The sequence below is a fragment of the Sebastes umbrosus genome, chromosome 6 (genome assembly GCF_015220745.1).
Source record: "Sebastes umbrosus isolate fSebUmb1 chromosome 6, fSebUmb1.pri, whole genome shotgun sequence".
Taxonomy (NCBI): Eukaryota; Metazoa; Chordata; class Actinopteri; order Perciformes; family Sebastidae; genus Sebastes; species Sebastes umbrosus.
In genome coordinates, this window is record NC_051274.1 from 4,810,982 (window position 1) to 5,078,481 (window position 267,500).

The following is a 267,500-nucleotide window of genomic DNA, read 5'->3' on the forward strand; positions in this document are numbered from 1 at the left end:
ATTTCATCCAATAACTACCACCACTGCAAAAACATTATTAAAAAATTGGAAAAATAATGATTTGATTAATAATTATTACCACCACTGTTCATACTAGATGATAATCATATTAGAAAAATAATGATTTCAACAATAACTACCACCACTGCAAAAACATTATTCAAAAAACTGGAAAAATAATGATTTTATTAATAATTACCACCACTGTTAATAATAGACGATAATCATATTAGAAAAAATAATGATTTCATCAATAACTACCACCACTGCACAAACATTATTAAAATATTTGAAAAATAATGATTTCTCAATAACTACCACCACTGCACAAACATTATTAAAATATTGGAAAAATAATGATTTCAATAATACCACCACTGCACAAACATTATTAAAATATTTTGAAAAATAATGATTTGATTAATAATTATTACCACCACTGTTCATACTAGATGATAATCATATTAAAAAAATAATGATTTCATCAATAACTACCACCACTGCACAAACATTATTAAAATATTGGAAAAATAATGATTTTATTAATAATTACCACCACTGTTCATACTAGATGATAATCATATTAAAAAATAATGATTTCATCAATAACTACCACCACTGCACAAACATTATTAAAATATTGGAAAAATAATGATTTTATTAATAATTATTACCACCACTGTTCATACTAGATAATAATCATATTAGAAAAATAATGATTTCATCAATAACTATCACCACTGCACAAACATTATTAAAATATTGGAAAATAATAATTTGATCAACAATTACCACCACTGCACATACATTATTAAAACATTAGAAAAACAAGGATTTGATTAATAATGATTACCAAAACTGAAAAACTAGATGATAATCATATTAGAAAAATAATGATTTCATCAATAACTACCACCACTGCACAAACATTATTAAAATATTTGAAAAATAATGATTTCATTAATAATTATTACCACCACTGTTCATACTAGATGATAATCATATTAGAAAAATAATGATTTCATCAATAACTACCACCACTGCACAAACATTATTAAAATATTGGAAAAATAATGATTTTATCTAATAACTTACCACCACTGCACATACATTATTAAAATCATTAGAAAAATAATGATTTGATTAATAATATTACCAACACTGTTCAATACTAGATGATAATCATATTAGAAAAATAATGATTTCATCAATAACTACCACCACTGCACAAACATTATTAAAATATTTGAAAAATAATGATTTCATTAATAATTATTACCACCACTGTTCATACTAGATGATAATCATATTAGAAAAATAATGATTTCATCAATAACTACCACCACTGCACAAACATTATAAAATATTGGAAAAATAATGATTTTATTAATAATTACCACCACTGTTTCATACTAGATGATAATCATATTAGAAAATTAATGATTTCATCAATAACTACCACCACTGCACAAACATTATTAAATATTGGAAAAGTAATGATTTTATTAATAATTACCACCACTGTTCATACTAGATGATAATCATATTAGAAAAATAATGATTTCATCAATAACTACCACCACTGCAAAAACATTATTAAAATATTGGAAAAAATAATGATTTTATTAATAATTACCACCACTGTTCATACTAGATGATAATCATATTAGAAAAATAATGATTTCATCAATAACTACCACCACTGCACAAACATTATTAAAATATTGGAAAAATAATGATTTTATTAATAATTACCACCACTGTTCATACTAGATGATAATCATATTAGAAAAATAATGATTTCATCAATAACTACCACCACTGCAAAAACATTATTAAAATATTGGAAAAATAATGATTTTATTAATAATTACCACCACTGTCATACTAGATGATAATCATATTAGAAAAATAATGATTTCATCAATAACTACCACCACTGCACAAACATTATTAAATATTGGAAAAATAATGATTTTATTAATAATTACCACCACTGTTCATACTAGATGATAATCATATTAGAAAAATAATGATTTCATCAATAACTACCACCACTGCACAAACATTATTAAAATATTGGAAAAATAATGATTTCATCAATAATTATTACCACCACTGTTCATACTAGATGATAATCATATTAAAAAAATAATGATTTCATCAATAACTACCACCACTGCAGAAACATTATTAAAATATTGGAAAAATAATGATTTTATTAATAATTACCACCACTGCACAAACATTATTAAAATATTTGAAAAATAATGATTTCATTATTAATAATTACCACCACTGTTCATACTAGATGATAATCATATTAGAAAAATAACGATTTCATCAATAACTACCACCACTGCACAAACATTATTAAAATCTTAGAAAAAATAATGATTTGATCAATAACTACCACCACTGCACAAACATTATTAAAATATTGGAAAAATAATGATTTTCATTAATAACTTACCACCACTGTTCATACTAGATGATAATCATATTAAAAAATAATGATTTCATCAATAACTACCACCACTGCACAAACATTATTAAAATATTGGAAAAATAATGATTTCATTAATAATTACCACCACTGTTCATACTAGATGATAATCATATTAGAAAAATAATGATTTCATCAATAACTACCACCACTGCACAAACATTATTAAAATATTGGAAAAATAATGATTTTATTAATAATTACCACCACTGCACAAACATTATTAAAATATTTGAAAAATAATGATTTCATTATTAATAATTACCACCACTGTTCATACTAGATGATAATCATATTAGAAAAATAATGATTTCATCAATAACTACCACCACTGCACAAACATTATTAAAATATTTGAGAAATAATGATTTCATTAATAATTATTACCACCACTGTTCATACTAGATGATAATCATATTAGAAAAATAATGATTTCATCAATAACTACCACCACTGCACAAACATTATTAAAATATTAGAAAAATAATGATTTGATCAATAACTACCACCACTGCACAAACATTATTAAAATATTGGAAAAATAATGATTTCATCAATAATTATTACCACCACTGTTCATACTAGATGATAATCATATTAAAAAAATAATGATTTCATCAATAACTACCACCACTGAACAAACATTGTTAAAATATTTGAAAAATAATGATTTGTTTAATAATTATTACCACCACTGTTCATACTAGATGATAATCATATTAGAAAAATAATGATTTCATCAATAACTACCACCACTGCACAAACATCCATCCATCTTCAACCGCTTATCCGGGATCGGGTCGCGGGGGCAACAGCTCCAGCAGGGGACCCCAAACTTCCCTTTCCCGGGCCACATTAACCAGCTCTGACTGGGGGATCCCGAGGCGTTCCCAGGCCAGAGTAGAGATATAATCTCTCCACCTAGTCCTGGGTCTTCCCCGTGGTCTCCTCCCAGCTGGTCGTGCCTGGAACACCTCCCAAGGGAGGCGCCCAGGAGGCATCCGTGCTAGATGCCCGAACCACCTCAACTGGCTCCTTTCGACGCAAAGGAGCAAGGACTCTACTCCGAGTCCCTCACGGATGACTGAGCTTCTTACCCTATCTCTAAGGGAGACGCCAGCCACCCTCCTGAGGAAACCCATTTCGGCCGCTTGCACCCGCGACCTCGTTCTTTCGGTCATGACCCAACCCTCATGACCATAGGTGAGAGTAGGAACGAAGATTGAACGGTAGTTCGAGAGCTTTGCCTTCCGGCTCAGCTCTCTTTTCGTCACAACGGTGCGGTAAAGCGAATGCAATACCGCCCCTGCTGCTCCGATTCTCCGACCAATCTCACGTTCCATCGTCCCCTCACTCGCGAACAAGACCCCGAGATACTTAAACTCCTTCACTTGGGGTAAGGACTCATTCCCTACCCGGAGTAGGCAATCCACCGGTTTCCTGCTGAGAACCATGGCCTCAGATTTAGAGGTGCTGATTCTCATCCCGACTGCGTCACACTCGGCTGCGAACCGATCCAGTGAGTGCTGGAGGTCGCAGACCGATGATGCCAACAGGACCACATCATCTGCAAAAAGCAGCGATGAGATCCTCAGCACACCGATCTGCAAACCCTCCTCCACCCGACTACGCCTCGATATCCTGTCCATGAATATCACGAACAGGATTGGTGACAAAGCGCAGCCCTGGCGGAGGCCAACCCCCACCGGAAACGAGTCCGACTTACTGCCGAGGATCCGAACACAGCTCTCGCTTTGGGCGTACAGGGATTGGATGGCCCTGAGAAGTGCCCCCCTCACCCCATACTCCCGCAGCACCCCCCACAGTATCTCCCGGGGGACCCGGTCATATGCCTTCTCCAAGTCCACAAAACACATGTAGACTGGATGGGCATACTCCCAGGCCCCCTCCAGGATCCTTGCGAGAGTGAAGAGCTGGTCCGTTGTTCCACGGCCAGGACGGAATCCGCATTGTTCCTCTTCGATCTGAGGTTCGACTATCGGCCGAACCCTCCTTTCCAGCACCTTGGAGTAGACTTTACCAGGGAGGCTGAGCAGTGTGATACCCCTGTAATTGGCACACACTCTCTGGTCCCCCTTTTTGAAAAGGGGAACCACCACCCCGGTCTGCCACTCCTTAGGCACTGTCACCGACTTCCACGCGGTGTTGAAGAGACGTGTCATCCAAGACAGCCCCTCCCCACCCAGAGCCTTCAGCATTTCTGGGCGGATCTCATCAACCCCCGGGGCTTTGCCACTGTGGAGTTGTTTGACTACCTCAGTGACTTCCACCAGGGTAATTGATGATGGTCCCCCATCAGCTTCCAGCTCTGCCTCTACCATAGAGGGCCTATTGGTCGGATTCAGAAGTTCCTCAAAGTGCTCCTTCCACCGCCCGATTACCTCCTCAGTTGAGGTCAACAGTGTCCCATCCTTACTGTACACAGCTTGGATGGTTCCCCGTTTCCCCCTCCTAAGGTGCAGGATGGTTTTCCAGAAGCACTTTGGTGCCGACCGAAAGTCCTTCTCCATGGCTGCTCCGAACTCCTCCCACACCCGCTGCTTTGCCTCCGTCACGGCAGTGGCTGCTGCTCTTCGGGCCCGTCGGTACCCTGCAACTGCCTCCGGAGACCTCCGAGATAACATATCCCGGAAGGCCTCCTTCTTCAGTCGGACGGCTTCCCTGACCACCGGTGTCCACCACGGTGTTCGAGGGTTGCTGCCCCTTGAGGCACCTAAGACCTTAAAACCACAGCTCACCGCCGCAGCTTCAGCAATGGAAGCTTTGAACATCGTCCACTCGGGTTCAATGCCCCCAACCTCCACAGGGATGCCAGAAAAGCTCCGCCGGAGGTGTGAGTTGAAGATCTCTCGGACAGGGGCCTCCTCCAGACGTTCCCAGTTCACCCTCACTACGCGTTTGGGCTTACCAGGTCTGTCCAGAGTCTTCCCCCACCCTCTGACCCAACTCACCACCAGATGGTGATCAGTTGACAGCTCCGCCCCTCTCTTCACCCGAGTGTCCAAAACATGCGGCCTCAGATCAGATGATACGATTACAAAATCGATCATCGACCTTCGGCCTAGGGTGCTCTGGTACCACGTACACTTATGAGCATCCTTATGTTCGAACATGGTGTTCGTTATGGACAATCCATGACTAGCACAGAAGTCCAACAACAAACGACCACTCGGGTTTAGATCAGGGAGGCCGTTCCTCCCAATCACGCCACTCCAGGTGTCTCCATCGTTGCCCACGTGCGCGTTGAAGTCTCCCAGGAGAACTATGGAGTCCCCTACTGGAGCCCCATACAGGACTCCATTCAGGGTCTCCAAGAAGGCCGAATACTCCGAACTGCTGTTTGGTGCATACGCACAAACAACAGTCAGAGTTTTCCCCCCCATAACCCGAAGGCGTAGGGAGGCGACCCTCTCGTCCACCGGGGTAAACTCCAACGTAGCGGCACTCAGCCGGGGATTTATGAGTATCCCCACATCCGCCCGGCGCCTCACACCATGGGCAACTCCAGAGAAGAATAGAGTCCAACCCCTATCCAAGAGTACGGTTCCAGAACCGAGGCTGTGCGTAGAGGTAAGCCCTACCAGATCCAACTGATAGCGCTCCACCTCCCGCACAAGCTCCGGCTCCTTCCCCCCACAGAGTGCACAAACATTATTAAAATATTAGAAAAATATTGATTTCATCAATAACTACCACCACTGCACAAACATTATTAAAATATTGGAAAAATAATGATTTCATCAATAACTACCACCACTGCACAAACATTATTAAAATATTTGAAAAATAATGATTTCATTAATAATTATTACCACCACTGTTCATACTAGATGATAATCATATTAAAAAAATAATGATTTCATCAATAACTACCACCACTGCACAAACATTATTAAAATATTAAAAAATAATGATTTCATCAATAACTACCACCACTGCAAAAACATTATTAAAATATTTGAAAAATAATGATTTGATTAATAATTATTAACACCACTGTTCATACTAGATGATAATCATATTAGAAAAATAATGATTTCATCAATAATTACCACCACTGCAAAAACATTATTAAAATATTTGAAAAATAATGATTTGATTAATAATTATTACCACCACTGTTCATACTAGATGATAATCATATTAGAAAAATAATGATTTCATCAATAACTACCACCACTGCACAAACATTATTAAAATATTGGAAAAATAATGATTTCATCAATAACTACCACCACTGCACAAACATTATTAAAATATTGGAAAAATAATGATTTCATCAATAACTACCACCACTGCACAAACATTATTAAAATAATTGAAAAATAATGATTTCATTAATAATTATTACCACCACTGTTCATACTAGATGATAATCATATTAAAAAAATAATGATTTCATCAATAACTACCACCACTGCACAAACATTATTAAAATATTGGAAAAATAATGATTTTATTAATAACTACCACCACTGTTCATACTAGATGATAATCATATTACAAAATAATGATTTGATCAATAACTACCACCACTGTTCATACTAGATGATAATCATATTAAAAAATAATGATTTCATCAATAACTACCACCACTGCACAAACATTATTAAAATATTTGAGAAATAATGATTTCATTAATAATAATTACCACCACTGTTCATACTAGATTATAATCATATTAGAAAAATAATGATTTCATCAATAACTACCACCACTGCACAAACATTATTAAAATATTGGAAAAATAATGATTTCATCAATAACTACCACCACTGCACAAACATTATTAAAATATTTGAAAAAGAATGATTTCATTAATAATTATTACCACCACTGTTCATACTAGATGATAATCATATTAAAAAAATAATGATTTCATCAATAACTACCACCACTGCACAAACATTATTAAAATATTGGAAAAATAATGATTTTATTAATAATTACCACCACTGCAAAAACATTATTAAAATATTTGAAAAATAATGGTTTCATTAATAATTATTACCACCACTGTTCATACTAGATGATAATCATATTAGAAAAATAATGATTTCATCAATAACTACCACCACTGCACAAACATTATTAAAATATTTGAAAAATAATGATTTGATTAATAATTATTACCACCACTGTTCATTCTAGATGATAATCATATTAGAACAATAATGATTTCATCAATAACTACCACCACTGCACAAACATTATTAAAATATTGGAAAAATAATGATTTCATCAATAACTACCACCACTGCACAAACATTATTAAAATATTGGAAAAATAATGATTTTATCAATAATTATTACCACCACTGTTCATGCTAGATGATAATCATATTAAAAAAATAATGATTTCATCAATAACTACCACCACTGCACAAACATTATTAAAATAGTAGAAAAATATTGATTTCATCAATAACTACCACCACTGCAAAAACATTATTAAAATACTGGAAAAATAATGATTTTATTAATAATTACCACCACTGCAAAAACATTATTAAAATATTTGAAAAATAATGGTTTCATTAATAATTATTACCACCACTGTTCATACTAGATGATAATCATATTAGAAAAATAATGATTTCATCAATAACTACCACCACTGCACAAACATTATTAAAATATTGGAAAAATAATGATTTTATTAATAACTACCACCACTGTTCATACTAGATGATAATCATATTAAAAAATAATGATTTGATCAATAACTACCACCACTGCACAAACATTATTAAAATATTGGAAAAATAATGATTTCATCAATAATTATTACCACCACTGTTCATACTAGATGATAATCATATTAAAAAATAATGATTTCATCAATAACTACCACCACTGCACAAACATTATTAAAATATTGGAAAAATAATGATTTTATTAATAATTACCACCACTGCACAAACATTATTAAAATATTTGAAAAATAATGATTTCATTATTAATAATTACCACCACTGTTCATACTAGATGATAATCATATTAGAAAAATAATGATTTCATCAATAACTACCACCACTGCACAAACATTATTAAAATATTTGAAAAATAATGATTTCATTAATAATTATTACCACCACTGTTCATACTAGATGATAATCATATTAGAAAAATAATGATTTCATCAATAACTACCACCACTGCACAAACATTATTAAAATATTAGAAAAATAATGATTTGATCAATAACTACCACCACTGCACAAACATTATTAAAATATTGGAAAAATAATGATTTCATCAATAATTATTACCACCACTGTTCATACTAGATGATAATCATATTAAAAAAATAATGATTTCATCAATAACTACCACCACTGAACAAACATTGTTAAAATATTTGAAAAATAATGATTTGTTTAATAATTATTACCACCACTGTTCATACTAGATGATAATCATATTAGAAAAATAATGATTTCATCAATAACTACCACCACTGCACAAACATCCATCCATCTTCAACCGCTTATCCGGGATCGGGTCGCGGGGGCAACAGCTCCAGCAGGGGACCCCAAACTTCCCTTTCCCGGGCCACATTAACCAGCTCTGACTGGGGGATCCCGAGGCGTTCCCAGGCCAGAGTAGAGATATAATCTCTCCACCTAGTCCTGGGTCTTCCCCGTGGTCTCCTCCCAGCTGGTCGTGCCTGGAACACCTCCCAAGGGAGGCGCCCAGGAGGCATCCGTGCTAGATGCCCGAACCACCTCAACTGGCTCCTTTCGACGCAAAGGAGCAAGGACTCTACTCCGAGTCCCTCACGGATGACTGAGCTTCTTACCCTATCTCTAAGGGAGACGCCAGCCACCCTCCTGAGGAAACCCATTTCGGCCGCTTGCACCCGCGACCTCGTTCTTTCGGTCATGACCCAACCCTCATGACCATAGGTGAGAGTAGGAACGAAGATTGAACGGTAGTTCGAGAGCTTTGCCTTCCGGCTCAGCTCTCTTTTCGTCACAACGGTGCGGTAAAGCGAATGCAATACCGCCCCTGCTGCTCCGATTCTCCGACCAATCTCACGTTCCATCGTCCCCTCACTCGCGAACAAGACCCCGAGATACTTAAACTCCTTCACTTGGGGTAAGGACTCATTCCCTACCCGGAGTAGGCAATCCACCGGTTTCCTGCTGAGAACCATGGCCTCAGATTTAGAGGTGCTGATTCTCATCCCGACTGCGTCACACTCGGCTGCGAACCGATCCAGTGAGTGCTGGAGGTCGCAGACCGATGATGCCAACAGGACCACATCATCTGCAAAAAGCAGCGATGAGATCCTCAGCACACCGATCTGCAAACCCTCCTCCACCCGACTACGCCTCGATATCCTGTCCATGAATATCACGAACAGGATTGGTGACAAAGCGCAGCCCTGGCGGAGGCCAACCCCCACCGGAAACGAGTCCGACTTACTGCCGAGGATCCGAACACAGCTCTCGCTTTGGGCGTACAGGGATTGGATGGCCCTGAGAAGTGCCCCCCTCACCCCATACTCCCGCAGCACCCCCCACAGTATCTCCCGGGGGACCCGGTCATATGCCTTCTCCAAGTCCACAAAACACATGTAGACTGGATGGGCATACTCCCAGGCCCCCTCCAGGATCCTTGCGAGAGTGAAGAGCTGGTCCGTTGTTCCACGGCCAGGACGGAATCCGCATTGTTCCTCTTCGATCTGAGGTTCGACTATCGGCCGAACCCTCCTTTCCAGCACCTTGGAGTAGACTTTACCAGGGAGGCTGAGCAGTGTGATACCCCTGTAATTGGCACACACTCTCTGGTCCCCCTTTTTGAAAAGGGGAACCACCACCCCGGTCTGCCACTCCTTAGGCACTGTCACCGACTTCCACGCGGTGTTGAAGAGACGTGTCATCCAAGACAGCCCCTCCCCACCCAGAGCCTTCAGCATTTCTGGGCGGATCTCATCAACCCCCGGGGCTTTGCCACTGTGGAGTTGTTTGACTACCTCAGTGACTTCCACCAGGGTAATTGATGATGGTCCCCCATCAGCTTCCAGCTCTGCCTCTACCATAGAGGGCCTATTGGTCGGATTCAGAAGTTCCTCAAAGTGCTCCTTCCACCGCCCGATTACCTCCTCAGTTGAGGTCAACAGTGTCCCATCCTTACTGTACACAGCTTGGATGGTTCCCCGTTTCCCCCTCCTAAGGTGCAGGATGGTTTTCCAGAAGCACTTTGGTGCCGACCGAAAGTCCTTCTCCATGGCTGCTCCGAACTCCTCCCACACCCGCTGCTTTGCCTCCGTCACGGCAGTGGCTGCTGCTCTTCGGGCCCGTCGGTACCCTGCAACTGCCTCCGGAGACCTCCGAGATAACATATCCCGGAAGGCCTCCTTCTTCAGTCGGACGGCTTCCCTGACCACCGGTGTCCACCACGGTGTTCGAGGGTTGCTGCCCCTTGAGGCACCTAAGACCTTAAAACCACAGCTCACCGCCGCAGCTTCAGCAATGGAAGCTTTGAACATCGTCCACTCGGGTTCAATGCCCCCAACCTCCACAGGGATGCCAGAAAAGCTCCGCCGGAGGTGTGAGTTGAAGATCTCTCGGACAGGGGCCTCCTCCAGACGTTCCCAGTTCACCCTCACTACGCGTTTGGGCTTACCAGGTCTGTCCAGAGTCTTCCCCCACCCTCTGACCCAACTCACCACCAGATGGTGATCAGTTGACAGCTCCGCCCCTCTCTTCACCCGAGTGTCCAAAACATGCGGCCTCAGATCAGATGATACGATTACAAAATCGATCATCGACCTTCGGCCTAGGGTGCTCTGGTACCACGTACACTTATGAGCATCCTTATGTTCGAACATGGTGTTCGTTATGGACAGTCCATGACTAGCACAGAAGTCCAACAACAAACGACCACTCGGGTTTAGATCAGGGAGGCCGTTCCTCCCAATCACGCCACTCCAGGTGTCTCCATCGTTGCCCACGTGCGCGTTGAAGTCTCCCAGGAGAACTATGGAGTCCCCTACTGGAGCCCCATACAGGACTCCATTCAGGGTCTCCAAGAAGGCCGAATACTCCGAACTGCTGTTTGGTGCATACGCACAAACAACAGTCAGAGTTTTCCCCCCCATAACCCGAAGGCGTAGGGAGGCGACCCTCTCGTCCACCGGGGTAAACTCCAACGTAGCGGCACTCAGCCGGGGATTTGTGAGTATCCCCACACCCGCCCGGCGCCTCACACCATGGGCAACTCCAGAGAAGAATAGAGTCCAACCCCTATCCAAGAGTACGGTTCCAGAACCGAGGCTGTGCGTAGAGGTAAGCCCTACCAGATCCAACTGATAGCGCTCCACCTCCCGCACAAGCTCCGGCTCCTTCCCCCCACAGAGTGCACAAACATTATTAAAATATTAGAAAAATATTGATTTCATCAATAACTACCACCACTGTTAATACTAGACGATAATCATATTAGAAAAATAATGATTTCATCAATAACTACCACCACTGCAAAAACATTATTAAAATATTTGAAAAATAATGATTTGATTAATAATTATTACCACCACTGTTCAAACTAGATGATAATCATATTAGAAAAATAATGATTTCATCAATAACTACCACCACTGCACAAACATTATTAAAATATTAGAAAAATAATGATTTCATCAATAACTACCACCACTGCACAAACATTTTTAAAATATTGGAAAAATAATGATTTCATCAATAACTACCACCACTGCACAAACATTATTAAAATAATTGAAAAATAATGATTTCATTAATAATTATTACCACCACTGTTCATACTAGATGATAATCATATTAGAAAAATAATGATTTCATCAATAACTACCACCACTGCACAAACATTATTAAAATATTAGAAAAATAATGATTTCATCAATAACTACCACCACTGCACAAACATTATTAAAATATTGGAAAAATAATGATTTTATCAATAATTATTACCACCACTGTTCATACTAGATGATAATCATATTAAAAAAATAATGATTTCATCAATAACTACCACCACTGCACAAACATTATTAAAATAGTAGAAAAATATTGATTTCATTAATAACTACCACCACTGCAAAAACATTATTAAAAAATTGGAAAAATAATGATTTGATTAATAATTACCACCACTGCACAAACATTATTAAAATATTTGAAAAATAATGATTTGATTAATAATTATTACCACCACTGTTCATACTAGATGATAATCATATTAGAAAAATAATGATTTCATCAATAACTACCACCACTGCAAAAACATTATTCAAAAAACTGGAAAAATAATGATTTTATTAATAATTACCACCACTGTTAATACTAGACGATAATCATATTAGAAAAATAATGATTTCATCAATAACTACCACCACTGCACAAACATTATTAAAATATTAGAAAAATAATGATTTCATCAATAACTACCACCACTGCACAAACATTATTAAAATATTGGAAAAATAATGATTTCATCAATAACTACCACCACTGCACAAACATTATTAAAATATTGGAAAAATAATGATTTCATCAATAACTATCACCACTGCACAAACATTATTAAAATATTGGAAAAATAATGATTTTATTAATAATTACAACCACTGTTCATACTAGATGATAATCATATTAAAAAATAATGATTTGATCAATAACTACCACCACTGTTCATACTAGATGATAATTATATTAAAAAATAATGATTTCATCAATAACTACCACCACTGCACAAACATTATTAAAATATTTGAGAAATAATGATTTCATTAATAACAACTGTTCATACTAGATTATAATCATATTAGAAAAATAATGATTTCATCAATAACTACCACCACTGCACAAACATTATTAAAATATTGGAAAAATAATGATTTCATCAATAACTACCACCACTACACAAACATTATTAAAATAATTGAAAAATAATGATTTCATTAATAATTATTACCACCACTGTTCATACTAGATGATAATCATATTAAAAAAATAATGATTTCATCAATAACTACCACCACTGCACAAACATTATTAAAATACTGGAAAAATAATGATTTTATTAATAATTACCACCACTGCAAAAACATTATTAAAATATTTGAAAAATAATGGTTTCATTAATAATTATTACCACCACTGTTCATACTAGATGATAATCATATTAGAAAAATAATGATTTCATCAATAACTACCACCACTGCACAAACATTATTAAAATATTGGAAAAATAATGATTTTATTAATAACTACCACCACTGTTCATACTAGATGATAATCATATTAAAAAATAATGATTTGATCAATAACTACCACCACTGCACAAACATTATTAAAATATTGGAAAAATAATGATTTCATCAATAATTATTACCACCACTGTTCATACTAGATGATAATCATATTAAAAAAATAATGATTTCATCAATAACTACCACCACTGCACAAACATTATTAAAATATTGGAAAAATAATGATTTTATTAATAATTACCACCACTGCACAAACATTATTAAAATATTTGAAAAATAATGATTTCATTATTAATAATTACCACCACTGTTCATACTAGATGATAATCATATTAGAAAAATAATGATTTCATCAATAACTACCACCACTGCACAAACATTATTAAAATATTTGAGAAATAATGATTTCATTAATAATTATTACCACCACTGTTCATACTAGATGATAATCATATTAGAAAAATAATGATTTCATCAATAACTACCACCACTGCACAAACATTATTAAAATATTAGAAAAATAATGATTTGATCAATAACTACCACCACTGCACAAACATTATTAAAATATTGGAAAAATAATGATTTCATCAATAATTATTACCACCACTGTTCATACTAGATGATAATCATATTAAAAAAATAATGATTTCATCAATAACTACCACCACTGAACAAACATTGTTAAAATATTTGAAAAATAATGATTTGTTTAATAATTATTACCACCACTGTTCATACTAGATGATAATCATATTAGAAAAATAATGATTTCATCAATAACTACCACCACTGCACAAACATCCATCCATCTTCAACCGCTTATCCGGGATCGGGTCGCGGGGGCAACAGCTCCAGCAGGGGACCCCAAACTTCCCTTTCCCGGGCCACATTAACCAGCTCTGACTGGGGGATCCCGAGGCGTTCCCAGGCCAGAGTAGAGATATAATCTCTCCACCTAGTCCTGGGTCTTCCCCGTGGTCTCCTCCCAGCTGGTCGTGCCTGGAACACCTCCCAAGGGAGGCGCCCAGGAGGCATCCGTGCTAGATGCCCGAACCACCTCAACTGGCTCCTTTCGACGCAAAGGAGCAAGGACTCTACTCCGAGTCCCTCACGGATGACTGAGCTTCTTACCCTATCTCTAAGGGAGACGCCAGCCACCCTCCTGAGGAAACCCATTTCGGCCGCTTGCACCCGCGACCTCGTTCTTTCGGTCATGACCCAACCCTCATGACCATAGGTGAGAGTAGGAACGAAGATTGAACGGTAGTTCGAGAGCTTTGCCTTCCGGCTCAGCTCTCTTTTCGTCACAACGGTGCGGTAAAGCGAATGCAATACCGCCCCTGCTGCTCCGATTCTCCGACCAATCTCACGTTCCATCGTCCCCTCACTCGCGAACAAGACCCCGAGATACTTAAACTCCTTCACTTGGGGTAAGGACTCATTCCCTACCCGGAGTAGGCAATCCACCGGTTTCCTGCTGAGAACCATGGCCTCTGATTTAGAGGTGCTGATTCTCATCCCGACTGCGTCACACTCGGCTGCGAACCGATCCAGTGAGTGCTGGAGGTCGCAGACCGATGATGCCAACAGGACCACATCATCTGCAAAAAGCAGCGATGAGATCCTCAGCACACCGATCTGCAAACCCTCCTCCACCCGACTACGCCTCGATATCCTGTCCATGAATATCACGAACAGGATTGGTGACAAAGCGCAGCCCTGGCGGAGGCCAACCCCCACCGGAAACGAGTCCGACTTACTGCCGAGGATCCGAACACAGCTCTCGCTTTGGGCGTACAGGGATTGGATGGCCCTGAGAAGTGCCCCCCTCACCCCATACTCCCGCAGCACCCCCCACAGTATCTCCCGGGGGACCCGGTCATATGCCTTCTCCAAGTCCACAAAACACATGTAGACTGGATGGGCATACTCCCAGGCCCCCTCCAGGATCCTTGCGAGAGTGAAGAGCTGGTCCGTTGTTCCACGGCCAGGACGGAATCCGCATTGTTCCTCTTCGATCTGAGGTTCGACTATCGGCCGAACCCTCCTTTCCAGCACCTTGGAGTAGACTTTACCAGGGAGGCTGAGCAGTGTGATACCCCTGTAATTGGCACACACTCTCTGGTCCCCCTTTTTGAAAAGGGGAACCACCACCCCGGTCTGCCACTCCTTAGGCACTGTCACCGACTTCCACGCGGTGTTGAAGAGACGTGTCATCCAAGACAGCCCCTCCCCACCCAGAGCCTTCAGCATTTCTGGGCGGATCTCATCAACCCCCGGGGCTTTGCCACTGTGGAGTTGTTTGACTACCTCAGTGACTTCCACCAGGGTAATTGATGATGGTCCCCCATCAGCTTCCAGCTCTGCCTCTACCATAGAGGGCCTATTGGTCGGATTCAGAAGTTCCTCAAAGTGCTCCTTCCACCGCCCGATTACCTCCTCAGTTGAGGTCAACAGTGTCCCATCCTTACTGTACACAGCTTGGATGGTTCCCCGTTTCCCCCTCCTAAGGTGCAGGATGGTTTTCCAGAAGCACTTTGGTGCCGACCGAAAGTCCTTCTCCATGGCTGCTCCGAACTCCTCCCACACCCGCTGCTTTGCCTCCGTCACGGCAGTGGCTGCTGCTCTTCGGGCCCGTCGGTACCCTGCAACTGCCTCCGGAGACCTCCGAGATAACATATCCCGGAAGGCCTCCTTCTTCAGTCGGACGGCTTCCCTGACCACCGGTGTCCACCACGGTGTTCGAGGGTTGCTGCCCCTTGAGGCACCTAAGACCTTAAAACCACAGCTCACCGCCGCAGCTTCAGCAATGGAAGCTTTGAACATCGTCCACTCGGGTTCAATGCCCCCAACCTCCACAGGGATGCCAGAAAAGCTCCGCCGGAGGTGTGAGTTGAAGATCTCTCGGACAGGGGCCTCCTCCAGACGTTCCCAGTTCACCCTCACTACGCGTTTGGGCTTACCAGGTCTGTCCAGAGTCTTCCCCCACCCTCTGACCCAACTCACCACCAGATGGTGATCAGTTGACAGCTCCGCCCCTCTCTTCACCCGAGTGTCCAAAACATGCGGCCTCAGATCAGATGATACGATTACAAAATCGATCATCGACCTTCGGCCTAGGGTGCTCTGGTACCACGTACACTTATGAGCATCCTTATGTTCGAACATGGTGTTCGTTATGGACAATCCATGACTAGCACAGAAGTCCAACAACAAACGACCACTCGGGTTTAGATCAGGGAGGCCGTTCCTCCCAATCACGCCACTCCAGGTGTCTCCATCGTTGCCCACGTGCGCGTTGAAGTCTCCCAGGAGAACTATGGAGTCCCCTACTGGAGCCCCATACAGGACTCCATTCAGGGTCTCCAAGAAGGCCGAATACTCCGAACTGCTGTTTGGTGCATACGCACAAACAACAGTCAGAGTTTTCCCCCCCATAACCCGAAGGCGTAGGGAGGCGACCCTCTCGTCCACCGGGGTAAACTCCAACGTAGCGGCACTCAGCCGGGGATTTGTGAGTATCCCCACACCCGCCCGGCGCCTCACACCATGGGCAACTCCAGAGAAGAATAGAGTCCAACCCCTATCCAAGAGTACGGTTCCAGAACCGAGGCTGTGCGTAGAGGTAAGCCCTACCAGATCCAACTGATAGCGCTCCACCTCCCGCACAAGCTCCGGCTCCTTCCCCCCCCAGAGTGCACAAACATTATTAAAATATTAGAAAAATATTGATTTCATCAATAACTACCACCACTGCACAAACATTATTAAAATATTGGAAAAATAATGATTTCATCAATAACTACCACCACTGCACAAACATTATTAAAATATTTGAAAAATAATGATTTCATTAATAATTATTACCACCACTGTTCATACTAGATGATAATCATATTAAAAAAATAATGATTTCATCAATAACTACCACCACTGCACAAACATTATTAAAATATTAAAAAATAATGATTTCATCAATAACTACCACCACTGCAAAAACATTATTAAAATATTTGAAAAATAATGATTTGATTAATAATTATTAACACCACTGTTCATACTAGATGATAATCATATTAGAAAAATAATGATTTCATCAATAATTACCACCACTGCAAAAACATTATTAAAATATTTGAAAAATAATGATTTGATTAATAATTATTACCACCACTGTTCATACTAGATGATAATCATATTAGAAAAATAATGATTTCATCAATAACTACCACCACTGCACAAACATTATTAAAATATTAGAAAAATAATGATTTCATCAATAACTACCACCACTGCACAAACATTATTAAAATATTGGAAAAATAATGATTTCATCCATAACTACCACCACTGCACAAACATTATTAAAATATTGGAAAAATAATGATTTCATCAATAACTACCACCACTGCACAAACATTATTAAAATAATTGAAAAATAATGATTTCATTAATAATTATTACCACCACTGTTCATACTAGATGATAATCATATTAAAAAAATAATGATTTCATCAATAACTACCACCACTGCACAAACATTATTAAAATATTGGAAAAATAATGATTTTATTAATAACTACCACCACTGTTCATACTAGATGATAATCATATTAAAAAATAATGATTTGATCAATAACTACCACCACTGTTCATACTAGATGATAATCATATTAAAAAATAATGATTTCATCAATAACTACCACCACTGCACAAACATTATTAAAATATTTGAGAAATAATGATTTCATTAATAATAATTACCACAACTGTTCATACTAGATTATAATCATATTAGAAAAATAATGATTTCATCAATAACTACCACCACTGCACAAACATTATTAAAATATTGGAAAAATAATGATTTCATCAATAACTACCACCACTGCACAAACATTATTAAAATATTTGAAAAAGAATGATTTCATTAATAATTATTACCACCACTGTTCATACTAGATGATAATCATATTAAAAAAATAATGATTTCATCAATAACTACCACCACTGCACAAACATTATTAAAATATTGGAAAAATAATGATTTTATTAATAATTACCACCACTGCAAAAACATTATTAAAATATTTGAAAAATAATGATTTCATTATTAATAATTACCACCACTGTTCATACTAGATGATAATCATATTAGAAAAATAATGATTTCATCAATAACTACCACCACTGCACAAACATTATTAAAATATTTGAGAAATAATGATTTCATTAATAATTATTACCACCACTGTTCATACTAGATGATAATCATATTAGAAAAATAATGATTTCATCAATAACTACCACCACTGCACAAACATTATTAAAATATTAGAAAAATAATGATTTCATCAATAACTACCACCACTGCACAAACATTATTAAAATATTGGAAAAATAATGATTTCATCAATAATTATTACCACCACTGTTCATACTAGATGATAATCATATTAAAAAAATAATGATTTCATCAATAACTACCACCACTGCACAAACATTGTTAAAATATTTGAAAAATAATGATTTGTTTAATAATTATTACCACCACTGTTCATACTAGATGATAATCATATTAGAAAAATAATGATTTCATCAATAACTACCACCACTGCACAAACATCCATCCATCTTCAACCGCTTATCCGGGATCGGGTCGCGGGGGCAACAGCTCCAGCAGGGGACCCCAAACTTCCCTTTCCCGGGCCACATTAACCAGCTCTGACTGGGGGATCCCGAGGCGTTCCCAGGCCAGAGTAGAGATATAATCTCTCCACCTAGTCCTGGGTCTTCCCCATGGTCTCCTCCCAGCTGGTCGTGCCTGGAACACCTCCCAAGGGAGGCGCCCAGGAGGCATCCGTGCTAGATGCCCGAACCACCTCAACTGGCTCCTTTCGACGCAAAGGAGCAAGGACTCTACTCCGAGTCCCTCACGGATGACTGAGCTTCTTACCCTATCTCTAAGGGAGACGCCAGCCACCCTCCTGAGGAAACCCATTTCGGCCGCTTGCACCCGCGACCTCGTTCTTTCGGTCATGACCCAACCCTCATGACCATAGGTGAGAGTAGGAACGAAGATTGAACGGTAGATCGAGAGCTTTGCCTTCCGGCTCAGCTCTCTTTTCGTCACAACGGTGCGGTAAAGCGAATGCAATACCGCCCCTGCTGCTCCGATTCTCCGACCAATCTCACGTTCCATCGTCCCCTCACTCGCGAACAAGACCCCGAGATACTTAAACTCCTTCACTTGGGGTAAGGACTCATTCCCTACCCGGAGTAGGCAATCCACCGGTTTCCTGCTGAGAACCATGGCCTCAGATTTAGAGGTGCTGATTCTCATCCCGACTGCGTCACACTCGGCTGCGAACCGATCCAGTGAGTGCTGGAGGTCGCAGACCGATGATGCCAACAGGACCACATCATCTGCAAAAAGCAGCGATGAGATCCTCAGCACACCGATCTGCAAACCCTCCTCCACCCGACTACGCCTCGATATCCTGTCCATGAATATCACGAACAGGATTGGTGACAAAGCGCAGCCCTGGCGGAGGCCAACCCCCACCGGAAACGAGTCCGACTTACTGCCGAGGATCCGAACACAGCTCTCGCTTTGGGCGTACAGGGATTGGATGGCCCTGAGAAGTGCCCCCCTCACCCCATACTCCCGCATCACCCCCCACAGTATCTCCCGGGGGACCCGGTCATATGCCTTCTCCAAGTCCACAAAACACATGTAGACTGGATGGGCATACTCCCAGGCCCCCTCCAGGATCCTTGCGAGAGTGAAGAGCTGGTCCGTTGTTCCACGGCCAGGACGGAATCCGCATTGTTCCTCTTCGATCTGAGGTTCGACTATCGGCCGAACCCTCCTTTCCAGCACCTTGGAGTAGACTTTACCAGGGAGGCTGAGCAGTGTGATACCCCTGTAATTGGCACACACTCTCTGGTCCCCCTTTTTGAAAAGGGGAACCACCACCCCGGTCTGCCACTCCTTAGGCACTGTCACCGACTTCCACGCGGTGTTGAAGAGACGTGTCATCCAAGACAGCCCCTCCCCACCCAGAGCCTTCAGCATTTCTGGGCGGATCTCATCAACCCCCGGGGCTTTGCCACTGTGGAGTTGTTTGACTACCTCAGTGACTTCCACCAGGGTAATTGATGATGGTCCCCCATCAGCTTCCAGCTCTGCCTCTACCATAGAGGGCCTATTGGTCGGATTCAGAAGTTCCTCAAAGTGCTCCTTCCACCGCCCGATTACCTCCTCAGTTGAGGTCAACAGTGTCCCATCCTTACTGTACACAGCTTGGATGGTTCCCCATTTCCCCCTCCTAAGGTGCAGGATGGTTTTCCAGAAGCACTTTGGTGCCGACCGAAAGTCCTTCTCCATGGCTGCTCCGAACTCCTCCCACACCCGCTGCTTTGCCTCCGTCACGGCAGTGGCTGCTGCTCTTCGGGCCCGTCGGTACCCTGCAACTGCCTCCGGAGACCTCCGAGATAACATATCCCGGAAGGCCTCCTTCTTCAGTCGGACGGCTTCCCTGACCACCGGTGTCCACCACGGTGTTCGAGGGTTGCCGCCCCTTGAGGCACCTAAGACCTTAAAACCACAGCTCACCGCCGCAGCTTCAGCAATGGAAGCTTTGAACATCGTCCACTCGGGTTCAATGCCCCCAACCTCCACAGGGATGCCAGAAAAGCTCCGCCGGAGGTGTGAGTTGAAGATCTCTCGGACAGGGGCCTCCTCCAGACGTTCCCAGTTCACCCTCACTACGCGTTTGGGCTTACCAGGTCTGTCCAGAGTCTTCCCCCACCCTCTGACCCAACTCACCACCAGATGGTGATCAGTTGACAGCTCCGCCCCTCTCTTCACCCGAGTGTCCAAAACATGCGGCCTCAGATCAGATGATACGATTACAAAATCGATCATCGACCTTCGGCCTAGGGTGCTCTGGTACCACGTACACTTATGAGCATCCTTATGTTCGAACATGGTGTTCGTTATGGACAATCCATGACTAGCACAGAAGTCCAACAACAAACGACCACTCGGGTTTAGATCAGGGAGGCCGTTCCTCCCAATCACGCCACTCCAGGTGTCTCCATCGTTGCCCACGTGCGCGTTGAAGTCTCCCAGGAGAACTATGGAGTCCCCTACTGGAGCCCCATACAGGACTCCATTCAGGGTCTCCAAGAAGGCCGAATACTCCGAACTGCTGTTTGGTGCATACGCACAAACAACAGTCAGAGTTTTCCCCCCCATAACCCGAAGGCGTAGGGAGGCGACCCTCTCGTCCACCGGGGTAAACTCCAACGTAGCGGCACTCAACCGGGGATTTCTGAGTATCCCCACACCCGCCCGGCGCCTCACACCATGGGCAACTCCAGAGAAGAATAGAGTCCAACCCCTATCCAAGAGTACGGTTCCAGAACCGAGGCTGTGCGTAGAGGTAAGCCCTACCAGATCCAACTGATAGCGCTCCACCTCCCGCACAAGCTCCGGCTCCTTCCCCCCACAGAGTGCACAAACATTATTAAAATATTAGAAAAATATTGATTTCATCAATAACTACCACCACTGCACAAACATTATTAAAATATTGGAAAAATAATGATTTCATCAATAACTACCACCACTGCACAAACATTATTAAAATATTTGAAAAATAATGATTTCATTAATAATTATTACCACCACTGTTCATACTAGATGATAATCATATTAAAAAAATAATGATTTCATCAATAACTACCACCACTGCACAAACATTATTAAAATATTAAAAAATAATGATTTCATCAATAACTACCACCACTGCAAAAACATTATTAAAATATTTGAAAAATAATGATTTGATTAATAATTATTAACACCACTGTTCATACTAGATGATAATCATATTAGAAAAATAATGATTTCATCAATAATTACCACCACTGCAAAAACATTATTAAAATATTTGAAAAATAATGATTTGATTAATAATTATTACCACCACTGTTCATACTAGATGATAATCATATTAGAAAAATAATGATTTCATCAATAACTACCACCACTGCACAAACATTATTAAAATATTAGAAAAATAATGATTTCATCAATAACTACCACCACTGCACAAACATTATTAAAATATTGGAAAAATAATGATTTCATCAATAACTTACACCACTGCACAAACATTATTAAAATATTGGAAAAATAATGATTTCATCAATAACTACCACCACTGCACAAACATTATTAAAATAATTGAAAAATAATGATTTCATTAATAATTATTACCACCACTGTTCATACTAGATGATAATCATATTAAAAAAATAATGATTTCATCAATAACTACCACCACTGCACAAACATTATTAAAATATTGGAAAAATAATGATTTTATTAATAACTACCACCACTGTTCATACTAGATGATAATCATATTAAAAAATAATGATTTCATCAATAACTACCACCACTGTTCATACTAGATGATAATCATATTAAAAAATAATGATTTCATCAATAACTACCACCACTGCACAAACATTATTAAAATATTTGAGAAATAATGATTTCATTAATAATAATTACCACAACTGTTCATACTAGATTATAATCATATTAGAAAAATAATGATTTCATCAATAACTACCACCACTGCACAAACATTATTAAAATATTTGAAAAAGAATGATTTCATTAATAATTATTACCACCACTGTTCATACTAGATGATAATCATATTAAAAAAATAATGATTTCATCAATAACTACCACCACTGCACAAACATTATTAAAATATTGGAAAAATAATGATTTTATTAATAATTACCACCACTGCAAAAACATTATTAAAATATTTGAAAAATAATGGTTTCATTAATAATTATTACCACCACTGTTCATACTAGATGATAATCATATTAGAAAAATAATGATTTCATCAATAACTACCACCACTGCACAAACATTATTAAAATATTTGAAAAATAATGATTTGATTAATAATTATTACCACCACTGTTCATACTAGATGATAATCATATTAGAAAAATAATGATTTCATCAATAACTACCACCACTGCACAAACATTATTAAAATATTGGAAAAATAATGATTTCATCAATAACTACCACCACTGCACAAACATTATTAAAATATTGGAAAAATAATGATTTTATCAATAATTATTACCACCACTGTTCATGCTAGATGATAATCATATTAAAAAAATAATGATTTCATCAATAACTACCACCACTGCACAAACATTATTGAAATAGTAGAAAAATATTGATTTCATCAATAACTACCACCACTGCAAAAACATTATTAAAAAATTGGAAAAATAATGATTTGATTAATAATTACCACCACTGCACAAACATTATTAAAATATTTGAAAAATAATGATTTGATTAATAATTATTACCACCACTGTTCATACTAGATGATAATCATATTAGAAAAATAATGATTTCATCAATAACTACCACCACTGCACAAACATTATTCAAAAAACTGGAAAAATAATGATTTTATTAATAATTACCACCACTGTTAATACTAGACGATAATCATATTAGAAAAATAATGATTTCATCAATAACTACCACCACTGCACAAACATTATTAAAATATTAGAAAAATAATGATTTTATCAATAACTACCACCACTGCACAAACATTATTAAAATATTGGAAAAATAATGATTTCATCAATAACTACCACCACTGCACAAACATTATTAAAATATTGGAAAAATAATGATTTCATCAATAACTAACACCACTGCACAAACATTATTAAAATATTTGAAAAATAATGATTTCATTAATAATTATTACCACCACTGTTCATACTAGATGATAATCATATTAAAAAAATAATGATTTCATCAATAACTACCACCACTGCAAAAACATTATTAAAATATTGGAAAAATAATGATTTTATTAATAATTACCACCACTGTTCATACTAGATGATAATCATATTAGAAAAATAATGATTTCATCAATAACTACCACCACTGCACAAACATTATTAAAATATTTGAAAAATAATGATTTCATTAATAATTATTACCACCACTGTTCATACTAGATAATAATCATATTAGAAAAATAATGATTTTATCAATAACTATCACCACTGCACAAACATTATTAAAATATTGGAAAATAATAATTTGATCAATAATTACCACCACTGCACATACATTATTAAAACATTAGAAAAACAAGGATTTGATTAATAATGATTACCAAAACTGAAAAAACTAGATAATCATATTAGAAAAATAATGATTTCATCAATAACTACCACCACTGCAAAAACATTATTAAAATATTTGAAAAAAAATGATTTCATTAATAATTATTACCACCACTGTTCATACTAGATGATAATCATATTAGAAAAATAATGATTTCATCAATAACTATCACCACTGCACAAACATTATTAAAATATTGGAAAATAATAATTTAATCTATAATTACCACCACTGCACATACATTATTAAAACATTAGAAAAACAAGGATTTGATTAATAATGATTACCAAAACTGAAAAAACTAGATGATGATCATATTAGAAAAATAATGATTTCATCAATAACTACCACCACTGCTCAAACATTATTAAAATATTGGAAAAATAATGATTTTATTAATAATTACCACCACTGTTCATACTAGATGATAATCATATTAGAAAAATAATGATTTCATCAATAACTACCACCACTGCACAAACATTATTAAAATATTGGAAAAATAATGATTTCATCAATAATTATTACCACCACTGTTCATACTAGATGATAATCATATTAAAAAAATAATGATTTCATCAATAACTACCACCACTGCAGAAACATTATTAAAATATTGGAAAAATAATGATTTTATTAATAATTACCACCACTGCACAAACATTATTAAAATATTTGAAAAATGATGATTTCATTATTAATAATTACCACCACTGTTCATACTAGATGATAATCATATTAGAAAAATAATGATTTCATCAATAACTACCACCACTGCACAAACATTATTAAAATATTTGAGAAATAATGATTTCATTAATAATTATTACCACCACTGTTCATACTAGATGATAATCATATTAGAAAAATAATGATTTGATCAATAACTACCACCACTGCACAAACATTATTAAAAAATTGGAAAAATAATGATTTCATCAATAATTATTACCACCACTGTTCATACTAGATGATAATCATATTAAAAAAATAATGATTTCATCAATAACTACCACCACTGCACAAACATTGTTAAAATATTTGAAAAATAATGATTTGTTTAATAATTATTACCACCACTGTTCATACTAGATGATAATCATATTAGAAAAATAATGATTTCATCAATAACTACCACCACTGCACAAACATTATTAAAATAGTAGAAAAATATTGATTTTATCAATAACTACCACCACTGCACAAACATTATTAAAATATTTGAAAAATAATGATTTGATTAATAATTATTACCACCACTGTTCATACTAGATGATAATCATATTAGAAAAATAATGATTTCATCAATAACTACCACCACTGCACAAACATTATTAAAATATTAGAAAAATAATGATTTTATCAAGAACTACCACCACTGCACAAACATTATTAAAATATTTGAAAAATAATGATTTGATTAATAATGATTACCACCACTGTTCATACTAGATGATAATCATATTAGAAAAATAATGATTTCATCAATAACTACCACCACTGCAAAAACATTATTCAAAAAACTGGAAAAATAATGATTTTATTAATAATTACCACCACTGTTAATACTAGATGATAATCATATTAGAAAAAATATGATTTCATCAATAACTACCACCACTGCACAAACATTATTAAAATATTGGAAAAATAATGATTTCATCAATAACTACCACCAATGCACAAACATTATTAAAATATTTGAAAAATAATGATTTGATTAATAATTATTACCACCACTGTTCATACTAGATGATAATCATATTAGAAAAATAATGTTTTGATTAATAATTATTAGCACCACTGTTCATACTAGATGATAATCATATTAGAAAAATAATGATTTCATCAATAACTACCACCACTGCACAAACATTATTAAAATATTGGAAAAATAATGATTTCATCAATAACTACCACCACTGTACAAACATTATTAAAATATTGGAAAAATAATGATTTCATCAATAACTACCACCACTGCACAAACATTATTAAAATATTTGAAAAATAATGATTTCATTAATAATTATTACCACCACTGTTCATACTAGATGATAATCATATTAAAAAAATAATAATTTCATCAATAACTACCACCACTGCACAAACATTATTAAAATATTGGTAAAATAATGATTTTATTAATAACTACCACCACTGTTCATACTAGATGATAATCATATTAAAAAATAATGATTTCATCAATAACTACCACCACTGCACAAACATTATTAAAATATTGTAAAAGTAATGATTTTATTAATAATTACCACCACTGTTCATACTAGATGATAATCATGTTAGAAAAATAATGATTTCATCAATAACTACCACCACTGCACAAACATTATTAAAATATTGGAAAAATAATGATTTTATTAATAATTACCACCATTGTTCATACTAGATGATAATCATATTAGAAAAATAATGATTTCATCAATAACTACCACTACTGCACAAACATTATGAAAAATATTTGAAAAATAATGATTTCATTAATAATTATTACCACCACTGTTCATACTAGATAACAATCATATTAGAAAAATAATGATTTCATCAATAACTATCACCACTGCACAAACATTATTAAAATATTGGAAAATAATAATTTGATCAATAATTACCACCACTGCACATACATTATTAAAACATTAGAAAAACAAGGATTTGATTAATAATGATTACCAAAACTGAAAAAACTAGATAATCATATTAGAAAAATAATGATTTCATCAATAACTACCACCACTGCACAAACATTTTTAAAATATTGGAAAAATAATGATTTCATTAATAATTATTACCACCACTGTTCATAATAGATGATAATCATATAAGAAAAATAATAATTTTATCAATAACTACCACCATTCCACAAACATTATTAAAACATTAGAAAAGCAAGGATTTGATTAATAATGATTACCAAAACTGAAAAAACTAAATGCTAAACATATTAAAAAAATAATGATTTGATTAATAATTACCACCACTGCACATACATTATTAAAATATTTGAAAAATAATGATTTTATTAATAATTACCACCACTGTTAATACTAGATGATAATCAAATTTGAAAAATAATGATTTCATCAATAACTACCACCACTGCACAAACATTATTAAAATATTAGAAAAATAATGATTTCATCAATAACTACCACCACTGCACAAACATTATTAAAATATTAGAAAAATAATGATTTCATCAATAACTACCACCACTGCACAAACATTATTAAAATATTGGAAAAATAATGATTTCATCAATAACTACCACCACTGCACAAACATTATTAAAATATTTGAAAAATAATGATTTCATTAATAATTATTACCACCACTGTTCATACTAGATGATAATCATATTAAAAAATAATGATTTCATCAATAACTACCACCACTGCACAAACATTATTAAAATATTGTAAAAGTAATGATTTTATTAATAATTACCACCACTGTTCATACTAGATGATAATCATATTAGAAAAATAATGATTTCATCAATAACTACCACCACTGCACAAACATTATTAAAATATTGGAAAAATAATGATTTTATTAATAATTACCACCACTGTTCATACTAGATGATAATCATATTAGAAAAATAATGATTTCATCAATAACTACCACCACTGCACAAACATTATTAAAATATTTGAAAAATAATGATTTAATTTATATTTATTACCACCACTGTTCATACTAGATAACAATCATATTAGAAAAATAATGATTTCATCAATAACTATCACCACTGCACAAACATTATTAAAATATTGGAAAATAATAATTTGATCAATAATTACCACCACTGCACATACATTATTAAAACATTAGAAAAACAAGGATTTGATTAATAATGATTACCAAAACTGAAAAAACTAGATGATAATCATATTAGAAAAATAATGATTTCATCAATAACTACCACCACTGCACAAACATTTTTAAAATATTGGAAAAATAATGATTTTATTAATAATTACCACCACTGCACAAACATTATTAAAATATTTGAAAAATAATGATTTCATTAATAATTATTACCACCACTGTTCATACTAGATGATAATCATATAAGGAAAATAATGATTTTATCAATAACTACCACCACTCCACAAACATTATTAAAACATTAGAAAAACAAGGATTTGATTAATAATGCTTACCAAAACTGAAAAAACTAAATGCTAAACATATTAAAAAAATAATGATTTGATTAATAATTACCACCACTTTACATACATTATTAAAATATTTGAAAAATAATGATTTGTTTAATAATTATTACCACCACTGTTCATACTAGATGATAATCATATTAGAAAAATAATGATTTCATCAATAACTACCACCATTGCAAAAACATTTTTAAAACATTTGAAAAATAATGATTTTCTTAATAATTATTACCACCACTGTTCATACTAGATGATAAACATATTAGAAAAATAATGATTTGATTTATAATAACCACCACTGCACAAACATTATTAAAATATTTGAAAAATAATAATTTCATTAATAATTATTACCACCACTGTTCAAACTAGATGATAATCATATTAGAAAAATAATGATTTCATCAATAACTACCACCACTGCACAAACATTATTAAAATATTTGAAAAATAATGATTTAATTTATATTTATTACCACCACTGTTCATACTAGATGATAATCATATTAGAAACAAAATAATTTGATCTATAATTACCACCACTGCACAAACATTATTAAAATATTGGAAAAATAATAATTTGATCTATAATAACCACCACTGCACATACACTATTAAAATATTTGAAAAATAATGATTTGATTAATAATTATTACAACCACTGTTCATACTAGATGATAATCATATTAGAAAAATAATGATTTCATCAATAACTACCACCACTGCACAAACATTATTAAAATATTGGAAAAATAATAATTTGATCTATAATTACCACCACTGCACATACACTATTAAAATATTTGAAAAATAATGATTTGATTAATAATTATTACCATCACTGTTCATACTAGATGATAATCATATTAGAAAAATAATGATTTCATCAATAACTACCACCACTGCACAAACATTATTAAAATATTTGAAAAATGACGATTTCATTAATATTTATTACCACCACTGTTCATACTAGATGATAATCACATTCGAAAAATAATGATTTCATCAATAACTACCACCACTGCACAAACATTATTAAAACATTAGAAAAACAAGGATTTGATTAATAATGATTAACAAAACTGAAAAAAACTAGATGATAATCATATTAGAAAAATAATGATTTCATCAATAACTTCCACCACTGCACATACACTATTAAAATATTTGAAAAATAATGATTTGATTAATAATTATTAACACCACTGTTCATATTAGATGATAATCATATTAGAAAAATAATGATTTCATCAATAACTACCACCACTGCACAAATATTATTAAAATATTTGAAAAATGATTTCATTAATAATTATTACCACCATTGTTCATACTAGATGATAATCATATTAGAAAAATAATGATTTCATCAATAACTACCACCACTGCACAAACATTAAAATATTGGACAAAAAATAATTTGATCAATAATTACCACCACTGCACATACACTATTTAAATATTTGAAAAATAATGATTTGATTAATAATTATTACCACCACTGTTCATACTAGATGCTAAACATATTAGAAAAATAATTATTTGATTAATAATTACCACCACTGCACAAACATTATTAAAACATTAGAAAAACAAGGATTTGATTAATAATGATTACCAAAACTGCAACAATTAGATGATAATTATATTAGAAAAATAATGATTTGATCAATAACTACCACCACTGCAAAAACATTATTAAAATATATGAAAAATAATGATTTCATTAATAATTATTACCACCACTGTTCATACTAGATGATAATCATATTAGAAAAATAATGATTTCATCAATAACTACCACCACTGCAAAAACATTATTAAAATATTAGAAAAATAATGATTTCATCAACAACTACCACCACTGCACAAACATTATTAAAATATTGGAAAAATAATAATTTGATTAATAATTATTACCACCACTGTTCATACTAGATGATAATCATATTAGAAAAATAATGATTTTATCAATAACTACCACCACTGCACAAACATTATTAAAACATTAGAAAAACAAGGATTTGATTAATAATGATTACCAAAACTGCAACAATTAGATGATAATCATATTAGACAAATAATGATTTCATCAATGACAACCACCACTGTAAAAACATTTCTAAAATATTAGAAAAATAATGATTTCATCAATAATTACCAGCACAGCACAAACATTATTAAAATATTGGAAAAATAACGATTTCATTAATAATTATTACCACCACTGTTGATACTAGATGATAATCATATTAAAAAATAATGATTTCATCAATAATTATTACCACCACTGTTCATACTAGATGATAATCATATTAGAACAATTATAATTTCATCAATAACTACCACCACTGCACAAATATTATTAAAACATTAGAAAAACAAGGATTTCATTAATAATGATTACCAAAACTGAAAAAACTAGATGCTAAACATATTAGAAAAATAATGATTTGATTAATAATAACTACCACTGCACAAACATTATTAAAATATTAGAAAAATAATGATTTGATTAATAATTATTACCACTACTGCACATACTAGATCATAAACATATTAGAAAAATAATGATCTGATTATTAATTACTATCACTTCACATATATTATGAAATAATAGAAGAAAAATAATGATTTGATTAATAGATACCACCACTTCACATATATTAGAAAAAATTTGATTAATAAATATTTACAACCAATTCACAAATAATATAAAAATATTAGAAAGATAATGATTTGATTAATATTACCACCACTGTTCATACTAGATGATAAACATATTAGAAAAATAATAATTTGATCAATAATTACCACCACTGCACATACATTATTAAAATATTATAAAAATTATGATTTGATTAATAATTATTACCACCAAAGCACAGAAAATATGATTCATAAACTTAAAAAAAATTGATTTGATCAGTAATTACCACTACTACCCATAAATCAAACAAATATTTGAAAAATAATGATTTGTTTAATAATTATCACCACCACTGTTCATACTAGATAAACATATTTGAAAAATAATTATTTGATCAATTATTACCAACACTGCACATACATTATTACAATATTAGAAAAATTATGATTTGATTAATAATTATTACCACCACTAAACAAACTATATGATTAATGTATTTAAAAAATAATAATTTCATTAATAAATACCACCACGTCACATAAATTATAAAAATATTCTAAAAAGTAATGATGTGATTAACAATTTCCACAAATGCATATAGATTATAAAGGACATAAGAAAAATAATGATTTGGTTAATAGTTACCACCACTGCACATACATTATAAAAATATTATAAAAATATTTTTTGAATAATAAATACCACCACTCCAAATAGATAATAAAATAATAGAAGAAAAATAATTATTTGATTAATAATACACGCCAATGTATACATTATAAAAATAGTTGAAAAATAATTATTTGATTAATAATTACCACCACTGCAAAAAGATTAAAAAAATATTAGAAAAATAATGATTTGATTTACAATTACCACCACTCTACATAGATTATAAAAATAATGATTTGATTAACAATTACGACCACTGCATATAGATTAGAAAAATATTAGAAAAATAATTATTTCTTTAATAATTACCACCACTGTACATAGATTAAAAAAATAATAGAAGAAAAATAATGATTCGATTAATAATTACCATCACTGAACATAGATTATATAAATATTATAAAAATAAAGATTTGATTAATAATTACCACCACTGCACAATGCTTGATTACTAATTACATGGTTTAATATTTTTTTTTTTAAATTACAATTTCAAGTTTGTTTGTTTTTTTTACCGTTTTCAAACACTTGTTCAAGTTTTTAAAATATTATGGATGTTAGCATATTTTAATGCATGGTTTAGACTTTTTTTAATTTACAGTTTCAAGGTTTTAGTATTTTTAACTGTCTTAAATCCTTTTTTTTTTTTTTATCTTTTTAAGATATTGTGGATGAACCATACATGTTTCATGCATGGTTTAGAATTTTTTTTAATATACAATTTGAAATGTTTTAGTATATTTTAAAACTCCTGTTTAAGTTTTTAACCTATTATGGATTTTAGTATGTTTCAATGCATGGTTTAGATTTTATTTTAATTTACAGTTTCAAAGTTTTTATTATTTTTTACCCTTTTAAAACCCTTGTTTCAGCTTTTAACCTATTATGGACTCAAGAAAGTTTCAACACATTGTTTAGAGTTTTTTTAATACATAATTTCAATTTCTTTTTAGTATTTTAACATATTGAAAAAAAAAAAATAGTTTTTAAACTATTATGGATTTTTTCATGTTTCAATACATAGCTTAGAGTTTTTTTAATGTTGAATTTGAAGTTTTTTAGGACTTTTTACCGTTTTAAAACCTTTGTTTAAGTTTTTACCCTATTATGGATTTTAGCATGTCTTAATACATGGTTTAGAGATTTTTTAGATTCACAAATTCAAGTTTTTTAATATTGTTTACCATTTTAAATCCCTTGTTTAAGTTTTTAACCATGTTTCAACGCAAGGTAGAGATTTTTTTTCCAATTTACAGATGTAAGTTTTCTTGTATTTTCTGACCGTTTTCAAACACTGGATTATAGCATGTTTCAATACACAAGTTTTTTTTAATTTATTTTTAACTGATTTCAAACACTTAAGTTTTCAATAGTACAAACATTTTTCAATGCTTCCTTTTGTTTTTGTTTTTATTTATAAACTGAAGTTTTTAAGCATTTTTTAACCTTTCAACATCGTTTGGGATTTTAACACCTTTCAATACACACCTTTAAGTGGAGATTATCCTACCTTACTGAGATCCTGACGAGTAATTTCGGGTTACCTGCCATCTCCTTCTGTCCAATTCGACCGTTAAGTTGGTAACATTTAAAGGTTTTCACCCACCACGTAAGTTGACAAAAATGACAAGTAAGTTAACTATAGGGCAGGTTAGCCTACTCACCAGTGGGTATAGTACCGGAAACTCACACCATGTAAATTAGCTTGGTGAAAACCTTTAAGTGGAGATTTCCCTACCTTACTGAGATCCTGACGAGTCATTTCGGGTTACCTGCTATCTCCTTCTGTCCAATTTCAAAGCAGCTGAAAATTCATCCGGCAAAAACATCTGTTGGAAAGAAAAATCCAGTTGTGTACTCTACCTGTTGCTGTCCTGTGCACTATTGAGGTGTCTTCTGGTCTGTGTGCTCTCCTTATGACACTCAGAACCGCTCAGAACCCTGCAAGACTTCTAACGTCAAGGATTCTAGAATGTTACCTATGTCATCAATTCCAGATACACGTTCGAACGCTCACAAAGATGCACGCACGCACGCACACACACACACACACACACACACACACACACACACACACACACACACACACACACACACACACACACACACACAATAGAGTGATACAGGAATGAGTCCGTATGACACATAGGCCTAAACTGGAACTGGAACTGCCGTAGTGCGTTGCTATTGGCTCAATTTCAGCGCGTGCAGACCAGATTTTACTCCGCATGTGTTGTACTCAATGCTATGACGCGAGACATGTCCTCTTTTCACCCTCCTCAAAGAGTAAAGAAGCAACGAAATGAAACTCTGGTGTTTTTTTGAGAACAGCCGCTAGATGGCGCTGCAGTAGCGTCTTTTCCTCTGTCACTATGCCTTTGCATTTACTGTATTATGTTACCCAATTGCTAGCTTGCTAAATTGTTAGTCTCTGTGGCTTCTCGTCAGCGACAGTAACGTTAATATTGCCGTTGCTTAGCAGCTATTCTCACAACTTAACCACTTGAACGCCAAGCATACATCGTGTACACGACTTCCCATGTTGTAAACACCAGCTCACGAGTGTCATTTGAAGACACCATATGAAACATTATATGTTTAGCACGCAACTTGTGAGAACAAGATCATAATTTGTGTGCACAGTGTAAAAAGCTAACATGCTTGCTTAGCTCTGTAGATAAACTAATCTTACCACCATTTTACTACGCATAAACATCTTTCTTAAAGCTTGTTCAACAAAAGCTGAAGCTAGTTTCGACCGTTAAGTTGGTAACATTAAAAGGTTTTCACCCAACACGTAAGTTGACAAAAATGATAAGTTAACTATAGGGCAGGTTAGCCTACTCACCAGTGGGGATAGTACCGGAAACTCACACAATGTAAGTTAGCTTGGTGAACACCTTCATGTGGAGATTTCCTTACCTTACTGAGATCCTGATGAGTCATTTCGGGTTACCTGCTATCTCCTTCTGTCCAATTTCAAAGCAGCTGAAAATTCATTCTGCAAAAAACGTCAGTTTGAAAGCAAAATCCAGTTGTGTCCTCTAGCTGTTTCTGTCCTTTGAACTATTGCGGTGTCTTCTGGTCTGTGTGCTCTCCTTATGACACTCAGAACCTCAGAACCCTGCAAGACTTCTAATGTCAGGGATTCTAGAATGTTGCTTATGTCATCAATTCTAGACACAGGTGCACGCACACACATGCCCGTGCACGCACGCACGCACGCGCGCAGCGCGCGCACACACACACATACACAATAGTGATACAGGAATAAGTCCATATGTCACATAGGCCTACGCTGTAACTGGAACTGCAGTAGTGCGTTGCTATTGGCTCAATTTCAGCTCGTGCAGACCAGATTTTACTCCGTATGTGTTGTACTCAATGCTATGACGCGAGACATGTCCTCTTTTCACCCTCCTCAAAGAGTAAAGAAGCGACGAAATGAAACTCTGGTGTTTTTTGAGAACAGCCGCTAGATGGCGCTGCAGTAGCGTCTTTTCCTCTGTCACTATGCCCTTGCATTTACTGTATTATGTTACCCAATTGCTAGCTTGCTAAATTGTTAGTCTCTGTGGCTTCTCGTCAGCGACAGTAACGTTAATATTGCCGTTGCTTAGCAGCTATTCTCACAACTTAACCACTTGAACGCCAAGCATACATCGTGTACACAACTTCCCATGTTGTAAACACCAGCTCACGAGTGTCATTTGAAGACACCATATGAAACATTATATGTTTAGCACGCAACTTGTGAGAACAAGATCATAATTTGTGTGCAGTGTAAAAAGCTAACATGCTTGCTTAGCTCTGTAGATAAACTAATCTTACCACCATTTTACTACGCATAAACATCTTTCTTAAAGCTTGTTCAACAAAAGCTGAAGCTAGTTTTGACCGTTAAGTTGGTAACATTAAAAGGTTTTCACCCAACACGTAAGTTTACAAAAATTAAGTTTACTATAGGGCAGGTTAGCTTACTCACCAGTGGGGATAGTACCGGAAACTCACACCATGTAAGTTAGCTTGGTGAACACCTTCATGTGGAGATTTCCTTACCTTACTGAGATCCTGATGAGTCATTTCGGGTTACCTGCTATCTCCTTCTGTCCAATTTCAAAGCAGCTGAAAATTCATTCTGCAAAAAACGTCAGTTTGAAAGCAAAATCCAGTTGTGTCCTCTAGCTGTTTCTGTCCTTTGAACTATTGCGGTGTCTTCTGGTCTGTGTGCTCTCCTTATGACACTCAGAACCTCAGAACCCTGCAAGACTTCTAATGTCAGGGATTCTAGAATGTTGCCTGTGTCATCAATTCTAGACACAGGTGCACGCACACACATGCCCGTGCACGCACGCGCGCGCGCACACACACACACACACAATAGTGATACAGGAATAAGTCCATATGTCACATAGGCCTACGCTGTAACTGGAATTGCAGTAGTGCGTTGCTATTGGCTTAATTTCAGCGCGTGCAGACCAGATTTTACGGCGCATGTTTTGTACTCAATGCTATGACGCAGGACATGTCCTCTTTTCACCCTCCTCAAAGAGTAAAGAAGCAACGAAATGAAACTCTGGTGTTTTTTGAGAACAGCCGCTAGATGGCGCTGCAGTAGCGTCTTTTCCTCTGTCACTATGCCTTTGCATTTACTGTATTATGTTACCCAATTGCTAGCTTGCTAAATCGTTAGTCTCTGTGGCTTCTCGTCAGCGACAGTAACGTTAATATTGCCGTTGCTTAGCAGCTATTCTCACAATTTAACCACTTGAACGCCAAACATATCATGTACACAATTTTCCCATGTTGTAAACACCAGCTCACGAGTTTCATTTGAAGACACCATATGAAATATTATATTTTTAGCACGCAACTTGTGAGAACAAGATCATAATTTGTGTGCAGTGTAAAAAACTAACGAGCTAGCTTAGCTCTGTAGATAAACTAATCTTACCACCATTTTACTACGCATAAACATCTTTCTTAAAGCTTGTTCAACAAAAGCTGAAGCTAGTTTCGACTGTTAAGTTGGTAACATTAAAAGGTTTTCACCCAACACGTAAGTTGACAAAAATTAAGTTTACTATAGGGCAGGTTAGCCTACTCACCAGTGGGGATAGTACCGGAAACTCACACCATGTAAGTTAGCTTGGTGAACACCTTAAAGTGGAGATTTCCCTACCTTACTGAGATCCTGACGAGTCATTTGGGGTTACCTGCTATCTCCTTCTGTCCAATTTCAAAGCAGCTGAAAATTCAACCGGCAAAAACATCTGTTGGAAAGCAAAATCCAGTTCTGTCCTCTACCTGTTGCTGTCCTGTGCACTATTGAGGTGTCTTCTGGTCTGTGTGCTCTCCTTATGACACTCAGAACCTCAGAACGCTGCAAGACTTCTAACGTCAAGGATTCTAGAATGTTACCTATGTCATCAACGCACGCACGCACACACACACACACACACACACACACACACACACACACACACACATATATATATAAAGAGACGTTTGTAAATCAGAGAATATTTTTTGTTTAAGGTAAATCAACTTCCCAGTACGAACACTTAAAGCTTTATAGGCAACATTTTTTTTGCATCATTGGGCAAAAATTCCATAATAACCTTTCAGCATATTGTAATTCAATTGCTCTGAGAGAAAACTAGACTTCTGCACCTCCTCTTGGCTCTGTTTTCAGGTTTAAAAAAAAAAATCTAGCCCGTGACAGAAAACTTTGACCAATCACAGGTTATTTCAGAGAGAGAGAGCGTTACTATTGTCTGAGCTCCGGCTGGTGGGCAGTGCTTGGTGTTTCCTCGGCAGATCTCAACATGGCTGCCGGGTCACAAAATTTCTAATTTTACAGCTAAACATATATAGTGACCGTTTTATAAAAATAATTTATTAATCATATTTACCCACTGCATCTTTGAATAGCTCTCATTTAAATCACTATGTACTAAATGTAAAATTCACTAATTGTTGAATCCAGAGTCATTTTCCTCGGCATAATGAACATGCATCAGACCCACGGGACTGCACCATCCTGCACGCTCATATGACATATCTGGTTCTGCCAGCTTCCTGCTAGCTGTATGTGGCTGTAATAATGGATATATTGGCTGTAATTCATTACTTTTATTATCTTATGATATACCCATGGGCTGTATGCTGTAGGCCTGTACCGTGGTGGATGTATTAACGCCTCTGTTCCCAAACCGGCTATTGGCCAGTAGTGCTAGTAGCAGGACATAATCAGAATTAATTTAGTTATAGGCTATTTACTAACACGCAGGGCAAAAGCACAGGACCCAACCTCTTATACATCCATGGTCTGTGGTCTATAGTTCATCATGAAAAAGTTTGAGATTGCTCTCAAAATCTGTGTGCTGGATTTTTCTAACTTCTATTTATGTCCATCGCTCAATTTATGCTCCTCTAGTAAGCAACCGGGAAAAAAGTTTAATAAATAAAGAAGTAAGTAAGTAAATAGGTATGCATATTTATAATATTTTATTGTTCAACACAGGTCATTTCAGTAGAGACATTAAAATTATGACAATAGAATAGAATTAATTTGATTTTACTTTTGTAGGACACTGTTTAGGCGGACGTTTAACTGGCGTCGCTTTCAGTCCAAAATGGCAGAAGCGTAGCTTTGCTGCTGAGACAAAGTGTTCTCTGGATTTTATTTCAATATTTCAAGACCACAACTGCAGGGATAGCATTAAATTATATATATATATATATATATATATATATTTAAATTATATATATATATATATATATATATGGATTAGGTGGTCTTGACTACAACACTGGGTTGAGGGATTTCTTTTGTCTTTGTTTTTTTTTTATATATACCAATAATGAACAGACATATTAAACGTATACACGAAAAGGAGAAAACCAGTAATTGCTTATGTGTGATGGGCCCACAAATGCAAATCAAAGTCTACTTTTAGCACGGTCCAAAAAAGTTGCTACGTATATGTTCTTGAATTTGTCAGAGGAACCACAAAGTATCAACTTGAGTTTCTCTATTTAAAGTTGCTGCATAACACAATTCACATATTTAAATCTCATCTCAGCTGATTATTTGGGTTACTTCTTGGACTTGTTGGGTACAGGTTGTTACGTAACCTTTTTTTTTTTTTTTTATACATGTATAGCCTGTACAATGATATTTTTTGTATGAATTGAAAAATACTTTTGTGGAGAGAGTCATTTTTATCTTAATCACAATATACATTTCTGAATCCTTTTGTGTGCAGTGATATTGGCACTGATCTGTCTCCATACATAACTACTGATTGACTTACTTTTTAACTGCAATTATTCCAATAAAAGCACCCAAAAATGAGAATTAAACGATCAATATATAAATACATAAGATGATAATAATGATAATAATACAAAGGCATTAACATAAAATATGTAGACTCGCAACACAGTGTATTAATTTGGACTAGTTAAATCATTAAACCTATATTTCTCATACCCTTAATATCTCTGCATGTTACAGTAAAAAGTAAACAAATATGACTGCTGCAAATACACACCGACTTTCCACTCCTCTGGACAGCCTCCACTCTGCTGCCAGCCTGCAGGGGGAGACAGAGGCAATACACTCACATATCACACTCTACTTCATCAAATACTCAGAAACACTAAGAACAGTGACATTATGTGCTTCATTTTCAGAAAAACTACATTATAGCCCAAGGAGTAAAACCAATCTGACACATAATCTACTTTGAATTATTATATACAAATTAAAAAGGCTGAATGAAAATGACTGAATCATAGGAATAATTCACCTGATGTACTCCTCCTTGTTCTCCTCAGTGACCTGGATGTCTCCTCCTCCTGGTTTCAGCTCATGGGTGGAGATTTCCCCCAGGATCTCTTTGTCAACAGAGAATAACATCTCCAACCCACAGTCCCCGATGTTGTTATCCCTGAAGAGTTACACATACAATTACAGCACAACTGCTACAACACTGTGCATCATCCATTCATACAACATCCTACAATAAAAATGATTATAACAGTGTAGGTTTCTTTAATATATCATAAAAAACATAAAACATACAGCACATTAAGCATATTTAATGCCAAAGTATCACAGCAATTTCCTCTGTGAATCAAGCAAAAATAAATAAATACATTAAATAATGATACTTCAGTGAGGCTGTCTTGCTATTATTATTATTATTATTAGTAGTAGTAGTAGTAGTAGTGGTAGTAGAATAATAATAATAATAATTATTATTATTATTATTATTATTATTATTAATAATAATAATAATATTATTACAGTTAATATTACTATTATAAAGGACCATAGGAGTAAAAGACTTTATGAAAAATGTAGTTAACTGACCTGTCCCAAAACTGGGCGGTTTTGGTACTCTTATTTTAGGGAAGTATGTTTTGACTCGTACAATTAATGTTGTAGATATCTTGAAATACAATTTCTACTAGTAAGTTATTGTGGATATCTTCAATTTCTAGTTTTTAAATCATATTTGCTTCAATTCACTCCACTATATAAACAAGTCAGTTAAAGCAGCAGCGGGTAGGCTGCTGCTTTAACGGACTTGTTTATATAGTGGATCATCTTTATTTGTGTGTCTGTGTAAATGCCTGCCACAGTGTAAACCCATGAATTTTCAAACATGTGTGTGTGCCATGTGTGTGTGTGTATATATAAGCTCCACATGTGATAACATTCTCCCATTTCTCTTGGTGGAAATATTTATGCTAAAACCTCATTTGAGCATGCAGTTCAAACAGACGGGGTCCGGTGTTCTTTCCCCTTTTTCCAAACGCAGTCAGCCTCCGGGGGGGCCTTCCCAGACAAGACGAAGCATTGTGAGCGTTGCCCAACCCCTCCCCTCTTCCCTGCCCCAATATATGTGTGTTTATATCAAGACCTGATATCCATTTTCCATCACTAACTCCTGTAGCTGGGAGGTATTTATTTTTAGCAAGCAAGGCACAGTTTCAAGGGAGCTGTGATATGTAAATAGTTGTGATCCATCACAGGTGTCCCATCGCCCACAGAGAGGACACACGGTCTGATGATGGTTAAACAGAAGAAGATGAAAAGAAATCAATGAATATTTATGGGCACAAATTTACACAACTTCTAAAATCATTGCATGAGAGCAGGATTGTTACTCGGGCTTTGTGATGTAAATATTTCTAGTCATTCAACAGCAGACTGATTGTGTTTATATTAATTTGATCATTGTGTGACCACATGCCTTGTCATATAAAGCTTGAGCAACTGTTACTCACATACTATCTTCAAGTTTTTCTAAATTGTTTAAGCTGCTAATATGGTAGATCCAATGTTTTTAGTTTATTCCGCCACCCTGTGGTACCCTGTGTAGTTCTTGGACACAAATAAAGTTATGTCTACATTCAGTATTCTCACCAAAACGCGTGTATCCTTGAGGCCTACCTACAGTATGTGTTGAATGCATTTTCCTCCTCATAAAAGACCTGCTCAGCCACATTTTAAAAGGACCAGTGTGTAACAATTAGGAGGCTCTATTGGCAGAAATGGAATATAATATTCATAAGTATGTTTTTTTTGTGTATAATCACCTGATAATAAGAATCGTTGTGTTTTCGTTAGCTTAGAATGAGCCGTTTATATCTACATAGGGAGCTCATCCCCTCCATGGAGTCCGCCAAGTTGCACAGCCATGTTAGTAGCCCAGAATGGACAAACCAAACACTGTTAACGTCGATAACGTTACTCGCTCCTGTCGCCGCCGCTCTCTCTCTCTCTTGCTTCTTCACTCACTTCCCGCATACACACACACTCTACGCACTGACTCTGCTCCAGATTACCAACGCTATTCTTACAACAACTGGCTCTAGAAAGGGCCATCCGTGTTTTCAAGTCGGCCACTGTAGTTCTCCAAGACGCTTGGCACACGGGAGAGCCTTCAGTTGGTTGCAGTCTCCTCACCTCACCGTTACATACCACCAGATCCTACACACTGGACATTTAAAGTACATAAAATCCTGCATCCTTTACATCCATATTTACAATCAGCTAGCGGCCTTACTCCTGGCCTTTGCTGGTGCATTGATACATTTCTTGGCACAACTGCTGGCAACTCTTTGGAAGCAATGGGCAGCCCCAGCGCCACACTCATTAGTTGCAGTTAATACCAGTACCGTGGTCACTCAGGAGGACTGTGTTTCTAATACCTAGGGTGAGAGGAAACCCTATCGAGAATACTTCTCGATACATATACGTTACTCTGCCACAGAGCGCTGTCTATGCCAACCTTAGAAAGGTAGAGATTAAATTCAGTTGCTCTTTTCTTTGCTGTGCAAGCTATGCAAGGCTAGGGCAACAGATGTTATACATCCAGCAATGTTAACCACTGAACCATGGCGCCAAGAAGGACAACATGAGGAAAATTCCTAGCAGCTGGTATCTTCATGAACAGAGGATGTGATAAAGAGCACACTGTTCATACTCTAGGTTCATACAGTCTTAGAACACATCAACAAATCATAATCACGCACGGCGAGCTGTAGGAGGCAGTGCGATATAACTGGATGATCATCTTAACTGCTACCATGTCCTGACAAAGCTTCAGTTAGTTATTGCTCATTTCATAAGTTTTACAATATCTAAACATTAAAGGGATAGTAAATTTAGAATATTTTGACACTGAACTGAACTGATAGTGAAACATAAGTTTTACTTTCAGTTCAGATCCTCGTCGGAAAGGGCTGTCTGATGGCAAGATAAAGCGGTGAAAGTATTCTAAATATAGCGTACACTTAAACGGATATCGTTTTTTTTAGGTGAGCCTACCTTTTAGATGGCTAAAATGCTTTTTGTTATGCCGTCCCCGTCCACAGCACTGAATTGCTTTGCTTTGGTGTAGGTGCTCCTGTCTTACCCCTTTCACACCGAGGACTCAACCAGGGTTGAACCAGGGTTGATTGTGTAACTTTTCGATGCATGCTGTAGACTCTACAGCATGCATCGAAAAGAAAAAACACACTGCGCAGCTCTTAGCTACAAACAGGCTAGACTCAAACACATTACACCTTCATACATGTTAGCTAAAAGTCAAACTTAACCACGGTAAAATCATTAAACACTGGCCACATGACTATAAAATCTTAACTAATAGTATGCAACAGTTAGCATAAATGTCATACATTGAAAGACAGCACACACACACACACACACACACACACACACACACACACACACACACTATCTCCAAGACGAGCGGTGCGGCTAATCTGAACGTTTGTATTCACTACTATTGAACGGTAACATTTAGTTCTAAACTAAAAAAAATGACAGTTAAACAAGAAATATGAGCTTACCTATTTCAACAGAATAACGTTTTCAGACACCACGTTGTAATATCCCCAGGTCTGGATCTTATTTCCCTTTTCTTACAGAGAGCTAACTTCTCGTCTTCTCCCTCAGCAGCATGCAACGAAAAGAAAACACACCGCGCAGCGAAGCTGCCACCTAGAGGTCATTACCACCAAGCGTTTGCCAACTGCTGCAAAATGTTGAGAACAAATGACTCAAGCAAAACAAAGTGGCTTAGCCTGGTCTATCTGTGTCTGATTAGGCAGTGAAATAGAAAACTCATAAATCAATTCAACACTTTTCTTCCAAACTTAAATTCAAGTGAGCTTGTAAAATTAAACTACATGTCACATTATGATAATTATGATTATGATGATAATGTTGATGAAGATTTTGGGTGGGTTACACGCGCATCTGTTTTTAAAGTGTGTTTGCACAAGTTCTATTTGTAACTTTACCTTTTTAACGTTTTATCTTTCCAAATAAACCAGCAAAAAGATCCATCTGTCACCTGTTCCATCTGTTATAAAGTACCAAACCCAGTCCCAGTTCATTACATTATCAAGCAAATAGCAAACTAAATTAAATATAAACTCATTTTATTACATTTGGACAAGCTCTGACATTATCCAACAGTTGCCACATGCCCTGCTGAAAAACTTTAGTAGGTCTACTATATGAAGCAAATCTTTCTTCTTTTCAGTCTTCATAAGTGTCTAATCCTTTTGTAAATGTTGCCTATACTATCATATTAAATAGCACAATGTAGTCTAATATATGATAAATGGGTACTGTGTAGATAGACAGAGGAAAAAAGGTTCATGAGTGCTGATTGATAGATGTTGTAAACCTGTATGTTGTCTGAATGTTTTTGCATACATTACAGCTCCATACATAGTTAAACATTTTATAAAGCTAAAAATGCTGTGTGTACTATATTTCACACTGTATCCCAAAAACATGCATCATTCTGTGACATTTTACGTTTTTGCACACATTGATGATGCCACTAACATCCCCTCTCTCTGTAACATCCTCCAGACCTGTAACCTTCAGTGTGTTATAGTCATATCAGGACACTGTGTGGAGGCTTGTTCCATTTGATTTGCACAGGTATAGAAGAAGGAGATGATGAAGAAGAAGATAAGACCGGATCACGGGAGCCTAAAATGGGGCTCATGAGGACATGGAGCTGTACATATTACACACACAACTATTGTTGTGGCAACAAAAACATACACGGTCGTGGTGAGCAGTGGTGTGTGCACAAGAGAAATGGTATCATCTGTGGTCAGACAATAGAGGTTTCTCTTCTTGTTGTGTATTGAGCCATCTTTGAGATGACTCAGCGGAGAGACTTTCCAGTTCTGTGTCCTAACCGTGCCTGTACAAAACCATTTGGACTCAAGTGTTTTCAGTACAAAACAATAGACTCTTCTCTTTTCGGTTTTTGGCTGTGGGCCATGCTGGAGGCTCACCCAGATTTCAGGAGAGCAAAGTCCACATTGGACCTGGACAGAGGCTTGTTCTAGATGTAGCTCATTGGATGAAAGTAACAAATTGTCCCACAGGCCTCCCCTCCGATCCACACAGCTAATTCTTTCCTTAATGCTGTGATTAGACATCAGGGCTGCAGTGCTGACTGGATGCCAGCTCTTTCCTCCCTCCAGGTTTGTGCTGAGAAACAACAGCCAAGTGACTGGCAGTGAAATAAAACCCACTGTCTCTTCCTCTCTTAATAAGAGGTGAAATATATTAAGCATTATTTTTAAAATATTTATATTAGGGCTGTCAATCGATTAAAATATTTAATCGTGATTAATCGCATGATTATCAATAGTTAATCACGATTAATTGCAAATGAATCTCACATTTTTTATCTGTTTAAAAATGTACCTTAAAGGGAGATTTGTCAAGTATTTCATACTCTTATCAACATGGGAGAGGGAAAATATGCTGCTTTATGCAAATATATGTATTTTATTTATTACTGGAAATCAAGTAACAACACAAAACAATGACAGATATTGTCCAGAATCCCTCACAGGTACTGCATTTAGCATAAAAAATATGCTCAAATCATAACATGGCAAACTGCAGCCCAACAGGCAACAACAGCTGTCAGTGTGTCAGTGTGCTGACTTGACTATGACTTGCCCCAAACTGCATGTGATTATCATAAAGTGGGCATGTTTGTAAAGGGGAGACTCATGGGTACCCATAGAATTCATTTTCATTCACATATCTGGAGGTCAGAGGTCAAGGGACCCCTTTGAAAATGGCCATGCCAGTTTTTCCTCACCAAGATCTAGCACAAGGTTGGAGCATTATTTAGCCTCCTTCGCGACAAGATAGTATGACATGGTTTGGTTTTTTAGTTTCATATGATGCCAGTATCTTCACTCTAGCTTCAAAAGCCTGCAGGAGCTTTACACCCAGCGGTGCCTCAGGAAGTCCCTGAGGGTCATTAAGGACACGACACACCCCCACAACAGCCTGTTCTCCCTCCTGCCCTCTGGTAGAAGATACAGGACCCCCAGGACTCTCACCAGCAGACTGAGGAACAGTTTTTTCCCCCAGGCCATCAGACTTTTAAATCTATAATTAATTTGACACATTCTTACACAAACATATTTCTTATACTGTATATACTGTATATATTGTTAATACATATGTTCTTAATATGCCCTTGTATAAAGTATTTCCTTTTATAATTGTAATGTAAATGTAAATGTAATATAATTTATTATTTAATGGAGCTTCCTAGCGAAAAGTATTTCACACGTTTGTACCTGTACAACCGGCGTGACAATAAACATCTTGAATCTTGAATCTTGAATCTTGAAAAGCCCACTACAACCTAAGCGTTAAAAGAAATTAGTGGCGTCAAAACCAATTTGCGTTAACGCGTTATTATCGTGTTAACTTTGACAGCTCTAATTTATATAATTTATTAAATAGATGGTTATTTGCCTCATGATGACGTCTGATTGGATGCCATAGTTTATTTAATGGTAAAAGAAATGTGGTATTGATTTTTATTTACATTTATAAAAGTATTGTATACAGTCATTTCTATTCCTCCGTAATGTCTAATGATGGCAGACCTGCCACCACTGCAACAATGTCTTTTTTTTCAAACTACAGAAACAGAAAATGAACAATGAAAGAATTATTACCTAACCATTACTCCATCTGCCTGGAATGTTATGTGTTAAAGAGTCATCACATTTCACTATTTATGAAGCAGAAGACAGAAGTACTATGTGGCTCTCAAACCAGAAACAACAACATTTCTGGAGCTTTCTTTTACAGTTTTTGTTTCTTTCCTCTGAACTATATTGGAAGTGATGGTGCTGAGTTGTGGAGAGTGGAAGCAGGGGGGACAGAGAGCCAGGCAGCGAGAGGGGGGGATGGTAGCGACTTGCTTCGGAGGAAATCTGGAACCTATAAACTTGGGCAACTTCTATGACAAGAAGCAAACGTCACAACGATTCACTTTGGTTGGCTGTACGGCACACCTTTGTCTCCGCCTCGTCTCTTTGATCGAACCAATCGCTTCGGATTCATTCTTCCTGTTGTCTTAAGCAAAGCCGTCCAAAAAAAGTCCTCCGGACCAATCAGTGGGTAGGATGGGTGGGCAGCTTGAAGTTTCATGGTTCCCTCCCTTTAAAAAGTCAGATTCAGGTTGCTGTTGTCTCACATGCAGCTACAGGAGCAGGACATGAGAACAGTCTGGTTCGTTGATGCAGCTTACACTCACAGAGACTGCGAAGAGATCGCTGGCAGGTTTCCACATGTGTGGAAGAAGAAGAAGCACTGTGGCGATCCAAAGTGCTGATTACTCACCCATTTTGGCTTGGCGCGTTCGGATGTGACAAAGTAGAAAGCTGATAACTGTTGCAGGAGAAGAACAACATAGCAGAAGGCCGGAGAAACACACAACGTAACAGAGGGAGTTCCTGAAGACGAAACAAAACGGGAGAGGAAAACTGTGTGAGAGACGCAGAGGGGGAGCGGAGAGGTATTTCGAAGGAGAGAGAAGCGCTGGAGATATTCAGAGAAGGAGTGAAGGATAGAGAGTCACATCAAGGAGAGAGAAGACAGGAGAAAAAACGTGGCCAAGCATGAGAGAGGAGGAGCAGTCTAATGATGACCACCCTGAGGGAGGGGTGGTTTCCAGCGAGGAGAACACGGGAAGACCACCTTCTAACGCCTGTCCTGTTGTCGTAGCGACACCGGGGGTCACCGGGCGTAAACGGCAGACGGAGGATCACGTTACGACGGTTACTCCGACTACATCGGCACACGATGGCAAGGTGAAGCCAGTGGAGGACATACAGATCTACACCCTGACTGAACCCAAAAGACTCAAGAGGAGCCCTCAACATCGGCCGCCTTCCTCAGGCCCGTCCCTTTCTCCCGGCTCCGGTCCCAGTCCTGGAGATCTCGAATCCCTCGAGGACCCGCACGGCCAGCGGGTGATCGCCAACATCCGGGAGCGCCAGCGGACGCAATCTCTGAACGACGCCTTCTCCTCGTTGCGTAAGATAATCCCAACGCTCCCCTCTGACAAACTGAGCAAGATCCAGACCCTTAAATTGGCGTCACGCTACATTGACTTTCTGTACCAGGTTCTGGAGAATGACGAGATGGACGCTAAGCTGGCTGGATGTAACTACCTGGCCCACGAGAGGCTGAGCTACGCCTTCTCTGTGTGGAGGATGGAGGGGGCCTGGTCGACCATGTCTGCTGGTCACTAGCCCGGCCTGAAAGTCAAGGTTCGTCTTTTGACTGTTGCCCTATAAGGTATGACGAATTCCACATGACGGGGAAATATTCTTACTTGACACAGAGGTGCTGAGGAGACGTCTGAACTGTTTCTGCTCACCAGCGGACTTTTTAACACCTCTACTTAGATCATCGCTTTGCCTCAATGATGATCATGAGCATTTGGACAGAGCTGATTTTTAAGCCACTATCCCTACATAAAGTTTTCATCGTTGTCAAGCTACATATCAGATTGATTGTTATTGTTATTTGCTTGCCAAAAGCAGCTGTTACTGATCAAGTGTGTCAATGCTAGTGTTCAAGAAAAGAATCATAACAGGGACATTGTGCTCAGTTTAAGATTGCTATTTTTTTTTTACGACATTTGTACTCTGTTTACATAGATCACATTGGAGGACAGGACAGGTGACAGATAAAAACATCTGGAACATCATTCAACATTCATTAAATTCAACAACCTGATGGTCAAGGATGACTGGTTCTTAAATGTTGCCTCCACATGACAGCATCGACTTTCTTGAAGCTTGACCTCTGGTTTCATCCTCATCATCACCCTTGAATTTATCACCATAACTGCCATCAGTATCATCATCATCATTACTATCGTCATCGTCATTAGGTATGCATACTTTGAGCCATATTTGAACTTCATATTTTTATTGAACTATTTCTGCCTTGGACTATAAACTTTTGTATAATATTTAAAAGAGCAAGAAGTAGAGAATGCAGAGGAGGGATTCGAGTAAAGTCAGAACTGGGATGCTTCAAGAGAGATTGGACATTTGACTTTTCCGTACCCTTTCAACTCCTTTTCCTCTGAGACTGACATGTCATGAATCCCTGACCACCTCTGAACACAAGCGACGGTGGAAAAAGTAGCCGCGGGGCAGCCGTCGTCCTGACTTGAGTTTCTCCTCTTTATACCAAAAACCAAGCCCCTTTGTTTCTTCTTGTGCCAAAAAAAACCTCTCCTCTTGAAATTCTTTCCTCTCATTCTGGCCCAAATTTGCTTGCGTTGCACGAAGCCGTGATGCAGCTACGGCGAGCTGACGAGGAGGCGTAATGAAAACAAACGGTCTCGAAAAGCCATGAATCACGTGTGTCCACCATCAAAGGGGAGGCTGATGTGGCGCTCCGCTGGGCTCCCATAAACCACTGGAAGTGATGGAGGAGGTGAGAGCTGATTTATATATACACACACACACACACACACACACACATGTGCATGCATGCATAGGTGTAGCCGTACGCACGCACCCATGCACAAAAACACACACCTCTCCAATGTCTTGAGTTTGAAAAAGAACCATTTTCTTTAAATGTCAAGATCCATACTTGCCAAATTATATGCATGCAAAAAAGCAACAAAAAGTCAGTTTTGTATTATCACACCACTGATTTTTGTACGGATTTTAGAAACGAATACCAAGCAAATGAACATCACATGCAAAGTTTAGCTTTCATTACATATAACCAACCAAACTCCAAAGAGATGGGAGTTGACATGCTGTTTGTATTCGATACATATCCATGACAAACCACTTCTTCCTTCATTGCCAATATGCATGAAGCCAGTAACCTATCATTAGAATGTCCCAGGGAAGTAGCTAATGTTTCCAGCTCCCATGTAGACTAATGAAGTCTTTTACTGAGCCCCACAGTCAGCACAGTGTGGTCTCAGAGGACTAACCTTCACTGACATGTTAGAAGACACTTGACATTTAAAAGAATTCAGTTTTGGGCCAAAAGAGAAAAGCAGCGCCTGTGCATTTTGTAAATAAAATGAGAGTGACTGGCTTTAAGAATCACGGAGATGAATTAATAGCATTCGTCTAATTACTGAGACCGTACGACAACTACTTAATGGTATCAGAACTTCTTCTTTTTCTACGGTGAACTTTGTATTATCACTAGGGCTGTCAATCAATTAAAATATTTAATCACAATTAATAGCATGATTGTCCATAGTTAATCGCCATTAATCGCAAATTAATCCACATTTTTTATCTGTTTAAAATGTACCTTACAGGAAGATTTGTCAAGTATTTAATACTCTTATCAACATGTGAGTGGACAAATATGCTTGCTTTATGCAAATTTATGTATATATTTATTATTGGAAATCAATTAACAACACAAAACAATGACAGATATTGTCCAGAAACCCTCACAGGTACTGTATTTAGCATAAAAAATATGTTCAAATCATAACATGGCAAACTGCAGCCCAACAGGCAACAACAGCTGTCAGTGTGTCAGTGTGCTGACTTGACTATGACTTGCCCCAAAACTGCATGTGATTATCATAAAGTGGGCATGTCTGTAAAGGGGAGACTCGTGGGTACCCATAGAACCCATTTTCATTCACATATCTTGAGGTCAGAGGTCAAGGGACCCCTTTTTTCAAATGGCCATGCCAGATATTCCTCGCCAAGTTTGTTATTTATTCTCCTTCGCAACAAGCTAGACATGGTTGGTACCAATGGATTCATTAGGTTTCATATGATACCAGGATCTTCACTTCAGCTTTAAAACTGAGCTCGCTACAACCGAAAAATCGCAAGTTGCGTTAATGCATTGAAGAAATTAGTGGCGTTAGAACAAATTTGCGTTAACGTGTTATTATCATGTTATCTTTGACAGCCCTAATTATTACCATTGCTATATTAAATTATTACTATCATTTAAATCAAGTTGTTTTCTGACTTGGTATATTGATTCTAGCATGTTATGAATCAAAAAACTGTGACATTTATTTTTGTTATTTTTCCAATAATGAAATTAATGAAAAAGATTAATGTTATTCTTTCTCTCGTTGATGGTCAGTGTCCCAATGATGTCCTAGGGAGCAATTATTTTTTATTAATATGTCCAACATCCAATGGCGAAGATGTTTCCAATGTGACCTCTACAAACTCTTAAATGAATATCAGCTGTTACAGCAGTGACTGTATCTGTCTTTTTGTCTTTCCAGCTGCTGAATAAAGTGACTGTGATCCTCCCTGTACATCTCTGCTCCATGCTACCATTACTGCCATTCTAATCATATGGACTTTGATGCAAATGGCACTTTTGTTGGAGAAAAGGACTGTTTAAGAATATTTCCGACATGGGAAAAGAGGACATTTCTGGACCAACTAAACCAACAAAGAACTTTTATTTACTGAGAAATACAGAAGTTGACAATACAAGTCCAGTTGGACCAGTATTTGTGTTCAGTTGTTTTGTTTCATACTATTTTCCCCTGGATGTTCTTCTCAGTAACATATAATAGCTGTCACTGTAAGAGACTTCAATCTCAGACAGTGATCAGTGTGTTTGTCTCTTGTACACCAGTTTACAGGCTTTGCTTCTTCTTTTTTTAAGGACAATTTACTTGAAGTATATACAGAATGGTGCTTTACAAAAATAAGATACTGTTATAGTATGACTGATTCTGATTATCACAGAAAAGCAGAAAAGTCCCTAGAGAATTCGATGTAGTAATACTGCACATGAGTCATTATTTGTCTGAGAAAATAAAGCTGTCTTCAAACTATTCACGAGATTCTTGTTGTTTTGGTAAAAGTGGATGATGAACGGTGCAAAGATTTATACTGGCACCACACCCTCTTTGTCTCCTGTCTCTCTTGTTAAACTGCCTCTCTTGTTTTCCCTTCCTTCCTCCTTCCCCCGCTCTTTTTTTTTTTAATGAGGTCTGTGTGCCTGGTCAGTCAGGAACAGTTAATTCCTCCAAAAAAGAACACGTTAATGTGCAATTAAGGGCTATGAGAATATTTATAGCCTGTTTGGGCCCAAATTTCTAAGTTGAAGCTTGATCTTTTCAGTTACGCTACAGCGGCATGCAGGTTTACTGTTGCATATCCTGATGCTTTAGCGAGAGTTAGATCATTAAAGCTTTCACACAATGGAAACGTAGTTACAGTATGGTTTAACTACTTTGATCAGTGTGGACTGCTGGCCATGTTTCCTGATGTCAAATGATGGAAAAAGAAATTCACTTCACCCCATACATGGGGACAACTTTCTTCATTGTTTGCTTTACATATAGTTGTTTTTTTAATCAACACTGTAAGAATGTTAGAGACAAATTAGAACCAGTCCGATTCTAATTTGCTTTGGGTTTACAGAAAAAGCTGAGGCATATTTTAACATCATTTTGGTTTGATGTGATTACTATTAGGGGAGACTGGGGCAATTGTAACATTTTTTAGTTTTGATTTCATTGCTCAAAAACCTTTTGAGCTATAGAGTGCTCCAGGGATGACATATTTTGTAGGAAGTTAGCATCACCCTGGTTCACTCGCCAAAAAGCCAATGGGATTTTTCCATTGGGTTTTGGATTATTACAGAAAATAAGCTCTGTGGCAAACAAACGTTTATGATACTTGCACGTTCTGTTCAGCAAGATAATCTAAAAAAAATTAAACACCACTGTTATGATTTCTGAAGTGTAAATCATCAGAAGTAAAAAGTTAACGTTAAGCTATAAACGAACTACACCACAGTCGCATGAACGCGAGTATACACAACGAGGCTGTAAAGGAGGACGAGTCGGCGTGATAATGTTTAGTAGTCAAATTTAGCCACTTGTTAGCAACCGCCTTTTTTAAGATAAAAAAAGGCTTCAAAACTCAAGATTGGGATATTAACTGACGTATTTTATATCGTAGAACAAAACGTTAAAATCTCTTAAGCTTGTGTTAACCACAGACTTTAATTCAGGCATCTAACTAAAACTAGGGCTGTCAATCGATTAGAATATTTAAGGTACTGCATTTAGCATACAAACTATGCCCAAATCATAACATGGCAAACTGCAGCCCAACAGGCAACAACAGCTGTCAGTGTGTCAGTGTGCTGACTTGACTATGACTTGCCCCAAAACTGCATGTGATTATCATAAAGTGGGCATGTCTGTAAAGGGGAGACTCGTGGGTACCAATATAATCCATTTTCATTCACATATCTTGAGGTCAGAGGTCAAAGGACCCCTTTGAAAATGACCATGCAAGCTTTTCCTCGCCAAGATTTTGTGTAAGTTTGGAGCGTTATTTAGCCTCCTTCATGACAAGCTACATGACATGGTTGGTATCAATGGATTTCTTAGGTTTTTAAGTTTCATGTGATACCAGTATCTTCACTCTAGCTTTACAACTGAGCCCGCTACAACCTCCGAAAGATCAATTGTGTTAATGTGTTAAAGAAATTAGTGGCGTTAAAACGATTTTGCTTTAACATTGCTATTATCGCGTTAACTTTGACATCCCTACTAAAAACCCATTAAAAAAATAAACCCCATTGACTTCCAGACAAGGGAACCGGAATTGTTAAAATGCCAACTCATTTCCGGGTTTTAGGACTCATTCCTATGGGGCAATTGAAACAATACAAGTAATATCTTCATATAAAAACAAGGACCGCAATAAACTACCAATACTATAGATAGATATAGTTAAAACAATTTCATATCCATTGAACAATTAATTACTTTCATACCTAAAAAAAATGGCTGAAATATGAGACATCAGTTTGTCCTTTAGCAGGCAGAGAGGGATCATCTCAGACCATGTGCATAATGAGTTTCATGGTTCTGTTGCGTTTCTGATTCTGATATTTGAGATGTTAAAATTGCCCCCGGTCTCCCCTACATTCAGTGCTTAGTTGTAACTCTACATTAATTTTAACTGGTGCTCTCTTCTTTCTCTAAAAATCAACAGCATGCTTTGAAAAAAAGGCTTTGCCGTAATGTGCAGTATTTTCAGTAAATGAGCAAAAAGATGCAAAAACACTGATGCAGCTAGTTGAAGGGGGTTTCTCCAGTTCATCTGATTAGACCTCTGCTCAGGATGAACGTGGGCAGAGTTACGATGGAAAGGACGTGCTGTCACCAAGGTGTACAAATTAGAAAGATAAAGGTGTAAATTGTTCCAAATGAACAGGTGCAACAAAGCCAACAGGAGACTGAGGGAGATGCCAATCAAACAGTCTAATCTGTACACGCCTACACAGTACACACAAGAAGTGAAAACACCTGTGTGGGTGGACCATGATGAGGCTTGATCTAAAAAATGTAAAATAATCTTTTCTAAAAGTGATTGGTAACTATATGCCTATTTTGTATCAAATTTAGTACCAATGCTGTTTTATAGGGACGGCTGATAATAATGTTCTGTTCTGAACTGCTGCTGTACAGCTCAAATTTTCCATGAAACAATTCCTTGCCTGATATCAGTTTTCTTTCTGCCTGATTGCCAGTAGACCAGTTATCTGATGTCCGCTCATTGATAAAAAATTGATTAAGTTTCAGTTCACAGACCTGATAAGTTTGCTTGTTCTGTGGATCCAGGTTTTTAACAGATGACTGCTCAGGGAGGATGAGGAGTTACACCGATCACATGATTTCACAGCTGGGATCAATGCCACATGTGGAATGGATGTGAAATATGTTTACGTCATCCAAGCATTCACGCTATTTCAAGATAGATTGACTGATTGAAACAGAAATGTACCCAAATACTTATGTAGTCACAAAGTTAAATTAAATATGAAATAAGACATTATAGCAATGACTGAAAGTGTATCCCTTGAAGCCATAGCTTGTCACGCCTACTGTTCACAGTATACCAAAAATGTGGAATTTATGAACAAGATGGATGTCTGACTACAGTGTTGGTCGTGTTACGGTTAAAAATGCATTTGGTTTAATTGCCATGAATGATGGCTGAGCTAAAGCATCTGTATTTGTTTGCTTTTTCAGGCACTATTTTTCAGAGTTTATCCTAACTCAGCCAGTCGGGCTACTTTTAACCTGAGGCTGTTCTAACCCACAATTTAAAATTCAGAAAGTAGTAATTACGGTTATTACAATATGCATGAATGTGACCCAAACAGCCAGAATGTATTTAGTAAATTAGCTTGCTACTAGGGACAACACAGCAGCTGTCACTCAAACTGCACTCATAAATATTGCCTATTGAAGTAGGCAGGTTGGAGCAAATATTTAAAAGAGTTATTTTTATCAAACGGTCACTATATCCTGACAGTAGTGCATGAGAAAAATAAATCATACGCCTCTGTCTCCTCTGGTGTCCTAACGGCATCTGCAAGATTTCACAGACCGGAGGAAAACAACCAATCAGAGCCGAGCTGGAGCCTTGCCGTCTATGAGCAGCTGTCAATAACTCACTAACTCGAATCAAACGGTTAAACTAGGCAGCGCTGATCAAATATGAATCAATATTCTGTTACTGTAATGCCTATTTCTCTTCTCAAATTTTTTCAGAAACATCTTGTAGTGTGCTATTTAGCTGTAAAATGAGAAAGTTTGTGATCCGGCAGCCATGTTGAGATCAGTTGAGGAAATACCAATCACCGCCCACCAGCCGGAGCATACTTTCTCATTTCACAGCTAAACAGTACACTACAAGATGTTTCTGAAAACATTTGAAGAGAGAAATAGGCATTACAGTAACAGAATAGTTTGACCGTTCGATTGGAGTTCGCCAGTGACGACAGCTGCCTCCGTTGAATGAACAGTCAATAGGAATGCTCTCTCTCTCTGAAATGACCTGTTATTGGCCAAAATCATAACACTTGAATTAGAGACATTAGATGAGGAAACTAATTTCATTTTTCTTCCATTTCTTCTTATTGAGTGAATATAATTAATGTATTGTGAGAATTATCATTGTTATATTCATTTACACACACAGGTTACACAAGTTTATATGATGATGTTTGGACAAAGAGGTAAGACAAAAATGGGCTTATACTGGAAATTATTTTTTTAATCAAGCGTAAAAGACAAAAATAACAGTACAAAATAGACAATCTTTCTATACATACACGTGGTAGGAAATGTGAAGGAAAAATATAACAAGTAAATAATGAAAAATAGTATGAAACACAAGATTTCAATGTCATGTTTATAGATATACAGAGTTACTGTAAGTCCAGTTTGTTAAGAGTTACCAATACACAATACTAGTGAATGCATCAAGGCACATGTGTGACATGTGTATTTTGGTCATGGAGTTTCTATTTACAGTGTCTTTCTTTAAGAAGAAGGTACAAAGGATAAAAGGGAATTAAGAGTTGAGGCAATACTGGCCTCTACATACACAGTAAGACAAAAGAACAGCCACTGGGAATATAATACAGGAGGTCATTTACAGTATTTGACAGACAAACAAACACACACATACTAACTCTTGCAAATGCATGCGCAAAACACATAACAGAAGTCTACATATGTGTTCGTGCACATGCATTCGTCAACGCTCTCTCTCACACACACACACACACACATTTACTTCATATGCACCTGCTGGGCACGCTGGATAAGAGAGACACAGCATATTGTTTCAATGCCGTCACTTGCTGTTAAGAATACTATGAACAACACTAAAAGAATGACACACTTTTCAGTTACACCCATTACAGAACACCAATCCTCTATGCAACATTTTCTTTATAATTCCTACTGGGCTAGAGCAGTAGCGCAACAACAGTGGGACTTCTGCGGAAGGCACAGTCTGAACTTTTAGCTCTCATTTTGCTTCATATAAAAGCTCTGAGGCCTTCTGTTGGGCAGACGATGCCCAGGGTCTGATTAAAGCAAACTGAACACTCACACAGTTTCCTACCTGGATACATCTCCTTCGACCAGTCCCATTAACTTGCTGTGGAGATTGTGCTAATTTCAATTTACAAAAAGCTACGTTTATACACAAACACCAAAATAAAGGCTCTTTTTATCAAATCTTTGCCAACAAGAGTTGAAAATCTGATTGCGCTGCTTTAAATCCAATTATGGATGTAAATTAAAAACTCAAAGGAAAGCTCTAAAGCAGCACTTTTCAGACAAAGCCATGTAAGTTGTCAAACATGAATTTTTTATTAGTCTCAGTTTCATTGGAGAGTTCTAGTGTCTATATGCAGTTTTAGAAGCTCAAACTAAACTAAACCCTAAAATATAAGAAGTACAGAAAGCTTTTTTTGGCTACAAATTTTGTCAAATTTAATTATTTAGACTCCGCTATCTGCAGATCTAATCTGACAAGACTCGGGCAAAACCGAGTATATGTCTGGACCATGTTTGGTCAGTCTGTGAAATTGTGGCTAAATTGTTACACAAATAGACAGTGGTCATGTCTATAGTGTTAAATCCAGCGGTGCATGTCCGTCGTTCAAGCGGTGATATACCCTATCATTGAATGCGCGTGATTGGTCCTTGGTTTTCTGCTTGCCAATTCAAACCAAGCCCCCAGGAAGAGCGAGGGGCTGTGAAGCAAATTTTCGTCGTGGCCAAAAGGCGGTACTACAACTCTCTGTCCGTCAGATGATGCCATTGGGCCCAAAAAGACTTTTTCCCATAGACTTACATTGGAAAAGAGACGTCTGTAACTCAGCGTATCATTTTTGTTTGAGGTGAATCAACTTCCCAGTATGAACACTAGAACAGCCCTTATTTAAATCCTTAGGTCCTAAAAGTTATAAAATGCACTGATAGCTGAATCCAGAGTTATTTCCCTTCCTCCGTTCATGTGAATGAGACTCAGACTGAGAGCTGGGAGGCGGAGTTAAAGGAAACGCAACTGCGCCTGCTCTACGGGCCCAATGGATGCGGAAGATCGCTGGAAGATCCGGGTACTTTATCACTCGGCAGTCGAGCCATTTTGGCTTAATGCGCCACTGAGCAACTCTCATAGGAATGAACGGGAGCCCGCCTACAACACTGTATCCAGTTCTCTTTATACATCCATGTTTCAAACAAGAAACAACATGGCGGCCTGCTCGTAAACTTTCTGTTAATCCGTCTAAACAATCCATCAAAATCTACATCTGAAAACATTAATAGGCTATGCCACTGCTGAATCTCATCTAATTTTAGAACTAGATCACGTAGTTTGACAGCTTAGTCCAATTTTCGGGAGCTGGACGCGTCACGCTGGACTGGGTTCATTTGCATAAAGGGCTGTTACCCCACCTTTTCATTTTGCAAGAGCAACGGCAAATGAGGAAACTCTCAACACTCGGCTGACCAATTGTGTAACTTCATCACTCATTGACAGACTTTTCACGTTTGTAGGGCTGGCCCTCTGCGGTCCAGCCAAAAACATAAGTCTTGGTCATCGAAAGCCTTTAAACTGGTCAAACCTAGCGTGCATGAGAAAGGGATTTCAACAAAAAACCTCCAAACTAAGAAACATGATCTTGTTATTTTTTACTTTTGGAATGCAGAGCCCTTACATGCCCCTATAGCAGGGCAGTCAGAAAATTCTTCCAAATGAATAAGCAACTTCTTCAAACATCAGCGTAGATGACGGACCGACATGTTTAGCATGGCATCGTCTAGGTTGATTGTAACGTGACAAGAAGAGCATGAAGCAAGGTGAGCAACAAGAGAGCATGACTGCTATACTGAGCACAGCTGCAGAGAAGAGTCTGATACGGAAAAAACAACTCACTTCCAAACAAAACACAATGCTTTAGTTTCCTTAATTAGACTGTGATGAAGCCTGAAACTGTTTTAAGATAATGAAGAAGACATTCAAACCAGGCTAGTCATCAAAATAAACAGTAAACACAAGTCTGCATATATGATGTTCACCTATATCCACAGGTTCAAACGTTGTCTTTTAAAAGCAGAGTCACTGTAAGAGCAGTATCCATACCGGTCCCTTGTGTTGCTCCCATACAGTCCCGTTGCCAAGTGCCGGCTGTATTAAGGCAGTTTTCTTTGGGTGATGTCCATTAAGTGCATTAACATTATTGCTACTAGAACAATACAATGGTCCTCAGTGGTGCCACGGTGGAATGAACGCTCCTTTAGTCTCAGATATAAACAATAATATACAGTAATCAATACTAGTGGTACATCGACAGTTCATCATTGCTCTGTACATGTGTGTGTAGGTATGTGTATGTGCATGTGTATGTGTGTGCATCTAAGACACTGAACAGCAGTGAAAAATAATCCTGCTCGTAAAATCTTGCCTACTTTTTCGGATTAACTTCATAGGAAATGCAACTCGACAGTATTTCGGCCAATAGAGTGAGTCAGAGACTTCATAAGACATCTCAGATGAAGAGCGGGAAAAATAATAGCAAACACAATTTCATCCAAATCTTCAAAAAACTATTAAATAACCTACAGAGAGGAGTTTCTTTTTTTTTATATCCCAGAGCTTTGGAATTTCTTATGGTTCACATTATGGAATGAACAGTGCAATAAAACAACAAGGACATTTGCCTTTTTTCTTTGTTTCTACAAAACCACAGATGTCCATTGTGTGTCTTCATTTTCTCTCTTCCCTCTCCCTCGAGTTCTTTGTTGTCTTCTTTTAGTGGTTAAACGGCATGTAATGACATCATTAAAACAGACAATCTCCATGTCTTATTTTCTTTCCTTTGTGACGTGGCCACATCTTCTTGTTGATATTCTTGCATCCATCAAGTACACGCTTTTACCTGATGTCATAGGTTCATTCTGCTAAAGTGGCAGAAGAGAAAGTAATTTATGATCCAAAGTCTCTTCCTTCTGAAACCTGTTGGTCCTAACGTTAAGGCAAAGTTAAGGCAACAAAACAGCTGCTGGTACATAGTGCTTCAAGAGGATTCAGAGCTGCATCTGAATTCTGTCTGTTCCTATATATAAGGTCTGTGTGTCACAGAGCTGCTGTGGCGCTGGACCTCTCAACACACACAAAATCCAATGTCAGTCAGGAGACATGAAAAGTATTAAAAGGTCGTCTTGTATTGCTCTTTGGTGAGGTTTCAGAAGGTTTCCCGGCTGCAGGTAGTGCTGCTGGCGTCAGCTGAGTGGTTACCAGCATTGAGGTGCTCGTACTGCAGGTCTGTAGAGGCTCAGCGTTGTGTGTTGATGGATGTCCATGTGTGTTTGTGAATAAGGCAGATGGGTGGGGCTCAGTGGCATTACAAACGTGCCCCCCTTCATGGTCGTGTGACAAATGCGAGAGATCCGAGGCTACAGGTGGGGCCCCAAATCCTGAAAGTGAGTTCTGTGAGGTGATTGGTTGGATTCTTCTACATGGAGTCGCTGTCGTGCTCCATTGGCTCGTCAGAGAGGCTGGAGGAAAAAGGGTGAAAAACAGAAGTGAGTGGAGAGCTGAGTGTGCCAACATGAAGCGTAATTTTTATCTTTGCTTGGTGTGTATGTTTATGTGTGTGCCTCTGTACCTTTTGTTGGAAAGGACTCCCACAGAGAGCGAGGCCAGAGCATTGACAGCATCTGTTTCCTCACAGTCTCTTCTTTGCGCGGCCAGGTAGGACAGACCCACTGATCCACTGTAAGCCTTTAAACTCTGCCAGTATTGACCTGCAACAACCACATACAGTACATACAGGTTACTGGTGTTACCATGCAAAAACAGCACACGGATGTGGATCCTGTTCTCATCTCAGTATCATATCCCGGAGGCCCCTTCTCATTCCCAGGGCGTGAAATACAGAGCCTTTGTCACGGACGTCGGCGTCTTGTACCACCGCACAAGGCACCCTTTAGCGCCGATATGAAACACAGTGGGTGTTACAGTTACTATAATGTAAATCCATCTGCAGCAACAGTAAACACTCAGAGAAAGTGCGCTGGGAGTGTGGTAGTGGACGTAGTTTAAAGAGCGAAAATATGGGCGGGAAGGGAGGTGGATGGGTCCAACAAACACAGGCTTTCATCCAGGAGAACGCTTTTTGTGTCCCGTGCGTTAAGTTTCACTTTCACGTTACATTCAGCTGTTCGTTCATGTCCCGTGTTCACAACGTTCGGTGTAATTTTCACTGTACAAACGTAGGAGTTTTAAGCCCAACCATGTAGGGCTGGGCAATATATCAATATTATATTGATATTGTGATATGAGACTAGACTAAGTGTTGTCTTTTCCTGGTTTTAAAGGCTGCATTACAGTAAAGTGATGTCATTTTCTGAACTTACCAGACTGTTCTAGCTGTTCTATTATTTGCCGTTACTCACTTAGTCATTTATCAAAAATCTCATTGTGTATATATTTTGTGATATCACCAAAGTTCAACCCTACAATATCGTCACAATATCGATATCAAGGTATTTGGTGAAAAATATTGTGATATTTGATTTTCTCCATATCTCCCAGTCCTACAACTATGTAGTACCTAAACCTAGCTATAGTGGATTCGTTGTTTAATCCTAAAGTGACTGCAAGGGTAAGTATAGCTGTTTTGATGGCAAAAATAAAGTGACGCCAAAGGGTGTGACAAAGCGGTGGTATGTGACCAGTTGTGATGAGAACGTGTTGGTTGATTACAATAGTAAGAAGAAGGCACAAAAGGGAAAGAATGAAAATGACACTCAGGTGACTTTCACAAGATAAATAAAAGGTAAAAAAATTACCACACACAAAGAAGAATAATTGAATAAAATGTAAGTGCTGCTCACTCTGTATCTGTATGACGGTCTGAAGGGAGCGGACTGCGTTAGCGTTGGGCTTCTGGAGCAGGACTTCTTCTGGCAGTGGGTCCTACAGGTCAGAGAGGCAGCCATGAAGACAATGAAATTACCTTTAATGTAGTATTTTTTCAGTGGTTAAATGCTTGGTTAAGAAGTGACTGAAGAGATATGGTAAAAAATAGTGTAAACCTATAACAAAACAACAAGAAATACTTTTATTAAAATTGTTAATTTCCTGTCAGTAAAATACAGATATCTCCTGAGTCCATACAAAAATTTAAAAGTTTTTTTTTTTTTTTTTACAGTAGGTTGTATTACAATATACTATGTGTCCATGAGTTAAAATTACTATTATTTTCTATATTAAGGAGAAAAATAACATAAATTTGGCTTGGAAGTTTCCATGCTGTTGTGTCCAACCTTTCCAAACCCTCTGATAGTCCACAAATACAAATTCCAATAACCCTGGAAAGCATTTGAGCACTGAATATAGATGCCTCCCTCATTTGTTGGGGAAACAGATAACCCTAAAGTAGATGTAAAAATAAGTCCATTACCCAGCAGCAGCTTACCTGTATGTCCAGGAGTGCACTGACACAGGCCTCAGATGCGTCACAGATAGCTGTGAGGTCATGACCTCCCTCAAGGGACAAAACCACACGACCCCCTGCTAGAGACATCAGCTGGCTGGTCAGGAAGCTGAAACCTGAGGTCGACACACACAGAAGTGTTAACATGAAGTATGAACCGTGCGAAAGCCAACCAGAATACAACTTCATCGTCATGAGACCACTGACTGTAAGACTTACCAAAACGTGATTTGCTATAATTTCCGATACTCTATGAAAAACGTATATTTTTACCTTGTGGATCCTCCCACAGCAACGTACCAACTAGTAATTTACTGTAATTATGGTTACATCAGGGATGCAGTGAGGTACGGTAGAAGAACAACTCCTTCTCTTTGGTCCATGCTTGACAGGAGCTGTAATAATCTATTAATATCTCTAAATACCCACACGATCATAAAGTAAAGTTCTTATTGGCACCCCTTTGCTGAAAACGAGACCCTGAGGTAAAGACTGGAGGACAGACTGTTCAGTCTGTGGTGGAGAACTGGCTTACATTTGGCGGAGACCTTGTACCCTCCCAGAGGAGCGGGGTTGCCCTCTGCGGCATCAAACCCAGCCGACACCAGAACGACGTCCGGGGAGAACTCCTGGGCGATGGGCATCACCACAGACCTGTAGGGACACAAACACACAGGACACTGTAACGTCAGGGGACGTCTGTGTTGTTGCAGTTCTTACTGGTTGCCAATAGAGGCTGATCTCTTAAAAACGATAACGGCAATGTGTAATTTAATTTTTTCATTTTTACCACTATGCATGCTAATGAAAATACTGCCACGTAATATCTGATCTAATGCAGGTTTGTGTGATCCCTGGCTGTAACATGCACCTGTTGTTTTATAATAACACAATAAAGAAGTCAGAAACACGGTGCTGCATTGACAAACAAAATCTGACAATTTAAATTACGTGTTTCTTGTAGTTTTTTCCCTGATAAGCGCATATATGAGCCTTAAAGAGGACCTATTATGCTTATTTTCAGGTTCATACTTGTATTGTGGGTTTCTACTAGAACATGTTAACATGCTTTAATATTCAGAAAACACTTTACTTTTCTCACACTGGCTGTGCTGCAGCACCTCTTCTCACCCTCTGTCTGAAACGCTCTGTTTGAGCTCCTGCCCCGCCCCTCCCTCCCGAAAAGCCCAGTCTGCTCTGATTGGTCAGCTGGCCCTCTGCTGTGATTGGTCAATCAAACCAAACTCTTTGGATTCCCCTACAGCTCCGCTCTAACTAGCTTTGTTTGAGGGTGTGCAAATGTGTTACTTTGTGACATCACCATGTTACGGTAAAAAAAAGGCGGGACTTGAAGCGCGGCGTTTCAGGTGGTTCAGGAGCAGTGTTTCTGTGGGGGAGAGTAACTCCCTTTGGCGTGGACCTTGGGCTTTGCAACTTTGCAGCCCTTTTACATGCACAAAAATTATATAACACAGTAGAGGAAAGAGAAAAAGCACAAACGCATAATGGGTCCCCTTTAAATTATATAGTTAAACCCAAAGAATAGAAGGAGAGGAAATTGGTCTTTTTCTTTAGAGTCACATTATAAATAACAACAGAAGAACACTGCAGAGTATAGTTAGGAAGGGAGAGTTCCTACACAAGCCTCAATGACAACTTATGAAATCTGATTTTAAAAATCAACACTATGCCAGTGATTCTACCCGTTGGCACTCCGGAGAGGTTTAACACGTAGTTCTGGAAAACTGTTTAAAAGCTCAATCTCTGCAGTCAAAACCTGTCAACTTGGAGCAACTGTCAAAAAAATCAACGCTTACTACTGTAACACTGAAAGAAAACTCGGTCAAAACAGAGTATATGTCTGGACTGTTCTACGGTCAGTCTGTGAATTTGTGGCTAAATTGTTACACAAATAGTCAGTGGTCATGTCTATAATGTTAAATCCAGCGGTACATGTCCACCAGGTCCGGTGAGGACACTAGGGGACGCACTGCTCCACTCAACTGGCCATTCAAGCGGTGACGTACCCTATTGTTGAATGCACCTGATTGGTCCCTGGTTTTCTGCTCGCCATTTCAAACAGGAAACAACATGGTGGCCTGCTCGTAAACTTTCTGTTATTCCGTCTAAACAATCCACCAAAATCTACTTCTGAAAATGTTTTAAGTGAGAAATAGGCTATGCCACTATGACACTGAATCTCATTTCATTTTATAACTAGATCTCCTAGTTCGACAGCTATGTCCAAGTTTTGCAATCCGGACGCGTCCCGCTGGACGGGCTCTTTTGCATAAAGGACTGTTCCAGCCTTTTCATTTTGAAAGAGCAACGGCCAATGAGGAACCTCCAACACTCGGCCGACCAATCGTGTAACTTCATCGCTCAGTAAGTCATTCTTTGAGAGACTTTTACGTTTGTAGGGCTGGCCCTCTGCAGTCCAGCCAGAAAGTACTGTGGACATGGTGTCAAATTACTGTTGGCATAGCAAAATGTGTTTGCGTTGGATGGGAGAGAAAATAAGTCAAATCTGGACTACGGTTAATAAGTCACTGATCGATAGGCTTAACTTGGATTTATTTCATTAGTTTGCTCATGAAGACTGTTCCTAATATTCAGCAAAATGTAGCCCGTTTTCAAATAGAACTGGGCATTTCCAGTCCCCTGGAAATGACAAATATTCATGATTAAATCTAAAAAAGTCATTAACATGACAAGTGAAACCACGGTTTGGCTGATCCCAGACTCAGCAGCTCCAACAGAGCTGACAATGGACTATTGTTTCTCCGTTGGACAAGCTGCACAGCCTCGAGTAAAACAAAGTCTGCTTGACAAAGTCAAATTGTTTTGTCAGCTCTTATACCGTAGCTGCTCGGCGTTGTTTGTGGACTTCAAACAGATGAAGGTTCCCTTAATGCTATTGTTGTTAGGACGAGAGCGGTGCCGTCCCGAGGCGGAGGGAGGCTCAGCTCTGCGGCACGATGCTGTCGGCGGAGTTCAAAGCCGGAGTGTGTGAGTCTGTTTCCCATTAGAGGCTTGTCACTCTCCTCACGTCATTGACAACACAGAGAAAAAGAGGAAAAACAGTCCATCTGGGATCCATTTACCTTCATTATTGTGCCTGGGGACTTTGGAGACCCCCTCCCTCCCTCCCCTTCATACACATACACACACATACAGTACATTCAAGCACACACGCACATATCCAAACACATACTGCTGTCATGACTGCATACAGATGGACAACATGAGCTCATAGACAAAAATGAGGACGCACGGAGATAAAGAACGCACAAACACATTCCAGCATATGCACGCAAATACACAACAAAAAGACGTACACAACACATGGATTGAGTTTCACACACGTACAGACGCAAACACACGCAGCAGGAAATGATCCTACCGCGCCATCCTGTTGGTGGTGTTTTAAGTTTTGATTCATTGAATAATTTCAATCCATAAAATCTTTACCATAGTCACGTGGATGTGAGAGCAGAGCGTGCACACACTCTCTACTCACACAAACACACACACACCTAACCGCAAAGCCCAACCCCACCTCCCCTGTAGACCCATTAAAGCTGCCACGCTCCCCCCAGAGAGAGTAACTACAGACAAACTAATGGAAAGATGGAGGGAAGGAGGGAGGGCGGGTTGGACGCTTATTAAAGATCAATCAAGGGAGGAGAGGAAGAGGGAGAACGTGTGTGTGTGTGTGTGTGTGTGTGTATGTTGGGGGGGTGTTGGTGAGGGTCACGGATGATGGAAAAGAAGGGGGTGAGAGTGAAGGATAAGGTGAAAATATCTGAAGCACTCGCAAACTTTAACCCATAAAATGTATTTCCATTCAATGACTTATCCACTGAATGTATTTTTTTTCCACAGACCATTCAACATTTGCAAGCGTTATTAATTACGAAAGAGGGTGCATGGTGTGTAAGTAGTGGGTGGGGGACTTTTAGATTTTTTTCTTTGACCATGAAAGGAAAAATACTCTTTTGGAGTTGTTAAGGCAAAGTGCCTCCACATCAGGGCCTAAAAAGAGATTATGCGAACCGACAGGCTAATCATAATAATTGTTATTAATTCCCACAAGATATTTCCTTTCGACAACTGCTCAAAATATCACCATCTATTACTTCTCAGTAAATGCAGTTCAGTTATTTACTTATTCTGCACCTCTGCTCTTAACATATTAATTAATGGACAGCTCTGTTCTGGCCTGTAAAGCTCATTGAGATGTTGTATCTGATATTGGACTACATAATTAAACTGTACTACTGGTGGCCTACCTTGAAGCCCCCCCCCCCCCTACTCGTATCTAAGAAAAGTTGAGCCCCCCCCAACGTCATCTCCCTAAAAAACCTTGAACAAAATCCTCTATTTGGATAAAGTGATTCAGTGTTTAAATTAGTCTGTTTTTATAAATCAACTTTCTTTAATACTCGTTAGGTTCGTCAAAGTGACGTCTTGACGAATTTGTCAAGCGAATGCAGATACATAATATGATCTCTTTTTAAACAACTTAAATAATTTACTATATTACTGTTGGAGCCGAATCGATTTTTTTTTATTGTGGTTAAATAAATGTAATTTGTGGAGTTGTCATACAGGTGCCTCGCTTTGTGTGTCAAGCTGGAGAGCCAATAGGTTCTTGACCGCAGTGAAAATGTTGTTTTTGAAAGGCTAAATGCCAACAAATATGGATTGAAGCTGAATATTTCGTTAGTTTTTGCTACTAAGGAGCAAAGTAATATATCTTTTTTAATAGTTTTATGTACAGACTATTGTATAAATTATCCAGTAAGCGTGTTATTACGATTTTAGTAATACACGAGCAAATCTAATTTTGACAACTTCAGAGCAGACAAATCCTGGCACACCCCTTGCGATCTTTGGCGCCCTCCTAAGTGGGGCCCGGACCCCAGGTTGGGAACCACTGGCCTTGGTGGCTAAGACGCTGACCATGTCATCACAATGTCCTCCGTTCAAGTCCACCTTCATGTCATTCCCTCTCTCTCTTCCCACATTTCCTGTCATATGTTTCACTCTGTACTAGCTAATAAAAGCAGAGTGTGACCCAGAAATACTGACTCATGTCTGGTTCCTTCTCTCTCGTCCATATAAAAAGGCACAGATTCTGTTTTTACTGCATTGGTAGAAATGTGAGTTTCACCTGGAATCTGTGATCCCAACTCTCACATCACATCTTAAAATGAGCATCATTTTCTAAAACTTAGCAGACAATTTTTGGAAAACTTTTGATGTGGTGAACGGTCACCATCTGGGGCTCCAGGCAGATTGAAACAAACAGAATTACTTTCTGTTGTGAGAATTTCTTTTTATTCGGTCCAGATCTGAATATCAGGCCATACGATTGACATTATGTAATAAAACAGATACTTTGAATCAGTTTTGTTGTTCCCATTGAACTTGAGGAGGCACGTCCCGTTAAATCTGATTACTTTGGAGACTGGTTCAACTCAATTTTGTCATTGAATACGTTTCAAAACATTTCATGTTTTAAATTTGACAAAATATATATATATATATATATATATATATTGTATTTTATCATGACTTACTCTTTGAGTCCTCAAGAGAACACAGAAACTCCACAATGTCCCAAACTTTAAGGAGGTCTCTCACCATGAAAACAAAACACTGAAGCCAGCATTAGTTCACTGCGCTCACAACTTTTGCTGCTCAGTTCTGATGTTAAGGAACAAACAGGGAGGGACAGATTTAAATCTAAATTATGAGCAGATGGATCTGCATGAATCCAGCCAGATGAATACTAGACATTTTCTCTTGTATACCAAATGCTTTTACTAACCCCTATACATAAATCTAATCTAATCTAACCATCCGTGCACAGCTTGCAAGTACATTGTGAGTGTTGGTAAAATTGAAAATGTCACTGCCATGGAGGTGAACTGTTCCCCCTCAAAAACACTGGGCGCACAAACCCCCTGCTTTGAATTATTCTCATAGGAAATTCTGTTGCTCTACTCCACAGAAAGGTCAGAGGTCAGGGTCAGGCTACAAATAGGCAGTCCCGGAGCTGGCAGTGTATTGCTCAAGAACACTTAAGAAGGTTCAAAATGTACTTTAAAGGGCGATTTTTCAAGTATTTAATACTCTTATCAAAATGGGAGAGGGCAAATATGCTGCTTTATGCAAATTTCTGTATATATTTGTTATTGGAAATCAATTAACAACACAAAACAATGACAAATATTGTCCAGAAACCCTCACAGGTACTGCATTTAGCACAAAAAATATGCTAAAATCATAACGTGGCAAACTGCAGCCCAACAGAGGCAACTTCAGCTGTCAGTGTGTCAGTGTGCTGACTTGACTATGACTTGCCCCAAACTGCATGTGATTATCATAAAGTGGGCATGTCTGTAAAGAGGAGACCCGTGGGTACCCATAGAGCCCATTTACATTCACTGATCTTGAGGTCAGAGGTCAAGGGACCCCTTTCAAAATGGCCATGTCAGTTTTTCCTCGCCAAAATTTACCCTAATTATGAAGCGTTATTTACTATTCTTCCTGATAAGCTAGTATGACATGGTTGGTGCTGTAGCTTTAAAACTGAGCCCGCTACAATCGTAAAATTCTCAAGTTGCGTTAATGCGTTAAAGAAATTAGCAACGCTAAAACTAATTTGCATTAACGCTTTGTTATTGCGTTAACTTTGAAAGCCCTACTGAAAACAGAAAAAGGTTTTTGCCATGATTAACATACTAAATTCCTTTTTTCATCTGTGAAACGGATGGGGGAAAACGTTTTGCCAGGTGTTTGTTGTTGTACATCTTTTCGTCCAGGTGAGATTTAATTTACATATCTTGTTAAGCTTTTAGTCCTATCTAGAGCATGGGGAAGTGGTGCACTTCATCCTATTGTGGGTAAAATTAGTATTACAACAACAAACACTTAAAAAACAGATGTGAAAAAAAGAAATGATCCTGGCAAAACTTTTTTTCCCACCTGTTTCATAGATGAATAAAAAAAAATTAAGGAACTTAAAAAGATTATCATGGCAAAAACGTTTTTCACCTGTTCTTAACTCATAAACACAGGAGAGAAAATAATTCAGATCAGACTTAGAAAATGGATCACCAGGTTTTTTCTTTCACATGCCTCTCAGGGCTTCTGTATGTTTGTGTGTGAGTGCTTGAATGTTTGAACTTGTGTGTTTGTGCTCAAGCACTGTGCACAATTTCCCCCCCTTATGTCTGCGACTTTTCCAGTAACCTTGCGGTTGTCACAGTTTCCTTTGGGTTGGATGCACCAGACAACCAAAAAGCCCACACTACTGAAACTTTATTGGTGCTGAACACCGTCTGATGACAATTATTCAACCCACGAGCAGGAAGCAACGACCCGCAGTCTGTCAGACGTAAGACCTGGAGACCATTTACTGCAAAGTATCTGAAGTTATTGGAAACAGGGAGTGCCAGACACATGCTCTCCAAATGAGGAAGATTATTAATTTACGCAAGTAATACGTCAGAGGTGATGTGAAGTGGAGCCTCTGATCAGCTTACGTATGTTTGTTGTGGCTCGGTGTAAAGAGAAACTGTCTTATTACAGCTCCACTGAATATCCTTATCCTGATCAATACAAACTGGAACACAGCTGGTGGCCAAACTATTGGGACAGTGAACCAACTTGGACTTTTCTGTCTGTTGCCTAATCTACTCGATTTCACATCCAAGACACAGAGATAACTATCTGTTTTCAATATGTATTGGGCTAACCTTTAGGGCATGCTGAAACCGAATAAATATCTATTTTAGCTCACTTTCTCTACATGATAATATCTCTATATCAGAAATAATTTGCAGGATACCATATATGATAAAATGGGTAAAACAACAAAGCATGATTCAGCCATTCCAGACTTTCTGTTGTGTACAGTATAACAGATATATTATGTGTTGAATATGAGAACCAGTAGCGTACAATAGTCTGTAGAAAGTGTCTCTACATTTCTGTGGGAAGTACCACAACATACAAACGGGTGACAAATTTAAACTAAAAATTTGTAAGTGGAAAAATACAATAAATACAGATACTTCAATAAAAGGCAAGACGGTCGCTGTATGTTTTCTAGTATGATAATGATGTGAATCAGAAGCTATATCCTTTTCAGTAAGCAGATCTCAACCCAAATGAACACCTATGGGAGATTGTGGAGCAACATGGGATGGTGTTCATCCCAGTAGAGTTCCAGACACTTCATGCCAGGAAGCATCGATGTTGTTCAGGAGGATCTACCTGAATGCAGCGATGTACTCAGCATCCCCCATGGGTGGGTCCAGTCCTCCTGTCCACGCCACATTCACATTGAAGCCCTCGCCTGCTCCAGAACCAACCTAAACCCCAAAATAGTTGCATTTCAGTCATGCGTTGCCATTTTTCAGAAAAAAATCTGCAGTGTATTTGTCACAAGTCAAACTGTAATATCAAGGGATTAGGGCTTGTCCATAGTTAATCGTGATTAATTGCAAATTAAACACACATATTTTTCTGTTCAAATGTACCTTTAAGGGAGATTTGTCAAGTATTTAATACTCTTATCAACATGGGAGTGGGCAAATATGCTGCTTTATGCGAATGTATGTAAATATGTATTATTGGAAATCAATTAACAACACAAAACAATGACAAATATTGTCCAAAAACTGTATTTAGCATAAAAAGTATGCTGAAATCATAACATGGCAAACTCAAGCTCAACAGGCAACAAAAGATACCCATAGAACCCATTTTCATTCACATATCTTGAGGTCAGAGGTCAAGGGACCCCTCTGAAAATGGCCATTACATTTTTTTCTCGCCAAAATTTAGCGTAACTTAGCCTCCTTCACAACAAACTAGTATGCTAGTAGATTCCTTAGGTTTTCTAGTTTCATATAATGCCAGTATCTTCACTCTAGCTTTCAAACTGAGCCCGCTACAACCTAAAAATCGCAAGTTGCATTAAATTAGTGTCGTTAAAACAAATTTGCTTTAACGCGTTGTTATCGCTTTAACTTTGACAACCCTTCAAGGAATACAATGGACTACAATGTGGCCTGGACGTCACCCACCTCAGCTGGCGACCCACTGCCAGGGAAGAAGTTTCCATCGTCATAGCGATGAAGTGAGATGTAGAGAATGCTGGGGTCGCTGTAGAACACTTCCTGGGTGCCATTACCATGGTGAACGTCCTAGCAATAGGATGAGGGACGACATATGTATATTATACATGGCAATACCACAAGAGATAAATTCACTATTGAATATCGCAGACACATAGTGAAAAAACCTGCATGAGGCCGGAAATAACAAACCATCTTACCCAGTCAACAATGAGGATCTTGCTGACGCTGAGCTTGTGTTGGAGCTGCTTGGCGGCTATGGCCACGGAATTGAAGTAACAGAAACCCCTGATAGACACAGATAGAGAGGATGAAACAGAGGTTTAAAGACAGTTCTGAAGGAAGGAAAAACATTTAAAAAATCGATCAGACAGCTGTAGCTGTTGATCAGACAGTGAGAGTCCTCACTAAGACCAAGAAAGTGGATCATATCAGTCCAGTTCTGAGGTCTCTACAGTGGTTCTCTGTCTCTCAGAGAATTGATTTCAAAATAAACCTGCTGGTTTACAAAGCACTAAATGGTTTAGGGCCAAAATATATTTCTGATCTTCTGCTGTGTTATGAACCATCCAGACCTCTCAGGTCATCTGGATCAGGTCTGCTTAGTGTCCCCAGAGTCAGAACTAAACATGCAGAAGCAGCGTTCAGTTTTTATGCACCAAATATTTGGAACAAGCTCCCAGAAACCTGCAGGACCGCTCCAACTCTCACTTATTTTAAATCAAAGCTTAAAACGTGCCTGTTTGCTGGTGCCTTTTATTAAACCAGATAATGATCTTATACTGCACTAGAGCTTATACTCGTGTGTGTTATACTCTATTTTAGCTTCTATCCTAGCTTTTATTTTTTGCTTGTTTTTATTTTCTAATCTTTAATGTTTTTATAACTGTTTTAATGATGTCTTAATGTTCTTTTGCACTTTGTCGTAATGTTCTTGAATGTTTATGTAAAGCACTTTGAATTGCCCTGTTGCTGAAATGTGCTCTACACTTGCCTTTAACTGACAAGAAGAAATGCTGAGTGTCTCCTTTAGTTCTTGAGTGATGTACAGTCATCGGGAATAAAAGACTTCTTATACGTGTTCCGCTTGTTCATGAGAGCATCTGCTAATGTATACTGTATGTCAGAAATGTAAAATTGCAAACAGTACAGAATCTGCACAGGACTGAGCTCAGGATAAATGAGAAGACGATGAGTAGTCCAAGCATCCGTACAACAGAAAAACAACATACACAAAAAAAAAATTAATCTTCCTTATTTTGTCCCTTTTGTTTTCTCTCTGTCACTTCATATATATCCTCCACAGAGAAGCTGCTGACAGTGCAGCAAGAAGAAGGAAACTCACTCTGGTCAGGCTGAGCATGACACATGCACACACACACAACATACACACATGCACACACACGCACACACACACACACACACACACACACACACACACTCACACACACACGTACTTACATTGGATTAGAGGGGTCTGCGTGATGCCCCGGCGGCCTGACCACAGCAAAGCCGTTCTGTACAGAAGAAGACGCTATTAATCAGTGTTTCAGTGGATATGACTAACTTTAAGTGTACTGTTTCAAAGTTATAGGCTTTCATAATGTACAGGACTAGAACAGTTTTGGCACACGTACATGAAGAAAACTCTTCCTTAAAAGGCACAATCCCACTGCCAAAATTAAAAACCTGTCATTTAGAAATTGATAGACCAGTCTCTAACATAACACTAGACATGAACTAATGTTTCCTGGTTCGTGTAAGGTTTGTTGACATCAGCACTGCTTGTATTTATAACAGTAAAGTAGCTTTATGATCACGTTCTTCAATGATACAACTGAAAGCATTGCTATCTAATGTAATAACAAATGACTTATTTGGACTTTAAATCCAGTATAAATATTCTAGACACATGATGTGGGTTCTTTGTTATTTTTGGGGGGTTCACACATATGGAGGAAGGAACCTGCCAAAATAAGAAAATAAATAAACAAATGAATAAATGACAGCATAAATAAATAAATGTCATTACATGTAGAAAAATTATATTAATACAAATAAATGTAGCTATTAATTAATTGCTAAAATGTGAAATCAAAAGATATTTTTGTTTTAATTACCTTTTTTTATTTATCTTTGTATTATTTCCCTTATTTATTTACTCTTCTGTTTAATTTTCCCTTTTAATTATTTATGTTTTATTTTTATTAATTTTTAATTTTTAATTTATTCAATTTTGCATTTATTTTGCATTTATTTTTTGTATTATTCATACATACAGTACGAAGGCCAACCTTATAAAATCCTAAATGAGGATTTAAGATTTTTTTCACTTTACTTTTTGGAAAGACAGTGAAGTGAAGATTCAACTTCATCTTTATTATCCTAGAGAGTAAAACTAAAAGCATAAAGTCAAACATTTCATGAACATACAAGATCAAATGCAAGACTTCTGGCAATGTACAATGGAGGCCATTCAAGATACTCATTATGTTGTCTTGTAAGTTAGTATATATAGTATACGTTCCCTAGCATATGTATAGCTTTTCGGAGGTGGAGTGGCTGTGCTGTGGTTGTACTGTGCTGTAAAGGCCGTGTACTACCACTGCTCAGTATAGACCGAGCCTCAGGGTGGTGTTTATTGTTTTCATTCTCCGCCCGCCTGCATGCTTTGTTTTAAACAATCTGTTTTCTGTTTGTTTTTTAGGGTACAACTGTGTGGATTGAAGCGGCCAGCTATAAATACTTTTTGCCAATTATATTTTTACATTTGACCAATTAAAATAAAAAACAACAACAATTTCATGTTTATCCCAGACTTTTAATCATTGTGAGGAGGAAGAGGAAGAGTGTTTTGGGCCACGATGAGACAGGAAAACTCTTTTCTGAAACCCATTCATCTTTGAAGTGGGTTAGGCAGGGTGAGGCACGCATGTTTGCCGGATGCATTCCTAAACTGATGTGTCTTTCTGATCCTTGCACTGCCAGGGGTGGATACGTACTCCAGAATTACATCACAGTAACTTTGAGTTCTCAAAGTTGTTTCTGGCCCACGACCCAGCGCCTGAAAAGCAGTGACTCTGTGTGCGTTGGTATGGTCATTTCCCACCTTCTGACATGATAAAGCTGCATTTAGTCAGCAAAGGTTTAGCATAGGAGGTGTTCTTCCTTGTGTTTGTTACATCATGACAGTAATAAATAACAACAATACAACTATACTATAACTGTTTGTATAACTGTCTGCACCGTGGCATCCCAGTCTTTAAGAGGCTTTAATGGGCTTTAAAGCTAGAGCGAAGGTATTGGCATCATATGAAACTAGAAAACCTAAGGAATCCATTGGTGTCATGTCATGCTAGCTTGTCGGGAAGGAGGCTAAATAATGCTCCAAACTTGTGCTAAATTTGGTGAGGAAAAACTGGCATTGCCATTTTCAAAGGGGTCCATTGACCTCTGACCTCAAGTGAGTGAAATGAGAATGAAAATGGGTTCTATGGGTACCCCAAAGAGTCTCCTCTTTACATACATGCCCACTTTCTGATAATCACATGCAGTTTTGGGCAAAAACCATGCAGTTTTCTTCATGCAGTATAAATGTGTTATTTTCTCCTATTCTAAAATGTTGTATTTGAATATTTCTGCATACTGGGGTCCATAAACAGTCTTGGAATTACATAAATTGGGTACGACTGTAAAGCTGAGACTCTTGTGGTTCCAATGAGCCTAATTGTATTCATGTGTGATGTTAGTCCACATAGTAGACATTTCATTGTAGTGAGACCATTTTTTAAAAATTTGACCTCACTGTATAAAATGACCTGTGATGACCTCTAGGATAATCACAGCCTCATGAAACTTTACAACCACAAACTAGAGACCTAGAGCAGATGGAGCAGAACCCTTCAGAGGATGGATGGCTTTCCTAGGTAGATTGACAATAAGGGAGTTAGGGTCCGAGCAGTTTCCATAACAGAAGCGCTTGCCATCCAATCACCGAAAAATGCAATTCTTGAAGAAATCTCCAAATGTCAAAGGTTTTTGATACCAAATCACAGCATGGCTTATAAAACATGGGAATTATATACCTCTGTCATAATGTTCTAAGCCCTTACATACTTTCACAATTTATTTTAATGAATTATTTTAATTTCTGATTCATGACAAGAACAACTTGACACACAGTACTGAGCTGCATCTCAAATTAATCTCCAGGTTCCCAGCTTTCAGATGATGTGCACTACTTCTGTGTGACATCTACTACTGTTGACTTTTTATCTCCCCATGAACATCCCCTGTCCCCCATCCCTACCCCTCTAAAAAAACGGAATAGTAAGAGGTTGAGGGGACAATTCTTTGTGTATTATTGTTGAGATATTGTTTTGTGCTAACCGTCTATAGACGCATAAGGAAGTCTGTGGTAAATTTTGAATTATATGTTTATGGGAACAATTAATCCGTAAACCAAGTTTGAATTCTCCACACCACTCCAATGCCTTGAGCCGACTGTGCTTAAAGCAATGCAGGCGGAATGGAATGAAAACTCGGGGATGAGGCAACAAAATGTATCCACAACCTTTATCTTAAGATCTGGAGGTGACAGAATGATGTCTGGCTCTTTCTGCCAGGTTTAGTTTCTCACCTTTAGCTCTCCTCTGGCCACTCTGGAGGAAAGCTCAACAACGCTGCCTGCTGCCATGCGTGATGCCGTTGAAGTGTGCGACTCGTTCCAGATGGTGTCATTATCAACCTGCCAATCAAAAGACAAAATGACGGAGGCCACTGAGTGACAGAGTAACAACAAACAGCGTGGACATATTAATAATTTCTATTGTATGAAACCTGACTATGTCTAAAATCACTCTGGGACAATAAAAGGAAACTGAAGAATTTCTCTAAAACATGGATGACCAGACGTACAGCTGCGACTTCAGAATAAAAATGTCCAGATCCATAGAGCTGGTAATTTTCTTTTCCATTCTGTTTTTTCTTACTCTCCTCTGTTTGTTCACAAACTGGCATTACTGTCCATCTGGCTCGGACAATGAAATTTGAGGCATTTCTTTTATCCCTGGTCATGGACATGTTGTTCTCATTAGCTCTGACTTGTCATGGTCCGACACGGACTGTCAGGCAAACGTTAGCACTGGGCCAAGCCAACTCTCTTTTCCTCTTTAATGCGCTGTGTTTCCTGTCATTTTCTCTTACTTGTCTTCGACGCTTTTCTTTGAAACAATATCGTCTTTCATCAACACAGTATTGTATAGCTTTCATTAAGAGCTTTGGAGATTTACAGTATGATCAAAAATGGAGCTGTGTGTGTGTGTGTGTGTTTTCTCTTACCCCTACACCCCCACATGGTAACATCACAAACATCCTTTGAGAGAGGATTCCTTAGGAAACAGAAACACAAAAAAATACTGTATATTTATACATTCATTCAATTACATCTCAGTTTCAACATAATTCTTTTGATGCCAAAATGGCTATTGAGAAGAAAAGCCATAAACTGACCCGGCATAATCAACCAAATTAACGGGCAAACTCACAAAGAACGGATTGCGGTCGGTGATAGCACCATGAATTGCGCATCACCTGCAACTGCTATCTGCCCCGTGTCGAGGTCCGATTCGCAAAAGATATTGCGCTGATGATATTACAGCGCAAACACGCCCATAAAGTTTTCCAGCTGAGTGTAATCTGCCCTTTTATGCATCTGATTGCAATTATCCATGTGGCAAAGTATAAATATTGCTTTTGCGCCAAGAACACAGTCGGCAGAACAAAGGCAGAGAGAAAAAGAAAAAAAAAAAATTTCAGACCACGAGCTAAAGGTCCTGACCGACGAGGTGCAGAAGCATTCCAAAAAGCTTCACTTAAGGAATTTAAACGTGACAGAGAGAAATCGCATTTAGCATTAAATATCCCAGTCTGTCGGTGCTTAAGTTACCACCAACTCTTTGAAGACGCTAATAATTTCCCTGTCACAGCATGTGGCTATTAGCGTTGATCTTTGTGAATTGGACTGTTTCGCAATGAGGCTCACTTGCATAGAAAGGACCCAATTTGGGCCAAATGTCTGCATATGGAGTACTACAGGAATGAGTCCTAAAACGCGGGAATGAGTTAGCATTTTAGCACTTCCGGTTCCCTCGTCTGGAAGTCAATGTTTTTTTTTAATGGGTTTTTAGTTAGATGCCTGAAATAAGGTCTGTGGTTAACACAAGCTTATGTCAGTAAATACCCCACTCGTGAATTTTGAAGCCTTTATGTGTCTTAGAAAAGGCGGTTGCTAACAAGTGGCTTAATGAGACTACATCAGGCCGCCTTTACAGCTTCGTTGTGTATACTCACGTTCACGTGACCATGGTGTAGTTCGTCTATAGCTTTACGTTAGCTTTTTACTTCTGGCGATTGCATTTACGCTTAAAAAATCATCAAAGTGGTGTTCGTTTGTGAGGATTATTTTACGGAACAAATCAGTGTCATAAACGTGTGTTTGCCACGGAGTTTATTTTCTACAATAATCCAAAACCCAATGAAAAAATTCAATTGGCTTTTTGTTGAGGTAACCCAGGGCGATGCTAACTTCCTGGTTGGCCTACAAAAATATGTCATCCCAGGAGCACTCTATTGCCAAATTGAAATATGTGCAAATAGCACAGGAGGACTGAGACACTCTTTGCCTGGCAGCTCATTTAAGGTGCATTTCACCCTCTGCGGGTGCTTTGAGAATTACGCGGTTCCTTTTTGTCTTATTTGTGCAGGTTTAGCAGTCGCAAAATTTGCACAATCCTTTTGTGAATTCGCCCCTGAGAGTATTAATGGCATGACATGATATGTGATGATATATCCGGTACACTATGTATGACGTCACATCTTTGTAATTTCTTTTTAACTTAATTAACGTAGTTCAAAGACAAAAATATGAACACAACATTTTTCTGAATTGTAAAAACTAAAGTTCATGACATTGTTTTAGTTCTGTTATTGAGAAGAACTGGACATCTGGAACACTGTTTGGTATTGATGTTCCTGATCATATTTACTCTGCAGAGACAAATATTTCACTATTGAATCACTTGAAAGTGTTTTGAAACTACATAATTTGGCTCAGAATTAAGAACACATTTTTTTAATTTACAAATCTAGAAATCTGAGGTGTGGCATACCGGCCAGTTTGCGGTTATCCAGTTTGAGTCTGTTGAGCGGGTTGGTGCCGTAGAGCAACACATGGCGCTCGGTATGGACCGACTGCAGCTCCTCCAGAGTGGCTTTACGACCACGAATAGTCTGTATGAACAGAGAATATTCATTTGACGTTAGGACCAAGAACATGACAGTACATACGGCATCATATGCACTTGGATAAAATATAACATATAATGAATAATAATGTTAAACAGACAGAAAGCCAGATTGTTTCTCAGTCTCATGTGCCGGTAAACTCAACCTCTCTATTTTCAGACAGACGAATAAAGTGTAATTTTTGTAGGTCAGATCAGGATGAAACGGTGTCCCGTGTCGTACGTACCTCACACTGTCCCCTGAGGCCTCTCTCCTGTAGTCTGGACCAGATGCTCTGTATCCTCCCAGCATGCTCTGGGTGACTGCTGTTGTCTCCACATGTACACTGGTGCTTCAGCATCTGAGAATCATACACCAGGCCTGCATACACACACAAAAACAGATTTAATCTCAACATTTTACATTTTGCAGAGACAATATACAGTATATTACCACTAGGAGTCGGAAATTGTTGACGCTGACCTTGGACCATTTACTCCAGTTGCATCAGGTGACATTTTTTTTTTTTCCATATATTTACACTTACACATATTTGTGGCGTTCAAAGCACCACTTTTTTTCAGATTTTATTGCCTCTTCTACATGTTTTATTACTTTCCAAGACAGAACATCAATAAACATTTTATAAGTGCTACTTCATTCACTTTCCAGGCGGTGCTTACACTCAGGAGGGTTTAAACACTCCACAACATGTTTTGGACAAACACCTACAGCGTTCTCTGAGTCTTTAATTCCACATGTTCCCATTGGGCAGTAGTGTTTTGATTGATCCATAAAAGGCCTTTCCACTTTTAAAACTGCACTGTTTTAGACTTAGACTGAATTACAGTGTCAGTAAAGTTTTTTTAAATTGGTGATTTAATTATTTACTTTTGTTTTTCTTTTATTTCTTCTTCATTTTTTATACACATTTTAACATCGCCATGAGGTGCAGAGCATCTTCATATTATATTATTATATTGTAAGTCGGACCTTCATTTTCCTTCACTTGTAACTGTGACATTTACCCCTGCTGGTCAATACATGATGCTTGATGCTAGAAATGATAAGATATATAATTTTTGGTTCTATTATTATTACTATCATTTGAGACATGACTGGAAATAAGGGTGAGAGATGGGCGATGACATGCAACAAAGGTCCCAGGCAGGTTTCGAATCAAGGATATTGCGGTTATACAGTATGATCAGCGATTTAACCCCTCAGCAATGGGGGCGCCCTGAATTTGAAATATCATTCAGAAAATTATGAATTATAATACTGTATGTGACTCACCAGTAGTGAAGCGTGGTTTGCTGCTGGTATCCTGTGCAGACAGGCTCAGTTGTTTCTCAGGTAGAGTGAGAGAGGTGGAGGCTGGGGATGACTGTGTACGTGACAGGGTGCGATGGACACCCAACCCACTACCAACGCCGCCATTGCCGCGTAACATAGGTACTGCCAGGGTCTCCATCTGTCGATGCAGCTGCTGCAGCTGCTTCTGCTGTTCCCATAGCAACGACTACAGAAAGAGTGAAGGTGATAAAGATGAAACATAGTCAAGTCATAGATTTATTAACGAACTATCATAAACATAAAAATGACAAAGTTGGTGCTCCTAATGGCATCTGAAAGATTTCACAGACCGGAGGAAAACAACTAATCAGAGCCAAGCTGGAGTCTGCGGTCCAGCTGCCGTCTATGAGCCGGCTGTAAATCACTCGCAAACTCCGATCAAACGGTCAAACTAGGCGGCGCTGATCAAATATGAATCAATATTCTGTTACTGTAATGCCTATTTCTCACCTCAAACGTTTTCAGAATCATCTTGTAGTGCACTGTTTAGCTGTAAAATGAGAAAGTGTGTGACCCGGCAGCCATGTTTAGATCCGCTGAGGAAATACTAAGCACCTCCCACCAGCCGGAGCACAGCCAATAGGAACGCTCTCTCTCTCTGAAATGACCTGTGAATGGTTGAAGTCTTCCATCACGAGCTAGATTTTTAAATTTAAAGCCTGAAAACAGAGCCATGAGGAGGTGCAGAAGTCTAGATTTCTCTCAGAACACTTGAATTACAATATGCTGAAATGTTATTATGGACTTTTTGCCCAATGATGCCAAAAAAATAATAGAGGATCTCCCAGTCTGTTCTCTAGAAACTCATCATTATGTACTATATAGTCCTACATTAGGAATTATTAGAGAAGAACTCATTAACAATTCATCAATTATCAAGTCGTTCCTTATTTGTTCCTGACTCGTTTCTGAAATAACTACTCATTAAAGCTTCAGTAGGCAACAAGTTTTTGGCATCATTGTGCAAAAATTCCATAATAACCTTTCAGCATATTGTATTTCAAGTGTTCTAAGAGATAACTAGACTTCTGCACCTTCTCATAGCTCTGTTTTCAGGCTTTAAAAAACCTAAAAGACTTCAACCAATCATAGGTCATTTCAGAGAGAAAGCATTCCTATTGGCTGTGCTCCGGCTGGTGGGCGGTGCTTGGTATTCCCTCAAGAGATCTCAACATGACTGCCGGGTCACAAACTTTCTCATTTTACAGCTAAACAGCACACTACAAGATGATTCTGAATGATTCTGTATATAGTATGAGAAATATGCATTAACGTAACATAATATTGATTTATTTGATCAGCGCTGCCTAGTTTGACCGTTTGGTCGGAGTTCGCTAGTGATTGACAGCTGCTCAGAGACGGCAAGGCTCCAGCTTGGCTCTGATTGGTTGTTTTCCTCCGGTCTGTGAAATCCTGCAGATGCCATTAGGAGCACCGGCGGACACCAGAGGCACATGTTTTTTTTTCAAGTTACCTGTTTCATGTACTACTGTCACGATATAGTGAACGTTTTATAAAAAATAACTTTTTTAAATCATATTTGCTCCAATCTCGCCTACTTCAGCTTTAACTAATCATTAGCTACTCTATAATATTTGATTAGGAGTTACTCATTAACTAACGGTTCACCAGCAGTTCATAATTTGTTCCTCATTTGTTCCATGGTAACTACTCACATTGTTGTGTGCAGTATTGTGTTACTACTGACACAACTTAGACCCCGAACCCCCATTTGATAAGATTTTGTCCCAGGGTCCCTCATCTGATAGGGTCTTTGTTTTTAGATGGGTTTTTTTAGATGATTACAGAAAGTGTATGAAACCCATGACCACAATAGTCATACATTCTGTGTCTTTTATTGAAGGAATTATAGTGAAAATAAATTATTCCCCTTTTTTGCTGGGGACCCCCTGGAACACCCTCAAGGACCCCTGGGGATCCCTGGACCCCACTTTGAAAACCACTGTTTTAAACCATAGAAAATTTCAGTGAATATCAGTGCTCATTCAGTTCCATTGCTACACATATGGTATGCAGCTGTACATCCCTCTAAAACTCTCGAAGTGATCTGTATTCAAGGCTGATGTTAAGTGCTGAAAGCCACAGAACTTCCTCTAGCTTAATGTCAATAAAATCTGAGATGGTGATATTTGGCCCCTTCCAATCTGACCTCTGGGTGTGTCAATATCACGTCGCTTTGAATCTGGAAGTCATTTGACTCTGATCTCTTCCTTAAAAATCAGGTTATTAAAACCATTCAATACTTTCTGACTCCTGAGCATGTGGTTTGTCTGATCAGTGCCTGACACATTTTCTGAAAGAGTAATAGCTCAGCTTACAGTGCATTCACCCTGTAACCATGTCATGCTAACATAACCACTGTATTGTAATGAGTACTTGTCAAACCACAAAACCATGCAATGGCAATAGGATCATGTAAGTATAAGTGCAAGTGTTAGGCTGCCACCTACAGGACTGTTGGATGAACAACAGTTAATCTATCTACCTGCTTTCTGCATGTGTGGATCTCATGTGTGACAGTATGTTTTCTTACCTGGTTGAGTATGAGTGCATGTTGCAGGTTCAGTTGCTCTTCGTGGCTCTTAGATGCTGTTGGCTCTGCCTCCCTCAGTGACTCCGCCCTAACTCTGCTCTGATAGGTTGGCTCAGTGGGCGACGATGCGCCACCATCCTCTGAGTCCATATCCTCAGAGGGGATCTGATGCAGTCTGGGCTTCTCGCTGGATTTAGACATCAGCTGCACATACACATACACACACATTTCAGTTGGCAAAAGTACACATGCAAATATATACTAATATGTGTATTTGCACATTTTCATTCGCGTGATGCTGCCAGACAGCAAAATCAAAAATGCACAAACAGAAATGCTGATGCAGTCTACTGGTGTTTTCCATCAGCTGTAAACAGTCACCTACCATGACACACTGACATGTCAACGAAAACCCTTTTCTCTCTTTTACTCAAAAATTCCTGTATCAGTTACCACAACATGAACCTCATCTAACCATGCTAAAGTGGATTTAACAGGAGTGGGATATATACGTGTAAACAACACAAGCTAGATTATCTTCTGAAGTTTGCTGTTGGAGGAAGACATTTCATTGCTACAATTTACAAGTGTTGAAATATTTAACCTCTAATGTCCAGATCCAAGATTGTTTTTGTCCTTTTGCAGACAGAGCGCCACAAGAATCTTTAGAAAGTTAAATTCATATTCAGCCGTTATCTTCTGAAAGACAATTTGCTGCCATATCTGCATCCTGTGTCGCTTCCACAGATTATAATTTGTAAAATGTGTGAAACAGAGCCTTTAAATCCTTCACCAGGAGGCTAACTTGAACAAGTTTTTTCCAGGGTGCAGCTGATCTGATGCAAACGTGGCATAAGGCAGCAAAAATGTAATTTCCGTACTGTAATTACAACCTAAGTAAACTTCTGTATAAATTCAAATGACAAAAAGTAACCAGCTTAAACGACTGGCGCCCCATAGCCCTCACCCCCATAATCAGCAAGTGTTTTGAGAAACTGGTTAAATCCCTAATCTGCCCCATGCTTCCCCCCACACTCGACCCCCTACAATTTGCATACCGCCCAAACAGAGGCACAGAGGACGCCATCGCCCATGTACTACACACCGCCCTCTCCCACCTGGAAGGAAGGGACACCTATGTGAGGATACTGTTCGTGGATTACAGCTCAGCGTTCAACACCATAGTGCCCTCCAGGCTCGTCAGTAAACTCAAGGATCTGGGCCTGAACACACCACTGTGTGACTGGATCCTGGACTTTCTGACGGGACGCCCCCAGGTGGTGAGAATCAACAACCTCACCTCGACTTCACTGACTCTAAGCACAGGAGCGCCTCAGGGCTGTGTTCTCAGTCCCCTCCTGTACTCCCTCTACACCCACGACTGTGTGGCAACAAGAGCTTCAAACACCATCGTGAAGTTTGCGGACGACACAGCAGTTGTGGGGTTGATCTCCCATGGCGACGAGATGGCTTACAGGGAGGAGGTGACCACCCTGGAACAGTGGTGTCAGAACAACCACCTCTCCCTGAACATCTCAAAGACCAAGGAGGTCATCGTGGATTACAGGAGGGGGGGTTGCACTCACCCCCCAGTCACCATCAACGGCACAGCGGTGGAGAGGGTGGACACCTTTAAATACCTGGGTATCAACATCCATAAGGACTTGACATGGGCCACCCACACCACCGCTGTAGTCAGGAAGACCCAGCAGAGACTGTACGCTCTGAGGCGACTCAAGACTTTCAGACTGAAACCGCAAATCCTCAGGGACTTCTACCGGGGCACCATAGAGAGCCTCCTGACAGGCTGCTTCACCACCTGGTTCGGCAGCTGCACCAACGTGGACCGTAAGGCGCTGGAAAGGGTGGTGCGCTCGGCCCAACACATCACCGGGTGCGAGCTGCCCAGCCTGCAGGAGCTGTACATCCAGCGGTGCCTCAGGAAGTCCCTGAGGGTCATTAAGGACACGACACACCCCCACAACAGCCTGTTCTCCCTCCTGCCCTCTGGTAGAAGATACAGGACCCCCAGGACTCTCACCAGCAGACTGAGGAACAGTTTTTTCCCCCAGGCCATCAGACTTTTAAATCTATAATTAATTTGACACATTCTTACACAAAAATATTTCTTATACTGTATATACTGTATATATTGTTAATACATATGTTCTTAATATGCCCTTGTATAAAGTATTTCCTTTTATAATTGTAATGTAAATGTAATTGTAATGTAAATGTAAATGTAATATAATTTATTATTTAATGGAGCTTCCTAGCGAAAAGTATTTCACACGTTTGTACCTGTACAACCGGCGTGACAATAAACATCTTGAATCTTGAATCTTGAATCTTGAAATGATACCAACATAACCATAAGACTGAACATGGACAAAACAAAAGATCTGGCTGTTAGCACATTAAACACACCCTACACTGGACTGAGCTCCCACCACCACGGCAAGACAGTAGAACAATTTCAAATACCTTGGACTCATTATAGACAATAAACTCAGTTTTGATCAATACATCACTGGCCCAGCAAAGACTCCATGTCATACACAAACTCAGAGTGCTCTCCGCCCCCCCTTCCCACCCAACCCCTTCATGGTTGTTGCTTTACAAAAGCATCATTCAGCCCTTCCTGCTGTATTGTTCCCCTTGCTTCTTCCCTTGTTAACTATCTCCAACAAAAACTAACTTAACAGCACCACACATACTGCCTACTGCCTCCTCACACCCTATCTCTCAGATATGACCAGAGCCATCACACGCCTAGTGCTCACAATAGAGTACTCCAGAGATGACGTATTTTTGTGGGCTAACCAGGAAGTTAGCATCGCCCTGGTTCCCTCAACAAAAAAGCAAATGGGATTTTTCCATTGGGTTTTGAATTATTGCAGAAAATAAGCTCTGTGGCCGATGAACATTTATGAGACTTACACGTTTTTGTTCCATAAGATAATCTTCACAAACGAACATAACTTTGATGATTTTTTAAATGCAATTGCCGGAAGTAAAAAGCTAACGTAAGGCTATAAACTAATGAGCCGCATGAGCACGAGTAGACACAACGAGGCTGTAAAGGCGGACAAGTCAGCGTGATGATAGTTTAGTAGTCTCATTTAGCCACTTGTTAGCAACTGCTTTTTTAAAGGACACAAACGTCTCAAAATTAGCATGTGGGGTATTTATTTATGTATTTTATGTCGTAGAACAAAATCTCTTAAGCCTGTGTTAACCACAGACCTTATTTCAGGAATCTAACAAAAAACCCATTGACTTCCAGACGAGGCAACCTGAAGTGCTAAAATGCCAACTAATTTCCGGATTTTAGGACTCATTCCTGCAGCACTCTATAGCACATGACACTGAGCACCCTGTCGATACACACTTCACATTACTGCCATCTGGGCGCAGATACGGGACTTCTGAAGATATCTCAACATAATGTAAGTGAGTGCATACATATATGTGTAAGCTACAGGCAGGGGGCATGAATGTATATGCGTAGCTGTGACCAAGTGTATATTTCAGGTATTGTGTATATCTGCTTGTTGCTGTATGGAATGTGTACTGGCTTTAAGAACAAATCTCCCTCTGTGACAATACAATCTATCTATGTATTAGTGTGTGCCTTCACTTCTCCGTACCTTGCCCAGGTGAGTTTGCTGTTTGAGCCTCTCCAGTAGTTGTGTGTTGTGCTGTTGTTGGAGGAGATGTGCGTGAAGGGTCCGCGTGTTCTGGGGGAGGGGCTCTGAGCGTGTTCTGCTCAGGGGCTTGTGAGGGTGAGCACCTCCAGGAGCCAGGTGGTCTAACTGGGGTGAAAACTGTAGCGGGACGGAATCTAGGCCTTGAACTGGTCAGAGACAGAGACACAAAGCAGCAAAACAAATAATTGGTATCCATGAATATTGTTTATTTCTAAATGTGTAACACATAATGTTTTCTTTTGTGTTACCTTGACAATAAATCCACTGAACTAAGAGAAAAATGAGAGCGCAGGTGGTTGTGGATTAAAGGAGACTGAATATACATGTAACAATGCCGAAGTAGTTTACTTGTCCATTAAAGAAAACTAATATTCTAAATATAACCACTGGGTGGTGCTGTAACATCTCAGATAATAAAATTAAAAGACCTCGGTGAAAGTTGATGAATGTATGTGTGTCCTTTTGTGGCTATTTGGTAACATCTTGGATGTGTGTATTTGATTTTTTCATGTGCATACAATCCTAGTCTGATATATAGATCAGTTGCAGAATGTAAAGTGAAATGAGTTATTCCTTATCAGTGTTTCAACATCCTAATTGTGTTCACGTGTGCATATACTGGGTGTGTTAATATTGCATGTGCATGTCTGCAGTATACAGTATGTGTCGGTGTATGTGTGTCTCACCAGTAAGTAGCGGAGTGTGTACCAGACTAGAGGACTCCAGGATGATGACAGGCAGATGATGGTTCAGCTGCCCTGCCTGATCCTCTCTGCTCAGGGGGAGGAAGACCGTTGAGCCCATCCCGGCCGACCCTCAGAGAAGTCAGCTCTCCTTCAGCCTGCACACAAGACAGTTAAACAGCTTTTATAGCTACAGATAACAAGCTATCTAATGTTTTATCAAGGCTGAATTTAGAGGACGACATAGAATGACATTAATATATATCAGTATGCTGACAGAAGGTGATCAGTTCTGATGACACAAAATTATTTGTCCAGGTGACACGATGAGAAAAACTCTCGAACCACCTTAACTTAAATATGCAGTACTCCAAAAGCCCCAAACATCAATGTCATAGTGAAACAACATTTAAAGAGCACCGTGCTTCCCATATTTGATGTACTTCCTGTTTATAACAGGATATTGGGGATGGTAGATTTCATTCATTCATTTCATTGAGAAATGAAGTCATGAGATGTTATGTTATGTGAGCTTTTTAAATTACTTTTACACTGTACAGACTGTAGTGTACAGTCATCACATCTTAAAAACAAATATCCTGAAGGGAAATTTCACCACCATTTAGGTGGAGGTCCAAACAGTGTTTATGGTCGATTGAAGCAATAAATTCCACAGTGAGTGCTATATTGGCCGAGAAAGTTGAGTTCTCCTGCTAGCAGAGCCGTGCTGCCAGAGCCTACATGTACCAGGAAGCATTGCGCGCAAGCTTCTTATGCTCGGAGGGTTCCCGCCGGCCATATCCTCTTGCGTGGCTAATGTAGCCGCAGCCTCGGCCCTCTCTCCGCTTCGTTTCTTCTGGCTCAAATAAATACGGCTGAATATCTGTCAGTCAAAATACTGTAAAATGTATCCTCGTCCATAACATCCCCTGCACTCATATTTTTGGATGCCATTTACACTGTTAGGAGGAGACTATAAGGTTAGAAAGTCATCGCCTCCAACTACATTACGTCACGTCAAATAACGGAGCCAGAAGCGGGAAGAACAAAAGATTTTGCAACTGCAAACTCCGCTTTCTCTGTCAATATACGCACTGAGGAATTTATTGCTTCAACTTACTACATTTACCATCAACACTGATTGGACATCCAACTAAAAGGATGACACATTTTTCCTTTAAGACACTTAGTCTGGGACTTGTTTGTCTTACAAATCACTATAAGTATTTGTGAATATAATGCACGTTTTAAAAATATGTCTTAAATGGAGCAGATCACTGCATTAGTCTGGTGAAAATATAATTGAGATTACATAACATTTTTGAAAGAACTGAACACTTCTCTCACCGGTTTCAAGGAAAATACAAGATTTAAGAATAAATGAGTTGTTACGATAGACGTTTGTTGCAGTTGAGTGTTTACCCTGGCGTTGGCTGGTAGTCCCAGTGTGATGGTGGGCAGAGTGGAAGGACTCGGAATGGTGAAGTTAGCTATGGTGCCATCTCTGAGCAGCAGCCTCTGGGCCTGGAAATGCCAAACATAATTACTATAAAAAAAAATTATAATGTATATTCAAATCTGAATTGAACTGTGTTCCTAACAAGTTGCTGGTTATGTATCCCATAATAAAGACCCCCTCATTGATCTCTGCTCTGCTATAGATACACAACTTGTCTATGCTATATGCGCTAAATATTTTCTACCACGGTGAATACATGTCCGTGTTGATGTAAATCTACAGTAATCTAAACCAATGTAGTCTAATTAAACCTAAGATAGTGAGTGTGCTGTCACTGGACACTGGAGAGCAATGAGTCAGACATCCACAGCAGGTGTGACTGAGGTTGAATTTATGTGATTACATGAATTATCTATAAACAGCTGACGAACTCAGTGCTCCCATACTCTTGTGTCGTTGCTTTAAACATGTCATTACTCAGCGTCTCGGCACAGCTCATGTACATGAACAACATCTCTTTTTTTTTTAATCAAAACCGTGTGCCTACTTGTTTAAAGTGGTCATGTTTTTCCATGTCTAAGACAAAAGAGCCTGGCTGAAAGGCACAAAAGATATAAAGTATTCCTTTAAACTTTAGTCTTTTATATTTTTTATCCAGATGAAGTTGGATAAAAAATATAAGAGACTAAAGCTAAAAGGAAATGCCACACTAGTTTTCTAACAAAAAGGTAATTTCTCAAACTGTCAAATGGACTGATTTGTTGTAGAAACACAGGTTTAGGTATTCTATTCCAGTTAATCTTGAGCTGATGTTTAAGTTAGCTTTGCTTTATCAATATCCTGAAATGACTCAACAACATAATGTGTGTGCTAACCTCATGTGAGAGGCCGCCTGTAGATGGCAGTAGCCCATTCTCAATGGGCAGACTGTCATTAGGAGAACTACAGCCTGAGACTGGAGTGCTGCTGCTGCTGGGGGACGAGTCTGGTGAGACAAAAGCAGGGTGTGAGTTTAGAAATGATTATGCTATCTTCATCATATTTCAATTACATTACATTTATCATATCAGTGAATCATTACTTAAAAGGTGCTTAATTTAGTAGTAATCTGAAAAAAATCATGAGCCTCGGCGTCCTCCGGTGCTCCTAATGGCATCTGCAAGATTTCACAGACCGGTGGAAAACAACCAATCAGAGCCGAGCTGGAACCTTGCTGTCTCTGAGCAGCTGTCAATCACTCGCAAACTCCGATCAAACGGTCAAACTAGGCAGCGCTGATCAAATATGAATCAATATTTTGTTATATCTATTTCTTGCTCAAAATGTTATCAGAAACATCTCGTAGTGTACTGTTTAGGTGTAAATGAGAAATTTTTGAACCAGCCGCCATGCTGAGATCTATTGAGGAAATACTCATATATTAATATTAATTATATATTAATTAATATTGATCAGTGCTGCCTATTTTTACCGTTTGATCTGAGTGTGGGAGTGATTGAAAGCTGTCTCTGTTAAATGAACAGCCAATAGGAACGCGCTCTCTCTAAAATGACCTGTGATTGGCCAAAGTTTCCCGTCACAGGCTAGATTCTCTAAAGCCTGAAAACAGAGCCATGAGGAGGTGCAGAAGTTTAGTTTTCTCAGAACAACTTGAATTACAATATGCTTAAAGGTTATTATGGAATTTTGAATGATGCCAAAATTGTTGTGCTGTTAGCACCGTTGTTGCTGCTGGCCGCCGGCTCAACTGTTGCCGTGTTGAGAGCCGTGTGGAGGTAATCCCTCAATCATAGATATGCTCTGAATTTGGAATTTAGAACCTTTAAATTAATCATAGTAAAAAAGAATAAAAATCTTTGTTTGACTCACTGAAATGATCACATGTTAAAAAGTAATAATGCATTACCACTCATTCATTTGTGTGTGTGTGTTTGAGTCTAATTACCCAGTGTGTCAGGTACTCTGTGCCTGACAGTGGCCGGGGCACTCTCTTTGCGGGTGAGCGGGCTCTTGCGGGTGTTCAGGTGTTTCTTCAGCTTGTGTTTCACCTTCAGATTGGGCTCAGACGCTGACAAATTAAAGCAACGTTGGGAGATGTTACTTTATGCTATTATGTGCAAAAGGTTTACTACATCTTGTAGCTTACAGTACAATACAACAACAATGATTCAACCTATTTCCAGTTAATGAAATATTTACATTTACTGTTCACAGCAGACATTTTCACTTGTCATAGTAGGACAAGTGTTATTGATAACATTAACAATGGCTCCTGTGTCCTGGTGAGCCAGCACGCACAAAACAAGTACACTGAAGTCTGACGCACATGGAATTCAGTCATCCCTAATAATATTGTTTAAACCTGGGCAGTTCTAAATGTGACATGACTAAATCTCTTCTGTGAAAAGGCCAATGAATGACACGTGGTACAGCAACAAACAAACAAAAACCCCCACAGTATAACAGTTAGTGAGTATGAAAGATAAAGGCGAACTGACCGTACGGAGTTAAGATGAAAGGAAACTGTATTAGTTTATTCTGTGTGATTAGATTTTAAAGTCTAAGTGTGACAGTGGACGTCAGATGTTTCACCTGCTCTGCGTAGCGGCGTCCCTTCTGAACCCTCAGAGGAAGGATGTGACGGAGACGAGACCAGAGGCTGGGAGGATAAGCTGGGGTCTGGGCCCAGCTTTCTGGGAAAACACAACGCACACACACAAATAGACATTTATTTAAAGAATTATCGGTGCATAGTAGATTTAGACATATATACTACTACATCTTATACTGTTTGTGTGTATTTTGTGAGACCTGTATGCTACAGGAGCTGAAGTCAGAGTGTTGGAGTTAGTTCTTTCCAGCGCCTGTTTCTGCTTCTTAAGAATCACCTCCTGGAGTTTCTGTTTCACCAGGGAACTGGCCACTGCACCTGTCAATCAATAACACAAACAAGCATTGAAAAACTCAAAGGAAGGACTCACCAACATCATAAAAGGAGGAACAAGGAAAGGCCCTGCCAATAGCACAATGAGCAGGACAATATCAGTGACTAATTCTAAAATATATGACAAAGACAATTGGAATATTACTATGGAGAGTTTCTGCAAATACATGAATGCCATGCATGCATGGTGCCATGAGTATTTGTGTGTGATGCACAGTAAGGTCACTGGTTTGAGAGTATGTTCGTTGCTATTTCTGTGTGTGTGCATGTGTGTGCACATAGAGGTGGCAGGAGGTGCTAGGAGTGATCAAGTCAATATTGACCCAGTGACTTTATGTGCCCGGACCCAAAGCTATAATTAACTCCACTGTTGTCGCTCCTCTTGTAAGGTTATATTTAGCTCTCGTTTCAAAGCAAACAGCTTTGAAAGTGCAGGAACACTGTACAATAAACTTGAATATGATCTCTTACAGGGACTTTCCTCACTGGCCCCAATTAAAAATGAAAATAAAATTACAACTTCAAATCTAAACTGAAACTTGTAGTAACGTGTGAGTGAGTGAGTGTGAATGGACTCACTCTGTTGACTCTTGTCTTTGTGCTTTAGCTGCTGCAACTCCTGTTGTTTCTCATGGTGCTCCTGCTCTCGCCTCCTCTGCTCCATATTAAACTAAAACAACCCACACACATTTAGATTATAGCAACATACAGTATAAAGCCAAGGTAAGAAAAAAATATATAATGTAAAATATTATTTCAAGAAGCTAGCTTATGGTTTTATACAGACAGTTAAAATTGTACTTAATGTTTAGTTTTATATCCTTTACCCGGATGTGCTGGTGCAGTTGCTGTTGGGAGATGGTGCGGGGCTGAGAGGAGAACGGCGTGAGGAGTAAAGGCGGGTGCAGCGGGGTGAGGAGCGCCGTGTCGGAACCAGGGCGCATCCCCCGCTCTCCCACCCTGAGGTCCATGGGAAACAAGGTCGCGCACGACACCGGCACTGCCACGGAGGAATCTGGGAAAAGAGAAGAGGGAGACGAGAGAGGCGTCAATTTGCTTCATCCCCACTAAGAGCAGTCGATTTACACAATACTCTGTGGGAAAACCCTACCTGAAAAACAATGAGCACATGTAAACAGAGGCAAAATAAACCAGTGTTTGGAGAAAACACGTAAAAAAATACACCAGAGTTATGGTTTCATATAACAGATACTTTGCAACTGCAAGACTCAGTGCAGGTTAGCACCATTTCAAACATTCTGGGAGAACTGCAGGCTGGATAAACAAAGAAGACTTAAGACAAGACAGTTCACTGTGTAAACTACGTTTCAGGCTATATCATAATAACCCTGAATTGTAGCTTTAGAGCAGGGGTCTCAAACTCGCGGCCCGCGGGCCAATTGCGGCCCGCAAGACGATATTTTGTGGCCCCCACCTTGATATGAAAGTTTAATGTTAGTGCGGCCCGCAAATTTTTTTTTTTTATAAAGTTTTTTTTTTTGGGGGGCATTTTTTCATTTTTATTGACAGGACAGTGGATAGAGTCTTGGAAAGGGGGGAGAGAGAGAGTGGATGCGGAAAGGGCCACAGGCCGGATTCGAACCCGTGCCGCCGCGGTCAGGACCAAGTCTTGTTACATGGGCGCCCGCTCTACCAACTGAGCTAACCAGGCGCCCTCGGCCCGCGAGTTTTATGTGAATGGCAGTTTGCCGTGGAAGGTCCCTTTGTTGCGCGAGCCCGAGCTGAACGAACCTACCAATCACTAGCGGGGTATATGGCTCCCGGGGGCGGGCAATCGGCCGGGCTTGATGCAAGCAGAGAAACATTTCACAACAACTATGGCGGCGCCCGTGTAACATCGCATAAGCTTGCTTAAAGCTTGATTTATACTTCTGCGTTGAATCGACGCCGTAGCCTGACGTGCACCTCTACAGAAATGTAACTACACGTCGCGGCGACGCAGACCGCAACAGCTGTGATTGGTCCAGTCTCTCAGCGATACTGAGCGGCCAGGACCCCAGACAACCACAGAAAGTTCTACTTCTCTCTGCCTCCATCTTTTCAATGTTTGTTCACACAAATCGACTCAGACATATTTTCTCTTTTCGGCGTTGCAGTAATGTCAGTAAAAGTTCTGTGGTTTCAACAGTTATTAGCTCCAAACTCCGCTCAGTTTCTGTTTGTAGTACAAGAAGAAGAAGGAAACTCATAGAGACGCCGCCGCCAACTAGCGGTTTGGTGGTGTAATTGCAGAGCAACACAAACACAGCAGGCACAACTTTATTGCGGAGTGACACCAAGTGGAACGAATATATATCTTGTCACACAGCCCCAATCATGTCTTTTTCAAAGCCTGCAGTGAGAGAAAGGTTGGTGACGAGCACAGACAATTTCAGGAAAAGTGGGAGACGCAATAGAGGCCATGTTCAGAAGAACCGTTCATGTTCTTCAATGTTTCCATTCATGTTCAGGACAGGTTCATGTTCAGAAGAACCGTTCATGTTCAGAAGAACCCATTCAAGTTAAAGAACTGTTAATAATGATGTTTGAGAAGATTGTTTTTTTTTTAACAAAGCTTTTTTTGTGGAATACCTGATGCGGCCAGCCTCACCCAGACTCTGCCTCCAACGGCCCCCAGGTAAATTGAGTTTGAGACCACTGCTTTAGAGTCACTTGAGGTGAACAAACATTTGGCTTTATTTTGTTTTTTTAGCAAGCAACCACTGCTGCAACCTTAAAATGTATTACATTTAGCACAGAAAATGATATGAAACTATGCTGGAACTAGACTACCAGTTCCAACGGCTAGCTTAAAAAGGAGGTGGGACAGTAGGCTACTACTTGTTAAGCGAGCCTGTTCTACTAGCCTCTAACAGAAATGTATTTTCTCATTTTCTTTCATTATTTTCTTTTATTCATTTAATTTCTAAAGCTAAAACATGGCAGTGGGCTTTCAGTCCATAGTTTAAGATAAATGACTATCTATAACTGTACTTAGCAGTAAAATATGAGCACCTCATCTTTAAACAAAGATAAATGCCAATTAGCCTATTTTGTTAGCATTCAGGGTTGACATATCCCATGAGTCTTAGCCATTGGTACACAGGCAAAGCCTCATGGGAGCTGTAGTTGGGAGAGGCCACCAAAGTAGACTCAATTACATTTAGCGGCCTTTCTTAGATGTGAAAAGCATGTGACTACAAGTTTTGTATCCTAACTGAGAAAATTGGTAAAAAGGAAGAGTTACATGGACTCTCTGGCAACAACCACCCAAACAGGTGCCCCAAGCAGGATACTGAGCCTCAAAGTGATCCAGATAAAAAATGATTAAAAAACGATGATGAAACTGTCCGACAGCAATGAAATCAACTGCTGATTAAAAGTTATTTTTGTACAAAAAGTAGATCAAATCAATATCAACAGTATGTCTTTTAATTTCTAAACTAGTAAAATAAACTAGTAAAATAAAAAAAGATTGTCAGTGCTTTGTTTTCTTTGAGTTACACCATATATCACTCTCTCTGTCTGTCTGTGTGTCTGTCTCTTACACGCACACACACACACACACACACATTTCCATGCTCTTTGCATGCTACTGGGGTTATTTGCATTGCATGGCTGAGTCAATGGGAAAGATTGCCTCATCCGGCGCTAAAAACAGGATCCAGGAAGGGAACAGCTTGGGAAAAGGCTGGGGGTGGTTTCTGTCTATGAGACACACATACACACACATTATTTGCACGCACGCACACACTCAAGTATACAGATGCACTTGCATACGCGCAAAAAAATGCACACTGACTCACACACTGACACAGAAACACAGCTGTTAACAAACACAGACACTCACATGTGTCCCACCACTAACTAACATGAACGCACACGTGGATAATACTGTAGCAAGTGACACACACGTTCACAAATGTATATACGTTTATCCGTACACTTAAATAAACCCGCACACACACACATCCACATGTGGCACACTCATACACAGCTGCACACACAAGACAGGCTTGAGCAAACACCTATTGCACAAACCTGCCTTAAACCAAAACTTTAAACACACACAGAGCGAGCCTTGAAATAACTTGGTGTGACATCATCTCCTTGCTGCTGCGCCTGGTGCTCAGATGTCAGTGTGTGAAGTAAATGTCACTCATAGAGGGGCTTGGCCTGATGCCAACAGCAGCAATGGGAATTTGGGAATGGGTGAAAGGGAATAGAAAAGAATGGAATAGAACAGAAAACAAAAGAATAGAAAAGACGGATGTTATTGCCGTTGTTTCTAATAGTGCGCACACACACACACACACAAACACACGCATGCACATGCACACACAGTGAGCTTGAGTTACTGTGGTCTCATTAGCATCACTGTTTGGGTTAATGTGACATGGCAGTATGTGTGTGTATGTGTGTGTGTGTGTGTGTGTGTGTGTGTGTGTGTGCGTGTGTGTGTGTGTGTGTGTGTGTGTGTGCAGTATCAGAACTCCTCCTCCATATTAGGAGGTACGAATGCAGAGAGACAGTCTGAATGCCGAACATGGCTGGAATGACAGAAAGCCCTTGGCAAACACACAAACACACACAGTCTCTGTAATGACAGCAAGGAATAACAAAGCTATTATTCTGAGAGAAAGAAGAGGAGAACATGCTTATACAAGGAAACAAAGGCTGCTACAGTACACACATATTCACACACGCTCACAGTCAGGAACACCAGCGTCTCTCTTATTCCTTGCTTCCCATGAGTTATAAATGGCAAAACATACACTGGTCCAACATTTACCTACACAGGGCCTTTTGTTTCTACAGGGAAAACACACGCACATACACACACACACTCGTAGAGTAATCCAGTGATGTCACCTCCAGTTTCCAGTTGTTGGTAAAGTATAAATAAATAGATGTAAAATGAGGGTGCAAGAAAAAGAAACAGGAAAGGGATTAAGGATGAAGGCAAGAAACAGAGAACAGGAGGATGCAAAATGGTTCTCTTGTTGATTTTGTACCTGAGGTTTGCTGAGAGAAAAGACGGTTTATTCACTTCTTCACCTTGTCATTATGACCATTATCACCTTGCATGTTCTACTTTTAAAAAATCCTCAGTATTACGAAATGTTGAAAATAGGGCTGTGAAAGTCAACGCGATAATAACGCATTAACGCAAATTCGTTTTAGCGCCACTAATTTCTTGAATGCATTAACGCAATTTGCAATTTCGGAGGTTGTAGCGGATACTAGCATCATATGAAACTAAAAAATATCAAGAATCCATTGTACCAACCATGTCATATAACTTGTTGAGAAGAAGGCTAAATAACGCTCCAAACTTGTGCTACATTTTGGCGAGGAAAAAGGGGTCCCTTGACCTCTTACCTCAAGATATGTGAATGAAAATGGGTTCTATAGGTACCCACGAGTCTCCCCTTTACAGACATGCCCACTTTATGATAATCACATACAGTTTGGGGCAAGTCATAGTCAAGTCAGCACACTGACACACTGACAGCTGTTGTTGCCTGTTGGGCTGCAGTTTGGTATGTTATGATTTGAGCATATTTTTTATGCTAAATGCAGTACCTGTGAGGGTTGCTAGACTACATTTGTCATTGTTTTGTGTTGTTAACTGTTTTTCTATTATAAATATATACATATATTTGCATGAAGCAAGCATATTTGTCCACTCCCATGTTAATATAAATATTTGAAAAATCCCCATTTAAGATACATATTGAACAGATAAAATAAGTGTGTGATTAATTTACAATTAATCACGATTAACTATGGACAATCATGCAATTAATTGTGAATAAATATTTTTTTATGGATTGACAGCCCCAGTTGACAAACTTGATTTGTTGTTGTGTTGAAATGCCATAGACATGCAATCATTTGGCAATGAAAATCACTTCATAAATTACATTGTTGGCTTGATATGATCAGTCTGATAACACTTAGTTGATTCTCACTGGATAACAATATAAAGAGGCTTTCACTGACTTTGAACTCTGTAACTTTCAGTCTGTATGCCCAGTGACCACTTTCTTTTCCCTTATTTGCTCACAGCTCACACCTCTAAAGAGTGTGTTATAGTATGTAGAGCATGCAAACAGAGGTGAGAGGGTAAGTTATTGACTCAATGACAAAAAAAGACAAGGCATGATGGAAAGCTTCCGCACTGTAAGGAATATATTGCTCCATCTCTATATGATTAAGGACGTGTGTATGAGTCTACATGGCCTGAAACGAACTGTGATGAAATGTGATTTTTGCTTTATTAAGCAACTGTAAAGTTACTGCGTTGACTTCTTTAAAGGCAGGTTTAGATTAAAGCGCCAGTAGGTAGAATATTTTTGGCATCATTGGGTAAAAAATTCCATAATAACCTTTCAGCATATTGTAATTCAAGTGTTCTGAGAGAAAACTAGACTTCTGCACCTCCTCATGGCTCTGATTTAAGGCTTTAAAAAAATCTAGCTTGTGAAGGGAGACTTTGGTCAATCACAGGTAATTTCAGAGAGAGAGCGTTCCTATTGGCTGTTCATTCAATGGAAGGAGCTGTCAATCACTCGCAAACTCCGACCAGACGGTCAAACTAGGCAGGGCTGATCAAATATGAATTAACATTCTGTTACTGTAATGCCCATTTCCACCCGATTCAACTGTTATCAGGCCATTAAGTGGGACATTAGGAGCCTACTACGTCTTCTGCGTTGTAAAAGTGAAAGTGAAACTTAAAAGCAACACGTTCTAAGATGTAAAACTGAATGAAACATCATGTTTTGAACACAAACAAAAAGGCTTCTTTAGGTTTAGGCAAAAAAAAACACTTGGTTAAGTTTAGGGAAAAGCATCGTGTCTTGAGTTAAAATAACTACGAACACAAAGACAGCTACACATACCAACACACACCTTTTTTCAGTGATCTACCATGTGAATAGATGATAAAACCTACCAGCGGGTGTAATAGGCCCCTATTGACCAACATATACAGGGCTTATAGCGACTGATAACGCCTATTTAATAACCAGACAACAGTCTAATTGGCCTCTATTTCTCACCTTTTTCAGATTACCTGTCTCATGCAATACTGTCAGGATATAGTGACCATTTTATAAAAAAAACTTTTTTTTAAAATCATATTTGCTCCAAAGTTCCTACCCCAGCTTTAACACCAGTAAGTACATCATGGCTTTGTTGCATCTACAGTTTTCACAAATTACTGTGTGTAGTCAGTAGCACTTCAGCAGCACATGAAACTGGGTCCTTCAGTTGAGGAATAATCTCGCTGACCACTTAGCCACCCTGCTGCCCAGTGAGTGGATACATGATGTCTCTCAGAATTGTTAAAATAACTGATAATGACACAGTTCCCATGTAGCCAACATGACTTTAAGTCTAGGAACCGTGTTGCGGTTTAGTCTCTGGACCTCTGCAACCACATTTAATCCCACCACAGTCTCTCTCTCTCCTGGGTCTCTCCGAGTAATACGAGGCTCTAATGTTTTTAGTTCTCTTAAAGAATGATATTGTGTTACAGTTCATTACATCTGCGTGCTGTACTCAGGGAAGAATAACACATTCTGACCCTGTGGTTGTGATTCTGTGTTGATTTCATTTAAATAGCACTTTTTTTTTTTTCTGTGCAAATAGAGCTAGGAAGGCATGTACTAGAATAACACACAAAGCATGTGCACACATGTAGACATATATTTAAGCAGCTGGCCCATGTGAGAGCATGAGGTAATATGATATGTTGGCCTTGAGAGTGCCTACGAGTGTCAGGAAAGTCAACAATTAACAACACAAATGCAGTGCTTAAACATTATGAGAGTGTGAGTTGTACCTGTACTTCAAACATGCATCACTATTGAGTAGTTTCAAACTTTTTTTCGACAACTGAAACTGCATTATTTTGGAATTTTCATCAGCTGCATTTTAAAGCTGCCATATATTTTGTTGGTTGAGGTGGGTCAGGACGCTGCAGGATTTGTGGGAAATTCAGACTTAAAAAAAACACCAACCTTTACAACTATCAGTGTCATCACTGGTGTAAATAGAAAACACCAAATGTGTCAGTCCTGTTCAGATTAAATGTTGGTGTTCAAAGATGTCCTTAAAGTTATTCTCCTTTTAAAATTTGCATTACATCAAACCCATTTCATACTATTTATGTAGGCCATTATTCAGCTACAGCCAGTCAAATTCTTTGCATACTGTAACTGCTTCTCTATATATAGTTTTCATTGTTATTAGCTGGGTCCGCCAAATTGCATACCCGTGAACAAGGGTATGCAACATGAAAAGATGAGTGCGCACAAAGGACGTGATGACGAATAACACAGAAGACAACATGGTCATGTGTTCAGTATTACATTGTTGACATCTATAGTCTTCTTTACTAACAGCCCGTTTGCACAAAAAGGCATATAAATGCCACGATGAAGTGCAAGGTGTTTATAGAGCGCCTGTCTTGATTTAGGCATGTCTTTTGTGCGGCATATATCCGGTAAACGCATCTGCGTATAAATGCTACAGCAAGAGTTAGTTTTACTTAGCTGACGTATTTATTTTAAGCAAAACCATGACGTTTTCCCTTACCCTAACTAAGTGTTTTTCTTGCCTAACTGCAGACGTTTGCGTGGCATACAAATGACACGCAAAAAGGCTAAAATGCTACTCATGCTACTCATGACAAGCGGAATGTCAGTGTAATGTTGTGGTATTTATACGCGTTCCTGTGAGACCGGGTTGTCACTGAAACGAAGTGAAGCACAACTAAGCCCACAGTTTAACAGGGTCGTGTCTTGAAGGTCACCCGCAAATTGTGAAAACTTGCAAAAACGTGCAAAACTCTCGCGAGACTCGCTGCCCCATGACCTATCCTAACCTTAACTATTCCAGGTCAATGCTTAACCTTAACCATCTCGCAAGAGTTTCCCAAATTGTGGGTTACCTTCTAGACAAAACCGTTTAATAGAGAGACAGTAAGAGTTGTTCTTCTTCTGTTGTATTTCTGACAGTAGCTGCTCAAGGTGGGTAATGTTGAACAGAACACTGACACACGTGTTATCAAAAAGCAATTATTGTTACCAGCAGGAACCACAGGTGTTGATGTCAGGTACAATCAGCTCCTCTTGAAACAATGCACAGTAGGTTGACTTTGTGTGTGTGTGTGTGTGTGTGTGAGTATTATGTGGGAGTGTCAGTGCGTCATTATGGAAATCACCAACGACGCAGTGTGATACGGCCTGTCTGGTTATAGAGGCCGTTGGGAATGTGCTGATTTATCTGACAGATTAGGTAGATTACAGGCACATGTATTTATGCTCCGTGCAGACAACATGAAATACTCTGTGCATGTATATGTATGTGTGTGCATGTGTGTGACTGACAGAGATAGTCTATCCCACAGCATGACATTTGGTAATCCCTTCCTGCTGATTCCTCCCCTCTCTATTCTTTCATTCTGAACTAGTGTCCTGCTTCGACTCAGGACTCGTTCTACAGGTAAGACAAGGATATACAAAAGGTTTCTCTCTCTCTCTCTCTCTCTCTCTCTCTCTCTCTCTCTCTCTCACAGAGAGAAAAGGGTGAGGAGAGAAAAAGACACACGGTGTGAGAGAACATGACCAATAAAATCAGAAAAATAATAATAAGAAAATGAAAAAATGGGACAGACCAGACCAGAGAAGGAAGTCAAAAGGCAAGTTGGTCAGCAATCTTTAACAACCTGTAGATAAGTCTAGTCGCTGTCTGCACACTGAAGGAGAGCTGACAGCCAGCATAGTGCCACTAGTGACAGACACTCTGTACAAAGTCAACAACCGACCAAGCAGACGCCACCACTTTGTGTCTTGACACACGTCCAAATATAGCTGCATAACGCCTTCATCTGTTTTGACTGTACTCTGTGTGTGTGTGTGTGTGTGTGTGTGTGTGTGTGAGTGAAATCACATTACACCTTTTAGAGGCGACAGCAGCTACTTTCAGTAGATAAAGATGTCATTACCTCGGGGTATCTGTGAGGTCGTTAGTACGAAAAAAGACTTTGATGCAAATTAAAGCCATTTCAGGCGAGGGAAACTCATAAGCAGAGTTACTAGATGTCTGAGAAAGAGGGAAATCAAGAGAGAAGAGTCAGGGAGGAAGAGCAGATGAAAAAAAAACAGACTGAAAGAAAATAAAGAGGGATAAAGAATGGAGTAAGAGACAGAGGGGAGAGGACTGACAGGACAAGCATCTTGGCTCCATCTCTATCACTCTCTTAACCTCAACATTGGAGTGGCTTGCAGCTGTGTTATTATAATGTGTATTGTTGCATGTTGTGTGTACAGTGTGTTGAAAAGGTTATTTGCATAAAGTGAGCTGCATCTCTTACCTCTTTCTTTGTGCCACTGCAATTAAAACATGTTTGATTTTGTCATTGTTTCCTGTGTGTGTGCACGTGTGTGTGTGAGTGAGTGAGAGAGCGAGAGAGTGTTCGTTCCAAACAATTACTGATCCAAGTTTACAGCGAGTCTTTCCAGCTCTTTGCCAAAGAAAACAGTTCCCATTTCATCTAAAGCAAACAAACGCAGGGTCAAAGCCGCGGGTTCAAGTCTGGCTTTTCTTAAACAAGTGAAGATGCCTGATAATCTGCAAAAAAAAAAAATATCTCACTGCAGCAGGAATTATGGGACTGGATGTGAAATGGTCAGTTCTTGGAGTCAGTTCTTGACAAATTTATAGCAAACAACTTTGAGAAAATAAGTTTAAAAGTTTCCGTTTTCCGATCAAATATTTATCTGGCATAACAGAGCACTGATATTTTGTTAGTCTTAAAACAAAAAACTAGTGCATGTCCGCGCTCGTCTGGTGGGAGAGGCTTAGGACAGAGAGGGGAGAGCTGCAGGATGAGGGCTGTATTTTCAATTTTTGTTTTCTTTTTCCAGAAAACTGCCCACCCTGGGGTACCACTTGAATTACAATATGCTGAAAGATTATTATGGAATTTCTTTTTGCCATATGATGCCAAAAATATACTGCCTACCCCCGCTTTAACTGGTACCAAATTGAGTTGTATACTGTCAGGATCTTACTATTCCTCACTTCCTGATTTATGAAATCAAAAACTGAACTTTATGCTGAAAGTGCATTTTTGACCTTCCTCTAGACGGTTGGTTCTGACTCCATTAATCATGACAGGAGGTATTCGGGGATTTATCTAGAAAACAGACAACAGATAAATTACTGCAGGGAGTTCAGTTGAAACAGGATAACTCGCTAGGACATTTTCTTTTGGGCAATTTAAGTCATTGCTACAAACTTGATCTTAAAGTTGTTAATTTAATTTAATTTAATTTGCAAAAAAAAAAAAATTAAGAACATTCATCTAGGAGTTAGATATTTAGAAGTACAGCAGCTTTCTCATAGGAACAAAAGTGTGGGACACTAAACAAACCCAAAATAGCAGCGTTCCCAAAACAGACGCAGCTACTGTGCAACAACACACAGGCCAATGTCAGTGGCCCCCTGCAACCGATCCCACACTGGACGTTCCTATTCACATTAAAGGTGCATTTCAAGTCATCTGCTGTATGGAAAACACGCTGTGTGTGAGAGAGAATTGATAATAGTATTAGACATTTACACATAGATACGTGCATACATTTGTGTGCATGTGCATGTAAGAGTGTGTGTGCGTGACGGCGGAGAGGACTGTGAGTGTACGTGCTTTGTGTGTGTGTGTGTGTGTGTGTGTGTGACAGTAACAGAGGAAGGTTGATATATAATGCAGCATGGGTCCAGTTTCCTAAGTCCTCACTGAGTTTCCATAAACATCCAAGGCCACTGTCTGTTAGGTCAGCAGGCTCTCACAAACACACACACACACACACACACACACACACACAGAGTACATCTCTTGTATTATGTTGCTGCTGTTAAAACAAGTGTAGTAGCGACAGCAGTGCAAGAAGAGTCTCACAGAATGAGTGAGACAGACAGAGAAGGAATTAATTAACACAAGAAAGAATATCTCTCTCTCTCTCTCTCTCTCTCTGTCTCTTTCTACCGCTCTCTCTCTCATCACAGCTCAACACACTCACAAACACACACAACAGCCAGCAGGCTTCCAGAGCGCAGTTAAGATCCAAGGAGTTTGACACAACAGGTCTCACCTCCCCAGTCACAAGATATACATGTCCACAGAAACAACAGATTGCACACATACACACACACTGAATAAACGGTAAATAATGTCAAAGGCACATACCCGTGTTTGTCTTGTAAATATCCGGCTGTGTGAAAACCCCAGTAGCACTTCTGCCTCAGCCAGCTCACAGCAGGATCTATAATTAGACAGCGAGCTCCACTCCCCTCCAGTCATCTTTTACTGTCGGCCACATCCTCTTTTCTTTAACTCCTTCTCTTTCTTCTCCTCCCTCTCTCTCTCTCTCTATCTCTCTGTCTGTATTTGTTGACGCTGCTGTCCGACACCAAACTGTTGATTTCATCATTTCATTCACACACAGAAGCACCTTGTCTGGGGGAGTATCTGCAGACTACATACAGAAAAAGTTTTTTTAAAAAAAAAAGTTTTTAACTCTTTTAAATGCTGCCTAGGAATCAAATCTAAATTAAAATCAAAATGAAGAACTGTGCAGTCATTCAACCTGAAACTAAATGTGCAGACTTAGAAAACGGTTAACAATATAAAAATAATGTGATGAAATATAAGACCTTTAATAACTGTTTAAGGACCCTGTTGCATTTCAGCTTCTCTTACACTACAATCATTTCAATTGTCACACTTTCGCCAGTGACGACCGTCAGCTCTTTGCCATTGCAGGATCTTTACAATCCATCCCATAAACAACGGGGATTGTAACCACGGTAACGGGGGTGGTCGGGCCGGCAGGAAGTTGAGTCTATAAAAACACAACAATGAGAGAAGCAGGGTGGCTTCCTGTTTAAGAGCTGAGTTTAGACTCCCATTTCCTCCCCTCTCCTCCCCCTGCTGCTGTTGTGACGCTGCTGCCGCAGTGCCCTCGAGCCCTACAGCAGTAAAGTTCCCCACTGGACTACATGCTCGGATGGTAAAACTAAAAAACGGCCGTGGCTTCTCTGACACGGCACAATACCGACTCTTTTCTCATACACACCGACTCCCAAATCACTGTTCCCGTTGCCCTCAATGTATGGCTTTAGTGAAAAGCTGACACCCATTAACGACTCCGATTAATGACTAACAGTGGCCCTGAAGGCAGCACACTAATGTACTGAACACACACATCACTCACAAACACACCCATTACAGGAACATGGAAAACTACCAAGTAAACGATTGACAATCCAGTTAAATTGTGTTTCAATTGCTCGTGGGAGTGAATGGGGTTGAATCGAACTTGTATAAGTAAGGAACTTAAAAGGTGCTCTATCCATATAGCCAGAGCAATAATATAGTAGCAACTATTTGCTATGTAAAGATATAGAGGAGTAATGTCTACCTGAGCAGAGAATGAAGTCGCTCTCCCTGTGTGTGTGTTGTAATCCGAGCTTCTTCATGCTTTGTTTACTGCCGGCCGTGCGTGCTTTCGGTGCATGTTCAGGCAGGCATGCCAGGCTAACTGTTTCCCCCTGCTTCCAGTCTTTATGCTAAGCTATGCTAAGCTAAGCTAAGCTAAGCGTCTCCTGGCTGTAGCTTCATATGTAACAGATTAGTTACAGTGGTATCGATCTTCTCATCTAAAAGGCCTTTGCACACCAAGTCCGTATTTTCCGTCCCAAAATTGTCACATGTTTAAAAATAAATACGACCTGACGTTGTGTCAATCACGTTTACACACCGGCTCTGAAACTTTCATCCGTCATTAAAGTTTTCAGAACGAGTTCGATTTCTGCGCAAGAGTGTTGTTTGATCACTCAGAGCCACCGTCCGAGGAAACGTCATCATCTAAAATGGCATGATAAACATTCACTTCATCTCCCAGAACAAAGCACTTTACGATAAAGAAATACAATGCTACAGAGATGCGGAAATTAAAGATAGATTGTGATAGGTGATTGCAGAACAGCTCAGTGTCAGGCATGGTTGCAAAACAAAAGATGTACTAAAGATTACACAGTAGTAATTGTGCTCCAGGCAGCTAAACGACAGATTCTTGCTAATGTCATTCATTCATTCGTCCCGTTTGGGACTAGCACTATCCATTGGATCTACATAATTAATTCAGTTTTGTCTGGTTTCCGCAACAAATTGAATAATAAAACGCACCAGACTCAGTGAGCAAGTTTTCTGTGCGTAACGTTTTTTAGCGGATGATGGATTAAAAAAAAAAAAGCATACGAAAAATAGTTCTTGGTGTGCAAAGACCTTAACTTTCGGCAAGAAAGAGAACAAATATATCTCTCAACATGTCAAACCATTCCTTTAAATTTGCCATAACGTAATAATGCGAAGCGTTTCCAATGTTTTTATTTTTTCAAATATATAGCGGGGTGCAGACACAATAGCCTATAATATAAACTGGAAAAACAAAGTTTGGAAACTTGTGTTTGGTGGATTATTTCTCTGTTGTTACAATGCTAATTGGCATTGTATTTTGCATCGTTGGAAAGCCTGTTTATTTACCTTCGCAATGATGTCCCACTTGTAAGGATCATGCATTTGTGGGATGAGCAGCACAGCTGATTATGTGGGTAGCGCCCAAGAAAAATTTGCCAAAATGCTCTAAACAGTGTATTCTCATAAGGCTACCAGGAAGCCTGCAATGACTGCCCTTCACCGTCAGGCCCGTTTGCGCTGGTGTCGACAACACAGACAATGGAACCTGAACATGTGGGGGAATGTCATGTTCAGTGATGAGTCCAGGTTCTGTCTGCAAAAGTTGGACGCCACGGTCAAAGTATGGAGACGACGCGGAGAACGCTATGCTGATTGTAGCACCGATGGAGTAACAGCTTTTGGTGGGGGCTGTGTCATGGTGTGGGGCGGCATCTTCCTCACTGGCAAAACAAGGCTTGTCAACATTGAAGGCCATCTCAATGCAGGGAGATATCGGGATGAGATTCTGCAGCCAGTGGCGATCCCATATCACCACAATCTGGTACCTAACTTCATCCTCCAAGATGACAACGCTTGCCCCCACAGAGCCAGGGTTATCACAGACTACCTCCACAATGTGGGAGTAGAGAGAATGGAACGGCCTGCCAAGAGTCCACACCTCAACCCAATTCAACATGTGGGATCAGGTTGGGCGTGCTGTACGTGTTAGAGTGACCAACACAACCTCGTTGGCTGACCTGCAACGAATCCTGGTTGAGGAATGGAACGCCATCCCACAGCAACGTGTGACCAGGTTGGTGACCAGCATGAGGAGGAGGTGCCAGGCTGTTGTGGCTGCGTATGGATCTTCCAACGCTACTGAGGCTCCTGACATATTGTATTAAATGAATAAAGTGTAAAATAGCCAATATGTCTTGTTTGTTCCTTGTTACTGATAGAGAGTTCAATCATCCAATCCACCAAACAACTCAAAACAAGAGTCAACACCAACAGGAGAATACACTGATTACCATTGACGGAGCATTTTGGCAAATTTTTCTTGGGCGCTACCTACATAATCAGCTGTGCTGCTCATCCCACAAATGCATGATCCTTACAAGTGGGACATCATTGCGAAGGTAAATAAACAGGCTTTCCAACGATGTAAAATACAATGACCATTAGCATTGTAACAACAGAGAAATAATCCACCAAACACAAGTTTCCAAACTTTGTTTTTCCAGTATATATATGGTCGATTATAATCACTGACTAATAGCTTACATTATGGGGGAGAAACTATTTCCCGGCATGGGTCATTTCAGCTGACTGGTAGTGCTTTTGCAATGCTACAGTCTGCTTACTTCAGTTTTGGGGAAGTGTAGTGGTGTGATGTGTCTGCAGAGATCACCTGCCAATCAAACCCGTTGCGCCAATGTGACACCTTTCTGTAGGTGGTGCTGTTTGTTTTCTTTGTCCGTTCAACCATGTCGGGTGTAGCAGCTCGAGATGAGTTTTATTTGTTTAAAACAAGGATCTGTTCTTCTGGAATTGCAACCAAACCATTTTCCAAGGAAAGACCAACAAGACATCTAGAGTTTAGAGCAACAATTTTGAATAATTTTGATTCACTGTTGTTTATAACAATCAGTGTTTAGTATAGGGCAAAACACATATATCAGTATTGAAGTGATTATTACTCTAATTGAGTAAAAGGTGCAGGAGGTGAGGGTGTTTTCACTATAAAAATCTACAGAGTTGCTAAATCCGCCTTGTGCAACACAGGATCTCTATGAATAGTCTGGTAAACTGACAGTTAGGATCACATGCTCTTTACTCTGGAAGCTCTCTATGACTCTCTCCCATCAGACCCCAATACTTTTACACAACCGACTGAACGGCGTGTGTAACACTGAATGTCAAAACATGTTATCAGTCATTCTTAAATCAGATAGTGATTGATTTTATTGCATAATGTAAAAGTTTAAGTCATTTTGTTAAAAGAAAAGAATAGGTTTTTGTAGACATATAGTGCATCCTATCTTCTTATGACGGTTCGTATGATATCTTTCAAAAAGTTATATCTAATTTTTTTGTGCGTTCACACGAGCAATCAGCGTGCCTGTGAAAGCCCACTGCAGTGCATAACCGGTTTAGACAACAAAACTACTTAGGTTTAGGAAAAGATTGTGGTTTTGGTTAAAATAACTACATTTGTTACGTAAAATAATTATGTTTGTTTCGTAACATATGTAGGTGACGTTTATTAAGTACGCAAGTTCCGTAACAATAGTAAGTTGAAATAAGTCAAGGTCAACTTTTTGGATTCACAAGGGACATGAAAAGTGGCTTTCTTGGGGAAAGTCCTGTGTTTTGTGATTTTTTAGGTTGTAGTGGGCTCAGTTTTAAAGCTAGAGTGAAGTAACGCTTCAAACTTGTGCTAAATCATGGTGAGGAAAAACTGGCATGGCCATTTTCAAAGCGGTCTGTTGACCTCTGACCTCAAGATATGTGAATGCAAATGGGTTCTATGGGTACCCACGAGTCTCCCCTTTACAGGCATGCCCACTTTAAGATAATCACATGCAGTTTGGGGCAAGTCATAGTCAAGTCAGCACACTGACACACTGACAGCTGCTGTTGCCTGTTGGGCTGCAGTTTGCCATGTTATGATTTGAGCATTATTTTTTATGCTAAATGCAGTACCTGGGAAGGTTTCTGGACAATATTTGTCATTGTTTTGTATTGTTAATTGATTATATACGTACATTTGCAGAAAGCAAGCCTATTTGTCCACTCCCATGTTGATAAGAGTATTAAATACTTGACAAAATCTTATAAAATTAAGCGACATTTTGAACGGATACAAAATGTGTGATTCATTTGCGATTAATCGCGATTAACCACTTTAATCGGTTGACAGCCCTAGAAAAAAGTCATTAAAAGTACCTAAAAGGAGAAAGGAAAAACAAATCTCTCACACTCCACCTCTTTTTTTTCCTCCTCGTCTCTCTCTTTCTTTGCCATTCTCTCTCTCTCTGTCTCCACCTCCTGCTCTCACTAACATTCATTCCCTCTCCAACTTATCTCCCTCCCTCCCTTACTCTCTCTATCTCCTATCTCTCTCTCTCCCTCCTTCATCCTGAGGAATCCACAGCTGTCGCTCCCATTCAAAACCTCTCCTCTTCCCATAGCAGCTGGCCAGACTGTGGTTTCTGTGTGTGTGTGTGTGTGTGTGTGGGTAGGCCTGCCTGCCCTCCTACAACTGTCGCCAAACTATTTCTATATTTATGGTGCTGCTCGGTTGGTGCATACTTGAGTGTTCAAGTGTAAATGGTAGTGTGTGTGGCTGTCGACAAGTTCAAGAACTACCCTTTACTGTGTGTGTGTGTGTGTGTGTGTGTATGTGTGGGTTACAAGGAGAGCAAGATGAGGACGACCCTCTTAAGTGAGAACATTTTGCCGGTGCTCACATCTACAGAGGGTTAAGTGAGGACACCAGGGCCACCTAAATCATCAATGTGTCTGCTAGATCTCTGGCACCAGGCCTTGTGGAGGAAGGATGAATTTATGTTCTTATCATGTACGGAAAAAATCCACGCTCAGAAATTCTCATACTCCCCAAACTCATCTGCCATGTTCAGTACATTAAATACTATATTCATGACGTGTTCTCACTACTTTCTATATACTTAACTCTATTTGCCTACATTTTGCAGAATGCATTTTGACAGCCCCCTTACAGTGGTTGCCAGACATGTTGCATTCAGGCAAAAAGCAGGATGTGTTTATGTCATTTCTGTTTAAACAAGTAAAACAAATTGATGAATAATTCATCTCAAAATATAACAACCATTTTTATGCCACAGCAATATTGCTATACTGTTTTTTCAGGGTTTCTGCCATTGAAAATACAAGACTAAGAGTCAACAGCCATGCTAGCAGCATTGAGACGATGTACTTTGGCGCAGTGGTGCTTTGAGCAAAATATATAATACATTAGCATGCTGATGTTTAACACATATCATGTTTAACATGTTCTGCAATGCATTCTGGTCTACTAATGTCACAATGAATGCAGACGCTGGTATATTTTCATGAATGTAACCTTGTTTGACTGCATAATGTCAGATTCTGGAGAGACAAAAATGACGTTTAGTGTGTTGTTGACTTAAGAAACACGAAAAATGGACCAATTAAAATAAAGTAGACTTCAAAATGTAAAGTACAAAGATTAGGGCTGTCAATCCATTCAAATATTTAATCGTGATTAATCGCACATTTTTTATCTGTTCAAAATGTACCTTAAAGGGAGATTTGTCAAGTATTTAATACTCTTATCAACATGGGAGTGGGCAAATATGCTCGCTTTATGCAAATGTATGTATATAATCATCATTGGAAATCAATGAACAACACAAAGCAATGACAAATATTGTCCAGAAACTCTCACAGGTACTGCATTTAGCATAAAACATATGCTCAAATCATAACATGGCAAACTGCAGCCCAACAGGCAACTACAGCTGTCAGTGTGTCAGTGTGCTGACTTGACTATGACTTGTCCAAAACTGCATGTGATTATCATAAAGTGGGCATGTCTGTAAAGGGGAGACTCGTGGGTACCTATAGAACCCATTTTCATTCACATATCTTGAGGTCAGAGGTTAACAGACCGCTTTGAAAATGGCCATGCCAGTTTTTCCTCACCAAAATTTAGCGCAAGTTTGGAGCGTTATTTAGCCTCCTTCACGACAAGCTAGTATGACATGGTTGGTACCAATGGATTCCTTAGGTTTTTCATATGATATCAGTTTGTTCGCTCTTGCTTTATAACTGAGCCCGCTACAACCTAAAGATCGCAGGTTGCCTCAATGCATTAAAGAAAGTAGTGGCATTAAAACAAATTTGCGTTAATGCGTTATTATTGCGTTAACCGGTAAGGGCGCTAATTTAGGAAGCGCTCATGTGGGTCGAATAAACAAGGTCTGCATGCCAATAATACATCCATTTACATAACTCACACACACACACACACACACACACACATAAACATTTCATGTGTCCCTGTCATCTTTCGCTCGACTCGGTGTTGCAATTCGCCTGCCTGAACAACTCATTCATTACACAGGCACCAGGTGTGCTGTCCAGTTTGACAAATGACAGAGAATCCTCCTTCTTCTGCTACACAGACAACAAAAGCAAAGCTAAGAGTCCCGCTCAGGACTTTATTGACATTCTGTTTCCTGTCTTGAACACTATCGGCTGAACACAATACACCAGTAGCTTTGGTCAACTTTCAAGAATAAATCTGATTGTACTCCACTTCGTGAAGAATCCTCCTTTTGTCCGTTCTAAACAATCAGTGATACCGTTTGTTTCATGGTTGTGGGTGAGCGTGAGTAGTGACTGAACAAACAAGACAATGAGCACTATGTCTGATTGACAAGTGATCTACTGGATCTCAACTTGCATTGCGTCATCTCCATGTATCATACAGACAGGTGATGCGTGAGAGCTTCATCGTTGAACTATTCACGACACTTCTCTGACAAAACCAAATTCCTCTCTTGGAACAGTCATGCTTTGAATCAGCTGCTAATCTATGCAAATAATCTTTGTTGTTTCCTGCGGGTAAATTCTTTTTTTTCCTTGTGTGGTCCTCCACGGGGAGGTCAGAGGTCACGATCGGTTACAAACAGATGAGCTGAGGCTGGAGGGCATTCACTGCTTTGCCCGTGGACACATCAGCGGTGTCAAAGAGCAGTGCTGACCCACTTAGTGACTTTCTAAAAAACTAATTCTAGTGTGTATCAGTGTAGCAGGAAGAATACCTGTTTAAGTATCTAATAGGGCTGTCAAAGTTAACGCGATAATAATGGCTTATTGCAATTTCTTTTTGACGTCACTAATTTCTTTAACGCATTAACGCAACTTGCAATTTTGAATTAACCTCATAAAACTCTGATTGGCCACCGTCATTTTAGAGTTTGTAGCGGGCTTAGTTTTAAAGCTATAGTGGAGATACTGGCATCATATGAAACTAGAAAAAACCTTAAGAATCCATTGGACCATCCATGTCATACTAGCCTGTCGCTAAATAACACTCAAAACTTGCGCTAAATTTTAGCGAGGAAAAACTGGCATGGCCATTTTCAAAGGGGTCCCTTGACCTCTGACCTCAAGATATGTGAATGAAAATGGGTTCTCTGGGTACCCACGAGTCTTCCCTTTACAGACATGCCCACTTTATGATAATCACATGCAGTTTTGGGGCAAGTCATAGTCAGCTGTTGTTGCCTATTGGTCTTGAGTTTGCCATGTCATGATTTGAGCATATTTTGTATGCTAAATGCAGTACCTGTGAGGGTTTCTGGACAATATTTGTCATTGTTTTGTGTTGTTAACTGATTTCCAGTAATAAATATATACATACATTTGCATAAAGCAAGCATATTTGCCCACATCTCCCAATAAGGTACATTTTGAACAGAATAGAAAACTATGGTCAGTAATGCGATTAATGACGATTAAATATTTGAATGGATTGTTAGCCCTAGTATCTAATCATCTTGCTGAATGTTTAACCCATCAGGAATGTGGAGTCTCATGGAACACCTGACAGGAATAAGTACTGTGGAAATGCCCTTTGGCAAAGCAATGTTTCCTCCAGCAGATAAGATACAGCTGCTCAACAACCAACAGCAGCACTGGTCAAACTGGGCAGTTCCCAGGAAAACCCCTCCTCAACTGGCAAATACAAATTATACATGAGGTAAGAAATACACATGCTTTAAATGTATGCACTACGGATGTAAGAAAATATCGATACACATGAGTATCGCGATATTATGTTTTGCGATACATTCTCCAGAACGCTGTATCGATTTTCAATTAACCTCTTAGAAATCCGACGGCCTGCCAGTGGGCCCGGCCGCTGTTCTGTCTTGCGGAGGTTGTAGAGGGCTCTGTTTTAAAGCTACAGTGAAGATACTGGCATCATAGGAACCTGGAAACCCCAAGGAATCGATTGGTACCAGCCATGTCATATTTCAATGTTGCGAAAGAGAATTAATAACGCTCCAAAGTTACGCTAAACTTTGGCGAGAAAAAACTGGCATGGCCATTTTCAATGGGGTCCCTTGACCTCTGACCTCAAGATATGTGAATGAAAATGGGTTCTATCGATACCCACGAGTCTCCCCTTTACAGACATGCCCACTTTTATATTTTATAATAGTGTCACTGGACAGTACGTATTTTCAAAAATTCAAGATGACAAATTAACTTAAATTTTTCTACACATCTGTCCAAGCTCCCTTTCCATCACTCTCTCTTTCTCTCTCACACACACACACACACTCCTGCTGTTTTTAACATCAAACACATTCTCCACATATCCCAACACAGATAAAGCCACTCAACACAGCAGCTCACTCAAAGGGATCTCCCATCTTTATCTTTTATAACACACACACACATATCACATGCAGTCACACAGATATCAGTCCACCTTTATCATCACCATCCTCAATACACTCACACGGCACACTCACACTTTTAAACACAGTATCGGATCAGGCAAACAAATCCTAACGCCACACAACTCTTTAGTGTCAGTTGTTTAATCTCTTCTCACACATACTTTGCCATACTGAAAGGGAAATGATTTCAAATGAGCTGAATGATGTTGCTGGTTATCAGCGGTGAAAACAGAGTCATGAAAACAGTGGTGACTGACAGCCTGTGGTAGTGGTGGAGAGAGTGGTAGCTACAACAAAAGAAACTACAATCTTCAGCAAAGGCTTTTCTTCTGATAAGAACTAGAGTAGATTATCTGCTTTTCCTGTTGAAGCCTCAGTCCACCCTGCAGACAGGAGACTATTTGATTTAACTTGACATAATTAGACACAAACTCATTTTAAAACCGGGTTCAGCGTGCCGAGAATACAACTTTGATAAAGAACACAGATTCACAAATTCACTTTCGGTTCAGTAACTTGTTTTCAAATATTAACCAAAGAGCATTTAATAAATACCAAAGAAAAAAAAACGTCCTGTTAGTGAAGACCAGTGCTTGAAGTAGAAAAAAATAAGTGCCAGTACTCTCTTATTCACATGTTGCCGTGTATATCGGCCGCTATCAGCAATCTCTGTTGACTTATTCATATTTATTCATTCCTTCTTCTGTTTTACACATACACTGCAGCTGGTGATAAATGATGGATTTAACCTGTTTGTGCATCGGCTTTTCATTTGCAGCTGGGCGGCTCATTAGGCACTAACAATAGCACCGCTGCGTGAAACGCACAAATCTTGTCAGTTAATGAGGGTCGGTTAACGGTTACATTTTTTTTTCAAAATTAGCGTTAGCAGCACCCTAATATTGGTCCTTTAAAGCTGAAGTAGGCAAGATTGGAGCAAATATGATTAAAAAAAGTTGTTTTTATAAAACGGTCACTATATCGTGACAGTAGTACATGAAACAGGTAACCTGAAAAAAATCATGTGCCTCCGGTGTCCTCTGGTGTCCTCCGGTGCTCCTAACGGCATCTGCAAGATTTCACAGACCGGAGGAAAACAAGCAGTAAGATCTGAGCTGATCTGAGGTCTGCTGTCCAGCTGCCGTCTATGAGAGCCGGCTGTCAATCACTCGTGAACTCCGACCAAACGGTCAAACTAGGCAGCGCTATTCAAATATGAATCATGTTACGTTAATGCCTATTTCTCGCCTCAAATGTTTTCAGAATCATCTTGTAGTGCACGGTTTAGCTGTAAAATGAGAAAGTTTGTGACGCCGCCGCCATTGTGAAATCTGTTGAAGGAACGCCAAGTTTCGGTCACATGACCGGAGCACAGCCAATAGGAACGCTCTCTCAATGAAATGACCTGTGATTGGTCAAAGTCTCCCGTCACAGGCTAGATTTTCGTATTAGTCGTATACTAGTCGTATTTGATGACTTGGGAGTGAGAACTGGTTGTCTGTTCACATGGAGATTTTTTATCGTGAACATAACATCTCGCGTTGGCTGACAGCCAGAGCATTACCATAGAAAAACAACTTTGGTTCCTGTTGCAAATGCTAAAGATTAATGAACTGAAGTGAACGTGCCAAAAAAGGATTCTGACATTTGCCTCCGTCTCTTATTTCATGTTTTATTTTGATACATCTTTCCATCCCCCTATGTCTATTTCTATATGCACACTGTGGATATATATCTCTATTCCTTTTGCTTCCTTTCTATTCCTTCATCTTATTTTTTCATCCGCGTTCTTTCCTTGGTAAAAGTTAACGTGTTCCAGGAAGGCAGCTTCATGAATATGCACAGTCACACTCGGCCGTCTGCACGGACAACAAAGGAAGAAGACATTAACATTCCTGCACATGCTCTGCACTCTGGTCAGGGATGAACACACACACACATACACACACACACGGACAAAAAAAGAATCCATACATAAAGGCAGTCGTGGACAAACCTCGATGCACTGATACTGAAACACATAGACGGGTGCATGGAGCAGACATTACATGAAATGGTGTAAGTTGATGGAAAAAAAAAAACAATTATGATTTATTACAGAGTTGAGCCACAGATTGGTGAACAGCTGATAGCTCTAGTTTAGAGCTGAAACAATTATTATTACCTCTGACACGGAGGTTATGTTTTCGGCTTGAGTTGTAGATGTCAGCAGAATTACAGAAAAACTATACTGGCCCAATTCTCATGAAACTTGGTGGAAGGGTGTGCATGGGCCAAGGATGTAGCCATTACATTTTGGAGCGGATCCGGATCACAGGGTGGATTTCATTTATGGAAACGGCCTTGGCGGAGGTCTGCGCTCTCCTACTGCCCTTCTGGTTATTTGATATTTTATGAATCATGTATGTAATTTCCTTAACAGAAATGCCAAAAAGTATCTGGTTCCAGCCTCCGAAAAATGTGAATATTTGCTGGTTTTCTTTGTCTTGGTCTAGTGAACTGAATATCTTTGAATTTTGGACTGTTGGTCGGACAAAACAAGCAGTTTGAATATGGAAGCTCAGGCTTTGTATATTCTAGAAAGAGAAATAGGCATTACAGTAACAGAATATTGATTCATATTTCATCGGCGCTGCCTAGTTTGACCATTTGATCAGAGTTTGCGAGTGATTGACAGCTGCCTCCTTTGAATGAACAGCCAATAGGAACGCTCTCTCTCTCTGAAATGACCTGTGATTGGCCAAAGTCTCCCGTCACGGGCTAGATTTTCTAAAGTCTGAAAACAGAGCCATGAGGAGGTGCAGAAGTTTAGTTTGAACACTTGAATTCCAATATGCCGATAGGTTATTACGGAATTTTCGCTCAATGATGCCAAAAATATTCTGCCTACTGCCGTTTTAACTCTGCACATGGTGAGAAATTACTTGGTTTATTAGGTGTCTCAGACCACAAATAGGCAGCACAACTTATTAAAAGCTACTTGTATTTGAATTTCCTTCCATTTGCCAGGAAAATATAGCAGACATTAGTTAGACGTATGCCAGACGTTAAATATAAGATACCTTCAGTGCATTATAGCACATTTTAATTTCAAATTCTAGAATTAAAGAGAAAGACTGACTCTGTGCACACTGGTGAATCTGGTAAAGAAGCACAATGAGCCTGCATGCTTATAAATCACTGCACATATATCATTGTGTATCTTCTATACTTCCTCCTTGTGATATGAACATATTCCACCCCGTGCCATTTGTGATTTGCAAAGTTTACTGCACAGGAACTCCCCCCTCTGCTCTCTGAAATACTGTTGTCAGTTTTCTGCACCGTCTGTGTGTGCGCATCTCAGAAGGGCGTCTCTGAGAAATCCGTCTATACAAACACACACACACACACTAACACACACACACAACACCCTGGTGTGTGCAAACACCCACAGACAGACACAAACACAGACGCACATTAAATAAACATGCATTGTGTCTCTCTCATCCTCCACTTCACCAGGTTGTTGAGATTAGCCTGAATCAGTAAACGTCACTGGAGACCATTCAGCGCGCACACACGCATGGACGCGCACACACACAGTCAAATGTAAAGGCAAGAGTCCATCCAGATGAGAGATGATCCTATCTGCGCTAACAACAGGTTATCTGATCCGAGGTCGGTGTCAGTCACCTCGGTGATCTGGAGTGAATGCGAGCCGTCCATTACTCTCTGCTGCGCTTTAGGTCAGACAATATCAAAATACGGCGAGGAGCTGTGATTAGGGCTAGACTGATATATGGGGCCGGATGATGAGTATCTCTGCCACTAATTTCTAATTAATGCAACCTGCGATGTTTAGGTTGTAGGTTCAGTTTTAAAACTAGAGTGGATATACTAGCATCATATGAAACTAAAAAACCTAAGGAATCCATCGGTACCAACCACGTCATACTAGCTTATCGCAAAGGAGGCTAAATAAAAATAAATGTGCTTTTTGATAGAAGCAGAATAGTAAAACACAAATCGCTGGAGACTCAAAATGTTTTTTTTTAGATCCCAAGGCCTCTGGTCTGGAGCAGTGGGTGGGACTGAGGTGAAAATTGAAGGTTTTTCCTCCCCAAATGCCACAGGAATAAATCCTTAGAAAAATAATTCAACCCGTACATTTCAATGGGATTAAGTGTGTCTACGTGTGTGTGCGCTTATGTGTATGACAGAGAGAGAGAGAGAGAGGGACGTCCTGAGAGGGGATGCAGACTGCAGCTGGAGGCCAATAACAGACCGATTACCCAGCTGACCACAGCAAGGAGCCTTTAGCTCAAAGGTTAATACAACAGAAATTGATTTGACACACTACTAGAATATAAAGGACAATGTTACCTCAGGCCACACCACATACACTCACACACAGCCTCTCATGTCTCATTTACACCAAATACACAGAGAAACAGAAGAATACACACAATTAATAGACATGAAAAGGACTAAACTACACACACACACACACACACACACACACAGTGCCATGCCCCCCCTTAGAGGGTATTATATAACATTCCCCCCTGACATATCAAGTGATTTCATGCACCTAGAGGAGGGACAATCGAGCCATTTGTTCAGCAAGTCAAAAATAGCCGCCTCCTTCCCCGCCGTCTACTATTACTACCTTTACTACCACAACTTACTGCGCAGCTTGCACTGCATTTCAGCTTTGAGGGGCCCCATGGTTCATAATGACCATAATATATCTGCAGAGGTTAATAGGGTTGTTGATCAGTACTAAGAAGTCAATCAATTTTTGGGGGGCCAGCTGCTGGGATTTAATGACTCTATACTGTTTTGGAACAAAAACGCTACACACACTGGAAATTCAAGACTTGAATAAATAGTGTAGTAGCTATTACCATTCCAGTAGTGATGTATTACCCCTGCACTCAATGACGACTAAAGTAGCCGGTTGATTAAATGGTAAAGTGAGGTCAGGTTACTCAGACGTATAAAGAAGTGAGGAAGATTAGTGGTAGGAAAAAGAAAAAGAAAAAACATTAAACTAGTGTTAGGGATTAACAGAAGCTCTGTGGAATAAAGCTTTGTCACTCATTCACTCCCTCTGATTACTGCATTATAATGCCTGAAATATATATATACAGTATATATCATCGTATCGTATTGACATATACTGTATGGTAAACACTTAAATTGACATTGGAATTTTGTCTCCAAGACAGAAAGAATATACTTGTATATTTATTAGGGCTGTCAAAGTTAACGCAAAGTCGATTTAATGCCACTAATTTCTTTAACGTATTTACTCACTCAATCTTTCAGAGGTTGTAGCTGGCTCAGTTTTAGAAGCTAAGCGACGCTAAGAAGCTAGAGTGAAGATCCTGGCATTATATGAAACTACAAAACCTAAGGAATCCAGTGGTACAAACCATGTCATACTAGCTTGTCGCAAAGGAGGCAAAATAACACTCCAATTTACGCAACATTTTGGAGAGGAAAAACTGGCATTGACATTTTCAAAGGGGTCTCTTGACCTTTGACCTCAAGATATGTGAATGAAAATGGGTTCTATGGGTACCCACGAGTCTCCCCTTTACAGACATGCCCACTTTATGATAATCACATGCAGTTTTGGGGCAAGTCATAGTCAAGTCAGCACACTGACACACTGACAGCTGTTGTTGCCTGTTGGGCTGCAGTTTGCCATGTTATGATTTGAGCATATTTTTTATGCTAAATGCAGTACCTGTGAGGGTTTCTGTCATTGTTTTGTGTTGTTAATTGATTTCCAAAAATAAAATATATACATACATTTGTATAAAGCAAGATTTTGAATATATAAAAAAAAATTGCGATTAATCAGGATTAACTATTTTAATCGATCGACAGCTTTAATAATAACCTAACATTTTATTAAATGATTATTACATTTTATCAGTTGATCAACTTAAAATGAATCTGCAACTATTTAAATAGTTGATTCATTGTTTTTTGGTTTGTTGTTGTTTGAAGCAAAAATGGCAAAAATTCACTGGTTCCAGCTTGTAAAGTGTGAATATTTGCTGAATGTTCTATATTAATGATATCAATCTGATATCAGACTGAATATCTTTGGCTTTTGGAGTGTTGTTAGACAAAACAAAAAAATGTCAATATGTGAACTTGGGGTTTTAGGAGTTGTGATGAGCATTTTTTTTAATGTTTAATGACTTTTTGATAGGCAAAATGATTAATCAGTTAATTGAGAATGTCATCAACAGATTATTCGATAATGAAAATAATGGTTAGTTGTCCTAATTACATATATTCTATCCTCCCTTAGTTCTTTTTATCATTCCCACTGTATCTACTGTAACTAACTCTTCCTCCATCAGCGCTCCCATTCAGCACAAACCAGGGACAGAAAGAAGCAAAGCACCCAGATCAGCTGACCCAATTGTTTGGGAACCAGGATCAGGAAGAGGATATGTGATCTCCACTGCAGCTATTACAATCATGCCTGTTGTTATCCGTCCCTACTGTGTTTGGTGAGCCAGAGAGGACTGAATGAAAGACATACAAATATTTAGAGAGGAAAAACTCAAAATGAACAGGAAGAGAGCACACTGCATGAAAAAAAAAAAAAAAAAAGCATGTGTTGAATTCCTTTTTGGGGAGTTTTACAGAGAGTTTTAGAATTACTACATAAGTACCAAGAGGAACATACGTGGGAAGTAATCCTGGAGGCCTGCAGCTCTATTATAGCAGCCATGTGTATAGTTTAAAGGGCTGTTTGAGCTCTAGACGCTTTTAAACACGTTATACACATCTGGCCCAGACTGCTGCCACCATCGACTGCAAACCAGTCTCCAACTTCAGAGACGACTGGCATCGGGGCACTACGTACGCTCGACAGTGAAAATGTGAGGTTATATGTTTGTATTTGTGTGTGTGTGAGTAAGGAGAGCGAGATTAGAGAGGAAGACAATGGAGAAAGAGCCAGTGTCAGTTGCCCTGCGTGGACAACACACATGTAACCAGACCCTACAGCCACGGCCATGACCTCACCGGGTTTTTCCACAGGCGCGCGCACACACACACACTCACACACACACACACACACGCGCACACACACACACACACACATAGCAGATCCTTGGTTAGCATACAGTCAGCGGAGCCTGGCACAGCGAGAGCCGGCTTCCATTCAGAGAGTCATGCATTGTAATCCTACACAGTGTGATCACACAGGCATGCTTCACAGCGGAGAATGCTAATCTAAACTAAAAAGGTCGGACACAAAGAAACAGCTGGGTGACTAGTTTCTGATGGGTGGAGCAGCGGATCAAATACATTTTAATCTCAGGTGACGAAGAAACCTTTGAGCGTTTCCCACGTGAGTTAGCACGCACCGAGACGAGTCGCTGTGAGGTTTCTGAGGTTTCCCACATAGTGAAGGGAAGCAGAATGGAGAGGAATTTGCCATAAAGATATAGAAACTGCTGCTGCCATGATGGAAAATGATGGTTATTATAAAGAAAGGCATTCCAAACATACCCATCATAGTGTTATATTTAGTTGCAAAGTTAGATTTTTCTTGAAGTGGGATGAGATAAGTGTTTAGGGGTTAGGTCAGGTTCACTTCCTGTATCACACAGCAATCAATGTTCCAAATCCAAATGAAAATAAAGCAATTACAAATAAAAAACAGTTGCAACTGAACATTTTGTGGGAACAATATTTGTAGGAAACAAGTTTGTATACATCAGACTGGCAATACGTCATCCAGAGTAGGCTCTCATGGCCACGCCCCCTTTTGAGGGAAAACAATCCCGTGTCCCTTGTAGACGGTAACAGAGTAAACAGAGGGAGTTGAAACATGTTTCCAAATTTCTACTTTAAACTAACCTCTAACAGTAGTAACGCTATGCTGAAGAGTTGCTGTGTAGTTGGTTGCACCAACAATAAATCCAAAAACGCTGATCTCTGATTTGTTCCCATGCAATGTCCTAAAAAACATATAATAGAGGAGCTTTATGACTCCAAGCTATAGACCAGACCAGCATGGTGTCATCACCGAGGCTGCGCTCCCTTTAGGGGGAAAGAAACCCTCTGTCACAGGAGAGAAAATGATGAAAAGCTGTTGTGTAGCGGGTTAACCGAGGCTTTCACACTGAGATTTGAGGCACATACGATACGTGAATATTCACTGTCAGTGTGGTAAATGGCTAAATGATGCTGGTGACAGTGACAAGTATGGCAACTAAATCTCAGCCTATAGATCAAACAGGTTGTCTATTAACAGGTTGGTTATTTACAGACAACACTTAGCCTAAAGTGATTCAATCAAATAGAGATGTCTAGATAAGCAATATCCGGCCACTGTGTTGGACGGGGGGAAGGCTGAAGGGACATGGCGGCGATCAACCTGAATTTATTAAGGTATCGCGAATGCTCAGTTTCAGGTAAGATCACAAAATAATCATTAGACTTCATTTGTATGAAACAAACTTTTGTTTAAGAAGAGATGAATGCATACAAATTTGTGAAAATTACAATCCAAACATATGTCAAATTGCATTGAAGTCTATGGGTCTATAACTTTTTGTGAAGAACCCGTATGTGCCGGTCTGATGTCTAATTCCAGATGTTTCTCATGTTTATTTCAATTGCGTAAGAAAAAATTCTGAGAATTTTAAGATAAACCAGATCACTAAGAAGAAAATTACACAATCATAGAAGTGAAAAAAGTGAAATAATTCCTACGACTGATTTTTACATTTTCAGCATGACTAATTAGAATTCAGGATTAAATAACTTTTTTTAAAAACCACAAATGGATATGTTTTACAGTGTTAGCCAAAGCCAGCAAAACATTGAATGTCTTGTGTTGAATTTAACTTTAACACAATTTTGTAGGCCTTTTTTGACACATAATAAACCACACTTGCTGCATGACCTGCAGCAAACCAGATTTCTAAACCCACACATGAAAAACACAACGGGCCGAGTACGTCTTTCCAACTAGGCCAACACCTGTTCTGTACTTTACTGCACTTCTCGGAGAATCAAACAGCCTTAGATCATTCTGCACTGGAAAAACTGCTGTCACCCAGGCTGTGTGTAATGTGTGTGTACGCTGTAAAAAAAAAAAACAAGTCGTAAAAAGGACAAGATGTAGTCCTGAGGGGGGGGTGACTGAAGACTGGCAGGTTTTTTCCACTTTGACACATGTTTCAGCGCTGACGGCTGTGGCCTAACTTTTACATGTTCAGGAAAAATATTACCGACCCACAACACAGCTACTTATTAAGTTACAGTTGGTATTCAGTGCATTTTCTTAAGAGGTTTAAAGTCCTACCTGCCACTGTATGAAATATGTTGTCCTGTCTGTCTGTCTTTATGATGTACCCAGAGGTGCGGATTCCATCTGTGGAGACAAAAAGAAGAACAAACCAGTGAAATGTGACTCATAGAAACAACATAAAACAATAATAACTAGGCCTGTCAAAGTTAACGCAATAATAACACGTTAAAATTTGTTTTAACACCACTAATTTATTTAACGCATTTTGCTATTTTTAGGTTGTAGCGAGCTCAGTTTTACCATGTCATACTAGCTTGTCGCGAAGGAGGCTAAATAACGCTCAGAATTTACGCTAAATTTTGGCGAGGAAAAACTGGCATGGCCATTTTCAAAGGGGTTTCTTGATCTCTGACCTCAAGATATTTGAATGAAATGATATTTGAGTCTCCCCTTTACAGACATGCCCACTTTATGATAATCACATGCAGTTTGGGGCAAGTCATTGTCAAGTCAGCACACTGACAAGTTAATCGTGATTAATCGCGCTTAAATATTTGAATTGATTGACAGCCCTAATAATAAATAATTAAAACAAGCAAACACGGCAACTGGCATCTCTGAGCTCCAAAATGTTGCTGTTGCTAGTCTAAAATTCTCCTTTCTGCGTGAAAATGTCAACTGTAGAAAACCATAAACTGTCCCTGGGAAGTTGTTACAAATACGCTGGCAGCCAACAGAGGCAGATAAAAGTCAGAGATGACTGCAGGTTTGTATTAGCAACGGCCGGTCATAATCTGAGTAATCCCCCAACCCTCAGGTGGAATATTTGACCCTGATCATCTGGATAGAAAGGTCACACAAAATATGCATATATGCAGAGACGAATAAAGTAGTTTAATTTTGTCTAATGTTTTATGGTACTAGTTGTATTTATGATCTATGTTCTAATGTCTTGTATCGACTTGTCTTCTGTCACTGCCTGTTGGCCAGGTTATTATTGTAAATGAGTATTGTTTCTCAATTGACTTATCTGGTTAAATAAAAGAAATAATAAATAAAATACATTTACACAGTCACATTGTGGGGACTCGCTTTCCTTTTGGGGTTAGGTTTAGGTCAGGGTTAGGGTTAGGTTTAGGTTTGGGTTAGGGTTAGGGAAAGAGTTAGGATTATGCAAGTAGCAGTTATGGTTAAGGTAAGTCTCAAGGAAACACGACACGACTGTGCGTGTGTGTGTGTGTGTGTGTGTGTGTGTGTGTGGTAGACCAGTTGCTGCTGATGCTTGTTAACATCTGTTCAGCAGCAAAAAGCTAACTGGGGTCAAACACAAGTGCCAGAAGAAAATCATATTTGAATAAAATAATGCTTTATATTTAACATTTTAATTAAATGTATGTACATTTGGTTGTATGTACAAACAAAAACTCAATAAATATTGAAATAAAAATGAAATAAATAAATGTATGTTCCTGTATGTATATGACAAATGTAATAAAGTTTAATATCTGAGAAATGACTGATAAAAAGTTACAGCTTTGTGGATCACAGAGACATGAAGCTGTTTCAACAAAACCTTAATTTTTCTGCTTTATGAAGACAACCAGCTATGACGATAGAGCTGTGTATTGGCAAGAAACTGGCGATACAATATGTGTCATGATACAGGGGTTACGATTCAATATATGAAGATATATCACAATACTGTAAGCAAGGAGGTATATTGCGATTTTTTAAAATCTAATTTTAACTTGTTGTAAGACTAGCTGTCATATAAAGAACACACCATCAAATGAAATAAAGTATTGACTGAGTTAATCTTTGCATGTAAACTATTAAAAATTGATTCAGTATATTGGGGAATCGATACAGTATCACAAAACATAATATCGTGATATTCAATATTTTCGATATTTTATTACACTCCTATTATGACGATATTTCTAGAGCGCGTCTATGGTATTACAGTGACTTCATCACACTTTTATCAGTAAGAATATTTCTATAATATCGCTGTTAGAACATTGTGTCTATGATACATATGCTTAATGGTGACTGTATGGTAGCTGTAGAGAGACATGTATCACTATAAGAACGCTAAAATAACAACATAAAGATGAAAGATAGTTTATAAGTGCAGAACTAAAAGTTCTTATTACCTGACGCGCTTGCGCGTGTCACTTTTATGCGCTCGTGCGCAATTAAAACACCTGCGCAGGTAGCAGCCCCGTGTCTTTATCTCAGCAGTGCAAAACTCCGATAGAAACAACAACAGCACATTGAACAAGTAAAGGGGCATATAACGAGCTGCCAGCTGCTCCCACATCGGACCAGTGTTTCCTACCTTGTAAAGACAGAAACCTCCTAAACAACCTCTGGAAGGAGTCGCAGTCCAAACAACTTCAAAATAATCCAGCTAAAATAACAAAAAGTCCTTGTGCATCCAAGAGAGCGGAAACCTGAGGGGTGGTGATGGTGAGATCCGCTGCTGTTGTCAGCAGACAGTACAGAGGAGGAGGAGGAGGAGGAGGAGGGAAAGAAAAGAGACTTATCGGAGGCAAGTTGCAGAAAAGAAAGTCCTGCCCCTCAAGTCCTCAAGTCCTGCCCCCTCCCCTCCTTCTCCTCCGCTATCCTGCTGACAGAAATAGCAAGCAAGGCGGGCCCCACCAAAAATAGCCTGGACTCCACTTCACACAGACCTTTAGGACTATTGTCTCCCCGCACTGACTGACTCCCATTGGGTGCGTACTGCAGCCAATCCGCGCTCCGCTCCTTACAACTTGTTCAACAGTTTGTTTCAGTGTCAATTAAAACAATGGCCCCCTACACTGTGGCTCCATCTGCTGTCAAAAAGCTCCAAACCAGCACCAAGCACAGTGATGTGGTTCTGGGGGGTCCTGGCTGACACCCTCCTTTTTGGAGGTCCCCCAGAAAAAACCTGAGTGAGTTTAAAGCTGCAGTAGGTAGAATATTTTGGCATCATTGGGTAAAAATACCGTAATAAGCTTCCAGTATATAGTAATTCAACGGTTCTGAGAGAAAACTAGACCTCCTCATGGCTCTGTTTTCAGGCTTTGTGGCGGGAGACTTTGGCCAATCACAGGTCATTTCAGAGGGAGAGCGTTCCTATTGGCTGTTCATTCGACAGAGGCAGCTGTCAATCACTCGCGAACTCCGATTAAACAGTCAAACTAGGCAGTGCTGATAAAATATGAGTCAATATTCTGTTACTGTAATGCCTATTTCTCGCATTAAAATGTTTTCAGAAACATCTTGTAGTGTACTGTTTAGCTGTAAAATGAGAAAGTTTGCTCCGGCTGGTGGACGGTGCTCGGTATTTCCTCAACTGATTTTAACTTGGCGGCCAGGTCACAAACTTTCTGAAGATATTTAAATGAAATTGGGTTAAAAAATGTACTATGAGCTATGGACAATCATCAAAATATTTGAATCGGTTGACATCCCTATTATTAACACTTCTAAAATATAAAAATAAAACGTGTTGAGTAAAATTGTATTTCTTTTTTAATAATGGTACTTTGTTAATTTACAGCATTACAGTAGTAGCTGTACTCGAATATACAGCAATTTGTCTGTTTGTACCTAGAACCAGAAAAGTTGTTTGTTACACACCACTACTGTAGCTATAGATATGATTGCATAAAAGAGTCATAAAGAGGTATAATATCCCTACTTTAATTATAAATACACTAAAACTATTAAGTTGCATTTTACAGTTGCATTTTTACCACTTTGAATACAATTAACTTACTGTAATTTTTTTTGTAGTAAATTGCTGCAAGTTAATTACTGTGGAAATCATTTCTTACAGTGAGACAATAATTTAACATGTTTGCATACCCATTAAAAGACATTTAGGTCATATTGTATTTCACACGTGTTTATGGGGAATAAAAGACTTCTCTACATTTTTGACATTGCAGGTACAAATCTTTACTTGCTGGCGCACGGCTAGCGCATGGCACCCCGAGCCCATGTAGGAGGAAGTAGAGCATCCTGTAAGCCACGGTGTTCAAACGCACACACACGCCTACGGCACATACGTTACTGTGGTAGCTCGCATGACGCAGGACCACCGTCTTGTCAGTTTTTCTGGTCCGAAGCCTTCCTAGAATCAAGAGGCTGTTTGCCGTTAGCAGCTCTGAGTCACGTACATCCTTAAATGGTCACGTCTCATTATGCTAAAGTGTGGTCAGCATGACAGAAGTGCTCAGTCCTTTATCTGTTTAATTATAAACTATTTAACATCATAAAAATCAATGTACATCCTTAAATCGTTACATCTCACTTGCTAAAGTGTGGTCAGCATGTCTATTCAACATATATTCGTCCTGCAAAAAAGAAAAAACAATCCAAAAACTATCATGAATCTTAAGATGAAAAAGTTCACAATTACAGTAAATTAGAAAAACAAACAAAGATACAGCTACAGTGATTAGTCATGATTACAGTCTTAAAAAGACGTCCCTATGGAATATCTATCCATCAGCCCGGTTGCACAGCAGTTCATGAAACACTCACGAAATTTAATGTATCGATTCGTGTACATGGACACATTTTTTTGTGATGGTCAGCACAAAATTAATTTGTGTATATAGTCCATGTAATTTTGAACCGGGAAGTACTAAGAGTGGCGAATAATGGGTCAGTCAAAAAACACAGGACTTTCGCCCAGGAGACCGGTGTTCGTGTCCTGTGGGGAAACCACAAGTCAAAGTTGATTTATTTGTCGCGTAACTGACGTACTTAAGTTAACAGTACTATCAGAATTATTTAAACTCAAACCACGATCTTTTCCTAAACCAAACTAAGTCATTTTGTTGCCCTAGCCTAACCATGTTGATCTTTTCCTAAACCTAACTAAGTAGTTTGTTGCCTAAGCCTAACCAAGTCAATCTTTTCCTAAACCTAACTAAGTAGCTTTATTGCCTCAGCCTAACCATGTCGATCTTTTCCTAAACCTAACTAAGTAGTTTGTTGCCTAAGCCTAACCAAGTCAATCTTTTCCTAAACCTAACTAAGTAGCTTTATTGCCTCAGTCTAACCATGTCGATCTTTTCCTAAACCTAACTAAGTAGTTTTATTGCCTCAGCCTAACCATGTTGATGTTTTCCTTAACCTAACTAATTGGTTGTTGCCTAAGCCTAACCAAGTCGATCTTTTCCTAAACCTAACTAAGTAGTTTTGTTGCCTAAACCTAACTAAGGTGTTTTGTTGCCTAAGACTATAATCAACTCAATATTTTCCTAAACCAAACTAAGTAGTTTTATTTTGAAATTGACACCTGCATCTCATGTTGATGACGGACATTCGTAGGAAAAGGCACTAAAATACGTAGTTAAAAGTCGTGCTGAACGTCACGAAAAAAAAGGAAATTTGTGTCTATGTAGACGAATCAAATAGATAAAATTTCGTGACTATTGATGAACTGCCACAGTGAGACTCTGTTGCACAGAGGTGCCACCTCTATCTTTTCCCTGTTTTTCTGAAATTAACTCTATCTGCATAAAACCGTTTTTTAAATCTTTCGAGGCAGAAACTGACATTTCATATGAGTTTCACTCGCACTTCTCGGTGTTTTTCCCCACTTTCAACCGTCCCTTTGTTTCCACAGAGCACAAGCGCGTGTGTGTGTGTGTGTGTGTGTGTGTGCCTTTTATCCTTTTTTCCGATCTCGGCGTCAGCCAGGTCAACTACTGATGTTTCAGACCAATATTGAAACCAAGAAGCGTGCATCTGTCATCTGCTGGTGATGCTCCGTCGTCCGCTCGCTCACCCTCGGGTGCCTCTGTGAATGGGGGGAACCCAGAACTGTTCCCAGAAACCCTCGGTGTGTAGGTGTACACGGCTATACAACTGTGTGTGTGTGTGTGTGTGTGTGAGAGCTTTCTGCTGTGTTATGTGTGTTTGTGATTGCATGTGAAGTGCATTGACATAAAGTGTGTGTGAGTGAGTATGTTTCAGTACACGTGTGTGTGTGTGTGTGTGTGTGTGTGTGTGTGTGTGTGTGTGTGTATGCGTGTGCTTGCGTGTGTGTGTGTATGTGGTTAGTCCATTCAATTACACAATCTACCATGCAGTCTGAATCACATCCGGTTTCAAGCTGAAAATAACAAAACCACAGGGTGACAGAAAAGCAGCGCAGCAGGCAACCGCCCACAGGGACAGAGGAATACACACACACACACAGACACACACACACACACACACACAGTCCAGCACTGGTCAGTTAGCACTTTCAACAAACAACATCTATTTTAAAGGAAATAGAAGAACCTTTCCTTTACAGACCTGCTGCCTATTTGCTTGCAGTAGCTGATTATTGAGATTAAAAAAAAATCTATTTAAAAAACTAAGGCTGTCAATCAATTAAAATATTGAATTGCAATTAATCGCATGATTGTCAATAGTTAATCATGATTAATCGCAAATAAATCACACATTTTTTATCTGTTCAAATTGTACCTTTAAGAGAGATTTGTCAAGTATTTAATACTCTTATCAACATGGGAGTGGTCAAATAGGCTGCTTTATGTAAATTAATTACATAAAATCAATTAACAACACAAAACAATGACACATATTGTCCAGAAACCCTCACAGGTACTGCATCTAGCATAACAAATATGCTCAAATAATAACATGGCAAACTCAAACCAAGCAGGCAACAACAGCTGTCAGTGTGTCAGTGTGCTGACTTGACTATGACTTGCCCCAAACTGCATGTGATTATCATAAATAGGGCATGTCTGTAAAGGGGAGTCTCGTGGGTACCCATAGAACCCATTTTCATTCACATCTCTTCAGGTCAGGGGTCAAGGGAACCCTTTGAAAATGGCCATGCCAGTTTTTCCTCACCAAAATTTAGTGTCAATTTGGAGCGTTATTTAGCCTCCTTTGCGACAAGCTAGTATGACATGGTTGGTACCAATGGATTCCTTAGGTTTTTCTAGTTTCATATGATGCCAGTACAACAGCGCTACAACCTAAATATCGCAAGTTGCGTTAATGCGTTAAAGAAATTTGTGGCGTTAAAACAAATTTGCGTTAATGCGTTAACTTTGACAGCCCTACTGAAAATATGTTGATTGATTGTAAAAGCCTCCACATGGGGTATGCAACTGAATGAAGTAACAGCAAAATATAATTATCCCAATATACTGTATATTGGTTAGTCCATATATGAGACTATTTAGTACTTTTTTTGAATGACTAATCAAACTTCAGTCAGTTCTTGCTGTTGACTGCAAACACAAAGGGAATCCCTGCTAATTCAACACCTTTTACAAAGAAAGTGTGGTCAGTGCAGAAAACTTCCCCTTCAGTGCAAAAATGTTGGAATCAACACGATCAGTCAAACCGTAAAGTAAATCATAATGAACTGACACAGTGAAAAACAGTCAGTGTGACGTATGTAGCTTTTTCTGTCGGTACTATATGGGGCAGGATGTGGTCAGCTGTGTGCTACACTGTTGCCTCCCCACCTGCAGAGATGTGCTCCTGCTACAACACCACATTTGACACAAGCAGAGATCTTTCACAAAATATAAAAGTGTCTACAAAACTAAGTTAAAATCCTCACAGAATGACGGTCAGAATGCATAAAGCAAATGAGTAGAGATAATGAGCTGGGTATTGAAACTCCGTACTTTTTTGGAGCCAAAATGTGCTTGTCTAACCAAATATAGGAAACTGTCAAGTGAAAAAAAAAGTAAAAATGAATGTCGAGACAAATTCTTTATTTTTTTACTTTTTTTTTCATCAGATAGCTCCTTTTTAAAAGTATTATTGTTTTTTACTTTAGATTATGTTATTTAGGAACTCTGGCTTCTTTTGTTAAGTGAAAAAAATAAGGCTGTCAATGTTTTAATGCCACTAATTTCTTTAACGCATTAACGCAATCAATCTTTCGGAGGTTGTAGTGGGCTCGGTTTTAGAGCTAGAGTGAAGATACTGGTATCATATGAAACTAGAAAACCTAAGGAATTCATTTGTACCACCCATGTCATGCTATAGCTCTGCAAAGTTACACTTTGTAAACTGGCATGGCCATTTCCAAAGGGGTCCCTTGACCTCTGACCTGAAAATATGTGAATGAAAATGGGTTCTATGGGTACCCACGAGTCTCCCCTTTACAGACATGCCCACTTTATGATAATCACATGCAGTTTGGGGACAAGTCATAGTCAAGTCAACACGCTGACACACTGACAGCTGTTGTTGCCTGTTGGGCTGCAGTTTGCCATGTTGTGATTTAAGCATATTTTTTATGCTAAATGCAGTACCTGTGAGGGTTTCTGGACAATATTTGTCATTGTTTTGTGTTGTTAATTGATCTCCAATAATAAATATATGTATATAGTTGCATAAAGCAAGCATATTTGCCCACTCCCATGTTGATAATAGTAATCTATAATAGGAATCTCATTTTAAGGTATATTTTGAACGCATAAAAAATATGGGATTAATTTGCGATTAATCACGATTAACTATGGACAATCCTGCGATTAATCGCGATTAAATATTTTAATCGATTGACAGCCTTAGGAAAAAGGTTTTGGAGAAAAACAACCTGCTTAAATTTCTCAAAGTAAGCTATTGAATGTTTTTTTTTTATATTTGTGTCAGTTCCCAAAACCAGGTATGATATCGACACTAAAACAAACAATTCCCCGACCCTGCCCATGACACATATAGACTCTGCACATCAAACTAAAGCAGCGCGGCTTTAATTTACAATCTGGGTCTGTTGTACCAATTCTCCTGAGTGAGTACACAGTATCTCTGTGTAATGAGGAAATAAAAATAGGACACATTTGGGGGCATCTAGAGCAAATCTACTGTCAAATAAAACTTCAATTTTAACATTTAAGTTCATTTGGGACATTCACATATATGCAGACACAAGGAAAGATACATGTTAAACATACTTATTCCACTTAATTGAGAAAACGGCCTTGTTTTGTGAGTGAGTGTCACTGAGCCTTTTCTGTGAGTAATTATGTGTCTGATTCTTTATCTCCCATGTGCAGACAGTGTGTTGTTGTTAAAAAACACAGCACATGCGCTCGTATAAACATGAATGAGCCTGTTTTACGTAAAGAAGAAGAAGGGTATGACCCGTATTTCCACTAATTATGAAACAGTGGTCTCAGTAAGCTGTTTCGACACAGTTAAAGTACAAGCATGCAGTCACTATCTGTAAAATGGAATTAGCAGGGATGGAGGGTTTAGAGGAGAAGAAACGAACGAGTGAAAGAACAAGGGGAGGGATTAGAAAGAAAAAAAGTGACTGAGGAAGAGAAGAAAAAAGTCAGAAAGAGAATAAGAGGTGAATGGAGAGGTAGGATCAGTAAGAGAGAAAGAGAGAAGAAGAGAGATAGGATGAGAGAAACAGAGAGAGGAGCTGAGAGCGCTGTAATAATGTTTGGCCTTGGTCTGCCAGCGGGGTCCTTCCCCTTAAGAAGCCAACAGGAATGTGAGGAATGCTGCATGAGAAGAAAAAGGAAGGAGCGGAGGAGAGGGGGAGAAACACAGGAGGATGATGGGAAAGAAAGAAAAGCCAAGAAGGAGGAGAACGATGAGGGGAGGGTGGGGGGAGCGGGGAATCCAGAGTGAGATGAAGATAGAAAGGGGGAAACGGGGAGATGAAGGCAGGGAGAAATATGAGACACTGAGGAAGAGACTTATTATCTTTAGCGGGCTGAGTAAACACAAGAACAAAGAAGATGAAAATAATAAGGCTGGAAAACATTTGGGAGGAAAAACTTGAGCCCTATTTTTATTCTTGCGCATGCGGGTATTCCTGTGTGCACGCAACCATGTGTTTGTGTGTGTTTACATACTTGTGTTCATATGTGAGCGAGAGTATCAGGGTGTGGTCAGCTACAGGACTGGACTACACTTTTCTAAATGCAGCTGGATTTCCTTTTCAAAGTTTCTCTTTTGCCAGTAATCTCAGTGCCAGAAATTTCACACCTGCAGTATTTCACAGAAAATCCTCTCCTTCCATGTGTGACGGCTCTTTCAGCGCTTCGGTCTGCTTCGGTCTTGTGGCGGTCAGTTGATAATCATGAGATACAGACAGAGAGAGAGAGACTTTGCACATCAGCACGTACACGCTGGAATCCTGTGAGATCCTCCTGCTTCATGAAGATAACGTGAAGGCTACGGAGTTATTTAAAGCACCGAATACGAGGAATGCTGCTATTGCAAGAAAAATGAGCTCACTGAGCTCACTGAAGACATACTCACAGTACTGCCCTACAACGGGCAAACTGGGTTAGGACCAGAATCTTATTCCATGGGCATTATTATTCAATGGGAATGATTATCCTATCTATGAAAACATTCAAATTGGCAGTAATTGCCAATTACTCTAGAACTCAAACCATCACACTTACTGCTGAAAGACAGCCAATACAACAGCTAAAGCAAGAGAGCTGTTGAAACAGCCGCAGCTAGCCTTAGCTGAATCTAAATTTACTCACTCCCCCCACCGTATCTATAATCTATGATTAAAAAATGAAGTAGTTGTTGATCACTACTGGCCGGTTAAGAGTAGTGAGGAGTCATCAGTCAATGGATGGTATGAAACAGTCAATAAAATATGTTGTTAAAATATGTGAATCACTACAACCATGAGAGCTCCTTGAGCTATACAGTCATTAATGAGGTTTACTACCTCATTCAATTTAATTTGTATTTTATAAACAAAACATTGTAACTTGCACACTTGCTAATGCATATAGTAGGTTATTCTATGTTTAGATTTTACGATTTTGTATGCTAGTTGTCTGGTATATTTAGTGTCTTCTAATATTCTTTATATTGTGTATTTTATGAATATATTTCTCTAGTGTTGATATGTACATTTTATTACTGTTCCGATGCATTGCCTGGATAACCTGCTGCTTTAACACAATAATTTCCCAATTTGGGATCAATAAGGTACATCTATTTATCTATCTATTTATCCAATGAGCACCAAAAATATTAGGCTGATGGGCCCAGCGGTATGCGCGATAAGCTGTGGACAGAAAGAGAGACAGACACAGAGATGCACACACACACACACACACACAACATAATCTCCTGGCGGAGATAGCAAACTGTGTATTTTACATTAGATGAATGATGATAAATTTGTCATGTATAGTTCCTGGTTGTAATCAAAAGCATCTGTATTTTAGTCCCCACACACACACTCACACCCAGCATCCTTCCAAGACGAACAAAACAGTGACATCAAGCACAAATAAATACTTAATAGACATACAATGACCTAATTTAGATAATGGAAACATATGAGAAAATATATTAATTACAAATTTTAATTAACAATTAAGAAAAAAGAAAAAGAAAAATGGTTTTCATTCATCAAAAACAACTAAATATTTTAAATAATTTATTGGACTGCTACATGTTGCTCTAAACCAAGGAGGAGTTAGGTTGTGAACTCTCCTAGTCTGTTTTGGGGGTTAGGCTGCATAAAAGTCATAACGTTATTCAGTGTCCCACACAACCTATAAATAAATATCCCACTCAGCTACATTACACTGCATATACAGTGCAGACATAACTGGAAACCCAAACAAGATACAATCAGACATTCCCTTACAGACTGTACACATTTTCAAAAGGTTTCCCTGGTATGTGTGTGTGTGTGTGTGTGTGTGTGAGTGTGTGTGAGAAAAAAGAAAGACAGAGCGAGTGTCTGACTAGCCACATCGAAAGCCTCGGTGACATGAGCAGTCTACAGAAACACAATGGATCGCTGACAGACATTTTCCACAACAGAGCAATGGAATCATGTGTGCAGTCATCACTACCCAGTGTTGAGAGGTGAAATAAAGAAGTTATGTGACTTTTTTTTCCAGAGACACGTACAATAATAAGAGTAGCATAACAGATACCAATCAATCACACACTGCACATATTATAATACAATTGAGTTGTCCAAATAAAAACTTCCTCAGCAGACAAATCCAAGTGAGTAATGCCACCACAAACAGGAGATCTCTGGGAAATGTAGTGCAGAAACACCACAGCCAATACGATTAAGACTTCAAATTAATTTCATTAATATGATTATTTCTCTAGTTTGCGTGGTGGTTCACTTGTTACTGGGATAGATCGCCATGGTAACATGCTGAACACCTAACCTGCTCCGGAGTAGGTAATGTTACAGATAAGAGACCAACTCGTATAAAAGCACCGCCTACTGACCAATCAGAGCTCGGTGCGCAGATCGTATGATAATATAACACGAGGAAGAAGAGGTTACAGTCATAATTCAGGCTAAAAACAACTCAGTTTAAACTGACAACTGCAGGAAGGACAGCTGGCTGTGTGCTGTGGGTGCTAACCACTTTGAATTATGTTTTTATATTTATTTTTTTACTTGCTCTCAAGCCCGTGTCACACCGCCGGAGTCAGAGCTGAGAGAAGTCTAAAATAGTCATACACGCCACAATGGGCATAATGAAGTGTAATCTAGTCATCCGTTCTATTTTGAAAGCTATTTATAATATCACTGCCCCATTTAGACGACTATATCTGACTTAAGAGAATTCCATTAAATTAATAAATCTGTTAATTTACGCATTCACAAATCAGCAATTTTTTCTTTTGCCAGCTGTCCTTCCTGCTTTTGGCAGCTTCAACCATGTTACTTTTAGATTATGTGCTTAACTTCTTCTTATTTGTCTAATATTATAGTTTGCTCTTGGTTTGTCAAATGTGCCGCTCTGCTGACAGTAGACTGGACTGATTGGTCAGATGCTGCAAACACCGTCCCCTTCATGTTAACGTGCTCATAGCCAGATTGAGAAATCCTGGGTTGATTTACCGAGTTGATAACCACCTCCGTGGGACGGATTAGCGGGTCTGCGTTTGTTAGGGTTAGTTAAGCCAGACAGCGAGAAAATACCCTGGGTATGTTGAACTCGCTTTGTAATCTCCTTTTTTAAAATCTCCTCCTGTAATTTGCAGACTTACAGTCAGTGTTATTATTTTTGGATACACCACATCAATGAAATGTCATGCTGAATTCGTAAGGAACTTGAATCCCCCCTTTTTGAAATAGTATTTTATTATTTTATCCTATTTATTTATTATTTGTATTTGTTTCTCATTGTGTGTGTTTTTGTTTGGTTTTAAATCCTTTGCCAATTATTTAATCTTCCTTTTCCTTTTGTGCTTTTTTGTGCTCTTTTTTTGTGGTTATCTGTAAAACTGAAAACCAATAAACACATTTTAAAAAAAGAAAAAAAAAAGACTTCAATTTAAAGATGGCCGTGTAAGAATGAATCGCAGCTTCTTTTGGACGTTTGATCTGGTTAAATTGAAAGTGAGGTGAGGTCAACCCCGGCGACAGCACAAGCTGAGTGTATAATGACGGGCTGAGGATCCTTTACACCCTAAGGATGTTTGGAGTTATGGCAAGTTGTTCAAAACACAGCAAGAAACTATAGCAACCACAGGAAAGTCCCAGGGATATCAACAGCACACAAATGCACACACACACAAAACACACACACTCACACGTACGAATCCTCAAAACGTAAAGTCAAATCAAATCAAAACTCACCCTTTCAACACCCACCATTCTGAACAACAACAAGCCTGCGAAGCGTGAGCGTGTGTGTGTAGGAAACACCCAGACAGGCCAAAAATAGCTCTACGCTTTCGTTCCCCATCTCTCGCTTTCAATCCCTTGCTCTCTCTCTCTCTCTCTTTCTCTTTCTCTCCATGTCTCTAGCTCGTATCACTATAAACCATTGGTAGGAAAAAAAATAAGTTAATGTTCCCGTACGGAAAATATCACCCACTTAAGAGCGCGCTTGAATGTGAGAATATCGGACTGAGTATATGATTGAGTGTATATGGAGAGAATAATGACTATGTTGACATAAGTGTTGCAAAAGGGGAAACATAAAGCTTCTCACAGGAGGGAAACATTAGTAGGTTGAAATTTGTCTTTTTGTCTGACACATCGGGGCGATAAGAGTCTGCAACACAGTCTGAAGGCAGTATGTGAAATAGTCACAAAATTGAATCTGTTTGATTCATGCACATAGACACAAATTCCTTTTTTATTTTTATTGTGACACTCAGCACGATTTTCAACAACAGATTTTTAGTGCTTTTTCCTACGAATATCCAGCAAGACGTGACACACGTGTCAATTTCCGCTACAGTCTTTTCAAAATAAAACTACTCAGGTTTAGGAATAGATTGACTTGGTTAGGCTTAGGCAACAAAGTACTTAGTTAGGTTTAGGAAAAGATTGCGGTTTGAGTTTAAATAACACCAGAAGTGGCGTAATTTAACTACGGAAATTACTTGACAAGAACTACTTAGTTAGGCTTAGGAAAAGATTAACTTAGTTAGGTTTAGGCAACAAAACTATTTAGTTAGCTTTAGGAAAAGATTGTGGTTTGGGTTAAAATAACTCTGGAAGTGCTGTAACTTAAGTATGGAAGTTATGTGACAAAAAAAATCTACTTTGACTTCTGGTTTCACATGGTATACAAACACCAGTCTCATGGGCGACTGTCCTGTGTTTTTTGACCCAGCCATCCAGCCCGACCTCCAACCTGACCTCCAACCCTCTCTATACTTCCAGGTTCACAATTATGTGGATTACAAATGAATTGACCATCACGAAAAAAATGTGAAATTTGTGTCTATGTACACGAATCAATACCTAAAATTGTGTGACTATTTCACAAATTGCAGTGGAATTGGGCTGGAATCAGACATTCCTTGAGAATCTTGTAGAGAGTGATAAAGTCACACATGTATTTTTTTCAAAATGAAGTTTGCATGTTTTAGCCATGTAGCTTTTCATCAGGCTTTATTCCCCTGCATCTTTTCCCCATTTTTAGGATCCTGTCACACCCACAGATATTTGTTTAGCTCCAGGATCTCCAATTACAAGTGAAGCAGGGCTTGTAAACAGACGTCACATGGACTCACAAGAAGCATGTTTAATGGGCAGTTTTAGTAACCTGTCATCCTGCAAGGTTAGATTTTCAAACAAATGTAATTGCAGTTAAGCAAAGCATGCTGGTGTGGACTTGGGTTTCTGGCAATATCAACCTGAGCTATATTAAGACAACGGAGTGTGTGCATGAAGGAAATTCGGCCATCCGATCTTTCGGTAACAATAACATTTCATTCACTCAGGTAATTGCTGGAGTCCGGGAATGTGTCGACATCCCTACAGCAAAGTCTGTAAACGGTTCTGGATGTTTGCAGAGGACAGTTTGGGTGATAAATTTACCATTAATCTTTGTTTTCTCGTCTAAATAGGTTTGGCTAACCTGGAGGATCATTAAGTAAGTACATATTAATATTTCATAAAGACACAAGGATTAACTCGGCTGTAATACTTTCTAGTGTGTTTGGACCTTTACTAACAGGAATGACAAAAAAGGCAAAAACTACAAAGATAAACCCTATTTGTAATAAACTGTAATTATCCTCATATGATTTGGATAACAGTGGCTGGTCAAAATCAATTTTAACATTTACTTATGGAATTTTTTTTTTTTGGGGGGGGGGCATTTTTAATGTTCACATTCAAGAATACTGTAAAGGTTAAGCGGATCAACAGTATATGCACTGGGACATGGTGTGTTCTGCCTTGGGCTCTGGCTGGCTGATGTCTACACCTTTGAAACAACAAAACCTAAGTCTTGTGTTTTGGGTCGTTTCCTGTTATTAGAAAAGATTGTTCTCAGTCTTGACAGACCACAGCACAGTTTCCTGAGTGCCTCACAATTTCTGCCATCCTTTTGTAATCATCTGAATTTGAATGTTATTGTTCTCACAGGGCCAAATGAAGGGAGAAATTAAAGGAAATGTGGCTTTGATACGCTGTCAAAAGGCACCCTCTTTACTCTCCAGCAGCAAACACACATATCTGTTACAAAACTGATCTGTTTGCCTATAACAATGTAACTCTCCTCCATAGGTAGGCCCAAAACTATGACGCTCTAGGTAGTACCCCTCTAGTGTCTGTTTTGGACATGTCAGGTAACAACCTGTTCTCACTCCCAACTCATCAAATACCGCTGATGGGTAAGTGCCCCTCGGCATTGGAAACCGACGCATGGAGGCACCCTTTAGTGTCTGTTTGCAATGCACCGATCTTTCAATTAACTCCAATGTCAACCCACCTGCAGCGTTATTCGACGTTCAGAGCAAGTGGCATAGTATAAAGAGCGTGGGAGTCTGCTAAGGGCAGGTGGGATGGGTGGTTTATGGGTCAAACAAACTCAAAACTTTCAACCAGGAGACCACTTCGGGTGGCCCGTGTTGACTTATTTTGTCACGTGAGCCGTTAGTCAGTGAAGTTAACATCAATCACGACCGTTTCCTAAACCTAACTGTGTGGATATGTTGCCTAAACCTAACTTCCTGTGAAACGGAAATTTGTTTTGAAAGGACACTATGCATGTGACAAGCATATATTGACACGCCGTCCATGACTTATCCAACAGTAATACAAGAGGGGTACTCCATGCGTCAGGTCTTCGATGCCGTGGGACCCTCGTTGTGAGTGAAAATGTGATGTAGGTAGGCTACAACGTGTCAGATTCCACTTGTTACGCGCATACAGTGTCTTTTTAAAAAAAAAACTGCCAATATAGGTTTACTTGGTTAGGTTTAGGTAACAAAAGTAGCCTACTTAGTAAGGTTTAGAAAAAGATCATGGTTTGGGTTCAAATAAGTACGTTTGTTGTGTAACTTACGTACATAGTGTTAGTTAAGTACATAAGTTGTGTAACAACGGTAAGGTAAAATAAGTCATCGTTGGCTTGGTTTCACACGGGACATGAACGGTGGTCTCCAGGGTGTCACAGTATGGTCCGTATTTGTTTGACCTAACCATCCACCCCTACCTCCTCCCTAAGCGGGCATTCGCTCTTTATACCACATCAGTTGCCCTGACGCGGACGGGTTTACATTGGAGTTAGTTGAAAGTCCGGTGCGTCTCACAAGGCGTTAAAGGGTGCCTTGGTGCAAACGTGTTGATAGGCCTGGGGTCAGTCTTGGCCATAGTACAGCAGCCTGGAGCTGGCAGAGGGTCATTGCCTTGCTCAAAGACATTTCAGCACAGCAGGTAACACAGAAAAGGGGCTGACCTTTGGAACCTTTAGGCAACCCTGTAACCCAAACCTGAACAACACCATTTTTACTGTCTCATTAATATTTTGCATAAGAGATTCAATACCACAACTGGGTGGTTGTGGTTTTCCACGGTCCAGCTTGCTGATATTAACGTTAAGTATATTTAAAATAGAGTTGGGATGTTTCATAATTTTCACTCACTGTCTGTCTGGCTAAGATAAGACACAGTAAGATCAACTTCATCTTCCCTGCTGGGTAATTGATCTTGGCTGATGTCGCCCCTGCAGCGAGTGGATGAAAACAGCAACAAACATCAGCACAGGATGGAAACATCATACAGCTGTTATCACACACACTTCATACACTCTCAGTTTGTCAGGTCAAGACACATCAGGCGTGCATATCTGCTATCTGTCTCTGCCACCGATGACTGATGAAAGTGAAGCTTCTCAGTCGGGAGCTGGTGTTTTCTCTGGTGTTTGGAGTGAAAGGTTACACCTCTCCTCTCCGCTGTGCCCTCTGTGGGAATTTAAGAGACGGACCGAGAGGGAGAGAGAGAGAGACAGATGGGTTTTCCTCGCAGGATATCCTGTTCTAAGTAGAGCTGCTGGGCCCACTCTGACCTCCTCACCCCTCTTGACCCCTGACCCGCTCATAGTTTAGGCTCACATCTCCAACGTTTCCTAATCGCCCAAATCTCTTCGTATTCTTTCAATTTGGCCGTGGCCCCTTTGCTTTCTCTCCTTCCTAACTTCCTAACTCCTCCGTCATACTCACAGGTGTCACTTTAATTCTCCCTCCTTCCTTTTCTTCTTTGTTCCTTTGTCTGCACCCACTCAATCTAGTGCCAGCCTCATATGCTTTATATTATGTTCCCTTTCTTAAAGCATTTGTCCTATTAGCAATAGCCAGTAAAGTCACAGCAATAATAGACTTAGACGGAAGCCTATATGCGTATATATTGAATTTAAGGACTAGTCATTATCCAGTTCTTCTGAAAAGAAATTACAATATTTACTTAGTTTTTCAACTAATTTGATAATAAATTAATCATGTTCAGTAATTTTTCAAGAAAAATATTTGATGGTTCCAGCCTCTCAAATGTGAAAATGTGCTGCCTATGTTTGTCTTAGCTCCATAGCAAATTGAAGATCTTTGGTCTGATCTTTTGGACTTTTAGGTGGACAAAACAAAATATTTGAAAAATTGTGGTTGCCATTTTTCACTATTTTCCGATGTTTTATAGACTAAACGATTAATCTAAAAAATGACGACAGATTTATTGATTCTGTAACTAATCGTTCAGTAGTGTGCTAAAATAATGGTCTTTGATTTGATTTAAAAAAAAAAAAAGACAAATTAAAATGTATGTGTGCTGTAAGTGATCTCATCCTATAGCCTACATTTTAATTTTTTCAAACAAAAATATATATATTGTTAATCCCATAATCTTTGCCTTTCATTGCTCCCTAACATCTATAACTGAGAGTTTGATAAGTTTCATTATTGAAAAAACAATTTTTGGAAAATGTGTTGCTTATGCATTAATACAACGACCAGTGTATATATATATAAACCTGCAATGATTAATCAGTTAATCAATTATTTGTCAACTAATAAGTTAATCACCAACTATTTTGATAATCAATTAATTGGTTTGAGTAATTTTTATAGAAAAATAGGAAAAATTCTCTGATTCCAGCTTCTTAAATGTGAATATTTTCTGGTTTCTTTACTCCTCTATGACAGTAAACTTAATATCTTTGAGCTGTGGACAAAACAAGACATTTGGTGATGTCATATTGGGCTTTGGGAAACACTGATCGACATTTTTCATCATTTTCTGATATTTTATAGACCAAACAACTAATCGATTAATAGAGAAATCAATCGTTAGTTGCAGCCCTATACATATGTGGCCTAATGTCCAAACGTTGTCCAAAAGTTTTATGTTGGAATTTAATTCTCAGTGCTTGCCTAAATGACCTGATGGATACTTCCATATCCCTGGTACCAATTACCATTTTAGCAATTGACCATCTGGGAGGTGTAGATCATCACTAATATAGATAACTATAGGCTATGCTATGAACTTTAGGTGTTTAAGTGTTGGTCAGTGACACAGCACAGGACAGCACCCACTACTTTCACCCACTTTGATCTGTTCTCTTGTCACTGACTCATCTTTCACCAAACAAGGGCTGTTCAATGACAGCTGAGACATTTCAGAAATGTCAAAGCCGCAGGCATGAAAAAAGGCTGAAAAAGAAGTGTGTTTTGAAAAATGTTGCATATTCTGTTTTTCACTTTCCTCGCAACCATGTTCTTTGTTGTTCTTTCAAGACTTCTTTTCTAAATCCCTCCTATTTTTAACAATGTTCAAACCGCAGTAATTTCACTTGTTTTTCTGATCATGGTGCAGTTCATGTGCGTCACGAGCTGAAAAAGAATACCCTCCTAAAACTGTCTTGGAACAAGAGAAAATCTGTCGATGAGCCTGAGATTATTTGTTGCCAACATTTTCAGGATACTGAACATATCGTCACTGCTTTGGCAGTACAAACTTGAAAATCACGCAGAAGGAAACCGCCAAAATAATTATAGAACTCTTAATTTGACTACAAACAGGAGTAAGGCTCTCGCTTTGGAAATAAATCCATCAGGTATTGTTTCTTGCCCTCGGATGCCCCATTCTTTGTCTTCACCACTTTCTCTTAATGTCAGCCTCCCTCCGTCCCTCTGTCTCTCTCTCTCTCACACCCAGCCCTCCCACCCAGCAGTATAACTGGAATCCATTAGCTGATGAATGGTTGTTTGTGTTTTTTTAAGCTCAACAGCGCCACCCATGGCCTGCGTGGCCAAAGAGGGCGATAAGAAAACATTTGCTGTGATTAGAGGAATAATGAGCCAATCGTCCTCTGACCTGCGGGCCAACCCTGAGGTCAAAGAGACACAGACCGGGCTGCTTCCCAGGTGGTTTCACATGAAAACCATCAGGCCTGCAGAGATATAGTGGAGTCATTGTCTGCAGACAGGTGACACACACACACACACACACACACACAGAGCACTTCTATGTCTGTATGTCACTGCATGTCTGGGAGTGTGTGTGTGTGTAAGTGACGAGGATCCCAGCGGACCGAGCGCAGAGTTTGCCCAGAGAGGCTGCGGTGGAAATCAACACTTCCTGCTTCCTGTGGCGAGAGGAAGTGCTACCGTCGCTGTCCCCTTATCGCTGGATACACAGGCAGCGCGGAGGGAGGAAGGCAGGGAGGGAAGAGGAAGAGGAGAAGGAGACGCAGGCTAGACAAAGGGAGAGGACAGATACGGCTGTTGTCCACCAGTTGGTTTTTTATTTGTTTATTTTTGGGGGTTTCTGGCAGAAAAATGCTGAGATGATGAGGAGGAAAACATGTGTAAACTATATCCTGCAGGCTTGTTGAGCTGAAAGAGGCCTATTGCTTCTTATAACATATACTTTGTTATAAAATATGAAATCATTATTTGATCCAAAACATCATCAACACTTGGTTGCACGTCAGTAGGATTTTAATGGAGATCAAACGAGCAGCTAAAGTGAGACTATTTATGGTTTAGATCAGTGATTCTTAAAGTGAGGTCCGGGGACCCCCAGGGGTCCGTGACACTCTGCCAGGGGGTCCGCGAAATAATTTGCTAGGAATTATAAAATTGTGCTGTATCATTAAAAATTGCATATCTACAGACGGGGACCATTTGCACCAATAAAACAAGCATATTGTGTCCATTATTACCACCCATGGTAGCTGTGGTCAATAGAAAACTAGGGATGCGTCAATTCAACTTTTTCAGTCCTGACACCGATACCTGGGCTTTGGTCATCGGTCGATACCGATCGAGTACCGATCTGATACCAGTGTTTAATTTATTTAGCTGTATGCCTCACTGTGCGGAAGTGACTGGGATCTTTTTTTTGTGTAAGGAAACATCAGGCTTAACTTAAATATTACATTCCTAACTGTCATGTTCACTACCTTTAGTCTAGGAGTTCCTGTTGTTTCCTATGTTTCCCTGTCCTTTTGTCTCTTGTGTGTTTTCCCCTGGTTTGTCTAGTTTGTCTAGTTTGTCAGTGTGTCGGGAGGTGTGGCCTTCCTCCTCCTCCTCCTCCTCTGGGCGGGCTCGGCTGGAGCAGCTGCCACCAATCATCACACCTGCAGTATATATACCCCGGTTTTCCTGCTACTCTTCGCCAGATCGTTCCGTCACCCACAGTGGTATATACTATATCAGGCTCCCTGGATTTTTGCACTTGTCTTTGCGGTTGCTCTTATGTTTTTGAGATTGTTTGGACTAAACCTCGTTTTTTGCTCTGTGCTCAGGTCTGTTCTCCTGCCAGCTGTGTCTGCTTCCAATCCTGCCTGCTCACTCCTGCACTCGGCTCTTCCTCAACCTGGAACCCTTTTGTTTAAATAAATATTCTTTTGTTCATCCTTTAAAACTCTTGTGGTGTGCTGCATTTGAGTCCACGTTTTGTTACCCGGAACATAACACTAACTTTGTCAAATTAAATGTTACAGATAAATACATAGATATAGATTTACTGAATTGTTATTTATTATTAAAATAATAAATTATACACCAGCAACTTGGTAAAAACAATTACATTCAAGTCTATAATGTATATAATATATAAACATAGAACCAAATTGAATAGATCGGCCCATTGTCACCGATACCCGAGCTATTTGAGTCAGTATCGGCCCGATATCCGATCCGGTAACGGTGCATCCCTAATAGAAACTCTGATATGATTGTGACACATTACGTCAATCTGTCATGAATCATTCACTTCACTCACTCTAATGCAAATATTCCAATCCAACTTTTCTGAAGTAATAGGCTTAATTACTATGATGTGTTTCGCAACACTGTTATGATAAATTCTTCTTCTGTTCAGAGCTTTCTGCCAATGATTTGAACAAAGAGCAATACGTTCATTGCTTTAAAGTTAAAGCACTGAAAGTCAGCATTTAACTGGTCATTTTAAATGTCTGGATTCATTCGGATATTAACTGGTATTAATAAATGGTGTTAAGATGATTAAAATTGAAATGTGTTTCTGTTCATCACTATGAAACAGGTCTGAAGGATTTATGTTAAAAGGTTTTACAATACAAATAGTTCCAATGGCGAGTAAAAGAGTACAAATGGAGGTAAGCATTATGCTTAATTACTATTGTCGATTAATTGTTATGATTATAAGGGGGTTCTTGGAAACAATTTGTACCTTGTAAGGGGTCCCTGACCCCAAAAGGTTTCAGCCCAGTTGCACAGCAGATTGTGAAATAGTCAAAAAATGTAATGTATAGATTTGTGTACATAGACACAAATTTCACATTTATTTTGTGATTGTGATCAATTTGTATGTAATCCACGTAATCGTGAAGTGCGAACGCTGCATAGGGAGGAGGTCAGTGTAGAAGGGTGGGTCAAAAAACACAGGACTTTCACCCAGGAGACCAGTGTCCGCGTCCCATGTGAACCCACAAGTCAAAGTGGATTTATTTGCCACGTAACTTCCCTACAGAAGTTACAGCACTTCAAACCACGATTTTTTCCTGAACCTAACTAAGTAGTTTTTGTCACAGAAGTTCTGAACTTAAGTTGCAGCACTTCCAGTGTAATTTTAAGTCAAATCACAATCTTTTCCTTTAACTAAATAGTTTTATTTAGAAAAGATTAGAGCGGCAATTGACACGTGCGTCACGTATTGTTGAAAGTCGTATTGAGCGTCACAAAAAAAGGCAAATTCGTGTCTATGTACATGCATCAAATTTCGTGACTATTTCACAAACTGCTGTTAGACTGTGTTGAAAGTTTGAGATTTGAAGTTGAGGTTTAGATTACATAAAAGTACAGATTCCACATGTTGCAGGCCATGTAGAACCATTTTTTTTCAGATAGTGGACGCGAACGTGCATGAAAAGACTCCTTGTAGTGTTTTTCATGTTGTTAGGAGCAACTGCATGTAGCATGCTGGCAGACACAGATGAGCTGCAAACAAAGAGCGAAGAGGGAAGCAACAGAGAGTGACAAAGATCAGGATATTATGCAGCAAGAACAAATACAACAAGTGGGATGCATTTTGCAGGTTGCAATTAAAAATGCACCCACTTGCACCTTATTGTGAAGGAGCAAAAGAGAGAGACAAGGAGAAAGACAGAGGGAGAGAAGGGGGGAAAGAGTTGTTTGGGATCAGGGTGGGGAAGCTTTCAGCACTTGGGATTGTCCCAGATGGACACAAGCCGCTCCCTCCCTTTATAAACAGCCTCTGGCTTTTACCTCTCCTCTCCGTCAATCTCTTCTTCTTTCCTTTAATGCCTGTTATACACAACTCAGATCCCACTTTGCAAGGATTCTGAGCCCCTCAGCAGAAAAACATGAACAAATTGACACTTTGTTTTTTCCTCTTTTTTCTTCTGACAATTCCATCTGTCCCCCCCAGCACCTCCACCACCCCCCAATCCCTGCCATTTCCAAAGTCAACACACCACTAAATGCCGGGCTGACTCACTTCCACTGTGGGTGGCTCTGTTTCCAATTTTCTCACCACCTCAGCCAACCCACCACCTCCGAAGAAAAGAGAAAACTTTTGTCCAGAAAACAACAAAAAAGTAGCCAACCAGACACGCAAAAAAAGCAGAGACAGCTCCCCGAGTTGCTCAGTGTTAAAGGGACAAAAGCGTGCATGTAGATGCCGGGAGGAGACACGGGACCAAACCAAGCATGCTTCTCCCACTTCTTTTGTGGCTCTGAAATAGTTATCCCTGTTTTCCTTCCTTTCTTTCTCTTTGGGAGAGCGTGGGAGCGCCCTCAGAGCGCTGCAGAGAAACCACGGGGCTCATAACAACAGGAGGAAGCCGGTAACTTGAGTAACGTTGGGCCGGGCAGAGAGAGGGGGGAGATAGGGAGAAGAAGAAGTGGAATAGGGAGCGGAGGAAAAGGATCTATACATGTCTCCACATCTTGAAAACATGAAGTTTGAGCTCACACAAATAAAGAAAGCCACATTTACAAATGACCTGTTGCATTCCAGACAGCTTTTTCCCACATGCACACACATGCAAAGTGGCACACACACACACCCTCATCCCTCTGCAACCCCAAACACATTGAAATTAGACAACTTTTGCCTTACCAGTCTGTGTGAACATTCAGCATGAGAAGTGTGTTAGAAAGTCCTGTTCAGTCAGTCATGTTCACGTACAGTTAAGTCCAGAGAGATCGAGAGTTGTGGGGACACCCAAACTACACACACACACACACATACGTACACACACACACACAGGCGCAGTATCAGTTCCCTCTGTCCAAGTGTTGAGAAAGTGAGGAACCGCAACAAAAGGCAACAGAGGGAGGGAGGGAGAGATCGAGGTTGGGAGAGAGAGAGAGAGAGAGAGAGAGAGAGAGAGAGAGATTAACCCCTCTGAACTGACTGGTGGACTCTCTCCCTCCCTCACACACACACACACACACACACACACACACACACAGTTGGTTTGCCGTATCACTGACTTCTTGTGTTTTCGCTCAAGTGCCAAGAGGAGGAAGGGAGAGCAGAGGGAGACCAGAGTGTGTGTGTGTGTGTGTGTGTGTGTGTGTGTGTGCGTGTGTGTGTGTGTGTGCGTGTGTGGATGTGTGTGTGTGTATGCGTGGTCATGGATGTGTGTGTTTGTGTGGTGTGTGTGTGTGTGTGTGTATTTTAAGGTAGGAGGGACCGACTGGCTCAAGTCCAGAGGCAGCCAGCCTGGTAGAAAAAAGACAATAGCAGGAAACACTATATCAGGAGGAGGCAAAATACCAGCACAAAAATAATTAACAGACAGTGAAAAACAATGACATCCACCGTGGAAAACACAGCCTGCAGCCTGCGCCGAACAATGATAGTGGAAACACCGAGCAGAAAAGGCATTTTTGTTGTTGTTGTTACCACAGGATATAAAAAAAAATCGTCAGAAATGTTGGCGTTATTTTTGTACATGCAAAAGTTTTGAGCTTTTTTTGGCGTTCATCACCGCCTTTTTATAAATTACTCTAACTCACACTTGTATTCGATCCCAAGCATGTAGACGCGCATTCTCCGTGCGTTCAGTCAGCCATGACTCCCACACAAATCTCACCACCGCCCACACACACGCACACACACACATTCCCTCGGCTGTAATCATATCTAGTGATAAGGGCAGCTTCCCCCAGCGGTCGCTGGCTCTCCGACTCCGACCACAGTGACTTACAATGGCCCTGTATTCTGAGCCTGCTCTGATTACACTCACAAGGAGCTGCATTACACCCTGCTAATTCAATTTCCTCCCCTCAGGGTCAACCTTTGTGTGTGTGTGTGTGTATATATGTGTGTGAGTGCATAAGGAGGACTTGATTAAGCAGTTGTTGAAGTGAACAAGCTGCTTGCACAAAAACTGACTGTAATAATCTGTGGGGGGTTAATATGGTCGCTGATCAATACCGTAGTTGTTTGTCCAGTTCTGGCTGTTCTGTGTTGGAAGTAAAACTTCATCTGCTGGAGAATCAGCTGCTCTGTGGTGCTATAAGCAGGTAGAGCTGGTAAAGCAACATATTTCACTTATAATGGTTGATGTACAGGTTGTACCTATTATTGTTTATTAGAGTGATGTAAGACTTGTACTCAATGCAAAAGCATCAAATTATCAACTTGATGGATTGGATTCAATCAGCTCTCTTCCTCCTCAAATTTTTACTTAAAAATACCTCGTAGAACGTTTGATCACTAGTAGTGCTATGGAGTAGAAGAACACAAACAGATTTAAGCATAGACTGTATATAAGAAGTGGGTGTAGTCATGTGAGGTCACCCATTGGTTTGTGGACTGCTGTAGTCATGTCTAGAAGTTAACCTGCAAATTGCGAAATCTGATCTGAGATCTGTAAAAACTTGCAAAAACTCTTGTGAGACTCGCTGTCTGACGACCTATCCTAACCTTAACTATTCAAGATCAATGCCTAACAACCATCTCGTGAGAGTTTCCCCAATTTGCTGGTTCCCGTCTAGACACGACCAAGTGCCATTTTGAAGCCCCAAGTTCGTCATTTTGGCCGTCGCCATATTGGTATTTTGCAACCAGAAGTGACACGAGAGGACGGTGCTAAGTACAACCAAATGCTGAATAAGACATTTTTACGCAAACCAAAAATGTTAAAATGAACTTTCATGAACTGAAAACACACTGTAAAAGATGAAAACCAAGACAACTCCTAGACTGCACAACGCTGTGGTAGCAACCTGTCAATTACAAGGTAGCCATGCCCTAAAGCATCCCCTGCTTATGGTCTATTTGACTCTAAATGGGACCATTAATTTACTGAATGAACATCATGCTGTATTGAAGAAGACTTGAAACTAGCGATTGAGACCATAAACTCATGTTTGCAATGTTTAATGAGGTAATAAATCAAGAGAGACGTCGGCTCATTTTTTCATAGACTTTAAAATCAGACTTCTTTTTGCAACCAGAGGAGTCGCCCCCTGCTGGCTATTAGAAAGAATGCAAGTTTAAGGCACTTCCGCATTGGCTTCACTTTTCAGACCTTGGAGTTGCCCACTGGATTTAACGGGATGTAAAGAACAGAAGGACCATCTCAGCTGGAGAAGGCAACACCTGCATGTCAAATCATCATGTTTGTTGTTAAATTACTTAAGAGGTTCAAAAGTACATCCTAATTAAACACTCAAACACTTTGGTGTTTTGACCTGTGCTCCAGCTGGTGGGTGGTGCTTGGTATTTTCTTAACTTATCTCAGAATTGCAGCCAGGTCACAAACTTTCTAATTTTACAGCTAAACAGTACACTACAAGATGTTTCTGAAAACATTTGAGGTGAGAAATAGGCATTACAGTAACAGCATATTGACTCATATTTGATCAGCGCTGCCCAGTTTGACCGTTTGATTGGAGTTTGCAAGTGATTGACAGCTGCTCAGAGACGGCAAGGCTCGACTCTGATTGGTTGTTTTCCTTCGGTCTGTGAAATCTTGCAGATGCCATTAGGAGCACCGGAGGACAACGGAGGACACAGAGGCATATGATTTTTTTCAGATTACCTGTCTCATGCACTACTGTCAGGCTATAGTGACCGTTTTATAAAAGATAACTTTTTAAAATCAAATTTGCTCCATTTCTACCTACTTCAGCTTTAACTATTCTCATACAATTAACTGTCCCCAACGCAAGTTTTTTATGTCTGTTTTTACGTTTGAGGTTAATATAAGTACTTAAGTAAGTAGTAACTTAAGTCAAGTTTTTTAAGTAACCAAACCACAGTCTTTTCCTAAACCTAACCAAATATTTTTGTTGTCTAAACAGGTTCTGCAATGGAGGGACTTGCGCAGTCGCATTGATGGGTTGTGTTGCTGGACATTCATAGGAGAATGCATGAAATATGAGAAATAACTTTCTGTAAGATATCATACGAACCACCGTATGAAGAAACGTAATATGTTATTTTAGGCATTTGAACAAAAAACTGATAACAGTTGTTGAGAAGACTGCCTCCCAAGAACGAGAATGGCCATGCGCTATTTCGTCGACAGTTGTTGAAGGTAACGTGCCAAGAAATGTACCAATCCAACTGTGAAAGGCAGGGTATAATGTGGACCACTAACCAAAACGTGGGTTACCTTGTTTGTGTCCAGACATTTGTGGCTGAAAAGCATCACATGTGAATCAAAGATTCAACTCTCATTGGCTCTCATTTATATTTAGGGAAAAAGGTATATTTTTTGTGTTTTGCGTTGATGATGTGACCAATCTAAATCAAAACAATTTTAAATACTATTCAGCTGCAAATGTCTTGCACAACCTGTAAAGTTACAATGCAGTCCACCGTTGCTCAAGTAGGGTGGATGTGCCAGAGATTCATTGTTGTTGCCAACAGACTATAAATATTACTGCAACATCTCTATGATACATTACATGTTGTGCCTTTTTTTTGCTTGAATAGAAAAATACTGAGTGTTTTGGTTTGGTGTCTGAGATTACGACAGATCACTTTATGTTAAGCTGAATGAGCCTTCACTGTTATGCAAGCTCTTTTGTGACATATGGAGTAAGTATGGAGAGAACTGAATAGCCTTATGAGCTGGTAATGAAAACCATCCAGCAGATTCTTTTTAATTACATCAACGCTCTTGATTTATAGCTTTACAGTCCAGTTGTAAAAGCACTAAACACTAATTAAAGCGGAACTCTTTTCTCCGTTGGAGGTTTGGAGGTCTCTCTGTGGAGGTTTCTATAACAGCCTCCAAAGAAAACGATGTTTGATGAGTCAAAATCACTAAAAACAGGGCGGAGATGCACAATGCAGAACTACATCAGCTTATATGATGAGAATCAGTCGTTGTTCTGACTTTGTCATGTTCCCCTCCCACGTTTCTTAAACTGGGGGCACAGACCCAAAATAGGTTACAGGCCTTCCTCTGGTAGGTCCCACCAGAACACAAGCTAGCAATATGCAATCCTGGGCCCCACAGTAAGACACTAAATTCTCATTTGGATCCCGGGGATGAAATATTTTAATAAAAGTTCTTGCTTTAATTTGTATTAAGAGGGTCAGATCTGCAGGCGTTTCCAGTGGTTCTGTGTAGTACAGCCTGATGAAGCGGCTGGCTCGCTGCAGGTTGTTTATCAGACGCGTTCAACACATCTGAGTCTCATTTCGGCCAAATAAAACAATGCCGTGCGTCACTGTCAAATGCATGGCAAACATAAGGAGTGTGTCCACGTGCGTGTGTGTAAAAAAAAAAAGTGAAAGAAAGTGTGTGTGTGTCCAAAAGCAGAGAATGTGTTTATCATTAAAATGACTGAATACAAGGGCGATGTCCCTCTGGAGGGGTGGGTATCCACGCGCACATACACACACACACACACACACACACACACACACACACACACACACACACACACACATTGTGTTTCCATCACTTTAGAGGACATTTCATTGACCTACATTAATTTCCTGGAGACTTACCTTTACCCTAACTGCTACTTGCCTAATCCTAACCCTTACCCTAACCTTAACCTAAACCTAACCTTACCTTACCCTAACCCTAAACCAAGTCTTCACCCTAAAATGTAATGACTCATATTATCGGGACATGCATTTTGTCCCCAAAAGGAAGGCGAGTCCCCACAATGTGACTGTGTAAACAGATTTATGTCCTCACCATATGAGTAAAACAACCCTACACACACACACATACAAAGCAGATTTGCACTGTTTTTGAATGTTACTCTCTCGTTCCTCTTGTTAAAAGAGGTTAAACGTCCTTATCTGCCGTTGACAACGTCACTACTAGGAATCAAACCAGAAACCCCTCTGACTTCAACCTCAATAAACCACAGACACAAACATCTTTGTCCTAACCACACACACTCACACAAACCGTCACACACCTTTTCTGTCATTCTCTCTGACTAAACTCCTGTTCACACTCGCCATCTCTCTCACACACTCATGGAAAGATGCGTCCAGATGTGGGTGTGATGCTTGTACACAGTGATTAGCGAGTGAGTGAGTGCGCTGTGTTGTGTGTTTCCACCTCCCTTTCTCTGTTTTGGTTACCAGCCTTGTCTGCTAAGCCTCACTAATCAGTCCCGCTGTCAGGAGAAGAAACACAAGGCCGAGGCCTGAGTGTTCAGAACAATTCACATACAATGGGCTGGCTTGTCAATCACGGAATTCCCCCCACGCACTACAATGTTCTTCATACAGTAAACAAGCCTTTTACATTATTTACCCCATTCATAAGGAAGCTTTATCAATAATTTCCTTTTTGGTGGAAATTTACTACATATAAACACATAGTAACTAGAAATGTCTGATCGTCACAGATGAGCTGCTGTTCAGGGTACTGGTTAATGAGATTACAGTAAATCAACAGTAAGAAATGTATGTTCATATGCAGGTAAAGATATTCGTATTAGGGCTGTCAAAGTTAACGCGATAATAATGTGTTCCTTCATCTGGAAGTCAATGGGTAATTTGAATGGGTTTTTAGTTAAATACCTAAACTAAGGTCTGTGATTAACACAAGTTTAAGAGATTTTAAAGTTTAACTTGTTGCTAACAAGTGGCTAGATGAGACTACTAAACGTCATCACGCCGACTCGTCCGCCATTACAGTCTCGTTGTGTATACTCGCGTTCATGTGACCATGGTGTAGTTTGTTTATGGTCTGACGTTAGCTTTTTACTTCTGGCGATTGCTTTCACACTTAAAAAACTCATAAAGTAGCATTTGGAGATTATCTTATGGAACAAAGTGTGTAAGTACTGTATCATAAATGTTTATTTGCCGCAGAGCTTATTTTCTGCAATAATCCAAAACCAAATGGAAAAATCCCATTGGATTTTTGTCGAGGGAACCTGTGCGATTCTAAAAAATATCTCAACAACCCTGTAGCACTCTATAAGTTATGGCCAAGGATATTAAATGAAGACTGAGACACATGAGGGCTATGATGTATGACACATGTGCAATGTAACTGGAGTGGCAATGTTGAAGGGTTACAGCAGACGGTGCTAGAAATAAAGGGATGGTGTCCGCTCAGGTGCTCTTTGGATTCATTTAATGACATGGTCCACCTTATTTTTCATATAAAACGTATTCCGACCTTCAATGAAACATATCAATCATCCCCATGTTCTATGATTATGCGGCAGCTATTGAGCCTTTCTGCAGACCAAATTTGACTGTGCATGTGTTGTACCCAAATGATATGATGCAGTACGACGCCATGGCTCTTTAGCCTCTTTGGTTAGGGCAGGCTGTGTATAGCCTACATCAGTGGTTCTCAACCAGTGGTCCGGGAACCCCCAGTGGTCCTTGAGGGAGTTCCATGTTGTCCCCAGAAAAATGGGTTTCAATATGTAATTCACTATAAAAGTGAGCCCAATCTGAGTGAGAGTCATAGTGACTATTCTGATAGGTTTCACTTCCTACTCTGCACCTCTGTACTGTAGCTGACAACTATAGATTCTGGTCTTAATCATATCTAACAACCAAAATCTTTTCAGATGGAGGGCCCTGAAGCAAAATCTAATCAAATGGGGGTCCGTGACCTAATGTGTGTCAGTTTAGGGGGTCCTTATGAAAAATGTTGAGAACCACTGGCCTACATTACCGGGAACACCTGTGACTCAATCCATCTATCAAATGAAGGGACGGGAGCTTCTTCTACAAAGCCACTGCAATGAAACCCAGATGTAAACAATGTGGCCCAGTTATGTAAAGCTAGACCTTTAAAGGTAATAACTTCGGTCCGGTCTAATAACACACTCTGTATGAGTGAAATGGTGAGGCTAAACAAATCCATGTCGCTTGCAGGGAAACAATGCCGGTAAAGTTTAACTTTAGACGAGTAAACAGCTGTGGTTATGTTTAGGCTTAAGATTAGGCAACTAAAACTATTTGGTTAAGGGTAGGATTAAGGGTAATTCCATAGCAATACTGACAAAGAATGATGTAATGATGATGTGGGTGAAGTTAAGAGTAAAAGTGAAACTAACAGAAGGTAAGGAAAGGAGCAGGAGGACAAAGAGGAGGAGGAGGAGCAGGAGGAGGAAGGAGGGGATACGATGGGGTCCAGACCCTTGATCCCAGCAGCTGCTGCTGTTTTGTAGGTCAGCATTACATCAGTAGGTTTATGGAAAAGGCTGGGAATCACTTCTCTACTTGACCTACTTAAAGAATGTTAGTGTTAGATGACATGCAATACTCCCCGGCTTCCCAGCACTCACTCACTCACTTCCTACCCGATGTGCAGCAACACACATTGTTTTTTTAATCTTTTTATTAGCAGTTGCTGAAAGAATGCATAATTAAGGAAGCAGGGTCTTAAAATGTCTTGCTTCTCGGGTGAATTGTTTTGAGTTTCTAACCGTTTTTTATCCGTTTTATGTCGTACTAACATTTTTTTAATGAAGTCCCACAAAGCACTTGTCAACTGATTGTTTTGATTAGTAATGAATGAAATGTCAAGAACACAATCATTCAGAAAAACAACATTTCTCAAGCATTTTTCCTCTTTAACAAAGTGCTAGCAGCACAAAGACTCAGCCCACCTTTCTCACTTTTTATCACAAAAAATGTAACAGAGCTGCATGAACCCCCGTGGGTCAGAGTCTATGGTTCGTCAATATCATGGTCCATTTGACATGCCAGCTGTCTTTTAGGAAAGAGTTACGGTTTTAACTGGTTATAAAAACCAGCATCAAACCCAGAGGAGTCCGAACAATTCTACTGAAAAATTGAAGTGCGTTGCTCAAGAATTTATAGGTCTGTTTGAATTTATAGCATCCATATGTCGGAGGATTTTACAGTGAATGGTTGTGGCGAGGATGTGTGTATGCAGCGTGTGTGTGATACAGAGGTTAAGTGGTGTGGTTCTGGCCTCTCAAGCAGCAGCCTTCCAACACGGGTCATGTCTTTTTTGTTCAACGCTAGTGAACCACATAGGACACACTAACACACACACACACACACATACACACACACACACACACACATACACACAACTCTGAACCTATATCACATATGAGATCACCAAGAATGTAGAGTTTCACAGCTATGACAGTAACTGTTGGACTGACAATGTGAATTATGAAGCAGAGGATGTGTCCAAATCACCCATGGTCACTGTGGCAACAAAGCTGCCATACACTCTTTCACACACCTCTAATGAGGCGTATCCAGGATTTATCCCTTGATGACATCACGAAGAAAGAACGGTGTCTCTGGAAACATGGTCACAAATTCAGATTCAGATTCAAATGTGCCAATAGGCTATGCTTTAAAGCAAAGCAGCATTACAACTTGTGTTCCAGTCATGTAACAATCTGATAACAAGTCAGTCTGTGAATTTGTGGCAAAAATTGTTATACAAATAGTCAGTGGTCATGTTTATAATGTTAAATCCTGAACACCGCCCACTGCTTCATCGTGCTCTACGGCCTGGAGTTTCGCCTCAGGACCCTTAGCGTAGCTGCGTTCAGTGAGGAGGAGGTCAACATGTGGATCACTGGTCTCAACTGGTTGATGATCGACACTCAGAGAGCGCCTGTTTACATGTCCACAACCTCCGTCCTTTCCACGCTTCCCATTCATTATCTACGTAAGCAGCATTGCCCTGCATTGCATGCAATGCATTCTGGTATCGTGGTTGAGGTCTAGGCTACATGCAAATCGAGTTGCAGTCCGGCACGACTCATCGCCTCTGGAAACTCCCTAGAAACTTTTAGACCAACCATTGTTGATCCAAAATGAAGACAGATTTAGCAACTGCATGGCTTATTTCTCGCATAAAATGTTTTCAGAAATTCATTTTAATTCATTATTCAAAGGTGGGAGCAGCAGCTCACGAGCAAAGAACGTATATTGATACTATTTGACAAGAAGAAAAGCGTTTGTCCAATCAGGTGCCTGGTGCATTGTGTCTAATGGCAGCCCATCAAGCGTCCAGTGCTGGGAAGCGAGGCGATCACTCGCGCAGGTGAGTGGAACCGCTGACACGCCCGCCTGAAAACGTAAACAAAGGACTGTTCCCGCCTTTTCATTTTGAAAGAGCAGCGGCCAATGAGGAAACTCCAACACTCGGCCAACCAATCGTGTAACTTCATCACTCAGTCACTCAGTCACTCACTCAGTAACAGATTTTTGTGCTTGTAGGGCTGGCCCTCTGCGGTCCAGCCAAAGACCGATATGAAGCTGGCCCTAACAGCATATCATTAGGAGTGCACAGCCTGCATAAACAGTCATATTTCAGTGTGTTGTTACGGCCTAACTTGAATGTAAATAAACCCTGGTTTCATCCAAACATCAGTGTGTACATGATGCTGCCAGTGAAGTATACAAGCTTCATGGAGGCAGCGTAGACAGTTCAGTCTGTCCAGCGCATTAAAACTGTTTATAAGAGCCACAGACTCATAAAGCAGTGTCGGAAATTACTGAATGAACAAAATCAGAAAAGATCAAATCGGATAAGAGTGGATGAATCTCACTATTAAAAAAAAAAACAGGAAGCTATTGGGAACAGCTGACTGATGACGGAGTATTTATAAACCAAAGTGTCAAACAGCCTAAAATCCCCTCGATGAGAAAAGAACATTCAAGTGTGTGCCGCTGCATGTGCATAAACTTTTGTGTGTGTAATCTACAGTGCGATAGCATGTGTGAATTTAGACATCTGGATATGACATGCACATTTGATATAGTCCATTAAAATGACACAGAGTTATATAGCAGCTCTGTCACTATAGTCACGGCACCTGTGGGTGATTTATACAGAGACAGAAAATGATGCAATGACACTCTGAGCCTGGTAACTATTCCTGTAGTTTTACCACCAGAAAACTGGGGTGAACAGTAGTTTTTGGTCATTTTTACCAGCTGGAATCAGAGGTGATGAAGACACTATGGAGATCAAGCCCATACACCTGATGTTGGTGGCTAAATAATGACTTGAGTTGGTGCCCAGACCGCTGTTCGTGTCCCGTGTGAAACCAAAAGCAAACGTTGACTTTACGCTTGTTACATAACGTTACGTAAGAAATGTATTTATTTACGCTAGTTACGTTGAGACTTTACGTTGGGACTTAACGTTATGACTTTACATTGTTACTTTACTTTGTTAAGTAACGTTGTTAGGTTACGTTGTTAGGTTGCGTTGTTTGATTGCGTTGTTAGATTACGCTACGTTGTTATGTTATTATTTTAACACAAACCATGATCTTTATTCTAACCATAGTTTTGTAACTAATTGTTTCACAATGTTAATTACGTGGCATTGTGCATTTCTGCAAGCATGATACAAGGCTGTAATGGAATGTATTTATGAAACGTATTTTCGGTTCAGAGATGTTGACATTCATTGTATCCTGTGGTTTGCAAAAACGTACAATGCCAAAACTTTTTCTGGCAGCTAGGCTGTTGTTGTTGTTGGCTTATCGCAATGCATTCAGCGCGCATTTACACCTTGCATTAGCATGTGTTTTTTCTAATCCAGACAAATCATGTGTTAATACCAGGTGTAAATGGGGTGTCTGTCCCTAACAGGGGTCAAGCTCCAAAACTACTGGATCCTACATTTCCCATAATGCAACTCAACAGCATCTTTTCGTTAGACATTACCCTGTCTGGTAAAGCCACATCTTTCAAATTTCATGCCCTTATTTTCTAACGCAGACTTTGTTATAGATATGTCTGAAATTGCCCCTGACATCATCAGGGTTATTTTCTGGACACTTGAAGACTTGAACACATGTAAAGACAAACAATAACAATCATTTTTTGCGTAACAAATGAAAAAGCAAAGCTTGTGACGAGAGTTCACACCCAGCTTACTTTCTTACGGGTCAATTGCTGTGTGAAGACGGTGTCCGACATCGGAAAGGTGTCGGTGGAGGGGGTTTCCAAAGGTGTTCGACCATCCAACATGCAGTTATGATGGAGTATACTGCCACCTTAAGATCATGGCCTGTAGTGCCTGTGAACAGCAGACTGTTACTAAACGTTCAACCTGGCCAAAACTGAATGAAAACAGTTGCTTTATGTTAATTTTTTTAGTCAAAACAACCAACTGATTAGACTGTTGTCAGGCTATTAAATAGGCGTTATCAGTCACTATAAGCCCCATAGATGTGGGTCAGTAGGGGCCTACTAGATCCACTAGAAAGTTTTGTCATCTATTCACATGGTAGATCATCGGAAGAAGGTATAAAAGAACAGGACAGCGACCTCTAGCTACCGTAGTAATTATGACAGGAGCAGAAGATGAAGTAAGATGCTGTAGCATAGACAATGTGAAACTTCATAAAAGGTGGAGGTCGAGGACTATGGATGGGACAGAAAACACAGTTTCACCCAGGAGACTGGAGTTTGCCTCCCGTGTGAAAACCAACAATGTGTAGTTGTCTTTATGTTTGTAATTATTTTAACCTAAACTTAACTAAGTGTTTTTTTTTGCCTAAACCTAAAGAACTTTCACTTTTACTTTTACAACGTAGTAGGCATAGTAGGCCCATAATGACCCACATCTAAGGTGTTTATAGTGACTGATAACACCTATTTAATGGCCTGATAACAGTCGAATCAGGTGCAGCTACAGATAGAGCAGAGAAAATAAAACAAAAATGGAAAAGAGAGCTAAAAACAAGAGATTTCCTGTGTCACTGTATACCTTCATTTGGAAACATATCTACTTTATCAGACTCAGTTCACTCACATAATGAACTCCATCCAAAACCACAGCCGTCTTTAGAGATATAAAATCCCTGTTATATATTTAGCTATTATTTGCACATGCAGCCGAACTCCCCACTCGACATTCATGATGAAGCCAGATGTGGCTGATAGATTTGTGATATCCGAATGCACAGCCGAGGATGTGGAGATGGATGGACGGAGGAAGGAGGTGAGGAGGGAACACAATGGGTCTGGAAGAAAGGGAAGACGGAGGCTCTCTCAGGGGGAAAGTGGAGGGGGATTTTTCTTCCACCTCTCCATCTCCCATCCTCTCATTCACATCTCCCCCTCGCTCCTTCTGTCCCACCTCCTTCATTCAGAATCTAGCTTTTCTGTCTGTCTCTCTCTCACACACACACACACACACACACACACACACACATATGAGGTTTTGGCTGGAGGGGGCAGCAGTGTGAGTAAGAGCAACAGCTGCAGGGATTACAGACAAGGGAGGGAAAGGGAAGAGGGAGTGTGTGTGTGTTTGTGTGTGTGCGTGGGTGTGTAGGGGCTGAGAGAGTGAAAATGTTGTAAAGCAAAGTGTATGTGTATTTATGTGTGTGTGAGACGACTAAGAGAAGAGTTGTGGGCGTGAAAGACAAATATGTCAAGTGGCGGAAAGATATAAAAAACGTCTGTGCACTCAAGTGTGTTTTCTTGCATGTAGTGTGTGTGTGCAGATAACGAGAACAGTCAGCAGCAGCACCACAAACTATACGTAACACAGTGCTATAGCAAGTGTCTATATGTTGGTTTGCCTTAGCGGTGGGCTCGTGGTTTAAAGGCAGCGGGTGGGAGGTGTGTGTTCATATATACTTTGTTTTTGGAAACACCTGTATTTTCACTGAGCCAGAAGTCGACAGTGTCGCAGTGCAGAGATGTAATCAGCTCTCGTCTCTCTGCAGGAGTCTGTGTTTTCTTTGGTTTGTCAGCAGAATGTCTGAAAAACTTGTGAGTGATTTGGACAGAGAACAGTAAGGGATTTGGCCAAAAATCACATGGTTAGACATCTGGATCTGGGATTTCTGCCATCAGATGATTATCTGTTTTTAATCATAACTATGGAATGATGACAAATTTTATACAAAGGAGGTTTGCGTGGTTAATAAATCTGACAATGAGAAGAATGATGTCTTTTGGTGTAACTGCAAGCTGGAGAGCTGTTCGCTTGGTACCTTTCCTATTTTAGAACGTTATTATAAGTGTTTATTTTGTCGTTGCATTAAACAAAAGATATGTTGTTGTTCAGAAAAGATTCCCCCCAACCAGGGTACAGCTGAGGACACCACACCACATACACGAAGCTATTCTGTTTATACTGTCCAGGAAGATTCTTTTGGGCTTCGCTTTATGGAGAAATTAATTGGCAGAAAACTTGGCTATTTGGGGACAAATTTTGTCTTAAAGTTTAAGAAATTTCCTTTTTCTGTGAACTAGAAGAAGAAACAATGTCATTTGTTTCATCAATGTATGTATACCAGAATATTTTGGGTGGATGTTCAACATTATTTAAGAAGGAAAACTGGGCAAACAATTTAATTTCAGGATGAAAACCTTCTTATACGGTTTGAAGGTATTATGTTCTTTGTACAGTTAATTCTAATTTTGGGGAAATTCCACATTCATAAGAAGAGATGGGCGGACTCCAAAACCTAATTTTGAAATTTTTTTTATCAAGAACTGCGACAATATGGCACCATATGGAAACATTAAGAATAAGATATTTGTATTACTTTTTCTTCATATAGATGTATTTTTTTATATTGTTTATTTTATTTAAATTTTCGCTTTATAAATGTACCCAATGACATGAGCAGCTGTATATATTGTTAATGTACTTATATCTTCTAAAATAAATAAATAAATAAAGTTCTGTTTATACTGTCCAATTGGAGGATGTGTTCTACACATACGCAGTAGATGGATGGATGATCTCTAGTTTTTCCATGGTTTTATTTTTTCCTTTTGCAACAAGCTAAAAGTGGCACTCCAGTTTACTCATCACGAGGAGTCCAACTAATCCTGTGACAACAGCTTCATCATTTCTTCTGTGGCTCTGCAGGGAGATTCCCAAAGTTTGAAAAAAATAACCCTGATGACGCATTTATCACAGTTTGGGTTTGAGACTTCCAACAGAAAGCATGGATTACCAACTGGAGGTGTGAGGGTTTTGAAAGGAGGGTCTAATGGAAGGGCTCAGGGTTATGCATCTGGAGCAGCACGTCTCAGTGTGATCATCACCCCCTTAGTGTTGTTTTATTGACTCAAGAGACCCACTTGGGTGCCCAGCAGGAGTTGGGCCTGCAGCCTAAATGTGGGTCCTGACCTGTGGTTTGAGAAAATATAATGCACTAAAAAAAACATGGAGAGCATCTGCTGAATGTAAACGGAGTCCGCTACCATAACAGTATCTGTGAGGTACACATCAAATGTAGCACGGTGCTTTCTTTCTGTTCTTGTGGTATCACACACACACACACACACATAAAGGGCAGGCAAACAAGCAACAATGCAACACAAACAAGGACAACAAAACCATCCACCACACACAAGCACACAGTCTGGTGGCGAAAATGTGCAAGAACACGTACACGAGTAGGATAGCCGTGAGTCAATGTACACAGTTTATGTACGCACACATTTTCCCCGTGTGTCATTACGTGATGCTCTGGGACTATTTAGCTGAGGGAACAGCTCAGTGAGGGAGTCGTCAAAACAGGAAGTGTTTTATGTAGCTGAAACATTCCATTTTTAACTCTCACACAGGCTGCGCTAAAATAAATAACACACTCAGCACCCGACCTGGGAAGGCAAGGGCCAGAGTGTGTGTGTGTGTAGTTAAAGCACCTATACGTGTGTTCCTGCAGTGTTGTGTTTGATCGTGTCTTGCAATTGTGCATTTGTGTGTGGCAGCTTGTTGTGCACGTTCATGCATGGGTTTTGCAGTGTGTGTGTGTGTGTGTGTGTGTGTGTGTGTGTGTCACATACCAGCCCTCCCCCCAGGCACTGCAGAGGCCTCTGAGTCTCGTGAAGTCATTTCCTCTTTGATGGGGGACCTTGACTCTGTGGCTGCACACAGAATTACAGTCTTCTAGACCAGGACTCACTGAGTAGACCAGTGTGGAGCCCCAAATCACATCTGGTCCAGTCGTCACCTCTGACATGACGGATTTGATGCAGTTAGATCGATAACAAGCTGATTGTAGAATTGATTGATGCTTTGTGTTGGTGTGTATTTGCCATCTGACAAGAATAACATTTAAAGGTAAATCATAGTTGGTAAGATATCCGTCTGTCCAGCAGTAGTCGGAACCAAAACGCTATAGTAGTATCTGAGGTGACAAGCCTCTTTTAAAAACATTCACCTTCTGACCAGGTCGGAGGCCAGAGACCATGACCTGACCTGCAGAAAAGGAACCCCAAGAATGCTCTCTACTCAATCATAGATGGTGAAAACAGCTGAACAAATAATAATTCTGTGAATGGAGAAACTGTGGATAAACATTATATTGATCTAAAAATCCTGTTTTTCCTAAAGAGGGAATCAATTGAGCGAGATCATTTTAGTTTATTTCCACTCCGAAGCCAGTATTTCAAGTACAGACAAATTTATCTAAAAAAAAAATGTCATACCTGATGAAATGTTAAAGGGACTGTATGTAAGTTTTTACACATATAAACATAAAGTATTCATTTTGTATTGCCAATGTGTGAACAGGTTGTAACCTAACCTAAAAAATGAGACCTTCCGTGACTTTCTGGGTTTCCTCCATCAGCCTGAAGGCTGCTTTCAGTGTGAAGAACCTGGGTCCACTTTTCCAAGGAAATCCAATGGATCTGACGTCATGCGCGTTCGTGACCTCCTTCAGGATTAACAGTGTGCAACCATAGCTAACGTTCATGGAGTCCGCTGACGCCAACAAACACCCACCACAACTCAGACTCCAACACAAACTCCACGGAAGCACAAATAACAACATGGTGGACTCCGTGAAGAGGACCCGCTCCCTATGTAGATATGAAAGGCTCATTCTAAGCTAACGAAAACACAACCATTCTTAGTTTCAGCTGATTATACACTAATGAAAACATACTTATGAATATTATATTCCATTTCTGCTAATAAATCCTCCGAAATGCTACACAGTGTTCCTGTAAGGGCTTTAATAATGCTCTCTGTTAACTCTGTGTTTTCCTTCTATGTGTTTTGACTCAATGTTCTCCTGGTTTCTGGTTCCAATCACTGCTGCAGCCTTCACACAAACACTTTGTATATCAAACAGATTCCAAACTATGTTTTGAATATGAATTTCTCCTGCAAATACTTGAGAATGCAGCTTCCTCTTGAAGGAGTTTTCTATGTGTGAATGCTAGCATGAGGGTTCTTGTGTCTCATTAGTCACAGACACAGCAGCTTGCTGAGCACCGACCACACCCAACTGACCGGCTGAGTGATGAAAGCTGTGGTCAGTGCTGACGTGGACATAACGCTGCTTAGAGGCAACTTAATATAGAAAAGTGAACAATAGCAGTCCGAATATCAATAATTATAGACAGTACTTGGCTTCAGTAATAAGTTGCATGTTGTTTGCCTTGTAAGTAAAGTTATGTTCCTGGGGTTTGTACATTTAAACTGCAGTTTTCCGAAAGCATTCACTGCCTCACACTTCTCCCTTAGTTCACCACATACCTCCGCTGTGCATCATACTGCTGATGCCAACAGGACAACAACTGCCAACCACAGACATCCCCTTTTTGTTTCCAGCTAAATTTCTGTTCACATTTCTAACACATCTGCCCACGCAATTATGAGTGTCATCCACAGGACGAGGCAGGACCAAATGGGAAAGGATCAGGCCAACTGTTGTTACTAGAAATGGCTGTTTCACTTTCATTTTCCATTTACAGTTAAAATATTTATCTCCAACAGTAAACATTGATGCAATAAATTAGGGCTGTCAAAGTTAATAACGCGTTAACGCAAATTTGTTTTAACGCCACTAATTTCTTTGACGCACTAATGCATTTCCTTTTTTTTTATCTAAAAATAAAAGCTCCATGAATGAGCCTGAAAGTCATGTGCATACTGTATGACTTCTTCTATCTTTGAGCTGCCTGATATTGACAGGCCAGAACTCATAGTGCATGGTATTTCTGTAGCCATGGTACGCACAAGCACTACGGATTACGGCTGTCAATCAAATTGAGATTAATCACAAATTAATCGCACATTTTTATCTCTTCAAAATGCACCTTAAAGGGAGATTTGTCAAGTACTTAATACTCTTATCAATATGGGAATGGGCAAATATGCTTGCTTTATGCAAATGTATGTATATATTTATTATTGGAAATCAATTAACAACACAAAACAATGACAAATATTGTCCAGAAACCCTCACAGGTACTGCATTTAGCATAAAAATATGCTCAAATCATAACATGGCAAACTGCAGCCCAACAGGCAACAACAGCTGTCAGTGTGTCAGTGTGCTGACTTGACTATGACTTGCCCCAAACTGTAAGTGACTTGTGGGTACCCATAGAACCCATTTTCATTCACATATCTGGAGGTCAGAGGTCAAGGGACCCCTTTGAAAATGACCATGCCAGTTTTTCCTCGCCAAAATTTAGCACAACTTTGGAGCGTTATTTAACCTCCTTCACGACAAACTATTATGGCACTGTTGGTACCAATGGATTCCTTAGATTTTGTAGTTTCATATAATGCCGGTATCTTCACTTTAGCTTACCCACTACTAACCACACTTTTTAAGCCCACACTTAAAAATTGCAAGTTGCGTTAATATGTTAAAGAAATTAGTGGTGTTAAAACAAATTTGCGATAATGCGTTATTATCGCGTTAACTTTGACAGCCCTACTATGGATATAAAGAGTTATGCTTGTTCCTGTTCAACAAATAACAATAGTAAGTAAAAACATGAAGTTTAAAATAAGATATTGGAGATATGGGTGGAACTGGAAGATTTGTATGTTGAATAATTGCACATTCTTAGTGGATTTTGAACAACATGGGACACCAAAACCCTCCACAGAAAGCTGGAGTAATAAAAACCTGGTGTGTTGACAGCTCGTTGCAAGGCCAGCTTCCATACTCATTCGCTGCCTTCCAGTGAAGAAAGAATTATTAAAAAGGTCAAAGGTTTTGCAGGATAGAACCTCCATCACACAGTATCGCTGACAGTTGCTGGATGACGGCCAATATCAGCAAAGACTTCCGCAGGATAGCTGCAGCAAAATTCTGGGTGAACGAAATAATTTACTCGCCCACCATCCCTCTCGATGCAACCTGAGCAGGTCGCCCACCCTGCAGAGGAACTATTTCCATGAATGCAGCAGCGGTAGTAGTAGTAGTAGTAGTAGTAGATTGCCGTAGCAGACAACATGTTAAACACAGGTCAAACCAAGAAGTCAGAGCGGAGGAGGTTTTTTCCTATCCCAGAATTCCTCCCAACCCACACACACATCCTACAGTGACAGCCATCGAGTTCAGCTGACAGGGAAGAAAAGCATGAGGGAAAGTGCAGAAGAGGGTTTTGAAGGGGATGACAGATGAATCCTCCCTGCGGAGTAGATTTACATACGGAGGCAGAAAGAGGAAAGAAGAGCGTGATTTGTTTGAGTGATTTGTTTAATCTGTTATAAAAGGGGGTTTTGTGTGTGAAGTAATTATGTGATGTTTTGCTGCTAATTGCAGTGATATTAAAAATGGCTGCCTGTGGTACTTCTCTATTGTGTCTAAAACAAGACCCAAATTGTTGTTTTCACTTGCTCTACGGAGTAGAAAGAGAGGAATAAAACAAACAAAGGAATAAATGAGTGATGATCTCTCCCGTCCTGTCCCAGCTCTGAGAGAGAGCGGGACCCTCGGGAGGCGCTCACCAATCCTTAATTCCATTTCCCAAAAAAGACTTTCCTATTTTTACCCATGCGCCGCGATGCTCCCCAGAGGGAAAGCACCCGCTCCGGGCCGTTTGGTTTTCCCGCAGATATGTCGTCCCTCAAGAAAACCCAAAATAAACATGCGGAAAACCACGAGGATAAATTTGGCTGCTTGTGCGGAAAAGCTTGGAGTCTCTGTGATTGCGCTCTCACATACTTCTTAAAAAAAAGAAGAAAGATAGCTGAGAGGCAGCGAGTCGGAGATGAGGGGAACAAACACAGGAATGGAGAAAGTTGGGAACAGATGGATGACATAAAAAGGAAAACAGGGGGCTGATGGGGGAATGCGAGGACTCCTGTCAAAAGTTTGCAACACAGGTCTGTGCACTGTAAACACATATGGGATGAACAACAGAAAAGTAATAAACAGAAACTATTCTGAGGCTGAAACACGTCCTGAACAACACATGAAGCATGCTTTAAGTATATTGATAATTGATATCGATAAACTAAAAAAAAATGTGACATAGGGAGAAAAAGAGCCTGCTCAAGCTCAAAATTAGGCCTGTCAATCAATCGCATGATTGTACACAGCTAATCGCAAATTAATCACACATTTTTTAATACTCATCAACATAGGAGTGGGCAAATATGCTTGCTTTATGCAAATATATGTATATATTTATTATTGGAAATCAATTAACAACACAAGACAATGACAAATACTGTCCAGAAACCCTCACAGGTACTGCATTTAGCATAAAAGAATATGCTCAAATCATAACATGGCAAACTGCAGCCCAATAGGCAACAACAGTTGTCAGTGTGTCAGTGTGCTGACTTGACTATGACTTGCCCCAAACTGCATGACATTATCATAAAGTGGGCATGTCTGTAAAGGGGAGACTCGTGGGTACCCATAGAACCCATTTCCATCACATATCTTGAGGTCAGAGGTCAAGGGACCCCTTTGAAAATGCCATTTTTTCTTCACCAAAATTTAGCGTAACTTTGTAGTGTTATTTAGCCTCCTTCATGACAAGCTAGTATGTCATGGTACCAATGGATTCCTTAGGTTTTTCTAGTTTCACATGATAACTTTGACAGCCCTACTCAAAATAAATCTTTCAAGAGGTTACCTCATGTCAAACAGTATTAAACTAAAAATAAGTCCTCCTGCAGTGTATTTCAGTGTAATTCCTGTTTATATGACCTCTGATCTGCTGTATATATCTGCCTTGGCAGGAAATCAACCTCATGTTTTACCACAATGACACACATATCACCCGGTTAGGACAAGAGGAAGAGTTCGAAACAAAAAGCTTTGAATCGAATTTAGATGGTGTGTGAGTTGAAGGATGGAAGCACTCCGCTGAGGAAAAGCGACATTTGTTAAGTAAAAAAAGATGTTTACTGTATGGTATGAAAGCCTCCATTTGTCAGCTCCACCCAAAACTTGAACTCCTCTACCCCCGACAACAAGAGAGCACAATGCAGCTTAATGCCAGACCTCTCGGTCAGAGGAATGAAGCGCTATACTGAGCAGCAGAGTAACAAAAAGAGATGAAATCTATATTTACACCCACTTTTTGAATATCAAGCCTAAATACAATAACAAGCAAACGTTGATGAGATGTTGACCCTCATGTGGAAGCGTTTTTGTTTTTAGAAATGACTCCAGAGTAGGTGGGACATGCTGTAAGAATCAATGGGGATAGTCATCGTCATTTTCAGTCAAACAATTGCTAATACATTTGGTGAACTTCTGGGAAACTATTAAGGGCCCCTATGGGATTCTGTTTTCATGTTTGGGATAGATAGATGAAGACAAAAGCGAAAGGATGATGATGATAATCGTCTCAGCTGGAGTGACTCAACAAGCTTACTTTACAACACGGTTGGTATCTTGTGGACTCATCAGCTGCGTAGAGCAGGGAGGATCAGATAAACACTCACAGTGTTTACTCGGCGTATCGCTGTAAAAACTGCTCTGACTCTTCTCAGTACTCCCGTTTCTGTTTTTATGACTACAAGTGGACCAACACATCATCAGACCGTCTGGTTTCTCAACTGACTTTAACTCCCTTTGTGATTCACGGGACTGACGCGACAGCAGTATACCATCATGTGTTGAAATATTGAATGAAAATGACAGAATAAACCAATTTATAAAACCTCTAAAAATATGATGCCAACATCAGTATGGAAAGAAATTGATGAAATTTTTTTTTTTCATAGCTAGGTAGCTTAATGTTAGCCTTACATAACTCTATGGTTCTGAATATCTTAGTTAAAGTTACCACAAGGAACTTTTAACTGGATAGGAAACAGTCTCTATTTAATACTGATGCCAACACGTTCTCATCTCAACTGGATGAGACGCCAAGAGGCTGATGCTTTGACAGACCCCTTGGCGTCACTTCTCAGTCGCAGTAAAAATTGTAAATTAAACAAAATCACTTGCTTATGTTTAGGCGACAAATCAACTTAGTTAGGTTTAGGAAAAAACAACATGGTTGGACTTAAAATGACTATGTTTGTTCAGGTGAAATTGTGACTTGACGTTGTGAAAATGGGACACAGACGATCAGCTGATTTTAAAGTCGAAGTGAAACATAACACACGGGACAAAAACAGCGGTCTCCTGGATGAAAGCCCTGTGTTTGTTGGACCTATTAACCCCCCATCCCGTCTGCCCGGTGTGTCTCTTTCTCTCTTTACAATGACAGCACTCTCCCTGAGTGTTACTGTAACTGTTGCCTCAGATGGGTTTACATTGTAGTTAATGAAAAGTTGGTCCATCTCCTAGTAGTATCGAATGCCGACGGCCGTGACAAATCGTCGGTATTTCACGCCCTGGGAATGAGAACGGGCTGCTGATGCTCGATATGACCTACATACTGTAAACAAGACCATCAGCGAGTACATTTCCATATAGTTATTCTTAAAGCTTGCCATCGAGTCCCGTTCCCCACGAGATCAGACGAAATTATTTATGCAACGCAGGTTCACCAGAAACTCCTTCAGCTCAGACTCCAACGGGGGCCTCCGGCAGCAACCAGCCCGCCGCGAATAGACCCAGATACGGCTTCGCTGCCCCACCTTCAACTTCAAGTCGGAGCTCCAACGGGAGGTGGAGAGCTGCGCGCCCAGCAGCAGCGGCTCCTCCTCCGGCCAGGAGCAGAGCGTCGGTCCTCCTCCGGCCAGCAGCAGAGCGTCGTTTGCCGCTGGAGGCCCATGGCAGGCCGTATTACCAGGCGCTCTGGAGGGAAGGGAGGCACGGAAGAACCAGATAAGAGGGGAAGACTGTCAGACCCTGCTGCAGTAAAATGAGAGGTTTTCTAAAGGGACTTTGGTGCTCATGGAAACACTACCGCTTTTCTCCACAGGGACCGCCAAAATCAACAAAAAATGAATGTTCCTCGTAGCTTTAACATAGACCAACAGAACAGAATGCAAAAATAGCGCCAAGTCACTTGAATTAAAAAATTGCTCAACGGCCGCTTACGCATTGAGCGGCTCACTGCACATGCACATGTTCCTCCCACTGGCTCTGCCTGCACATCCCCCCCCATCCCATAAACTTTTCTTTGGGATGACATCATCGCTTTTCTAGGCACTAGGAAAGTTTTAGAAATATAAAACATCTATGGAATAAAAAAATCATAATATAGAGACTAATAAATGACCTTGTTTGAGTCCTGCTAACAGTTTCACAGACGTCTCTTTCTTTTATAACGGTGATTTATAAGAAAATGTTTTTTGGGACACAGGGAATTTGTTCTTTGCAATAACGCAAATGACCACTGGGACAAATTAGCACTACTGGGACAAATCATGTTTTGGCCAACAGTTTGGCATGGCGGACAGCTATAAATACTACAATACCCACGAGAACTGGTCACTATGGAGAAGCCAATCAGAGGTGCAAATCAGAGCAATAGAGAATTCAAAGAATTCTTAAGCTGCACACTGTAAAATCTGTAATCTTTAGCTGTGATTATGTAACACTCTTTATGGGGGAAATGAATTGGAAATTTACTTCCAGAGCCAGAGGCATTCAAAATAGCTCCTCCGACTGTGTTACTCTATGTTGCCTGATTTCTTTGCTACCAGTGGGTCTTCACCATCAGTCTCACCATGCATTTAAGACACCTGTCGTCATCATTCCCACCTGCTGCTGTGTGTCACTCTGTTTTCCATGGTTTTCTCTGGTTATTTTGACCCTGCCACAGTTTGGTTCTGACTAAATTAGTTTGGCCTCTTCCTTAAGTGTTCAGATTTATTTAAACCAAGTGGTGAGTTTTTTTGTTTTCATTGTTACAAGAGGAGGAGGAGGAGGAGGAGGAGGAGGAGAATGAGGAGGAGGACGAGGACGAGGAGCAGAGGGGGAGTGTCTGGGGTTTGGTCGTGGTCCCTTGCGGTAATATTTAATAACAAACATTAAAAATACCACAGAAATCCTTCACCACATTCCCACGCTCCGACTGGCCAGAACACATAAGCATGCAACCACACACACACATACGTACCGCGTATACATACCGATGAGAATCTCTATCTGTCTCACTCGCACGAATGCTGAACGCACAGATGCATGTATGCACATACCTGTGCTAAAATAAAAACACTTGTAGGGTCACGCAAGCCTTCGCAGACTCAGAGAGGCACACCCACAGAAGTACACACACACACACACACACACACACACACAAGCTGTTGGACAAATCACATATACAACATAAAACAGTGTGTGTGTGATATTTATAGTGAAAAGCTGCACAACAGAAAACGCTCAGCGGAACTGTCAAACAGAGCCACACAAACAACCAAAACATAAACCATTCAACACACTGGCTAATGTCAGAATGCATGTACACACACACACACAAACGTACACACATACACACACACACACACACTGAGGAAAGGGACAGAGGAGTGGAGGCAGAGGGCTGTCCCAGAGAAACAATCTCTACTTTTAATGTCTTCGAAGAGGAAAGGTGTGTGTGTGTGTGTGTGTGTGTGTGTGTGAGAGAGGTTTTGGGTTCGCCGCTCAGTTCCCTCGCTCCTCGTGGTTTTCACGATCATAACCCCATCGATGATTATCACCTATTAAACTACTATTCACTGTTATTATTACTACCCCGACTCTAGTGTGTGTGTGTGTGTGTATGTGTGTGTGTTCGTCATGTCGCCAGTGGCTTTCTGACCTCGTCTCGAGGTTTGGTGATCCCTGCCAGAGATTCCTTTCCATCCCTCCCTCCCCTCCATGTTTCACATGTGCGTCAGCAATGTTACCGCAGCTTCTCTCGTCCTCTCTTTCTCTCTCTCTCTCTCTCTCTCTGTAACCCCATGATCTCCTTGTTTTAAACACCCCACCCTCTTGTTTTTACCCGACACCTCCGTCCTCTTCCTCGGCCCGTCTCTATTTTCCTCTACGATCCTCATCCTCTTCTTTTCCCCTCCTCTAACTTTCAGTTTCATACTCATAACTTTTAGCTGAATCTCATATTTTAGGCTGACTTACAATGAGTTCAGAAGTGGAGCAATTTTCAACAAGCATGTAAAAACTGATGTCTGAATCATCATAAACCCACTCGTGGTTCCAACACAACCAGCACATGTTGTACAGCCAACGACTGTTCAAACCCACAGAACTGCATTTGAGTTTCTGAAATCTGTCATGTTTATGCATATAGTCCAGACATCTGAAGTATTTCATTTTGATGTACTAGTGCAGCCATATTAACATTGTATCATAGCTGGAATCAGATGTCGGGGAAAAAGCATACAGAACATAAAATTGTCATACAGTGTGGAAAAATGCTTTTTTACTATCCTTTATGACTACTTAAAGCTGCACTGTTCAAGATTTTTATGTTAACAATAGGTCATCTACAGAAAATTAACTCCCGACTCCCAATTTCCCTCAGCTGTGCAGCATGTAGCATATTTCAGCTAGGATTTATTTTAAGGGTGTTCAATCGATAAAAATATTTAATCACGATTAATGGCATGATTGTCCATAGTTAATCGCGATTAATCACACATTTTTGTATCTGTTCAAAATGTACCTTAAAGGGAGATTTGTCAAGTATTTAATACTCTTATCAGCATAAAAATGCTCAAATCATAACATGGCAAACTGCAGCCCAACAGGCAACAACAGCTGTCAGTGTGTCAGTGTGCTGACTTGACTATGACTTGGCCCAAATGTTGTGATTATCATAAAGTGCGCATGTCTGTAAAGGGGAGACTCGTGGGTACCCAGAGAACCCATTTTCATTCACATATCTTGAGGTCAGAGGTCAAGGGACCCCTTTGAAAATGGCCATGCCAGTTTTTCCTTGCCAAAATTGAGTGTAAGTTTGTTGCGTTATTTAGCCTCCTTCGCCTCCACAAGCTAGGAAGACATGGACCAATGGATTCCTTCAGTTTTTCTAGTTTCATATGATACCAGTAGCTTCACTCTATCTTCAAAACTGAGCCTGGTACATCCTCCGAAAGATCGATTGCATTATGCGTTAAAGAAATTAGCGGCGTTAAACAAATTTGACAGCGAAAAAGTACAAAAAAAGCCACTGTACACGACCTGCTCAGCTCCAAACGACAGACAGAAAAAGTTTAGCAACTAGCTGGTGAACATAGTTGAGAATTTAAAGGCTAAAGAGTCAGATATTCTTCTAAAGAGGTGGTGGAGACCAAAACAGAGGTAAAAGGATAGTGGCTGTTGGACTGACATTTGCCAGATTGCCACAAACACGACTCCAAATGCTAATGTTGCTTTATGACTGCAGGATCAGTAAACTGTTTGCTAACACCACAACCAACTGTACAAGGTGACAATATGTCAATACTTGAAATTAGAAGTACTTATTGGAAACGGAAGTTCAGGAATTCAGCACATTAATGTTTATTCCAAATTCATACTATGAAAATCAGAAACCAGCAACATCTACAGCAGATAACTGACATCTGCTCAGCTGGTTGTACTTGTGGTTCAAATTCGACAGAGACATAGAAAGGCTATCTTCGATTTGCAAACATCTAAAGAGGTTTTGATCTTTATTAACATGTACAGTGCTCTGCCTCTGTTTCACAGCTTCAGTGAACGGTCTGTTGGAAACCACACCAGCAGAGCAACATGAGGAATGAGAGGAGACAAGCTACAGTCCTGAGTGTGTGTGTGTGTGTGTGAAGCAGGGCGGTCGCTGTTTGTTACACTGCGTTACATTTATTGTGTGAAGATGGCAGGCTATTTGAGTACGAGCCTGATTAACTGTGAGACACAGGAGGCATAAATATAAGTGTAATATTGGAGACTCGACTCCTTCTCCATTTGTCTGCCGCAACAGCTGTGGATGTCGGAGGCTTGGCTGGAGAAACAAGAACCTTATTCACTAAAACACTCCTCCTCCGCTGGGAAAAGCTGCACAGCTCTGGGAAATGCTGATGTTGAGATGAGACCAGTAAAACACACTAGAGGTGACTCCCTTTTGGGGTTAGACAATTCTACATACACCAATCTGGGGCCAGAAATACTTATGCACCAAATGTGTATTAATCCGCTGCTGAAAATAGTCCCCAATAAATGCACTATTTACTCCTATTTGTGTGACGTTTGCTAAAAACTACAGTGACCAGCTGTTTATGGTAATTATTGAGCCTTATACGTTTGGGACATGTTTCTAAAGACTGATGTCTTTATTAGGAACTAATTGGATTGAGTTCCACAGACACATAGACTGTATATAAAGATGGACAACATAACAGCTCCCTAAAAGTGAAGCCAAAACATGTCAATCGTCCCCTGTTGGCTGGCTGCAGTGAAGGTCCCGCCCCCTCTATGGTGGTAGATGGGACATGGGCCAAACTAAAACACAACAATTCTAATTATCAGGTGTTTATACACAAAAAAAAACATATTATTAATATTATATTGCATTTCTGCCAATACAACCACCTAATTGTTACACACTGGTCCTTTAACTAATAATTTAAAGCTGCACAATACAGAATTTAGAGCATATCTATTGCCTCCACACAGCTTTCAACATAGAGACGGCTGAGCCGGCGGCTACCATCTAACGGTGCTAAAAGCACTAACAGTGCAAACAACAGCAACAGTGCTGACAGAATTGTTAACCTGGGGGAGTTAACTGGAGAATGGGCACTTTGCTTCTGCGATGAAATAGTTACAAATAGTTGTTTGCTGCTATATTAGTGCTCTGAATCCTGTATATAAAACCTTTAAGTCAAACTCTGGATGTCAGTGGACAATTTTAGTGTGTCATTGGGGTTCCAGAGGCTTTTCAATCCTGACAAAAACAAATATTCCGGAGGGAAATACTGTGGTTTGGTATACAAATGGTCAAATTTACAGATCCTGAATCTCAGGATAATATATCAATGGCATTCAAAAACCAACATGTGTGACCCTTTTTGTGTAAATGGTGGGTTTTGAAAAATGCATAACTTCTACAGTAATTGGTTGAAGAAAAAAGCACTCATGCTCTCATGTGGCTTTTAAAATGAATTCGGGGGCGTAGGGGCAGTTTACCAGAGTGATCATCAAGTCCTGATTCGTTGCATTGTTACAACATACTGAAACATCGGAGCTGTTTCCCGACACCGTGCTGTAATTATGCAGGAATGTGACTGCAGAAACCCTTCAGACGCCTGGCTTCTCTGTCTCATCCATAACTGCAGCTCTCTTTAGAAGAGCCGTGAAAGCCAGTGTGACAATAATCAATCAACACACTGCAGCGTGAGCCATTGGCATCTGGTTGGCGGTCGGAGGAGAACTTAATATGGGAGAAGCAGTTATTATGAAAACCGCAATGAGTGCAATATAGTGGAAGTGTTGATGGCGGCTTCGCTGTAGTTCATTTTCAAGCTTGAGAACACAGTCATCCAACCAGGAGGAGCTGCGTCACTAACAGGAACACACTCACGAAACTTTTTGTAATGAGAATGGTCAAATTTAAAGGTGCTCAGTCAGTAATCCCAAAAATATCAGCTTTTAAAAACACCATTAGTCAATCAGTGATGTTCTGGCCAACAGTGATTTAACCCCCTGAATCCCGTGGTAGAAGGTACAGGTATCATATGGAACTAGAAAACCTGAGGAATCCATTCATCATGCTAACTTGTCAGGAAGGAGGCTAAATAACGTCCCAAATTTACGCTAAATTTTGACGAGGAAATTGAATTACATAAATTAGGTATCACTGTAAAGCTGAGACTCTTGTGGATCCAATGAGCCCAACTGTATCAACTGTATTCATGTGTGATGATGTTAATCCCCATAGTAGCCATCTCATTGTAGTGAGATGTATTTTTAGTTTTTTTATTTGACCTCACTGTATAAAATGACCTGTGGTGACCTCTAGGATAATCTCAGCCTCATGAAACTTTACAACCACAAACTAGAGACCTAGAGAATTCAGAGGATGGAGGGATCAAACTAGAGACCTAGAGCATTCAGAGGATGGATGGCTTTCCTAGGTAGATTGACAATAAGTGGGTTTCTGAGCAGTTTACACAACAGACGTGCTCGCCATACAATCACCCAAAAATGCAATTCTTGCAGAAATCTTAAAATGTCAAAAGTTTGATACCAAATCACAGCATGGCTTCTTCTATGGTGTTCCTCAAGGTCTTGTGGTATTTTGGAGGAATTATTGGGATTTATAATCATATAATAGAGCATGTAAATGGCCATCATATACTTCTATCATAATGTTCTAAGCCCTGATACACGTTCACAATTTATTTTAATTGATTAATAATTCATGTTTATTTCTGATTTATGACTAGAAGAACTTGACACACAGTACTGAGGTGCATCTCAAATTAATTATCAATATTTTCAGATGATGTACACCACTTCTATGTGGCATCTTTTGTTGACTTGCTATCTCCACCTAAAGACCCCCTGCCCCCCCCCTAAAAAAGACAAAAACGGGTCTATTGTGGGTCTCAGAGGGTCAGTGAGGCTTAGCCAATTCTCCTCCTCTACTGTATCTCTCATTCTTCTTCTTCTCTCCATCCTCTGCTCTCTCATTATCTCCTTGTTTGTCTCTCTTTCCAGGAAATCCACATCTGCATGTGCGGCGTCTCCTACAGGGTCACATGGAGGAAATGGTCCTAATGATGTTTGGATGACTCTCATCATCACAGACAGGCCCGGCACTCTGTCGTCCTCCTCCTGCTCACCAGACCTGGGTCACGGAGGGGTTTGCAAATAACTCTCGAGGCGTTTGTTTCATCCTGCTCGAAGGGCTGCTCGGGTGGGGTTCGTCATAACATCGACAAATTAGGAAAGTGTTAGATCTGTCTGCACTCAAAGAGATGTCTGAAAAAGATTAGTACACTTTCGGACATCTCAGCTGTCCAGCTTTCGTTGAATTGTTCTACCTTAAGCCTCATCTATCTTGGACTGTACATCATGTCCTTTCATCAGGCTGCAGCTGCTGTCTTATCATTAGAAGGGGGGGAAAGAAAACCAAACATCAGGAGGAAAGTGAATGGAACAGGCTTCGCTAACGGGGAATGTCACTTTGTCTGTTGTTGAAAGTCTAGCAACGTGATTTGTGTATTTTGTTTTTTGGGGTGAGATTTACAGGACAAATCACACAGCATCAGTTTGGTCATCACATCCATCACAGAAACTCTTTCCAAAGACATTTAAAATGTCAAGGGGAAGAACAATTTCACAATAATTTACCCCAATAATATATTGGAAGAAATGGAATGTTTATGTCAAAATAAACAAGTCATAGTTTTAGCTGTTCAGTGTCAAATACCGGTAGAAATGGGTCTGTAATAACAAAGAAAAGATAAAGGGGAGCTGTTTTCTTGCTTACTTTGATGGGTTTTTAGAGGCCTGATGAATGGGAGATTACCATGGATGTATAAAGAGAACTGGATACAGCGTTGGAAGCGGGCTCCCGTACATTCCTATGAGAGTTGGTCAGTGGTGCATGAAGCCAAAATAGCTCAACTGCCGAGTGATGAAGTACCTGGATCATCCGGCGATCTTCCGCATCCATTGGGCCCATAGAACAGGCGCAATAGCGGTCGGTCTGGGTCTCATACACATGAACGGAGGAAGGAAAATAACTCTGGATTCAGCTATTAGTGCATTTTACAACGTTTAGGACCTAATGATTTACATAAGGGCTATTCTAGTGTTGATTTACCTATAAAAAAAAATATCCACTGAGTTACAGACATCTCTTTCCCAATGTAAGTCTACGGGAAAAAGGCGGCTGAGCCGGCAGCTCGATGTTAACGGTGCTAGCAGTGCAAACAACGGTAACACTGCTGACATAGCTAACAGTGACAACGCCCTGGGTTAGGGCGGCGTTATCAGCTGCAAACGCCATATGAGAGCAGTGCAGTGCGGTTGCCATGAGCCCGCCAGTGGCGCACGCTCACAGGCATATGCAACATGCACTAAAAGGCACACATGGCCGGCCCGGCGATGTAAACAAAGCACAGAGAAGCTTGAGGGAGAGTGACTTCATTGTCTGCTTAGGTTGACATTACTCCTCTATATCTTTACTTAGCAAACAGTTGTTTGCTGCTCTATTAATGCTCTGAATATCATAAAGAGAACCTTCAATCATCTTAAGACTTCTCAGATTTAACTCGGGACCCCATGAAGGAGTCCCAACTCCCCAGGTTAGCGACCACTACCATAACATTCTTTTTAATACAGAATAATGAGAAAAGTGAGAATATTTAGCTTCATGATTCTGCCTGACAAAGAGCAGAATCCTGATGCCTTCATGCCATTAGTGCCTGTATTAGTGCGTGTGTAGCGGTGCACAGAATGATGTCCCACAGGCTCAGTCTGGTGCGACACATTTATTTAAGATGTTCTGCAAAATGTAAAATAATGCTTTAGGTTGACAATCGCTACACAGTGTATTCTGCTTTTATCTTGTACGCAGAGATTCTCATTATCTCATTTATTCACGCGAGACTTCCCTGTGACGCTCCCTTCACATACACGGCTTCTGTAGCGACACTGCCACCTACTGGCGATCTACTGGCACAACACCCTAATAATGACACTGGCAATAAATAACACTGTACCCTAAATTATAACCACATTGAACACTTTCTTCTTATAAACACATATGAAACATGACAAACTCTCTTCACTTGCATTACACCCAAGAAATGGTTCTGTTTTCTAACCAACAAATGAATGATTATGCCACACGTGTCTATTAAATTGGCTCAGTTTTCTGCATTCCGCCACAGTTTTTTGTTGAGTATGAAATTAAACAGCTAAAATGTAAACATTAAATTGGATTCAACAACTCTTTTTTTGGTGTATTTCAGCATTAAAAACATTATTTTCTGCTACGTGGTGACTAACCTGTCTTTAGAAATCTAAAATATCATTGGTTTACACATGAAAAATAAAGAATACTCTCAATTTTTTTTTGATTTTGTGTCTGCAAAGAAACCATAACATAGGAAAACATGGTAATGTATGTTCTTTTGTATGGACATGCATACTCACACACACACACACACACACACACACACACACACACACACACACACACTCTGTGACTTATTCTATAAGTCGATCAGCTGCTCATGAACAGCATCTTAGCGTCCTCTACTGACCAAAGACGTGCATGTGCACCATGTTCAAACAAACTCCCTTCGCTGTGAGAATAGATGTATATATTCACTATGATTAAATCTATGAGTGATAACAAATGGAAAGCCTTAAGGTCTGTGATGATGAATACTGTACACAATAAGATAAACTGAATATATACTTATTCATTGTGTATATATTTTGTCTTTTCCACCATGCCTTAAAAAAAACAACAAAAAAAACAAAATAGAAAAACCTACATTTTGAACATTTAAACAGTTAAAGATTTCCCTTGTGCCACTCACAGCACAGACAAATGATGTCAACTTGTGTTTCCTGTGTTCCCCTCTCCTCCTGTCTCCATGTCCCCAGTTTGCATCTGTGTCTCCTTGTCCTGTCGTCTACCTGGGACCCAGCTCATCACCTGCCTCAGCTGACACACACCTGCCATTCATGAGCTCCTCATCTCTGCAGTGTATCTAGCCCGGCTCTTCACCCACTCATCCTCCAGCTACACCGGTAGAAAACCTGGTCTCAGGCCTCTAAGTGAATCCCTGTGAGATTTGTGCTTGTTCTGTATGTTCAGTCCCTCACCGTTTCTCCAGTGTCCTATAGGATCACTCGTCATCAGCCGCCCCTACAGTACTTCACCCCATACCCAGCCACCCTCTGGAGTTTCCCCATATACAGTACCTTCATCATTTCCTCTTGCCGACCTCCGAACATCCTTCCCCCCATCCCCACCTTCCATCTTAGAAAAAAATCCATTCTCCTTAAACCCTAACTCCCTGTGTCAGTGTCTGTGCCTGCATGGGTCCCCACTCACCGGTCATACAAAATGACATATATTATATTTGAACAACAATGTGTCTTTCCCAGAACAATTGTTCGAGTTAGTCTGAATAACCCACAGACCTTAGTGTGGACAGTTTGTTTTATTGTAGCTTTCTACCAAAGAAATTGAAGCATGTAAACATGTTCTAGTTAGCAGAAACCCAAAATACAAGTATATACCTGAAAATAAGCATAATAGGTCCTCTGTAATAAGAGGAACAGGGACATTCTTTCCTGAAAGAGATTGTTTTAAATGTATACAATACAATACAAATTTCACTAGTTTCCATTTTGAGAGTCGTATCTCAAAACCTGGCGGAAATCAAACCAGGTTTCGAGCTATACAACTGAGAAATAAAATGTGTTTTCATAATTTGGGTGAACTAACCCTTTAACTTTATTCTCTAAAATCTCTCTTTTTACAGAAACATAACAAACCTTAAAAAAAGAAAAGAGAAACAGGAACACGGGGGATGTTTTGCATCATTATGTACAGCTGTTTTATTTGTGATTTCCCCAAAACATCATCAGTATTTTACTACATACAATGCATGTAATCAAAGTACAATGGATCAACTTCAAAGACAAGAAGAGCAAAAAGAAAAAGAGCAACACAAAAAACAGGCGGTGATTTTGACCACGAAGAGAGACATTGGTTAAGGTAGTGTATGTATGACACTATTTCTTTTATATATATATATATATAGGGCTATTGATGGTGCCATCAACAGCGACGCCATGGCAACGGTACATGTTGAAGAAACGAGTTTTCTGCTAGAAGCACTGAGGTATGGTGAGTTTTACTGCATGGTGGTGCACATGTGCGAAGGTAAAGGTTCTTATCTTGGGACTCAACTACATTTTCTTTCTTTTTAATAATTTTTTTGTTCTCCTAATGATGAGAATGGATCGTGCTATAGGAGGTCACAGTCTGCTGGTTATTCTTTTTTAAAAAAAAAGCTTAATTAAGTCAAATTAAATAAAATTAAGGACTCTGTTGCATCAGCACAACAAATATATCTTTACTTGACATCTAAATATTTTTTTCTAACCAGGTAGGCTTTATAAGAACCAAGTGAAAAATCAGCCAAGGGGGAATAAATTAAAATACTGAATGAAACAAAAAGAACAACCAGCAGAAAAACACTGCCGCGCACCTCCCACGAGCTTCTGTTGGCTCATTAAACCGATACAACAGTTGATAAAACTAACAAATGTGTAGATATGAAGAGAGGAAAAAGTCAGCTACTGAAACTAAATGAAACTGTCAGCAATACAAAGACGGATCGTCCTGTATTCTGGATTTAAAACCCCTGATATTGTCCCAAAATAAGGCTGTGGGTTCTAGGCACACCAAGGTACAACTGAGCTGAGCAATATGTGCATTTATGTTCTGTTTTTATTTTAAAAAAGACATGAAACTTTCTGTATGTACTGGATGAATTAATGTTTAAATTCATTTCGAACCACCTGGCTGGCCCAGGACTTGCTATAGAGATTAGAGTTGTTGTATTTTTTAAAAAGAGAAGAAAAACAAAGACGATGATCATTTTTAGACGTCACACGTTCTGCAGAACATTTAGAGACAAAAACACAAGTGCATCATTGGCCAAAAACTGCTGGTGAAGGAGAAAGAAGTGCACACAAAAGTGCAGCGCATGTGTGTGTCTGTGTGTGTGTGTGTGTGTGTGTCTGTCTTTTTTCAGTCAGTGTGAGTGCGTGTTTAAGTGCATGTGAGTATCAGCAAGCGCGTATTTAAAGAGGTAGCAGAGAAATGCAATCAGAGCAACAGATGATCTTGAATCAATCTGTTACGACAGTAGAAAAGCCAACTTTCTATCCACCTGTTCTCTTCAGGTTCAAACACGATATCTCAGTACGAGCCCCGGACCTTTACCGAGGCCACTCCCAACTGAGATCTTGCTCCAAAATCTGTCGAAAAAACAGCTAAAGTTCAATATTCAGTCTGTTGATTTTCCATTTCATTTTCCAGGGTGCATTTAATTTAAGTGTAAACATTTAATCAACAAATAAGCTTCTGTTTCGAAGAGCCTTTTTTTTGCTTTCAGTCAGTAGACACATTGGGTGTCACTCTTTCCAACCCTTTTCCCAAAAGGCCATGAAACAGATCACATGTTGATACAATAGAAGAAGTGCACCACTAAATATATCAAATATGAATAAAGTCAAACAATCTGTGAATTTCCATATCTGCCCGAAGCGTTTTTTTTTTTTTTTTTTTACTTCCACATGCTGTGAGCCGAAGCGTGATTCATTAGTCGATATAGTACAAGAGTGATCGCTGAAGGCGCGGTGGGTGTCGTCGTTCACAGCGCAATGTTCTGAAGGCCTGGCTTCCTGAAAGCTGAGCGAATAATGCAGCAAATAAACGAAGGATTCAGAAAACCAGAGTCAGAGGGAGTTAGAAGAGCAAGAAGGCAGAGTGCTAATGTGGCTGGTTGCGTTGAGTAGAAAAAAACACACACTGTTTGTATCTAGAATATCTAATATGGGATCCCAATGTTAACAAACCTTTAGCAGACGTTTAAGGACAGCTACTAAAGAGAGACAAACACACTGGAAACCTGCAATACCAGAGCGAAGCTGAATGAGGGACACCACTGCTGCTTTTTACATGTTAGATGTTAGGACAGAGCGATTATCAAAGTCTAACTACCACTCCCATCATCAGAGACAGTAGGAATCAACTCGGAGTCCTCCGTCTCTCGTCTCTGAACAGATGTATAAAGCTGAAATCATTCACACAAGCCTGATCGAGAGGTTTTCAACTGTCAATTTGGGCTGCACAATTAATCGAAATTGAATCTTAATATGGCCAAGTGTGTGTCAAAATACCATTTTAGATTAATTATTGTCGTGTTGCAGAGATATCCTGGCCTTTTGTTTGGTACAGATCCCCGCAAAAAATCCCACCATAATCAGTTTAATATGTTTTTCAGTGAAAATTAGAATAATTATGTAAAAAAATATCATTCACTATTATCGCAAAAATCATATTGCAATAGAGTGCCATGTGGAATGAGTCCTAAAAAACGGAAATGAGTTAGCATTTTAGCACTTCTGGTTCCCTCGTCTTTAGTAAATAAGGTCTGTGGTTCACACAAGCTAAAGAGATCTTTAACGTTTTTCTCTACAATTTAAAATACGGCAGTAAATATCCCACTCGTGAATTTTTAAGCTTTTACATCTTAAAAAAGGCGGTTCCTAACAAGTGGCTAAATGAGACTACTAGACGTCATCACGCCGCCTTTACAGCCTCGTTGTGTATACTCGTGCTTTCATGTGACTGTGGTGTAGCCTAACGTTAGCTTTTTATTTCTGGCGATGCATTTACACTTCAAAAATCAAAAATGTGGTGTTCATTTTTGAAGATTATCTTGCTGAACAAAACGTCTAAGTATCATAAACGTTTCTTTGCCACAGAGCTTATTTTCTGCAATAATCCAAAACCCAATGGAAAAATCCCATTGGCTTTTTGTCGAGGGAACCCAGGGTGATGCTAACTTCCTGGTTGGCCTACAAAAATACGTCATCCCTGGAGCACTCTATTGCAATATCAGTCAAAATAATCACTATTAGATATTTTCTCAAAATCGTGCAGCCCTTCTGTCATTACAGCACTTTTAACTCTAGAGAGTACAACTGGCAGCTCTGTGGAGTCCCATCAGACAAACAAGTTATCTGACCCAATCAGGTGGTATTTTCCTACAACAACACCTGTTTAGTTTAGTTTAGTTTAGTAGCATCAAAGTATTTTGAAAGGCGTTGCTGAACTCGAGCAGGACCGGCTACCTCCTGTTTGGCAGAGTCCAAAATTCTCTCGGTGCACCGTTTGCCTCTGAAGCGTCAGCTGATGAGCCAGCCCGGTCGCACAGCAGTTTGTGAAATAGTCATGAAATTTAATGTATTGATTTGTGTACATAGACAAAAAAAATGTTGTGATGGTCAGCACGAAATCTATTCGTACATGTAATCCATGTAATTGTGAACCTGGAAGTATAGAGAGCGCTATGAACACTGTGGATGGCTGGGTCAAAAAACACAGGACTTTTGCCCAGGAGACTGGTGCTCATCTCCGGTATGAAACCAGAAGTCCACGTTGATTTATTTGTCACGTAACTTCCGCACTTAAGTTATGGCACTTCTGGTGTTATTTTAACTCGAACTGTGATCTTTTCCTAAACCTAACAAAGTAGTTTTATCTTGAAAAGACTGGAGTGGAAATTAACACGTGTGTCACGTGTTGCTGGACATTCGTAGGTAAACGCAGGAAAAATACAGTGTTGAAAGTCTGAGCGTCATGAAAAAAGGAAAATTTGTGTCTATGTACACGAATCAAATAGATTAAATTTCGTGACTATTTCATGAACTGCTGTGAGACTGTTGGATGAGCACACACACATCCACTCATCCCCTCTGTGGCTTTATGCTGCATACATATAGCAGGCTTTCAGGCTCAATTCCAATTCGCTGATCATATCTGAAATTTGTGGATCATGAATTCTCTAAATTAGCCTGCTTGATTAACTCAAGCTAGCAGTCTCGTTTAGTTAAACTGCTTCTATTTTTTTATAATAACATATTTTTTCTTTTCAAAGTCTTCAGATTTGGCTTTGTCGTTTTGTTTTATCTTAGTTGCTTTCTTCTAATTTGTGCACTTTCAGCCGCTATATGTGTCTCAACACGCATTTACACTTCAGTGGCGACGTGATGCTAAAGAGGCCTCTGATTTACTGACTTTATAGGCTTACATTGAGATTTGAGGTAATAAAAATCATCCAGCATTTGAAAAAAAAGAAAAGAGATAAAAAGGAATTTACTGTACATATACACAAAAATAACCTTCTAAATTAGTGTTAAAATAAAAACGGATGCTTTATCATAAACACAATCATGCGGAAGGGAGAGGTAGTATGTTTCGGTTAAACGCAGCGTCAAAGCTTAGCGGCACGTCGTCTGTTTTGTAGAGACAACAGGAAATACAGAATGAGGCAGAGATGAGGATCACGTGAGAAAAAACAGAGTTAACACGTAGAAACATTGGGATCCACTCACATACTGATTGGTCTACTGGCTGGAGGATTCTACCGGACAGCCTTGTTCTGTATACAACTAGTTTACGGTAAAGTTTGACGTAGAAACACTGCTGAGGAGAGAGAGTTGTGGTGTGTCTGTCTGTGTGAGTGTAGTTTATGTTTGGTTCCCTTAAAGGCTATTGTGAAAAGTCATCCTGTAAAGTATTGAGGTATCCGTTAAATGTTTCCAGCTGAGTGAGGTTTCTGTAAGTAAGGCTACTGAGGTGGAACTGCTGACCTGGGTTGAGGGGAGGAGGGTTGAGAGGGGCGAGAGCGTAGCAAAGTCAAACAACTGATGGTTCCCGCTTAGGACCCTTCAAAACTGAGCGCACTCTCACCTCGTCACCCTCGCCCTGCATTCCTTTTTGAAACAGATGATGTTGAATGTAAAAAAAGTCCATTATCTATGTCTATTCTTTTAACAAACAATGATTTTTTTAAAAATCTAAAATTCCAAGAGCTGCGACGCGAGACATATAGTGAGAAAGGTAATGTCACACTTTGGGTTCAGGAGGCGACATCTCGTCGGTCACTGCACACTGTAGAGCACGCCACTACGTCTGCCTGCGGCGATTCTCATTTGAAAAATACTTTATCTCCTAAGATCTTCTATACAGATTCTACAGTCTTCTGGAGGTCCGATCCAAAGGGTTTCCGGGGTTCAAAGGAGCCAATTTCTGCATTTTTTTTCACAGTAAAGTGACACATCCAATTCCACAGCAGCTGTTCCACTAAATCTCCCATCAGCCCTTGGTGCACCACAGTTTTCCGAGCCTAATTGGCTGCTGAGTTAAAGCTATGAAGGGTAATCCTGCTGTAGTAAGCTATTGCAGAAGAAGAGGCGGTTAGACGGCTGGGTGGTGGATGAAGAGGCACGCCCACGCTGTTGCCGCGACAGTTTGCCATTGGCTAAAATCCCATGTCAGTCAGTTGAGGCAGTGTTAATTCGCGATCACTTGATTGTGTTTGACTTCTGGAAAAAGCAGATGTAGCTGTATTTTTCGGAGCCTTTCCATTGACGGTGAAAAGATTTAAGCTCCACTGTGGGTGCAGCTCTCCGGGGTGTAACACGGCTGCAAAGTCTTTTTTTATTCCGTTAGAAAAAGAAAAGGAGAGCGAGTGCCAGTGTCCCTTCCCCCGTCCAAACAAGAAAAGCGAAGCCGCATCTTTAGTTAAAAAGGGCTATTCCGCATTCGCTCGCTTGAAATCAATGGAACAAGGGAAGTGGAGCTTGTTCATTTTGCACTTGGAAAAGGCTCCGGCGGGCTCACCTCTGCTTCATTAAAACGACGTCCCAGCGCAGCAAGCCAAGCGCTAGCTAGAGACAGCAACACTCTTGACACACATTAAAATTGACAATCTTGAAAGGAACAAAAGAAAAATAGAAATTCACCAAAATGAAAATATTCTGAATATACTGTATAATTGTCAAAAGCTTATCGATAGACTTTAGAAAGAGAGAGAGAGAAAGAGAAAAGATGTACATCCATAAGCTTGGAATGGACAGAGAGGACACTTCCTGGTGAAGACACACTGAGTTTGTTGGGTGCCGGAGAGTTAAGGATGCTCACGCTGATGTTTTAGAGTGCACGAGACTCAGCCAGTTGGAATGATCAACCACTGGGAATGTTCAGTCACATGAAGCCTTTGCAATTATAACACATCAGATTTCTGAGTCCCATCGTTGCACTACAGGAGCATCATCCGAAACAGGGTTGGACCAATGCTGGCCATTTATTAGGGACTATACTGGCCAGGTTGGTGCAGGAGGATAACAGGTTCTTTCTTTAGGGCTGTCAAAGTTAACGCATAATAACATGTTAACGCAAATTCGTAGTTATGATTTGAGCAAATTTTTTATGCTAAATGCAGTACCTGTGAGGGTTTCTGGACAATATTTGTCATTGCTTTGTGTTGTTAATTGATCTCCAATAATAAATATATACATATATTTGAATAAAGCAGCATATCTGTCCACTCCCATGTTGATAAGAGTATTAAATACTTGACAAATCTCATTTTAAGATAAAAAATGTGTGATTAAATGTTTTAATCGAATGACAGCCCTAGTTCTTTCTTAATGTTCTTGTAGGTGTGTTGATCTGTGAAACACCTAATATCAGAATTTTGTTGTAATGAAGTTGGTTGAATTTCAATTTGCTGAATGTTGGGTGCCAAAATTAAAAAGAAGTATAAATATAGCTTTTAAAAAGCCATTCTGTCCAGTCTTCTTCAGCCCACCCTGAAACAACTCAGTAACTTCACCAGGACTGCCACCTCTGTCTATTCTAGTTGAACACAACATAAGAGTCCATCTCCTAATTGCATATAGTGCTGTATCTCCAGAGCATCTTGCCATCAACAATTGAATTCTCTTAGTATTCTGCCTACATTAATCTCTAACTATGTACAGACTTAGCAAGTGGTATTTACAAAGTTTGTCCACAAGGGGGCGATCCAGGCCTGTGTGAGGGGGTGAGCATGCTCCGTGTCCACTGAAAACGTGATATATGATATGTAGTGATGTTGAAAAGTAACATCCTAAAAAACCTCGCTTATGTGGCTGGTGTTGAAATGATATCAATGTGACAAAAAAAAAAAGGTATGAGGCTTGCTTTTATATTTAATATAAAAAAGTTATTTCTTGTGTTTCATAACTCAGCTGTGAAGTATCTGAAGGATTTCATTCCAAAAACACTACATTGTTTTAACTGCTGCACATTGCTACCTTCTGTAGATTATTCACTTTGAACCTGAAAAAATAAACTTAAGGCTGATATTAATCCCTCAATGCTTTAACACCCTATTTTAACATGTTAGCCATTTAATAGGAAGGTGATCTCTAATGGACTGTACGATCATGCAGGAGTTTTTTTTTAATTGAGATTAGGAATGAAAATCTTGTAGTATTTCAAAAAAGTTTCACTTGTAGCTTACTTACGCTGTTATATTTAGTATGATTAGAAATCACAGTGATGCCTGGAGCTTTAAAAACAATCTCTGTCTAATGATTGTAAGCTTACGCCACACACACCATAAACACCAAGTACACAATAATCATCAGACAAACTTTTCCCTGAGGCAACAGCCGGTAGTTGGTTTTTTCTCTCCAACTATCTAGCTCGAACTGTCTTAGCAGCAATCTAACCAGCCGAAGAAATATTTTTGGATAGTCGCTATCCACGAAACATGACGATGTGTTTGCGTGTGTCGGTCTACGAACTTCACAGGTCCAAAAAAAAAAAAAATGACAACAGAGAAGCGCTTCCCTGCACTGAACCCTCGGCCAGAGCCTGCACACACCCCCTTGTGGTCCATCGATATTCTCATTTACTGTACACACGTCACAAAAATAGAAGGACTCCTCACACACTTCTCAGCGCTTTTCTAATGTGTGTGTGCGTTTGTCTTTTAGAAGACGACACACACACACACACACACACACACACACACACACAACTGAGGAGGGGGCCTTCAAATCCTCTACATTATACAACACTCATTTGCTTCCATGGAAGCAACCATGTTTCGCTTTCTTAAATATATATATATATATATACATATATATATATATATATGTATATATATATATATATATTCATATATATCAGCTTATACGTATCATTTATATTTATATAGCATTATACATACATTCTTGTTTTGTGAAATTCCCTTTTGTCTTGTGAACAGGGAATTCCAACCGTAGCATATCCTTTTACTCGTTCCTCCAAATCTCACCTCTCTTCTCACCGTTCCCAAACTGAACTTGCTTTCTTCGCTTCAGCCGACCATCTCAGACCTCTCTATGCACATACACAGATACACGGGGCCAAGCAGCCCGACTTAACCAAATATTTTTTTTAAACCGGTAAACCCAGTTTCTTTCCATTATATTACTGTAAGCTCGCTGGCCATGTTGATGTTTGATATATTTGGATGTCTTTGCTGTCAACAAAGCTATCTAACACAAGTGTAGTAACATTTGCTAGCAATTTTATCTGGAACTTGCGAGTGCCAGCGTGGTTAATAGATGTAAAAATCGGTGTATCTGTCGTGGCGATGATGTGAACATGGAACAATGTTATGAGGATGATGGTTAAAAGGGATGCGACCGTCACATCCATCATGCTGTCTTCGCTGTAAAAAAAATATGGCAGGAATCTAGCGGTGATGTCCGGGGGAAAAGGTGGTGATGAGAAAAGGCGAGTTTGTGGATTTGGAGAGGATCAGGATGTCCATCTGCGTCGGGATATCTGCCCCGACGTGACGACATTTAATGCGGTACTGTGTTTGCGAATCCAGAAGTTAAAATATAAATCTGGTTATCCAAGTGCTGCAGACATCCACAGCATATTCAGGTGTCTTATAAATCCAGAGGTCCAGGCATCAGAGGTCGGGAGGAGGAGGAGGATGGGCAGATGATGAAGAAGAGGTGAAGTCTACCTATCTGATGATCCATCGTTCTCCCTCATTGTCCAGGTATATCAGGGCCGGGGTTCTCTCGGGGAAAAGGCGGTAATGGTTGGTTGATCATCCTGTGATGTGTGATGAGTGTGTGGATGTGTGCGAGCGGGCCTCATTCTCTGCTATGACACCTCGCTGCCGAACACCTCCAGCACCAGCGGGGTGAGCTGCATGCTGTGCTCGGGCTGGAAGGAGAGCGAGCGGTACTGCTTGGAGTGCTCCTCGTTCAGGCTGCGCAGGTCGGCCAGCTTCTGGATCATCTTGGCGTAGAGGAGGCGTCCGCCGGCGTGGTTGACCCGGATGTAGGCCTGCAGCGTCTCCGACAGGTGGTCCTGGAGCTGCTCGATGCGTCCGTGGTCTTGGACGCCGGGACGATCTGCCATCGGGGGATGGAGAGGGTGCAGTTTAGGGAGTGTAGTATGAGGGAGGTCACAGAGTAGACAGAGAGAGAGAGGGGCACGGGGAGAAAGTAGAGGGGAGTAAGGTTCAGGTGGGGAGAGGATGGAAAGAGAAAGAGAACAAGTTTGTTGCTGTGTTGTGGTGGACTGTGATCGGGGGTCTATAGACATGCTTACTGTTACACTTATTACCAAACAGTAAACAGTATTTTAATGTACAGTTCCAGCACTTTCTCATTTGGTATATTAGGGCTGTCAAAGTTAACGCGTTTACACAAATTTGTTTTAACGCCACTAATTTCTTTAACGCATTTATGCAACTCACGATTTTTAGGGTTGTAACGGGCTCAGTTTTAGAGCTAGTCAAGAAGGAGGCTAAATAACGCTCCAAAGTTACATTACATTTTGGTGAGGAAAAACTGGCATGGCCATTTTCAAAGGGGTCCCTTGAACTCTGACCTCAAGATATGTGAATGAAAATTGGTTCTATGGGTACCCACGAGTCTCCCCTTTACAGACATGCAGTTTGGGGCAAGTCATAGTCAAGTCAGCACACTGACACACTGACAGCTGTTGTTACCTGTTGGGCTGCAGTTTGCCATGTTATGATCTGAGCATATTTTTATGCTAAATGCAGTACCTGTGAGGGTTTCTGGACAATATTTGTCATTGTTTTGTGTTGTTAATTGATTTCCAATAATGAATATATACATATATATGCATAAAGCAAGCATATTTGCACTCACATGTTGACAATCCTCATGATTAATCGCGTACATTAAAAAATGTAATCAATTGACAGCCCTAATATATACATAGATTATATGCAGTATTGCTCAGGCTCTTGCCTCAGCCTTTTGAACCCATATATTTTGCCTGTTTTTTTACTCTCTTTATTTACAGGCTTTTCACGTAGTCATTACATACATACAATAAATATTTTATAAGCATGGCCCATTCGCCACCCTTTGATCAGACCATGGCCATCCTCAAGATTGATCTTCATTTTGATTTCAACATCTTTAAAGTTTTGTGACTGCATCTTACAGGGTTGCGACGCTTTCGGGGTGACAAAAACAGACAGACAGACAGACAGACAGACAGTCATATAAACACCAAAGTAGTTCAAGGGATATTACAAAAAAAAAACATTTTTATGGGATGTTCTGAGCTTCATAGGCGTCTGAGCAATGGGTCAAGCTGAGCAGCTGCTCCCCCCGCCCCCCCGCCCCTATTAGACCTGGGGGAGCAAAAGTGTTATTGCATTCTTCACTTTTTGATCATAAAACTTTGCTACTTCTAAACTTTTGAGCTAGTTTGGATCAAAAATAGTTATATCTGGCCATTATATATATATATATATAAATATATATATATATATATATATACTCACTGGCCACTTTATTAGGTACAAGGTGTACCTAATAAAGTGTCCGGTGCTAGTACCGGGTGGTCTTCTGCTGCTGTAGCCAATCTGTTTCAAGGTTCGACGTGTTGTGCGATCAGAGATGGTATTCTGCATACCTTGGTTCTAACGAGTGGTTATCTGAGATACTGTTGCCTTTCTATCATCTCGAACCACTCTGCCCATTCCCCTCTGACCTCTGACATCACAACAAGGCATTTTCGTCGAAACAAACTGCCGCTCACTGGATATTTTCTCTTTTTCGGACCATTCTCTGTAAACCCTAGAGATGGTTGTGCGTGAAAATCCCAGTAGATCAGCAGTTTTTTAAATATTCAGACCAGCCCGTCTGGCACCAACAACCATGCCACGTTCAAAGTCACTTAAATCCCCTTTCTTCCCCATTCTGATGCTCGGTTTGATCTTCAGCAAGTCGTCTTCACCACGTCTAGATGCCTAAATGCATTGAGTTGCTGCCATGTGATTGGCTGATTAGCTATTTGTGTTAACAAGCAATTGAACAGGTGTGCCTAATAAAGTGGCCGGTGAGTGTGTATATATATATATATATGAATTCAAAATGACATTTCCCATCCAGCCGTTTTCTCATCATCTATTCCTGAGGTGGCCTTGCTGCTTGATGACCTCATTCAGTGATCGTGTTCATTCGCTGTATTCAACTTGTTGTTGAACGCTCACGAATATTCTATATGCTTGGTTGTTGTTGTACAGTATCACTAGTTATAGCTGCTGTGCTATTATTGTGGCTGCTGTGCATGCTCATGGGGGATCTCTTTCTTGTAGAGTACGGTCTACACCTGCTCCGTTATGATTTGACACCGTATAAAAATGAATTGAATTGAATTGAATTAGCAAGCAACACAGACCTTGTGCTTCACCGTTTCACCGTTTCTACTTTCCTGTAGCCAGTCAATCTGCTAACAATAATCCCTCAGCTGGGAATACACCTACACCGTGAACACAGAACACAAGCAGTACCTGGGGAGAGCAGGCAGATGGCCATGAGCAGCACGTGTTCCTCCTCGTGCAGGTTGAGTTTCTTCAGACCAACCTGGAACTTCACCAGCGGCTCCAACAGATCCAGAGTGTGACCCGCTGTGGAGGACGACACAAACCATTAGCACTGCAGAGTCAGTAACATCTTTTGGCACTAAGGCGAGGACACTTATACCGTGCTTTTCTATTGATTTATAAGTGAAAACACACTTTATACAGCGGTGGGCTTCAAGGGAGAATCATTACCCTCTATGTGTATTTATACAGTGTGGACAGAGAGCATTACTTCCTGCCCTGCATGTGTGAGTGAATAAGAACCGAGTGTGTGTCTGTGGCTGTTTTATTGCTTCAATGAAAATACCTGAAGTCAAAACCTCATAGTAATGTGCAAGAGTGCGTAGAAAAGCAGTGTGTGGGTGATCAAGTACAGTAAGGCTCTGTCATACAAGGTGTGAGGAAAAAAAAAACAGCTGTGTCATGGTCATCATAATTGAGAGTGTTGTGTGCACAGACACGTTTTACCAGTGCGGCGCTTGATGTTGCGGCCTTGATAGAAACTTCCGGAGCATTGGGTACATGAGGAAGAAGAGGAGGGAGTGTGTTGAGAGGATGTGTAATCAGCAAGCGAAGGTCTCTGACATGCTGTGTGTGCGCGCCGTCCAAACATGCTGCTTATGTGTTTATTAGGGCTGTCCATCGATTAAAATCGTTAATCGCGATTAATCGCATATGATTCGCACATTTTTATCTGTTCAAAATTACATTAAAGGGAGATTTGTCAAGTATTTATAGTATATATTTTATCAACATGGGAGTGGGCAAATGTGCTTGCTTTATGCAAATGTGTGTATATATATATATTATTGGAAATCAATTAACAACACAAAACAATGACAGATATTGTCCATAAACCCTCACAGGTACTGCATTTAGCATTAAAAATATGCTCAAATCATAACATGGCAAACTGCAGCCCAACAGGCAACAACAGCTGTCAGTGTGTCAGTGTGCTGACTTGACTATGACTTGCCCCAAAACTGAATGTGATTATCATAAAGTGGGCATGTCTGTAAATGGGAGACTCGTGGGTACCTCGCCAAAATTTTGCCTAAGTTTGGAGCGTTATTTAGCCTCCTTCGCGACAAGAGAGTATGACATTAGCTTGTATAGTTGGTACAAGGGTGTTGGAAATTAACTTTTTTGTCCACCTGCCACTGTGGCTGGTGGATTCCAAAATCAACCAGCTACTCAATAGATTACCATTGTTTTTTTGGCTGGTGAGTGAATCAAATCTAGCAGCCACTTGCATATTTTAGTTTTTTATATTTTCATAAAAGTAAAAAAAATTGTGGTGTTAAAAATGAACTTGCGTTGTTTATGTACAGATTCCACAGTGAAACAGAGCCATTAATCCTGTTTCTTTAGCTTCACTATGACAATGAAGTGTAACGAACCCTTTGTGACGTCATTGATGCAGTATTTGAAGTCAGTCCCCCCGCAGCTCCAGGACATGTCCTCCAGGCTGAATGACTGGTTTGAACGCAGCATGATGATTTCGATGGCACTCGACTTCAACAGGGCGATCTGGTCTTCTGCCGTCAGTTCTCTGGAACACAGAGTCACAGATACAGTATGTTACCGTACACATGTCCACAGTCAGACACATGCATTGTCACATAAGAGCATGTTCACACATCTGGTTTAACCTGCTGGGGCAGAGTGGGCGTCTTTACTTCAGCTTCAAATTTATATATCTTGTCTTCATTTTGCTTTTGAACTTCAGGGGACAACAGTTGTCTCTGTGCTATATCAATTCCTCAAAAAAATCCCCTCATATTCATCTGACTTTAGTTTAGTATAGGACCTGCATAGTCATTGCAAATTTTTGAGGTAGACCGATAAATTGGCCAATATCAGCGTATCGCACATATGACTGTACTGTGTATAAATGGCCAATATATAACAGGACATTGCAGTACAGGAATGGCAAATATATATGAGGTAGTTTTGCGAAAGTGTAACTCGAGATCTAGGAATGATCGATCGGCCACCGGTCGAAACCGGATAGTTGTCAGCAGCCATCGGACGTGACCGGTGACCGGCCGATCAATCTCATATATCTGTTTTTTTGCCGGTCACATTTACACGTGTTTCGTGGCAGTTTTACGTTGCATACACAGCAGCACAGACAGTAATGCCACAACCACACACACAAACACAAACACACATCTCGTCGGTGTAGAAGTTCCTCAGTTGTACTCCATCCTGTGCCGACATTTTTAGTTCTGCGGATATTCCGTATCATAGCAACCAGACGTAATCAAAGCGTCTCAGCTGGAAAAAAAACCCTACTGTAACCCTACCAAGTCGATGCCAAAATTAAAAAAATGTGACGGTACTCTTTTTCTACAGTACCGAAGGTACCGTACGATGCCTGTAATGGTCATTGGTACCGGAGGTACTGGAGATGCGATCCTTCCGGATCTGATGGGGGCAGCATATACGCTTACAAGTGTTCTCATCTGCCGTGAAATGAAGGAAGAAGAAGAACGCCTAACAGCACGGAAAAAAACAACTACACGTGAAAGATGGCAACAAGTGCAGCTGCAACACTAGCTCCGCCGCTAGCTCCGCCGCTAGCTCCGCCTCGACTCGTTGAGAAGACAAATAGCAAGAGTCGGGTATGGAGGTACTTTGCGTTCGAGGCAGATCATCAAGGAGTAATGATAGATTCGCAAAAGCCAATATGCAAACGGTGCCATCGTACCTTTCAAACCAAAGGAGGAAATACTTCCAATTTAGCAAAGCACCTCAAAGACAGACATCCAGATGTGTTCAAAGAATTCAAGGTGAGCGAGTTTCAATTCATGTTAACGTTAAATGAACAACTGCTTGTCACACTTGTTATCTTTATCCTGATATAGCCGACACGTTACCAGTATTTTTGTTTGAGACAGCTGGCATTGTTTTGTAGCCAAGTATGTTCCATACAACGCTTGCAATGGCAAAACGCTGAAGGCTACCGTGTTTTGGCTAACGTAATGTAACCATAGCTCTATCGTCCTAACCGGTCTGTGTCATGCGTCAGCAAAACATAACATTAGCATTTTAAATAAATATTTAATGGCCTAATGGTCTGTCACCATGTCAGTGAAGTTAAAGTACTGCTTGCAATCTGAGGATATATATAGAGAGAGTCGTGTGTGCGTGTACAGCCTCTGCTGCTTTCTTACAGTCATTGAGCTATACCTGAGGAATAAAGTCTCTTTTTTTTTTGTTTTACCATGGTATCTAATTGGGTATCGAGAATCGTGGAAATTCACTTGTATTAGTATCGACTACTAGATTTCTGGTATCGTGACATTTCTAATTTATACGGCACTAAAATCAGGATAAATTATGAAAAAAAGAAAAGAAAGAAATTGCAATAATACCGCATATCGTGCTGTTGAGCCAATCATTATCACTGCAGGGGAAATTACTTCACCGCGACAGCCCTATTAGCAGCCACAACAGCCGTGCAATCCTTCTGTGAATTTGCCCCTCAGTAGCTGAAGTGGTGCAAATCAAGTGAGATAAAAAATTCACTTCCTGTTGAAACTGAACCCACCAGCGAAACAACCACTCCAGATGTCCTCCCATTATTCTCACTCTCGACACACACACACACACACACACACACACACACACACACACACACACACACACACACACACACACACACACACCACCATCCTACAGCTAGATCCGTTTAACAGATACCAGGTATTTATCTGTCAGAAAGTCCTACTTAACCACATACACATCAATGTGTGTGCATGTCTGCCTGTGCGTGTCTCTGTGTGTGTGTGTGTGTGTGTGTGTGTGTGTGTGTGTGTGTGTGAGGGAAACTTATAAGCACAACAAGCACAATGAATGTATTATATGGTTACTGTAGCAACAGAGTTTCCACCCCTAGGCTTTGTGTGGCTATAAAAGCGTGCACACAGGCACAGTGCACATGCAGACTTGGTGAGTCTTCAGCCCTCCTCAATAATCCACACACTCAAGCCGCCTGTGTTACATTTCATATTTACTGTACATACAGTACTATACAGTATGTGTATCTCCACACACTGACAGAAGCAGGTGTAACTTTCACTACTACTATCATGGAAAAACAGTTTCTAATGCACTAATTAGCTCACGGCTTCACTTTTTTTTTCTTTCAAGCTGTTATCCACTCATTATTTTTGTGCTAAATAGAATGTTCAGTCTTTTGTTTCTTTTATACACATTTTCAAAGTTGCACCGGAGTGATTCCAGGGAAGAACCGAATAGATTGAATCACTGCAATGTTACAGTGTGTGAGATGGATGGATAGAAACTAGTAAAGTAATTTTCTGTATTTATCAAATGCGGAGGACTAAGAAGACGTGCTTGAATAGAAAGCGACAGTTTTGACAATTTTCCCGGAAGAAAACGTAAAGTTCTGAATCTCCTTCTCAAATGCTGTTGAACGATACAAATCCCTATAATGTATCAACTGAGAAGGTGAGTTGGAACATATTCAGCTGAACAATTTCAAGAAGGGCTTTACAAATTAAGACCCAGGGATACCCTGAGGTACAGGGGTCGAAACGGAGTTAATGCGGCAGTGGGAAGAATGTTTTTGGCATCATCAGGCAAAAATTCCACAATAACCTTTCAGCGTATTGTAATTCAAGTGTTCTGAGAGAAAACTACACTTCTGCACCTCCTCATGGCTCTGTTGTCAGGCTTTTAAAAAATCTAGCCCGTGACGGGAGACTTTGACCAATCAGTGGTCATTTCAGAGAGAGAGAGCATTCCTATTGGCTGTTCATTCAAGGGAGGCAGCTGTCAATTACTCGCAAGCTCCGATCGAACGGTCAAACTAGGCAGCGTTGATAAAATATGAATCAATCGTCTGTGACTGTAATGCCTATTTTTCACGTAAAATGTTTCATAAACATCTTGTAGTGTACTGTTTAGCTGTAAAATTAAAGTTTGCTCCGTCTAGTGGGCGTGCTTGGTATTTCCTCAACTGATCTCAACATGGCTGTTTGGTCACAAATTCTCATTTTACAGGAGGACACTTTTTTTTCCAGATTATAAAAGTCCAAATTATATAAAAAACCTTGTTTTTAATCATATTTGCTCAAACCCGCCTACCCCAGCTTTAATCTGAAGGTCTTGGATGAGAAAATGTCTCTAGTCAATGCTTTGAGCTGCATAGAGCTCCAGTTTATCATCTTTTTGCAGTATCTCCTAGGTAAACAAAGAAATCCCAGACTCTTTTATATTCCCATATGAATTCCCCCTAACAACACACAGCTGAGACTCAGCTCCACAACAAGGCAGGCAGTAGGAATAAATGTATGTAAATATAAAGCTGGCACATCAACAATTATTGTTCTGCTTCATAACATGCAAACACACATGCATTATGCATACCCATATGGCTCTCTATTCTTTTATTACGTGGTGTCTGTGTGTGCATACATTTATAAACTTATTTATAAAGCTACAGCCTGTTCCAGCGTATTCCTGGAAGAGCTTGTTTGTTTGGGAGTGATAATAGAATCTCACCCTACCCAATAATGTCCCGCATACATGTAGGCAACAGATCAACGTGCTCCGCATGTGGGCGGGGAGCTCCGCCAGGCTGCTAGCCTTCCTGTCTGTGCGTGCTGCCGGTTGGATGCAGCAGAATTTTACTAGTCAACAAATCATAACCAGAGCTCAGTAAAGCAGCGGATTGCTGCAGGGGTAATAAAGTTTAATTTTCAACATAACAGAATATGATTTATGGCCAAGAGGATAATAACATATATTGCAGATTAATATCAGAGCCCTTCTGAGCCAATCAAAGGTACAGGTCATCTTCAGGAGTCTCTATCAGGGCTGCAACTAGCATTCTTTTTTATTTTTCTCAATTCATCTGACTTATCTACCACGATCTATTTGATTAATCCTTTCATCTATAAAATGATGTAAAATTGTGAAAAATGTCCATCTTGATTTTGCAGAGCCAAAAGTGACATATCATATCATTAATATCATTATTATCCATTTTTAAAACAAACAAAAGCAGCAAATCCTCAAATTGTAGAAGCTGGAACCAGCAAATGTTGGCTTTTTAGCTTGATTAAAGCTGCAGTGGATAGAAATGGAGCAAATATTAAAAAAAGTTATTTTTATAATACAGTCACTATATCCTGATAGTAGTACATGAGACAGGTAATCTGAAAAAAAATCATGTGCCTCTGTGTCCTCTGGTGCTCCTAATGGCATCTGCAAGATTTCACAGACCGGAGGAAAACAACCAATCAGAGCCGAGCTGGAGCCTTGCCGTCTCTGAGCAGCTGTCAATCACTCGCGAACTCTGATCAAACGGTCAAACTAGGCGGCGCTGATCAAATATGAATCAGTATTCTGTTACTGTAATGCCAATTTCTCGCCTCAAATGTTTTCAGAGATCAGATGAGAAAATACCAAGCACCGCCCACCAGCCAATAGGAACACTCTCTCTGAAATGACCTGTGATTGGTCAAAGTCTCCCATCACAGGCTAGATTTTTTTAAAGCCTGAAAACAGAGCCATGAGGAGGTGCAGAAGTATAGTTTTCTCTCAGGACACTTGAATTACAATATGCTGAAAGGTTATTATGGAATGTTTGCCGAATGACGCCAAAAATATACCTACTGGCACTTTAATGACTCAAATGATGAATCCATTATCAAAATAGTTGCAGATTTAAAAAAATATATATCTAATTAGATCAAATGTGTCATTTTAGATGCAGAAAGAATCATGCAAACAAAAGTCTGAACTTGTTGACTCCTAGGATAAAAAAAAACACTGTGACAGACAACAATCCATGCTGCTATCCTGCGATGATACCTCAAAATCTAGCAGCAATCCTTGCAGTGCTCTCAGTTTGTACCTGAAGCCTGGGATCATCTTGGCGAAGCCGATGACCTTCTGGATGCTGTAGGAGACCAGGTCAGCCAGGTGGGGCAGCATGGACAGCTTTTGGTCCTCCTCACTGGAGTCTGGACTGCTAGCGCCATCCTGGTACATCATTAACAGGTTGCTGAAGTTCATCTTGGTGTCCACAGACTCTGTTTGAGGATGGGATTAGGAGACAAGATGAGTACAGAGGAAGGAAGGAAGCAAGAAGATCCATGCAGTGTGCCTGGGGGATTCAACTCGGCGCGTTAGGGACGAACACTCGGTGTGGGAGGATCCCCCTCGTGGACCTCTCCCCGGCGCCGACTGGCACATTTCCTCCGTGGCGGTAGGTCGGCTTGGAAAGGCCCCCGGGGTAAAGGTGGCTTGCGATTCCAGCTGTGAGCTTTGCAGTACCCCTCCCCCGAGCCTCGTCGCTTCCCAGGGCTGTGGACTTGGTGCTCTCGCTATGCCCTTTCTCCCCTGTGGGGAACAACGGGGATTCCTGCTCCTAGCACGACTGTCCTCAGTGCGTCAGGGGTCTGCGGCGATGTTGGCAACCCACTCAACCCGTCTTGAAACACGGACCCCGTCTTGTTTACCATGCTTTGTGGGTGTGACCTTTTTGCCATGTCATCACCATTCATATCTATACAATCAATGTGCTTATGATTAAATTTACTAGAGCACAAAATTGTTTACAAGAGCACAAAGTTCTTCATAGCCTCTAAATTTTGCTCTCAAATTGCACCAGATTGATGCTTGTAACTTTAAAGGTTCTAACACACCAAGCTGATGGTCGGCCGTCGGACAGTTTGGGGCCGTCTGTGAGCGTCTGTCGGCCTAGTTTTTTCGGTGTGTCCCACACCGTCGGCTCTAGACTGCCCTTGTCAGAGGTTTTTCGGCCGATTCAGCATGTTGAATCGGTGGCGGAGCGAGTCGGTGAGAGAGATCGCTCTGATTGGCTGTTCAGCTTGAATGAATCAGTGCACGAGAAGAGAAACAGAAGTAAGGAAAGCAAGCCAACGTGTAAAGTCGAAAGGAAAAGCACAGAAGGCTCTTCTCCTTTTTCATCTTCATCTCATCTGATCACTCCAACACACGGATATTTTCACAACGACATGACCGTCTGAAATGAAGCTGAGTGGTGAGAGAGAGTGGTGTGAAGATGGTCAGCAAATGCCGCTTTGTTTCATGTACTTATCATAACAACAGCTTGTATATCCGCCATCCTCGTTCTTCTGGTTTCCCTTTTCGAATGACAATACAGACTACCGTGTCCTTCTGGTAGGGAGAGTTATTTCATCTCAGGCAGGCGCAGAGCGTACGTGGTAATTGACCGTCGGCTGTAGTCTTGACGGCGTGTTCGAGTACAGCATTTTAGCCAAGACAAAGGCGACGTGAAGCGACTCAAAGGTCGGCATTCGTCGCCGCTAGTTCTTTGATGTCGGGTTGGTTTGTCTGGGCCTTAAAATGTACAAATCAATAGAGCTCTTCACGGCTGGGTCCTTGGTAAAGTTAACCCTGAGGCATGAAAGCGAAGAAGGACAGGAGGAGAAGGACTCTCACCAGGTGAGTGGTTGAATGAGTCAGAGGAGGCATCAGACAAAGAGTGAAGGGAGGCGGCTCTGCTGGCACTGCGTGTTACTGGGCCTTCACGCACTGGAGGCTGCAAACACACACAGAGAAACACAAATATGAATATCACTATTATATCACTGTAATACAACCTGATTCACAAAGCAGGATCAACAAGTTACTTGGATCACTCTGCTGAATAACATCTAGAATTGTTCTTATTTAACTTTGGCCCATTTTCACCTTAAAAGGGGTTCTGGCTTTAACTCAGTGATCCTGCTTTGTGAAACAGGCTCTAAGGTTAAGAAGTTCACTTAGATCTTTGGGGGGGGGCACCATAAAACCAAAAAATGGTTTATTTCTATGTTTACACAAAGATTAAAGTTAGAAGTTCTCTAAAAAGCAATGACAATTTTTGCTTTTCATGAAATATCACTTTCTTTTATGGCTGTCAATCAATTACATTTTTTAATCGCGATTAATCGCATGATTGTCCATAGTTAATCGTGATTAATCGCAAATTAATCACACATTTTTTATCTGTTCAAAATGTAACCTTAAAGGGAGATTTGTCAAACAATGACAAATATTGTCCAGAAACCCTCACAGGTACTGCATTTAGTATAAAAAATATGCTCAAATCATAACATGGCAAACTGCAGCCCAACAGGCAACAACAGCTGTCAGTGTGTCAGTGTGCTGACTTGACTATAACTTGCCCCAAACTGCATGTGATTATCATAAAGTGGGCATGTCTGTAAAGGGGAGACTCGTGGGTACCCATAGAACCCATTTTCATTCACATATCTTTAGGTCAGAGGTCAAGGGACCCCTTTGAAAATGGCTTGCTAGTTTTTCCTAACCATGATACCAGTATCTTCACTCCAGCTTTAAAACTGATATTTATTATCGCTTTAACTTTGACAGCCCTTTGTTGCCCATGTCATGTTCTTATTGAATGTGCATCCACTTTATTTATCTTAAAGAAAACGACAACTAATCACTTTTCGAAACACATGTTAGTTTTTTTGTTAAACTCATCAGAGGCGATTAAGTGCTTCATCTTATTCCCACACAGTTCAAAGTGACACCCACAACTCAGTATCTGGGTCTGCACAGTGTGTGCTAGAATAACACTTGAAGCTGATGAATCACAGACAAAGGGAAAAGTGTTTTGATACTTTCTCAGACGTTCCATCCAATCTGCGTCCTCCATCTCATTTACTTTGGACGACCCAATTTTTGTGTTGTGGTCCGCAGAGATAATGTGAGAGTATCAAGTTCATGACGTGGAGGAGGAAAACATGACGCTTCTGTCGGTACGGTTAAACGCCTTTGGTGACTCTCATTACAGGTGTAAAGGAAATTGGAGAAACACACGCAGGCGATGGTAGCTGACGTATTAGTCTGAAGTAAATACGACTGCGGTTACAGACAATTTTTACTGTTTACTGCTCTCTCAAGATCAAAGGAGCGGTGCTGAATCCCATTACTTTCACACACAGTACAGTTCATTTTACACCACTTGGAAGCTTGCGCTTCGCTCGATGCAGCAAAAAGCCGTTGTTGCACCGCGCAAGCCATGGGAAATAATGAATTTCAGATCGCAGTCATGCTGTTCCCACGTTCTGTGTGAAAGGTCCATAACGGGTCGCATATATGCTTGTGTCGCACAAGTAAAAGGCAAGCCGTTAAGTGTTGGGAAATAACTTTTTTTGTTTACCTGCCACTGTGCCTGTCGGACTTCAAACTCTACCAGCCACTCAATAGATTACCATTGTTTTGTTGGCTGGTGAGGGAAGCATATCTAGCAGCCACTTGCATATTTTATCAGCATTTGGCTGGTGGCTGGTGCTAATTTCCAACGCTGCTGCCTGCAGTTTAATACTGGTGCATTCATTAAGAACCACGAACAAAACCCCTACGCCATAGTCGTCCGGTTATACTGTGTGGTTTAGGGATGCACCGATACCGATACCGGATCGGATATCGGGCCGACAGTGCCTCAAATAGCTGGATCAGGTATCGGTGACAATGGGGCCTATCTATACAATTTAATTCTATTATTAATACATTATATACTGGAATTTTAATTCCTGTTTAAATTTTGAACAATTTGTTGCTACATTAAAAAGGTTTGAATTGTAATTCCTGATAATTTTGAAGATTTTTTTTGATAATGTATTTATTTGTTACATTTTGTTTTACAAAGTTAGGAAAGCAATATTTAAGTCAAGCCGGATGTTGCCGTACACATAACAGAATGATCCCAGTCACTTCCACACAGTGAGGCATACAGTTTATTAATTAAACACCGGTAACGGATCGGTACTCGGTACTCGGTATCGGACGATACCCAAAGACCTGGTATCGCTATCTGGACTGAAAAAGTGGGGTCGGTGCATCCCTAGTCCGGTTACTAAGGGTTAATCCAGCCAAACAAAATTCTGAATTCTCAGTGGCCATGGTATAAAGTTAGTAAGTACAGTTACATACTTTATACTTCTGCCAATTCATGGACACAAACTAAAAGAGAGCATGGCAAGGTATGGACAATGTGTCCATACCATGTGTCGTGGTAAACCAGAGCAGATGGTATCCATATCCTGTTTTGTTTGCTCAGTTCTGTAGCATTTAACCCCCAAGTAATTTAATTTCTATAGTGGCAGGCTGCTAATTTGAAAATACATATCACGTACACTGTGCCGTATGTACCTTATGTAGAAAAAATAAGTCGCCCTTGTATCAATTAGCTTTTTACTGGAAACTGTAGTATTATGGCCCGATTCCGTGCTTCAGGCAACCCTCCCTTCCGTTGCATGACATCATGACCTGCTCCACCCATATTTATGGTGGACAACAAAGTGATTTTGGCTGCACAGATGATAATGTGAGTGTGGTTTTTGGTAAAGGAAGAAACTTCTGTTCTGGACTAACCCTGAAGCGGGAGAAGTCAGAATAGGAGGCATCGTAGGTCTTGTGGTGAGCTTCCACCAGACTGGAGATGATCCGGGCCTGCTCCTCATTCAGACGTGGCCTCATCGCCTCCCGGGCCGCCTCCTCCTCTTTCCTCTTCAATATCATGTCCTTCTTCCTCTGAACCTCCTCGTCTGTCAGGATGACTGCAATAGAGGACGGAATGGAGGATAGATTAAAATATCTTGCATTGAAAAAACAACTCAGCACACGCACATTCACCAATACTGATGTCAAAGCTGTCCAGAGAGAGAATGAAAAACACAACAACAAGCTAAATCAGTAAAGATTACCATTGAACACACCTAATCATGCCTTCAACTGTTCCTACATTATACATTAAATTCCTCATAGTAATGGCTTGCCTTCATGTCAGTACAAACATTGAAACTCTGATGATCCATCAGAAAAGAACCAAAAGGCAGAAAGCTGCAAACAAGTCTTGGATTTAATCAAGAGGGAACTCCATTAACACCTCAAGTATCACATGGGGTAATTGATCTGGGCTCTTCTCATTGTGTCTAATCTAGTGAAAGTAAACACGCACACAAGGTGTCACATAGTGTAGTGACACCACACTCTCTTTACCCTTTCTGCATTACATTATTACGCACAGGAAAGAACCGAAGGTAATAATTGTGACTGGAGGAGCTCTAATTGTGTTGTGTGTTTGGGCACATAGACCGTATATAATAAGTGGACCAACGTCATCGTAATGTCATCCGTTGGTTTGTGGACTACCGTTTTGAAGCCTCGAGTTCAGCATTTTGGCCGTTGCCATCTTGTTTTTTTGCAACCAGAAGTGACACAGGAGGGTGGAGCTAATGGTGCCTTCAAATGGGGTCGTGTTCACCGTGTTCACAAGAAGAGTCCATATGAATTTCCCCCACTTGTGGTATTCAGAACCTCGTAAGTGGAAAGTTTCTGAAAGCTCCGAGTTGTGACAAGTGTGTTGATGGCGGAGGCCAGTCATTTTTCGGTGCATAATAAGTTAATATATTGTAATTTTAGTCGTATGTTGTTTGTCTTCGTAATTTTATAATTTCTGTCATCATGCCTTTGCATTTCCTGTATTATGTTACCCGCTCGCTAGCTCGCTAACTCGTAAAACAAAATTGAAACTTTAAAAAAAAAAAGGAAAGCAGTTCTTATGTTGTACCTTAACAACCCTTTGGATGACATCAAGACATTTTCAAAGGCAATATCATTAAGTGCTCACTCATGGCAATTTAGGCGGGATGTTCATATGCCAAAAATATTGCCTGAACTGGCTACGATAACAGGAATAATGAATTCAGTTTTAGGATGGATTGTGGCTTTAAGAAAAAAAAGTGCTACTTGTCAGCAGTTAAACAAAGTTAGCTTTCAAAACTAGGTGAAGGAGCTGTAATGTAAGCTCCAAATATTTCCATCCCGGGTTACATGAACCATACATCTCCAGAGCTTGGCACGCAGAAGGCCTGTCATGTCTGCTGCCTTTTTGCTACGGCTGATGCGGCGGGTGTTGGATGTTTAAGTGCCTTTTGCTTTATTCATGCTGCAGGAGTAGAGACTGCAGGCAGAGTGGAACTGTGGTGCAGAAAGGATTAGACGTACTGTTTAGAGTGACTCTCCTAGGTTTGACTAGATGAGAGGATCTTTTGGGAATTCCTGGGTTTGCATGCCACTTCCACATGTCCCAGAGCATTACTTTATAATCCTATATTCACAACACATTATTTATTACAGATCACAACAGATTTACATCCATCTCTAATGAATTGGGAACCCAATGCACTCCGAGACATAAAGAATGAAGATTTTGAATTTAAGTGTTTTTTTTTAATATTTTTCAATAACTTAAAGTGGCAGCGGGCAGAATATTTTAGGCATCATTGTGTAAAAATTCCATAATAACCTTTCAGCATATTGTAATTCAAGTGTTCTGAGAGAAAACTAAACTTCTGCACCTCCTCATGGCTCTGTTTTCAGGCTTTAGAAAATCTAGCCCCGGATACTTTGGCCAATCACAGGTCATTTCAGGGAGAGAGAGCGTTCCTATTGGCTGTTCATTCAACAGAGGCCGCTGTCAATCACTCGCAAACTCCGATCAAACTGTAATGGCTATTTCTCGCATAAAATGTTTTCAGAAACATCTTGTAGTGTACTGTTTAGCTGTAAAATTAGAAAGTTTGCTCCGGGTGATGGGCGGTGCTTGGTATTTCCCCAACTGATCTCAACATGGCGGCTGGGTCACAAACTTTCTCATTTTACAGCTTAATAGTATAACACTAAAATATGTTTCTGAAAACAGGGAATCGAGAAATAGGCATTACAGTAACAGAATGTAGATTCATATTTGATCAGCGCTGCTGTTTGATCGAAGTTTGCGAGTGATTGACAGCTGCTCAGAGACGGCAAGGCTCCAGCTCGGCTCTGATTGGTTGTTTTCCTCCGGTCTGTGAAATCTTGCAGTTGCCATTAGGAGCACCGGAGGACACAGAGGCACATGATTTTTTTTTTTCAGATTACCTGTCTCATGCACTACTCTCAGGATATAGTGACAGTTTCATAAAAAAAAAAACTGCCTGCTCCAACCTTCCTACCCCAGCTTTAAAAAAATAATTAAGGTCAACTTTTGGCAATGTCAGCTAACTGGTTAGGTGGTGCTGAATTAGTGTCAACTCATCCCGTAGCTTTACGCATCAACGTCATCTCATTGCAGCATTTAACAGAACAGGGCAGAGCTGAAAATACTGGCACATTTGCTGTGAAAATACAGTGAATGACAGAATGACTGTTGCCAAGCAGTGACAGATACGGCAATATTATGAACGGAGTGCTGAGAATTCAGCTGTGGTCGGCCATGAGTGGATGAGTGTAGCGGAAAGGCTGAGTTAGTCACACTAGCAAAAGCACCTCAGTCCGTTGGCTTTCTAAAATTTCAATTTTAACTCAGTGCTGAGTCTCTACAGGTCTAGTTTCTATGGCTGGTATCTCACAGCCCTCTGAGATCTACCCACCCTAAACCAGGCAGCTGCCGTCAGTCCGGTTGCTCTGCTTTAAACTGTTGTTGTGGAAAGGCTACAGTATTTTCAACACAACAAGAGAGAAAGCCCTAACCCTAACACCAACACACAATTCCTGCAGTACAATATGTTTCTTTTAAAGACGCCTCTCAGCAACAGACTGATCGACCAACATCTGGATGTGTGTTGCAGAGCGGCCACTCATGGTGTGAAACAGGAAACCCTGGAATACAAGCTGTGCCTGAAGGGATTTTATAAAGATGAAAAACAGGCGGCTCAAATGTTCCGTGTGCGGATGTGACATCTGTAATGAGGCGGTCTGAAAAAAATCCTTCTGTGATACAATTCTAGTTAAGACTACTTTGTAAAAACTTAAATTGAAACACATTTTAACACTACATCACTGTCATTGTTTTAATTGAGTTATATGATTATAGATGTCATAAAATACAAACCATGCCAAATATGTGCCTGTAAATGCTCATTATAAAACGCACAAACTGAACGAACACACCCACATCAGGCGGCAACCTCCGGGTCTGAAAAGTGAAGCCAATGCTGAAGTGCGTTAAACTTGCGTTCTTTCTAACAGCCAGCAGGGGGCGACTCCTGAGGAAGAAGTCTGATTGTATAAGTCTATGAGAAAATGAGCCTACTTCTCTTGATTTATTACCTCAGTGAACATTGTAAACATGAGTTTATGGTCTCAGTCGATAGTTACAAGTCTTCTTCAATACAGCATGATGTTCATTTAGTTAATTATGGTCCCATTTAGAGTCAAATAGACCATCAAGCAAGGTATGCTTTAGGGCGGGGCTACCTTGTGATTGACAAATCGCTACCACAACTTTGTCCGAGTTTTCCTCTTTCAACTAACCCCTGTCACAGTGTGTTTTCAGTTCATGGAAGGCAATTATTAATTACCTTTTTGGTTGCCTAAATATATCTTATTCAGCGTTCAGTTGTACTGAGCTCCACCCTCTCGTGTCACTTTTGGTTGCAAATAGGGATGTTAATAATTGACCGTTTAACCATTAACCGACATTAAGAATTTTAACGGTTAATCGGTTAAAAGAAATATTAGAAATTAAATAAAATACTGAGCAAAACTAAGAGGAGAGGCTTGTCGCTTAAAGGAGAATAGCTGGTCCACCTTAACAGCCCAATTTAAGTGAGTCTGAGCCGGTGTTGCAGATACAGGAAGTTGGCTCGGGTCTTGAGGAGTTGTAGCATTTATTCACCGACAAATAAACTGTTCACACACTGCTACAGCTATGTTCACAGCTATAATGCCATCGACAACCCCACGCTCACCGCCGCCACACACACGCGGTCTGTCGCGCTGTGTGTGACAACGGCGAGCACGAAGCCACCAGCAACGCAAACACACGCGGTCTGTCGGACACTCGTTATTCCCCCCCATTAAACACTGTCCTGTCAGCACTGTTCATGCTGTTAACACCATTAGCTGTTAGCCGCCGACTCAGCCGTCGCCATGTTGAAAGCCGTGTGGAGGCAATCCCTCAATCATAGATTTTCTGAATTTCGAATTTAAAATCTTTAAACTTTAAGATACTCTAATCAAGTATGTGTTCGTCTACTATATGTTTCAGAACCCAGCCCTAGAGAAAGAAGCACGAAGAGTGTTGTCGGTGTTTGATGTTGCTGACGGCAATAAGAACACGTTGCAAGCTTCCCAGCACACGCAGAAAACTGTGCAAAGAATGCAGAGCTAACAACACATGAGGAAAACTGTACAATTATATATTCAGAGTAAATATTTACCAGTGAACCGAAAAAGTAAACACAATATTTGCTAAACCACAGTTCCTATCTTGATCGTATAATACATAGCAAGTTAATTGCACACAGCTTTTCTTCTTCAGTATAATGTGGCACCCTAAAAACAAAAATATAGCACACAGGGAACAAAGGAACAGCACAGAATATAGAAATGCTGCTCAATAACATATTACTTCAGTGGTATGTTACAGTTAGTATTCCTTTCCTCCAGGTCTGAAGCCTGGCTCTGTGGGTCACTGCCAGAGTAATGCACTGACCCCTGAATGCCTCGGCCCATATTATCCTTTTGACTCTCTGCCACGGTGACCGATTACCCATGAAGCGCTCAACTGTGCAGACAGACAGCATGACTGCCAAAGAGAGACAGGCCCAGAGCCATGAGGTCACAATATGCTCCCATACGCTCTGGCAGCAACACAGACACCGTCTCATATTCATACTTAACTGACATTAAATTTAGCACCATCAAATGATGCTATTTGTTTAGGCTTATAGGCATGGCAGCGTACCGTTTTTAAGAGATAGAGACCTTGTTCATGTAGGCTGAATGCAGGATAAAAGCTCCATACACTGTTTTGTTTGTCAGCTGTGGTAACCTTCTCTAAGTTTTAATGTCTTATTCTGTTAATACAGCAATTTCTAAATCTGTTACCTATTCCTTAAATGTCAACAACATGTTGCTACAACGTTTGGCCTTGACAATGGTCAGTACATATTTGGATCAAAGGAATAAAGACACCAAATAAATACATACTTTACAGTAACTGCTAATTTAAAAGACCAATGGGATGGCACAGATAACTCTAAATTAAATAGTGTTCCCATCATGCTCCTCATACTAAATACTGGTTGTTTTCCTGGAAGCTGTAAACAACTATATTTGAAGTAGATTTTCAGTGATTGCACCCTGGATTGCAACCACAGAAGCAGCGTTACATAACCGCATAATGTGGCGATGCAGACAACAACAACAACAGTTTGGCTACAGAGGCTTAAAAAGGCAACTGAATGAATCTGACTGCTTAGCTAACCAAAGGATTTACTTGGCTTTCATCTCTTTTAACCCACCGTCATTAATTAGGCTTTGGCTGCGCTCCAATGTCCATCCAGTCCCAAGCCAGGAGACGGCTGCCTAGAACCACTCCTTGTGGTGAGGACATCCAAGCATGTAGCCAGAAACCCAATCATGAATAGGCACAGTTTGGTCAAAGTTTGGCAGAGGCCGTCAAAGCAGCTATTCTAAGTCCGGGACATGATTGAACCAGTCAGTCCCCAGCCAAGTTAGAGCCTCGGATGGCATCATTAAGGCAGAAAAAAACAACAGACCATCAAAGCAACATCTTGACCACCCCACTGCGCTTGGCAGATGCACCGCAGTTTACCAAAAGAAAGTTTGCTGTTTGGAAAGTGACTGATTGGATGCGGTGATGTGGTGCCCTGCGTGGCAGAGACGAGCAAAGAAAGAAAGATAGAAAGAAAGGCAAACAGAGAAGGGTGGAGGGGGTGGGGGGGGTGTTTGGTCAACACCAGTAATGCCAGAGACACTAACAAAGAGGGAAAGGCAGAGTCTCCTTGTAGTGGAGGCTAGAGGTTCGCAGCGGGCTTACTCATTAACCAGCCGACCGACCAGTTAAACACAATGGATGCTGCTCAGATTTGGTGTGATACATGTCAAGCTGGATCTGGTGTGTGTGGCCTGGGAGTGTGATGTTACAGGAGGTAAATTCAGGTCACTCAGGCGTCAGAGCACCCACATACGTCACGCGAAATGGCTAACCTATGGCTCGATCCCAATGCACGATGGGGATTTTTTTTTTCAGCTGGTGGATAACATATCATTTCACATTTTTGTATCTTAAAAAGAAATTCGGGGAAAGAAAGGCTAAGATTTAGTGAGCAAAGATTGGTTGATTAAATATTGCGTAGCTCTCACCTAACCAAATCTGACTGTATCAGAGTGTGTAGATGCCATGCTTGTTAAGTCAATGAAAGAAATTTGGCTTCATATTATCAGCCAATAATTTATCCCCTATAATTCCATTATCGGAATGATACAAAATAATTAGGGATTTCAATCGATTAAAATAGTTAATAGCGATTAATCGCAAATTGAGCGGAGATTTGTCAAGTATTTAATACTCTTATCAACATGGGAGTGGACAAATATTCTTTATGCAAATATGTATTTATAAATTATTGGAAATCAATTAAAAACACAGAACAATGACAAATATTGTCCAGAAACCCTCACAGGTACTGCATTTAGCATACAAATATGCTCAAATCATAACTGATAATAACTCAAGCCCAGGCTAACGTCAGGCAGCTGAGAACTGCTCAGGTTCTTCCCGAACTCCTAGATATTGTTGTCAAAAGTAACATTACATAGAAAGTAAAGGTAAAAGAGCTATAACTTTGTGATTTCTTACAAATATGAAAACTAAGAGGCACACAACATTTGATTGTCTGTGGAAAGCACATCACACAAATCTATATGGATGGAAATGCTTTGAAAGATAAGCTTAATAGTCTGGGAGACAAAGCCTTTGTTTTTTGTTTTTTTATCCATATACACCTCCATTTGACATGCCTATCCAAATATAAATTAAGCATCTGGCCCTCATGGTAATGCAGGTGCAAAGGTTGTCAAAGAGACAGAATACAAAAGAGTCAGAGAGAGGATGAAGAATATAGATTAGGGAGGCAAATGGAGGGCAACACCGCGGGAGAAGCTTTGCCCCTGAAAGACACCCAGGGCGGGAATTCAATCATCTAAAGGCTAAAACAGTTCAGAAACTCTCCTGTGATTCAAATCCTGTTACGAATACACACCCCCAAAAACAGGCCAACGCAGCAAGCATGCAAATACATACGCTCACACACACACACACAAGCGGGGAGGTCTTTCCCTGGCATCTCTCTAACCTCTGTCAAATGAGGACAGCATAGGGGTTGTTACTACGAACTCAGCTGGCACAGCTTACAGAAGGCACACACACACACACACGCACACACACACGCACACACACACACGCACACACACACACAGTTCTAACTGAATGGTGGTGAAGCTTTAACAAAGCTGCCAAGATAAAGAGAGGATAGCTCAAGGCAGACAAACACATACCCACAACAACAGAGGGTAACTGAATTGTAATTAATCCTCAAAGATGTATTCATGAACATAATATACCACATTCCATTAAAAGCTAGAATTGCACTTGGAGAGTGCAGACCTCCGCCAACGCGTGACTTTAAAAAACAGATCACAGCTCACAGCTGGCGGTACCGTGAGTGGTCGGCTTATTATTAACACGGTGTGTTTCCGTGTAACGTAGCCTTGTTATTTCTGTATAAAGTTACACTACAATGTCTCTCATCCCGTCATCTACCGCTTTTTCTTCTCGACGCGGACGGACATCTGCACACACATCCACACACATATCTCTCTGCTCTCAGAAGGAGGCGGGGTCACGAATCGTCAGTTACACTGCGCATGTGTTATGCCCTGTGGTTTTAATGCTCAGGCTGATTGGAATCCTTAAAAAAAATCCTGAATCCGGATCATGATCCGGATCGCCACCAAAATCTAATGGATTGTTCATTGTGCTACACCCCACCCCTCCAAAACATTCCATTGAAATCCATCGCAGACTTTTGGAGTAATCTTGCTAACAGACAAACAAACAAACAAACCATCGCCGGTGAAAACATTACCTCCTTCCTAGGCCTTCGGCCTTGGCGGAGGTAATGAAGAGTTATAATGGGAAAACAATGCATCAATACATCCTGAAATCTAATCCTAATAGCAATTGATTCTTTTTATTCAGTCTCGTCAACTTTACATCAGGAAATCTTGGTCAAAACGTCTTTCAAGAAAATGTTATATAACAAGACTCGGTCAAAAACGAGTATATGTCTGGACTGTGTTTGGTCAGTCTGTGAATTTGTGGCTAAATTATTACATAAATAGTCAGTGGTCGTGTCTATAATGTTAAATCCAGCAGGAATGCACCTGATTAGTCCCTTTTTTTCTGCTCGCCGTTTCAAACAGGAAACAACATGGTGGCCTGCTCATAAACTTTATGTTATTCGGTCTAAACAATCCACCGAAATCTACTTCTGAAAACATTTAAGGCGAGACATAGGCTATGCCACTGCTCAATGTCCTTTTCCTTTTAGAACTAGATCGCCTAGTTTGACAGCTTAGTCCAAATTTCGTGAACCGGGCTCATTTGCATAACGTTGAGATTTTTCAACGTTATGCAAATACAGACCCTCTCCAATTCGATACTCCCACCATGCACTGGGCGACTGTTTCTCCTGCTCTCCAGAGGAAATGAATGGAAAGCATTGAGACGCCCACCAGATCTGGTGGAAATGCGCCGATAGAGGTGCACTCGAGCCTGTGAGTGGAACCGCTTACACGCCCCCCTGAAAACGAAAACGTAACGTAAACAAAGGACTGTTTCCGCCTTTTCATTTTGAAAGAGCAACGGCCAATGAGGAAACTCCAACACTATGCTACACAATCGAGCAACTTCATCACTCAGTGATCGACTTCTGCGTTCCTAGGGGCTGGCCCTCTGCGGTCCAGCCAAAACAGTTATTCAAATAAAGATGTATTATTTTAGTAAGAGTACAATTATCTGCCAGTGAAGCAAGATACTGTAATTTAATGACAATATTTATTTATATATATATATATTCTTTCAATGAAGAAACATTCTCCAGTTCTGATATAACTGATGCTATTGCAGCAGCTACGCTAACCTCTTCAGGAGCCGTCATTGTTGTTTAGAACGAACAGTCGTCTCTCTGTGTCGTCTCACACACACTTAACCGACGCCTGTAGCTGCCAGTAGCCCCTCACAGGACATTGATTGGTCCAGACGCACACTCATTTTCTTGTGCATCTCTTGATCCTTATTCATCTTAAATAGGAATATAAACGTCATCATGGGTCAGGTCATGAGCAGATGCACAAGGCCGCATCGACACAGGAGAAAGAGCAGTTAATAGAGATGGCCTGTTTAAAGCTATGAATGCAGAGATAATAACGGACAGTGATTGCTTTTACTTTACATTCTCAAGTAGTTTTCTCAAATACATATTGCAGGACTGAAGGGAATGCACATTCATCATTGAGGAAAGCAAATCAATTTTACATCAGAGCAAAGCCAGATTAAATGAACGAGTCTGCCAACTTCACCACAGTCATGCCAGCGCATTTCTGCAAAAGTCATTTTCTTTTTAATTAAAATTCATACTGATTTGCACTACATAAAGTTGTACAACGCCAGGATATGAATGATTAGTTACCTATGTGGTTATACAAGCTGCCTGGTGCTTGTTGCACAACATTTAATAAATGTAACCTGTGGATCTGCAGTGCAGGATGACATTTTGACAGTTTCCAATCACGGACTGCAGATGAACACATACTGTACTTGCGGCACTCAGACAACTGTGATGGGAATTAACCAGAGTTAATAATGTGAATTTGTGATTTTTAAGGTCACAAACTAATTGCTAGCGTATCGTCCTGCTTTATTTTCAGCGCCACCCCGGAGCGATTCTGCTTTTGCAGTTGGCATTAATGAAACATTCTTGAAACAGGTTTATTACTTGCAGAAGGTCAGGTTTTGTACAGACAGTGCAGTACAGTACAATTTACAGCCACTGTACAGACCGTGGATGTATAAAGAGAACTGAATACAGCGTTGTAGGCGGGCTCCCGTTCATTCCTATGAGAGTTGCTCCGTGGCGCATGAAGCCAAAACTCAACTGCCGAGTGATAAAGTACCCGGATCATCCAGTGATCTTCCGCATCAATTGGGTGCATAGAGCAGGCGCAGTAGCGTTTCCTTTAACCCAGTGTTAATTTCATTAACGAAAACTATGACGAAATATGTTTGTCAACAACTTTTGTTTCCGTGACTAAGACTAGACGATGACGAGATGGCACAAACATGTGATATCGTAGTTATAGTAGATATAGTTTAAAACATACAAAGTTTATCAAAATCTCTCTGTATTTTTGTCACCTTCCACCTTCTCTTCCCCTCTCTCTGTCACTCTCTCTCTGTCTCAAACACACACACACACACAAACACGTGTCTCACACCTCAATCCTGACAATTGTGCTACTATAATGAAAAGAGTTGGTGCTTTGCGGGTCGGGTCAGGTTCGGGTGGTTTAGTAACGCATATCTTTGGCATATCAGATTGGCTCTCATAACGGACCGGTGGGTGCGACTGAATCACGCTTCATTAATGACCTCACTCAGGAGGAACTCGAACTAACTGCAAGCTGCGTTATTAATCATTCTACCTGTGTTTTTCATCAGATAATGATAAGATTACATTTTATGTAAAATAAATTTGACTAAAATGACAGAAATGTTCAATATAATCTGATGACTAAACAGGACTAACATTAAATAAAAAAAAAAAATAGCTTACAAAATAAGAGAGAAAACATTTTGACTAAAATCAAATGACTTTTTTAAAACTAGACTAAAACTATGAAGGATAAAAATGACTAAAATGTGACAAAATAATTAGCATTTTGGTCTAAGACCAAGGCTAAATCTAAAATAGCTGCCAAAATGAACACTGCTTTAACTCCGCCTCCCAGCCCTCAGTCTGGGGTTCATTCACATGAACAGAGGAAGGGAAATAACTCTGGATCGGCTTTTAGTGCACTTTTAGGACCTAATGATTTAAATAAGGGCTATTAGAGTGTTCATACTGAGAAGTTGATTTTTCCTGAGAAAAAAAAAAAACGTTCCGCTGATTTACAGACGTCTCTTTCCCAATGTAAGTCTATGGGAAAAAGTATTTTTGGGCCTAATGGCATCACGTGACGGACACAGAAATTGTAATTCCACCGTTTGGCCACTACGAAAAATGTGCTCCAAAGCCTGGAGCTCTTCCTGGGGGCGGAGAGACAAGCAGAGCAGCTGTACGACTCAACAGTGAGTACAGTGGACTTCCTTCACCCCACGAACCGGAATACTAACTGTGAGAAACAAAGAGGCCATTTTATACTGATAAGTCTCTCAATACAGACACTCTAATGTCATGTGGCCATTTGTGGTCAACACAGTGGTTATCAGCAGTCTGAACCCTGCCCTGCATCATCTCTGTTTCACACAAACACACACACACACACACACACACACACACACACACACACACACACACACACAGTGTTTGTGAATGGAAATGTGGGGCCATTGTGTGTCTCTTTAAAGAAAGAGAGCCATTGTTGTACACGACTTTAACCCCCCCCCCCTGGCTTCCTTCCTTCCTTCCCTCTCTCTCATTCTCCTCTTGTCATCTACTACTTGTCATGGTTATGCTGATGCACTGCTGTTGGTGCTACTTCTCATTGGTTTGTTGAAATTCAAGTGCACCCTGCCTCGCAACCCTGTTATGAAGAAAAGCAATGCTTCCTTAATAACTACTGGATAATGTGATAATTTGCATGCAGAATAAAGAGTCAGTAATTATGAATCAGTTGTGACAAGGTGGCGTTTTCTGTTAACGTGGGGTGAGGTGATGTCTCTGTCTCCCTTCACACCGCCTTCTACTTGTATTACACCCTGCTACTGTATGCATAACCAACATGGTTTGGAGCAGAACAGCCTTTCAAACATATAAGACAAATGCAATTTCCATCCAGTTAAGATAAATTACTACACTTTGATTGATACCATCTAAACCGCACTGATGATGGAAAGCCCATCTGGTAGGATTAAATACACTATTATTAGCAGCTTGTATTTGACCCACACCTGAGTTTGCCATATGGTACAGCCTGCCTTATGTATATCCACTATAGACTGTCTCCTTGTTTCAAATCAGATCAATTTACACCCTGCCATTGATTCTATTGGCTGCGGTTCTTCCTGAATGTCTTTAAATATTAGGTTAAATGCTATGTAAGCAGGAAGAAACCAGTTCACTGCTTCCAGCAGCCAACCTGACACTAATCTCTCCAGGCAGTTGGCCCGTCTATAAATGCATTTATTGAGCTTTTCTGTACTTCTGAGTATTAGAAAGTAAATAAAGATAATATAATTTGTCAAAGTTAACGCGATAAAATAACGCGTTAACGCAAATTCCTTTTAATGCCACTAATTTCTTTAACCCATTAACGCAATTTGTAGGTTGTAGCGGGCTCAGTTTTAAAGCATAAGTGAAGATACTGGTATCATATGAAACTAGAAAACCTAATGAATCCATCGGTACCAACCATGTCGTACTTGTTCGCTTGTCGCGAAGGAGGATAAATAACGCTCCAAACTTGTGCTAAATTTCGATGAGGCAAAACCGGCATGGCCATTTTCAGAGGGGTCCCTTGACCTCTGACCTCAAGATGTGTGAATGAAAATGGGTTCTATGGGTACCCACGAGTCTCCAATTTACAGACATGCCCACTTTATGATGATCATATGCAGTTTGGGGCAAGACATAGTCAAGTCAGCACACTGACACACTGACAATTGTTGTTACCTGTTGGGCTGCAGTTTGCCATGTTGTGAGTTGAGCATATTTTTTATGCTAAATGCAATACCTGTGAGGGTTTCTGGACAATATTTGTCATTGTTTTGTGTTGTTAATTGATTTCCAATAATACATATATACATACATTTGCATAAAGCAGCATATTTGTCCACACCCATATTGAAAAATGTATTAAATATTTGACAAATCTCCCTTTAAGGTACATTTTGAACAGATAAAAAAAATGTGTGATTAATTTGCGATTAATCACAATTAACTATGGACAATCATGCGATTAATCACTATAAAATATTTTAATCAATTGACAGCCCTAAATATAACCAATCAATATTAGATAGAGTTGTAATAATGATGATGGTGGCATAATAAAGAGCATCAATAAAACAATATCAGTAAACAAAAATAATGACTAAATTAAAAATAATATTGCTTGAAATCAAGTACTTAAATGGGAGTTACAGGGATTCATTCTGGGTTGACTTTTAAGTTTTGATATTGAATACTGCATTGATTTAAATACTGGATTGAACTCATTAAATAGGATTGCAGGCTGCCCTCCTCTAACTGGCTGTATGGGTAATAACATGGGGAAAGTGTTGAAATATAGCACTGGCTAAATACCATCCGGTCCAGTGCAAAAAAAAACAAAACTGGTTAAAATACCGTCTGATCAAGTGCAAAAAAACAAAAACTGGGTAAAATGCTGCAGGTCAAGCGCAAGAAAATAAAAACAGTGTTAACTGTATTTCATACAGCTATGGTGTCTAGTCTCGTCCTGCTCCTTAGGTTACATGATTTATTTTCAACAACATTCAGTTATGATTTCCTGTTTTATTTTGTGTTACTTACCTCTCCTCTCATTTCAGATACTTCACTTCCTGCCCTTGTGTGTGAGATTACCTACCCCCCCTCCCCGATTGGTTTCACCTGCACCTAATTATCCTCACCTGCTGCTAATTAGCCTCACCTCCCCAGTGTATTTAGTCTGTGTGTTTCCCTGTCTCTGTGCCAGTTTGCCTTTTTCTCCTGAGTCAAGCATCCCAGACATTTCTAGTGTTGCTGCTTTTTCTGAACTCAGTCTGTTTTTCCCAGACCATGTTTTTTGCCTTATCTAACACAGGTTAGACCTGTGTACTGAACCTGTTTATTGCACCTGCCCTGCTCTGAGTCGTGCTGTTGAGTCTTGTTTTTGCTCTGTGGGTTTTACCGGTCCTAATAAATGGCTGCAGGTTTCAAACTCAGCACTGATCCTGAAGCAGCATTAGAAGCAGCAGCATCAGATGCCTTAATGAATATTACATCAAAGGCAAAGATGTTACATCCTGCCTTATTATCACCTCAGTATCAACCTTCAGAAACCCTACTTTCAGTACTGTAGTAGTATGTCTTATTTAGACATTTAATCTGGTTATGAGTATTTGAATCTAAAGTTTCTTTCAACAATTTAAAATATCTGTCTATAGGGTAAGATGTGTATGTAAGACGAAGAATTTAATGAGACCTAGATAGTACTGTGATAGTGAAACTGCATTGGAAATGAGACAAATCATCTCTTTGATCTACGAATTCTGTGCTCGATGCACAGCTAACAACCAAGGTAGATAGATAGAGAGAGAACAACAGTGACACAGACAAATCATGTGAAAATGGTTTGACACTAAAACATTTGCAGCTCAACTTCACACCTCTGTCTCAAGCTGTGACTTTGTAAAATCCTTGCAGCGCTGCAAAGGTCTACTCACACTCTTTCATCATGCCGATGTCAATGCAGCGTTTGAGACGACAGGCCTGGCAGTGACGCCGGTTGTCCTTGGTGATGGTGCAGCTCCCGTTGAATGGACAGGTGAAGGCGGCTTTACGCTTCATACTGCGCCTGTAGGAGAGCAAATCCATTACTCATCATTTAGCATCGTTCATTCTCCGTGCTAGTTAAAATATCCCACTGCATATTGATGATAAAGCACAGGGCTCCTACACATTTTCCATTTCAAAATTCCATACTTTTCCAGCCTCAACTTTCGACCAAAATGAGGATCAGTCCAAATTGCAAGGGTCCGCTTGTATCTGTCAGCCTGCAGTTTTTGGTTACTTTTTACATTATTGTTATTTTGCTCATAATGAATAGTTAGCCCACATTTCGCTGCCCTTGCCAAAGTGCTGGCCCAGGCTGTGATGTACAGGCGTACAGGCACACGCCATAGCCTACTTCTTGCCTCGCTTTCGAGAACATCAAGCTCGCTCTAGCCCGCGCTCTCTCACACAGTAGTAAATAATTTGGCTGCTCCGGCTGCTCCAAATGCCACGAAAAACACTCAGCTGCTTGTATGATCAATTTACTCTGAATTTTATAGTTTCGAAAAAAAAGTAGGGGCAATAGTCTGGAAACAAAAATGTTTTTCCATACTCTCTTTTCTTTTTTTTTCAACTTATCCAGACCTGGAAATTACTTAATTCAAATTCCATACTTTTCTATACAGCGTAGTAACCCTGAAAAGCAACTTTCATCTGAAGGACTTTTTAGTTAAAGTTAAAATGCATGCTCCTTTGAAGGAATATTTTATATACAGCACCATAAGTTTTAGGAACCCAGCCTCACAGCCTAAGTAATGCACTGCCCAATTTATATATGTATAGTATATATATTTTACATAAACATTTTTAATGATAATGACTACCGGTAATTAAATTCTACCTGAACCAGCTCATTCCATTCATTATAGAAATCCCTGCTTGTTTAAAGGGATGGCGTCTTCTCCCTTCGGCTGAAGGGATTTAAGGGATTTCAATTAATTACAATACATCATTAGTGAATCCTATTTAGAGTCCTTAATGTATGAAAAAGTATGTGTGTGTGTGAGTGAATGAGAGAGAGAAAAAACAGAGGGATCGTGGACTCCATTACTCCATTGAATAATGTATATTGTTTATGCAGCCATAACATCAAACACAGTGTATACTGACATCTAAAATAACTACGGAAATTCATATACAAAAAAACGACACATTTGATGCCCAATAAAAAGCACATGAGGATGCATGCTGATAACACCTCCTTCACATGGAAAGGCAGCTAATAACGCCTCACAACGGAGACGCATTCACTTAAAAAACTCACAGAACACAGAAATCTAAACAGACAACACAAAACACATGATTCTCAACTCAGGGCGAGCAGCACCCACCTGAAGAATCCCTTGCAGCCCTCGCAGGTCATGGCGTTGAAGTGGAAGCCGGTGGCCTTGTCACCGCACACGCCACAGATCCGCGGGGCGTTGCGGTCAAACTCATCCGGTCCGACCACCGACGTCGTCACCGTCATGGGCTCCATCACTGCCGAGAAAAAGGACAAAAGAGAGAAGGGATTAGAGCGTTTGACACTGCTCGCCTGCTCGTTGTTTACGATTGAAACGCGAAAAAGATATTAAAAAAAAAAGGTGAGGAATGTTTGCATCCGTGAATTTTCACCAACCTCGCCCAAAAGCTCCAAAATCAGTTTGTTTCCTCTGCCTGTGTGTTGTGTAGGAGTGTTTGAGTGTGTGTTTGATGAGGAGGTGTGTGTTTTCCTCTCTTATACAAACAGGTGTCAGGCTATTAGCATATTCAGCAAAAGGCATCGACGGCCACGCTCACAGCTATTGGCTGAATGACTCAGCAGACACAGGCACACACACACATGCATACACAAAATATTAAGAATCGTGAAATTATAATGTTAATGGGAAAAGAGAATTAATGACAGAAAGAGGGCTGTTTGCCAAAGGCTAAACAAATGACGGATACATTTAATACTGCCAAGATGAAAGTGCTCATTTTTCCACACTCCACACCATCTGGCCGTCCCTTATGAAATAAACAGCAGTAGAGTAACACACACCGACGGGCCAACTTTGAGCAAACTAATCCATGTCAGTCTGTACAGAAAGATCCTCTGTGTTTGAAGTCTGATTGAAGTGATGAGGAGACTTTAAGGAGGTCAAAAAAGGAGAGGGGAGAAATGATGAATATATTGTAGGTTTGATCAGTGGGTTCAAGTGTTGACCTGTGCAGAATGTGTGTAATATGGTCACACAGGACTGACACTCTAGCTGGGTCTTCAATTATATCTTAATGCATATGCTGATGTGACCTCATGAATATGTTTCAGCTGAACTGACCAAACCACATAGACCCTCAGAGACACCCAAGAGACACACAAAAATACAGCAAGTTAATCAGTTAGTTAGTTTTGAATGTACTGACAGTATTTTGTTATTTATACACTATCTTTTATTTATCTACTCAAGATTATTAGATAGTTGATAGTGAAGATACAGGAACAGACAGGAAACGAGGGGCAATAGACATGAGTATTAGGGATGTGCATTTCAAGCAAAATTACTATTCAATAATCATTAGGAACTAGTCAATTATTTTTCGAAAAGGCTCCCCCTCAATTTTTTATAGTTGAATGACTATTAAAAAAAAACGAAAATAATGACCCATCACTTATGGGTATGATATGCACTATTCAGCTACCAGGATGCCCTATTTTTATTTTATCTTATTTGTATTTGTTTTATCATTTTTGACTGAATAATGCTTATGAGGGAACATAAGACAAAACGTGAGCAGGTGCTTATTGTACTTTTCAAGGTTCAAGGTTAGTTTATTGTTATCGTACAACACAGGGTTGCAAAACAAGTTGTAGTCCTTTTATGCAACACAAGAAAAAAACCGAAACAAAACAAAAACTATTGGGTTTTTTTATGATTTAGTTGGGAGGATGCGTTGAGGAGTCTCACAGCTTGAGGAAAGAAGCTGCTGTGGTGTTACGACGGCAGATACTTCTGTACCTCTTGCCGGACAGCAGCAGGGTGAACAGGCTGTTGCTGGGTTCGGTATTATCTTTTAATATCCTTTGGGCTGCGCAGGGACCTCACCTCACCAATATCACTGATGACAGATGGGTACCAATGACGATACATTTGTTTATGGGTGTTAAAAACACTATATTATGTTTAACTACCATTAATATTCATTTAAAAAAAGGCACAATAAAGTGGCTTCTCTATGTCCCTAATATGATGTCATTTCTGTGAAAAGAAGTTTTTATTGCAGGAAAAAAAAAAACATGAGAGTGAAAGTAACGCTGGTTGTTTTGATAGGAGGAACAGAGGGATTACTTAAAAATGAGTAATGGCTTTATTGGTTTGGTTTTATGCTCACTCCAACTACAGGATGAGGTCATAATTGAAAATCCACGGTTTTCCACAATGTGACAGTTGGCTTAAATTCAGACTTCAGTTCAATTATTTATATATATATATTTATTTATTTATTTATTTTTTCTGACACCAGGGAACAGTGAACAAAATGTAATAACATATACCAATAAAAAAATCTGAAAGGTGCTGAATGGAAATTAGTTTGAATTAGAGATACACGATTTTGAAAAAATATCTAGTTGGGGTTATTTTTGACTGATATTGCAGTTGTGATATGATTTGCAATATTCAAATGAATAATATTTTTGACATCATTATTCACATTTCCATTGAAAAACATCTTGAATTGATTACGGTGTGATTTTTGCAGGGATCTCTACCAAACAAAGATGTCTGTAGAATATGATGTGTAGGCCGAGACATCTTTGCAGCACCACAATATTTAATTTTAAATGGTATTTTGACACACATTTCGTCTTCAACAAATATTGCGCCTCCTGTGATTTGAAAATTGCAGTAGGCCATATTGAGATTTCAATAAAGTTTTGATTAATTATGCAGCCCTACTTTGAGTCAAGGAAAAGGTCTGAGGGTGAAAGAAAGAGGGAAAGTCAAAACAAAAAACTGCAGAAGATACCAGGAAAAGACTTAAAATATAACATGGAAATGTCCAATGCAACAAACACATGGTTAGTAGGTTTGCTTAAACGGAGTGATCCGAGTCTGTCGACAAACACTGAGGAGAAATGCTATGTGTGACAGAAGGAGAGGTCATTTGAGGGGAAGACATCCAAATGAGGACAAAGAGAGGAGGGGGTGCATGCAACGAACTTAGGCCCAGCGTGGAGGAACGGTCACGTGGCTGCAGAATATAGCCTGTGGGGAGTTGACGTGCATAGAAGTAGGACTCGGACAGTGTCAAACAAGGACAAAGAGGTAAGAGGAATTGGCGCGGCGGAGCGGCGGATGGCAAGAGAGAAATAATGAAAGAGGGGAGGCAGGTGAGGGCACAAGTGAAGGATGGAGACAAACATTGTCAGACTCCATTAGCTCTCATTACATGTTGGCTAGTTGGAGCTTCGGCACTGGTTCCCAGGAAAACACACTAATGCACGAGCCATGAGCTATACTGACTGTGAAGCATCAGTGCCATTACCCAGAACGCACCACACCGGGGAAAGCAGGACACGCAACAACACACTTCAATGTAGGTGGATGCGTGTTGACCATTTTTGCTGTATGTTTGTGAGTGTGTATGTGAGTGTGTATGTGGTTCACGTGCAAGCTCGGGGGCTTGTCTCATTCACAAACACATGAGTGATTTCATGTCCCAGTGTGTGTTGGGAGTGGGTGGGTGAGGAGCACGTTGACAGACACAAAAACAACACACACACCATTAGTCAACATGTCACAAAAACAGCTTTTTTTCTGATGCAGCAACAGGTGAATAATGAAATAGACGGAGAGGGCGAAATGGAGAGTCGGCGTGTCAAACATCTAAACAGATCTGCAAAAACACCGCCAAAAAACAAGCCTCGGTTTCATTAGTGGTGCTGAATAACAACAGTACGAGCGGGATCCAGGTCTGTGATTAACAACTCCTGTCAGTCTTTTATACCCTTTATGTGCTTTCTCTCACTGGTTTCTCATTTGTCACGCTGCTTTGATAATTAGCATTTTTATTTATTTATAGTCAGCATGATTAGTTGGTAAAGAAAAGGGGGCTGACTTCTTAGCTTCCAGACTGACAGGTAATTCCATCTATCCCTTTCTCTCTCTCGCTACCTCTTTAACAACCCGTGTTCTGTTTTCTCATGTATATACTTGTTTCTACCCATGCCTACTTTAAGAGAACAAATCACAGCACCTTCATCATCACCACCATCGTCTTCTTTTTTTTTTAAGAAGCAGCAGTCAGGTACGGGGTTGGAAATTAACTTTTTTGTCTACCTGCCCCTGTGGCTAGTGGATTCCAAACTCTACCAGCCACTCAATAGATTCACATTGTTTTTTTGGCTGGTGAGTGAAGCATATCTAGCAGCCACTTGCATATTTTACCAGCATTTGGCTGGTGGCTGGTGCTAACTTCCAACCCTGGTCAGTTATAGGGGTGTAAGAAGACATCGATACACAAGAGTATTGTGTTGTTATGCTCCAAAACGCCATTCTGTCTTTCAGAGGTTGTAGCGGGCAGTTTTAAAGCTGGAGTTAAGATACTGGCAGCATATAAAACTAGAAAACCTAAGGAATCGATTGGTACCAATCATGTCGCAAAGGAGGCCAAATAATGCTCAAAATTTACACTACATTTTGGCCTGACACGGCCATTTTCAAATGGGTCCTTTGACCTCACACCTCAAGATATGGGAATGAAAATATGGTCTATGGGTACCCGCATGAGTCTCTCTTTTACAAACATGCCCACTTTATCCAAATTCAATGCCGTTTTTGGCAAAAACCATGCAATATTTTTGAATGAAGCATAAATGTGTTATTTTCGTTTATTCTAAAAATGATGTGTTTGAATATTTCTGCATACTGAGGTCTCTAAAGTGTCTTGGCATTGCATAAATTGGGTATGACTGGAAAGATCCACGTAGTAATTATTTTCTTTACTCTGATTTTATACAGATTCTTGCCGACACACAGCCCTAGTCAGGTATGGAAATATGGTGTATGTGATCATCACAGAGAAGGGGAGAGTGTAATGATTTATTTATGTCACATACTTTTGATTAGATTGTTTTCATTATTTGGCGATATTGTAGTTGAACAGTCACCTCTAAACGTGTTATAGAAGAGGAGGGGATTAATTCATCCAAGCGTTAGAACTAGAGATGTCCCGAGCTAATCCTAAAGATTGATATCTGAGACAATCTCACTAAACCCAAGTTGTGCTGGTTATTTCTATTAGTTTATTCAATTTTCATGTTTATTTGGATGCTTAGGTACCAGTTAACATGACATCCATGCCAACAAAACAAATTGAATTGAATTGGGAGAGACAAGAGAGGCAGTGTTGCCGGACAAAACAGACCTCAGCCGTGTATAATGGATTCTTCATGGATCCATTTTCATTAAAAGTGTGTGTGTGTGTCGACACTGGAGAACTGATTTATTAAACGTGGTACACAGCCAAGGTCAGATCATCTCTGTGTATGAAGAAGACAACAAGATACCCTATAAGCATTAACAGGTTCATACACAGAGCTAATCATTATTGTAGTATTACTTTTACGCTTTCCCCCCCCATGGCATAATTAAGAGCACAATCGGTAAGAGATACCAGTAATTCATTATAACTACATGACATTCTTTGCTTGTTTATGAAGGCAAACGTCACGGTTTGGAAACTATACAAAACATTCAATGATGTTTATCCATCTATACTCTCTTCAAAGCCACCAGACTCCATTGACAAAAACAGTAATTTTACCTCACAGAACACGGGAGTTGTTGTTGTACCGCTACCTGGAGCGTTAGTTTGTTGAATCTCACCAAAGTCACCCAATAACAAACAAACGACCGAGGTCTGCGAGTTAAGATTACTGTTTTTGTCAAAGGAGTCTGGTGGCTTCGAAGGGAGCATAGATAATGGCTCCAGTTCCCTGTTGGAAAGGTCTGTCTGATGCCAAGATAAAGTGGTGAAAATATTCTAAATATAGTGTACACTTAAACCGATATTGATTTTTTTTTAGGTGAGCCTTTCTCTTAGGTGGCTATAATATGTTTTGCTGCAACCTCTTACTGTACAACACCATTTCAAAATATCCTAACTATCCCTTTAAACATCTAGTACTATTTCTGGTTAATGCAGGAGAGTAGTTCCATCACTGTGGAAATTTAACAATGACTTTGTACCTTAGTCATGCATTTTTACACATTGTACTTTTTTTTAGATTATTATTTTAAAGGTATCTTTATTTAGATATTACATAGGCAGATAAGAAAAGAAATATGTGATATGATAGTTCTTTTACAGACCTATCCGAACTACTATCAGGTCATACAAATGCATGGTTTAAATGTCAGGACATAGATTGTGTTGTTTTGTGGGTCCCTGCGTTCATATACTATATATTCTTGGGTCATGGTTAGACAGCTGACCGTCCCAGGATGTTTTGTTTATAATATACAAGTGGAACTGTGTTGTTGTTGTCCAGCCAGCCCACCGCTGTTCACCTCGTATCCCCCCGTTACAGCCTTGTGACTGCTATCACTCGCTGCACCTACTGTCCTCGCTGGTGTTGACACAATAACAAAATCCAATGCTACGTCAATAGTGTTGCGAAAGACTGAATCCTGAAAACAGACTTTTGCAGACTTTCAGAGTTTTTACCTACTTTGACTAAATGAATTGCACAAGATTAATTTCCACTTCAAAGTCCTGTCCTGAGGGTGTATATGTGCTGACTGGAAAACAGAACAGGATTAAATACACAAAGTCTGGATCGAAGACGTGTACTACAACATTTGGAATCAAATTACTCAAAACCATAACAAAAGCATCAAACACTCCTAATTTTTAACAGGACACCAGTCCATTGCACTGCAGTAGTATTCAATTTTTAGCTACGAAACACTACTCAGTAGACCTGTCACAATATTTACTATATCGATTTATCGTACGATATATGGACATGACCTCAATCATTTTTTGCTGACCTACATAATGCCCGTTGTGTTTACATGCGTGTTTGTTTACATAAGAATGTCACCAACATGATGCCAGAATAAACAGCAGGGTTTTCCCTACCATTAAAAGACATGGGGCATCGACCAACAAAATGAGTTATCGTGACAGGCCTAGGCAACAACAGTTGTTGCATCCTTGCCTGTCATCCATTCCAAAATATCTCTGTTTCATCTCTCTTTCTTTCTTCTCTTTATGTTTCACTTTGCTGTTCTTCTCTCCATCCCTTTTCACTAATCTCACTCTCCATCCTCTATAAACTGTAAACACACTGGTCCATGCTGCTTCTGAGAGCGATGCAGAGTCGGCTACAAGTGCCATCTAATGTCAACAGATGAAACATTTAGTGAGGGGGATTATCAAGCCGGATTACAGCAGAGCCCGCTCTGTCTGTTTTCTGCTGATGCTGATGTTATTTCCCTCTGTGAAGCGGTAGAGCAGTACACAGCAGCCGAGTGCCATCTCGTCGTGTTAAAATTCATAAACCCCCTCATAGCGTGCAAACATTTGGTCCCATGAGGCAGACCATTTAGACCCCGTCACCACGCAGTGTGCGAAGGAAACATTCACTGAAGGATATTTGGCATTACTTACCGAAGGAGAATAGTTAGTTTTTCTGTTTCCACACAGATGACATGAGTATTTTACAGCTAAGTCTGTTTAAAAGCAGTGAAGCCATTCAGCGCTCAAACGTAATTACAGCATTATATTATATTACTATTGTAGGACCAGCCTGTAATGGCCAATACAATGCGCCGGTACATCAGGTTAGTGAAGGGGTGCATGGTAAAAACATGTTTTTTGGGGAAGGGGGTTCTTTAGTGAAAGTTTAGTGAAAACTGGCATAAAAAATAAGATCTACAATTTCCCACTTCACATTAAAGGGATAGTTTGGTGTTTTGAAGTGGGGTTGTATGAGGTACAGTCAGTGTATTACCTACAGTAGATGACGGTCGGCACGCCCCCAGTTTGGAGAAACAGGCAGAAGTACTGACACGGAAGCAAAGCAATGTACTGCTGTGGAAGGGGGGAAAGGCAGCAGCAAAACATATCATAGCCACCTAAACCTCCTAAATATCTGTTTAAGTGTACGCTATATTTAGAATATTTTCTGACGTGGAACTGAACTGAAAGTGAAACGTATCTATACTATTTCTCTCAAGTGATTGTGGTGGCTTTGGAGAGAGCATAGATACATTTCACTTTCAGTTCAGTTCCCCGTCGGAAAGGGCTGTCTGACGGCAAGATAAAGCGGTGAAAATATTCTAAATGTAGCGTACACTTAAACTGGTATTGAGTTTTTTAGGTGGGCCTTTCTTTTAGATGGTTAAAATACATTTTGCTGCTGCCCCCCATCCACAGCAGCCCATTGCTTTGCTCCAGTGTTGGTACTCCTGTCTGTTTCTCCAAATTGTGGGCATGCTGACCGTCATCTACTGTAGGTAATAATAACACCGACTATGGATAAGTACCTCATACAACCCCACCTCAAAACACCTGAACTATCCCTTTAATGACAGTAACAAAGGTGGATTTAACTTTGCTTTTACTGCCTGTAATTATGCAAATATTGGTCAACAAACAATATATTACAATTATTCAAAGAAGACATAAGGTATGAGGGAGAAAAAAACACCAAATCTCTAACAATCTCTGTGTCTCTCTGCCCCCCTCCCCCTAATTGCCAATAATAAAGCTTGACAATAAGCTTGACCCCCCCTACTGCATCAACAAGTACTCTACCAATGTAGTCTAATCCCACCCGGTCCAGTGTACAACAGTGTAGAAAATGGTTGTACCTCTTTCAAAAGCTTCATGTCGGTCTTGTGACTTTTCTGTCTGCTTTTCTTTTCTCTTCCACTCCAGCCCCTTCTGTGCCCCTCGGAGGCCAGTCAAACTTCTGTGCTGCGTTTGTTTGGCTTCCCTCCTATCATAAATCTAATGTTCCAGTTTGCAAAACCTATACAGCCCATGAGCTGCTAAAACAACAAGACCACCTGACCGGGGAGGAAGAAGGAGGAACATATCACATGCTATATACATAGTATATATTAGTATGTACTCTACAATATACAGTATATATTATGCAATAAACTTTGAATCCCACCTTGTGTCTGTGTGTGTGTGTGTGTTACTGTGTGTGAGGCTGCTCTGTTAAACGGAGCATGAGGTGGACTCAATGTATTGATTAACCTGCACCAGTACCATCAAATATCATCACCATGATTGAGCATTTTGTCACTACAACACTGAGACCGAGGCCCGATAATTAATGAGCGTCTGGTTGGCCTTTACCTGAATGTGCTGCTTACACAATCTGAGAAAGAAATCACAGATAAAACTGATCACTGTGGATAGTTGTTGAGAAGAAAAGCGTTCACGTTGCTGAACAACAAATTGGATAAGGTCAGCATGGCGTGGGCTGTATTTCAATGTCTAAAATGGTTTTGACCCTTTCTACTTTATCTCAATAACTGCTAAGAAAAAATGGTCTTGAATGTAGGAGGGAGGTTTGTGTACAGAAACACTACATGCCACATCCCCTTTTTATAATAAATATACCCCATATGGGAACATTTCTATTGTTGATGTAGTATTGAACTGTATTTCAGTACAATTATGTCAGAAGTCAAAACGCAAATTTGTTTTAATTTCTTTAACGCATTAACGCAACCAATATTTCGTGGGTTGTAGCGGTCTCAGTTTTAGAAGCTAGGGTGAAGACACTGGCATCATATGAAACTAGAAAACCTAAAGAATCCATTGTTACCAATCATGTCATACTAGCTTGCTTGTCGCGAAGAGGGCTAAATATTGCTGTAAATTTACGCTAAATTTTGGCGAGGAAAAACTAGCATGGCCTCAAGACATGTGATTGAAAATGGGTTCTATGGGTACCCACGAGTCTCCCCTTTACAGACATGCCCACTTTTTATGCTAAATGCAGTACCTGTGAGGGTTTCTGGACAATATTTGTTATTGTTTTGGTTTGTTAATTGATTTCCAATAATAAATATATACATACATTTGCATAAAGCTGCATATTTGTCCACTCCCATGTTGATAAGAGTATTAAATACTTGACAAATCTCGCTTTAAGGTACATTTTGAACAGATTAAAAATGTGTGATTAATTTGCGATTCTTGCGATTAAATATTCAAATTAATTGACAGCCCTACTTTAAACTCTTGTAGCATATTTGCCCACTCCCATGTTGATACTGAAAGAGGATTAAATACTTGACAAATCTCCCTTTAAGGTACATTTTGAACAGATAAAAAATGTGTGATTAATTTGCAATCAATCGCGATTAAATATTTGAATCAATTGACAGCTTTACTTTAAACTCTTGTATCATAAATCCACTGAGAGAATGTTTAGCCTTCTTGTTTTGACTGGTGCCCTTCAGGTCACATGTTTACAGAGTGGCCAAGTGCTGCTGAAGTGGTTTGAACTTGGCGACGGGGAAGCATTAAAGGTTAAAGAGATTGTCCTTAAACTGAGAGGACCTGAGTTCACACCACCATACCAGCAAGGATCAACACTGCATAAGTGTCCCTGAACTACTACACCCGGACCCCTACCATGCAGCTGCAGGGCTGCTGCTCCGCGGCTGACCCTGACCTCTGACCTCCAACTGGAGGTGGCAGCGATAGAAAAGACAATTTCCCCTCCGGGATCAATAAATCACACCATTGTCTGAAAGAGGAGCCTCTTTGTTTAAATCGCCATCTGCTTACAAAAAAGAAGTTGACTTTTTTTCATCTACACTGACTATGGAAATTTTGTGTTTTGGAATTTTGCAGAGAAGATGCACAACACGACGGTAGAGATGCTTAGTCCAGCAGAAAAAGAGGCCAACTATAAATATACATATATCACAAACAGGGTCTGAAATTCCCTTTTTTTTCCACTGCCTGCCACTGTGGCAGGCAAGTATCTTTTTTGTTCGTCACTCAGATATTTCATCGGACACTTTTGAAATCTACGCGCTAATGTACTTTGCTATTGTCATCTGTAGTGGTTGTTTGCTTAAAAACACAATTCAAATAATTAGGAAATAAATGACTTTCTATTTAAATATTTGCTTTGATAAAATAAAAATCTTGGCATTAGTAGTTTTGAATATATATTATAAGTTGCTTAGAGCTAGTGTTAGGAGGTTAAACAGGTCATAATTCTCTATTATCTATTTTATTGCTGTGAAAACAACTGGATTTATTCAAGTTTTGCACTAAAATTATGTATATATATATATAATTTTGGTACAAAACTTGAATACATTTATCTGTCCGCCATGGCTTCCAGTCCCAAACAAACTGAAACATGCTACAGCGTGCGTATGGCATTATGTCACAATATTATGTAACAGGAATAGATAGTAACGGAAGCATGAGATGCCAAGGAATCGAACAACTGGGAACCGATTCTCAACGGGGAACCGATTCTCTATTCCCATCCCAAGGGTTTTCCCTGGCCTGCCGATTTGACTGCCAACAATTTACCCGCATTTGGAGGGTGGCGGGTGCTAATTTCAGACCCTGATCACGAATAAATGTTTCTGTTTACAAATTTGATTGAAATGCCACCACTGTGGCTGCAGTGTGAATCAGATCCCACTGATAGATGGATCAAAGCTGGACCTGCTGTGAGGCAACAAGTTGATGAATCAGAGAAGACCACCCACTGCTATTGTATAGGGGTGATGGGAGTCTCGTTCATATGTTCCTACATCATACAGCTTTCACACTGTAAGCCTCTGTTCAAATTAGTAAGAAAACTAGATTTTTTTTTGTCAATTGAAGATTTCCTTGTATTGATTAGATTTTACTGTTGACATTCAGACGCAGAGAGGAGGAGCATTCCTCCCTCAGGCGGGCTGCGCTTCATAAGAATGTCAGGCCGAGTCGGTCGACACAATATTTTTAATTTCCTACAAAAGGTTGTGATACTCTCCCTCTCTCCTTCCACACAGTTCCTCTTCAAAGCTCAGCAGTAACCCAGTACAGCCCAGTCCTGTCCTGTATAAGGCTCAGTATAGGAGGGTACCATAGGAAATGGAATCCGCTGCGTATAGAGGGGTTCACTCTATAGGCGGCACAACAGGGCGCATGGCCTACTTTTATCACCAGCTGCCTCACAGTGGGCCTCACTAACAGCTAACCGCCATAAACTCCAGTCCAGTACAATACAACAAAGCGGCAGCCGGGCCAGAGCTTAACACGCACACACACTAAAAAATTCCACCACTCCGAAACCAAACGGACGCTTCTTATGTTTCCTCACCATGATGTTACACAGAGACTTCAGGCTCAAATACCAGCTCTGGGCTGGACTTGTTTACTGATCCGGACAGTAAAATGAATGGAATCCTGTTTGACCAATAATTTAAACCAGGTATTTGATTCCTGTTTGGCTCCATAAATCCTCATCAAAGGTAAGTTAAGAAATCACAGAGGAGGAGCAGCACCCCAAACAACCTCCTTTTGGTCCAAACCTCAATGTGGGACACAAAGATCAAAGCCAGAGGGTTTTTTTTTCCCTCTGAGTTGGTACTGTACACTACAGTGGGTTATGGGTCCACGGGTATGCTCCCAAAACTGTCCCAAGTCCCTCTAATATCAGGTAGGCTGAACATAACATTCTTATTTTGGATTTGGTGTCATCTAGTTTGTATCAGTAAATCAGTTAGTTTGTAAATAACAGGAACACCTCTCTGTATTACGCACCACAAACCACATCCTCCAACACCTCTCTAGAAAACAGTTTCAACAGGCACTGAACATTCGTGAAGGCACACGGGACTGTTGTGTCAGACTGCGTCAGTTTCAGCTAGTCAACCTAATAAACTGGCAGCTGAGTGTATATGTGCTTCTGCTGCATTGTTTATGCAACAATAAAGGAAATGCAAACAACATGGTGAAAACAATATAAACTGGGAGATATTTTTGACATAAGGAAAACAACATCATAAGGGCTGGAACATGAAGTAAACATGCCAGGAATGTATGGAAACAAGCAGATATTCACGATAGAGCTGCAACAATTAATTGATTCATTGATTAGTAGTCGACTATTAAATTAATCGCCAACTATTTTGATAACTGATTAATACGTTATTTTATTTATTTTATTATTTTTTGTATTCCTTTTTAAGAAGAAAAGTCAAAAGTCTCTGATTCCAGCTTCTTAAATGTGAATATTTTCTGGTTTCTTTTCTCCTCTGTGACAGTAAACTGAATATCTTTGATTTGTTGACAAAACAAGATATTTGAGGACGCTCATCTTGGGCTTTGGGAAACACTGATTGACATTTTTTAGACCAAACAACTAATTATAGCAAATAGTTATATAGTTATGGGGTTGAGAAGTGCATACAGCAAATAAATTTGAATGTTCAACAACACCGAAACATTACTGCCAAATGTAAACTGACAGTAATCCAGGAGGCGGCAAAACACGACATGAATGTCAGCACCAATAGGCCACTGTGATTCAGTGCAGCAGAGACATGAAACAGGGAGGAGAGAGAAGGGAGAGAGCTCTGACTTCATCTAAACAGATGTCTGCACATCCAACACATGAGCCTGCATGCATTTGGGTGTGTCTGTGTGTGTGCATAAGTGTGCCATGTCTGAAAGATACTAATGCAGAGTCCCAATTGGCTGCAGAAGTGTGCTACAAAGAGGGAATGATGTGATTGGCTGGTACGTGACGCACCCCCTGACACAAATACACAAATAACAATTAAGTGGCCCTTGCTTCAAGCAACATGAGTCTCACACTCCACCCAGCCAACCACATGTAATCAAGCCCTTTGAAATAGACTTCAGTGAGATCTTTATCTGCAATCTACACAAAAGATTTCAAAGCGAAGAGATGCTTTTACATGTTTTTGTTCTAATTTATTCAAAAGTGAAAACAGAAAAATCTCTCTAGTTATCGATGAAGTTTTATACTGACTTGTAGAAGCATGTGAGCATTCAGATCCAATCTATGCTCCATAAAATGTCCCGACGGGTGAAAACATTCTGAAGGTGCTATATGCTGGAAATGCACATTTTCAAACAATTTTCCGGACCGGCCGATAGTTGAAGTCACATATCTTAGCTGATTCAGCCGCTGTAGATCAATTAAAATATTTAATAGCAATTAATCGCATGATTGTCCATAGTTAATTGAGATTAATCGCACATTTTTTAATCTGTTCAAAATGTACCTCAAAGGGAGATTTGTCAAGTATTTAATCCTCTTTCAGTATCAACATGGGAGTGGGCAAATATGCTACGAGAGTTTAAAGTAGGGCTGTCAATTAATTTGAATATTTAATCGCAAGAATCGCAAATTAATCACACATTTTTAATCTGTTCAAAATGTACCTTAAAGCGAGATTTGTCAAGTATTTAATACTCTTATCAACATGGGAGTGGACAAATATGCAGCTTTATGCAAATGTATGTATATATTTATTATTGGAAATCAATTAACAAACCAAAACAATGACAAATATTGTCCAGAAACCCTCACAGGTACTGCATTTAGCATAAAAAATATGCTCAAATCATAACATGGCAAACTGCAGTGTGTCAGTGTGCTGACTTGACTATGACTTGCCCCAAAACTGCATGTGATTATCATAAAGTGGGCATGTCTGTAAAGGGGAGACTCGTGGGTACCCATAGAACCCATTTTCATTCACATATCTTGAGGTCAGAGGTCAAGGGACCCCTTTGAAAATTGCCATGACAGTTTTTCCTACAAAAAATTTAGCGTAAGTTGGCAGCATTATTTAGCCTCCTTCATGACAAGCTGATCTAGTAGGTACCAATGGATTCATTAGGTTCTCTAGTTTCATATGAAACTAGAGAACTAGAGTATCCAGTATATATGAGTCCGCTACAACCTAAAAATCAAACAAGTTGCGTTGATGCGTTAACGAAATTAGTGGCATTAAAACTAATTTGCGTTAACCCATAACTAACTTTAACAGCCCTAATTATCTTATCTTAAAAAATGCTCCAATAACGCCCTGCTTTGAGGACGCATCTGAGCAATAAGATATATATTGGATAAAAGTGATGTGTTTTTGTCAGTTACAGTAATATACTTTCAATCTGTCTAATTCTTAACCATCAGTAATGAATGATCATTAAATTATCAACACCCGTAACCTACTCTACTGCACATGTAGCATAATGTGCATTAGCTATATGAATACAGGCTCTACTTTAACATACAGCCACGCACAGCAAAACTAGAACAGGTGTTTATCTCCTTCACACACGCCTCCTCAGCAGCAGTAAAAGTGCTGAGGATGCTGCTGAAAGCATGTTCGGTGTACCGGTGTATATACAAATCAGTGTGTGTGCGTTTGTGTATACATACAGGCACTATAATAACAACAGGGGCTGAAGCGAGCTGAGCTGGGATAAATACAGGTGGCCACCCTGGCTCTCTCTCTCTCTCTCTCTCTCTCTCTCTCTCTCTCTCTCTCTCTCTCTCTCTCTCTCTCTCTCTCTCTCTCTCTCTCTCTCTCTCTCTCTCTCTCTCTCTCTCTCTCTCTCTCTCTCTCTCTCTCTCTCTCTCTCTCTCTCTCTCTCTCTCTCTCTCTCTCTCTCTCTCTCTCTCTCTCTCTCTCTCTCTCTCAATGGTGCAGGTGACCTCTGTTTCAAACTCACACAGATTCCAACATGGGAACAACCCCAGCTGTGCAAACGAATAATATGTTAATGACATTAAATCTCACACACGTGCACGAGGGCTGTGGGCGTACAGTAAATAGTGGCAGGACGTGGGAGTATGAAAACGACTAGCCCATCAAAATATACTGTATCACTTATCAGATTAAAAGCACCGAGAAAAACAGGTCACAGAAGAACGGTTAAGATTTATGGCGTCTCACGAGTGTCTCCTTTTGAGGTTTTAGGCCAAAAAAACATGTCAGAACGCACTAGATTTATGCTCCCTATCCCCTTGAACATCACCTTCACTTACTCCTCTCCTAGCATCTATTCCGCCCCCCAGCCAAGTCAGTGTCGCATTTTAACAACTTCTGAATGCATTACAATCACAGGACGAGGTGTCTGACATATAATAGGGATGGGTATTGTTAAGATTTTAACAGTACTACTACTCTTCCCCATACTGCTTATCGATGCGGTACTTTAACGGTACTCTTAACGGTTATTTTTGTTTTTTAAGAGAAAAAAATCAAACAAATTAATAACAAAATTAACATTGCTTTAGCAACAACAGCATTGTTTTAAACAAATCACTGATAATGTGATAATTAAAATGTAAAATAAATAAAATAAACAATTATTTATAGTGTAAGAAACGGCCGTGTTTTGAACAAATCACTTGTAATGTTATAATTAAAATGTAAAATAAATAAATAAACAATCATTTATAGTGTAAGAAACTGTCATCTTTTGAACAAATCACTATTATAAACTGTAATGTGATGGTGGATTGGGCAACGAGTGATGAACTACGATCTAGTCCGTCGGTGACGGTGCATTTCTCCACGGACTTCACTATCATCATACTTCATCATATACAGTAGGTCTATTACTGAAGGATGTTCCATTATATCCTATTTTATTTTTATGATGTGGGACATCTGAATCCGTATATGAGTCCGACCCTCTGGAGGTAGCTTGAGTTATTTCTCATCGATCAGCTGGAGGCCACGGATCAGGCTCCAGTGTTTCCCGTAAATTACGCCTGCCACAGTTTCAAAATGAAACAACGATATTTTTACACTTCTCGACGGGTGGGGGTCGGCGGGCGCACGGTCTGCCCAGGGGCTTCAACTCGGCGGGTGAATGACGGCCGCTCTCCGGTGCATTTCCTCCGTGTGGTGCACACTAGGGATGCTCATTTTGAAAAATTTTCTTAACCGATAACCGACCTTCGTTAACCGATTATTAACTGTTAACTGACAAGATTTGTGCCTCATAACGTTAATCGGTTAAAACGCTTAATGTCGGTCAACGGTTAAACGGTTAATTATGGACATCCCTAGTGCGCGCCCCTCACCCAAACCTCGCCGCCACTGTATCTGATGCACTTCCGCTAGATGTTATGACAGATTGCTCGTGTTTCCACCCTGACAAGCAAAAGACTTGCTGCGCTTTTGGCAACGATCACAGTCTGCATCGACTCGACTTAAGTATAACCCACACTTTCGACCGTTACAAATCAGAAACAGAGTTTGTGAGATCAAAGGTGCATGTTAATGTTTATGTAGCCTAAATAAATAGGAAATCAATTTTCTTAATTTCTCCAATACCGATTGCAGAACCGTTAACGTCGGAGCTTATCGATACTACGGTACCCGGGGCTTGTTTAGTACCGGGTTTCGGTACCCATCCCTACTTATGAATACATACAAACATCAAAGGTGACATTTTAATTCCCTCATCTAATAAGTCTCCACTTGGACACTGTTTTAACAATATACCTGGCCAATAACCTGTGTAAATTCTCAGTATGCGGTTCATTGCCACACAACAAAAATCCACATTAATTTTGATCTCGTCTGCCATGAAACTGGTAAAACTATGAGTAATCAACGTCTATTTTGTTCACCTAATTCACAAGTGATTTGCGTATACTCAAATTGAAATGCAGTGTCTGATTAGATTAAAATTCCATCCATTTCAGATGATATTCAAATGTGTTTTGACGCAGCGGGCCTGGCCTCCTTCTGTGTTCCCTCTCATGCCGCCAATCCGCAACAGCAGCTTTGAACTTTAGACCTTGTTTTCTAGGCAGAGGATGAAAACGAACAGGCCGTCGGGCCGCTGGCAGACTGACAAGGAGACAGGAGAGGGAGGAAGAGAGGGAGAGACAGAGAGGAGCTTGTAAAGAAAGGAATGAAGTAATGAAGTAAAAAAAAAATAAGGCGGGAACTGAGGAATGAAAGGGGAAAGGGAAAGAGAGAGGGATTGAAAGGGTAACGGAGGAGCAAAGAAAAAGAGGCAGAAAGGGGGGAAGGAAATTTTAAAAAATGAAGGAAGAAAGATAGCAGGGACACGTGGTTGAGGAAATACTAGGTATAAGAAAATAAAGAAAGTGAGAATAAAGGGAAGAAATTATTTCCATTATGACCTTTCTTTTAGTGCCGCACACGATTCACACGTTTTCAAATCGTCATTGTTTACAACTGTTTCTTTGCGATGAATGTGTACGGCAGAACGTCTCTCAGGGCCCGAGGACGTCACGTGATCTGCCCACCGCTGTTACTGACAGCTTAATTGTGATGGCTTAAGAACTGAGGCCGTAATGTACTGAGTACAAAGTATACACTGAGAGACAGACAACGTATTCCTAGCGAGCCCCATTCATCTTCTAAGTGTGTTTCATTTTGTTTTGGTTTGCCGGTGTTAATAGAGGCGTGTGAGGTGAGGTGTACGCTGAAGTGTTCTAGGCGGCAGTCCAACCGCAGGAGACTTTAATTCTGTGTACAGTAGGATAGGAAGCAAGCCAATTACAGTCTAAGTCCAACTCTCTTCAGCTGCTCGTGTTTACTGCCCGACGCTTCTCTCATTCAGATCTGACCCCTTATGACACGATGCCACACCACTAGACACCGTACTTCAAGTAGGGTGATTTACATTGACAGCAATGAACTGTAAAAAATATTAGGGTTGCACAATTTTGAAAAAAATATCTAATTGTGATGAGGGCTGGGCAATATGTCGCTATTATATTGATATTGTGATATGAGACTAGATATCGTCTTAGATTTTGGATATCGTGATTTGGCATAAGTGTTGTCTTTTCCTGGTTTAAAAAGGCAGCATTACAGTAAAGTGATGTAATTGATAATTTTCTGAACTTATCGGACTGTTGCTTTTACCCACGTAGTCATTATATCCACATTACTGTTGATTTCTTTATTTATCTAAAATCTCACTGTGTAAATATTTGGTGAAAGCACCAATTGTCAATCCTACGATATTGTTGTAACATCGATATCAATGCAGTTGGTCAAAAATATTGTGATATTTGATTTGAGCCGTATCATCCCAGCCCTTATCGTGATTATTTTGACTGACATTGCAACTCCGATATGATTTGCGTTATTAGAGGGAATGATCATTTTTACATAATTATTCTCATTGTCACTGAAAAACATATTAAAATTATTTTGGTGTGATTTTTGCGGGGATCTGTACCAAACAAAAATGTTTTCTTAAGTCTGTACAATATGATGTGCAGGCCAGGACATCTCTGAAGCACCACAATATTTAATTCAAAATTATATTTTGATATTTTCACCCTTAACAAATATTGCAATTTCCTCCTCCTCCTGCAATTTGAAAATTTCAGTAGGCCATTTTGCGAATTCAATAAAATTTTGATTAATTGTGCAGCCTTAAGAAATATGTAATTTACTATAATTGTAGAGTTAAAAGTATCTAGCATAATGTAAAGAGTGCTGGTTTGCTTGTTCACAAAGCTAAAATACTAAATGTTCTCTGAAAAGTGGATCAAGTAAAATAAATAAGACATTAAAACAGGCTGTAATTCAGGCCAGATCTCTACTGACACACAGCACACCAGTAGTTCTGATGTCAGATCTGTATATTAGGGATGGGCAGATCCATACTGTGGTACAGATGCTACTCATTTGGTATCAATTCCTTTAACAAAATATCAATGATAGAATTATATAAATACAAACGTGGTGGGCCGCATCACTTCCAAACGTTTTCACTACTTCTGTACAATATTTGTGCAAAAACTAAGCGCACAGCGGCGCACAGTCGCACACTTCCACATCAAACATGAGAGAATGGCAGAGCGGAAACGTGTGGTGTGGTGCTACGTGTCATCTGCAGGTAAAAATACAGCAAGATGCACTAAATTGTGACCACACACAGAAACAAACATTTAAAAACAATGCACCCTGAAAGTTATAAGGAGGCTTATTATTTAATCATAACATTTCTGAGAACTACTGAACTATTTTTTTTACACTACACTGTACACAACATTTGTATTTAATTGTACTAATATTTGCTTTTGTAATAAATTTGTAATTAATGGCCAGTATTTTCTAAAAATTACCATTATTTTGAAAAATCACATGCCCATTTAAGAAACGATCAGTATCGGTATCAGTAAAACTTTGTACTTGTATTGTATCAAATTAAAAAAGTTTTGGTATTGCCTATCCCTAATATACTGTATGTCCACATAGGTGAACATGTTTTTGAGCTATTCCAAATCAAAACAAATTGTAAAAGCATTAATACTCCACAAACAAGTCATTAATTTTCTGTTCCTAGATAAACACACAACAAAAACATCAAATATGACCTCGTCCTTCCTTAGAGGGCCACCCACTACTTCCAAAGAGAAACATTCCCATCACATAAAATACGTCCGACTAAGTACACACCCGACTCCAAGCTAAATATGTTCTGACAACATTAAGATAAGTTAGAAAGTTGTTTTCTCTAAAGATTTCCCTGTTTCCTGCTCGGACTCGTTAACAACAACTGAAGGGAACAGCGACGGACGTGGTGGCAGCCTCATTCAGGAGAGGGGAGAAGCTGCCTGAGCATTCATCCTCTGAAGAGAGTTTCTGTGTGGTCTGCGTGCGTGCGTGCGTGCGTGCGTGCGTGCGTGCGTGCGTGTGTGTGCAACATCAGCCTGCGATGAGCAGCTCAGCAAAAGCAACTGGGTGTGTGTTCATCTTTTCATGAGGGACAACTAAATAACAAACCACACAAAATAACATATATTACTCTAACTATATACTCTATTAGCTTACTGTAAATGCACATTAAGGGGCCATGTCCACCAAAGCGTTGTTTTCCTAAGGTCAGCGTAGTTTTTTTAATACTTTAAAATGGGAAAGCAGCGTATTTACACTTAAACACTAGTAGCATGACGAGGCGCTGAGTATCTTTTCTGTGCCCAGTGCTGCATATTTGGCGGAGTTTTTCAGGTCGCCGAGAGTTGAAAATGTTCAACTTTGGATAAAACGCTAAGCTCGTCCCTGTCACTTTTTACCCAGTTGTCCAATCACAGTGGAGGAGGGGCGGGACAAATAGCCTACCGCATGACCAAATGTGTATGTTGTTGTATTCTTGTGTATGTTATGCTATTGTTTTTATTGTTTTTACTGTGGACTTCATGGTACTGGACCAAATGAATTTCCCCATGTAGGATTATAAATGTGATCTGAATCTGTATCTGAGCCAAACGATCGTACTCGCCAAGATGTTTCCTTGCCCACAAAATCTCATGAACCCACATAGATCGGCAGGTCCGTCCTCTCTCCCTACGTGCTTCAGCCTTCCCCTCATCCAGAGCGAGGGCCAGAGCAGGCACTCTGACTTGTGCCAACATGTTTAATTCCTCGGATATTCCGAATCACAGCAACCAGATGCAACCAAAGCGTCTCAGCTGAAATAACGCTGTGCCTCCAAAGTGCTCCCAGCTAAGCATTTTCAGAAGTGCGCCTGGTATTTTCAGCTGGGGAAAAAAAAACGTGGTGGTGGACACAGCCCCTAAAGGATCAGCAGATGAGGAAAAGAGAAAAGCTTGTTTTCAACAATGTCACAGCCAAAATCTCAGCAGCACCCGTCTAAAACATAAACACACTTAACTACACAGAAAACGCTGTGTATCACCATTTGAAACAAATCGGCTGCAGCGCATCTCTTTGTTTCACAGATGTTTGTATTATTTTGAATTGTTTTGCTTGAATTTTTATTCTAAGGAGGTATTTTAATGTTTGATTTATTCCAATAACAGTTATCAATGCCAACAGCTACCACTGGAAATTTCAATGATTTGTTGCTTACATTTACATTTCTGTTTACAGAATGACAAAGTCCACACCGGTAATGATTTGGGAGGAGGTCAGAGCTGTGGACTAAGAGAGGCCCTGTGACATGGTGACTGAAGGAAGTCCAGGACAGTAATCCTGACCAGCACAGCAAACATAAAGAAGGTCGTGGACCTCATTGGCTGGATAAGACTGGCTGGTTATGGCTATGAGGAGTATAGATACTGTACACAAAGATAACTTCACCATGTTCTTTGAAAGAGGCCAACATGTATTTTCTCAAATAAGTACATACAGTATCATCTAAAAGGTCGAGAATTAAAAGGTGCTTTCCTTGTCAGGCTATTGATTGCTCAATCAATTCATTCATAGGTGACTATAAGGATGTGATGGTAATAAACTAATAGACCGATTAAACCCAACACTTTACAAGAAAAGATGGCAGTCAATATGTGTAGCGCGCTTACTTTGATCTTTAACGTTGGACGGCTGTGTGTCTGGCCTCTCTGGTAGAGCTTTTGCTGCGGGGCCGCAGTTTTCCACCCGGTGGACGGTGGTGACGTGATGCAATCGGTTTGTGCCCGACCACGGTGTAGCACCGGTAACACCGACTACGTGACTCCATAAAAGTTATTGTACTATTATGCTGACAACTGATGTCCGTCAAATTAGCAGAAAGCTGTTTATAAACTGCTTACTTAGTACTACCAAAAGTCCAAAAAAACATGTTATTTAACTTAAAATGATAACGGATATAACTGATACTGCCACCAAAGTTCAGAGCAAAGCATATGAAGTGTTTTCTGTTTGTTTGTTCGTTTCTAGCCACGTCTATTTTAATTTTTTTTGTGTGTCCGGTTTCTCTTCTGCTTTGGTTTTGGTGGATTCCATTTCTTCTAAAAATGCATGCTGATTTAGTAACAAAACAAAGTAATCATAACAGAGCATGGCCATTTAAGTACACACAATTCATTTGCTGGCATATCCTGTCGTGAGTCATACATGACTCATGAAGCACAGGTTTACGGCTCTGTTATTAAAAACAAAACAACAATAAGGGAAGAAGAACATATTTTCTCTTTACCTATCATGACCCCTTTAGTTTGACTATTCTGTATATTCTTATCTTGCCGGTGTCCCAATGTCTTACCTGTATGCATACATAACATTACCAAACTATGAACCATTTCAAAGCAGCAGTGGGTAGAATCAGAGCAAATATGATTAAAAAAAGTTATCTTTATAAAACGGTTTCTATATCCTGACAGTAGTGCATGAGACAGATAATCTGACAGAAATCATGTGCCTCTTTTCCTCCGGTGCTCCTAACGGCATCTGCAAGATTTCACCGATCGGAGGAAAACAACCAATCAGAGCCAAGCTGGAACCTGGAGCGAACTCCGATCAAACGGTCAAACTAGAAATGACCTGTGATTGGCCAAAGTCTCCCGTCACGGGCTAGATTTTCTAAAGCCTGAAAACAGAGCCATGAGGAGGTGCAGAAGTCTAGTTTTCTCTCAGAACACTTGAATTATTGAAACATATGCTGAAAGGTTATTATGGAATTTTTGCCCAATGATGCCAAAAACATTTTGCCTACGGCGGGTTTAATGGAAGATAACACTGAAATTGACTGCGATCAAACTTTTGGTGGAAACTCCAAGGAATCACCAGACTAGCCGGTAATAAAGATAAACAATCGCAGCAGCCCTGGCAGCTACCACTGACCTTTCACTCCATTTTCCTCCCAGCAGCCAAACACGGTAGCTTGCAGCCGACACTCCTCCAGACCAAATCTCCCTGGGTCCAGAGCTATAACTCCCACTTCAGGCTCTTCCTCCGCCTTCCTTCCTTCCTCTGGTTTAACTCTGCTTCAACGATCCGGATATTCATTGATACTCCCTACACTCCCTACGCTCCCACGCCTTCTGTCTTCATTTACACCTTGAGTATTTCCTCCCACTACTCCCACCACACCAGTAACTTCCTTTTATTCCTCTCCCTCTCTCTTCTCTCAGAAGTTTGAACATTTGATGCAGCAAAACACACCACAGCAGCCTATAGCTGTGTCAGTGTTGACAGGGAGCGGGGGCAAAGTGCCAACAAGGTGAAACCTGAAAGTTAATGGTTAACCTGGTAATTGGGGTCAGCAGGGTGAGGGCAAACTCCACAAATATAGCACAAGCCATCACTGACATGAGGTAAGAGTTCAAGGAAGGGAATGAGAGGAGGGGGGAGCAAGAAAAAAAAGGAAAGATAAAGATGCAAATGCAATAAAAAAGAAAGCAAATCCAATAAAAAGGAGGGAAGATCTGAAAGGCAGGGAGGGTCAAAAATAACAAGACACAGTCAAAACCGAGTATATGGCTGGACCGTGTATGGTCAGGATTTGAATTTGTAGCTAAATTGTTACACAAATTGTTAGTGGTCATGTCTATAATGTCCACGCTTCCCATTCGTTGTCTATGTAAGCAGCCATGCGAGGCATTCTGGTAGCGTGGCGCCGCGATTGGAGAGACTGGGTGTCATTTGCATAGAGTTGAGGTCTAGGTTACTTTATGCAAATCTGTGGTGTTCGGGCGCCATAGCCGTAGGAACGTGTTTCAAGTGGGTTGTGCTGTGGGGATGACGCAATATGTGTATATTTTGAGCGTCAACCACTTCATTTCCTGCAGTCTGGTGATTTTTTATGCACCAGTTTATGGTGGAAATGTCCTTATTTATGGAAAGGAAAACACAAAATTGAGATACCAGGTGACCATTCAAAATGTGCATGTGGCACCATATTCACAGTCAATAGTAGCCTACATTAATTCATTATAATTCATTTCCAATCCCCTGGACTTTCTATGTGTGTTTCAGCAAGATTTCTGCACGTTCAAAACAAATCCCAGATCAGCATGTGTTCTCTGAGAGGTCAAGAATAAAGTTGTAATATTTTGAGGGAGTTGTCACAAGGGATGCTAATTTTGAATTTCTTTTTTAATAGATAACTGACCCTTGTTAACCGATTATTAACCGTTAACCGTAAAGATTAGTGCGTCGCATGCAGCGGTGCGCCAGCTGCAGTGTATGAACACAACAGACAACTGAGTCCCCAGTTCATCCGTCAGGGAGAGTAAGCAGACACGATGCTAACGGTATTGTCGAGGACACATGCAGCCACTTTCCCAGTCTCCGCCGCACCATTTAGTTTAGCTGCGAGGTTGTCAGCTGTGTGTCTGCACGGCGTAACGTTAGCGAGTATCCGACAAACCGTGTCTGTTTGGTTTGTGCTACGGTAAGCAGCTGTAGCGTTGCCGGTGGCTTCGTGCTCCCCGTTGTTATACACAAATACGCTCTGTCGGCGCGATGTAACTTAGCTGTAGCAGTGTGTGTACAGTTAATTTTTCGGTGAATAAAGGATACGACTCCTCAGCTCAAGACCCGAGCCAACTTCTTGTATCTTGCAACGCCGGCTCAGACTCTCTTAAGGTGGACTGTTAAGGTGGACCAGCTATTCTCCTTTAAGTGAAAAGCCGTTCCTCTGAGTTTTGCTCAGCTTTTTAATAGAATTTTTATATTTCTTTTAACCGTTTAACCGATAGCATTAATCGGTTAAAATTCTTAATGTCGGTTAACGGTTAAGCGGTTTATTATTAACATCCCTAGTTGTAATATTACCAAAGTAAAGTCACAATTTATTGAGAACAACATCATAATATTGCAATAAAAAAATCGACCTGCCATAAACTATAGTCTGGTGTGCATGACGTTATCAATCTGCTGTTACCCTTCAGACCGTCTGACAGACACACTACCACGTATTCTGGTCTCTGGATGAGACAAAGTTTCGGGAAGCGGCCGCAGCTGATGGATTATCATCATCAATGGTAGAAATCAAAGATAACATCAAATAGCATTAAAGAAATGCAGAACAGTGCGTCAGTAGTTTTCAATAATATCTTCTTATAGTGAGCATATATCACCAATTACGATATTAGTTTTCATGTAGTTTTTGTGTGTAAAATTGCTGCAGTGAACATGACTGCAGGGCGCACTGACTGGACACACCACGGTGACTGCAACACACTGTCTTCTCCATTCACCTACCGGCGTGACTCGCCACCTCTGGAAACTGCATGGCTAATTTATCGCATGAAATGTTTTCAGAACCACATTTCGGTGAACTATTTTCGTAATATATGAGAAGAAAGTTTCCAAACGAGCCACCATGTTGGTTCTGGTTCAACCAATCCTGTAACTTCATCACTCTATCAGTCAGTTACTCAGTGACAAACTTTTGCGTTTGTAAGACTGGCCCTCTGCGGTCCAGCACAAAAAAAGCACAAAAACAAGGGGCCGGGCAGGAAGTAAAGGAGGACAGAGAAAGGAAACAAGGAAAGGAGAGAGTGAAATAAGAAAGTAAAAGAAAACAGAAGAAAGTAGAAGGATTCCCTGAACTCAGAGGGAACCTGACAAAAAAATAACCTCTGGGCAAACAGTCACCCCACTTGGAAAATAATCTCAGTACACTGTGTGACGCCATTAAATCCAGGGAGCGTGATAAAAGGTTATAAAAGTTCAATGAGGCTGTTGGCAACTCTTTTCTGCAACCTATAATTCGGTTAATTTCCCAAGAATGTCAAATTAGAAAAATGTGTGAGACAACAACACGTTGGCTCAATTCAGATGCTTTGACGCAGATGGAGGTCTTTGATGTAGCATTTTTATGGCCATTTTGATTTTTTTGAGATAAATAAGTTAACAACTGCTGCATCCCGGCAATGCCACACTCCATTGATCGAAGCCAAAAGTAAATGCCAGTTTATAATGATTGTTAATAAAACAACACATCTTTTTCTTTTGATCTACACTGGACATAAACATCATACCAACTCGAGAACAATCATACATAGCTTGGTCTAGTGTGAGGTATTATACGATGTTACAAATTCAAATGAAAGTTCAACAGTGTATTTTGGTTAGCACCATCCCATCTTTGTTGACCAAGGCCATTTCACAAGTCTCTGGGTAAATGAAACACTCTTCTGTGGGTGCACAACACTATAAAAGGATTCCATAGTGGTAGACTATATAATTTAAAGCAATAATAAGTGATACAAATATCTATTAGTGCATCTTTAAAGCATGTTTAATTGTAGGGTTGCACCAATACCGGATCAGATATCGGATCGATATTGACTCAAATAGCTGGATCGGGTATCGGTGACAATTGGGCCGATCTATTCAGTTCAATTCTAGGTTTCTATACTATATACATTATATACTTGCATTTTAATTCCCGTTTAAGTTTTGACTCATTTGTTGCTGCATTAAAAGGTTTACACTTGAATTGTAATCCCTGTTTATTTTGAAGATTTTTTACCAAGTATCTGGTGTTCAATTTATTTTTTTAATAATAAAGAACAATTCAGTAAATGTATATCTATGTATTTATTTGTTAGGAAAGTAATATTTAAGTCATGCCAGATGTTGCCGTACACATAAAACAATGATCCCAGTCACTTCCACAGTTCGGCATACAGCTTATTAATTAAACACTGGTATCGGATCGGTACTCGGTATCGGCCGATACCCAAAGCCCAGGTATCGCTATTGGTATCGGGACAGAAAAAAGTCTGATCGGTGCATCCCTATTTAATTGTAATACAGGAAATATGACGTCCTTCTTTCTTCTTGGTGGTAGGAGTACTTCACTATGGTCCATAAAATCAAAACCACTCAAAATCAAATCCAAGCCTTGCTGCTTTGGAACACCAGCGCCATGCTAACCTTAGATCAATCTGATACTGAGAAATAACCAGCAAACAACAGCAATATCAGTAGCGCGCCAACATGAGACAAAACATGAGACTACCTCTGGCAAGTTGAAGTTTCCCCAAGGTCAATTTTAGAGTCATATGACCACAACAATAAGGTGGATGACAGGTCTGGTGACGCCTTTAGGTTAGTCAAAGTGGTCTATAAGCTAAGGGTGCGAGCCACATGACATTGGAATGCTATAGGGCAATGCATTTCAGGGGAATTTCTTAAGCCTCGCACAGCCTAAGGATGTCCATGCCAAGATTAGCCATTTTAAATGAAGACATACTGAAGATCAAAGGGCGTGTAGAGGATGACGTTATACCTCTGGATATATTACATACAACTGGTAGCAATGGACAAATTCCAGCAGAACGCTCCGGGGCATCTTCCTCTACTTAAGAAGAAATATCTGAATAATTCAACAACTCCTTAAGCCTAAAGCAGCATATTAGCAGTGTTTCCCATTTAATGTTAATATTTGGACAGCTTGCCATATTCATATTTCATATCCTATCAGGATATGAAATGTTAATTAAATTGAATGTATATTAGAACCACAATTACAATATAACTCTTTGACAAGGTAGAGTATACTGCCTGAGTACAAGGAAAATAAAAATATTTTTTATCACAACAAAAAAGTGATTTATGGTATGAATTCATGTCAGATGCAGTGATGTACTAAGCCAGTGATCAGTCTGATAGAAGACAGATTTAAGAGAAATATATTTTAAAAAATACCGCATTGTAGTATATTGTAGGGGGAGGGGGAAAAAATTGATTCCAATTCCGATTTTGGAATTGTTTTTTTAATGCTAGAATCGATATAATTGCTTCATTGCGCATAGTAGAAGGAAGTTACCGCTTTTATTGTTGTAGTCTGAGTAACGTGACGTCATGTCCGTTGCGTATCCGTCACCAAAACAAACCGCAGGAGCTGAAACGGTGGAGGGTCCGCATGGATACGACCTGCACCCTCACATTTTAAATCCAGCGTGGTAAACACTACACATCCAGTAAAGGATGGAAACACTTTGGGTTTCACACGTGAAAAGCAGAGCTAGACATCACGGCTAAAACTGCATGCTAACTCTGTCACGGACAGGAAACGTTATTGTATTACGTTAACATGCAGTCAAGCCAGCCGTCACTCTCATCTCCGTGCTGATGCTACAACTGTAGTGCACCCATACGCTGACATTTATGTTAAATGCATTCAAACGGCCCCGATGGAGCTGACCATGGATGTAGGAAGAGAACGGAGTTGACGGGAGAGCTACAGATGGACTTGGCGAAGTTAGCGGAAGTATAAGCGTGTGACTAAGGTGTTAACAAAGGGAACTGTATATACAAAATACATATATGAAAATAAGATTGACTGGATTCTATTCACCAGCAGTAACAAAACATTACATGTCCCTTATAAATTAAAAAGAAAATACCATTAATTTGTGAAGGAAATGTCTTTTTTTCTTTGATTTTTGGGTTGTTTAATGCCTGACAATGACTGATATATTTGACTTCAAGACATCTCTAACTACATACATGCTGAAAATCAAACATTTTTACTGAATCAATTTATATATTTCCCTAATTAAAAGTCCCTAGAAGTGTATGATTTTACTTTTTCCCATGGTCTAGTGTTAAAAAAGTTGACAAATTTAACAATTAATTGTACTATCGAATTGCAATATTTAAAAATCTCAACACATATCGAATCAGCACCCACGTATGGTGATAGTATCGAATAGGGAGATAGGTGTATAGTATACTGAGTTGACTGCTGTATATTAAATTAATATATACAATGCAGAATTTTTACAAAGCTAGTGATTCGGTTAATGAAAGGGTTAAGTATACCAAAGCCTGACATGATGACAACTGACATGACGGGAAAGTCAGTGGAAACTTAAGTGTGTTGCTTTTTTAGGAAATCTAATGTGCTATACATTATACATTAAAGTAGCTTTTGACGACGAGAGTGAGACAGCATGCGAGGTTTAAAGTTTTATTAAAGAAAAGCTGACACCTAAAAAAATCTCTACCTAAATGCTTACTCATTTATTAACTTTTTAAACACATTTGCTTTCAAGTCGCTCATGTTTAAGAGGATGAAATCATCTGTATTTTTTAAATATTGAGCCATGAACTTAAAGCAACCACTTCCCTACACGGATATACTATTACGGTGCTATAAAATCAAACCCCGTTTGCTGATCAAACTCGCAGCAAAAGTCCACAAAGCGAGAGTCCTTGTGATTTCATCACCTCGCTGCAGTTCCAAAAAAAAGAAAGAAACATAGTGAGGCCTTCTTTGCCCTCTGCCAAAATCTCCATGTCACAGGAAAAAAAAGGCAGCAGGCCAAAACTAACATATTAGCTCAGTGAAATGTAAGGTGCCTAATGTGGCCAGAAAGCATTCAGTCAGAAGGAACTTTCTCTCACTTTACCGGCAGAGCAAAACTCTTTTTAGCATCCCAAACAAACTCATCAGAAAATAGTTTCCTTCCAGTAATATCAAATGATTATTGCTCCATTAGCTGAGGTTTGTGTGGCATACCTAAAATATCTTAAATTGTAGTCTGTTGCTCTGCGAAGACGAAGGCCTGCCGCGCACAAAGCATCTCTTCCTAAGGGCATCTCCTTCTGTTAATTTCCCTTTTAGAAACAAAATTGTAGGAGGATTAATTGTGTGAGACAGTTCAGTAATTTATAACGATCTCTGTTAACAGAGTTGTGGCGGCAGTGGTGTGCAAGAACCAGTTGAACTATAATGACAAAAGTGAGCAACTCTGAAAAGTGAAGCCAATGCTTAGGTGCCTTAAACTTGCATTCTGTCTAATAGCCAGCAGGGGGCGACTCCTCTGGTTGCAAAAAGAAGTCTGATTGAATAGAAGTCTATGAGAAAATGAGCCTACTTCTCACTTGATTTATTACCTCAGTAAACATTGTAAACATGAGTTTATGGTCTCAATCGCTAGTTTCAAGTCTTCTTCAATACAGCATGATGTTCATTTAGTAAATTATGGTCCCCTTTAGAGTCAAATAGACCATAAAGCAGGGAATGCTTTAGGGCGTGGCTACCTTGTGATTGACAGGTTGCTACCACGGCGTTGTCCTGGGTGTTGTCTGTGTTTTTGTCATACAACTTTAACCATTTCACAGTGTGTTTTTAGTTAATGTAAGTTAATTATAACCTTTGTAGTCACCTAAAAATGTCTTATTCAGCGTTTGGTTGTACTTAGCTCCACCCTCTCATGTCACTTCTGGTTGCAAAAAAACAAGATGGCGAAGACCAAAATGCCGAACTCGAGGCTTCAAAGCGGCAGTCCACAAACCAATGGGTTACGTCACGGTGACTACGTCCACTTCTTATATACGGTCTATGGACAAAAGCATGAGCATCTTATGCATACTGTAATTCTAAAGTGTGTTCACTTTGGCTAGTACAGGTGTGCAGATATGCAGCCTTGTTTTACATGATTCTACTTGCTTGATAGCCCTACAATTAAAAAAAAAAAGCGAACTTCAGCATGTCAATATGTTCCCAGTGACGATGTTAATTAGCATGGTGATGATAACTGCCATACAAAACATTGAAAAGCTGTCTGAGGTTGTATTTTACGTTGCTAGTGTTTAAAAAGAACTGATGGTGCTCTGATGTGAAGGTAAACTTTAATTGTCTGTGGTTGAATTGAACGGAACAAATTCACCTTTAGGAACCACAGCGAGGAAGCAGTCGCCCCGGTCTAATAAAACGGATCACTCTGCTCTTGGAATCAAAACAATACAATTCTCTATTGAACATTATTTGCAAGCTTTAGATTACATTTGGTATTAAGACTTACTAGAAGGATCCTTTCATTTTCCATTTTTAACTTGGACTTTGGAGGGAAATCCAACACTGCTCTTTCCTAAGTTGAAAGCTTAGTGTGCTGTGTGTGTGTGTGTGTGTGAGTGTGTGTGTGTGTGTGGGGAAGCCATTTGTATAGGAACCACTAACAGCCAAAAGAACAGGATAAGCCCGCCTGGTATGCAACTCTAATTCATAGCTGCCTTCATCCTCTCGAAAAGGCAGAAAGGTGAATTCCTTTGTGTATCATTTCCACGTGTTAACGGGAGAAGGGCGGCGGTGGATTGAGGAGAAAGAGATACACACAAATGGCGTCAAACTCTGTATTATGTCATAACCATATATTGATAGACAGCCCTCCAAGAAAACCACACATTAATCTACACCTACGCATCCCATGTTTTTCTCTTCTGACTCCAGTTTCCTGTCATTCGGGGACTTGACACACTGGGCACGGCGGTGGCTCTGTGTACAGCTGCCAGCACCTTTGTTGAGCAGGTAATAATAGTTATAATAGCAACATTAAGCCAAGTATCACTTTATCTTCCACCGCAGCAGTATTGTGTAGGGGACTCCTCCCAGCTTGTCTAGACTGCCAAGTATGCAGGTGTAAGTCAATACAGCCCCCCCTCTGCCAATCCACCACCAACACACACAAAGTTCACATTTAAACTTGAATACAATTTGAAGTGTATTTAACAGCATGCTCTCAGCAAGATTTACAACAGTAACACAAACATCCAGCTCAACAAGAAAAAAAAAACAAATAGACAACAGAGGATAGACAGATGTAAGGAGTATACCGCCTCGTAAAAACCAGGTGATTGCGGCAACAGATAAGCTCAGGGTCAGGGGCAGGGGTTAGGATATAGCCTAATAAACTGAAGTGACACTTCTTTAGTCTGTGCTTGAAAACAGACTCTCTCACATTCCCTGATGCGGCTTGGCAAGCGGTTAAAAGGAGAGGAGTTCCGAAGAGGCAGAAGGGCCTGGCACTCAGTGAAGCAGAAGGGCCTCTTACTGAAGGAGAAGAGCCGGACTTTTTCAAGATAATCGGGAGTGTTAAAAACACAGCTGCTCTTCGTCATAATTTCAGTCGAAAACTGCAGAGCCAGACTAGATGAGTGCCAGTATTAGCTACATTTTGTTTCCAGTAGAGCTGACGCCACTAATTTCTTTAACGCATTAACACAATATGCGATTTTTAAGTTGTAGTGGGCTCAGTTTTAAAGATAGAGTGAAGATGCTGGTATTATATGAAACTAGAAAAACCCAAGGAATCCATTGGTACCAACCATGTCATAATAGGAAAAGAAGCCTAAATAACGCTCCAAACTTACGCAAAATTTTGATGAGGAAAATCTGGCATGGCCATTTCCAAAGGGGTCCCTTGACCTCTGACCTCAAGATATGTGAATGAAAATGGGTTCTATGGGTACCCACGAGTCTCCCCTTTACAGACATGCCCACTTTATGATAATCACATGCAGTTTGGGGCAAGTCATAGTCAAGTCAGCACACTGACTGTTGGGCTGCAGTTTGCCATGTTATGATTTGAGCATATTTTTTATGCTAAATGCAGTACCTGTGAGGGTTTCTGGACAATATTTGTCATTGTTTTGTGTTGTAAATTAATTTCCAATAATAAATATATAAAGAAATTTGCATAAAGCAGCATACTTGGCCACTCCCATGTGTATAAGAGTATTAAATACTTGACAAATCTCCCTTTAAGGTTAATTTTGAACAGAATAAAAAATATGCTATTCATTAGCGATTAATCGCGATTAATTGTGATTAAATATTTGAATCTATTGACAGCCCAAGTTTCCAGTTTTATCGTCACTGACAAAATTCTGCGATGTAGTGGGTGATAAAGGAAGGATGAATAATAGTCCCTTAAAAATATAGACTACAAAGAACTTTTGAGGTCAAACCATCAGCTGGTCTGTGGCTATAAATGTAATACATATACAGTATACATAAATAGGCTTAATATAAACCTCAACAGCACAGTAACACACACTGAAAGACATAATAAAGATTAGGACTGAATGTAGGACATGGACGTGGACAATGGAAGCTATAAATGGGATGCAGGAATGTGGGATGTAGGACACAGAATATAGGTTTCATGGTGTAGTTCAGACAGAAGGTTTAGATACCATGACGCCATGCACTAATCCTATGTATTACAAGGAAGCTTCTTCACTATGTTGCAGGAATAAAAGACAGCTGCTGTTTGTTTGGAGAAGTCAAGTGTCACTTTCAGGTTTCCCACAACAACATTGACGTGTGCCCACAAAGGCCTCAATTTTTAATGCCTCTAATCCCAGCAAGGTATCACAGTTAAGCACATGGATACCTGAGTAGCTTCTGCACAGAATTATCTCTAAGATAATATAAAGACTACAGACCAAATTTGGCCAGAGGGGGTAAAGTGATGGGTGGGTGGTTTGTGGGCAATGGCCACTTCCTCACTTCCTACCCTCCTACTTTCGGCGCCCTTGCTCGGACCACAGCCATCTTGGAACTCTGCGATCATTTTGATCTCAAGTACTACACACCTGTAGAGTTTTGTGATGCCAAATCGGGGCAGAGGGGCGTAAAAATCCATCTACCCACCTGTAAAATGACTGCATCTTGCACGGTTGTGACGCTATCGTGTTGACAACATTTTTCCCTGATGACACACACACACATACTCACAAGGTGTAAACATTACCGCCCACATACTGTTGCGGCTGGTAACAATAACAGATGGTTTTAACACAGTGAAATTGGTTGGTTTGTGTTGGATGTTTCAATGTTTATCTCTAACTGTCTCTAACTCTAACTGTATTTGTTGGTAGTTTACATCCATCCAAGTAAAACGCTGTACTTTTACTTTTTTCCTTGTTTTACATTGTAATTGTCTCAGTGCAAGCTGGTGAGTCAGAAAGGAGAGGACACAGAAAAGTCTAATTATATAAATCAAGTTAAATTGGCACCAAAGTTCAAAGCTGCGGTACAGAAAATGCATATAAAAGAAGTCGTTTGAGGTAACCATATCCTGACCCAAAGACTATAAACCGATCAAAGAAAACAAAACGATGATGTTTCCTTCGAGAACTGCGTGAAGGTAACGGAGAGACTAATGTGACTGCTCAGTTGGCCGGGAAAAGACAATGGAAGGATTCGCTAAATGAGAGTGCAGCTTGTTTACATCTGTAAAAACGTTTTTATCAACATCTAACACGTAAGAGCAGGAATATTAAACAGAGTTATATAATATAAGCTGTTTGACATAAGTGTGTTCATGATTCTTCGTAGACCTCCTGTCAAATTACGGCATGCATGTACAGTGTGTGTGTGTGTGTGTCGAGTGATGGATGAGCGTTAAAGAGCACAGAATCAGCTGGTGGGTAACATGCCAAGCAAGAGGATAGGCTGTGAGGATACTAAAGCTATACGGTATGTGTGTGTGTGTGTGTATAGTTGTGGAGTCATATACATATGTACACACATTAGAGAATGTCATTCATGATGATAGTGAGCCTGAACATCGGCTGCAGCCAAAAAGTCTTTTTTGCTTAGGAAGGTTCCTAACTGAGTGAAATGACAAATATTACATGTCCAAAAAGGAGAAGGAAGAAGTACAGCCTACACATATGGTCCTACCCCTTCTTTATAACTCTAACAATTAACAGTATTTATCATATATTCCTTTTTTATTTCAATTCCAATCTTGGTAATGAAGTGATATTTCTCACCGATTGTCCACGTTGGGTCAGATAATCCTTTATTATGTGTTGTTGTAAAGTGTTCCAGCAGCAGAAGGACCTGCGGTATCTCCCTTTCACACACCGCGGCTGAAGCAGCCCGTCACTGAGAGAGCTGTTTAAGACCGCACGGGGGGAAGCATCCTCCTTTTGTAGTCCATCTTCAGAACATTGTAGTTTCACCACGGCGGACCCGCGTCACTAACATCCGCCTCCGTCGCATCATAATTACAGAGCCTAGTGAAGTGCAGACGGATTCTCTGAACACCGCGGTTGTCTTTTCCTAAGTCCTTACGTATTCATATCTTTCCTTGACCTCACGACGTTTTCCATCGAGGTCAAGGAAAAGTGGTTAGGAAAAGGCATAAGGATGTGATTTTTGGGATTTTTCGACCGCAGCCATGGTTAGTTCTTTAAAAGGTCCAGTGTGTATTACAACCGAGGCTTCTCCCATGTGCCAAGCGTGTTGGTGAGCTACGGTGGCCGACGCGAAAACGGGAATAGCCCTCTCTAGAGCCATCTGGAGCAGAGCCAGTGTGAAGAGTGTGTGTGTGTGTACGTGGGAAGTGATTGGTGAAGCACGAGAGAGAGGGCTGCGGTAGCAAGTAACGTTACCGACTCCGGCCCAAGCAGGAAAAGTTAACATAGTTTGGTTTGTCCGTTCCGGACTTCTGTAGAAACATGTCGGACTCCGTGGAGAGGGGACCCGCACCCTATGTAGATATAAACGGCTCATTCTAAGGTTCCAAAAACACAACAATCCTTATTATCAAGTGATTAGGGATGTTAATAATTAACCGTTTAACCGACATTAAGTATTTTAACCGATTAACGCTATCGGTTAAAACAAATATAAATAATTAATTAAAAAGCTGAACAAAACTCAGAGAAGCGGCTCGTGAGTTTATGGAGAAAAGTTGCTCCACCTTAACAGCCCACCTTAAGACAGTCTGAGCCGGCGTTGCAAGATACAGGAAGTTGGCTCAGGTCTTGAGCGGAGCACAGAGCGGAGAAGTTGTAGCCTCGTAGCATTTATTCACAGACAAATAAACTGCACACACACTGTCTGCTACAGCTACGTTCACAGCTAGAACGCCACCGACAACCCCACACTCACCGCCGCCACAAACACACACGGTCTGTCAGTTACTCGCTAAAGTTACGCCGGGCAGACACACAGCTGACAACTTGCTGAACTAAACTAAATGTGTGGTGGAGAGTTACTGGGAAAGTGGCTGCATGTCCGCGACACTACATGCAGCACCGTGGCTGCTACAGTAACTCTCCCGGACGGGTGAACTGGGTACTCAGTTGTCTGAAAAAATTTAAAATCAAAATTAGCATCCCTACAGGTGATTATAAATTTAAAAAAAACTAATACTTCCGTCAAAAGATTCCCCAAAATGTTACACACTGGTCATTTAAATGTGTGTGTGTTCGCCTGGGAAATCCAGAATAATTGATAGTAGTAGTATACCGCTAACAGAAACATAGTACTACAGATAAAGGATGAATGGCGATGAATGCCATTCTCTACAATGGCTTCCACTGTGAAAGAGCGGCACATAATCTTAGACGAGTCATGGCGGGAAAGAAGTGGTTACAGTGCGGCGGCCAGGGCAGAGATTAGCCCCTGTGATAAAAGGAGAAACTCTCACAGGCAGATTAACGCAGTGCAAATGGCCTCTTGAAAGAGATCCTTCAGATCCAAACACAGACATAAGCTTCCATTCAAACGCCTATTATCCAATTCAATTCCATCCCATCTGTCTTTTCATTCAGTTTAATACATTCTGCCACTAATCTAATACTACTCGATTCGTTCCTATTCAGTGTCAGAGAGGTATTAAAAAGAGGTCTTAAGGCTGGCATCTTCAATGCCAGAGTCTGTCAATCAAGCACAGACCAGCAGGGCTCTGGTAAATTCAATAATCACTTTTTCCATGAGATCATAAAGTGAACTTTTCTGGTGTTACCTCAGAGCTCAGTTTTAACTGATTACTGTGAAATTACAATCTTTCAGCATCGTATGAGGAGACATGTCACAACATGTCTGTGACCAGTTAAGCAGCAGAGTTGGTCTTTTTTCTTCAGATTGATAGGCATTCCTTTTCTAAAAGTCAGACACATTAAGAATGGATTTTATGGACTCGGGTGTCATGCAGCTTGATCCAATTGTAATAATGACATGATCTCTTTCAACACTGACTGCTAATCTGTACTTGTGTATATTTTAGGGCTGTCAAGCGATTAAACTGTTTAATCGCGATTGTCCATAGTTGATAGTGATTAAACGCTAATTAATCACTCATTTTTTATCTGTTTAAAATGTACCTTAAAGGGAGATTTCTCAAGTATTTAATACTCTTGACAACATGGGAGGGGGCAAATGTGTGTGCTTTAAGCAAATGGATGTATATATGTATTATTGGAAATCAAATAACAACATAAAACAATGACAAATGTTGTCCAGAAACCCTCACAGGTTACATGGCAAACTCAAGCCAAACAGGCAACAACGGCTGTCAGTGTGCTGACTTGACTATGACTTGCCCCAAACTTCATGTGATTATCATAAAGTGGGCATGTCTGTAAAGGGGAGACTCGTGGGTACCCATAGAACCCATTTTCATTCACATATCTTGAGGTCAGAGGTCAAGGGACCTCTGTGAAAATGGCCATACCAGGTTTTACTCGCCAAAATTTAGAACAAGTTTGGAGCGTTATTTAGCCTCCTTTGCGACAAGCTAGTATAGTAGGTACCAATGGATTCCTTTGGTTTTCTAGTTTCATGATACCAGTATCTTCACTCTCCCTTTAAAACTGAGCCCACTACAACCTAGAAATAGCAAGTTGCGTTAATGCGTTAAAAAAAAGTAGTGGCGTTAAAAACAAATTTGCATTCACGCATTATTATCACGTTGACTTTGCCAGCCCTATTATATGCACAAGCAAACCATTGGTGTTAGTGTTACCATTCCAAGTTAACTTCCAAATGAGGTGCACATCATAAAATAGAAAATGGAAAACCTAAAGTCAGAGTTTTCACTTACTTTGCCTGCTTACCCCTCTCCCCCTGGCTGTATGGTTGTGTACAGACTATGCATCATTGATGCCTCCCTCACTCTGCTGTTGCACCTGTTGGGGCAGGGCAACTTGCACCTTATCAGTACATGGATTTTTGATGACCTTAGGGTGTGCTCCAACACCTGAATGGCACGGTGCCAGTTTGAGCCGGGTGGGTGTGATTTCCACTCCACACAAAATAGCACATGCAGCTTACGGAATGTTGAATCAAGGACTCCACGTGTAGGCTTATCAGCAGTATTGTAAACAATACAGGCTGACACACACATGTTACACATGATTTGGCATGATTGAATCCAAATGGAAAAGGCACTATACGTCTCTGCCAACACTCTGAAGTTTACCACAGCATCCCCGCTGCCTTTGACTATCAGCTGGTAGAGACTCAGTGACATTTGTAGGATCTTTACAGTAAATCTTCTTTGCTTTACATGACATCGACTTGAGCCTGTACATTTGTGTACTTCCAATTTCAAATAAGACAAAGCAAGGCTGATTTCTTCTTTGTGTATTTTCTTTGTCAAACTCTTACATGGCTGAAGCATTTTAAGAAGATGATAGATATTTGTTTTTAAAATGTATTTATCACATTTTACACTGTAAACATCTGATGCCTTTATCCAGGGTGAAAAACAGTGCAGTTGGTGTGCTGCTGATAAGCCTCAATACCATAATTACCAAAACTGCTAGCTACCAAATATCAATCTTAGGTCCATGGTCAGGGTGCTAACCATTAGCATGAGCCAAGGGCTAAAAAAAATAGTTGCAAGTGAAAGCGATCGCTTGTAGTAATAAACCCACAGAGAATCATCACCCAACTCTGCAGCTCCCCTCAGCTCAGTGGACCATTGTAGCATCTTTCAGCTCATTGTTTTGGGTTTTGCGGCCCTCAACTTTACTGTTTAGGTTCACTCTCCCCGCTCTCGTAGGGTTGTTTTTGGGCGTAGCAGGCAGCTGTTTTCAAAGAAAAAGCTCTGATAAACCCCCTGCAGTACACCCCCTGTCCAGCACCAAACAGCCGACAGACAAAGTTAGCGACTAGCTGGGAACATAGTGGAGCATTTACCAGATATTTTCCTCAGGAATTAAGCAGGGTTTATACTCGCCATAAAAATGACATCAGCGCGTATAACGCGTATAGCGCGTATAGCGCGTATAGCGCGTATAGCGCGAAGGCTCCACAAGTTGTCGCAGCGAAGGCGGAATTTTTTTAACTAAACGCATGGGGTCTTTTCAGACATTATTGCCACAATAAGATAAAAGCAAATAACTTCAATGAAGAAGTAAAATAATGAATTAGAAAGACATCCAATTCGTTATTAAATGCTTCAAAAGCACGAGATCTCTATTTTGCCAGCCGAATCGAATTGTTTTAAATAAATCTGTTACTGCGGGACAGACACAGGGAATTTGTTTCAATTTGCATTGCAAGTCGACAAGCTTTAAGTAAATCACAACATACTGAAGAATTATAGTTTGAATATTTCAACGTAACCAACGAACGATTTTCATCTTATGCCAAGTAATTTCCAATACATGTTTGGTTTATATAAAAAGGGAGAGGAGGGTTACATAGGGACAAGTCCCGGCAAATGTTTCAAGTTTAACCACAGTCTGCCCCCATTATAAAATTACACCAAATGTGAAAACAAAAAAAGAGACTCTTTCCACCCACTACCTGGCATCCATTTATGAGCGAAAATAACAGGGCTTAGTGGAAAACAACAGTGTCTGACAGAGAAAATGACTCATCTCTCGCTCCATCCCTCCATCTCTCGCTCTCTCCCTTCCTCTTGTCTAGTTACCAGCTCCAGCACATCCTGTACATAAAAACATAGCTCAACTTGAATGAGAACATAGACATCAGCGCTGTGCACAACACGTCTACCTCTCTGTTCCAAGAACCGATGGGGCAGGCTGACCAAAAGTTAAGGAAATAAACACAGTGTCCAGATGATATACAATATACATGAACAAGTTGTTCTAAGTTATTTAAAAATTCGGAAATGGAAAAAGGGGAACAGGAGGAGCACAGAAAGAAAATGAAAGGACACCAATTTCCAACCATATTTCCATGTATTAGTCATAAGGGTGGGATGTCTATAATGCCCAAATTGCTTGCCAAGGTCGTCTATGTAGCTGTAGCAGCCCGGTTTGCTTCCACCGTCAACTGATTCTGACGTCAATAATGAATGGTGAAGAACTACAGGGAGAGTTTGATTGAGATAAGATTCTCTCATGGGAGCCTTGGGGGGCTGCATTGAAGCCCTGTCTGCCATTGAAGATCAACCACATTTTGAAGAGGATAAACGCTCAGAATAAACATAAATCTTATAACATGTTGTCAGCTGTCATCGGAGAAGAATTCATACAAATAGAGGCAGAGGCTCAGGCTGCTTTGGCCCACCTAGCCATGGTGATAACGCTTTCACAGCGGAGGTTCTCTTTGAGAAGCTTTCAGTTGATGAATCATCATAACTCATGCTAACTAGGTAAGCATGCTGGGCTCATCGGGAGGGTTTGCAAGAGCCCCTTGCACAATTCATACTGGTACGTTTAGTCATGGTGGGAGAGTGCCAAGCACGAAACTATACTGTGCAGGTAAACATACATTTCTCTGTCAATATGAACACAAGCAGAGAGGTTAAAGATCTGAAGACATCCACACATTAGGTGCAAACTTTCTATTAAGCTGGCTCTACATTAGGGTTAAACAATTATTCAAATATTAATCACAATCACAATTTTGGCTTCCCACAAATTAAATGAACATGATCGACTGCGATATTGTCGTTTAGAATGCGTGCTTCGCTCATAGAAACTCTGCTGCATAAATCAAGCGCTTCCTAAACCAACAGCTAGAGATGAACCGTCAATCAGCAGCCGACCAAAGCTGAACGGCTTTCAGCACATCATATATCCAAGTTTTTATCGGTCACACACACATGTGCAGCCGCCACATGATGGTTTTATGTCGGCACACATCGGCACAGTCAGTATCATCACACAAACACACAACATGTGGTCGGTGTGGAAGTTCCTCAGTGTGAGTGAAGACATAAAGCTGCAATTTGTCACAACTGTAAGTCCAAAAACAAGCCATGGAGGAGAAACCTTAAACACATTTGGAACAACTAATTTAATCAGATACTTATTATATTGTAATTCGATGGGATAATATAATGCTATCATGATGCATTCAAATGTAATCTTGTAAAATTTAGTTTTGGCGAGAAACTTGATTAGATCCAGTTGTTTGATGGAGATGTTTTCACAGCAATATAAATAGATATTAGAGAGAGAATTATGACCTGTTTATCTTCCTATCACTAGCTCTAAGCAGCTTATAACATATAATTAGAACGACTAAAGCCATAAAAATCCTCATCATTTATTTCCTAATCATTTAATTTATGCTTATGCATATATATATATATATATATATATATATATATATATACATATATACATATATAAATAAAGATAAACACATCATTTAAATGACCACTATAGATGACAATAACAAAGTAAAAGAATAACATTTAGAGTTTTTGACGGTTGGAATGTATCACGACGTGGAAGTGAAGGCAGCGCTCTGTTTATTTAAATGTGAATTTGAAATAAAAATATTTTTTGTCCCTAAAATCTATGAATAATCGTGATAAATAATTGTAATCTCAATATTGATAAAAATATTGTGATTGCAATTTTGGCCATAATTGTGCAGTCCTACTCCACATAAACTTGTACCTAATGCTGCATTCAGGTTTTCCTTTGAGGCTCCTTCTACCAAGTTCAGAAGACATAGGCTAGATTTTATTTTCTCACATCTTTCGGTATTAAATGAAAATAACAACCACCCATGTATCAAAAGCAGTATTTGTTTGCAACAGTCAAGTGGCACTTTACTTTATTTAGGTTCCCCATTAGTTACAACCGCAGTAACTTAAGAGGAGGCACTGCCCGTCATATAACTTCCCTAAATAATACTATACGTATTTGGCAAGTGCTGTACCAATAGTTGTATGAGGAATGCTATAAATAGTATTATATTACATTAATAAAAAAATATCCCTCTCCAATCATCATTCGCTCTCTACACAAAATGTCACGTCGTTGATGAAGAGAACAGACCTTGAAGGCAGCACATCGGCTATATACAACTGGTATTTTCAAGTCAAGATGTGATATTATAGGAGAGTCTACAGACTGAAAAATGTACGTCAGTGTCTGCGTGTGCATGCAGGTGTGCATGTAAAGCACACTTGCGAGATGCTTGTTTACCTTGATCCACCACTTAGATTAGAGGAGTTCCTGCAGATTGCAAACAGCGGGACATTGCTGAGTAAGTGTGTGTGTTTACAAGCGCATGTGTGTGTGAGAGGCCCCTGTAGAGAGAGCTGCTCAGCAACACGACTCCAGCCTTGGCTGGTTTGATAACTCCTACTCTGTCATTGTCAGCACCCTTGCCTGTTGCACAACTAACTTGCAGGGTTTTTTTGGGGGGGTTTAAAAAGAAAAATAGGGACAGAATTGTTTTCATTTTCTGGCAATGGAAAAAAAGCTGTTAAAGTAGGGAAGAAACAGGATTTGCTCCACAGTGGAAATGCTAATTTAGCTTTTTTTATCCTTGACTGATAGTAGACAATCATTAACCCATCATTAACTGTTTAACGACAAGATTAGCGCCTTGCATTCAGAGCTGTTGTGTTTGAAGTGCATAACAAGCCGCCCAGCTGCAACGATAAGCCGATGAATAGGTTAAATCCATCATCTGTCGCCAGCTGCAGTGTATGAGCAAAACAGACAACTGAGGTTCACCCATCCGGAAGAGTTAGCAGCCACGATGCTGCGTGCATTGTAAATCTCCACCGCATCAATTAGTTTAGCTGCGATGTTGTCAGCTGTGTGTCTGCCTGGCATACTCTGTCTAGGTTTCCGTCAGTAACGTTAATGAGTGTCCGATCGAGAAAGAGAGTGTGTGTGACGATGAGTATGAAGTTAGCAGTAACGGTAGCGTAGCAGTAACACACCTCCAAAAATATATCGGCAATCACCGGTTGTTCGGCTGACGGTGGCTGTTTAGAACATTTTAACATATCGCCTAACCCTGGTAGTAAGTGTGAACGTAGCAGTGCAGTGTGTGTACAGTTTGTGGGTGAATAAATTATACAACTCCTCAAGACCCAAGCCAAGTTCCCATGTCATCCTTGCCACCTGCTGAGTCTCCGATGTTTTACCGAGCTAAAATATTACATCATGTCACATGACTTGTTTCCGATGGCTCTTTCCTGGGGTTGTAGGCGGAACCCGCAAAGGAGAACCGGACAGTTTGATCGCACACGTTTTTCCCCAAATTTTTCAAAAGATAAACACCCTGACAACATTTAACTAACCGTTTATTATATTTTGAATGACGTTTTTATTAGTAGTTATGTGCTGTACACAACATATTTTCTGTTCCAAGTTAAACAGGGCTGCCAACTTTTCAATTAAGTTTGGAGGGAGATATTAAAATTACTTCAGACTTGACATGGTCATACTCGGGGTCATCCTGAATAGAATCATTAAAAATGTTAGTAAATGTATGAAGGAACTGTGTTATGACAGTTCAGTTCAATTGTGAGGAAATTATGAATGTTATGTCATTGAAGCTATATTTCTCTTGTTGCATGGTCATAGTCCTGGTCATCCTGAAAAAGATTACATTGAAAATTTCAGCAAACCTCTGAGGGACAACATTCATTTAATTTATGAGCATATAAAATGAGGCCATTTTCAATGTGTTATAATACCAGTGATGTACTGTGAAACTACTTCACATTGTACATGTCATGGTGATGGTAAGGGACACTTTGAGCAGCAACTGTTTAATCAAATCAGGACTTCTTTTGCTGTTTTATTTGGTATATAAAATGTGAGAAATTATTGCTGAAATGAGAGCCTTTCTTCATCCTTTTTGGTCGCTCCAGGTACCGGTACCATAACAGCATGAATAGACACAAACGACGGCCCATATTTAGGATGAGATTAAGCAAAAACTGGCTGTATATTTTCCAGCTTTTTAAATAATTTAAAGCTGAAAAACACAGTGTTACTGTTTAATAGGATCTTATTGGCAGAATCAGTAACAAGTTTTATCGAGACTGAAGCAGGTTTTTTTGCCTGAGCCCGCTGCTTTTACTCTGGACTATACTTTAAGATTTTGAACTTGCCTTTTCCTTTCTATTGTTTGCCTGCATTCTTGTGTACTATAAGCGGTTTCTACTGTATTTGAATTTTAAAAAACTTCATTACCCAGAAATGCTACAATGTGAGATCAGTAAATCTACCAATGCTTTGCCAACCGGGCCAAAAAACATATAACATGTTCTGAGCTATTTTTACTCTAGTTCTCTGTATTTATAATGTACTTTAAAGATCTTCAAAACAAATGCTCTGTCTAGTTTCAAGTAATGATTTCCTGTATATGAAAAGTCTTTCTTGGTAACTGAGTCAAGTGAATTTCTTTTGATCTTCAAATGACATTCCTTTGATTGAAAAAAGCCAATGAAGTCATCCTGTCTGCCGCTGCTTTTTGTGGAGGATTTCTGGTATACTTAAAAGCAGACAGAGGAGAGAAAAACAACAGTGGAGAGGAAAAATTATGGCGTTACTGACAATGACACACCCTTAAAGTCCTACAAGAGCCTCAGCAACAGAAACGTTCACATATTCACTGTTAGAACACAAACACGTAATCACGCGTACGAGCAAATGTGAAAACAGGATTTGTGAATCAAGTCTCTCTAGTGAAACCATAAAGTGCACGACTGTCAAACATGATGGCTGTTTTTGAAAAAAAGCGGTCTGAATCACCACATGTGAAAGCACAATCTGATTCTGAGTGACAGTTTCAACTCTGCGGTGACCTGCGCAACTGTAAATAAGTGGGATATGGGAGGGATCGGGCTGAGCTAAGTGTGCACCATGTTTAGTCGGTTTTCTTCTGCAAATGTGCCTGAAACTCATGGATTTATGTGTGTAATCACATGTGTGCGTACGTGCATGTACCAAAGAAGCTGAGCGCTCTGGATGTCCCAGCCAGACTCGAGTTCTTCACCAAATCACTACAAAAACCACAACCAACCGGCACCATGTGGAGAGCAAAGAGAGAGTGGGGAGGAAAGGGGGGGCTGAAGGAGTACAAATCATTATCTCTGTTTAGACTTGTTGTGGCTGTTTGTTGCTTGGTTTTTTCCTCTCTCTCTGCGTAAACCAGCATACGTCCTCGGAAAACATAACCACTCTCTCCTGGTTTCGGCGGCTGTGCATACATACACACATTTACACAAACATGTGCACACAGACACAAATTATGTTCACTGGAATGAAACTGCATGTTGTCTTAGGCAGACAAACAAAACAGCGCTGCTAAACATCTGCTTCACAGCTGAATTCCGTCAGGACTCTGTACATCTAGGGGTGGGCAATATAGCAAATATACTCAGTGTATTATTGCGGCTTGTTCTATGTGGGATGTAGTAAATGACTATATAGTGAACATGTAGTACAAATTGTCACATATTTTTTTTGCCAGCATGACACTCGCTTTGGTGTTTTGCTTCTCCCGCTCCACTCCTACGGCTCTCTCCCTCTCAAAGACACCAAAAGAAAAGACAAGACTCAGTCAAAACTATGTAATAGAGAATGTGTCTGGACCGTGTTTGGTCAGTCTGTGAATTTGTGGCTAAATTGTTACACAGATAGTCAGTGGTCATGTCTATAATGTTATATCCAGCGGGTCCACCAGGTCCGGCGAGGACACTAGGGGACGCGCTGCTCCACTCAGCTGGCCATTCAAGCTGGAATGTACCTTATTGGTCCCTGGTTTTCTGTTTGCCATTTCAAACAGGAAACAACATCTCACCATGAGCGGTCTGCTCATAAACTCTGTTACTCCGTCTAAACAATCCACCAAAATCTACTTCTGAGAACATTTTAAACGAGAAATAGGCGATGCCACTGCTGAATCTGGTTTCATTTTAGAACCAGGTAAGAGCGTGTAAGAACTGACTTCAATATAAAAGCGATATTCATGTTGAACGTAATATGCAATTTCACATTCATTTAATTTAATAAATCAGTCAGTCCATCAATAGTAATAATAAATAAATAAATACTGAACGATAATTAAAAAATAATAACTACTGCCTGCAAACTGTATTTCAGATAAAAAATAATTTCAATGTGTGAATAATTAGATCCAAAGACCAATCTGACTTCAGAATAAAGGCACACCACCTCAGAGTGTCATTGACAAACTTCCTGTTTCCAAAGATCTCAAAATGATAGCACCGTCTGTCATTGTGTTACTTATGGATGGATTCATATTGAAAATAAATTATTCCCCTTTTTTGCTGCGGACCCACTGGAACCCTCTAAAGGACCCCTGGCGGTCCCCGGACCCTACTTTGAAAACCACTGTCCCAGAGCGTCAGTCAGACAATATCAGCACATTCTGATGTGGAAATGCTCTAAAATATCATATATGAGCTGTGTTGCCTCTAAATTCAGATTAGTTTACTAGAATCAAACTTTTGGTATTTTAGAGAAAATATGAATAGATATATATATTGTATATCGCCTAGCCTAAGGTGTGTCACTTTTCGTCATTAGCCAAAGTTACCAGTTTAAGATGAAGTAGATGGAGTGACTTAGGAAGCTGTTTATAATTTTACACTAGCTACAAAACTTTTGGCTCTGTGGTGACAGGCACAGAAAGACGCAGAAGGAGAACTCAATATGCATCACCAGGTGTCTGCTAATTGCATTGGACTAGATCCACAAATGTGTATCACCGCCATGAGTCCTGCTGTTAATGACTCACACCCCCTATGAATAATAACAGAGTTTTCAGTGGCCTGGAATCTCGATAGATCTAGGCACCGTTCAAGAGGAAATATTATACAGTACATTCAGATGTGGACCCAAATGAAC

At 39.9% G+C, this 267,500-nt stretch overlaps 3 protein-coding genes and 4 long non-coding RNA genes across 15 annotated transcripts in view; 3 read left to right on the forward strand and 4 right to left on the reverse strand.

Moving 5' to 3' along the window:
• The first annotated feature begins 36,403 nt into the window (after window positions 1-36,403).
• LOC119489205 lies at window positions 36,404-40,648 on the forward strand. Of its 2 annotated transcripts, none has more exons than XR_005207131.1 (2): window positions 36,404-36,918; window positions 40,441-40,648. It is a non-coding gene; the product is annotated as an uncharacterized LOC119489205 (long non-coding RNA). The 2 variants fall into 2 exon arrangements; XR_005207130.1 differs by lacking the exon at window positions 36,404-36,918 and adding an exon at window positions 38,710-39,069.
• LOC119489203 lies at window positions 39,709-44,074 on the reverse strand. Of its 5 annotated transcripts, none has more exons than XR_005207127.1 (3): window positions 43,972-44,074; window positions 43,445-43,636; window positions 39,709-42,611 (listed from the first exon to the last, which is right to left on the reverse strand). It is a non-coding gene; the product is annotated as an uncharacterized LOC119489203 (long non-coding RNA). The 5 variants fall into 5 exon arrangements; XR_005207126.1 differs by having other exon boundaries at window positions 43,445-43,606; window positions 43,972-44,037; XR_005207129.1 differs by lacking the exon at window positions 43,972-44,074 and having other exon boundaries at window positions 39,709-41,675; window positions 42,475-42,611; window positions 43,445-43,775.
• A 3,342-nt stretch (window positions 44,075-47,416) lies between these two features.
• On the forward strand, window positions 47,417-52,297 carry LOC119489268 (twist-related protein 2-like). Of its 3 annotated transcripts, none has more exons than XM_037771506.1 (3): window positions 47,417-48,775; window positions 49,141-49,930; window positions 51,732-52,297. In XM_037771506.1, exon 1 carries the CDS (start codon window positions 48,094-48,096, stop codon window positions 48,727-48,729), a length of 636 nt encoding a protein of 211 aa, XP_037627434.1. In that variant the 5' UTR covers window positions 47,417-48,093; the 3' UTR covers window positions 48,730-48,775; window positions 49,141-49,930; window positions 51,732-52,297. The 3 variants fall into 3 exon arrangements, with proteins under 3 accessions (XP_037627434.1, XP_037627431.1, XP_037627432.1); XM_037771504.1 differs by having other exon boundaries at window positions 47,418-48,747; XM_037771503.1 differs by having other exon boundaries at window positions 47,417-49,930.
• A 6,673-nt stretch (window positions 52,298-58,970) lies between these two features.
• On the reverse strand, window positions 58,971-147,801 carry hdac7a (histone deacetylase 7a). Its single transcript, XM_037772781.1, is given in 26 exon segments — window positions 58,971-60,851; window positions 60,962-61,100; window positions 62,193-62,274; window positions 62,777-62,910; window positions 63,330-63,448; window positions 71,084-71,181; window positions 71,899-72,018; window positions 72,150-72,237; window positions 73,411-73,466; window positions 76,589-76,696; window positions 77,290-77,339; window positions 79,119-79,239; window positions 79,481-79,614; window positions 80,530-80,755; window positions 83,144-83,347; window positions 86,794-86,999; window positions 87,540-87,684; window positions 88,854-89,060; window positions 89,871-89,980; window positions 90,941-91,063; window positions 91,588-91,688; window positions 91,807-91,924; window positions 92,519-92,609; window positions 92,767-92,954; window positions 123,288-123,356; window positions 147,571-147,801. Coding segments are annotated over 26 exon segments (3,096 nt in total). The 5' UTR covers window positions 147,587-147,801; the 3' UTR covers window positions 58,971-60,808.
• LOC119489855 lies at window positions 144,584-144,870 on the forward strand. The gene is made up of 2 exons (XR_005207271.1): window positions 144,584-144,646; window positions 144,752-144,870. It is a non-coding gene; the product is annotated as an uncharacterized LOC119489855 (long non-coding RNA).
• A 10,255-nt stretch (window positions 147,802-158,056) lies between the features above and the next one.
• LOC119490427 lies at window positions 158,057-169,312 on the reverse strand. The gene is made up of 3 exons (XR_005207405.1): window positions 169,059-169,312; window positions 163,962-163,968; window positions 158,057-158,069 (listed from the first exon to the last, which is right to left on the reverse strand). It is a non-coding gene; the product is annotated as an uncharacterized LOC119490427 (long non-coding RNA).
• A 17,829-nt stretch (window positions 169,313-187,141) lies between these two features.
• LOC119489497 (vitamin D3 receptor A) overlaps window positions 187,142-267,500 on the reverse strand; it is a 104,886-nt gene continuing 24,527 nt past the window's right edge. Inside the window, exons 1-9 of one of the 2 annotated variants that reach the window (XM_037772013.1) lie at window positions 243,741-243,962; window positions 220,485-220,632; window positions 219,045-219,175; window positions 203,918-204,102; window positions 200,972-201,071; window positions 199,398-199,575; window positions 193,906-194,057; window positions 192,434-192,550; window positions 187,142-190,007 (exon numbers count right to left, since the gene is read on the reverse strand). In XM_037772013.1, the coding sequence (XP_037627941.1) occupies window positions 189,754-190,007; window positions 192,434-192,550; window positions 193,906-194,057; window positions 199,398-199,575; window positions 200,972-201,071; window positions 203,918-204,102; window positions 219,045-219,175; window positions 220,485-220,630 (1,263 nt within the window). In that variant the 5' untranslated portion in view covers window positions 220,631-220,632; window positions 243,741-243,962 and the 3' untranslated portion in view covers window positions 187,142-189,753. Of the gene's footprint in view, window positions 190,008-192,433; window positions 192,551-193,905; window positions 194,058-199,397; window positions 199,576-200,971; window positions 201,072-203,917; window positions 204,103-219,044; window positions 219,176-220,484; window positions 220,633-243,740; window positions 243,963-267,500 lie in introns of those variants that run through there. The other variant, XM_037772012.1, reaches the window with a different exon arrangement.

Bases quoted from the DNA above. Each gene is read 5' to 3' on its own strand.
- LOC119489268 (XM_037771503.1), top strand. From the start codon at position 48,094: ATGAGAGAGGAGGAGCAGTCTAATGATGACCACCCTGAGGGAGGGGTG.